The sequence below is a fragment of the Periophthalmus magnuspinnatus genome, chromosome 15 (genome assembly GCF_009829125.3).
Source record: "Periophthalmus magnuspinnatus isolate fPerMag1 chromosome 15, fPerMag1.2.pri, whole genome shotgun sequence".
NCBI lineage: Eukaryota > Metazoa > Chordata > Actinopteri > Gobiiformes > Gobiidae > Periophthalmus > Periophthalmus magnuspinnatus.
The window spans coordinates 10,720,678-10,961,967 of record NC_047140.1 but is presented as its reverse complement, the minus strand read 5'-3'; the positions used below and the strand labels follow the sequence as shown (position 1 = coordinate 10,961,967).

Sequence of the window (241,290 nt, the reverse complement as noted above, 5' to 3'; positions counted from 1 at the left end):
TTCAACTTGTAAGTAGAGGTCAGGACTGTGGTCACTTCGGCTCCATCCATATGTAAAGAGTTTGAAGCTGGGAGGTCTGAGGTTTGTTTTGTTTTTTGTTTTTTGTCCATTTTGAAGTCATTTTGCATTTTACCCACAAAAGGCCCACTGTAAAAGCAGCAGGGCGGCCCTCCCCAGTTTCACTTCTCTGTCTAAAAGAGCTGTTCTAAGCCTCTTCATCCCTCTTTCTTGAAACACTAAGATGTTAATACTAACGAGGATGGTTTGATGTAAACACATCAAACTGTTGGTGCCTGGGCTTCCTAATTCTCCTCCTGTAAGAATCAGGGAGCCCAGTTTAAAGACGTGCAGGAGGTTGTGTTCACTCACATGTTCTGGCCCTGCAGTGTGTTACATAAATGTGATAGTTTTGGCATTGTTAAATATATATCCATATGTGTGTGAAGTACCATCCTCGTCTTGAAATGTGCCCTGAAGCCCAAGTTCATAAGAGTCTATCTAAAACAAGTTTTAACCTTTAATCTATGTACAGAATATAAATGTTCTAGAGCTCAGGATCGAGCATCAACAATGATTATTAGTAAAATGTTGTTCTGACCATGAGTATCATAGCAACCATAGAGCCAATCAAGAGCGAGGCTCTGGAAGGTAACACCCCTTCCCACACCTCTGGTTTAGCAAGAAGCGGGTGCAGGTTTGTAAATCAAACCTGTTGCTCATAGGTAACGAAATTAAAAACCCCAGGATCATATAGAGCGAGTTCAAGCAAATGCATTTTAAGACCAAAATGACGAGCCTGACAGCAGCAGTTACAAAGAGAGGAGCCACAGTTTTCTAATGTAAAGTGAATTGGAGCCGGAAGTGCGCCCATGATCACTTCCTGTTTGGAGCGCAGCGGCTAACAGGTTAGCTATATCCATTTATATATGCAGTCTATTGTCACTCCTTTAAACGTGTCTATATCTGTAGTGTCAGAACATGGGATGAACATTAAACTCTCCTTTGGTTTAAGCACGAGGCTTTTCTGTGACCTGATCCTGATCTCTACTGAAACCTTTGAGTTATTGTCACGTTTAAAAGTGTAAAAATCTTAAAGAGGTTTATTTGAACAGCACATGTGTTCTATTGATACTTTGCAGTGACATCTGGCTGGGGGTGTTTTATATGTTTGTCTATGGAGGAATGTTCAGTAGTTACCATGGTGATGCACATATTAGCAAATACTGACCCAACAGTGTTTAGACCCAAACTATATTTAAACACATGCTCAGGAACCTGTGATCAATCCGAGCGTTCATGGTCCTGTTTAGGAGTTTGATTTTACACAAAAAAGATGAGAGCGACTCACTGAAAAACTGTTGGCTAATGTTAGCATGTGACTGTGATGTTATTTGAGAGGGACTTGTTTAACAGCACAAATCAGCTCACCGGTTGTGGTTAAGATAAGTCAGTTCTTTATGGTCAGGCTGTGTTAAAACTAAACTCAGATGAAAGTCTAACAGAGCTCCAGACAGAGCAGTGCCTCCGGTTAGCATCACACCCCCAGAGAATGTTGATGACATCAGCTGCAGAGTGCTGATAGAGATGAGTTCTATAGAAAATGTCGACCCTGATTTTGAAAAATATCCTTGATTTTGTATAAGTATATTTTTGTTTCTTTTTGTTTTTGTGAGCTACAAAATGGAGCCAGTCCAGTTTTATGATGTTAACCTCTGTCAGAACCATGTGACCTGCAGCGTACACACCTTTAGTGTCGACTTTACAGAAAGATTAAGCTAAAAACAGGTTCTGCACCAGTTTAGAGCAAAGAGCCAGTTTAATTTGCAGAACTGGGTGACCTTAAAGAGGGGCATTCTGATAAATCCACTTTGTATCTTTCTCCCATGTCCTAAGACTGTTCCTCATCAAAAACAAGAAGTTTTAAATGTCATCCATGCATGTTTGAGTAAATCTAGAGATCTCTCCTGAGCCCTAAGTGAACCCTCCTTACAGTTAGCAGTATGATCCTCCACAAGGCTCCACCCACAAGCCTACGTCACTCATGCTCCCACTCCACAATTCTCCATAAATATACAAAAACATGATACATTATATATGGTTATATAAGTTAATACCCCATAGAAGTAAAATACAACTCTTCAATATCATATAGAGGTAAAATATCTCCTCTTTAATACCCCATAGAAATAAAATACCCCCTCTTTTACCCAATAGAAGAAAAATACTCTCTCTTTAATACTGTATAGAACTAAAATCCCCTCTCTTTGATACTTCATAGAGGTGTAATATCTCCTCTAATACCCCATAGACATAAAATGCCCTCTCTGTAATACCCCATAGGGGTGTGTGTAATACCCCCTCCTTAACCTGAGTCAGATCCACACATCTGCAGTATTTCAGTATATGTTTCTGAATCGATCAGACTGAAATCATTCTTGTATATTATAACATGTTTGAAGCTCCTATTGCTGCTACTCTTCCTTTCCAATGTGATGAAATGTTCCGCAGTGGGGCTTTAACCCTGTTCCATCCCAATGGACAAATGTGAGCTCCAGTCGTGTCCAGTCCTCAGAATCATACCTGGAGTTGTGTTTTGTTTCATTCATACATTTAGTCTGTCTCTTTCTGTGCAGCTCAAAACCCTTTGTTACACCTGGTGATGTCATCAGGTGGTTATGCAGAATTGCTCCTCTATTTTTAAAGTCCATTCAGCTTCATACAATCATGTCACAGCTCAAACTGCCTTCATTAACATGCAGCTATTGTTCTTAACTTGACTTAAACTTGCCCCACTGCAGGTAATTGTCACAACCTAGTTACTTTTTTCTCATTTTTCACTATTTTTAATTTAAAATTCTGATCTGACATAATCCTGATGTAAAGGGAGTCTGGAGCAGAGTGTAGGAGCTTTAAACAGTGGAACAGCAGGTGGCGCTGTTCTGGGCTGTGATGGTGGACTCTGAGGGACACGTTTAGCTCTTTCTTTTCCTTTAAATCCTTTTGTTTTCCTGTTTTTAGAATCATTCCCGCTCATTACACTGATTTCCATCAGATTCTGTTTGATTTTCTGTTTGAGTTTGATGTTGGCGTCTCCAGCGACGACGATGTGCTTCAATTTGCACCTGTCAAACTGCAGCGAGGCTCCGCCCACAGATCAGAGCTGTGTTTTATGTTTGAGCAACTATCCAAACTCAGTCCTGAATGAAATCAAAGCTCAAACCTTCCACAGAGGACACAGAGGACACTGAGGCCTCAGAGGACTGAGAGGACACAGAGGACACCAAGGACTCAGAGGACGCAGAGGATTCAGAGGATTCAGAGGACACTGGGGACTCAGAGGACTCAGAGGACACAGAAGACACAGTGGACACTGAGGACTCAGGGGACACACCACCTCTGGACATCAAACCTTTAACACGTCAGGACTGAATAATTTTACATTTCTGATTATTACATTTCAAATTATGATTCAAAGTCCAAGAGCCTCATTTATCAAGCATTAGCTCACATGCTAAACAGAACCACACTAAAACTGTGTTAGCTCACGTGCTAAACAGAACCACACTAAAACTGTGTTAGCTCACGTGCTAAACAGAACCACACTAAAACTGTGTTAGCTCACGTGCTAAACAGAACCACACTAAAACTGTGTTAGCTCACGTGCTAAACAGAACCACACTAAAACTGTGTTAGCTCACGTGCTAAACAGAACCACACTAAAACTGTGTTAGCTCACGTGCTAAACAGAACCACACTAAAACTGTGTTAGCTCACGTGCACATCCCAAATGTAAACCACAGATGAAATGAGCTTTTTCACTTTATTCTCACGGTTTAGCATCTGGAACAAGAACTGAGGCTCCACAAGGTTCCACGAACCAAACAAACCAATCAAAACAATTTCATGTTCGTTTCAAATTGCAGTCCTGCATGTGTCCTCTGGGGGCGCCTCTGCTGCAGTTTCTGTTTTGCACAAAACTTTTGTGACGCTGGTGATTTTATGATTTTATTATGCCTGTTTGAATTGATTTAGATTTTGTGAATTTGCTGTATTTTTATTTAAATTTTTGAATTGTTGAATCTGCAGCTACAAAAACTAGGGCATGACTTCGTATTTCCATAAAGTCTAACTTTAAAGCATCACTCAGGAACTTTTCTGTTCTGTAGTCCTGGATTAGACCTGGTTTAGTCCTGGTTTAGACCTGGTTTAGACCTGGTTTAGTCCTGGTTTAGTCCTGGTTTAATCCTGGTTTAGTCCTGGTTTAGTCCTGGTGCCTGATCCCTGATAGAGGACAAAGCTGTGTTTGGTCAGAGGAAAGTTCCAGAGTGGTGCTTTAAGTGTGAAACATGGATCTGTTTTAGATGAAGGGCATTTAAGTGAGACTTGACTCAGAGGGAGCAGCGTTTCCACTCCGAGTCATTTTGGATGAGACAAATCCAAACTGCCTTCTCTCGGCTGCATCTACACATTTGAAGGTTGTGGAAAAGTATGATTATTATTAGGCTCAAAGTGAAACTGATTTTTGTGTTTTTCTCTTTTAATGAATCATTTACAGTTTAAAGGTACAGTATGTAAAGTTCTACAGGCACCACTCACCCTGGTCCTGACTTAAAATCCAGTTCAGACTGTTCTGTTCAGATTTTTAACCATGTTCTAGTTGTTTCTTCTCATTGAGCCTCTGAAGTTGTATTTGGAGTGATTCATGTTTGACTATTTTTAATACAACATTTTGTCGATCAACCCCTATTTTCACCTCCACTGGAACACGCACACTGTGACATACGCACTTCATTCTCCAGGTTTATTTTCTTAATTGGTGATAATATATATTTTTGGTACAAATGGAAAAAATGGGCTGCTCGCTAGTGTGATGTGCAGCTATCTATAGGGGGCGCCGACAGCATGCGGCACTTTGTTGTGATGATGTTTACACTGACATCAGCTCCATCGGGCACCACAGTCTTCTAATGTGGAAGTCAGCGGTCTTGTTTCTTTTATTATGTTGTTTTACATGAATATTGTGATTTAAAATGTGCAAATTATAACATAATGATCCACGGATGTCAGAGATTATAACTACAGAGAGGGACAACAGGGCTACTTTAACCTGCAGATAGACACATACAAGCGTGTCTCATTCTCAGTATATGGACAGGCCTCATGTGAAAGAACCTCCAAATTCACTCAATCAGCTGCAGAGGCTGCACTAGCACTGAGTCATGATTGGCTGCAGGTGCTGGAGTTTAGGTAGTGAACATTTTAGGTTTAAAACAACTCGATTTCAGCATTGGAACTGGCAACCCAAATGAGAGAGTCATGTGAGGCTCATTCTGCTTTCTGATTGGATATTCTTCTTGCTAGTCATCAAAACAACTGTAACTAAAGAAGGGGTTTCATGCTAATGTTTTTTTTTTTAATCTTTCTCTCATGTTCTAACTCTGTTTCCTCATCAGAAACATGAAAAAGTTTTAGATGTCATCCTTGCATGTTTGAGTAATCTACCGATCTCTCCCGGGCCCTATTCATGCGCTTTTTACGGTTAGTAATTCTATTCTGCCCATTGCTCCGCCCACAAGCCTACGTCACTCATGCCCCCACACAACAACTCTCCATAAATATACAAAAACATGATACAAAACTGTACATAGCTGCTTGGACCCTGATGTGATGTGCAGTAGTGTCATTACTGGGATGCGGCTGATTGTGTTGTCATAGGGCTCTGAAGGGGAAGTGACTTAGAGCAGAGAGCAAAGGGAAAAGGAAAGCAAAAATGAAAGTGAAACTTATAAAGCATGTTAATATGTTCTTTTGGTAATATGGTGATCTGAACATAGAAGTCAAATACCTCCTCTTTAAAAATAAATCTGCACAAATGATTGGATTATGAGATAGGTCATATTTTTGAAATGTAAAAAGTACATACTGTGCCTTTAAATGCTTGGTTTAAATGGTTCTTATGGTCATATATCATTATGTCATTTCTTTGGAATATTGTGGTCGTCGTGGCGACTAAACGTGTCTTTTTCCTGTTTGATGTTCGGGCATTATCGTGCATGCTCTCCTCATTTATTCATATCTAATTCATATTTTATTCTTATCTTTGTGTTTTTGAGTTTATAAACGAGGACTGTACATTCGTCTGATCTGAGGAGTTTGTATGAAGTTTTTATAATCACAGAAGGCAGCTGTCGCCAGAACACAAAAACACACTTTTATTTTATTAACATGATTTACACTGAAATCCACCTGATTCTCAATAAACCACCTTTTGAACTGAGTCAACGTTTGTGTTTCCTCTGACCCCTACATACACACACACACACACACACCCCGACACACACACACGCACACCCCCACACACACACCCACACGCACGCACACACACCCCCACCCCGACACACACACACGCACACCCCGACACACACACACGCACACACCCCGACACACACACACATACACACCCACATACAGACACACAGACACACACACCCCGACACACCCCGACACACACAGACACACACACACACACACCCACACACACCCCCACAAACATACACACTCACATACAGACACACACCGACACTCTCTCTCCCCGTCTCTCTTCCTCTGTCTCCCTACCTTCTCCTCTCTCCTCATTCTCTCCACTCCCTCTCTCTTCCTGTTTCCCTCTCTCCTTCTCTCTTCTCAGTTTCTTTCTCCTCCTCACCTCCCCCTCTTTCTCCCTCTCTCTCTATTCTCCTCACTCCCTCCCTCTCTCTCCCTCTCTCTCTTCTCCTCCGGTGGTCTCTCCTTCTCTCTCTCTCTCTCTATCACATCCCTATAGGAGCTCTTGTGTTCAAGTGTTTGTTTTGATCCTCAGTCTCTCCTCTATTTGTCTGTCTCCCTCTCCCACTCTCTCTCCTCCTCCTCCCTCTCTCCTGTTGCTTTACCCCTGCCACTCTCTCTCCTCTTCTGTTTGTCTACCCCCCTCCCCCTCTCTTTCTTTCTCTGTCTCAGTCCTTTCTCTGTCTCTCTTCTAGATTCACACAGATGATTTCTACACCTTTTTCAAGTCTTTTTCTCCCCCTCCTTTTCCTGGAGCTGTATTCTCTCTCTTCTCTTGGTTGTGTTGTGGTTCATCCCTCTTTTCTCGTGGATTTTACATGGTTTTATTTTCATCCCTGATCGATTTCAAGACTTTTGGCCAAAGGTCTAGACCAGGACGAAACCAGGTCTGAACCAGGGCTAAAGGAGGACTAAACCAGGACCAGATCATAACTAAACCAGGTCAGAACCAGGACTAAATTTTAAGACTTTTGGTCAAGCCATTATTTTTGGTTTTGGATGATGAAATGTCCTGGTTTAGACCTGATTCAGACCTAGTTTAGACCTGATTTAGACTTGGTTTAGACCCAGTTCCAGGTGGCTCAGGTCCATGGTGATCCTCGGAGTCCAGACGATGGGAAACGGTTCAATCAAACCTCCAAGAGTTGAAGACCTCAACAACAGCCAAGATCTAAGGTCAGAAATAAACCAGAACCAGAACTGAACCAGGACTGGACCAGGACTAAACCAGGACTAAACCAGGACTAAAACAGGGCAGCACAAATACAAGAGGCTGTTGAAATGAGGAGTGGTGCGAGAAGTACTCAGTGTTGTTGCTTAAATAAAAGTATAGATACAGGAGCAAAAAATACTCAAGTAAAAGTATCACATGAATAAAATGTACTTAGAGTAAAAAGTACTTCATGCAGATTTTGAGATCTACTAAAGCTTCAGGCGTAGTGATTTTGACAAAGATTTGTGCTGAAATGGAGCACACCGACCATCAGCAGATACCAGGGGGCACTCACCTCGCCTCATACCTGGGACTGACTTCTCCAGAGACACTTCACGGGGGCAGTGGTCAGTCTGAACCAGGACTGAACCAGGACTAAACTAAAGGAGAAGTAAACCAATACTAAATTTGGTCTAAACCAGGTCTAATTTAGGTCTCTTGCACAGTCCTCTCAGGATGCGTGTTGTGGAGTTGGAGGCGGAGCTACGTCAGAGGGACCAGGACTTCAGGGCTCGTTTGGACAGACTCCAAAAAGAACTGGACTCAAAAACCTCTCAGATCCACAAACTGCAGGACGCTCTGGGGCAGCACCAGGTGAGACCAGGACTAAACCAGAACTAAACAAAGACTAAACCAGGACTGAACCAGGACTGAACCAGGACTGAACCAGGACTGAACCAGGACACCACCAGGGCAAGTAGATGACACCCGAACAGGACTAAATTAGGACTAGAACCAGACCAGAATTAGGACCAGAGTAAAGACTAAACCTGGTCTAAAGCCGGACTCCTCTCCTCAGGACTCATTCCCAAAGCGTGCTCAGACCAGTGCCATAAACCGTGCTCAGACGAGCTTCCAGCAGGTGGCGCTGGAGGTTCACCGCAGACTCAGAGCCAAAGATGGAGTCTCCGCTGAACCCACCTCCGAGTCCTTCTGTGAACCCAAGACTGGACCTGAGACCAGACCTGAGACCGGACCAGAGACCAGTCCAGTACCCAGGACCCAGGGACCCTCCAGACCCACACACAAAGACCCACAGTGAGTTACTCTGAGTCTGGGACCTCCAGCAGGTGCTCCAGTCTAACCTCACAGTATCTGATGTCAGTTCTACACATTTATCCTTATACTTGAATCTGATTGGTCAAAGTGTCACAACAGCAGAAGTCCAGAAATCAAACTTTCCCTCTACTAAAACACTAAGTTCTTCTTCTGCTCATTTTTCACAAAACTTGACTTCTGTGTTTCTGTGAAAATCAGCTGAAGTTCATCTGCACCGCCATGTTTGATTTGGTTTGTTTAGGCGCTTCACCTTTGGCTCCGCCCCAACCCTCAATGCTGCGCTGTGATTGGTCCACCCCCTGCTGAACCTTACACTGAGAATATCTTAACATGGATTCTCATGAGTTTGTGACTCACAAATATCAGAGAATCTGGAAATTAATAAAATTAATAAAATGAAAACCATGAGAAAACAGAAAAAAAAACATCTTCAATGTCTCATTCATTTATTTGTAGAATAGCACCAAAATGTACCATCATAATATCCTCCTCCCCCTTTTTAATTAATGACCTAAAGACTTTTACTTTTTGAGAAACTCATGAAAACAGGTCTGTAATATGAGGATTAACTGTGTTTATGGCTGAGAACCTCCATGTTCTAGACAATAATCAGACTTATATTATATGTGACATTTTGAAAAAGTTAATGGGAAAAATTAATTGAACAGTTCCCTCTGGGCCCTGTAGGAGGCGTCACAGTTGAGATTCTTCATCTGTTGTGAAATAATTTAAATAAAAACATGAATTATTAAAACAAACTCAGACTTGAATCTTAAAGAGGTTTTTTCAAATTCTAATGAGCTCCTCCAGAACGTCAGAGATTAGCATCAACACAAAGACCCTCCACCTTTCATCTGACGCTCTGAGACCTGACAGGAGTGGAGAGGAGCAGACGGGAGCAGACGGGAGCAGACAGTAGCAGGCAGGAGGAGACAAGAGCAGGCAGGAGCAGGCAGGAGTAGACAGGAGCAGACAGGAGCAAACAGGAGCAGACAGGAACTGACAAGAGCAGAGACGAGCTGACAGGTGCAGAGAGGAGCTGAGAGGAGCAGAAAAAAGCAGGTAAGAGCAGACAGGAGCAGGCAGGAGCAGACACGAGGAGAGATTAGCAGACAGGGTACAGGTAGGAACAAGCAGCAGCAGACAGGAACTGACAGGAGGAGAGAGGTGCTGACAGGAGCAGAGAGGAGCAAATAGGAGCAGGCAGAAGCAGGCATGAACAGACAGGAGGTGTCTGTCTGGTGGGTTTCAGGTGCTCCTGTTTAAACGTTCTCTGTTCTCTGCAGGACCTGTGTTATGATCACAGAGGCTCTGCTGCAGAACGACTTCCTGAAGGAGCTGGACCTGAATGTTCTTCAGGAGATCAGTGAGAACATGTACCAGAGCGAGTACAATGCAGAGGACACTGTCATACAAGAGGGGGCGCCAGGGGGGTACCTCTATGTACTCACAGGTACTACACTGTACTATAGTACTAGTATTGTAGTATATTTATTGTAATATTGTGCTATTTTCCCAGAGGGAGTACTCGCAGTGGAACAGAGCGGGAAGTTTCTGGGGCAAATGTTTCCAGGGACGGCATTTGGAGAACTGGCCATTTTGTACAACTGCAAGAGGACTGCGACAGTCAGAGGTATGGTTGGTCTAGCCTCTGGTTGGTCTCTGGTCTGGTCTCTGGATTCTGGCCTGGTCTCGGGTCTCTGGTCGCTGGTCTGGTCTCAGGTCTCTGGCCTGGTTTCTGGTCTGGTTTCTGATCTGATCTCTGGTCTGGTTTCTGGTCTGGTCTCTGATCTCTGGTCTCTGGTCAGGTCTTAGATCTAGTTTCTGGTCTCTTTCAGCCATGTCTCAGTCTCTGGTCTGGGCTTTGGATCGACAGAGTTTTCAGTCCATTGTGAGGAGAACAACTCAACAGCGCCACCTGGAACACTGCAGCTTCCTGCGCAGGTAAAGACCACACCCCTGGCTGCACCTGTCTGCATTTGTCTGCACGTGCATCATGCTCCTGTCTCTCTCTCAGTGTGTCTCTTCTGAAGGACCTGCCTGAGGACATGTTATCTCGGATCGCCGACTGTCTCCAAGTGGTGAGGGACGCTCTGATTGGCTGAGTTCATGTGCCCTGCTCTCTGATTGGCTGTTGTCTCATGTCCTGCTCTCTGATTAGCCGCTGTCTTGTGTGCCCTGCTGTCTGATAGGCTGTTGTGCCATGTGTGCTGCTCTCTGATTGGTTGTTGTGTCCTGCAGGATTACTACGACAGGGGGGAGTACATCATCCGTGAGGGGGAGGAGGGGGACACCTTCTTCATCATCGCCAAAGGACAGGTGAGGTCTGACAGGTGAGATGAGGTGTGACAGGTGAGGTGTGGCAGAGTGGTTAGTCCTCACAGCAGCAAGGGCCTGGCTAGGTCTAAGTGCAGTTTGCATATTCTCCCTGTGTCAGTAAAGGTTTTCTTTGGTTTCAATCCCACCTTTTCTGTTTGAGAGAAGAACTCAGCCTAAATATGCAGGGTTTGTGTGTTAAACAGGACCAACCACAGGTCTTGTATTCACACCATAGCCTGTACATATAAATGGAGTTAGCTAACCTGCCTGCTTCAGCTCCACTGACTCTGGCTCCAAATGACTTTACACTGAAAAACTGTGGCCTCTCTGTAACTGTTGCTGTCAGACTCATTATTTTGGTCTTAAAATTTTTGTATTAACCCGCTCTACATGATCCTGGTGTTTTTATTTCACGATTTTGTTACTAAATCAAGATATGAACATTAGTAAGAGAGAAATCATCTGCCTTCTTTCCCCGAGGTCGGTCTTGCTAGTGTAAGTAACAGGTTTGACTAACCTCCTAAACCAGTGGTGTGGGAAGGAAGGGCCGTTACCGTCCAGAGCTTCGCTCCTGAACGGCTCTTCAGTTGCTATACTTCCAAATATGGAACTGTGCTCCAGATTAGCTGCCATAACTGCTAGCCTCGATGAGCTTCATTTGGAGCTGAACGCTGTGGTGACGTCACACTCAGACTTCTTCTTTACACAGTCTGTGGTTCAGACAGTCCTCATGTTCACACAGATGTTCTTCAGGTGCTGGTGACTCAGAGCTCTGAGGGCTTCACTGAACCTCAGGAGATCAAGACCCTCACCACAGGAGAATACTTCGGAGAGAAGGCTCTCATCAGGTACTGTCATCCTCTGCACCACTCTCATCCTCTGTACCATATTCCCCTCCTCTGCACCATACTCTCAGTCTTCCTCTGCTCTTTGTCTGTTGCAGTGAGGATGTTCGCTCTGCAAATGTCATCTGTGCTGAGAACGACACACAATGCCTCGTCCTGGACCGAGAGTGAGTCCCAGACCAGGACTAAACCAAAACTAAACCAGAACCAGACCAGGACTAAACCAGGACTAGACCAGGACTAAACCAAGACTAAACCAGAACCAGACCAGGACTAAACTAGAACTAGACCAGGACTAAACCAGGACCAGACTAGAACTAACCCAAGACTAAACCAGGACCAGACCAGGACTGAACCAAGACTAAATCAGGACTAAAGCATAACTAAAGCAGAACTAAACCATGTTTAAACCCAGTCTAAACCCGGTCTAAACCCAGTCTAAATCCTAATAGTCTAATCCTGGTCTTTTTCCAGGAGCTTCACACAGATGGTCGGGACATTGGAGGAGCTTCAGGAACATCTGAGGAGCTACGTGGAGGAACTGTCCCTGAATGATCTGAGGAGAAACAGGAGGTCTGAACATGGCTCAAATACATGCAAATAAATTCACACGGTTTATTTGCATCTCATTTGCATAAACATGAGGCTTTTTACTGATTTAGAGCCCTCTCCTGCCATATTCTCTCAGTTCACATAGTTCTCTATGTCTCCTTTCTTCAGTATTTAGTATAGTTTGATCAGATTTACACTTTATATCACCTTTGAACAGCACCTTTAAATGTGCTTTGGAAATTTGATTTGATAATGTGAGATAAATGAAAAGCTGAACTAAACTCTCCACTTCCTTCTCCTCCTCTTCCTCCCCCTCCTCCTCCTTTAGACCCCAGAGTCCAGACCCAGATCCAGGCGAGTCCTCAGACCTGCTCAGACTCAGAGACAAACTGGACCAGCTCAGACCGGACCATCCTCTGGACCAACTAGAACTAATCGCGACTTTGGGCATGGGAGGCTTCGGACGAGTGGAGCTGGTGAGGAGACAGGAGCAGGCAGGAGCAGGGAGGAGCAGGGAAGAGCTGACAGGAGCAGGGAAGAGCATAGAGGATCAGACAGAAGCAGACGGGGGCAGCGAGGAGCAGGGAGGAGCACAGTGGGGTAGGCAAGATCAGAGTCAGATGAACAGAGGATGCAGTGCAGAGTAGTAGAGGAGCAAAGGCTTCTCAGAGGTCTGGAGGATCACTGGTGTGTGCACAGGTGAAGCTGAAGGACGAGAAGAGGGTCAGAGTAGCAAAGGAGAGGCTCAGAAGAGCAGAGAAGATGGTCAGAGGAGCTGAGGAGAGGGTCAGAGGAGGAGGAGGAGGTGCAGAGGATGACCTGTCTGTGTGCAGGTGAAGCTGAGGGATGAGGAGAGGACGTTCGCTCTGAAGTGCATCAGGAAACATCACGTGGTAGAACACAAACAGCAGGAGCACGTGTTCTCCGAGAGGAACCTCCTACAACAGACAAGCTCTGCCTTCATCGTCAGGTCAGAGCATGGGAGGGCATCCGATGCACAAGGAGGGCATTTTGGGCACAGGGAGGGCATCTAACACATAAGGAGGCCATCTGACATATAAGGAGGGCATCTGAGGCACAGGGAGGGCGACTGTCAGACGGGAGGGCATCTAACACATTGTCAGTTGAGTCTGGTTCTGGTCAAACAGAGTCTCCAAGGTTCTGCAGAAGGAATGTTTACACATCAGGAAAGAGAGAGAGAAGGGAGAGGAAAAAGGGAGGACGAGGAGGAGAAAGCAAAAGAGAGAGAGTGAGAGAGGGACGGGAGAGCTTCCCTCCCATAGGACAGAGAGAGACAGGGAAAAGAGGGAAAGAGAGGGAGAGAGAGATGGAGGTAAAGAGAGGAAGAGAGGGAGCAGAGAGAGTGAAGGAAAGAGAGGGGTATATGGGAGCGAAAGAGAGATGGAGAGAGGGAGTAGTGACAAACAAAGAGAGGAGAGAGAAACAAAGTGAAAAAGAAAGAGGGAGAGAGAAGGAGGGTGAAAGAGCACATAGGAGGATCTCAGTGTTTCTTTACACAAAGACTTGTACAAAGCCTCATCACAGCACACAGTATATGTACTTTTACTTCTACTTTTACCTGCACTTGCATTGTGTCTCCATGGTAACTGCTGAACATTCCTCCATACACACACATGCAGAACACCCCAGCATGACGTCACTGTAAAGTATGAATAATTGTTCTGGTGTTCCCTCAGGTTCTTCCGGACGTTCCGGGATCAGAAGTTTGTGTACCTGCTGCTGGAGGCGTGTCTGGGAGGAGAGCTGTGGACTGTTCTTAGAGACATGTGAGTACAGGGAATACAACCCACAGCCCCCTGCTCAAGGGCACACCGGTTAAGTCCAGTTCTTGTGTCTTTAGGAGTTACTTTGATGAGTCCACGGCACGGTTCTGTTGTGGCTGTGTTCTGGAGGCTCTAGAGTTCCTCCACAAGAAGAACATCATCTACAGAGACCTGAAACCAGAGAACCTACTGCTGGACCAGAACGGTTACCTAAAACTGGTGAGATGGTCCTGAAGTCCTTCTGAGGTCCTCCTTCTGAGGTCCTCCTTCCTGAGGTACTCCTGACCAGGACCAGGCCGGCACCAAATGAAGCTCATCGAGGCTAGCAGTTATAACGGCTTATCTAGAGTAGGGTGCAATATTTGGAACTCCAACCATGGGTATTATAGCAACCCAAGAGCCAGTCCAGAGCGAGGCCATTGAAGGTAATGCCCTTTCCCACCCGCACCACTGGTTTAGCAGAGAGTGGGCCCTTGGCAATGCTGTCAAGCAAACCTGTTGCTGACACTAGCAGGAGTGACCTCAGGGAAAGAAGGCCCCTGAGTTGTCTGTGATTAATGTTCATATCTTGATTTACCGACACATTTCTCTGTCCCTGTTTTTTGTCATAAATGAATACTTCATTAGTCCTGATTAGTCCCGGTCTCTCTCTGGTCCACAGAGGGACTTTGGTTTTGTCTCTGGGATGATAACAGTTTTGATCCTTGTTTAGTCCTGGTTTAATCCTGGTTTAGTCCTGGTTAAGGTCTCGTTCTGACCCCGGTCTTTATCCGGTCTACAGACAGACTTTGGTTTTGCGAAGCGTCTCGTCTCTGGGAGGAAGACATGGACATTCTGTGGGACTCCCGAGTATGTGGCTCCTGAGGTCATCATGAACCGAGGACATGACTCTGCAGTCGACCTGTGGGCAATGGGCATCCTGCTGTACGAGCTGCTGACCGGGAGGTGGGTCCAAACCGAGTCCAGACCAGGTACAGACCGGGTGCATTGTCCAGTGTTTTAGTGGGGGTGTTCAACACCCATGTGGGCAATGACAGTGAGATCTGGAGAAGGGTGTTCGGAAAGAATGGCCTCCCTGATCTGAACCCGAGTGGTGTTTTGTTATTGGACTTCTGTGCACGTAGCACCAGTACACCCTAAGCCAGAGGCCCAGTGGTGAGTTGGATCCGCTGGCGGAGGATCAGACCTGGCAAACCCAACCATGTTGTGAGGATCTGTTGGGAATGTCAGGCACAGCCCCCTATCAGTGGGGTTTTCAACTCACAAATTTGGGAGAGCACCTCTCAGATCCTGGGGGAATCTGGGGACATGGACTCCAAGTGGGCTATGTTATCCACCTCTATTGTCCATAAGGTAAAGTCTATCCTATCAGGCCTTGTTATCTTCACCAACACTTTACAGTGCGGGTGGAGAGCTGCTGATCTTGACTGGGGATGTTGTCGGACGGTGGAAGGAATACTTTCAGCATCACCTCAATCCCACTGTCACATCTTCCGAGGAAGAAGCAGAGACTGAGGACTCAGAGGTGGACTCATCCATCACCCTGGCTGAAGTCACTGAGGTGGATGGCAAGCTCCTCAGTGGCAAGGCTCCAGGGGTGGATGAGATCTGTCCTGAGTATCTTAAGTCTATGGATACTGTGGAGCTGTCTTGGCTGTCATGTCTCTGTAACATTGCGTGGCAGTCGGGAACAGTACCTCTGGACAAGTAGTCCGAGGTGGTGGTCCCTCTATTTAAGAAGGGGGACTGGAGGGTGTGCTCCAATTACAGGGAAATCACACTGTTAAGGAGAATCTGGACCAGCTCTATAATCTTGATCGAGTGCTTTAGGGCTCATAGGTGTTTGCCATAGTCCACATGTTCTTTGTGGATCTGGAGAAAGCATTTGACCGTATCCCTTGCGGCATTCTCTGGTGGGGTGCTTTAGGGGTGTGTGGCCCTTTGCTAAGGGCTGCCCATTCCCCTGGGGATGCCCTTTCTCACTGGTTCTGTTCATTGTTTTTATGGACAGAATTTCTAGGCACAGTCAAGGGTCGGAGGGGGTCCATTTTCGGGATCATCTCTGCTGTTTGCAGATGGTGGTTTCATCGAGTTTGCAGCTAAGTGTGAAGCAGCTGAGATAAGAATCAGCTCCTCCAAATCAGAGATCATGGTTCTCAAGCAGAAAAAGGTGGCTTGCCCTCTCCGAGTGGGTGGAGAGTCCTTGCCTCAAATGGAGGAGTTCAAGTATCTTGGGGTCTTGTTCACAAGTAAGGGAAGAATGGAGTGTTAGATTGGCAGATAGATCGGTGCAGTGACATGGTCACTGTACTGGACTGTTGTGGTGAAGAAGGAGCTGAGTCGAAAGGCAAAGCTCTGCATTTATCGGTCAATCTACGTTCCTACCCTCACCTGTGGTCATGAGCTTTGGTCCTTTTGACCGAAAGGACAAGATGGTCAATACAAGCATTTAATTGAGTTTCCTCTGCAGGGTGGCTGGGCACTTCCTTAGAGATAGGGTGAGGAGCTCAGTCACATGCAAGGTGCTCAGAGTAGAGCTGCTGCTCCTCCATGTCGAGAGAAGCCAGCTGAGGTGGCTCAGGCATCTGTTCAGGATACCCCCTGGTGTACATGTCCCACTGGGAAGAGGCACCCAGGGGACGACCCAGGCCGCGCTGGAGGGACTATGTTTCTTGGCTGTCCTGGGAATGTCTTGGGATCCCATTGGAGGAGCTGGAGAACATGTCTAGGGTAAGGGAAGTCTGAGAGTCCCTGCTTAGACTGCTGCCCCTGTGACCCGGTCCCAGATAAGAGGAAGAAAATGGATGGACTGTTTTCAGTCTCTGCTCTGGTATCAGTTGGTATCAGTTGATATTAGTCGGTATTCGGAATTACCAGATACTTAAAGTTGTAGTGTTGGAATCGGTATCAGAACTGAAAAAGCTGCATCTTTCATCTTTATCAGGCTCTACAGTGTCCTAGTCCTAGTTTAAGTCTGCTTTAGTCCTGGTTTAGAGCCAGTTTGGTCCTGGTTTAGACCTGGTTTAGCCCTGGTTTAGTCCTGGTTTGGTTTTGGTTTGGTTTTGGTTTAGTTCTGGTTTAGTCCTGATTCAGTCCTGTTTCTCTCAGCCCTCCCTTCAGTGGTCCAGATCCCATGAAGATCTACACTTCGATTCTTCGTGGCGTTGAGAAAGTGGACTTCCCCAAAAAGATCCGTAAACGAGCTGAAGACCTGATCAGACGCCTCTGCAGGTCAGTCCTGGTCTAGACCTAAGACGAGACTGAGACCGGACTGAAATATGCAAATATTCACTCATTTTCAATTTGATGCCTGCAACATGTTCCAATAAAGCTGGGACAGGGGCAACAAAAGAATGGGAAAGTTGAAGAATGCCTAAAATCCACCTGTTTGGAACATTCCACAGGTGAACAGGTTAACTGGAAACAGGTGAGTGTCATGATTTGGTATAAAAGGAGCATCCCCGAAGGGCTCAGTCATTTGCAAGCAAGGATGGGGCGAGGTTCACCACATTGTGAACAACTGCGTGAGCATGGCATGGGGAACTTGCACATCTGTGAAGGCACCATTAATGCTGAAAGGTACATACAGGTTTTGGAGCAGCATATGCTGCCATCCAAGCAACGTCTTTTTCAGGGACGTCCCTGCTTATTTCAGCAAGACAATGCCAAGCCACATTCTGCACGTGTTATGACAGCGTGGCTTTATAGTAAAAGACTGACCTGTCTCCCATTGAATATGTGTGGCTCATTATGAAGCACAAAATACAACAATGGAGACCCTGGACTGCTGAGCAACTGAAGTTGTACATTCAGAAAGAATGGAAAAGGATTCCTCCTGCAAAGCTTCAACAATTAGTGTCCTCATTTCCCAAACACTTACTGATTGTTGTTAAAAGGAAAGATGATGTAACAGTGGTAAACATGCCCCTGTCCCTGTTTTATTGGAATGTATTGCAGACATCAAAGTGAGAATGAGTGAATATTTGCATAAAAACAATAAAGTTTATCAGTTTGAAGATTAAATACCATGTCTTTGCAGTTTATTCAGTTCAATATAGGTTGAAAAGGATTTGCAAATCATTGTATTCTGTATTTTTTTTTAAGTTTTACACAGTGTCTCAACCTCATTGGAATTGAGATTGTGTGTTTATATATATATATATATATATATATATATATATATATATATATATATATATATATATATATATATATATATATATATATATATATATATATATATATATATATATATATATATATTTATATATATATATATATATGTGGGGGTGGGGGTGGGGGTGTGTGTGTGTGTGTACACATTTACCTATGAATGTAGACAAGATTTTAACACTAGCATATCTAACTAAACCATAGGCTATGCATTCATTCTGCTGCTAAAGCGACCACAGGGTTCAATCTAACACACCTAGGGTTCGCTTGTAGCGTGGGTCCGCTAGCTCCCACCCGAGGCACTGACACCGCCAACCCCAGCACCTATCAGTGCTATGCTGCTGCGAGTTGGATCATTCCTTGGTCAACATTGGAGCTGAAAATGCACTCAGGTCTCAGAAACCACTGATTGTTCCGTTGAAATAAAGTGAGTGAAGACACAAAACAAAACATACAAATCAACGTATCAATGCTAAATTGTAATGAAACCACCTGCTGGTGGTTAGCCTACCTGGGAACATGCAGCGTTCTTGGCTCACAGATAGGCTCACTGTGCTATCTGTGAAGATAGAAGTGAGCGCTTACCTTACCTCAATAGCTACAAAAGCGGAACCTCGCCTGTATTTGAGCTGAACAGGCGCTTTGTTGTTGACTTCTGTTTCCCTGTACACGAAAAACAGCATAGAGCAACATATGAGATATTTATATCTATGAGGTCAGAAAGTGTGGCTTATGCCAGTGACGAGAAGACCTCAATGGCCATGAGTCCGCTAAAAACAGAGGCAAACGCGGCTCATGCCCGCACTGATTGGGCAGCTTTCAATATCAAGTTTTACAAGGTTATGATGACGTTTTATAATATCACAACTCAATTACACAAATAATTGCCGCCAAAATAATGTAATTTACTACAAAATAATTAGTTTTACATACCTTGAGATGAAAACCTTGCTGTGTTTTCTCAGAGTAAGAGAAATTCGCGCTCTAATCCTAACTCCCACAGGGCGTCAGGGGGCGCTCTTGAACACCCCTTCAATTAACTCCAAAATCAATGCTGAATAACAGAACGTGCTGCAAAACGTCCTGAATAAACTCCTAAATAACTACACCTTTATACTTTTTTGGTTAACTCCTATGTTTTCTGCCCCTCAAATGTGATGTGTATAATTATACATAATTATAATTATACAACGGGTTTTTTGATTGTCTGAAAATAGTGATTTATATTTGTTATAATTTCTTTATGTTTCAGGCTGAATCCTATGGAGAGACTTGGGAACAACAAGAATGGGATCAACGACATCAAGAAACACAAGTGAGTCTAAAACCAGGATTAAACGCAGACTAAACCAGGACTAAACCAGGAATAAGACGAGGACTTGATTAGGATTACACCAGGTGTAAAGCAGGTCCAGTCCAGCTGAGTGTGTAGATAGTGTGAGTGTTGTGCTGTCCCTCCTTCAGGTCTTTGTTTTGTGTTTTGTTATTTTGTTGTTTTCACACCTCTGTGTGCTTCTGTAGAGCTGCTGTCTGACTCCAGGTGTGTGTTTGTTTGTAGTGTTCAGTTTCACACAAGGTAAATGTTTGAAGCTGTTTCAGATGATGTTTATGTTCATGTTCCAGATGGTTCCAAGGTTTTAACTGGGACGGCCTGAGACGCAGACAGCTCGTCTCTCCTCTCTGGAGACAGGTCTCTCTCCTTTATTATACTGTTATTAGAAGAATGATTCTTGTTGTACTTCCCTCTAATAACACTAACGTTCAGATAATTTGCCAGTGTTATAAATACTGGGATTATATTTGAGAGTAAAACCTCATCCAGATGAGTTTTTATTTTTATGTATGATCATTTAAACACAAAAGCTCCAGATGTATGAACTATGTTGAAAGCATTGTCAACTTTGATCTGAGAATGTCACTGTGGGAATGTCACTGTGAGACTGTGAGGACGTCACTGTGAGACTGTGAGGAGCTGTGCTATTGGCACTTTGTGAATGTGTCAATTAAAAAAAAAAAAAAAAAAAAATCAGATTGTTCCAATTTTCATCATTTTATTACATATTGTTTGTCATACATATACATACATACTTATGCATGTACATGCATATACATATATACAAACACATATTCGTACACATACACACACATACACACACATATACATACATACATACATACATACATACATACATACATACATACATACATACATACATACATACATACATACATACATACATACATACATACATACATACATACATACATACATACATACATACATACATACATACATATATGCAATATATGCACATACATATAGATACTTATACAGACATACACACATGTTGTAATGTGTTTGTGTCTCAGGTGAGTGGCCCTACAGACCACAGTCACTTTGACGTGTTTCCTCCAGACACAGACATGCCTCCAGATGAGCTTTCAGGATGGGACCAGGACTTCTGAGTGTTTAAAGGTACAAAGATATACATATATATTATATATAATATAACCTGACAATACTGTATAAATATATGACATGCACATACACCTATACATATGCATACATGTACATACACACATAAATGCATATGCATACATGTACATACACACATATATGCATATGCATACATGTATATACACATACTTATACAAACATGTTGTAATGTGTTTGTGTCTCAGGTGAGTGGCCCTACTGACCACAGTCACTTTGACGTGTTTCCTCCAGACACAGACATGCCTCCAGTCGAGCTGTTGGGATGGGACCAGGACTTCTGAGAGTTTAACAAAGATATAAAGATATAAATATATATTATATATAATATAACCTGACAATACTGTATAAATATATGACTGTACTGATACTCTGCAGTGACATCACGTTGGGGAGGATTCTACATGTTTCTCTATGGCGGAATGTTCAGCAGTTACCATGGGTACCATTCTCTTCTCTTTGGTCTCCCACAAAAAACACTCCATAAACTTCAGCTGGTTCAGAATTCAGCAGCTCGCATCATCACACGCACCCCTTCCATCAACCACATCACACCCATCCTACAGCAACTTCACTGGCTCCCCATCTCACACCACATCCAATATAAAATCCTGCTTCACACATTCAAAGCCATCCATAACCTTGCACCTCCATACCTCTCAGACCTCCTCCATATTGCCACACCCACTCGCTCTCTCCGCTCCTCTTCCTCTCTCCATCTCTCTGTTCCCTCTCCCCGGCGTGGGGAGCAGGGCCTTCAGCCGCTCTGCTCCCCAGCTCTGGGACTCTCTCCCCCCTGACCTCCGCAATACTGACACACTCTCACACTTCAAATCCAAACTCAAAACCCACTTGTTCAGACTGGCATATTCTTTATAATCCACACCTGCCCTTTCCTTTTTCAATGTTTTTATCTGAATGCTTTTAACTGTATGTTCTTAAATGTTGATTTTAACTGTCTGTATATGTATATATTGTATGTAAGGTGACCTTGAGTGCCCAGAAAGGCGCCCTATAAATAAAATGTATTATTATTATTATTATTATTATGGTGGCACAATGAACACATTAACAAACACTAACAACAACAAAAAGTTTTAAGATTGCCTGAAAAGAAAAAAAAAACACAAACTGGATTTTAAGAGCACATTTTAGTTTCAAACTTTTGTTTGGGCATGAAAAAAAACAAATAAAATCTCCAATAAAAGCCAAAGTTAAATCTGTCAACTGGACAAAACATTGTAGGAGTGAAGATGTTTCTCAGCTCATCCAAGCTGTTTCTTCAGTTCTGGTCAGATTTCTGCTGGACACTTGTCTTATATCTATCTGAAGAGAGGGGCTAACTACACCGAAACTGTAAACAGGTATAGTTTTCAAATAGCAGGTATTGGTCAGTGTGTGTGGGCTTCCTGTAAACTTCTACCTGGAGTCCCTGGTCCTCTCCTATAGTTACTGCACAATCTAAAAAGGCCAGTTTGTTCTCCTTGGCCTCTTCCTGAGTGAACTTGATGTTATGGTCCACAGCATTAATATGTGCAGCAAAGGGCTCCAGATCTTGAATTTTGATTTTAGTCCAGTTGTTGTCCACGTATCGATACCAATGTGTGGATGGAGCACCTGGAAATGAGGCCAATGCCTCCTGTTCAAATTGTTCCATGTAGTTAGTCATAATAGGAGAGGGCGGTGAGCTCATGGCACAGCCGTGGATTTACCTAGAGAAGTTTCCTCTAAACTGTAAATATGTGGTATTTAAAGAAATTTCCAGCAGTTTGTAGATTTGTTCCGGTGTTAGTTTCGTTCTCTTTTAGCGCAGTGTCCTGCAGTAGCCTCCTCTTTGCTGCCTCCACCGCTACTGATGTGGGGATACAAATGAAAAGAGAGGTCACATCAAATGAACACTTTCACTAAGTGTCCAACAGAGGGCGCCCTGTACCACATTAATATGACACCTTTTTGGGTTTTTTTTACTTTTGAACTTATATCATTTTATTTGTTTATTTCAGAAATACATTTGATACAAAACAATAATTTAATATAAAAACAAAATATTAAATAGAAAAATACCTGGAACAGAACATTTCAAATCCAGAATCAAGTTTTTATATTTTATCTGAGAATTTACTGTTTCTTTTCTGCATTTCTTTGGAAACATCCAGAAATTCAAAATATCACATTTATTCACAAAAATCACGTATGGCTGTGGTTACAGGCTCATTCAGACCTGATTTGTAGACATTTAAAACAAACTAAACGACATGTAAACGGCTGTGTCTGATGTGAGCGTCATAGGGACCAGAAGCACACACAAAACACAGAAATTTTAAGTTTACTTTTCATTTGAATAAACTTTTAGCTCAAAAAAAAAGATAATAATCAGATTGTGATCACAGCCTCTGTTTAAGTTACAAAGACCTGAATAAAACAAATCAAATATTAAAAAGTACAAATAACGTAACGTATAAAATGGAACAGAAGGCTCCAGTCATAGAAATGACACACACGACACAGACATTACACACACAACACACACAACACACGACACACACATCACATTGACAGTACACACACAACAAGCACGACACACATGACACACACCCGACACAGACATGACACACACATGACACAGACAGTACATAGACATTACATGGACAGGACATACACATGAAACACACATGACACACGACACAGACATGACACACACACGACACACATGACACATATGATACACACGACACACATGACACGCATGACACATTATATTAGGATTATTTATGTTTTATATATTTTTAAAAAGTGCTTTGGTTTTCTCTGCGTCGTCTTCTTCACAGGTTCCTCTGTGGACCAGAGTTGAATAAGGTTTTAACCAGGACTAAACCAGAGGTTAAAGGTCCTATTTAGTCCTTTAGTCCATGTTATAATGGTGTTATCTCCACAAAAACATACCTGAAGTTGTGTTTTGTTTCATTCACACATGTTTGAGTAACACTTTATTATTAGTCTGTCTACATCTCCAAAGCTCAAAATGCTCTGTTCCACCTTGTGATGTCATGATGTGGTAATTTTCAAGTTATCATCTCCTTTTACCTTTTGTTCAGAGGCTGGCTGAAGGGCTCCAGGGCTGAAATGTTCCAAATGATTCTGTGAAGATGTGTGGAGATTTAAAACACAGTGGAGCACTTCCTGTATTACCACTTGATGACATCACAAGGTGGAACAGAGTGTTTTCTTGTTGAGAGAAGAACTCAGCCTAAATATGCAGGGTTTGTGTGTTAAACATGTGTGAATGGAACAAAATACAACTCCAGGTCTGTTTGTGATGAGGAAACAACATTAGAACAGATTAGAGTACAGTCATATGGACTTTTGAAACAGGATTCAAACCCATCTCAGGTCTAGTCCTGGTCTCTGTCCAGAATCTTTGGTCTGAGCTTTAAGTTCTTGTGGATGTTGTCAAACTCTACACAAACATTCTGATGGCTCGGCTCTCTCCTCAGGACCGCTGGACCCCAGAGTCCGAACTCTGGCTCAGGAGAATCATGGACCTCCGCTTCTGGACCTGGTCTGGTCCCCAGTTTGTTCTGCAAACACAGGCAGGGTCAGAGGGTCTGAGGTCTATTGTGGTCCATCTGGGGTCTATCTGGGGCAAACATGGGCAAACTACGGCCCAGGGACAACACACGGCCCTTTGAGCTTATTAATCCGGCCCATCGAACGTGACCAAATTATATTAACCTCCTCAGACCTGGCGTCCTCATATGTGGACAATTTTAGGTTGTCTAGGCCACAATGCAAATTTTTAGAAGAAGAATAACAGCATACAAGAACAGCAACAATGCAAATATATTATATATATTCATTTTTAACAGTTTAGAATGTTTAGAATATTATTTTTATATATATATATATATGTTTTTTTTCTTCCTCCTTCTGTCAGCAGCTCTTTACATGAGACACATTGTTCCAAGAGGCACAATTGTTGTTTCTCATTTTGTTTTTAGATTCAGGACAAATGTTGCTGTGTTCAGGGTCTTAATAAATAGTTTTTGTAAATCATTATTCAAAAGTTTTATCAAAATGATTAAAATGTCCACATATGAGGACATTTGATTTACATATTTCTTTCTCAGAAACTACATAATGTAAAAAGATAATTCTTTGTATTTAGATTCATCAGGTCCCAATCAGCCCAAATAACAAAGAGACATTAATAAAGCCTGTCATGCAACAGCTCAGGTCTCAGGAGTTTAAAATAGGTAAGGGTGAACCTTGTTTAAAGTTTTTCTGCTGTGTTTATTTAACTGAAATTATTTAATTCATTAATTATTAATTTAATGAATGCATTTGGAAAACAATTCGTACAATGAGCCTTGTATATTCATGCTTTGCTAAATGTTACAAGGCAAATATATATATATATATATATATATATATATATATATATATATATATATATATATATATATATATATATATACATATATACATACATACATACATACATACATACACACACACACACACACACACACACACACACACACACACACACACACATTTTAGAACCCATTCTGGCTCATGTGTCAAAAAGTTCGCCCACCCCCAATCTAGGGTCTATCTGGGCTTGAAATCGTGACTACCTGGGGTCTATCTGGGGTCTATCTAGGATGTAAATTGGGTCTACGTGGGTCTGACCTGTGGAGCTGAGGACACGAGGTCTTGAAGGACTCAGGTCTGAGTCTGGACCGGGACCTGAACTGGGTTCTCGTCACTAAGTCCCGGACTCTGCCCCAGGACGAGCTGCACCTGTCGCTCCTGTCGCACCTGTCGCTCCTGTCGCTCCTGTCGCTCCTGTCGCTCTTGTCGCTCAGCTGAAACAAGAATTTAAAATCATATTCTATTCAACAGACAAGAAGCCGTGACATTCCCAAAGATTCACGATTCAGTTCCTGCTCTGAACACTGCTGAGGTGGTGTCCTTGGGCAAAACTCTTCACCCACTTCAGTGTAAATGTGTGTGATGTTTTGTGCTCACCTGTGAATACTGTGTGTAAATAATAAATAAATAAATAGATAAACACATACATAAACAAACATGTCTGGAGTGGTATTGTTTATGTCATGAGTCCTGCAGCTGTTCAGTGTGATCCTCCCGAACACCTGAAGGACTCACACTCACACTCTGGTCATGAATGAAACCAGACGATCATGACCAGTTTGCCCTAAATATGTCCTGCAGTGTGTCACCTGTCTGTGCAGGACCTCACCTGTCTGTGCAGGGCCTCACCTGTCTGTGCAGGGCCTCACCTGTCTGTCACCTGTCTGTGCAGGGCCTCACCTGTCTGTGCAGGGCCTCACCTGTCTGTGCAGGGCCTCACCTGTCTGTCACCTGTTTGTGCAGAGTCTCACCTGTCTGTGCAGAGGTATGCTGCTGGGACAGTTCTCAGTGAAGCTGCGTCGGCTCCTCCTCCTGCAGGGGGCGCTCTCAAACTCTAAACACAAACGCACTTTTATGATGCTGTTGTTTTGTTTCTTTTTCAATTTGTTTCTTTTTCAATTTCTGTTTCGCTAAAGTTTCAGACGAAAGTCTCTGAAGCATCTGGAGGAGGAGCTGAAATGTCTTTGAAGCATCTGGAGGAGCTGGAGCCTCATTGTCTCAATCAAATTGTATAGTTTGAACTTTCATCTTCGTCATCTCTGAATTTTGTCTGATACAGATGGACATAAATATTTGTGGACATTTTTTTTTTATAGCTTCACTTCTCCCTCCCTCTCTCTCCCTCTTTCTCCCACTTTCTCTGCCCCCTTTTCTCTCTCCCTCTTCCTTTTCTCTCTGCTCTCTCTCTCTCTATCTTTTGCTTTAACATGTTTTCCAGCTACTGTTTTCTTTCGTTTATCAGGAAGCTCCCTCATTCCTCTCTCCTCCACCCCTTCCCTCTCTCTCCACTCTGTCCCACTCTACCACCCCCTCACCCTTTCCCTCTCTCTCTCTCTCCCTCTCTTTCCAACCTGTTTTCCAGAACCTGTTTCCTGTCGTTTATCAGAAAGCGCCCTCGCTCCGCTCCCTTCCTCTCCCTCTTTCCGCTCACAGCTGGGGTTTATCTTTCCCTCTGCATTCCTCTCTTCTCCTGCTCCTCCTCTCCCTCGTTCCTCTCTCCCTCACCTCCGTCTCACCTCCCTCCTCTCCTCTTCCTAACTCACAGCTGGCGTTTATCTTTCCCTTTGCGCACCTCTCTTTTCACACTCTTCACTCTTCCTCTCCCGCACTCCCTCCCCCTCTCCCGCTTCTCTTTTTCACTCAGGTTTGTCTTTCCCTCTGCGTTCCTCTCTCCTCCCTCTCCTCGTCCTCCTCTCCCTCATTCCCTCCCTCTCTCCCTCTTTTCCCTCTTCTCTCTGGTTTATCTTTCCTTCTGCATTCTTCTCTCCTCGCTCTCCTCTTCCTCCTCACTCCCTCCCTCTCTCCCTCTTTTTTCTCTTCTCTTGGATTTATCTTTCCCTCTATGTTTCGGAGCGGCTCCAAAAACATTTTCTTCCCAAACAGCGGACCTGGGGCGTGGCTTCACGTGTTTTTCTCATTACAAAAGCGACAAAAAATAAAATTACACATCACAGGTGAAAGTGTCTCTGCATTTGACCCATCCCTCATTTGACCCATCCTTCATTTGACCCATCCCTCATTTGACCCATCCTTCAGTGTCTCTGGATACTTCTCCAGATCTCATTAGGGCTAACCATTCTGCCAACATAATTCACTCAGAATCAGCCACACAAATCACCAGTGTGTGAATGTGTGTGTATGTGTATGTGTGTGTAGGGGTGTCTCTGTATGTGTGTGTGTGTGCGTGTGAATATGTGTGAATGTGTCGGTGTGTGTGTGTATGTGTATGTGTGTGTGTGTTTCTGTGTGCGTGGGGTGTGTAGGGGTGTGTGTGGGTGTGTATGTGTGTGGGGGTGTATGTGGGTGTGTGTGGGGGTGTGTGTCTGTGTGTGTATGTGTATATGTCTGTGAGGGGGTGTATGTGTGTGTGTGTGTTAATATGTGTGAATGTGTCTGTGGGTGTGTGTATGTGCATGTGTGTGTGTGTGTGTCTGTGTGCGCGCATGGGGGTGTGTGTGAATGTGTCTGTTGGGGTGTGTGTGTGTATGTGTGTCTCTGTATGTGTGTGTGTGAATATGTGGGGGTGTGTCGGCGTGTGTTGGGGTGTGTGTGTGTGTGTGTGTGTTTCTGTGGGGGTGTGTGGGTGTGTGTGTGGGTGTGTATGTGTGTGTGGGGGTGTGTGTGTAGGGGTGTGTCTGTGTGTGTATGTGTATATGTCTGTGAGTGTGTGTCTCTGTATGTGTGTGTGTGTGTGTGTGTGTGAATATGTGTGTGTGTGTCGGGGTGTGTGGGGGTGTGTGTGTCTGTGTGTCTGTGTGTGTGTGTGTGTATGTGTGTGAATGTGTCTGTTTGTGTGTCTGTGTGGGGGTGTGTCTGTGTGTGTATGTGTGTGAATGTGTCTGTTTGTTTGTGTGTCGGGGTGTGTGTGTGTGTATGTGTGTGAATGTGTCTGTTTGTTTGTGTGTCGGGGTGTGTGTGTGTGTGTGTATGTGTGTGTGAATGTGCCTGTTTGTTTGTGTGTATGTGTGTGTGTGTGTGTGTGTATGTGTGTGAATGTGCCTGTTTGTTGGGGTGTCTGTGTGTGTGTGTCAGTGTGTGTATGTGCGTGAATGTGCCTGTTTGTTTGTGTGTCTGTGTGTGTGTGTCTGTGTGTGTACTCACCTCTGGCCCTGTAGAGCCGATTCGAAGACTCTGGGATGTTCCTCAGGTCCTGGTTCAGATCCTGGTTCAGATCCTGGTTCAGATCCTGGTTCAGATCCTGGTTCAGATCCCGGTTCAGATCCCGGTTCAGATCCTGGTTCAGGTCCAGAGACCCAGTTCGGCTGTGGGTCTGGACTCTGGAGAAGAGCTGGTCTGCGGCTCCACAGGTGCAGTGCTGCATCAGGTGAACCTAAAGAAGAGCTGTGTGATTTCTATAGAACATTTAGAACAAACAGCTTCACACAGGAACAGAAAGAACTGGAATTATTCACTAACATCCTGAATGTTTGACATCACACTGGGGGTGTGTCTATGGAAGTCTATGGTGGATTGTTCAGCAGTTTCCATGGTAACATTGTTTAATGAGAAAAAAAAAAAAGAGCCTGTGATCAATCCAAGCGTTCATGGTTCTGTTTAGGAGTTTGATTTTCAACAAAAAGCTCAGAGTGATTAATTGAAAGACTATAGGCTAATGGTAGCTAGCTTGTGACTGTAAGGTGATTTGAGAGGTACTTGTTTAACAGCACAAATCAGCTCACCTGTTGTAGTTCAGATAAGTCAGTTCAGACAGAGCAGTACCTCTAGTTAGCATCACACCCCCAGAGAATGGTGATGCAAAATATCAAATTGAGGCTTCGAAGAAACAGTGACAGGAGCAGATCAATGTGCCTCACCAGCCGCTCCTGGTCCAGACTCCAGTCCAGATTCCGGTCTAGATTCCGGTCCAGGTTCTGGGCCCTCAGCTGCCTCTGCAGATGGAGCACCAAGTCCTGAAGTAAACTGATCCGCTCCACCAGTCTGCAAACCCGGTCCAAGTACCTGAGACCGGAGACCCGACCCTAGACCAGAACCAGAGAAAGACTGGATTTAGATCAGGTTTAGACTTGAGGCCCGAGAGAGACTGACCCTAGACCAGGACCAGACAAAGACCAGGGTTAGACCAGGTTTAGACCTGAGACTTACAGTAGCACATTGTTAAAATCATTTGCAGAGCTTTACTATTCTCAGTCTCATATTTGTGACCAGTGGGACAGGCCCAAACACATGATACTACTGAAATACCTGGCAACCTCAGTCTCTCCTAGTGTTTCCCTGTGAATGATGTGACCTTTGACCCTGGCTCATAAAATACACAGACACATTTTTCCAAACATGAGCCCGTGCTGCTCCAGTCAGGTGTTGTTCCTCAACGTTCCTCTTTATCTGAAACACACAATCCTCCTGTTTTTGGAGGAATGAGCATTACATAAGAAGTCCACGTCCTCCTCAAGAACGTCACGTCATCACTCAGGAATCTGCAGAGCAACGTCAGGTCAAACCCACAACCTCCAACACTCAGGGATCTAACCCACAACCTCCTTATGAGAGATGGTAGTGTGGACAATATATAAATGTAATCTTGCTTACTTTCTTATAATGGTGTAAAACATTGTATTTTCCATGCAGCAGTGGCCATATATCACCCCACTCTGGGTATTATAGAACAATGATGCAATCACATTGTTCGACTTCCTGATGTGATCACATTGTTGGATTGTGCTTTAAATTTCTTATCTATAGAATGTTAACTCCCACTGCTCGAGTAATATAAAACATTGGTTCAAACTCACCTTCTTCAAACTCTGGGATTGTGAGACTCTGTGAGACTGACTTAGTTAGACACTGTGAGACCCTGGTACAATCTCACCGTGTACTGCCTTTAACCCGACAGTATTGCTGCAACCGACAATAAAGATCTACAGAACCTGTGCCTCTGCACCTGCTCTTCATGCAACAGAGCAGAAACCTAGAAAACTAGCAGTACTAGCATTAGTAGCTTTAGCAGTAGTAGTAACAGCAGCAGCAGTAGTAGTAGTAGTAGTAGTAGTAGTAGTAGTAGTAGTAGTAGTAGTAGTAGTAGTAGTAGTAGTAGTAGTAGTAGTAGTAGGAGGAGGAGGAGGAGGAGGAGGAGGAGGAGGAGTCTAACCCACAACCTCTTCACTGAGAGGAGAGGGGATAACCACTCTGCCACACTGTGTAAAATGGACATTTTAAGACATTTCCTGGAGACTGAGAAGCAAAATGCAGGACGGACGTGATGTCACACTGTTGACCAGGACTTCCTGAGTCCAGAAACCTCCCACAGGAATCAGAACTAAAATACCAAAGAGTCATCGTGCAAACCACTTTGCCACCTGCCTGAGTGAGGGCTCAGGTTCCCTTGATACTGTGCAGTGACATCACTCTGGGGGTGTGCTGCATGTATGTTTATTACAGAATATTCAGCAGTTACTATGTACAATACCCATATAGGCAAACACCTGGTAAGTGTTGGAATAGTCTGAAAACTCTTGAAAAAATCCAAACAGTATTTAAACGGCATATTTTCAGGAGCATTCATGTGTGATGCGTGTGTGAGCATTCATAGTCCTGTTTAGGAGTTTGATTTTACACAAAAAGGTGAGAGTGACTCACTGAAAAACTGCTGGCTAATGTTAGCATGTGACTGTGATGTTATTTGAGAGGAACATGTTTAACAGCACAAATCAGCTCACCAGAGATAAGTTAGTTCTTTGTGGTAAGATTGTGTTAAAACAAAACTCAGAAAAGTCTAACTTGAATAACAGAGCTTCAGACAGAGCAGTGCCTACAGTTAGCATCACACCCTTGGAGAGTGTTGATGACATCAGCTGCACAGTATCAATATAACTCTATGGGAGATTTACTGCTTTTAAATAAATCTCCAAACTTCTAATGCACAAATGTTGAACCTTCCTATCATTAGTTTGGGGTTGGCTACACAAACTTGTCATCCTGGCTCAGTCCTGGTTTAGTCCTGGTTTAGTTCTGGTTTAGTCCTAGTTTAGTCCTGATTTAGTTCTGGTAACACAAACTCGTCATATTCATCTTTTGCTAATCCAATCTTAAAGTCCTTTGACGACACTCACGTCTTTGGGCTTGAAAAATGGCCCCGTTTTATGAAGATGTGGAAAAATCATGTGACTTTTGTTTAATTAGACTGACAGAGAAGATGCTGCACTTTGGGACCGTTTTTGGTTCATGTGGATATACCCAGGAATTCCAAAGCTATTAGCCATAAAGCTATGTCTAAACCAGGTCTAAACCAGGATTAAACCAGGACTAAACCAGGACTAAACCAGGACTAAACCAGGACTAAACTAAGATTAAACCCGGACTAACAAATCTGCAACAGTTACACAGAAAATTATACCACCTGGTCCACATCTGTCTCAGTTTGATGACATCATTTTCCAGAGTCATAAATCCTGCTGAATCAGAGGCACACCTGTTTTATTCAGGAGTGATACAGGACGAACCTACCTGATCTGCGTCACTTATCTCTGACACAAGAGTGATAAACCTGCCTGATCTGCATCATCTATCTTTCACAGTTAAATCAACTTCAACTTCAGCCTCTTAAAGAAGAAGTGACAGGTCTGTGAGAGCCAGAAATCTTACTTGTTTGTAGGCTACCAAATACTTATTTTACAGAGGAATTTACCAATGAATTCATTAAAAATCCTACAATGTGATTTCCTGGATTCTTTCCCCCCCATTCTGTCCCTCATAGTTGAAGTGAACCTATGATGAAAATTACAGGCCTCTCTCATCTTTTTAAGTGGGAGAACTTGCGCAATTGGTGGCTGACTAAATACTTTTTTTGCTCCACTGTTATAAAAGAAACAAATCCACTGACTTCCGCATTAGAAGACTTTGCTGCCCAATGGGAGCTGACGTCGGTGTAAACGTCATCACAACAAAGCGCCGCATGCTGTCAGCGCCCCCTATGGATAGCGGCATATCACACTAGCAAGCAGCCCGTTTTGTGCCGAATCCTATGAGCATCACTGATTAAGAAAATAAAACTAAAGAAAAAAGTGCATTTGTCTCAGTGGACATGTACCAGTGAAGGTGAAAACGGGGGTAGATCAGCAAAATGGAGTCTTGAAAACAAAAGCTTAAAAATGACTTAAACATGAATCACTCCAAATAAAACTTCAGAGGCTCAATGTGAAGAAACAACTAGAACATGGTTAAAGATCTGACCAGAACAGTTTGAAGAATTGGTCTGATTTAAAGTGATGCAAACCTACCTGATCCGTGTTACCTATCTCTAACACTTTTGAGAGACAAACCTACCTGATCTGTGTCACCTCAGACTTTCTGAAACATTGATCGATCAAACAAAGGAGTGTTTCTCTATTCTACATGACTGGTCCATTTTAGAGTAAACGTGGGAGCTTTGAGACAAACTGGTCAACAACATGAGGAATGTAGGAAAGAGGAGGGAGAAAGAGAGAGAGGAGACAGGGAGAAAAGAGAGAGGAGAAAGAGGGAGAGTGGAAGAGATACAGGAGAGAGGGGAGAGGGAGAGAGTAGAAAGAGGGAGAGAGAAGGTAGGAGAGATACAGGAGAGGGGGAGAACACAGGGGTGAGACAGAGAGAGAGAGAGAGAGGGGAGAGATAGAAGAGGGGAGAGAGAGATAGAGGAGAGAGGGAGGAAAAGGCAAGAGAGGGAGAGAGAGGAGAAAGAGGGAGAGGGAAGGCAGGAGAGATACAGGAGAGGGGGAGAACAGAGAGGTGAGAGAGAGAGAAGAGAGATAGAAGAGAGTAGAGGGGTAGAGAAGAGAGGGAGGAGATGGCAAGAGAGAGGAGAGAGAGAGAGAGAAAGACGGGGAGAGAGAGGACAAAGAGACAGGAGAAACAGAGAGAGGACAGCAAAGGGTGTAAACCAGGTGAGTCACTTTGAGGTGACTGAACCTTCCAGGTGTTCAGACAGACACAGATGAGAGCCTTAAAGGGTGAATCACCAGCTTAGAGAGATCAAAATGCCTGTTTAGCACCTGCCATTCAGCACCTGTCATTTTTCTGTTGTTTAGCACCTGTCATTTACCTCACATTTAGCACCTGTCATTATGTGGTGTTATTATCACCTGTCACTTCCCAAGTCATTTAATGCCTCTCATTAGCTCCTGTCATTTAGCTCCTGTAATTAAGCACTTGTCATTAGCACCTGTCATTAGCACCTGTCATTTAGCACCTGTCTTTTTGCACCTGTCTTTTAGCACCTGGCAACATCTCAACAAACAAACCCAAAGTTTCAAGTTTCACTGTTAGGAGCTAAAAGATCGAATGGAATGTCACACTTCCTCTGGGACTCTGACCTGGAGTTGGCACTGTTCCATGTGCTCCTCCAGACAGTCACTGCTCCCGATCCCGGTCCCAGGCTCAGTCCCTGTCTCCAGCTCAGTTCTGGTCTGGATCTTGGTCTGGTCTGGGCATGTTTCCAGAGAAGTCTAATGCAAACAAATAACCCAAATTCAAAACATCTGAATGATCACTGTGTTTCAGACGACATCACCACATTGTATCAGCCAATCATATTTCACACAGATCATCAGACATCATCACATCACTACCACTCACTGATAGAAATGATCAGATTCAACATTTGCAAATTTACCTTTTGGCTATTTCATGGAAAAGTACAATATAATCTACTGATCTATTGAACTTTCCCTGGGGGTGTGATGCTAACTGTAGGCACTGCTCTGTCAGACTTCAATCTGATCTTTATTTCAACACAGTCCGACCATAAAGAACTGGCTTATCTGTACCACAACAGGTGAGCTGATTTGTGCCTTTTAACAAGTCCCTCTCAAATAACATTACAGTCACAAGCTAGCTAGCATTAGCCAACATTTTTTTCAGTGAGTAACTTTTGTGTAAAATCAAACTCCTAAACAGGACCATGAACGGCGTCTCAAAATGTGCTCTTTAAATCACTTTTGGATTTTTTCAAACAAGTATTCAAATAATCATAACATTTTTTTTTTTTTTGGCAGTGTTACTGTGTGCACTATGTCTCCATGGTAACTGCTGAACATTCTGCCATAGACATACATGTAGAATCTCCTAGTATGATGTCACTGCAAAGTATCAATAGACATTCAGAATAAAAAGACAATATTATTTTGACTGTGCACGTACTGTCTCACACAAATGCTCATCCAGGTCTCCTTTTGTCTCCTTCTCTTCCTCTTCCTCCTGGATCTCTTCTAGCTCTTCTCCCTCCTCCCTCTCTTCTACCTCTTCTCCCTCCTCTCCCTCCTCCCTCTCTTCTTCCTCTTCTTCCTCCTCTTCCTCCATCTCTTGGAGCCGTGGTTGTTCTGATGGATCAGAAGTCCCGGAGTCGCAGGAGGACTCGCGACTGTGGACAGAGCTTTTGTACGAGCCGAGTGGAGAGGAGGGGGAGTCAAGTCCAGAATCATCCCACCGCTCCATGGGCAGAGGGGGAGTGGGCCGAGAGGGCAGAGTGGGTCGAGTGAGCAGAGTGGGCAGAATGGGCAGCGCAGGAGTGGGCAGAGTGGGCTGAGTGGGCAAAGGAGGAGTGGGTTGAGCAGGCAGAGTGGGCTGAGTGGGCAGAGTGGGAGTCGGCCGAGTGGGCATAGAGGGCCGAGTGGGCAGAGGGGGAGTGGGCACAGCAGGCAGAGGGGGCCAAGTGACCAGAGGGGGAGTGAGCCAAAGGGGAGTGGGCTGAGTGGGCAGATGGGGTCCACAGTCCATGGGGAGACTCAGGGTTGGACTGTCCTTATTTGAATCTGAGGATTTGGTCCAGTTTTGGTCCAGATTGTCCAGGTTAAACACAGAGGGCTCAGAGGGCTCAGAGGGTTCAGAGGGCTCAGAGGGCTCAGAGGTGAAGGGGTCAGCAGGGAGGGAGACATCAGAGGGGTCAGAGGTAAAAGAGTCAGCAGGGGACAGCAGGTTCCTCCGAGAGTGACTAAAGAGTTTCATTTTGGTCAGAACCACCTCACTGCCCATAACTGCATCATATTTACCTAAAACAGAACATAAAGATCAGACTAGACCTGGTTTAGTCCTGAGGAGACAGAGGGAGAGACAGAGAGAGAGACAGAGAGAGACACAGAGGGAGAGAGAGACAGAGAGAGAGAGACAGAGAGAGAGACAGAGAGAGAGACAGAGGGAAAGACACTGGGAGAGAGGGAGAGTACATTGTGAGTGTAGGAGGAGAAGATTCCAGAGCTGTGGAAGTTTGAGGAACAAAGACGTTTTGTTCAGTTAAAACATGAGAGAAAATGTAATGTCAGAACTACAATATTTTAGTAATGTAGAGATTATCTGAGTGAGCACTGAAGTACTTCTGAAAATACTACTACTACTACTACTGCTGCTACTGCTACTACGACTGCTACTACTACTACTACTATTACTATTACTACTACTACTACTACTACTACTACTACTACTGCTGCTGCTAATACTACTGCTACTAGTAGTACTAATACAACTGGTTTAGTCCTGGTCCAGTTCTGGACAGTACAGATGAGCTCATGTTTTCTCACAGATGCATCCTGTTATTACTGAGTCAGAACTTAACATGTTTTCAACGAGAACTGAGTCACAACAGAAAACAACACACAGTGAGGGCATCTGACACATATGGATATATAAAAATATAGTACCTCGTCTCCAGGGCGTGAGCACTGACAGAGATTTACTCCAACCGATCACCAACCCGCTCTTCCCCCTCCTCACACTCATCTCTGGTCCTGGTTTAGACCTGGTTTAGTTCTGGTTTAGACCTGGTTCAGTCCTGGTCTAGTCCTGGTTTAGTCCTGCGTTCAGTCCTGGTCTAGTCCTGGTTCAGTCCTGATCTAGTCCTGGTTTAGTCCATGGTTCAGTGAGTTCTGTGAGTGACAGAGTGAGAAGGGTGAATTCCTGTGAGGAGGGAGGAGACCAGGAGGAGGGAGCGCTGACAGGATCAGGATTAGTACGCTCCCTTCTGGAGAACAGTATTCAACAACAGATTCACTTCATTTTCATGACCATAAAGCCAGAGCATGTAACTTTTTAACCAAATAATAAACTTAAATAAAATGTGCTTTTTAAAATTTTATTGGATATTTTTTATTCCACTGAAATATTTATAAAAACCTGCATCCTGCCCACAGACTGAAAAGAGGAGGACTGAAGGTGACGTCCCCCACAGGCTTCAGCTCCAGATGAAGTTCACCATCTGGAGCTAAACCAGAAGTAGACCAGGAGTATCATACAAACCAAGGAGCTAGTCTTGAGCAAGACTGTTGAAGGTAATGCCCCATCCCGCCCACACCGGGGCTTAGCAACGCTGTCTATCAAACCTTTTGTTTACACTAACGGGAGTGACCTTTGGCACAGAAGGTGCCTGATTGGTCTGTTGTTCATATTTTGCTGATATTTTGATTTGGGATAAAATAGTGAAATAAAAACCCCAGGATCATATAGAGCTCGTTAATACAAACATTTTAAAACCAAAATGGCGAGCCTGACAGCAATAGTTACACAGAGAGGGGCCACCGTTTTTACAGAGAAAGTGAATTGGAAGCAGAGGGTTAGCTGTCCTACCTACCCCCCTCTTACTTGTTTCCATGAAAATGTTGTTCCTTTGACTATAATATGCCACAGTATAGCCTTAAACCTACATAATCTCCATGGAGAATCAAAGCAGAGATCAGATGAGATCAGAGGTGAGATCAGAGGTGAGACCAGACCTGAGATCAGCTGAGATTAGACCTGAAATCAGAGCTGAAATCAGACCTGAGATCAAAGCTGAGGTCAAAGCTGAGATTAAAGCTGAGATCAGATCAGAGCTGAGATCACCAAAGATCAGAGGTAAGATTAGAAGTAAGATCAGAGGTGAGCCAAGATCAATTTAGATCAGACCTGAGATCAGATGAGATCAGAGCTGAAATTAGAGCTGAGATCAGAGATCAGATCAGAGCTGAGATCAGAGCCAAGATCAGGTGATATCAGAGATCAGAGGTGATATCAGAACTGAGATCATAGCTGAAATTATTGCTGAGTTCAGAACTGAGATCGGAGCTGAAATCAGAGGTGAGATCAGAGGAGAGATCAGAGCTAAAAGAGTAATGCTACTTCAAAGTAATATTACTTACTTACTCAAGTAGTGGTCCAAGAAATGACTCAAGTAAGTAAAAAAGTATTTGGCAAGATTAACTTAAAGAGTAACTGTTGGGACGTAACATCTTATTTATAATTTTAGAGAATGTGACAAAACATGAAATAAGTCACAAAATGTGATATTTTCAAAGAGACACAAAAATGAGTCAAACTAAATTTATCTGAAGGAGCCAGAAACACAAATGTTCAAATCATTGCATATTGTTACATGAAGCTCAAGTCACTATAGACTCACTCACCACAGGAACCACAACTTTTACTCAAGTAAGACTGTTACTCTGTACAGTATATTACTCGAGTAAGAGTACTGTTACTCTGTACAGTACATTACTCGAGTAAGAGTACTGTTACTCTGTATTAAATATGTTTCAAGCTGGAGTAAAACTATGCTGTTAAACAAGTACTCTGAAAAGTCACTTAAGTAACTGTAACTAAGTGCTACCCACCTCTAGTTAACAACTGTAGGAAAGCCAAACAGTCAAATGCGCCCCCTTGTGTTAAATTTCGTTTTTGCCTTTACTTTCGGTTTACACTGGTGGGATTTTTAGATCCGTTCATTAAAAAAAAAAAATTGAACTGAGAGTCAAAGAGTCGTTGAAAAGGCTCTTTTATTATTTTATCTGAGAGAAGCCAAAGAGAGAAGATAACCGTAAATATGACGTCAAATCTTTTTATGGGCTCGTCTGTCCTCGTGTTTCCTGCTCTGCCTCTGTTCAGATTCTTATGTTGGTTCTGCGTTAAGTAGCGTAAAAATGCAGAAAATTGGTTCTTTCAAAAATGAGATCATATTCCATCAGTTCAAAAGAGTGGACTCGTTCAGGACGTCCCCTCACTAGTCCACACACGGCCCCGTGAGAGTCGGTCTTGAGAACACGGTGCCTCGTGGAGCGCAGGTGGAAAGTTAAGGAACCTCTAAGCTCTCAGGCAAGTACTTTACTGAAGTACATTTTACAGTGTCAGAGGAGTGAATACTTTTTACTTTTACTTCACTTCATTAGAGAGCAGGTGTCTGTACTTTCTACTCCACTATATTTTTGAACAGGACTGAAAAGTTAAAGTATTTTTTATTATTGACTGAGACCTGCTGAAAAGGCTGAGGTTTATTTTTAACACGTTCATAATTTGAGCAAATAAAAACAGAAACACCTACTGATTCAATTGTTTCTGTTGAAGAAAATTCAGCTCAAATCTTTATCAAAATCACTACATTTGAAGCTTTATTAGATCTGTGTGAAGTACTTTTACATTTTACTCTAGTACATTTTTAAACTGGTACTTTAATACTTTTACCTTTTACTTTTACTTAGATTTTTTCATGTGATAATTTTACTTTTACTTGAGTATTTTTTGCTCCAGTATCTGTACTTTTACTGAAGTAACAGAACTGAGTTCTTCTTCACCACTGTCTGTAACTAAATACATTTTCTTTCCATCACTGTACGATGTTCACGTGATGTATCCATGTTCATCTATTATCTATTAGTTAGATGAAAAGCATATTTAGGCTGAGTTCTTCTCTCAAACAGAAACACTCTGGTCCACCTCGTGATGTCATGTGGTAATACAGGAAGTGCTTCACTGTGTTTTTAAACACTACACTTTCACTAGACTCAGGGTTACTCAAACATGTGTGAATGAAACAAAACACATCTCTAGGTCTGTTTTTGATGAGGTTTTATGCCACACTGTGGAACATTCCAAGAAAACCAGATAGTTACATAGAACCTTTAACCTTAAAGAAGGGGCATTCTACTAACTGTTTTGTTCAGATCATTAACCATGTTCAGGTCGTTTCATCATTGAGGTTCTGAAGTTGTATTTGGAGTGATTCATGTTTGAGTAATATTTAATCTCTTATTTTCATGACGCCATTTTTCTGATCTACCTTTGTTTTCACCTCCACTGGTACACGCCGCTGTGATGTACGTACTTCTTTCTCCAGTTTTATTTTCTTAATCGGTGATACTCATAGGATTCAGCAGCATCGCGTAGTCATTTTGGTACAAATTTTTTAAAAAGTAATAAGGGCTGCTCGCTAGTGTGGTGTGCAGCTATCCATAGGGGGCGCTGACAGCATGTGGTGCTTTGTTGTGACGACGTTTACAATTACGTCAGCTCCCATTGGGCACCGTAGTTTTCTAACATGAAAGTCAGCAGACTTGTTTCTTTTATTAAGTCATTTTAGATGAATATTGTGATATTGTGAAACGTGTAAATTTGAACATATTGATCCACAGGTGTCGGAGATTAGAACTACAGAGTCACACAAGCACAATAGGGCTGGTTTAATGTGACCTTAACTGTAACGTTTTTAATGCTCATAGGGAAATGGAAAATGTGGGACTAGGACCTGGACTCCATGTAGGATCTAAAGATGAACCAGGACCAAACATCAGGAGTAACCCAGGCCCTGCTCCAGGCTGTGTGTCCCTGAGCAGTGACTGGTCTAAAGAATGGTTTGAGGAGTTTCGAGGACGCGCTGCGGATCTGAGGTCAGTCTTTTCCTCTGTCCATCCTCCTAAGAAAAGGAATGAAGTCCTCACAGATTACACAAATGGCATGAAGAACATGGCAAATCCAGACTGATTTCTGTGTGGAGCTCAACAGTCCCATCCACCCACTGGTTCTGGAAGTCATTTCACAGAATCTTGTGTTTTAAATGTGCTTTTTGGACTTAAAACAGCTGTGTTATGGATATTAGTTAGCACGTAGCTGGTTAGCCTCCGTGATGTCTTTGAACTCTTAATATTTTAAAAGTCTATGGGAAATATGAATGCAAAATGTACTTGTGGAACCGGAGCCTCACTGTTGAGCTCCATTTTTTATACAGATTGTTATGAGTCTGGTCCCCAAATCTCTGTTACTTTTCAGACCCAGTCAAACCTGATCATCCAATCAGATTTGTTTATTTCAGTGATGCATGTGAAGAAGAAGCTCATTGGTCGCTCATCATTTTGAACAAAATAACACTTTTCTCCCACAAATGAACAGTTTAGTTCTTCTCTCACTAATTCTACAGAAATCCTCCATGTTTTTCAGTCCTGTGATAGATCTTTTCTTTGTTTTTTCCTAAGCAGCCATATTTGTTTTGATACGGACAGCCCAAGCATGTCCTTGATTGGCTAATCCATCCGTCAAGAACGCTCACCTGATTCAATTGGTTCTATTGAAAAAAAAAAAATCTGCCCAAATATTAATCAAAATCACTATATTTGAAGCCTTATAAAACCTCAAAATATGGACACAATACTTTTACTTTTTACTCTTTAGGTATATTTTTAAACAGGTACTTTAATACTTTTACTTAGTAGTAGATATTTTCATGTGATACTTCAACCTTTACTTGGCTTTTTTTTGCTCTGGTATCTGTACTTTTACTGAAGTAACAACACTGATTACTTCTTCCACTAGTGCATCTTCGTAAAGTATTGTAGGACTGTATTCAGGATCCCAGGCATGGACTTTGACCGTGCATGAATGAAAGAGAGCACTAGAGGGCAGCAGACACTCAGCTCCAGGGCAGGAACTGCACTGCTCCTGTGGCTCAGACACTTTACTGCAGCTCTGCTTGTGCCTACACCAAAGAACATGAGTGGAAGAGAGAGAGAGAAGGAACTCTCCTCTTTCTCGAGGAGAAAGAGGAGAGGATTTTTTTTCTTTATCTTTCCCCCATGTTCTAATGTTGTCCCCTCTTCAAAAACATGTCTGAAGAGGTTTTAGTACGAGCCTGTACAAGTCTCCACCCACAAGACTATGCCACCCAAGCTCCCAGATCACAATTCTCCATAAATATACAAAAAACATGATACAAAACTACACAGCATCTTGACAAACCTGATGTGATGTGCAGTAGTTTGATTAGTGAGATGCAGCTGAATGTGTTATGATAGTGCTCTGAAGGGGGAGTGACTTGGCACTTAACTTGTTTATTGATCGACAGAGACGAGGATCCATGCGTTCCCAGTGGTCACATGACTGAGCTGGACGTCATCTTCGAGGTGTGAGCTTTATTTGTTTTTATTATGTATTTTTTCAGTTAATAGACACTGTAAACTACATTCATGCTGACATCAACAGAAACAGAAAAGCATTTATGTAATACACAAAGGTGACAATTTTACAATACAAAGTGAACTGAACTGAACAGAGTTGATGGAGCTGGAAGCGCGCCCATGTTCACTTCCTGTTTGGAACGCTGCATCCATTTATATATACAGACTATGGTCCATTTATATATACAGACTATGGTCTGACCCTACACCTCAGTTTAACCCTCCACTCATGACACTGAGACACAGTAAATACATCATTTATGTATTGCACAACTTTGGTCCCAAAACCGGCCCCTGGGGGACACCACAAGCAATATCAAGAGTCCCGGATGCTCCATTTCAACACACTGCACTCTCTCAGCGACCTCCTTATAATGTAATGTCATTGTTTTATTTTAATTAAATCTTACCAGTGACTGTTCTACTGAGGCTCTCTGACTGTTCTAGCATCTGGAGGAGCAGGTCCTGAGGTTTGTCCAACAGCAGCTCCATAGGCTCCACAAGCTCCTGGCCTCAGATTACCCAGAATGCTCCGATAGTGAGGAGGAGGGGAGCAGAGAGGTTCTGAACATCACACTGGACTTCCTGAAGAGGATGGACCAAGAGCATCTGGCCCAGCGCCTAATGAGCAGTAAGAGCTTAGTTAATGCTGGAGGTCTGGAAGTCATTTGGCTTGAAGTAAAGTCAGGACATGAGTTAAGGTTAAGGTTAGGGTTTGGGAAATGTGTTGGGTTTAGTTAACATGTTAGCAGAAGTAACTTTTTTAAAATGTAGTAATTGTAGTTGTTTAAAGTTGTTGACAGGTGTTAAAGGGTGACAGGTGTTATAATGTTCATGATTGCTCCCATGGTTACGGAGAGGTTGGCTGCTCTTGTGGCTACCTGGCTGACACACTGAGCAGTTTTTGAAACTTAGTTTTTTTTAGCTCAGTTTTATCTTCGGATTTTAACAATTGTCGTAGCGATTGACAAGGGGACCAAAGATACAGAACTCGGGGAACAGTTTAACAATGTTTATTTACAGATAGAGATGTGCAAATGAAGGTAGATGGATCAAACAGTTGAGAGTAGGGTTGTTTGCAGTAGTCCTTGGGTGGATCGTGGTCAGAGACGAAGTAATCCGTGACGGTCGAAGTGAACTGGGTCAGATGGGGGGGGAGAGCGGAGAACAGCAGGGGAAAAGATTCAGTGGAAGAGCAGGGGACCAGCAGGGAGACAAGCAGGGGGCACAATAAACCATGAAATCACAACAAACAACGTGGCTCCTTATGTGGATCAGTGGGTCTTTTAAATCAGCCCTATTGTGCTTGTGTCTCTCTGTAGTTAATAATCTCTGACACGTGTAGGTCATTATGTCATAATTTGCACATTTTAAACTACAATATTAATTTAAAATGACTTAATAAAAGAAACAAGTCCGCTGACTTCTGCATTAGAAAATCACGGTTCCCAATGGGAGCGCATGCTGTCGGCACCCCCGATGGATAGCTGCACATCACACGAGCGAGCAGCCCATTTTTTTGTTTTGTACCAAAATGACTACGTGTCGCTGACGAATCCTACTGATCACTGATTAAGAAAATAAAACTGGGGAAGAAAAAGAAAGAAAGTTTGCAGAATAGGTCTGATTTAAAGCTGTCTGTTAGTCGATCTACTGACAATGATTTTCTGTTTTGTTTAGGAAGAGCTGTAGGAGTTGGAGATTGTAAAGATAAACTGAAGTCTCATCTGCGGCAGAGGTTCAGTCGTGTATCTGAGGGTGTGGCTAAAGCAGCAGACTCCGCTTCCCTGACCCAGTTCTACACAGAGCTTTACATCACAGAGAGCGGTACCTCAGAGGTCAACCAGGACCATGAGGTCAGACACATTGAGAACGCGTCCAGGAGACCGGCCACTCCAGAGACCGCCATCACATGTGAAGACATCTTTAAACCCCACCAACATTCACCAGAGGCAATCAGATTTGTGCTGACGAAGGGTGTGGCCGGCGTGGGGAAAACGGTCCTGACGCAGAAGTTGAGTTTGGACTGGGCTGAAGGCAGGGCCCACCAGGACCTCCAGCTGCTGTTCCCGTTTACTTTCAGAGAACTCAACATGCTCAGAGACACACAGTTCAGCCTGGTGGGACTGCTGCACCACTTCTTCAGTCCATCCAAAGATCTCAGCAGCTTCCAGCAGCTCCAGGTGCTCTTCATCTTTGACGGTCTGGACGAGTGCAGACTTCCTCTGGACTTCAGTGGAACCCCTGTCCTTACCGACCCCACAGAGGCCGCCTCAGTGCATGTGCTGCTGGTAAACCTCATCAGGGGGAGGTTGCTACCCTCCGCTCAGCTCTGGATAACCACGCGCCCCGCTGCGGCCAATCAGATCCCTGCTGAGTGCATCTCCATGGTGACAGAGGTGCGAGGGTTCACCGATTTGCAGAAGGAGCAGTACTTCAGGAAAAGGTTCAGAGTCCAGGCCGCAGTCGTTATCTCCCACATCAAGAGCATCCGCAGCCTCCACATCATGAGTCACATTCCGGTCTTCTGTTGGATCCTCTCCACAGTTCTACAGAGGCTTTTGGAACAAACAGATGAACCAGAGCTGCCCCGAACTCTTACACAGATGTACGTCTACTTCCTGGTGGTGCAGGCCAAAGTCCAGAACATCAAGTATCACCAGGGATCAGTGGCAGACCTTCACTGGACTCCAGAGACCAGAGAGATGGTGGAGTCTCTGGGAAAAGTGGCCTTTGAGCAGCTGCAGAAAGGAAATCTGATCTTCTACGAGTGTGACCTGAGCGAGTGTGGGTTGGACGCAGCAGCAGCTTCAGTGTACTCTGGAGTGTTCACACAGGTCTTTAGAGAGGAGCCAGGCCTGTACCAGGACAAAGTCTACTGCTTCATACATCTGAGTGTGCAGGAGTTTCTGGCTGCTCTTCACGTCCATCAGACCTTCATCAACACTGGGGTCAATCTGCTGGAGGTCAAACCACCCTCTATTTTTACAAGAGCATTTAGACGAAAGTCTGATATCCTCCAGCGGTCTGCCGTGGACCAGGCCTTACAGAGTCCAAACGGACACCTGGACCTGTTCCTGCGCTTCCTCCTGGGGTTGTCTCTGCCGACCAATCAGAGGCTGCTGCAGGGTCTGCTGACTCAGACAGGAAGCGACCAGACCAATCAGGAGACAGTAAAGTACATCAAACAGAAGCTGAATGAAAAGAATCTGTCTGCAGAGAGAAGCCTGAACCTGTTCCACTGTCTGAACGAGCTGAATGACCACAGCCTGGTGCAGGAGATACAGAAGAACATGAGAGAAGGACAGCTCTCGACTTATGGAAACATGTCTCCAGCTCAGTGGTCAGCCTTGTCCTTCCTCTTACTGTCCTCAGACTCAGACCTGGAAGAGTTTGACCTGAAGAAATACCAGCGCTCAGAAACAGCTCTCCTAGGTCTGCTGCCTGTGGTTAGAGCCTCCACCAAAGTCCTGTGAGTCGAAACTCTTATGTCATGGTTCGAGTCACTCTGTCCTCAAAGTGTATTTAAAAGAGAGAGTATTTTACTTCTATGGGGTATTAAAGAGGGGGTATTTTACTTCTATGGGGTATTAAAGAGGGGGTATTTTACTTCTATGGGGTATTAAAGAGGGGGTATTTTATTTCTATGGGGTATTAAAGAGTATTTTACTTCTATGGGGTATTAAAGAGGGGGTATTTTATTTCTATGGGGTATTAAAGAGGGGATAATTTATTTCTATGGGGTATTAAAGAGGGGGTATTTTACTTCTATGGGGTATTAAAGAGGGGGTATTTTATTTCTATGGGGTATTAAAGAGGGGGTATTTTACTTCTATGCGGTGCTAACTGCTAACATATGTAGATCATGTTATCTTTTGTTGTTTTGAAAATGCTATATCTACCCAGAAGCACATATTAACATGTTTTACAAGTTTCACTTGTAAAACATGTTACTCTCTGCTTTAAGTCACTCCTCCTTCAGAGCACTATCACAACACAATCATTGTTCATCCCACTACTGCACATCAGGTTTGTGCAGTCGTGGGATGAACACTGCTGGGTACAGTTTTGTATAATGTTATTGTATATTTATGGAGAATTGTTGTGTGGGAGGTGGATGTCATAGGCATGTGGGCGGAGCCTTGGACAGAATTTTATAGCTAACCATAAGGAGAGTGTGAATTGGGCCCAGGAGAGCTCTCTAAATTACTCAAACATGCATGGGTGACATCTAAAACCTCTTCAGGCATGTTTTGATGATGAAGAAAGTTAAAAATGTCATAATACCTCCTCTTTAAACTCTCTCTCCTCAGTCTGATTGGCTGTGGCCTGTCCCCTCACATTTGTGGTCCTCTGGCCTCAGTCCTCAGCTCCTCCAGTCTCACACACCTTGATCTCAGTCACAACGAACTCCAAGACTCAGGAGTGGAGCTGCTGTGTTCTGGACTGAAGAGCGCCCCCTGCAGAGTGGAGACACTCAGGTGAGAGCTGAGGAAATAAGGATGAGGGTACTTTGACAAAACAGACAAGTGGGTTTGGTATTCTGTCTCCCCGATTTCAGATGGGGTGCTGGCTGCTTACATGTAAAAAAAAGGGGAAAAAATACCATTAAGGACAGAGAAAACAAACGTGGCCATTCACATATAAATAAAGGAGACATGTTCACAAGCAGAGCTGCTTCAAAGTCTATTCTCTGAGCCACAGGAAGTGCAGAGACCTGAGCACAGGACTTATGTGCTTGTACTTCCTGGTTCTAATCAGGACCCAAGCAGCAGCTTTCTAGATGTACTGCAGTTGTCTTAAGCTGTTAAGCTTAGCTTGTTTGAAGAGGCCAGTGAGTAGGCCGTTACAGTAGTCTAACCTACTGGAGACAAATGCATACGTCTCTCCAAGTCAGGTTTTGACAGCATACCTTAAAGACACCTAAAACAGGTGACACCAGGTTAGGATAGTGGTCTGGACGTATGCTTGTATCAAAATGTTCAGCCAAAAAATAATTAAGGAGGGGCCCAAAACATGTGGGCGTGGTTGTCCACATCTGTTAGGGGTTGATTCTGGAACATTTGCATTTGTAATGTACTCTATACAATACTACGCTCTGGATCAGAACAGAACAGGCACAAACAGATGACCCGTGCATTCACTCGAAGACTCGAAGTTTCCTCCTTCCATTTTGGCCCAAGGAATTTACCTTGAGGTTGTCATACAAAATAAAACTGACCCATCATTATGAGTTTGTAGCTTGTAAACAAAGGCAGGTCAAATTCAAGCTAAAACTCCTCCCTTCAGGGCTGGATTTACTTAGTTCAGGTTATGATAAATTCCCAGTGCTTCAAGACAGTTCCATTAAATGTAACATGACTTCTGGAGCCGAAATGTTTTGACACAAACAGTGACCAGATGACTCAGTACCTCTCTCCTCAAACAGAATTTATGTTAACTAACTAGCTAACCTGCTAGCCGCCGCGTTCCAAATAGGAAGTGATCATGGGTGCACTTTTGGCTCCTTCAACTCTGGCTCCAATTCGCTTTACATTAGAAAACTCACCTTCCCGTTGTAACTGCTGCTGTCAGGCTCGTCATTTTGGTCTTAAAATGTTCGTATTAACCCACCCCACATGATCCTGTTTTTTTTTTTTTTTTCTGTTGTGTCCGTAAATAAAGAAATGAACACTAATAAGCTAATCAGCTGCCCTCTCTCTCCTCAGTCTGATTGGCTGTGGCCTGTCCCCTCACATCTGTGGTCCTCTGGCCTCAGTCCTCAGCTCCTCCAGTCTCACACACCTTGATCTCAGTCATAACGAAATCCAGGACTCAGGAGTGGAGCTGCTGTGTTCTGGTCTGAAGAGCACCCCCTGTAGACTGGAGACACTCAGGTGAGACGGTCCCATGATGCACTCTGCCCTCTTGTGTTCACATGAGTGTAATACTGTGGTTTTAGGCTTTCTGCATGTCTGGTCTCAGAGAGGGGCGGGGCTGCTCTGGCCTCAGCTCTGAGCTCTGCCTCCTCGCACCTGAGAGAGTTAGATCTGAGCTTTAATCACCCGGGACCCTCAGCCGAGCTCCTGACTGCTCTACAGGACCAGCACCCCCTGCTGTTTGTCAGGTGAAACCACCACTTGCTGTTTGTCAGGTGCATAGTGTATATTTAAATAAACAGAGCTAACCTGCTAGCTCCCATATTCCAAACAGGAAGTGAGCATGGGCACGATTTGGCTCCATCTTTCTATCTAATCTTTCTAATCTATCTATCTTTCAAGTGTTGCCCCTCTCTCTGTAACTGCTGCTGTCAGGTTCATCATTCTTAAAATGTTCACATTAACTTGCTCTCCATGATCATGGTGTTTTTATTTTGCTATTTTGTCCCTAAATCAAGATATGAACATTAATAACAGACCAATCAGGCACCTTCTTTCTCCGAGGTCACTCCCACTAGTGTTAGCAACAGCTTTGATTGACAGTGTTGCTAAGCTCCGACCCCCTGCTAAACCAGCGGTGCAGGCAGGAAGGAGCGTTACCTTCAACAGCCTCGTTCCTGATTAGCTCTTTGGTTGCTATGATACTCGTGCTCGGAATTCCAAATATAGAACTGTGCTCCAGATGGGCCCTTGTAACTGCTCTAGCCTCAGTGAGTTTCATTTGAAGCTGAACGCTGTTGGTGACGTCACACTCCCTCGGTCCACTTCAGTACACAGGCTATGGTCAGGTGAGACTGCACAGTCCCCTGAAGTCTATCAGGTGTGGATCCCACTTCAGTGGGTCTCTGGTCCAGATCCTGGTCCCTGGTCTGGTCTAAACTGGACTTGTGTGTTTCAGGCTGGATCCTGGTGGAGAGCGCTGGATGTTGCCCGGTCCAAGGAAATGTAAGTCTTGTTTTAATTAATTGGCACATTAAAGGTTCTATATTATACAAAACTGACCTTACAAGCTTTAATCCATGTTATAATGCTGTTACCCCCTCAAAAACAGACTTGGAGTTGTGTTTTGTTTCATTTCATCATTGAGAAATCTTTTATTATCAGTTCATTTACATCTCCAAAGCTCAAAATGCTCTGTTCCACCTTGTGATGTCATGAAGCGGTCATTTTCAAGTTAACAGCTCCTTTTATCTTTTGTTCAGTAGTGACTGAAACCAGGGCTGAAATCATCCAAATGATTATAGGAAAGGTGTGTGGAGTTTGAAATCACAGTGGAGCACTTTCTGTCTTACATGACATCACAAGGTGGAACAGTGTTTTCTGTTTGAGAGAAGAGCTCAGCCTAAATATGCAGGGTTTGTGTGTTTAACGTGTGAATGAAACAAAAGACAACTACAGGTCTGTGTGTGATGAGGAAACACAAATCAGAGGATAGCGTAATTTGGGCGCTTAAATATTTGTATGTTGTAACGGCTAGTGCGGACCAAGGAGTGCAGACTCGGGGCAAGTTGACAGTGTTTATTTACAGTTTGTGCTAAAACAGTGTTCAATAGTTCGTTCAACACACACGGGGAGCAGGGAGCGGGAGGCAGAGCAGACGGGCGTAGTGCAGAGCAGGAACGGGAAAACCAGGACCGGAACAGGGACAGGATCAGGATGAGACTAGGGCAAGCCAAGCAGGGATGTCCAGAGTGGGCATGGAGACAGCCAGGGCCGGAGCACGACGGGACCAGGGACAGGGCCAGGGCCAGGGCCAGGGAAGACCCAGCAGGAGTGATCCAGAGAGCGGGAGACAGGGCAGGAGACGGGAAGCAAGCCAGAGACAAAGACGGGACAGGAGGCAAGGCAGAAGGGTGGACTATACCAAAGCTGGAGCGCAGAGGCAGGAGCGGGAAAGAGCGAGAGCAGGAATCTGGAAGGTGGCAAAATTCCAATGAATAACAGGCAGACAGGTAACAAAATGCAAAAACTAAGCTGGAGCATTCACATTGACACGCGGACAGTCTGGCCCCAAGTGTCTTCTGCCGAGCCCTCAAATACTCGGCAGCAGGTGGAGGTAATTGCGCTGATGCACTCCAGGTGTGCGCGGGAGGAGTCAGGAACTCCGCCCAGCTCCAAGCAGACAGGTAGGGGAGGGGGAGAGAGCACAGGAGGACAGATAATGCAGGCCCCATGATATTGTATTATTATAGTTTCATTCGTGTCTCTGTTTCAGACTCCTGTGAGTTCTCTCTGGACCCAACCACAGCTCACAAATGTCTGCTTCTGTCTGAGGACTGTCAGACTGTGTCTCGTGTGACGGATGAGCAGCAGTATCCAGATCATAAAGAGAGGTTCACATACTTCCCTCAGGTCCTGAGCTCCTCTAGCCTGCAGGGGCGCTGTTACTGGGAGCTGGAGTGGAGCGGGGAGAAGCTTGACATAGCTGTGAGTTACAGAGGGATTGGGAGAGGAGTAGAAAAGGAGAATGAGTTTGGAAAGAATGATCAGTCCTGGAATCTTTGGATTGATAAAGGAAAGTACTGGGAATGTCACAACCACAAGCGCACCTCAGAGATAATGTATGCGTCCTCAAACAGAGTGGGTGTGTTCTTGAACTCTGAGGCTGGAACTCTGACCTTCTATCAGGTCCTCTCTGGTGGACAGCTGTCCCCCATCTACAGCTTCAGCTGCTCCTTCACTGAGCCTCTGTTTCCAGGATATGGACTGTATATTCCTGGTTCCTCACTGTCTCTGGTGAAGTTGACCTGAGAGCCTTGTCTGGATCAGTCATTCTCACACTCTATGAAATGTATAAGGGACTACAATGATAGACTGACTCAAGATATCACCTGTGTGTTTGACTCCAAGATCCAATATTGTCTCGTCGTCTAAAAACTGGCCGCACTAGAACTGAAATGGGACAAAAAGCTTTTGGTTATTTTGTTTCCCAAAAATAGAATACATTTGAAGAACATGCAAAACTAGATAGACTGTTGCCACTATGCACTTTAATAATCTGGTGATTGACATTTATAGTCTCACCTGTTTTTAATGTTTTAAATGGACCTATATAGTAAGATGAAAATGAAGTGAAACCAAAGCTGTGTCCCCAGGGTTCTTACAAAAAGGGTTAAACTAGATTGTGTAAATTTTAATGAAGGAATGGCATGTTCCTTGCTTTTATAAAGTATTTTATAATCATCACTGTGTATTGTTTTACTTCTCAGGTACAACAATGTCCACATAGGGTTCTTCTGATACCGACATTGGCATCATCAAAAGCTTCGATACTACACACTGTTCAAATATCATGTTGGAGAGTACTCAGATCAAATCACAGGGCCGATACCACTCTATTTTCAGAATAAGGGCCCATTGATGTGAACACCGCCTCTGTTACATCTGTGGCTAATGCTAACACTAACACCCAGAGCAGGTTAAATGATCTGGAGGCTCTGCAGACACTAATAATGACAGAAAAGAGATTTGTGTTTCCTCTTTGACACCTTCATTTAAACTTTGGAATGGACGCTGAACTTAGTGATGAAAGCACAAATGCGACGACAGCATTAATACCACAACAGCACTAACATCACCATATCGCTAACAGCACAGCAGCACTAAGAGCACGACAGCGCTAACACTATGACAGCACTAATACTCCGACAGCGCTAACACCACGACAACAATGCTAACACCATGACTTTGAAATGTTAGTATGGTAACATCACTGGTCGTTCTGCACATGTCCAGGCTTTCTGTCGGCTGCTGTCCTCGTGAAGCAGTGACCAAATGTGTGTCTGTTTTACTTGAGAGATAATATTGTGTCATATCCTTCGGTGCTGTGTAAACTGTCGGCTGCCGTCTCGCTCAGGTCTCTTGAGTCTTTCTGTTTTGATTCTGAATCTCTTTCTTCAGTGCCTTTTGAAAGGAAAGCTCTTACAGGAGGAATCGTCCTTGGGCTCAGGTCTCTTCTATGGACTCACATTAGGAACTTGAGTCACAGCCATCGCATTATGTATTTATATTATTAATGTTATTAACATTATTATTATTATTATGTGTCCCATGCTGGATGGATAGTGCCACATCACACTAGTGACTATCAAAATGACTATACAAAGGAGCCAAATCCTACGAGTATCACCGATTAAGAAAATAAAACTGGAGAAGGAAGTGCGTATGTCACAGTGGGCATGCACCAGTTGAGGTGAAAACACGTAAATCTGCAAAATGGAGTCTTAAAGAGTCTTGAAGAGATTAAAGATTACTCAAACATGAATCAGTCAAAATACACCTTCAGAGGCTCAATGTGAAGAAACAACTAGAACATGGTTAAAGATCTTAAAATATTATTTGACATAAACATGTTCAAATCAGATATACATTTTGCAGTTGTGCAGCTGATTTAAATAGTTTGTTGCCATTTCAAAGTTCTTGTTTAACTTTTCAAACTGACTTGGGCCCTGGAGGACTCAGAGGGAACAGTGTCACAGCATGCAGGTATAAAGAGGGCGTACATCACTGCGGCCTACAACCATCGCCCGGTCTGTGAGGCAGGGCCTCTGGCATAAAAACAACTTCCATTTGTGTTTAATGTCTCCTCTGCAGATTTGAGTCTCTGAAGTATACTTGTGTAATGTTATCTGAGCATCATTTTGTTCAAGCCTCAACAGTCATGCTTTTTATGTTTCTGGGTTTGGACTTGTTTTGAGCAGATGTTTATGAAGAGCTCGTTGTGTTTTTTGTAATTTTAATAATAGAATTCAGTTCAAATTTCACATTTTAAATTTGTCCAGAAGAACTGACAAAAAGACTGAAATCTGAACTGACAAAGTAACACAAGAATCACATGTTTGTTGAGATTTAAACTACAGGGTAGACATTTATATGTTTGTATGCAGAGTAAGAGCCCATGGAGACACAGGGAGGGCATCTGACACACAGGGACAGTTCAGAAGATGTCAGCCATTTTTAAGCAGAATAAGATGAGATTTTGTTTGTGCGGGATATTACGCAGAGATTTTCTGACTGATTCAAATAGTGATTCAGATTGGAGTGTGATGAATGTCGCCGCCCTAGTGGACAGCGATGGAATCTGATTTAGTGCAGACATTTTTCAAACTGAGCTCCATAGATGTTTGTATTGTCCCAAACTGGACCTTTGTATTTTACATGTAACATTTTAATGTCTGTATCTGATTTTTTCTGACTTAAAAACATGAAAAACAAAAAGAGTTTATTTTAAACAGTTTGCTGTGGTCCAAAGGTATTCCTCACGTACCTTATGCATTCTGAATATCCTAATGATTTACCATGATGAGTTTATTAGCACAACTCTCAGAGACCAGAGCAGAGTTTTGATGGGACTTGTTTTGACCTGAAGAGCTGCTTCTGCATATATCTCACATTTAGCTCAGATACATGGAACAAATCAGGAACAGGGACTTTAATGTCATTATACAATTTCACTTCTAAATACGTATTTAGAAACAAGACCGAAACTAACTGTTCATTCAAATGTTGTATTTATAAAACATTTGAAATCAGTTTGCTCCTCTGACCTCCTCCTCTGCTCCATCTGATCCTCTCCTCTGCATTCTCTGCTCACCTGAACTCCTCCTCTGCTCCATCTGCTCTTCTGACCTCCTCCTCTTCCCTTCAGCAGATTCTGTATTGAAGCCACTACTCAAACTGAACAGTGCAATGACTTAATTTTATTTGTTGGAAAATGCTGATTTGAGCGTTTGAAACGATCGGTTTGTGGTTTTAAGAGCCGTGTCTTTATGAATGGGTTAAAGTGATCTGGTGTAATTGGAGCAAACTGATATCTAGGAGGAGGATGCAGAACTCCAGTGTGGTGACTCACTTCATTCTGGGAGCCTACACTGACCCGGGGCCTTTAAAATGGCTGTACTTCCTGCTCCTATTCTCCATGTACGTTCTGATCCTTGTGTCTAACCTGCTCCTCATCATGGTCATCTGCCTGAACTGAACCCTGCACGAGCCCATGTACCTGCTGCTCTGTGGTCTCTTTCTGAATGAGATTTGGGGAAGCGCCGCTGTTTTCCCGATGCTTTTGGTCCACATAACTCGTGAGGTCCACACCATCACATTTACCTGTTGTTTCTTACAGATTTTCTTCGGTCACTCGTACAGTGCTATAGAGTTTATAATCCTCGCGGTCATCGCATACGACCTGTACCTGGCCACAAGTTTCCCCCTACAGTACAGAGCCAACATGACCTCCACCAAAGTCCTTTTTCTCATGGCGTTCCCCTGGTTCTACTCTTTCGCCTTGATTTTAACTTTGGTTCTATTGACACATTCTTTAAAACTGTGTGGAGCTCTCATTCCCAAAGTCATCTGCAATAATTACTCCGTGGTTAAATTGGCGTGCTCGGACACTTCGGTCAACAACATCTACGGGCTCCTCATAACGATCCTCACCGTGTTTGGACCTTTGATTTTCATGTTCGTGACATACGTTCGCATTCTGAAGGTGTGTTTTTGAGGCTCCGCTCAGACACGGCAGAAAGCGTTCAGCACCCGTGTGCCTCACCTGGCCTCCATATTGAACACGTGTCAAACTCAAGGCCCGCGGGCCAAATGTGGCCCTCCACATCATTTTATGTGGCCCTCGACAGGGTAAATTAAAAGGTATGATAGTCTTAAAATCTAAATTTATCAGGAGATACGCAGTTACACAGCCATATTTTTACATCTAGGCAAATGCATATGCAATATTTGTAACTTGAATAAGTAATAAATACAGAAACATTAATTAACAAGTTTAAAAATTTGTTAGATTTATTTTACATTTGGCCCCTCGAGAGCAGCCATTTCGGTGAAAATGTGTTTGACACCCCTGCCCTAGACCAACAAGCCACAATGCTTGAAAGGTCACCTGAAGTCTGAACAACATTTGACCGATGGATATCAAGTGTGAATTCTCATTAATTGGCAATTGAATGGACTGTTTGTGGGGGTTGAATAGTTTGGAATTGGAATTGAAAATCCGCACACACTGGAAAGTTGGATTCTAGATGTGACACTAGATGATGGAACTGGCAACCTGGAGCAGTTGATAAGAGATAAGCAGACCTTGCTGCTTAGCTACCGGGCTCATCCGGGATTTGAACCCGGGACCTCTCGCACCCAAAGCGAGAATCATACCCCTAGACCAACGAGCCACGATACAGTACCCTTCAGCTGTAGCATGACCAACCATTGACTGACTTTCCTATGGGTGTGCACGCAAATGCTTTTTGGTGTACTTTGACAAGATTGTATTCACCAAACCTTTCAGCTGGATACAACTGCTTATAGCTCAGCATTTGATAAATGGGCAAATGCTATGAGATGTTTAGTTTTAAACATAAATACCAGTCTCCTAAGAGACTGTCAAAAATTGCCATAGCCGACTATTTTTCAAGTCGTCCAGGCGGGGTATTGGGTAAAGTTTTCAACTAGCAATAATCGCGCCTCGGATAGACCTCATAGGCTACGATACTGCCACTGCGCAAAGCTAAAATTTGTTTGGAGCTAAAATGGGCTGGCCTTGGTTTTCCTCACTTCCTGGTCATGGTAGGCTAATTGTGGGCGGAGCAAACCTTTGACTAAACACTGGCTGAGAGAAGAGGGCGACTTTGAAAAATGATTGCCAATAACACTTTGAAAGTTGTTGGTAACATGCATAATATTGAATTTCTATTTGCAGTAGGACGTTATGTGGTGGGGCCAAACAGACTCTGACAGATGTTCCATTTGTCAAGCATTAAAGCCCTCACCTGCAGCATGACCAACAACTGACTGAGCGATATCAGGTGGGAATAATGATTTGTTGGGAAATAAATGCACTGTTCTTTGGTGTCATGCTAAATCATATGAGATTTACCTTCAAGCTAATCTTGTACGTTTGGTTTGTGTTGTTTGAACTGTGTTCAAGGCATGAAATGTTTCCCATGTAGGGCCTGGGTAGCTCAGTCGGCAGAGCATCAGACTTTTAATCTGAGGGTCCAGGGTTCAAGTCCCTGTTCAGGCAGTTGGTCATCACATCTTCCATACTAGTGGGGTGAAAAAAAGGAAGTTTTTCCCTGTTTGGGAATACTTTGACTTGATCTCTCCCAACAAGGTTTGTCTTATATAATAATTATAAAATTACACAATGTCTGCTCAGGGCTCACAAAGTACTGGAGAAGGCAAAGACATACATGTCCACATTTATTTACACTGGCCACCACATACCTTTGCACACCAGCTTCGTCTGTGCCTTGTGAGCAAATTTTTTCAAAAGCAGGAGAAATCCTTACCAAAAAGCGGAACCCCCTTAGTCCTGCTTCTTTAGAGAAGCTAGTTTTTTGAATAAAATCCAATGAAAAATATTGGGGTTTAATTCTCTTTATTTAATTAGAAACACTACTATAAGTAACACAAGTGCAACTGCAGATGAGACTTGAACCCATTGGAGCACAGACAAAAGGTTTTCACATCTTTACACAAAGGTCTAATAAAATAATGGCAATGTAATGTTAAACGGTCAAGGTCCACGGTGTATTTAGATTAGGAAGGTAATTTTAGCTTTCAAAATGGTTTTCTATAATAAAGCTGTCCCACATCTGAGGAGCCCACTTTAGCAGAGGATGGTTTCGATCCATCGACCTACTGACATAGAATTAGGAGGCCAGTGCCTTATGCATTAAATGCATGTGGGCAAAAGGGGGAGCAACGAGAAAGGGAGCGCTTACCAGGTAAGCACACCTGCAGCACAGGCCTCAACAGCCGTCTTACCACATATAAGAAACATCTCCAGTCCCACATCTGAAGAGCCCAATTTAGCTGAGGATTGTTTTGACCCAAAAACCTCTGGGTTGCATACCTGCACACTTCCGCGGTGCTTCCGTTGAAAGTCATTTCAGATGGGAGTCGAAGCCACAGGAGCGCAGACACCAGGCTTTGACATATTTACACAAAGGTCTATTTAAATCATGGGCATGTAAAACAGCTAAGGTGCACGCTGAGTTTAGACTTTAGACTCTTTTTAGCCTTTTTTATGCAATATTACTATTTGTGTATAGCTGGTCCATTATACATGACCAAGAACTGACTGACTTTCCAAGCACATGAATGCTTTTTGGTGTACTTTCATGATTGTATACACCAAACCTTTGAGTTGGATACAACTGCTTATAGCTCAGCATTTGATAAATGGTCAAATGCTATGTGATGTTTAGTTTTACACTTAAATACCAGTCTCCTCAGAGACTGTCAAAAATTGCCATAGCCGACTATTTTTCAAGTCGTCCAGGCGGGGTATTGGGTAAAGTTTTCAACTAGCAATAATCGCGCCTCGGATAGACCTCATAGGCTACGATACTGCCACTGCGCAAAGCTAAAATTTGTTTGGAGCTAAAATGGGCTGGCCTTGGTTTTCCTCACTTCCTGGTCATGGTAGGCTAATTGTGGGCGGAGCAAACCTTTGACTAAACACTGGCTGAGAGAAGAGGGCGACTTTGAAAAATGATTGCCTATAACACTTTGAAAGTTGTTGGCAACATTCTTAATATTGAATTTCAATTTGCAGTAACTCTCAGAGACTCTCAGAGACCAGAGCAGAGTTTTGATGGGACTTGTTTTGACCTGAAGAGCTGCTTCTGCATATATCTCACATTTAGCTCAGATACATGGAACAAATCAGGAACAGGGACTTTAATGTCATTATACAATTTCACTTCTAAATACGTATTTAGAAACAAGACCGAAACTAACTGTTCATTCAAATGTTGTATTTATAAAACATTTGAAATCAGTTTGCTCCTCTGACCTCCTCCTCTGCTCCATCTGATCCTCTCCTCTGCATTCTCTGCTCACCTGAACTCCTCCTCTGCTCCATCTGCTCTTCTGACCTCCTCCTCTTCCCTTCAGCAGATTCTGTATTGAAGCCACTACTCAAACTGAACAGTGCAATGACTTAATTTTATTTGTTGGAAAATGCTGATTTGAGCGTTTGAAACGATCGGTTTGTGGTTTTAAGAGCCGTGTCTTTATGAATGGGTTAAAGTGATCTGGTGTAATTGGAGCAAACTGATATCTAGGAGGAGGATGCAGAACTCCAGTGTGGTGACTCACTTCATTCTGGGAGCCTACACTGACCCGGGGCCTTTAAAATGGCTGTACTTCCTGCTCCTATTCTCCATGTACGTTCTGATCCTTGTGTCTAACCTGCTCCTCATCATGGTCATCTGCCTGAACTGAACCCTGCACGAGCCCATGTACCTGCTGCTCTGTGGTCTCTTTCTGAATGAGATTTGGGGAAGCGCCGCTGTTTTCCCGATGCTTTTGGTCCACATAACTCGTGAGGTCCACACCATCACATTTACCTGTTGTTTCTTACAGATTTTCTTCGGTCACTCGTACAGTGCTATAGAGTTTATAATCCTCGCGGTCATCGCATACGACCTGTACCTGGCCACAAGTTTCCCCCTACAGTACAGAGCCAACATGACCTCCACCAAAGTCCTTTTTCTCATGGCGTTCCCCTGGTTCTACTCTTTCGCCTTGATTTTAACTTTGGTTCTATTGACACATTCTTTAAAACTGTGTGGAGCTCTCATTCCCAAAGTCATCTGCAATAATTACTCCGTGGTTAAATTGGCGTGCTCGGACACTTCGGTCAACAACATCTACGGGCTCCTCATAACGATCCTCACCGTGTTTGGACCTTTGATTTTCATGTTCGTGACATACGTTCGCATTCTGAAGGTGTGTTTTTGAGGCTCCGCTCAGACACGGCAGAAAGCGTTCAGCACCCGTGTGCCTCACCTGGCCTCCATATTGAACACGTGTCAAACTCAAGGCCCGCGGGCCAAATGTGGCCCTCCACATCATTTTATGTGGCCCTCGACAGGGTAAATTAAAAGGTATGATAGTCTTAAAATCTAAATTTATCAGGAGATACGCAGTTACACAGCCATATTTTTACATCTAGGCAAATGCATATGCAATATTTGTAACTTGAATAAGTAATAAATACAGAAACATTAATTAACAAGTTTAAAAATTTGTTAGATTTATTTTACATTTGGCCCCTCGAGAGCAGCCATTTCGGTGAAAATGTGTTTGACACCCCTGCCCTAGACCAACAAGCCACAATGCTTGAAAGGTCACCTGAAGTCTGAACAACATTTGACCGATGGATATCAAGTGTGAATTCTCATTAATTGGCAATTGAATGGACTGTTTGTGGGGGTTGAATAGTTTGGAATTGGAATTGAAAATCCGCACACACTGGAAAGTTGGATTCTAGATGTGACACTAGATGATGGAACTGGCAACCTGGAGCAGTTGATAAGAGATAAGCAGACCTTGCTGCTTAGCTACCGGGCTCATCCGGGATTTGAACCCGGGACCTCTCGCACCCAAAGCGAGAATCATACCCCTAGACCAACGAGCCACGATACAGTACCCTTCAGCTGTAGCATGACCAACCATTGACTGACTTTCCTATGGGTGTGCACGCAAATGCTTTTTGGTGTACTTTGACAAGATTGTATTCACCAAACCTTTCAGCTGGATACAACTGCTTATAGCTCAGCATTTGATAAATGGGCAAATGCTATGAGATGTTTAGTTTTAAACATAAATACCAGTCTCCTAAGAGACTGTCAAAAATTGCCATAGCCGACTATTTTTCAAGTCGTCCAGGCGGGGTATTGGGTAAAGTTTTCAACTAGCAATAATCGCGCCTCGGATAGACCTCATAGGCTACGATACTGCCACTGCGCAAAGCTAAAATTTGTTTGGAGCTAAAATGGGCTGGCCTTGGTTTTCCTCACTTCCTGGTCATGGTAGGCTAATTGTGGGCGGAGCAAACCTTTGACTAAACACTGGCTGAGAGAAGAGGGCGACTTTGAAAAATGATTGCCAATAACACTTTGAAAGTTGTTGGTAACATGCATAATATTGAATTTCTATTTGCAGTAGGACGTTATGTGGTGGGGCCAAACAGACTCTGACAGATGTTCCATTTGTCAAGCATTAAAGCCCTCACCTGCAGCATGACCAACAACTGACTGAGCGATATCAGGTGGGAATAATGATTTGTTGGGAAATAAATGCACTGTTCTTTGGTGTCATGCTAAATCATATGAGATTTACCTTCAAGCTAATCTTGTACGTTTGGTTTGTGTTGTTTGAACTGTGTTCAAGGCATGAAATGTTTCCCATGTAGGGCCTGGGTAGCTCAGTCGGCAGAGCATCAGACTTTTAATCTGAGGGTCCAGGGTTCAAGTCCCTGTTCAGGCAGTTGGTCATCACATCTTCCATACTAGTGGGGTGAAAAAAAGGAAGTTTTTCCCTGTTTGGGAATACTTTGACTTGATCTCTCCCAACAAGGTTTGTCTTATATAATAATTATAAAATTACACAATGTCTGCTCAGGGCTCACAAAGTACTGGAGAAGGCAAAGACATACATGTCCACATTTATTTACACTGGCCACCACATACCTTTGCACACCAGCTTCGTCTGTGCCTTGTGAGCAAATTTTTTCAAAAGCAGGAGAAATCCTTACCAAAAAGCGGAACCCCCTTAGTCCTGCTTCTTTAGAGAAGCTAGTTTTTTGAATAAAATCCAATGAAAAATATTGGGGTTTAATTCTCTTTATTTAATTAGAAACACTACTATAAGTAACACAAGTGCAACTGCAGATGAGACTTGAACCCATTGGAGCACAGACAAAAGGTTTTCACATCTTTACACAAAGGTCTAATAAAATAATGGCAATGTAATGTTAAACGGTCAAGGTCCACGGTGTATTTAGATTAGGAAGGTAATTTTAGCTTTCAAAATGGTTTTCTATAATAAAGCTGTCCCACATCTGAGGAGCCCACTTTAGCAGAGGATGGTTTCGATCCATCGACCTACTGACATAGAATTAGGAGGCCAGTGCCTTATGCATTAAATGCATGTGGGCAAAAGGGGGAGCAACGAGAAAGGGAGCGCTTACCAGGTAAGCACACCTGCAGCACAGGCCTCAACAGCCGTCTTACCACATATAAGAAACATCTCCAGTCCCACATCTGAAGAGCCCAATTTAGCTGAGGATTGTTTTGACCCAAAAACCTCTGGGTTGCATACCTGCACACTTCCGCGGTGCTTCCGTTGAAAGTCATTTCAGATGGGAGTCGAAGCCACAGGAGCGCAGACACCAGGCTTTGACATATTTACACAAAGGTCTATTTAAATCATGGGCATGTAAAACAGCTAAGGTGCACGCTGAGTTTAGACTTTAGACTCTTTTTAGCCTTTTTTATGCAATATTACTATTTGTGTATAGCTGGTCCATTATACATGACCAAGAACTGACTGACTTTCCAAGCACATGAATGCTTTTTGGTGTACTTTCATGATTGTATACACCAAACCTTTGAGTTGGATACAACTGCTTATAGCTCAGCATTTGATAAATGGTCAAATGCTATGTGATGTTTAGTTTTACACTTAAATACCAGTCTCCTCAGAGACTGTCAAAAATTGCCATAGCCGACTATTTTTCAAGTCGTCCAGGCGGGGTATTGGGTAAAGTTTTCAACTAGCAATAATCGCGCCTCGGATAGACCTCATAGGCTACGATACTGCCACTGCGCAAAGCTAAAATTTGTTTGGAGCTAAAATGGGCTGGCCTTGGTTTTCCTCACTTCCTGGTCATGGTAGGCTAATTGTGGGCGGAGCAAACCTTTGACTAAACACTGGCTGAGAGAAGAGGGCGACTTTGAAAAATGATTGCCTATAACACTTTGAAAGTTGTTGGCAACATGCTTAATATTGAATTTCAATTTGCAGTAACTCTCAGAGACTCTCAGAGACCAGAGCAGAGTTTTGATGGGACTTGTTTTGACCTGAAGAGCTGCTTCTGCATATATCTCACATTTAGCTCAGATACATGGAACAAATCAGGAACAGGGACTTTAATGTCATTATACAATTTCACTTCTAAATACGTATTTAGAAACAAGACCGAAACTAACTGTTCATTCAAATGTTGTATTTATAAAACATTTGAAATCAGTTTGCTCCTCTGACCTCCTCCTCTGCTCCATCTGATCCTCTCCTCTGCATTCTCTGCTCACCTGAACTCCTCCTCTGCTCCATCTGCTCTTCTGACCTCCTCCTCTTCCCTTCAGCAGATTCTGTATTGAAGCCACTACTCAAACTGAACAGTGCAATGACTTAATTTTATTTGTTGGAAAATGCTGATTTGAGCGTTTGAAACGATCGGTTTGTGGTTTTAAGAGCCGTGTCTTTATGAATGGGTTAAAGTGATCTGGTGTAATTGGAGCAAACTGATATCTAGGAGGAGGATGCAGAACTCCAGTGTGGTGACTCACTTCATTCTGGGAGCCTACACTGACCCGGGGCCTTTAAAATGGCTGTACTTCCTGCTCCTATTCTCCATGTACGTTCTGATCCTTGTGTCTAACCTGCTCCTCATCATGGTCATCTGCCTGAACTGAACCCTGCACGAGCCCATGTACCTGCTGCTCTGTGGTCTCTTTCTGAATGAGATTTGGGGAAGCGCCGCTGTTTTCCCGATGCTTTTGGTCCACATAACTTGTGAGGTCCACACCATCACATTTACCTGTTGTTTCTTACAGATTTTCTTCGGTCACTCGTACAGTGCTATAGAGTTTATAATCCTCGCGGTCATCGCATACGACCTGTACCTGGCCACAAGTTTCCCCCTACAGTACAGAGCCAACATGACCTCCACCAAAGTCCTTTTTCTCATGGCGTTCCCCTGGTTCTACTCTTTCGCCTTGATTTTAACTTTGGTTCTATTGACACATTCTTTAAAACTGTGTGGAGCTCTCATTCCCAAAGTCATCTGCAATAATTACTCCGTGGTTAAATTGGCGTGCTCGGACACTTCGGTCAACAACATCTACGGGCTCCTCATAACGATCCTCACCGTGTTTGGACCTTTGATTTTCATGTTCGTGACATACGTTCGCATTCTGAAGGTGTGTTTTTGAGGCTCCGCTCAGACACGGCAGAAAGCGTTCAGCACCCGTGTGCCTCACCTGGCCTCCATATTGAACACGTGTCAAACTCAAGGCCCGCGGGCCAAATGTGGCCCTCCACATCATTTTATGTGGCCCTCGACAGGGTAAATTAAAAGGTATGATAGTCTTAAAATCTAAATTTATCAGGAGATACGCAGTTACACAGCCATATTTTTACATCTAGGCAAATGCATATGCAATATTTGTAACTTGAATAAGTAATAAATACAGAAACATTAATTAACAAGTTTAAAAATTTGTTAGATTTATTTTACATTTGGCCCCTCGAGAGCAGCCATTTCGGTGAAAATGTGTTTGACACCCCTGCCCTAGACCAACAAGCCACAATGCTTGAAAGGTCACCTGAAGTCTGAACAACATTTGACCGATGGATATCAAGTGTGAATTCTCATTAATTGGCAATTGAATGGACTGTTTGTGGGGGTTGAATAGTTTGGAATTGGAATTGAAAATCCGCACACACTGGAAAGTTGGATTCTAGATGTGACACTAGATGATGGAACTGGCAACCTGGAGCAGTTGATAAGAGATAAGCAGACCTTGCTGCTTAGCTACCGGGCTCGTCCGGGATTTGAACCCGGGACCTCTCGCACCCAAAGCGAGAATCATACCCCTAGACCAACGAGCCACGATACAGTACCCTTCAGCTGTAGCATGACCAACCATTGACTGACTTTCCTATGGGTGTGCACGCAAATGCTTTTTGGTGTACTTTGACAAGATTGTATTCACCAAACCTTTCAGCTGGATACAACTGCTTATAGCTCAGCATTTGATAAATGGTCAAATGCTATGAGTTGTTTAGTTTTATACATAAATTCCAGTCTCCTCAGAGACTGTCAAAAATTGCCATAGCCGACTATTTTTCAAGTCGTCCAGGCGGGGTATTGGGTAAAGTTTTCAACTAGCAATAATCGCGCCTCGGATAGACCTCATAGGCTACGATACTGCCACTGCGCAAAGCTAAAATTTGTTTGGAGCTAAAATGGGCTGGCCTTGGTTTTCCTCACTTCCTGGTCATGGTAGGCTAATTGTGGGCGGAGCAAACCTTTGACTAAACACTGGCTGAGAGAAGAGGGCGACTTTGAAAAATGATTGCCAATAACACTTTGAAAGTTGTTGGTAACATGCATAATATTGAATTTCTATTTGCAGTAGGACGTTATGTGGTGGGGCCAAACAGACTCTGACAGATGTTCCATTTGTCAAGCATTAAAGCCCTCACCTGCAGCATGACCAACAACTGACTGAGCGATATCAGGTGGGAATAATGATTTGTTGGGAAATAAATGCACTGTTCTTTGGTGTCATGCTAAATCATATGAGATTTACCTTCAAGCTAATCTTGTACGTTTGGTTTGTGTTGTTTGAACTGTGTTCAAGGCATGAAATGTTTCCCATGTAGGGCCTGGGTAGCTCAGTCGGCAGAGCATCAGACTTTTAATCTGAGGGTCCAGGGTTCAAGTCCCTGTTCAGGCAGTTGGTCATCACATCTTCCATACTAGTGGGGTGAAAAAAAGGAAGTTTTTCCCTGTTTGGGAATACTTTGACTTGATCTCTCCCAACAAGGTTTGTCTTATATAATAATTATAAAATTACACAATGTCTGCTCAGGGCTCACAAAGTACTGGAGAAGGCAAAGACATACATGTCCACATTTATTTACACTGGCCACCACATACCTTTGCACACCAGCTTCGTCTGTGCCTTGTGAGCAAATTTTTTCAAAAGCAGGAGAAATCCTTACCAAAAAGCGGAACCCCCTTAGTCCTGCTTCTTTAGAGAAGCTAGTTTTTTGAATAAAATCCAATGAAAAATATTGGGGTTTAATTCTCTTTATTTAATTAGAAACACTACTATAAGTAACACAAGTGCAACTGCAGATGAGACTTGAACCCATTGGAGCACAGACAAAAGGTTTTCACATCTTTACACAAAGGTCTAATAAAATAATGGCAATGTAATGTTAAACGGTCAAGGTCCACGGTGTATTTAGATTAGGAAGGTAATTTTAGCTTTCAAAATGGTTTTCTATAATAAAGCTGTCCCACATCTGAGGAGCCCACTTTAGCAGAGGATGGTTTCGATCCATCGACCTACTGACATAGAATTAGGAGGCCAGTGCCTTATGCATTAAATGCATGTGGGCAAAAGGGGGAGCAACGAGAAAGGGAGCGCTTACCAGGTAAGCACACCTGCAGCACAGGCCTCAACAGCCGTCTTACCACATATAAGAAACATCTCCAGTCCCACATCTGAAGAGCCCAATTTAGCTGAGGATTGTTTTGACCCAAAAACCTCTGGGTTGCATACCTGCACACTTCCGCGGTGCTTCCGTTGAAAGTCATTTCAGATGGGAGTCGAAGCCACAGGAGCGCAGACACCAGGCTTTGACATATTTACACAAAGGTCTATTTAAATCATGGGCATGTAAAACAGCTAAGGTGCACGCTGAGTTTAGACTTTAGACTCTTTTTAGCCTTTTTTATGCAATATTACTATTTGTGTATAGCTGGTCCATTATACATGACCAAGAACTGACTGACTTTCCAAGCACATGAATGCTTTTTGGTGTACTTTCATGATTGTATACACCAAACCTTTGAGTTGGATACAACTGCTTATAGCTCAGCATTTGATAAATGGTCAAATGCTATGTGATGTTTAGTTTTACACTTAAATACCAGTCTCCTCAGAGACTGTCAAAAATTGCCATAGCCGACTATTTTTCAAGTCGTCCAGGCGGGGTATTGGGTAAAGTTTTCAACTAGCAATAATCGCGCCTCGGATAGACCTCATAGGCTACGATACTGCCACTGCGCAAAGCTAACATTTGTTTGGAGCTAAAATGGGCTGGCCTTGGTTTTCCTCACTTCCTGGTCATGGTAGGTTAATTGTGGGCGGAGCAAACCTTTGACTAAACACTGGCTGAGAGAAGAGGGCGACTTTGAAAAATGATTGCCTATAACACTTTGAAAGTTGTTGGTAACATGCATAATATTGAATTTCAATTTGCAGTAACTCTCAGAGACTCTCAGAGACCAGAGCAGAGTTTTGATGGGACTTGTTTTGACCTGAAGAGCTGCTTCTGCATATATCTCACATTTAGCTCAGATACATGGAACAAATCAGGAACAGGGACTTTAATGTCATTATACAATTTCACTTCTAAATACGTATTTAGAAACAAGACCGAAACTAACTGTTCATTCAAATGTTGTATTTATAAAACATTTGAAATCAGTTTGCTCCTCTGACCTCCTCCTCTGCTCCATCTGATCCTCTCCTCTGCATTCTCTGCTCACCTGAACTCCTCCTCTGCTCCATCTGATCCTCTCCTCTGCATTCTCTGCTCACCTGAACTCCTCCTCTGCTCCATCTGATCCTCTCCTCTGCATTCTCTGCTCACCTGAACTCCTCCTCTGCTCCATATGCTCTTCTGACCTCCTCCTCTTCCCTTCAGCAGATTCTGTATTGAAGCCACTACTCAAACTGAACAGTGCAATGACTTAATTTTATTTGTTGGAAAATGCTGATTTGAGCGTTTGAAACGATCGGTTTGTGGTTTTAAGAGCCGTGTCTTTATGAATGGGTTAAAGTGATCTGGTGTAATTGGAGCAAACTGATATCTAGGAGGAGGATGCAGAACTCCAGTGTGGTGACTCACTTCATTCTGGGAGCCTACACTGACCCGGGGCCTTTAAAATGGCTGTACTTCCTGCTCCTATTCTCCATGTACGTTCTGATCCTTGTGTCTAACCTGCTCCTCATCATGGTCATCTGCCTGAACTGAACCCTGCACGAGCCCATGTACCTGCTGCTCTGTGGTCTCTTTCTGAATGAGATTTGGGGAAGCGCCGCTGTTTTCCCGATGCTTTTGGTCCACATAACTCGTGAGGTCCACACCATCACATTTACCTGTTGTTTCTTACAGATTTTCTTCGGTCACTCGTACAGTGCTATAGAGTTTATAATCCTCGCGGTCATCGCATACGACCTGTACCTGGCCATAAGTTTCCCCCTACAGTACAGAGCCAACATGACCTCCACCAAAGTCCTTTTTCTCATGGCGTTCCCCTGGTTCTACTCTTTCGCCTTGATTTTAACTTTGGTTCTATTGACACATTCTTTAAAACTGTGTGGAGCTCTCATTCCCAAAGTCATCTGCAATAATTACTCCGTGGTTAAATTGGCGTGCTCGGACACTTCGGTCAACAACATCTACGGGCTCCTCATAACGATCCTCACCGTGTTTGGACCTTTGATTTTCATGTTCGTGACATACGTTCGCATTCTGAAGGTGTGTTTTTGAGGCTCCGCTCAGACACGGCAGAAAGCGTTCAGCACCCGTGTGCCTCACCTGGCCTCCATATTGAACACGTGTCAAACTCAAGGCCCGCGGGCCAAATGTGGCCCTCCACATCATTTTATGTGGCCCTCGACAGGGTAAATTAAAAGGTATGATAGTCTTAAAATCTAAATTTATCAGGAGATACGCAGTTACACAGCCATATTTTTACATCTAGGCAAATGCATATGCAATATTTGTAACTTGAATAAGTAATAAATACAGAAACATTAATTAACAAGTTTAAAAATTTGTTAGATTTATTTTACATTTGGCCCCTCGAGAGCAGCCATTTCGGTGAAAATGTGTTTGACACCCCTGCCCTAGACCAACAAGCCACAATGCTTGAAAGGTCACCTGAAGTCTGAACAACATTTGACCGATGGATATCAAGTGTGAATTCTCATTAATTGGCAATTGAATGGACTGTTTGTGGGGGTTGAATAGTTTGGAATTGGAATTGAAAATCCGCACACACTGGAAAGTTGGATTCTAGATGTGACACTAGATGATGGAACTGGCAACCTGGAGCAGTTGATAAGAGATAAGCAGACCTTGCTGCTTAGCTACCGGGCTCGTCCGGGATTTGAACCCGGGACCTCTCGCACCCAAAGCGAGAATCATACCCCTAGACCAACGAGCCACGATACAGTACCCTTCAGCTGTAGCATGACCAACCATTGACTGACTTTCCTATGGGTGTGCACGCAAATGCTTTTTGGTGTACTTTGACAAGATTGTATTCACCAAACCTTTCAGCTGGATACAACTGCTTATAGCTCAGCATTTGATAAATGGGCAAATGCTATGAGATGTTTAGTTTTATACATAAATACCAGTCTCCTCAGAGACTGTCAAAAATTGCCATAGCCGACTATTTTTCAAGTCGTCCAGGCGGGGTATTGGGTAAAGTTTTCAACTAGCAATAATCGCGCCTCGGATAGACCTCATAGGCTACGATACTGCCACTGCGCAAAGCTAAAATTTGTTTGGAGCTAAAATGGGCTGGCCTTGGTTTTCCTCACTTCCTGGTCATGGTAGGCTAATTGTGGGCGGAGCAAACCTTTGACTAAACACTGGCTGAGAGAAGAGGGCGACTTTGAAAAATGATTGCCAATAACACTTTGAAAGTTGTTGGTAACATGCATAATATTGAATTTCTATTTGCAGTAGGACGTTATGTGGTGGGGCCAAACAGACTCTGACAGATGTTCCATTTGTCAAGCATTAAAGCCCTCACCTGCAGCATGACCAACAACTGACTGAGCGATATCAGGTGGGAATAATGATTTGTTGGGAAATAAATGCACTGTTCTTTGGTGTCATGCTAAATCATATGAGATTTACCTTCAAGCTAATCTTGTACGTTTGGTTTGTGTTGTTTGAACTGTGTTCAAGGCATGAAATGTTTCCCATGTAGGGCCTGGGTAGCTCAGTCGGCAGAGCATCAGACTTTTAATCTGAGGGTCCAGGGTTCAAGTCCCTGTTCAGGCAGTTGGTCATCACATCTTCCATACTAGTGGGGTGAAAAAAAGGAAGTTTTTCCCTGTTTGGGAATACTTTGACTTGATCTCTCCCAACAAGGTTTGTCTTATATAATAATTATAAAATTACACAATGTCTGCTCAGGGCTCACAAAGTACTGGAGAAGGCAAAGACATACATGTCCACATTTATTTACACTGGCCACCACATACCTTTGCACACCAGCTTCGTCTGTGCCTTGTGAGCAAATTTTTTCAAAAGCAGGAGAAATCCTTACCAAAAAGCGGAACCCCCTTAGTCCTGCTTCTTTAGAGAAGCTAGTTTTTTGAATAAAATCCAATGAAAAATATTGGGGTTTAATTCTCTTTATTTAATTAGAAACACTACTATAAGTAACACAAGTGCAACTGCAGATGAGACTTGAACCCATTGGAGCACAGACAAAAGGTTTTCACATCTTTACACAAAGGTCTAATAAAATAATGGCAATGTAATGTTAAACGGTCAAGGTCCACGGTGTATTTAGATTAGGAAGGTAATTTTAGCTTTCAAAATGGTTTTCTATAATAAAGCTGTCCCACATCTGAGGAGCCCACTTTAGCAGAGGATGGTTTCGATCCATCGACCTACTGACATAGAATTAGGAGGCCAGTGCCTTATGCATTAAATGCATGTGGGCAAAAGGGGGAGCAACGAGAAAGGGAGCGCTTACCAGGTAAGCACACCTGCAGCACAGGCCTCAACAGCCGTCTTACCACATATAAGAAACATCTCCAGTCCCACATCTGAAGAGCCCAATTTAGCTGAGGATTGTTTTGACCCAAAAACCTCTGGGTTGCATACCTGCACACTTCCGCGGTGCTTCCGTTGAAAGTCATTTCAGATGGGAGTCGAAGCCACAGGAGCGCAGACACCAGGCTTTGACATATTTACACAAAGGTCTATTTAAATCATGGGCATGTAAAACAGCTAAGGTGCACGCTGAGTTTAGACTTTAGACTCTTTTTAGCCTTTTTTATGCAATATTACTATTTGTGTATAGCTGGTCCATTATACATGACCAAGAACTGACTGACTTTCCAAGCACATGAATGCTTTTTGGTGTACTTTCATGATTGTATACACCAAACCTTTGAGTTGGATACAACTGCTTATAGCTCAGCATTTGATAAATGGTCAAATGCTATGTGATGTTTAGTTTTACACTTAAATACCAGTCTCCTCAGAGACTGTCAAAAATTGCCATAGCCGACTATTTTTCAAGTCGTCCAGGCGGGGTATTGGGTAAAGTTTTCAACTAGCAATAATCGCGCCTCGGATAGACCTCATAGGCTACGATACTGCCACTGCGCAAAGCTAAAATTTGTTTGGAGCTAAAATGGGCTGGCCTTGGTTTTCCTCACTTCCTGGTCATGGTAGGCTAATTGTGGGCGGAGCAAACCTTTGACTAAACACTGGCTGAGAGAAGAGGGCGACTTTGAAAAATGATTGCCTATAACACTTTGAAAGTTGTTGGCAACATGCTTAATATTGAATTTCAATTTGCAGTAACTCTCAGAGACTCTCAGAGACCAGAGCAGAGTTTTGATGGGACTTGTTTTGACCTGAAGAGCTGCTTCTGCATATATCTCACATTTAGCTCAGATACATGGAACAAATCAGGAACAGGGACTTTAATGTCATTATACAATTTCACTTCTAAATACGTATTTAGAAACAAGACCGAAACTAACTGTTCATTCAAATGTTGTATTTATAAAACATTTGAAATCAGTTTGCTCCTCTGACCTCCTCCTCTGCTCCATCTGATCCTCTCCTCTGCATTCTCTGCTCACCTGAACTCCTCCTCTGCTCCATCTGCTCTTCTGACCTCCTCCTCTTCCCTTCAGCAGATTCTGTATTGAAGCCACTACTCAAACTGAACAGTGCAATGACTTAATTTTATTTGTTGGAAAATGCTGATTTGAGCGTTTGAAACGATCGGTTTGTGGTTTTAAGAGCCGTGTCTTTATGAATGGGTTAAAGTGATCTGGTGTAATTGGAGCAAACTGATATCTAGGAGGAGGATGCAGAACTCCAGTGTGGTGACTCACTTCATTCTGGGAGCCTACACTGACCCGGGGCCTTTAAAATGGCTGTACTTCCTGCTCCTATTCTCCATGTACGTTCTGATCCTTGTGTCTAACCTGCTCCTCATCATGGTCATCTGCCTGAACTGAACCCTGCACGAGCCCATGTACCTGCTGCTCTGTGGTCTCTTTCTGAATGAGATTTGGGGAAGCGCCGCTGTTTTCCCGATGCTTTTGGTCCACATAACTCGTGAGGTCCACACCATCACATTTACCTGTTGTTTCTTACAGATTTTCTTCGGTCACTCGTACAGTGCTATAGAGTTTATAATCCTCGCGGTCATCGCATACGACCTGTACCTGGCCATAAGTTTCCCCCTACAGTACAGAGCCAACATGACCTCCACCAAAGTCCTTTTTCTCATGGCGTTCCCCTGGTTCTACTCTTTCGCCTTGATTTTAACTTTGGTTCTATTGACACATTCTTTAAAACTGTGTGGAGCTCTCATTCCCAAAGTCATCTGCAATAATTACTCCGTGGTTAAATTGGCGTGCTCGGACACTTCGGTCAACAACATCTACGGGCTCCTCATAACGATCCTCACCGTGTTTGGACCTTTGATTTTCATGTTCGTGACATACGTTCGCATTCTGAAGGTGTGTTTTTGAGGCTCCGCTCAGACACGGCAGAAAGCGTTCAGCACCCGTGTGCCTCACCTGGCCTCCATATTGAACACGTGTCAAACTCAAGGCCCGCGGGCCAAATGTGGCCCTCCACATCATTTTATGTGGCCCTCGACAGGGTAAATTAAAAGGTATGATAGTCTTAAAATCTAAATTTATCAGGAGATACGCAGTTACACAGCCATATTTTTACATCTAGGCAAATGCATATGCAATATTTGTAACTTGAATAAGTAATAAATACAGAAACATTAATTAACAAGTTTAAAAATTTGTTAGATTTATTTTACATTTGGCCCCTCGAGAGCAGCCATTTCGGTGAAAATGTGTTTGACACCCCTGCCCTAGACCAACAAGCCACAATGCTTGAAAGGTCACCTGAAGTCTGAACAACATTTGACCGATGGATATCAAGTGTGAATTCTCATTAATTGGCAATTGAATGGACTGTTTGTGGGGGTTGAATAGTTTGGAATTGGAATTGAAAATCCGCACACACTGGAAAGTTGGATTCTAGATGTGACACTAGATGATGGAACTGGCAACCTGGAGCAGTTGATAAGAGATAAGCAGACCTTGCTGCTTAGCTACCGGGCTCGTCCGGGATTTGAACCCGGGACCTCTCGCACCCAAAGCGAGAATCATACCCCTAGACCAACGAGCCACGATACAGTACCCTTCAGCTGTAGCATGACCAACCATTGACTGACTTTCCTATGGGTGTGCACGCAAATGCTTTTTGGTGTACTTTGACAAGATTGTATTCACCAAACCTTTCAGCTGGATACAACTGCTTATAGCTCAGCATTTGATAAATGGTCAAATGCTATGAGTTGTTTAGTTTTATACATAAATTCCAGTCTCCTCAGAGACTGTCAAAAATTGCCATAGCCGACTATTTTTCAAGTCGTCCAGGCGGGGTATTGGGTAAAGTTTTCAACTAGCAATAATCGCGCCTCGGATAGACCTCATAGGCTACGATACTGCCACTGCGCAAAGCTAAAATTTGTTTGGAGCTAAAATGGGCTGGCCTTGGTTTTCCTCACTTCCTGGTCATGGTAGGCTAATTGTGGGCGGAGCAAACCTTTGACTAAACACTGGCTGAGAGAAGAGGGCGACTTTGAAAAATGATTGCCAATAACACTTTGAAAGTTGTTGGTAACATGCATAATATTGAATTTCTATTTGCAGTAGGACGTTATGTGGTGGGGCCAAACAGACTCTGACAGATGTTCCATTTGTCAAGCATTAAAGCCCTCACCTGCAGCATGACCAACAACTGACTGAGCGATATCAGGTGGGAATAATGATTTGTTGGGAAATAAATGCACTGTTCTTTGGTGTCATGCTAAATCATATGAGATTTACCTTCAAGCTAATCTTGTACGTTTGGTTTGTGTTGTTTGAACTGTGTTCAAGGCATGAAATGTTTCCCATGTAGGGCCTGGGTAGCTCAGTCGGCAGAGCATCAGACTTTTAATCTGAGGGTCCAGGGTTCAAGTCCCTGTTCAGGCAGTTGGTCATCACATCTTCCATACTAGTGGGGTGAAAAAAAGGAAGTTTTTCCCTGTTTGGGAATACTTTGACTTGATCTCTCCCAACAAGGTTTGTCTTATATAATAATTATAAAATTACACAATGTCTGCTCAGGGCTCACAAAGTACTGGAGAAGGCAAAGACATACATGTCCACATTTATTTACACTGGCCACCACATACCTTTGCACACCAGCTTCGTCTGTGCCTTGTGAGCAAATTTTTTCAAAAGCAGGAGAAATCCTTACCAAAAAGCGGAACCCCCTTAGTCCTGCTTCTTTAGAGAAGCTAGTTTTTTGAATAAAATCCAATGAAAAATATTGGGGTTTAATTCTCTTTATTTAATTAGAAACACTACTATAAGTAACACAAGTGCAACTGCAGATGAGACTTGAACCCATTGGAGCACAGACAAAAGGTTTTCACATCTTTACACAAAGGTCTAATAAAATAATGGCAATGTAATGTTAAACGGTCAAGGTCCACGGTGTATTTAGATTAGGAAGGTAATTTTAGCTTTCAAAATGGTTTTCTATAATAAAGCTGTCCCACATCTGAGGAGCCCACTTTAGCAGAGGATGGTTTCGATCCATCGACCTACTGACATAGAATTAGGAGGCCAGTGCCTTATGCATTAAATGCATGTGGGCAAAAGGGGGAGCAACGAGAAAGGGAGCGCTTACCAGGTAAGCACACCTGCAGCACAGGCCTCAACAGCCGTCTTACCACATATAAGAAACATCTCCAGTCCCACATCTGAAGAGCCCAATTTAGCTGAGGATTGTTTTGACCCAAAAACCTCTGGGTTGCATACCTGCACACTTCCGCGGTGCTTCCGTTGAAAGTCATTTCAGATGGGAGTCGAAGCCACAGGAGCGCAGACACCAGGCTTTGACATATTTACACAAAGGTCTATTTAAATCATGGGCATGTAAAACAGCTAAGGTGCACGCTGAGTTTAGACTTTAGACTCTTTTTAGCCTTTTTTATGCAATATTACTATTTGTGTATAGCTGGTCCATTATACATGACCAAGAACTGACTGACTTTCCAAGCACATGAATGCTTTTTGGTGTACTTTCATGATTGTATACACCAAACCTTTGAGTTGGATACAACTGCTTATAGCTCAGCATTTGATAAATGGTCAAATGCTATGTGATGTTTAGTTTTACACTTAAATACCAGTCTCCTCAGAGACTGTCAAAAATTGCCATAGCCGACTATTTTTCAAGTCGTCCAGGCGGGGTATTGGGTAAAGTTTTCAACTAGCAATAATCGCGCCTCGGATAGACCTCATAGGCTACGATACTGCCACTGCGCAAAGCTAAAATTTGTTTGGAGCTAAAATGGGCTGGCCTTGGTTTTCCTCACTTCCTGGTCATGGTAGGCTAATTGTGGGCGGAGCAAACCTTTGACTAAACACTGGCTGAGAGAAGAGGGCGACTTTGAAAAATGATTGCCTATAACACTTTGAAAGTTGTTGGCAACATTCTTAATATTGAATTTCAATTTGCAGTAACTCTCAGAGACTCTCAGAGACCAGAGCAGAGTTTTGATGGGACTTGTTTTGACCTGAAGAGCTGCTTCTGCATATATCTCACATTTAGCTCAGATACATGGAACAAATCAGGAACAGGGACTTTAATGTCATTATACAATTTCACTTCTAAATACGTATTTAGAAACAAGACCGAAACTAACTGTTCATTCAAATGTTGTATTTATAAAACATTTGAAATCAGTTTGCTCCTCTGACCTCCTCCTCTGCTCCATCTGATCCTCTCCTCTGCATTCTCTGCTCACCTGAACTCCTCCTCTGCTCCATCTGATCCTCTCCTCTGCATTCTCTGCTCACCTGAACTCCTCCTCTGCTCCATCTGATCCTCTCCTCTGCATTCTCTGCTCACCTGAACTCCTCCTCTGCTCCATATGCTCTTCTGACCTCCTCCTCTTCCCTTCAGCAGATTCTGTATTGAAGCCACTACTCAAACTGAACAGTGCAATGACTTAATTTTATTTGTTGGAAAATGCTGATTTGAGCGTTTGAAACGATCGGTTTGTGGTTTTAAGAGCCGTGTCTTTATGAATGGGTTAAAGTGATCTGGTGTAATTGGAGCAAACTGATATCTAGGAGGAGGATGCAGAACTCCAGTGTGGTGACTCACTTCATTCTGGGAGCCTACACTGACCCGGGGCCTTTAAAATGGCTGTACTTCCTGCTCCTATTCTCCATGTACGTTCTGATCCTTGTGTCTAACCTGCTCCTCATCATGGTCATCTGCCTGAACTGAACCCTGCACGAGCCCATGTACCTGCTGCTCTGTGGTCTCTTTCTGAATGAGATTTGGGGAAGCGCCGCTGTTTTCCCGATGCTTTTGGTCCACATAACTCGTGAGGTCCACACCATCACATTTACCTGTTGTTTCTTACAGATTTTCTTCGGTCACTCGTACAGTGCTATAGAGTTTATAATCCTCGCGGTCATCGCATACGACCTGTACCTGGCCATAAGTTTCCCCCTACAGTACAGAGCCAACATGACCTCCACCAAAGTCCTTTTTCTCATGGCGTTCCCCTGGTTCTACTCTTTCGCCTTGATTTTAACTTTGGTTCTATTGACACATTCTTTAAAACTGTGTGGAGCTCTCATTCCCAAAGTCATCTGCAATAATTACTCCGTGGTTAAATTGGCGTGCTCGGACACTTCGGTCAACAACATCTACGGGCTCCTCATAACGATCCTCACCGTGTTTGGACCTTTGATTTTCATGTTCGTGACATACGTTCGCATTCTGAAGGTGTGTTTTTGAGGCTCCGCTCAGACACGGCAGAAAGCGTTCAGCACCCGTGTGCCTCACCTGGCCTCCATATTGAACACGTGTCAAACTCAAGGCCCGCGGGCCAAATGTGGCCCTCCACATCATTTTATGTGGCCCTCGACAGGGTAAATTAAAAGGTATGATAGTCTTAAAATCTAAATTTATCAGGAGATACGCAGTTACACAGCCATATTTTTACATCTAGGCAAATGCATATGCAATATTTGTAACTTGAATAAGTAATAAATACAGAAACATTAATTAACAAGTTTAAAAATTTGTTAGATTTATTTTACATTTGGCCCCTCGAGAGCAGCCATTTCGGTGAAAATGTGTTTGACACCCCTGCCCTAGACCAACAAGCCACAATGCTTGAAAGGTCACCTGAAGTCTGAACAACATTTGACCGATGGATATCAAGTGTGAATTCTCATTAATTGGCAATTGAATGGACTGTTTGTGGGGGTTGAATAGTTTGGAATTGGAATTGAAAATCCGCACACACTGGAAAGTTGGATTCTAGATGTGACACTAGATGATGGAACTGGCAACCTGGAGCAGTTGATAAGAGATAAGCAGACCTTGCTGCTTAGCTACCGGGCTCGTCCGGGATTTGAACCCGGGACCTCTCGCACCCAAAGCGAGAATCATACCCCTAGACCAACGAGCCACGATACAGTACCCTTCAGCTGTAGCATGACCAACCATTGACTGACTTTCCTATGGGTGTGCACGCAAATGCTTTTTGGTGTACTTTGACAAGATTGTATTCACCAAACCTTTCAGCTGGATACAACTGCTTATAGCTCAGCATTTGATAAATGGTCAAATGCTATGAGATTGTTTAGTTTTATACATAAATTACCAGTCTCCTCAGAGACTGTCAAAAATTGCCATAGCCGACTATTTTTCAAGTCGTCCAGGCGGGGTATTGGGTAAAGTTTTCAACTAGCAATAATCGCGCCTCGGATAGACCTCATAGGCTACGATACTGCCACTGCGCAAAGCTAAAATTTGTTTGGAGCTAAAATGGGCTGGCCTTGGTTTTCCTCACTTCCTGGTCATGGTAGGCTAATTGTGGGCGGAGCAAACCTTTGACTAAACACTGGCTGAGAGAAGAGGGCGACTTTGAAAAATGATTGCCAATAACACTTTGAAAGTTGTTGGTAACATGCATAATATTGAATTTCTATTTGCAGTAGGACGTTATGTGGTGGGGCCAAACAGACTCTGACAGATGTTCCATTTGTCAAGCATTAAAGCCCTCACCTGCAGCATGACCAACAACTGACTGAGCGATATCAGGTGGGAATAATGATTTGTTGGGAAATAAATGCACTGTTCTTTGGTGTCATGCTAAATCATATGAGATTTACCTTCAAGCTAATCTTGTACGTTTGGTTTGTGTTGTTTGAACTGTGTTCAAGGCATGAAATGTTTCCCATGTAGGGCCTGGGTAGCTCAGTCGGCAGAGCATCAGACTTTTAATCTGAGGGTCCAGGGTTCAAGTCCCTGTTCAGGCAGTTGGTCATCACATCTTCCATACTAGTGGGGTGAAAAAAAGGAAGTTTTTCCCTGTTTGGGAATACTTTGACTTGATCTCTCCCAACAAGGTTTGTCTTATATAATAATTATAAAATTACACAATGTCTGCTCAGGGCTCACAAAGTACTGGAGAAGGCAAAGACATACATGTCCACATTTATTTACACTGGCCACCACATACCTTTGCACACCAGCTTCGTCTGTGCCTTGTGAGCAAATTTTTTCAAAAGCAGGAGAAATCCTTACCAAAAAGCGGAACCCCCTTAGTCCTGCTTCTTTAGAGAAGCTAGTTTTTTGAATAAAATCCAATGAAAAATATTGGGGTTTAATTCTCTTTATTTAATTAGAAACACTACTATAAGTAACACAAGTGCATTCCTATTTCTAATAATGTGTTTCACTGTGGTATCACTGGTTTTGTAATACATTTGTTCAATTGATGGCGCTGAAGTGGAAACTAGATTGCAGTACATTTTATAGACCTCTTGATGGCGCCATAGAGTAAATGAATCCTTATGAATTGTCGGTGCATGTTCCGGCACAGTTGACTGAAAGTATCGATGCTTCATGGGGCTTCATCTCACCATCACTAGCTTCCGCATTACCAGACACCTAAAAGTCACTGCAGATGAGACTTGAACCCATTGGAGCACAGACAAAAGGTTTTCACATCTTTACACAAAGGTCTAATAAAATAATGGCAATGTAATGTTAAACGGTCAAGGTCCACGGTGTATTTAGATTAGGAAGGTAATTTTAGCTTTCAAAATGGTTTTCTATAATAAAGCTGTCCCACATCTGAGGAGCCCACTTTAGCAGAGGATGGTTTCGATCCATCGACCTACTGACATAGAATTAGGAGGCCAGTGCCTTATGCATTAAATGCATGTGGGCAAAAGGGGGAGCAACGAGAAAGGGAGCGCTTACCAGGTAAGCACACCTGCAGCACAGGCCTCAACAGCCGTCTTACCACATATAAGAAACATCTCCAGTCCCACATCTGAAGAGCCCAATTTAGCTGAGGATTGTTTTGACCCAAAAACCTCTGGGTTGCATACCTGCACACTTCCGCGGTGCTTCCGTTGAAAGTCATTTCAGATGGGAGTCGAAGCCACAGGAGCGCAGACACCAGGCTTTGACATATTTACACAAAGGTCTATTTAAATCATGGGCATGTAAAACAGCTAAGGTGCACGCTGAGTTTAGACTTTAGACTCTTTTTAGCCTTTTTTATGCAATATTACTATTTGTGTATAGCTGGTCCATTATACATGACCAAGAACTGACTGACTTTCCAAGCACATGAATGCTTTTTGGTGTACTTTCATGATTGTATACACCAAACCTTTGAGTTGGATACAACTGCTTATAGCTCAGCATTTGATAAATGGTCAAATGCTATGTGATGTTTAGTTTTACACTTAAATACCAGTCTCCTCAGAGACTGTCAAAAATTGCCATAGCCGACTATTTTTCAAGTCGTCCAGGCGGGGTATTGGGTAAAGTTTTCAACTAGCAATAATCGCGCCTCGGATAGACCTCATAGGCTACGATACTGCCACTGCGCAAAGCTAAAATTTGTTTGGAGCTAAAATGGGCTGGCCTTGGTTTTCCTCACTTCCTGGTCATGGTAGGCTAATTGTGGGCGGAGCAAACCTTTGACTAAACACTGGCTGAGAGAAGAGGGCGACTTTGAAAAATGATTGCCTATAACACTTTGAAAGTTGTTGGCAACATTCTTAATATTGAATTTCAATTTGCAGTAACTCTCAGAGACTCTCAGAGACCAGAGCAGAGTTTTGATGGGACTTGTTTTGACCTGAAGAGCTGCTTCTGCATATATCTCACATTTAGCTCAGATACATGGAACAAATCAGGAACAGGGACTTTAATGTCATTATACAATTTCACTTCTAAATACGTATTTAGAAACAAGACCGAAACTAACTGTTCATTCAAATGTTGTATTTATAAAACATTTGAAATCAGTTTGCTCCTCTGACCTCCTCCTCTGCTCCATCTGATCCTCTCCTCTGCATTCTCTGCTCACCTGAACTCCTCCTCTGCTCCATCTGCTCTTCTGACCTCCTCCTCTTCCCTTCAGCAGATTCTGTATTGAAGCCACTACTCAAACTGAACAGTGCAATGACTTAATTTTATTTGTTGGAAAATGCTGATTTGAGCGTTTGAAACGATCGGTTTGTGGTTTTAAGAGCCGTGTCTTTATGAATGGGTTAAAGTGATCTGGTGTAATTGGAGCAAACTGATATCTAGGAGGAGGATGCAGAACTCCAGTGTGGTGACTCACTTCATTCTGGGAGCCTACACTGACCCGGGGCCTTTAAAATGGCTGTACTTCCTGCTCCTATTCTCCATGTACGTTCTGATCCTTGTGTCTAACCTGCTCCTCATCATGGTCATCTGCCTGAACTGAACCCTGCACGAGCCCATGTACCTGCTGCTCTGTGGTCTCTTTCTGAATGAGATTTGGGGAAGCGCCGCTGTTTTCCCGATGCTTTTGGTCCACATAACTCGTGAGGTCCACACCATCACATTTACCTGTTGTTTCTTACAGATTTTCTTCGGTCACTCGTACAGTGCTATAGAGTTTATAATCCTCGCGGTCATCGCATACGACCTGTACCTGGCCATAAGTTTCCCCCTACAGTACAGAGCCAACATGACCTCCACCAAAGTCCTTTTTCTCATGGCGTTCCCCTGGTTCTACTCTTTCGCCTTGATTTTAACTTTGGTTCTATTGACACATTCTTTAAAACTGTGTGGAGCTCTCATTCCCAAAGTCATCTGCAATAATTACTCCGTGGTTAAATTGGCGTGCTCGGACACTTCGGTCAACAACATCTACGGGCTCCTCATAACGATCCTCACCGTGTTTGGACCTTTGATTTTCATGTTCGTGACATACGTTCGCATTCTGAAGGTGTGTTTTTGAGGCTCCGCTCAGACACGGCAGAAAGCGTTCAGCACCCGTGTGCCTCACCTGGCCTCCATATTGAACACGTGTCAAACTCAAGGCCCGCGGGCCAAATGTGGCCCTCCACATCATTTTATGTGGCCCTCGACAGGGTAAATTAAAAGGTATGATAGTCTTAAAATCTAAATTTATCAGGAGATACGCAGTTACACAGCCATATTTTTACATCTAGGCAAATGCATATGCAATATTTGTAACTTGAATAAGTAATAAATACAGAAACATTAATTAACAAGTTTAAAAATTTGTTAGATTTATTTTACATTTGGCCCCTCGAGAGCAGCCATTTCGGTGAAAATGTGTTTGACACCCCTGCCCTAGACCAACAAGCCACAATGCTTGAAAGGTCACCTGAAGTCTGAACAACATTTGACCGATGGATATCAAGTGTGAATTCTCATTAATTGGCAATTGAATGGACTGTTTGTGGGGGTTGAATAGTTTGGAATTGGAATTGAAAATCCGCACACACTGGAAAGTTGGATTCTAGATGTGACACTAGATGATGGAACTGGCAACCTGGAGCAGTTGATAAGAGATAAGCAGACCTTGCTGCTTAGCTACCGGGCTCGTCCGGGATTTGAACCCGGGACCTCTCGCACCCAAAGCGAGAATCATACCCCTAGACCAACGAGCCACGATACAGTACCCTTCAGCTGTAGCATGACCAACCATTGACTGACTTTCCTATGGGTGTGCACGCAAATGCTTTTTGGTGTACTTTGACAAGATTGTATTCACCAAACCTTTCAGCTGGATACAACTGCTTATAGCTCAGCATTTGATAAATGGGCAAATGCTATGAGATGTTTAGTTTTATACATAAATACCAGTCTCCTCAGAGACTGTCAAAAATTGCCATAGCCGACTATTTTTCAAGTCGTCCAGGCGGGGTATTGGGTAAAGTTTTCAACTAGCAATAATCGCGCCTCGGATAGACCTCATAGGCTACGATACTGCCACTGCGCAAAGCTAAAATTTGTTTGGAGCTAAAATGGGCTGGCCTTGGTTTTCCTCACTTCCTGGTCATGGTAGGCTAATTGTGGGCGGAGCAAACCTTTGACTAAACACTGGCTGAGAGAAGAGGGCGACTTTGAAAAATGATTGCCAATAACACTTTGAAAGTTGTTGGTAACATGCATAATATTGAATTTCTATTTGCAGTAGGACGTTATGTGGTGGGGCCAAACAGACTCTGACAGATGTTCCATTTGTCAAGCATTAAAGCCCTCACCTGCAGCATGACCAACAACTGACTGAGCGATATCAGGTGGGAATAATGATTTGTTGGGAAATAAATGCACTGTTCTTTGGTGTCATGCTAAATCATATGAGATTTACCTTCAAGCTAATCTTGTACGTTTGGTTTGTGTTGTTTGAACTGTGTTCAAGGCATGAAATGTTTCCCATGTAGGGCCTGGGTAGCTCAGTCGGCAGAGCATCAGACTTTTAATCTGAGGGTCCAGGGTTCAAGTCCCTGTTCAGGCAGTTGGTCATCACATCTTCCATACTAGTGGGGTGAAAAAAAGGAAGTTTTTCCCTGTTTGGGAATACTTTGACTTGATCTCTCCCAACAAGGTTTGTCTTATATAATAATTATAAAATTACACAATGTCTGCTCAGGGCTCACAAAGTACTGGAGAAGGCAAAGACATACATGTCCACATTTATTTACACTGGCCACCACATACCTTTGCACACCAGCTTCGTCTGTGCCTTGTGAGCAAATTTTTTCAAAAGCAGGAGAAATCCTTACCAAAAAGCGGAACCCCCTTAGTCCTGCTTCTTTAGAGAAGCTAGTTTTTTGAATAAAATCCAATGAAAAATATTGGGGTTTAATTCTCTTTATTTAATTAGAAACACTACTATAAGTAACACAAGTGCAACTGCAGATGAGACTTGAACCCATTGGAGCACAGACAAAAGGTTTTCACATCTTTACACAAAGGTCTAATAAAATAATGGCAATGTAATGTTAAACGGTCAAGGTCCACGGTGTATTTAGATTAGGAAGGTAATTTTAGCTTTCAAAATGGTTTTCTATAATAAAGCTGTCCCACATCTGAGGAGCCCACTTTAGCAGAGGATGGTTTCGATCCATCGACCTACTGACATAGAATTAGGAGGCCAGTGCCTTATGCATTAAATGCATGTGGGCAAAAGGGGGAGCAACGAGAAAGGGAGCGCTTACCAGGTAAGCACACCTGCAGCACAGGCCTCAACAGCCGTCTTACCACATATAAGAAACATCTCCAGTCCCACATCTGAAGAGCCCAATTTAGCTGAGGATTGTTTTGACCCAAAAACCTCTGGGTTGCATACCTGCACACTTCCGCGGTGCTTCCGTTGAAAGTCATTTCAGATGGGAGTCGAAGCCACAGGAGCGCAGACACCAGGCTTTGACATATTTACACAAAGGTCTATTTAAATCATGGGCATGTAAAACAGCTAAGGTGCACGCTGAGTTTAGACTTTAGACTCTTTTTAGCCTTTTTTATGCAATATTACTATTTGTGTATAGCTGGTCCATTATACATGACCAAGAACTGACTGACTTTCCAAGCACATGAATGCTTTTTGGTGTACTTTCATGATTGTATACACCAAACCTTTGAGTTGGATACAACTGCTTATAGCTCAGCATTTGATAAATGGTCAAATGCTATGTGATGTTTAGTTTTACACTTAAATACCAGTCTCCTCAGAGACTGTCAAAAATTGCCATAGCCGACTATTTTTCAAGTCGTCCAGGCGGGGTATTGGGTAAAGTTTTCAACTAGCAATAATCGCGCCTCGGATAGACCTCATAGGCTACGATACTGCCACTGCGCAAAGCTAAAATTTGTTTGGAGCTAAAATGGGCTGGCCTTGGTTTTCCTCACTTCCTGGTCATGGTAGGCTAATTGTGGGCGGAGCAAACCTTTGACTAAACACTGGCTGAGAGAAGAGGGCGACTTTGAAAAATGATTGCCTATAACACTTTGAAAGTTGTTGGCAACATTCTTAATATTGAATTTCAATTTGCAGTAACTCTCAGAGACTCTCAGAGACCAGAGCAGAGTTTTGATGGGACTTGTTTTGACCTGAAGAGCTGCTTCTGCATATATCTCACATTTAGCTCAGATACATGGAACAAATCAGGAACAGGGACTTTAATGTCATTATACAATTTCACTTCTAAATACGTATTTAGAAACAAGACCGAAACTAACTGTTCATTCAAATGTTGTATTTATAAAACATTTGAAATCAGTTTGCTCCTCTGACCTCCTCCTCTGCTCCATCTGATCCTCTCCTCTGCATTCTCTGCTCACCTGAACTCCTCCTCTGCTCCATCTGCTCTTCTGACCTCCTCCTCTTCCCTTCAGCAGATTCTGTATTGAAGCCACTACTCAAACTGAACAGTGCAATGACTTAATTTTATTTGTTGGAAAATGCTGATTTGAGCGTTTGAAACGATCGGTTTGTGGTTTTAAGAGCCGTGTCTTTATGAATGGGTTAAAGTGATCTGGTGTAATTGGAGCAAACTGATATCTAGGAGGAGGATGCAGAACTCCAGTGTGGTGACTCACTTCATTCTGGGAGCCTACACTGACCCGGGGCCTTTAAAATGGCTGTACTTCCTGCTCCTATTCTCCATGTACGTTCTGATCCTTGTGTCTAACCTGCTCCTCATCATGGTCATCTGCCTGAACTGAACCCTGCACGAGCCCATGTACCTGCTGCTCTGTGGTCTCTTTCTGAATGAGATTTGGGGAAGCGCCGCTGTTTTCCCGATGCTTTTGGTCCACATAACTCGTGAGGTCCACACCATCACATTTACCTGTTGTTTCTTACAGATTTTCTTCGGTCACTCGTACAGTGCTATAGAGTTTATAATCCTCGCGGTCATCGCATACGACCTGTACCTGGCCATAAGTTTCCCCCTACAGTACAGAGCCAACATGACCTCCACCAAAGTCCTTTTTCTCATGGCGTTCCCCTGGTTCTACTCTTTCGCCTTGATTTTAACTTTGGTTCTATTGACACATTCTTTAAAACTGTGTGGAGCTCTCATTCCCAAAGTCATCTGCAATAATTACTCCGTGGTTAAATTGGCGTGCTCGGACACTTCGGTCAACAACATCTACGGGCTCCTCATAACGATCCTCACCGTGTTTGGACCTTTGATTTTCATGTTCGTGACATACGTTCGCATTCTGAAGGTGTGTTTTTGAGGCTCCGCTCAGACACGGCAGAAAGCGTTCAGCACCCGTGTGCCTCACCTGGCCTCCATATTGAACACGTGTCAAACTCAAGGCCCGCGGGCCAAATGTGGCCCTCCACATCATTTTATGTGGCCCTCGACAGGGTAAATTAAAAGGTATGATAGTCTTAAAATCTAAATTTATCAGGAGATACGCAGTTACACAGCCATATTTTTACATCTAGGCAAATGCATATGCAATATTTGTAACTTGAATAAGTAATAAATACAGAAACATTAATTAACAAGTTTAAAAATTTGTTAGATTTATTTTACATTTGGCCCCTCGAGAGCAGCCATTTCGGTGAAAATGTGTTTGACACCCCTGCCCTAGACCAACAAGCCACAATGCTTGAAAGGTCACCTGAAGTCTGAACAACATTTGACCGATGGATATCAAGTGTGAATTCTCATTAATTGGCAATTGAATGGACTGTTTGTGGGGGTTGAATAGTTTGGAATTGGAATTGAAAATCCGCACACACTGGAAAGTTGGATTCTAGATGTGACACTAGATGATGGAACTGGCAACCTGGAGCAGTTGATAAGAGATAAGCAGACCTTGCTGCTTAGCTACCGGGCTCGTCCGGGATTTGAACCCGGGACCTCTCGCACCCAAAGCGAGAATCATACCCCTAGACCAACGAGCCACGATACAGTACCCTTCAGCTGTAGCATGACCAACCATTGACTGACTTTCCTATGGGTGTGCACGCAAATGCTTTTTGGTGTACTTTGACAAGATTGTATTCACCAAACCTTTCAGCTGGATACAACTGCTTATAGCTCAGCATTTGATAAATGGGCAAATGCTATGAGATGTTTAGTTTTATACATAAATACCAGTCTCCTCAGAGACTGTCAAAAATTGCCATAGCCGACTATTTTTCAAGTCGTCCAGGCGGGGTATTGGGTAAAGTTTTCAACTAGCAATAATCGCGCCTCGGATAGACCTCATAGGCTACGATACTGCCACTGCGCAAAGCTAAAATTTGTTTGGAGCTAAAATGGGCTGGCCTTGGTTTTCCTCACTTCCTGGTCATGGTAGGCTAATTGTGGGCGGAGCAAACCTTTGACTAAACACTGGCTGAGAGAAGAGGGCGACTTTGAAAAATGATTGCCAATAACACTTTGAAAGTTGTTGGTAACATGCATAATATTGAATTTCTATTTGCAGTAGGACGTTATGTGGTGGGGCCAAACAGACTCTGACAGATGTTCCATTTGTCAAGCATTAAAGCCCTCACCTGCAGCATGACCAACAACTGACTGAGCGATATCAGGTGGGAATAATGATTTGTTGGGAAATAAATGCACTGTTCTTTGGTGTCATGCTAAATCATATGAGATTTACCTTCAAGCTAATCTTGTACGTTTGGTTTGTGTTGTTTGAACTGTGTTCAAGGCATGAAATGTTTCCCATGTAGGGCCTGGGTAGCTCAGTCGGCAGAGCATCAGACTTTTAATCTGAGGGTCCAGGGTTCAAGTCCCTGTTCAGGCAGTTGGTCATCACATCTTCCATACTAGTGGGGTGAAAAAAAGGAAGTTTTTCCCTGTTTGGGAATACTTTGACTTGATCTCTCCCAACAAGGTTTGTCTTATATAATAATTATAAAATTACACAATGTCTGCTCAGGGCTCACAAAGTACTGGAGAAGGCAAAGACATACATGTCCACATTTATTTACACTGGCCACCACATACCTTTGCACACCAGCTTCGTCTGTGCCTTGTGAGCAAATTTTTTCAAAAGCAGGAGAAATCCTTACCAAAAAGCGGAACCCCCTTAGTCCTGCTTCTTTAGAGAAGCTAGTTTTTTGAATAAAATCCAATGAAAAATATTGGGGTTTAATTCTCTTTATTTAATTAGAAACACTACTATAAGTAACACAAGTGCAACTGCAGATGAGACTTGAACCCATTGGAGCACAGACAAAAGGTTTTCACATCTTTACACAAAGGTCTAATAAAATAATGGCAATGTAATGTTAAACGGTCAAGGTCCACGGTGTATTTAGATTAGGAAGGTAATTTTAGCTTTCAAAATGGTTTTCTATAATAAAGCTGTCCCACATCTGAGGAGCCCACTTTAGCAGAGGATGGTTTCGATCCATCGACCTACTGACATAGAATTAGGAGGCCAGTGCCTTATGCATTAAATGCATGTGGGCAAAAGGGGGAGCAACGAGAAAGGGAGCGCTTACCAGGTAAGCACACCTGCAGCACAGGCCTCAACAGCCGTCTTACCACATATAAGAAACATCTCCAGTCCCACATCTGAAGAGCCCAATTTAGCTGAGGATTGTTTTGACCCAAAAACCTCTGGGTTGCATACCTGCACACTTCCGCGGTGCTTCCGTTGAAAGTCATTTCAGATGGGAGTCGAAGCCACAGGAGCGCAGACACCAGGCTTTGACATATTTACACAAAGGTCTATTTAAATCATGGGCATGTAAAACAGCTAAGGTGCACGCTGAGTTTAGACTTTAGACTCTTTTTAGCCTTTTTTATGCAATATTACTATTTGTGTATAGCTGGTCCATTATACATGACCAAGAACTGACTGACTTTCCAAGCACATGAATGCTTTTTGGTGTACTTTCATGATTGTATACACCAAACCTTTGAGTTGGATACAACTGCTTATAGCTCAGCATTTGATAAATGGTCAAATGCTATGTGATGTTTAGTTTTACACTTAAATACCAGTCTCCTCAGAGACTGTCAAAAATTGCCATAGCCGACTATTTTTCAAGTCGTCCAGGCGGGGTATTGGGTAAAGTTTTCAACTAGCAATAATCGCGCCTCGGATAGACCTCATAGGCTACGATACTGCCACTGCGCAAAGCTAAAATTTGTTTGGAGCTAAAATGGGCTGGCCTTGGTTTTCCTCACTTCCTGGTCATGGTAGGCTAATTGTGGGCGGAGCAAACCTTTGACTAAACACTGGCTGAGAGAAGAGGGCGACTTTGAAAAATGATTGCCTATAACACTTTGAAAGTTGTTGGCAACATTCTTAATATTGAATTTCAATTTGCAGTAACTCTCAGAGACTCTCAGAGACCAGAGCAGAGTTTTGATGGGACTTGTTTTGACCTGAAGAGCTGCTTCTGCATATATCTCACATTTAGCTCAGATACATGGAACAAATCAGGAACAGGGACTTTAATGTCATTATACAATTTCACTTCTAAATACGTATTTAGAAACAAGACCGAAACTAACTGTTCATTCAAATGTTGTATTTATAAAACATTTGAAATCAGTTTGCTCCTCTGACCTCCTCCTCTGCTCCATCTGATCCTCTCCTCTGCATTCTCTGCTCACCTGAACTCCTCCTCTGCTCCATCTGCTCTTCTGACCTCCTCCTCTTCCCTTCAGCAGATTCTGTATTGAAGCCACTACTCAAACTGAACAGTGCAATGACTTAATTTTATTTGTTGGAAAATGCTGATTTGAGCGTTTGAAACGATCGGTTTGTGGTTTTAAGAGCCGTGTCTTTATGAATGGGTTAAAGTGATCTGGTGTAATTGGAGCAAACTGATATCTAGGAGGAGGATGCAGAACTCCAGTGTGGTGACTCACTTCATTCTGGGAGCCTACACTGACCCGGGGCCTTTAAAATGGCTGTACTTCCTGCTCCTATTCTCCATGTACGTTCTGATCCTTGTGTCTAACCTGCTCCTCATCATGGTCATCTGCCTGAACTGAACCCTGCACGAGCCCATGTACCTGCTGCTCTGTGGTCTCTTTCTGAATGAGATTTGGGGAAGCGCCGCTGTTTTCCCGATGCTTTTGGTCCACATAACTCGTGAGGTCCACACCATCACATTTACCTGTTGTTTCTTACAGATTTTCTTCGGTCACTCGTACAGTGCTATAGAGTTTATAATCCTCGCGGTCATCGCATACGACCTGTACCTGGCCATAAGTTTCCCCCTACAGTACAGAGCCAACATGACCTCCACCAAAGTCCTTTTTCTCATGGCGTTCCCCTGGTTCTACTCTTTCGCCTTGATTTTAACTTTGGTTCTATTGACACATTCTTTAAAACTGTGTGGAGCTCTCATTCCCAAAGTCATCTGCAATAATTACTCCGTGGTTAAATTGGCGTGCTCGGACACTTCGGTCAACAACATCTACGGGCTCCTCATAACGATCCTCACCGTGTTTGGACCTTTGATTTTCATGTTCGTGACATACGTTCGCATTCTGAAGGTGTGTTTTTGAGGCTCCGCTCAGACACGGCAGAAAGCGTTCAGCACCCGTGTGCCTCACCTGGCCTCCATATTGAACACGTGTCAAACTCAAGGCCCGCGGGCCAAATGTGGCCCTCCACATCATTTTATGTGGCCCTCGACAGGGTAAATTAAAAGGTATGATAGTCTTAAAATCTAAATTTATCAGGAGATACGCAGTTACACAGCCATATTTTTACATCTAGGCAAATGCATATGCAATATTTGTAACTTGAATAAGTAATAAATACAGAAACATTAATTAACAAGTTTAAAAATTTGTTAGATTTATTTTACATTTGGCCCCTCGAGAGCAGCCATTTCGGTGAAAATGTGTTTGACACCCCTGCCCTAGACCAACAAGCCACAATGCTTGAAAGGTCACCTGAAGTCTGAACAACATTTGACCGATGGATATCAAGTGTGAATTCTCATTAATTGGCAATTGAATGGACTGTTTGTGGGGGTTGAATAGTTTGGAATTGGAATTGAAAATCCGCACACACTGGAAAGTTGGATTCTAGATGTGACACTAGATGATGGAACTGGCAACCTGGAGCAGTTGATAAGAGATAAGCAGACCTTGCTGCTTAGCTACCGGGCTCGTCCGGGATTTGAACCCGGGACCTCTCGCACCCAAAGTGAGAATCATACCCCTAGACCAACGAGCCACGATACAGTACCCTTCAGCTGTAGCATGACCAACCATTGACTGACTTTCCTATCGAGGTGCACGCAAATGCTTTTTGGTGTACTTTGACAAGATTGTATTCACCAAACCTTTCAGCTGGATACAACTGCTTATAGCTCAGCATTTGATAAATGGGCAAATGCTATGAGATGTTTAGTTTTAAACATAAATACCAGTCTCCTCAGAGACTGTCAAAAATTGCCATAGCCGACTATTTTTCAAGTCGTCCAGGCGGGGTATTGGGTAAAGTTTTCAACTAGCAATAATCGCGCCTCGGATAGACCTCATAGGCTACGATACTGCCACTGCGCAAAGCTAAAATTTGTTTGGAGCTAAAATGGGCTGGCCTTGGTTTTCCTCACTTCCTGGTCATGGTAGGCTAATTGTGGGCGGAGCAAACCTTTGACTAAACACTGGCTGAGAGAAGAGGGCGACTTTGAAAAATGATTGCCTATAACACTTTGAAAGTTGTTGGCAACATGCTTAATATTGAATTTCTATTTGCAGTAGGACGTTATGTGGTGGGGCCAAACAGACTCTGACAGATGTTCCATTTGTCAAGCATTAAAGCCCTCACCTGCAGCATGACTGTCAGCACAACTGACTGAGCGATATCAGGTGGGAATAATGATTTGTTGGGACGTGAATGCACTGTTCCTTGAGTTGGACGGTCTGGGATTGAAACTGAGAATCATAGACCTAGACCACAAGCCACATTTGTTTGCAAAATGCCCATTCTTGGTGGATCGTGGCAGGCTGAGAATAGTTGATGAAAACTGTAAACTCGTGCAGCTTTTAAGAGACAAACAACAATTGCCGTCCGGGATTTGAACCCAGGACCTCTCGCATGTGAAGCAAGAACCTCTAGACCACATTTGTCAAACTCAAGGCCCGCAGGCCAAATGTGGCCCTCCACATCATTTTATGTGGCCCTCGACAGGGTAAATTAAAAGGTATGATAGTCTTAAAATCTAAATTTATCAGGAGATACGCAGTTACACAGCCATATTTTTACATCTTGGCAAATGCATATGCAATATTTGTAACTTGAATAAGTAATAAATACAGAAACATTAATTAACAAGTTTAAAAATTTGTAAGATTTATTTTACATTTGGTCCTTCGAGAGCAGCTATTTCGGTGAAAATGTGTTTGACACCCCTGATATTGAATTTCTCATTCGCCCTGTGTTTTGAGGTGATACAGAGCCGCTTTGATCTACGGAGCGTGCACAATGAGATCGGAGTGCTCGTGTCTCTGTACTTTCTGGTGGTTCAGCCGCTGTTTAACCCTTTAATCTACGGACTGAAGCTGTCTAAAGTGAGAGCTCTGTGTCATCAGCTACTGCGTTCTACTGTCACCAGTGAGTTTAAATAAAGACATGTTTGCACCATTTGTGGTTTTATTTATAGATAAAGTTTGGTTTGACTGTAAATCTGCCCCAATGCATAAAGGGCATTATTCATTACTTACATTGTTATTTAAACAAGTATTCAAGTATTAGAACTTTAAATAAAGACTCTCTATAGACAACAGGTGCCAAGTTCTAGACTTGGCCACTCACTGGTACTACAGTGAAAGAATCCCTTCTGCCCAGGAAGGATTTTTCTCATAGAACTCAATGTAATCACAAACTGCTCGTGTTCAGCTGACAGGGACTAACACGGCACCTACATCTTTCAAAAACTCCAGATTTTGTGTACATTTTTACCTTTTTTCAGATCATAAACTTTTTCTCATCTTAAAAATTTTCAGTTGTCTTAAAATTAACTTTTTAATCATTAGCTTCGGCTTGCTCTGCTCCGCTCCTAGATATGCATTGAATGAGGGGCCATGTTTAGGCCATAGACTGTATATATATCAGACATAGCTAACCTGCTAACCGCTGCTTTCCAAATAGGAAGTGAACATCGGGGCACTTCCAACTTCATTCACTCTGGCTCCAATTCACTTTACGTTAGAAAATCGTTGCTCCTCTCTCTGAAACTGCTGCACTTCTTTATACAGGCTATGGTTTAGGCCCTGGGTTTGGGTCCTCCCTACACTAGGATCAGCAAAAACTAAAGTGTACCTAGTGTTAGTAACCTTTTCTGATATGCTAACATAAGCGCACAGTTATAATGAACAGAAGTGAGTCTGGTAATGATTTATGGACTTAAAACAGCACAGGGAACATCCAGACTTTTATCTGTGATGTAACAATCCTGGGAAATTATCCTCTGAGTATTCAGAGGAACATGTCTTGTGGAACAGGAATGGATGAAGTTAAATACAACTCAGATATTTTAATGAGAGAACAATGCTATAACATGATGTTATACAGACACAGTATTTTCATTCATGTCAGAAATGATAAAAATACACAGCCATATAGATTTTCCAGTGTAGGGGCTGCCACCTGCGCCATAGTCCGCACCACTTGTTTTGCCCGAAATTTTGCATGGTATACAATTAAACTTGTCTATCTAAATCACGTGGCCCGCCACGTCATTTTATGTAGCCCGCAACAAGGTAAATTAAAAAACATGACTGTCATTTTAAAATAAGTCTATGCTGCTTTAATGTGTGCACTGACCATGAGATTTTCCAAACAAACAACCGAAATATTTGCAAATAATGATCCCAAAATGTTCAGGAAGAGAAAAATTGTAGGCATGGAAGGCAGTTTCAAGAAAGGTGAAGGCCAATACAAGTTTCGCTTCAAAGAGAAAAACAGATTTTTGTGTTATGAGGCGGGGTCAGTTGTGAAAGAGTACAATCTACATCGGCATTTTGACACCAAACACAGAGCTAAGTATGCAAAAGTTAGCCTTCAAGAAAAACAACAAATTTTCCAATAATTAAAAGGCTGTAAAAGGCTGAAGCAGTGCTGAAGGTCTGTGCGCAGGTGTGCCCTGACCAGATACACACTTTAAAAAAATTCTGTTCAGTTTTAAAGTCAGTTTATCAGGGGATAATATTTGCAACTTAAATAGTAATAAATACAGAAACAGTTATTTGGTTACATTTAGTGTCAGTGAGACAAGCCGGTGACGTCATCTCACCAACTTAGAGGTCAGATCTGTCTTGAAGTGAACCAAGTGGCTGTAAAAATGCTTACATGTTTTTCAAACCTGCATCTGAATAAATGCAAGGTAGATGTATCATGGAGATAAGCATGTGGTACACCCTCCACAAAAAATTGCATGTTTGAAGGAGTGAAATACACATACATTGAATATAAATGGACATAGCTAACCTGCTAGACACTGTGCTCCAAATAGTAAGTGAGCATGGCTGCTCCTTTGGGTCAACTGACTCCAATTCACTTCACTGTGGCCCCTCTCTCGGTAACTGCTGCTGTCAGACTCAACATTTTGGTCTGAGTATTAACCTGCACTACTTTTTATTTCACTATTGAGTCTGTAACTCAAGATATGAACATTGATAACAAACAAATCAGGCACTTTCTTTCATCGAGATCGCTCCTGCTAGTGTTAGCAGCAGGTTTGATTGACAGTGCTGCTAAACGCCCACACCTCTGCTTTAGCAGGGAGCAGGTGCTTAGCAACACTCATTCAAACCTGAAAGGGACGTTGCCTTCAACAGCCTTGCTCTGGATTGGCTCTTTGGTTGTTATGATACACGCAGTTGGAACTCCAAATATACAAGTTGGCTCCAGATTCGTCTTTAACTTTCAGCCTCAATGAGCTTCATTTGGAAACGAACGTCACACTCACTTAGTCCACTTCTTTAAAATTATGGAAATAAAACATAAGTTTAAAGAGATTTAGGAGGAAATAGGAGTGAAGAAATTGTGAATTTAAAAAAGTAAGTAAGAGAAACTTTTGCGCCATCTGCTGGTTACATGTATATACTGCAGAATGAGGTGTGCTTCATTGAGCTCTATGGCAACATGTACAGTTTAGAATAGTTTAAAAAACTCTAAATATGTGAAAAGTAGTAACAGTACCCAGTTGAAATACAAAATGAGGCTGAGCTGTAATTTTCAGTTGTATGTTTGAAGACTTGAGACTGGACAAAATTTAGGCAAAAATACAACAGCAACTTGTGACCAGTTGTCAGTTATGTAGTCATTTGATCCAAAGTAAAGTGTCTGGCCCACAACAACATGGTAGGCGAGCTGTCTGTCACGCTGCCATCTGATCCGGAGCTGGGGGTTAAACTCTTGATCAATAAACCCACTTCCTGTCTCCAAACCTGACTTCACCCTCAAAAGCACATCTGACTTCTGTGGCTCAAAGTTCTGAGTTCCAAGCAGCAGCACAGAGTCGTCCCTGAGGAGTTTCATCATTGTTTATCTCATCAAACACAGTGTGACCTCAGGGACCAATCAAACGCAGAGGTCCGGTCACATGTCCACAGAGGGCCGAGGTAATGGCGTCCCATTGGACCAATCAGGGCCATAACAGGCCATTAATGAGTCCACTTCATCACGATCAAAACAAGAACATATTTAATGTTTTAATTATGTAAAAGTGAACTTTGTCCTGTCTTTGTGAAGATGGACAGATTGTCTTGTTTACATTGGTTTGGAGTGGTTTAAAAGTGTCTAAAGTGTGGGCTTGTAGTCGACTAAAGAAACTCTAAAATCTAAAGACATGAATCTGACTCAAACTGCACTCACGCGTCTACACCTGCAGGAGGCTCATGCAAAAACTACTATTTATACAGAAACATTTTTGCCTGGGATCTAAAACCCAGTTCTTCATTACTTTACAAAGATGTGGGTCTGGTCACCTGTGAATCTCCACATTTTCTAATGATTGACAGGTGGATTAACCAATCAGCGACACGTGTGGTCTGTCCGTATTGGAAATAAGAAAGCAAAAAAAAAATAAAATCACAGGGGTGAAAATCTGATCTGAAATAAACAGATCAGATTGGATGATCTCATTTGTCCAGGCTTGAGACGCAACGGAGGACGTGAGGACCAGACTGATATTAATCTGTATAAAAAAATACAGAGAGAGATCAGTCTGGATCTGCCAGACAAGAAAAAAGCCTACTAGGAAACAGTGTATTTACAACACTCTTTTTATACAATTATTATATATGTTTTAAGGCTATAAAACCCCTCACCACACACTTTATACACTTTTCTCAGACAGGCATTAACATTTCTCTCTTGTTTAATTAATTAATAGTGACTCGCGCGTATTTCACACTTCCTCTGACCGTGCCTCTTCATCCGCTGAACACATTCTGTACTGTAGAGGAGACACGGCACGGAGGAGACTGATGGACAATGGTCTACAGTCCCTCAGCCAATCAGGATGCAGAACACAATGCACGTTCATACACTGTAAAAGAAAGCATGTAAAATTACACTAAAGGTGTACACTAGAGGTGATCCGTGTTATAGCAAGGGACCACTGTATATATAGACAGCTGTACTAAAGTGGGTCGGTCCATGAAGAGGACCCTGTGGTACCTCCCAAAGCGGTCTGGTGATGGAATTATAATAACATCGGGAAGATGAACCAAAGATGGCGTCTTTTTGTTTCAACGGCCTGAAATGAGAGGCTAATACAGCAATAAGGTTTCAGGTTTGATTCCACGGTCTTTCTGTGTGGAGTTTGTCCATCAACCCAAAAAATGCACAACAGGTGAAATTCCTCCATCTAAAGTCGTCCTGATCAAGCCTAGACCAAGATCTGTAGATGGATCTGACTGCTCCTGACAGGTTTGACCCAGAGATACTGAAGGATGTCTATGGAGACAATAAAGAAGACCATAAATGGCCCATATTACTCTACTGTTGTTTCCTCACCACAAACAGACCTGGAGTTGTGTTTTGTTTCACACATGTTTAACACACAAACTCTGCATATTTAGACTGAGTTCAAACAGAAAACACTCCGCTCCACCTTGTGATGTCAACAAGTGGTAATACAGGAAGTGTTATCCACAGATCTATAATAAGAACTGGAGCTTGGGCCCAGAAAACATTCTCCCATAGAGCGCAAAGTAACAGAGGGTTATTGTACCTGACCTCTGACCTGACCATAGAGCACAATGTATTTTTGTGAATTCAATCTGCCTTGTGCACTCCTCCTTCTCACGTGCATTCCTGTTCTTGTGTACTCCTCCTTCTCACGTGCACTCCTGTTCTTGTGCACTCCTCTGAGCCATAGCATTTAAAACCCTGTGGTCTGTCTCTCGCCAAATCACACCTGACCCAGTCTCTCTCTGAAGAAGTGGGTTAATTTTTCTATCAAACTAAAGAGACGTCACATGTTTGTATTTTGAGCTGATATTGTTCCTTGTTTGACTTTGGATCAAGTATCGTGTATTCTATCTAGAGGTGTGTTTGTGTCTGTGGCTGTGAAAGAGAACAGCGTGTGAAACTGTAACTTCCTTTTCATATATATTTACTTGTTTCAGGTAGACTAAACTTTATCAGATTCATCTTTAACTGAGCAAAAGGAAATGGGTTTGATTATATTTAAAATACTTTTTATGAATTAACATTTGAATCTATATTTTTGAAGCACTTTTCATGGATCTGTTTAAATTGTTTATTGTGAATGCATCAGGCAGAAAACATTATCCGAGCAGTTTGTGTTTGACTGGTTCAGTCTCTCTTAAACCTGGTTCATTTCTGGTCAAGTTCTGGATTTATGGCCATTTTATTTCTGTTTAAAATGGCTCCTCCTCAATTTAAAGTTTAAAGCCCTAATTTTCTCAGATTATTTTTGTGATTTGTGAATTATTGACGGTAGAATCTTTGCTCTGTTCTGATCACAGACTCAGAGATCGACACAAGGAGAGCATAAATGTTTTTATATTTTATTGGATTATTTTGCTCATCTAAACCTGACCTTGTATTTTGATGGATACAGTTTAAACATATAATGGGACTGTAGGTTTGAGAAGTATAGCTTTTGGATGGTTTGATCAGATTAGGACATGCTACCAGTCGCTGATGTTACAAAAGCAGCACGAAGTGAAGCTGGGATAAAAAAGTAACTCATTTAAGTGAAGCCTGGGGTTTTCTCACATGTGACAGTGGCGTCTGTGTCCTGCAGGTGGCAGCACTGTGCATCAGACTAAGGGCCAAAGACTACAATGTTTTATAGTTTGAGATGAAATGGTCTTTGATTATTGTCATATTTAAAGTGTTATGTCAGGTGGGACGACTCATTTTAATAAAACACTTTAGATAATTATATTTAAGATAAAAAAAAAAATACAATTCCTTTTACAAGTTCAGCCATTTTAAAGGTTACACATTTTACTTCCAGGTTGTAAATCACGACATAGCACTGAGGACTTCCATAGCTGTTATCAAGCAACCATGCAGTACACTGGGCTAAAATGACTGTAACGTCAGAGATTCCTCAGTGACAAATAAAAATATTTTTAAAAATTTTAAATTGGAAAAAAAAAAAGTTCAATCTCTCAGTGTGATGTCATCAGTGTGGGACTCTCTACTTACTGTACATTTTTTGGCAAACTGCTTCTTGACTTGTGTAAAACTATAATTTTATCCTCAAGATTAAGTAAAGATAAGAGAACCACCCAAACCTCACACTCTCTTTAAGGGGACAGACGGCTGTTGTACACTCTGACCTTAATCATGCGAGGGCCGTCCCCATTCCGGCGCCATAACTCGACTCCAGTGGCGTCCTTCGTCCTCTCTGCGTACTCTCACCCCGGCTCTCTGCGCTGGCTCTTCTTCTGTGTTCTGCTAATGCTCTATGCTCTCATAGTGTTCTCCAACCTTCTCCTCATCGTCGTCATCGCTCTGAACCGCAGCCTCCATGAGCCCATGTACGTGTTCCTCTGCAGCTTGTTTCTAAACGAACTCTACGGCAGTGCAGTGCTCTTCCCCTTCCTCCTGGTCCACATCCTACGGGACACGCACGTTGTTCCCGCTCCCTTTTGCTTTTTCCAGATTTACGTCATACACGGATACGGGACGGTGGAGTTCTTCACGTTAGCTAGCATGTCGTACGACCGCTACGTGGCCATTTGCCATCCACTTCACTATAAATCTCTCATGAGCCGGAAAAAGATAGCCGCCCTCATTTTGTTTCCGTGGACGTATGCTTTAGTTGTAAAGGTAATTATGGTCGGGATGAGCTCATCTTTGGAACTTTGCGGTAACGTGATTGACAAAGTTTACTGTGATAATTACCCCATAGTGAGACAGGCCTGTTACGACACCTCCATCATAAACATATACGGCATCGTGGGGACGTTTAACACCATCGTTTTCCCATTCGTCACCATTTTGTACACGTATGGCCGCATACTCCGAGTGTGTCGCAGCGCCCCAGGGCAGACGTGGCACCGAGCCGTTCACACCTGTGGGCCTCACCTGGCCTCACTGCTAAATTTCACTGTGGCCTCATTCTTTGAGGTCCTTCAGGGACGGTTTAACATGAGCTACCTCCCAAATGCCCTACGCATCCTCCTGTCGCTCTACTTCCTCCTGTGTCAGCCGCTCTTCAACCCGTTAATCTACGGGTTAGTTTTGACCAAAATACGACTCGTCTGTAAACACTTACTCTTCAGATATGTACAGAAAGGCCAATGATGGACAAGCAGAAACCAAAATGTCCTCCAAAGTTAGTTAAATCAGCCCCATTGTGCCTGTAAGGTATTTTCTAGCAGTGTGCTACGTAAAACTGATATCTTGATTTACTAATGCTAAGGTAAATACCATGTGCCCACTAGTGGATGTGGAATGCATAGCATCTCACAGAGAAGCTATGCTGACCAGCGTTGGAGCTTACAAGGACGTGTGGACAATATACAAAGGCCACATCATCTTATCTCCCTCTTACTAAGGAAAGTGTGACTCCCACTCTGAGAGTGTCATAAAACATTCACCTTGTTCGACTTTGCTTAAAGTTTCTTAATGTGTAGCACCATGCAGACCAGAAGAGGACCCCCCTCACACACACACACTGGGAGACTCTATAAAAGCTGTCAACATGCACATTCCAGGACTCTCCACCTATCCTTTCCGGAGAGTCCGTTGCTTCATTGTTCACTTTACCTGTGTGGAACTCATTAAACCTTCTGACTTTATGTTTCAGTCTCTTGGTCCTCTTTGACGCTTACACCAGAAACGAACATTCTTACATGTCTGTGTGTTCTCTATAGTTATAATCTCTGACACTCGTGAACCATTATGTTATAATTTGCACATTTTAAATCACAATATTCATCTAAAACGGACTTAATAATGCAACTCCCAATGGGAGCTGATGTCACCGTAAATGGCGCATGCTGTTGGCGCCCCCTATGGATAGCTGCACATCACTAGTGAGCAGCCCATTTTTTTCATGTTGTCATGATCCGCACTGTCCACTCCTGGTTTTCCTCCCTGTGTGCTCTTCCCCCTCCCTCACCTGCTTGTACCTGGAGCTGGGCGGAGCTCTCGGCTCCTCCCGCGCACACCTGCTCCCCATCTGGCTAATCACCACACCTGCCGTGGATAAGAGGAGATGGGGGAAGACACTCAGGGCGTGATCGTCTGCATGGCCTCACCCTGTCTGCGTCGTGTCCCTGCATTCCTGTCGTCCCTGCATTCCTGTCTGTTCCTGCGTTCCGTGTTCCTGTTGTGTTCCGGCCCTGGATGTCTCCTGCCTGCTCTGCCCTACGCCCGTCTGGTCTGCCTGTCGTCCTGTGGTCCCTTCATGTCCCTGGTCCCTGTGTTCCTGCTCACCTGCTCACCTGCTCACCTCCGGATCACCCGCTGTTTGTACTTGTCCTATTCTTACAATAAATCCTGTAAATGATGATCTCCCCAACCATGGACCAAGCGGACTCGGGGTTCATTGGACAAGACTACCAGCCCACCCTGCTCACCTGTCTGTCTCCGGTTCACGGGCCTGTTCCCCATTTGCTGTCCTGTACCAACCGGTCCACTCCCAACCTGTCTGCTCCTCACCCGGACCGTTGTAGCTCCGCTGGACACCGTTTCCCGTCCAGGGACCTCCTCGTGTCTTCTGAACCTTGCCTGGACTGTGGTAGCTCCGCTGGACACCGTTTCCCATCCAGGGACCTCCTCGGGTCATCTGAACCTTGCCTGGACCTTTGTAGCTCCTCTGGACACCGTTTCCCGTCCAGGGACCTCCTCGGGTCATCTGCCCCTCAACAGGAAAGTCGCAGCTCCGCTGGACATCATTCTCCGTCCAGGGACCTCTTCATGTCCTCTGCCCCCTCGGTGGGACCCTCGCAGCTCTGCTGGACTCAGCTTTCCGTCCAGGGACCTCGTTGTGTCGTCCGCCCGTTTGCCGGACCGTTGTTGCCCCACTGGACAGTCTACTGGCCCGCACCAGTGACATTTTTGCCCTCCGTCCGGCTCCCCTCCGCCCACCCGTATCAATTTTTGGGGCACCAGGAGGTGGCCCTTGGGGGGGGGTACTGTCATGAACCGCACTGTCCGCTCCTGGTTTTCCTCCCTGTGTGCTCTTCCCCCTCCCTCACCTGCTTGTACCTGGAGCTGGGCGGAGCTCTCGGCTCCTCCCGCGCACACCTGCTCCCCATCTGGCTAATCACCACACCTGCCGTGGATAAGAGGAGATGGGGGAAGACACTCAGGGCGTGATCGTCTGCATGGCCTCACCCTGTCTGCGTCGTGTCACTGCATTCCTGTCGTCCCTGCATTCCTGTCTGTTCCTGCGTTCCTGTTGTGTTCCGGCCCTGGATGTCTCCTGCCTGCTCTGCCCTATGCCCGTCTGGTCTGCCTGTCGTCCTGTGGTCCCTTCATGTCCCCGGTCCCTGTGTTCCTGCTCACCTGCTCACCTGCTCACCTGCTCACCTCCGGATCACCCGCTGTTTGTACTTGTCCTATTCTTACAATAAATCCTGTAAATATTCCCCGAGTCTGCATCCTTTGGTCCGCTACACTCACCCGTTACGACACATGTTTACCAAAATGACTACACGACGCTGCCGAATCCCACGAGTATCACTGATTAAGAAAATAAAACTGGAGAGAGACAAGCGTATGTCACAGTGGCGTGTACCAGGGAGCTGAAAATGGGGGTAAATTGACAAAATGGTGTCTTGAAAATAAGAGATTAAAGATTACTCAAACATGAATCACTCCAAATACAACTTCAGGTAAATAAACGGCGAGGAGAATCAACTATAACATAGTTAAAAGCTCTGATTAGCTGGAGGCTAATCCACTCTGGAAACTAATGTCCACAAGACTTACAATCTTATTTAATCTTATTTGTTTTTTATTATCATTGTGGGATCAGTATCGAGAATTGACGTTTTAGTATCATGACTCCTCTAATTGTAAATATTGAAAACAGTGTTTGTCTGGAGCTGTTTCACAAGAAGTGGAATAATCTCCTGGTAATCCTCCTGGTCCTCCTCCTGATCCCCCTCTCAGTCCTCCTCCTGGGCCTCCTCCTGATCTCCCTCTCAGTCCTCCTCCTGGTCCTCCTCCTGATCCCCCTCTCAGTCCTCCTCCTGGGCCTCCTCCTGATCCCCCTCTCAGTCCTCCTCCTGGGCCTCCTCCTGATCCCCCTCTCAGTCCTCCTCTTGATCCCCCTCTCGGTCCTCCTCCTGGTCCTCCTCCTGATCCCCCTTTCAGTCCTCCTCCTGGTCCTCCTCCTGGTTCCCCTCTCTCTCCTCCTCCTGGTCCTCCGCCTGATCCCTCTCTCAGTCCTCCTCCTGATCCCCCTCTCAGTCCTCCTCCTGATTCCCCTCTCAGTCCTTCTCCTGGTCCTCCTATTGATCCCCCTCTCGGTCCTCCTCCTGATACCCCTCTCGGTCCTCCTCCTGGTCCTCCTCCTGATCCCCCTCTCAGTCCTTCTCCTGGTCCTCCTATTGATCCCCCTCTCGGTCCTCCTCCTGATCCCCCTCTCGGTCCTCCTCCTGGTCCTCCTCCTGATCCCCCTCTCAGTCCTCCTCCTGATCCCCCTCTCAGTCCTCCTCCTGACCCCCCTCTCAGTCCTCCTCCTGGTCCCCCTCTCGCTCCTCCTCCTGGTCCTCCTCCTGGTTCCCCTCTCGCTCCTCCTCCTGGTCCTCCTCCTGGTTCCCCTCTCGCTCCTACTCCTGTGCCTCCTCCTGGTCCCCTTCCTGGTCCTCCCCCTGATCCTCCCCCTGGTTCCTGGTTCCTCCTTCAAGTTGAACCTTTAAAACACACTGTCTGTGTGTCATCTGCACAAATCAACTATCGGTGATGTGGCGTTCATGAACGAGTCGGCTCTTTTGAATGGCTCCTTAACGTGAACAGACTGAATCAGATCTCGTTTTTTAAAAGAACTGAATCTTTTCATTTCAGATTTGAATGGATTTTTACCCTGATTAAGACTGAACGAACACAAGAATCAGAACAGAAGCAGAACAGTTTGGTTTTCATTATTATTGTTATGTTGTTATTTACATTATTATTATAGTGAAACAGATCATTTTAATGTATTTTGTTTGTTTGTTTGTTTGTTGAAGGGTAAATTCACTCCCACTCTCAGTTTGAAACATTTTAACACATCTGAGCCCTGGTCGTTTCTCTGTGATCAGGCTTCTGTCATACACATAAATGGAAGAAGAGCCAGTGTTTTGAACGGCTCTTTGAAATGAACCGATCCAAAATATTTGGATCCCATAAAAGAGCCGAAAGTCCCATCTTTAAAAACTGCACTCTTCAAGATGAGGACTTTGAAAGAAACATTTGAACCAGACCTCACTTTTATTTAAAACTCGACTCCTGGACACTTTAAAAGTCAATGTGCTTTTTTAAAATGCTCTTTTAAAAAAAAAAAAAGTTCATTTTTGTGTTGTTTAATTTTTGGATTCTTCAAACTAATTCAGCTGTGGATTTTTGCGTTTCTCAGATTTCTGAAACTAGTTTCTTTTTTAGTATAAACTCTACTGTAATAGAAGGACTTGTTTTAATGAAGCATGATTTTGAACGTTCCATTTAACATCAAATTCATTTATTTAAAACAGACGACATTTCTGCATTTATAGAGCAGAATAGTGTAAAAGATATACATACAGTCTATGTGTGGAGCTGGCTTTGAAAAATATTTAATTCAAACTGAGATGAGTCAAATGTGACTTCAGCATCTGGGTTTGATTCTGTTAAACTCAATGTTATTACTAATACCATTTTTGTTTAGAACTTGGTTTGGCTTTTGCTTTAGACCTGGTTTAGACCTGCTTTAAACCTGGTTTAGACCTGGTTTAGACCTGGTTTAGACCTGGTTTAGACCTGCTTTAAACCTGGTTTAGACCTGGTTTAGACCTGGTTTAGACCTGGTTTAGACCTGCTTTAAACCTGGTTTAGACCTGGTTTAGTCCTGGTTTAGACCTGGTTTAGTCCTGGTTTAGACCTGGTTTAGACCTGGTTTAGACCTGGTTTAGACCTGGTTTAGACCTGCTTTAAACCTGGTTTAGACCTGGTTTAGACCTGGTTTAGACCTGGTTTAGTCCTGGTTTAGACCTGGTTTAGACCTGGTTTAGACCTGGTTTAGACCTGGTTTAGACCTGGTTTAGTCCTGGTGTAGTCCCGGTTTAGACCTGGTTTAGTCCCGGTTTAGACCTGGTTTTGTCCTAGATTTGTAAGGTATATTTTTTCCTCGGATTGGCACTTGTTTAGTCATCTTTTTAAGTCCATGAAAATGTAAGAATTCTTTTTCTGAAGCTTTTTTGAGGTCAGAGCTGTAGGACAGGGGAGCTGTAGGACAGGGGAGCTGTAGGACAGGGGAGCTGTAACACAGGGGAGCTGTAGGACAGGGGAGCTGTAGGACAGGGGAGCTGTAGGACAGGGGAGCTGTAGGGCAGGGGAGCTGTAGGACAGGGTCTGGGCAGAACTGTAATGAGGGCAAAATGCTGCAGTCCACCCAACGAGGAGATGAACCAAGGACAGGAAAAAACCTGTACAGATGTGTTGGGTTTTAATTTTAGAGTTTGATGTAAAAATCTGACAGTTTGAAAGTCAAAAGAGATTCATAATTTATAAATGTTGAACTCATGTGTTTGATTTAGTAGAGACTGGCCTCACAAACTTCATATGTGGAGGCTTCAACCATACGCCACCCAAGTCTGTTCTGATCTTACGACCTGTTAAAATTATTGTTGTCACAGACCACTCCTCTGACTAGACCTGTCACACAATCACTACATTACCTCAGTCAATATTTATCGTGTTTATTTACAAAAATTAGGAGATTTTAGCCATTTTTATGTGACGTGATGAGACTTGAGATGCAGAGGGGAGAATAACTAACTTCTTTTTCATTGGGTCATTCTGTTACAGTTCAGTCCTTTTAATGAGACTAGATTTAAATGGGTTCACTGTGATTCTCCTGTTTTGTGTCAGCAGCGTGAAGTAGTTTCCATAATATCATTTATTTCTCTGTTGCAATATATCGTGGTTCAAGCTTTATTATTGTGACAGGCCTCTGACCTTAATCATGCGAGGGCCGTCCCCATTCCGGCGCCATAACTCGACTCCAGTGGCGTCCTTCGTCCTCTCTGCGTACTCTCACCCTGGCTCTCTGCACTGGCTCTTCTTCTGTGTTCTGCTAACGCTCTATGCTCTCATAGTGTTCTCCAACCTTCTCCTCATCCTCGTCATCGCTCTGAACCGCAGCCTCCACGAGCCCATGTACGTGTTCCTCTGCAGCTTGTTTCTAAACGAACTCTACGGCAGCGCAGTGCTCTTCCCCTTCCTCCTGGTCCACATCCTACGGGACACGCACGTTGTTCCCGCTCCCTTTTGCTTTTTCCAGATTTACGTCATATACGGATACGCGACGGTGGAGTTCTTCACGTTAGCTAGCATGTCGTACGACCGCTACGTGGCCATTTGCCATCCACTTCACTATAAATCTCTCATGACCCGGAAAAAGATAGCCGCCCTCATTTTGTTTCCGTGGACGTATGCTTTGTTAATGATGGGCGTAATGATCAGTTTGAGCTCATCTTTGGAACTTTGCGGTAACGTGATTGACAAAGTTTACTGTGATAATTACCCCATAGTGAGACAGGCCTGTTACGACACCTCCATCATAAACATATACGGCATCGTGGTGACGTTTAATGTGATCGTTTTCCCATTCGTCACCATTTTGTACACGTACGGCCGCATACTCCGAGTGTGTCGCAGCGCCCCAGGCCAGACGTGGCACCGAGCCGTTCACACCTGTGGGCCTCACCTGGCCTCACTGCTAAATTTCACTGTGGCCTCATTCTTTGAGGTCCTTCAGGGACGGTTTAACATGAGCTACCTCCCAAATGCCCTACGCATCTTCCTGTCGCTCTACTTCCTCCTGTGTCAGCCGCTCTTCAACCCATTAATCTACGGGTTAGTTTTGACCAAAATACGACTCGTTTGTAAACACTTACTCTTCAGATATGTACAGAAAGGCCAATGATGGACAAGCAGAAACCAAAATGTCCTCCAAAGTTAGTTAAATCAGCCCCATTGTGCCTGTAAGGTATTTTCTAGCAGTGTGCTACATAAAACTGATATCTTGATTTACTAATGCTAAGGTAAATACCATGTGCCCACTAGTGGATGTTGTAAGGTATTTTTTAAAAATGTAATACTACCCCCAGATGCCTGTAGCCCTACTCACCAAAGACCCCCACCCTGAGAGGGTCGTAAAGCAATCTACAGCACTGGGGCCAAGAAGATAACACCTAGGACCAGGGCCACTTCTTATCTGTGGCGCTGTTCACCAAGGACTGAGTGCCCCCCATCCTGTGAGGGTCATAAAACAATGAGATTGATTGACTTAAAAACGCACATTCAGGGATTTTGCCAAAAAGGTTTTTAATGTGTAACCACATGTTGCTGAGAGGAAGACCCGCCTCACACACTGGGAGGCCTATAAAAGCTGGAAACACAAACATCTCAGGACTCTCTTCCTATCCTTTCCTGAGAGTCCGGTGCTTCATTGTTAACTTTACCTGTGATGAACTCATTAAACCCTTCTGACTTATATTTCAGTCTCTTAGTCTTCTTTGATGCTTGCATCAGAAACGAACATTTCTTACAACTTTGGTGACCCTGACGTGATGGTGTAAAGTGCTCTGGAGGACCTTTGGGCATATCGAGGTGAAGTTTGATGACTGTGTCGGTGACAACCAGGGGCCCCAAAATAAGGTAAACAGAAAACCGTTTTAATAAAATTTCTGCATAGTTTAGTTTATCCTTTATTAGGGTTGTCACTGTCACATGAATCTGTAATTCTCTGTAATTTAGAATATAATTGGGTGGGCTATCTAGTCCAGTTTGTTCTTTCACATGTAAAGTTGCATGAAGCACATTTACTAACACATAGGGACAGATCAATGACCCGGTATTAGAAATCCTGGTCCAGGACCAGGTGGCGCTAGGCCCGGTTAAGAGACTGCCAGCAGACCAGGTTCTATTGGACAGCCAGGGCTGGGCCCTGAGGGCAACTAGTTAAATTCTTAATCAAATTACCTCTTGGAATAGAATCTGACGAGAGTCTATTGAACGTAGTCACTGCTAAGAAACGAACTTGCCCTTATAACCAAGACGGCTGGGACCGTGTTAGGGGGAAAATCCTGGTCCGGGACCAGGTGGCATTAAGCCCGGTCGACTGACAATAGACTAGGTTCTGTTGTTGGCCAGAGTTGGACTCTGAGGGTGTAGAGCGCCCTATGACCAAGATACGGTTGGACCGTGTGTGGGGTGTGGAGCCCTGGGTCCGGGACCCACTCAGCTGAGCACTATTGAATAAACTGGTCAGCATGAAGAAAAACACAACAAGGCCAAGCGTGCCGTGGCTCGGGCGGTCACAGAGGCAAAAACTCGGGATTGGGAGGAGTTCGGGGAGGCCATGGAGGAGGACTATCGGACAGCCTCAAAGAGATTCTGGCAAACCGTCCGACGCCTCAGGAGGGGGAAGCAGTGCTTCACCAACACCGTTTACAGTGCGGGTGGAGAGCTGCTGACCTCGACTGGGGATGTTGTCGGGCGGTGGAAGGAATACTTTGAGGATCTCCTCAATCCCACTGTCACATCTTCCGAGGAGGAAGCAGAAACTGGGGACCCGGAGGCGGACTCGTCCATCACTCTGGCTGAAGTCACTGAGGTGGTTGGCAAGCTCCTCGGTGGCAAGGCTCCGGGGGTGGACGAGATCCGTCCTGAGTACCTCAAGTCTCTGGATGTTGTGGGGCTGTCTTGGCTGACACGTCTCTGCAACATCGTGTGGCGGTCGGGGATGGTACCTGTGGAATGGCAGACCGGGGTGGTGGTCCCTCTGTATAAGAAGGGGGACCGGAGGGTGTGTTCCAATTACAGGGGAATCCCACTCCTCAGCCTTCCCGGTAAGGTCTATTCCAGGTTACTGGAGAGGAGAATCCGACCGATAGTCGAACCTCAGATTCAGGAGGAGCAGTGTGGTTTTCGTCCTTGTCGTGGAACACTGGACCAGCTCTATACTCTCCATCGGGTCCTCGAGGGCTCATGGGAGTATGCCCAACCAGTCCACATGTGTTTTGTGGATCTGGAGAAGGCATTCGACTGGGCTGTCCGGTCCCTGTATGACCGGAGCAGGAGCTGTGTTCGCATTGCCGGCAGTAAGTCAGACCTGTTCCCGGTGCATGTTGGACTCCGCCAGGGCTGCCCTTTGTCACCGGTTCTGTTAATTATATTTATGGACAGAATTTCTAGGCGCAGCCAGGGGCCGGAGGGGGTCTGGTTTGGGAACCACAGGATTTCATCTCTGCTGTTTGCAGATGATGTTGTCCTGATGGCTTCCTCGAGCCAGGACCTGCAGCAGGCACTGGGGCGGTTTGCAGCCGAGTGTGAAGTGGCTGGGATGAGAATCAGCTCCTCCAAATCCGAGGCCATGGTTCTCGACCGGAAAAAGGTGGTTTGCCCTCTCCGGGTGGGTGGTGAGTCTCTGCCCCAAGTGGAGGAGTTCAAGTATCTCGGGGTCTTGTTCATGAGTGAGGGAAGGATGGAGCGTGAGATTGACAGGCAGATCGGTGCAGCGTCTGCAGTGATGCGGTCGCTGTATCGGTCCGTTGTGGTAAAGAAGGAGCTGAGCCCAAAGGCGAAGCTCTCGATTTACCGGTCAATCTACGTTCCTACCCTCACCTATGGTCATGAGCTCTGGGTAATGACCGAAAGGACAAGGTCGCGGATACAAGCGGCTGAAATGGGTTTCCTCCGCAGAGTGGCCGGGCGCACCCTTAGGGATAGGGTGAGGAGCTCGGTCACACAGGAGGAGTTCGGAGTAGAGCCGCTACTCCTACACGTTGAGAGGAGCCAGCTGAGGTGGCTCGGGCATCTGCTCAGGATGCCTCCTGAACGCCTCCCTAGGGAGGTGTTCTGAGCATGTCCCACCGGGAGGAGGCCCCGGGGAAGACCCAGGACACGCTGGAGGGACTATGTCTCTCGGCTGGCCTGGGAACGCCTTGGGGTCCCACCGGAGGAGCTGGAGGACGTGTCCGGGGTGAGGGAAGTCTGGGAGTCCCTGCTTAGACTGCTGCCCCCGCGACCCGGCCCCGGATAAGCGGAAGAAAATGGATGGATGGATGGATGGATAAAACTGAAAGGGAAACGACCTTAGATAAGAAGGGGGAAGATGCATTTCTCCCTCCTCCTTATACTGACCTTTCACCTTATAGTAAGGCCCATAAATTACTAACTCAAGCTACTAATTCACAAACTTGGGCTGTTACACCCTCAACACTGATAAAAACTAATGAATCTAACACCACAACACTACAATGTCCATTGGTATTAGTTAAAGCAGGATTAGTAGACATAGTAGAAGAACCTACAACAATTGAAGCTATTAAAGTAGTAAACACAATGCTTGATTATAATATGGAAGCAATCAGTGATAACAGTGCAGGAGGAGCAACATCTATGACAGGGCAACTGATTGACCCAGATGATGTTAAAACACTGAAATTTGTTAATGTGAAGGGCATGAATCAATAAGAAAAACAATACAATTTGGAAGTGATGATAAGCACTCTCAAAGTTCTACACTAGAAGAGGTTTCTAGTAAAATAAAAACAAAAATAGATAAACCATTGTATGAGACTTCGTTTACAACTGATGTTAAACCTAAATCTACAAGGCCAAAAGGTTTACATATTAGTGATATACCAAACACAGGTTATGATAGAGTTCCAACTGACCTTTTGACCCCTCCTACATGGGTCAGGCATGAAAGATCACCATACTCTCAGTAGCCTGCACTCCCTGAACAGTGTACTCATCAGAAGTATGCATATAAAAAGAAAGAGCAGTATGTTTTAAACTCATCTGACAGTAATGATTTATTTGAGCATTCACATAAACTTTAGAAGAATTGTTTAATTAGATCATGCTGAAATTTAAGTAAACAATTCAAACCATGTCTTTATAATTATTGAAAGTCCCTCACTTTAACTTTAGGATATTGTAAATATAGATACAGATTTCTTATGCAAACTGTTTACACATTTTTTAGATGAAAATGAACAACTTGTCCATACAAGTTGGAATAGACTTTGAATATATTTTAGTTTTGACTGAAGTGGATTTGAGATGGGTCTTTGGCCTGTTGTGTCTGGGTGGGCGTGGTCTGAGTGCAGTGGCTCTCTAGGTGCATCACTCCAGCTCTGAACTGAAAGGTCACATGACCTGGACTGGCTCTGCTCTGCTATTGTCTAAAGACTGTCTAAACATGGCTGCTGCGTCACTGAGAAACATGAACTGAACTAAAACCAAAGAAAGTCCTGCTGGCTCTGAAACTCATCTGTGGACTGGGCTCCTCCACTACTGGTCACATGACAAATGAATGAACTGAATCAAAAGCTTCAAGTGCTCTGCTGCTCCTCTAAAGGCACCGTAAAAATGTCTCTGCTGCTGCGTTTGGGCTGTGTTTGCCTGGGCACTCATGACTGGAGTCTGTTCTCAGATCCACACAGTCAAATATTTTGTTTTTAACCCAGTTACAAAATTTAGAAGTGTATTCATTTATTTGAAACAGTTTTGCTCCATTCCTGAAAATAATCATTTACCAATATAACATTATTTAGGCTATTTCTTTTCATTGTACATTAGAGCTGTTGCACTGGGGCTTCTACATAATGCATATGCAACATATTTGAAACGACATTCAGAAACAGTATACTTATACACGTGCACCACAAGGTTTTGTGCACTCTCCGGGGTATTTTAATCAGGCTTTGAAAAGAGACCTTACCGACCTTTTGCTTCCAAGTGGTACAGTTCTTATACAATATGTAGATGACATCCTCATAGCCTCCCCTAATGAACAGGACATTCTCACTGCAACCCACTCCACTCTTTCACGATTGGCTGAAAAGGGGTATAAAGTTAGTAAATCAAAATTACAATTTGGAAGGCGAAGGGTTGTATTTCTTGGGAGATCAATTTCAGGCTCATCTTCCTCAGTTTCAAACCAACATCGATCTACCATACTCCACCACCCTAAACCTAAAATAGTAAAAGACATGTTATCATTTTTAGGTTTAACAGGCTTCAGTAAGAACTATTTACCTGAATATGTCAACCACACAGCCCCATTAAGAGCACTGATAACTGAGGCAGGACCAACTAACCTTACTGCTCAATTAAACTGGAATATTGAGGCAGAGGAAGCATTTATTTCCTTAAAACAACAAATGGCACATTCATGTGACTTGGCTGTACCAGATTATACCATACCTTTTCACCTAGATGTGTATGAGAAAAATGGAGTTGGCAATGCAATACTTTATCAGAAAAAGGGGGACGGTGTGGCAGGTCAATGTAAAGTGCTTATGTATCATAGTGTTAAATTAGACAATATAGAAAAAGGACATCCAACATGCCCACAACATGTAGCAGCTATATCTATGGCCATAATTAAAACAGCACACATAGTGAAATGTCATCCTCTAATCATACATACACAACATGGAGTAGCAGCCTACTTACAATCAGTAGCTTTTACACTCTCAGAACGACGCACAGAAAAAATCAAACAAATACTAGATCAGCCACATATTACATTTGAAGGCACAACCATTGATATGGCAAATGATCTAGGGACAGGGACACCGCACAACTGCGCTGACAGCACGGCTAGACATGACTCTAGTACCAACATTGTATGCAGAACCCACAACTAATGCTGTTTTGTGATGGATGTAGCTATAGAGATAACACAGGGAAAATTAGAACATCATATGCAATAGTGAAAGCTACTGGACAAAAGTTTGAAATCATGGAAGCTAAAGAGATACTTATGCCAGGGGCTTCAGCACAATTAGCAGAAGTAATAGCTTTAACCAGAGCATTGCAATTGGCTAAAGATCAAACAGCAAATATATATTCTGATTCTGCTTATGTAACGCATGCGATACACATTGATGCCCCTCATTTAATGCGTAAGGGATTCATAACCAGTACTGGACAACCTATTAAACATCTCAAAGAAATGACTGAATTGATAGAAGCTGTTAAATTCCCATCTGAAGTAGCTGTATTAAAATGCAAGGGCCATGCAGAAAGAACAACACTTATAGCTAGAGGGAATGAAGCAGCAGATGCAGCAGCAAAAAAGGCAGCAGGTTATAAGGGACCTCCAAGTAAAAAGTATATGTGTGTGCAGATGGATGAAGAGAAAGATTCAGTGAAGTTGATAGAGCAGGATATTATTGACTTACAGACTCACGCAGGACCGTATGAACATAGTGTTTGGACTGACAAGGGTGCGAAGAAGGACAAAAAAGGACTTTGGCGCTATCATGGCGGATGTTTAGTTGCACCTAACTCTTTCTCAAGATGGGTCGAAGTTACCCCAGTAAGGAGAGAGACAGCTAATTCAGTCATTAAGTGGCTGACAAGAGAATTTGTTCCTAGGTATGGGTTTCCCCGTACCATCAGATCTGATAATGGCACACACTTTTCTAACAAAAATATGACAGCAGTGTGTGAATATTTTGGAATAAAACATTTTGGAACAGACTTTCACCCACAATCCCAGGGCCTGGTTGAAAGAGAAAATCGCACATTGAAAAGCAATCTAGCTAAAATCATGAACTCCACCAAAATGACGTGGCTGGATGCCTTGCCATTAGCGCTGATGGCAATGCGATCCACACCACATAAACATCTCAATCTCTCTCCACATGAGATCTTAACTGGGAGAAGGATGGACACTCCTCTCCAACCTGATGTGTGTGTACCTAGAAATGACCAAGACCATGAAATCTCTGATTATTACAAAGCATTAACAAATTTAAGTTTAGTTCTTTCCCAACAGATCCTGAACCTGGAGACCTCGTCTGAGTCAACTTTGGAAGACCCAATCAAACCTGGTGATTGGGTACTGGTAAAAAGTATTAAACCTAATTGGACTGAACCCAAATTTGTAGGTCCTTACAAGGTACTTAACAGTCGCTCAAGGGCTATTAGAATCGAAATTTTTTTTTGACAAAGCCCACAAAAGCAAAGTGAGCCACTGGATTCACATTACTCATTGCGTCAGAGCTCAACCTCCTGAACGCACTCTGAAACAAATTAGAACTGATTTGGCCGAACTTGATTCTTCTTAATTATGACTGTGACATTGTATGAGTACTCTCAAAGAGATACTACATTAATTGTAATGTGGATGCTGCATAATTTCTTTTTTTTTTTTTCCTTTACATGTTCCTATGAAATAATCACACAATAACAACACTAACAACTAATCAATAACAGTTTTGGGCTTCACAAAATGTTTATTTCAGCAACAGTAATTTGACTGTTCTCTTGCAGCAGGAGAGAACGAAGCCAAAATTGACACATGTATATATAAATATATAAATGTGTCAAAGGGGGGATATTACAAATTTAATTTTAATTTTCAAAACTGGATTGTGTGGAAAAAAGGTGTTATCATTTAGGGAATGTTCCATTAACTATAAGATTGCTAACCAAGTTGCTGCAGGTTTCAAATCTATTCTTTGTTGGTTGTTGGTTGGTTGGTGTACCATTAATAAAAATGTAGATAGAATTAATTCTATTCATTACAATGTTATGTATCAGGCCAATCTAACTAGAGCTGCTTTACAGACCAGATGCTTACTGCCTCTGGAATTAATGATGTAATAGGTGATTGGTTTTCTAATAGCTTCGGAAAATGGAAAACTTTCTTTCTCTCGCTTTTCACTTCTCTTAGCATAATTCTAACCATACTGATGGTCTGTGGCTGTTGTTTCATCCCTTTTGCTCGTACTATGGTTGAAAGGTGTGTGACTACAGCTTTTTCTAAAGAAGTTACTGCTGCAAAACAAATGGCACTACTTCCTATTTCTTCTAACACCCCTCCTCCTATGTACATCGCAGTTATTTCTGACTCTGAGACTGAGGACATTCAGTGTAAACATGCTGTATAATGTTATTTTGAGAAATTCATGTTTTTGATTTTGGGTTGGTTTAATAATAGCATAATCATGTACAGTACTGTGGGTATATGTGGTGTCTTCGGACGGTTGCCGGGAGCGGGACCACAAAATGTCTTTTCCCATTTAAGTCAGAAGGTGAAAAAATGACAAAACTATAATAAATGGGTTTTTAGATTTTGTACCCATAAATCCATGTACTTTAATTTAGCAAAATTATTTTCATTTATTCTACTCATGAATGTGTATGCTTTTGTTATTATCTTTAGTATTATACTTGCTTAAATTTTTTATTATTATTACTTGTTGTAAATATTACTTTTTATTTTTCATAGTTGGGTTCACACCATGTAGCATGGTGTGAAAAGGGGGAATTGTAAGGTATTTTTTAACAATGTAATGCTACCCCCAGATGCCTGTAGCCCTACTCACCAAAGACCCCCACCCTGAGAGGGTCGTAAAGCAATCTACAGCACTGGGGCCAAGAACACCTAGGACCAGGGCCACTTCTTATCTGTGGCCCTGTTCACCAAGGACTGAGTGCCCCCATCCTGTGAGGGTGTTGTAACGGTGCGGGTTAGGACCAAAGTATGCGGACTCAGAGCGGGTTGACAGTGTTTATTTACAAGTCTTAGTGAATCACAGTCTTAAACAGTTCAGATAACACACACACACACACACGAGGATCCAGGAAGCAGGAGGCAGGCAGGACGGAAGGAGAGCGGGTCGGGAACGGGAAGCCGGGACTGGAGTGAAGACGGAAGCGGGGACGAGACCAGGACAGACAGGGCCAGCGTAGTCCAAGGAGCGGGACCCAGGGTAAGAGGCAGGTGGAACGCCAGAGAGCACGACAGGCAGTGCAGAGTGGGATGACTGTACCGGAGCGTAGAGGCAGGTGCAGGAGCGGGCGAAGGCAGGAGTCTGGAAAGGTGGCAAAAATCCAAAATGAGAACAAGCAGACGGGTAACAGGAATGCAAAAACAGAGCTGGAACATTCACGTTTTACACACGGACGGTCTGGCTCCGAGTGTAGGCTGCCGAGTCTTCTTATGCGCCACCACAGGTGAGGGTGATTGCGCTAATGCGCTCCAGGTGTGAGCAGAAGGAGTCAGAGACTCCGCCCAGCTCCAGACAGACAGGTGAGGGAGGGGGAGAGAGAATACAGGAGGGCAGCACAAACAGACATCATGACAGAGGGTCATAAAACAATGAGATTGATTGACTTAAAAACGCACATTCAGGGATTTTGCCAAAAAGGTTTTTAATGTGTAACCACATGTTGCCGAGAGGAAGACCCGCCTCACACACTGGGAGGCCTATAAAAGCTGGAAACACAAACATCTCAGGACTCTCTTCCTATCCTTTCCTGAGAGTCCGGTGCTTCATTGTTAACTTTACCTGTGATGAATTCATTAAACCCTTCTGACTTATATTTCAGTCTCTTAGTCTTCTTTGACGCTTGCATCAGAAACGAACATTTCTTACAATGTGGAATGCATAGCATCTCACAGAGAAGCTATGCTGACCAGCGTTGGAGCTTACAAGGACGTGTGGACAATATACAAAGGCCACATCATCTTATCTCCCTCTTACTAAGGAAAGTGTGACTCCCACTCTGAGAGTGTCATAAAACATTCACCTTGTTCGACTTTGCTTAAAGTTTCTTAATGTGTAGCACCATGCAGACCAGAAGAGGACCCCCCTCACACACACACACTGGGAGACTCTATAAAAGCTGTCAACATGCACATTCCAGGACTCTCCACCTATCCTTTCCGGAGAGTCCGTTGCTTCATTGTTCACTTTACCTGTGTGGAACTCATTAAACCTTCTGACTTTATGTTTCAGTCTCTTGGTCCTCTTTGACGCTTACACCAGAAACGAACATTCTTACATGTCTGTGTGTTCTCTATAGTTATAATCTCTGACACTCGTGAACCATTATGTTATAATTTGCACATTTTAAATCACAATATTCATCTAAAACGGACTTAATAATGCAATTCCCAATGGGAGCTGATGTCACCGTAAATGGCGCATGCTGTTGGCGCCCCCTATGGATAGCTGCACATCACTAGTGAGCAGCCCATTTTTTTCATGTTGTCATGATCCACACTGTCCACTCCTGGTTTTCCTCCCTGTGTGCTCTTCCCCCTCTCTCACCTGTCTGTACCTGGAGCTGGGTGGAGCTCTCGGCTCCTCCCGCGCACACCTGCTCCCCATCTGGCTAATCACCACACCTGCCGTGGATAAGAGGAGATGGGGGAAGACACTCAGGGTGTGATCGTCTGCATGGCCTCACCCTGTCTGCGTCGTGTCCCTGCATTCCTGTCGTCCCTGCATTCCTGTCTGTTCCTGCGTTCCGTGTTCCCGTGTTCCTGTTGTGTTCCGGCCCTGGATGTCTCCTGCCTGCTCTGCCCTACGCCCGTCTGGTCTGCCTGCCGTCCTGAGGTCCCTTCATGTCCCCGGTCCCTGTGTTCCTGCTCACCTGCTCACCTGCTCACCTCCGGATCACCCGCTGTTTGTACTTGTCCTATTCTTACAATAAATCCTGTAAATATTCCCCGAGTCTGCATCCTTTGGTCCGCTACACTCACCCGTTACGACACATGTTTACCAAAATGACTACACGACGCTGCCGAATCCCACGAGTATCACTGATTAAGAAAATAAAACTGGAGAGAGACGAGCGTATGTCACAGTGGCATGTACCAGGGAGCTGAAAATGGGGGTAAATTGACAAAATGGTGTCTTGAAAATAAGAGATTAAAGATTACTCAAACATGAATCACTCCAAATACAACTTCAGGTAAATAAACGGCGAGGAGAATCAACTATAACATAGTTAAAAGCTCTGATTAGCTGGAGGCTAATCCACTCTGGAAACTAATGTCCACAAGACTTACAATCTTATTTAATCTTATTTGTTTTTTATTATCATTGTGGGATCGGTATCGAGTATTGACGTTTTAGTATCATGACTCCTCTAATTGTAAATATTGAAAACAGTGTTTGTCTGGAGCTGTGTCAGAAGAAGTGGAATTATCTCCTGGTAATCCTCCTGGTCCTCCTCCTGATCCCCCTCTCAGTCCTCCTCCTGATCTCCCTCTCAGTCCTCCTCCTGGGCCTCCTCCTGATCCCCCTCTCAGTCCTCCTCCTGGGCCTCCTCCTGATCCCCCTCTCAGTCCTCCTCCTGGGCCTCCTCCTGATCCCCCTCTCAGTCCTCCTCCTGATCCCCCTCTCGGTCCTCCTCCTGGTCCTCCTCTTGATCCCCCTCTCGGTCCTCCTCCTGGGCCTCCTCCTGATCCCCCTTTCAGTCCTCCTCCTGGTCCTCCTCCTGGTTCCCCTCTCGCTCCTCCTCCTGGTCCTCCGCCTGATCCCCCTCTCAGTCCTTCTCCTGGTCCTCCTATGGATCCCCCTCTCGGTCCTCCTCCTGATCCCCCTCTCGGTCCTCCTCCTGATCCCCCTCTCAGTCCTCCTCCTGATCCCCCTCTCAGTCCTCCTCCTGGTCCCCCTCTCGCTCCTCCTCCTGGTCCTCCTCCTGGTTCCCCTCTCGCTCCTACTCCTGGGCCTCCTCCTGGTCCCCTTCCTGGTCCTCCCCCTGATCCTCCCCCTGGTTCCTGGTTCCTCCTTCAAGTTGAACCTTTAAAACACACTGTCTGTGTGTCATCTGCACAAATCAACTATCGGTGATGTGGCGTTCATGAACGAGTCGGCTCTTTTGAACGGCTCCTTAACGTGAACAGACTGAATCAGATCTCGTTTTTTAAAAGAACTGAATCTTTTCATTTCAGATTTGAATGGATTTTTACCCTGATTAAGACTGAACGAACACAAGAATCAGAACAGAAGCAGAACAGTTTGGTTTTCATTATTATTGTTATGTTGTTATTTACATTATTATTATAGTGAAACAGATCATTTTAATGTATTTTGTTTATGTAGAAGGGTAAATTCACTCCCACTCTCAGTTTGAAACATTTTAACACATCTGAGCCCTGGTCGTTTCTCTGTGATCAGGCTTCTGTCATACACATAAATGGAAGAAGAGCCAGTGTTTTGAACGGCTCTTTGAAATGAACCGATCCAAAATATTTGGATCCCATAAAAGAGCCGAAAGTCCCATCTTTAAAAACTGCACTCTTCAAGATGAGGACTTTGAAAGAAACATTTGAACCAGACCTCACTTTTATTTAAAACTCGACTCCTGGACACTTTAAAAGTCAATGTGCTTTTTTAAAATGCTCTTTTAAAAAAAAAAAAAGTTCATTTTTGTGTTGTTTAATTTTTGGATTCTTCAAACTAATTCAGCTGTGGATTTTTGCGTTTCTCAGATTTCTGAAACTAGTTTCTTTTTTAGTATAAACTCTACTGTAATAGAAGGACTTGTTTTAATGAAGCATGATTTTGAACGTTCCATTTAACATCAAATTCATTTATTTAAAACAGACGACATTTCTGCATTTATAGAGCAGAATAGTGTAAAAGATATACATACAGTCTATGTGTGGAGCTGGCTTTGAAAAATATTTAATTCAAACTGAGATGAGTCAAATGTGACTTCAGCATCTGGGTTTGATTCTGTTAAACTCAATGTTATTACTAATACCATTTTTGTTTAGAACTTGGTTTGGCTTTTGCTTTAGACCTGGTTTAGACCTGCTTTAAACCTGGTTTAGACCTGGTTTAGACCTGGTTTAGACCTGGTTTAGACCTGCTTTAAACCTGGTTTAGACCTGGTTTAGTCCTGGTGTAGTCCCGGTTTAGACCTGGTTTAGTCCCGGTTTAGACCTGGTTTTGTCCTAGATTTGTAAGGTATATTTTTTCCTCGGATTGGCACTTGTTTAGTCATCTTTTTAAGTCCATGAAAATGTAAGAATTCTTTTTCTGAAGCTTTTTTGAGGTCAGAGCTGTAGGACAGGGGAGCTGTAGGACAGGGGAGCTGTAGGACAGGGGAGCTGTAGGACAGGGGAGCTGTAGGACAGGGGAGCTGTAGGACAGGGTCTGGGCAGAACTGTAATGAGGGCAAAATGCTGCAGTCCACCCAACGAGGAGATGAACCAAGGACAGGAAAAAACCTGTACAGATGTGTTGGGTTTTAATTTTAGAGTTTGATGTAAAAATCTGACAGTTTGAAAGTCAAAAGAGATTCATAATTTATAAATGTTGAACTCTTGTGTTTGATTTAGTAGAGACTGGCCTCACAAACTTCATATGTGGAGGCTTCAACCATACGCCACCCAAGTCTGTTCTGATCTTACGACCTGTTAAAATCATTGTTGTCACAGACCACTCCTCTGACTAGACCTGTCACACAATCACTACATTACCTCAGTCAATATTTATCGTGTTTATTTACAAAAATTAGGAGATTTTAGCCATTTTTATGTGACGTGATGAGACTTGAGATGCAGAGGGGAGAATAACTAACTTCTTTTTCATTGGGTCATTCTGTTACAGTTCAGTCCTTTTAATGAGACTAGATTTAAATGGGTTCACTGTGATTCTCCTGTTTTGTGTCAGCAGCGTGAAGTAGTTTCCATAATATCATTTATTTCTCTGTTGCAATATATCGTGGTTCAAGCTTTATTATTGTGACAGGCCTCTGACCTTAATCATGCGAGGGCCGTCCCCATTCCGGCGCCATAACTCGACTCCAGTGGCGTCCTTCGTCCTCTCTGCGTACTCTCACCCTGGCTCTCTGCGCTGGCTCTTCTTCTGTGTTCTGCTAACGCTCTATGCTCTCATAGTGTTCTCCAACCTTCTCCTCATCCTCGTCATCGCTCTGAACCGCAGCCTCCACGAGCCCATGTACGTGTTCCTCTGCAGCTTGTTTCTAAACGAACTCTACGGCAGCGCAGTGCTCTTCCCCTTCCTCCTGGTCCACATCCTACGGGACACGCACGTTGTTCCCGCTCCCTTTTGCTTTTTCCAGATTTACGTCATACACGGATACGGGACGGTGGAGTTCTTCACGTTAGCTAGCATGTCATACGACCGCTACGTGGCCATTTGCCATCCACTTCACTATAAATCTCTCATGAGCCGGAAAAAGATAGCCGCCCTCGTTTTGTTTCCCTGGACGTATGCTTTGTTAATGATGGGCGTAATGATCAGTCTGAGCTCATCTTTGGAACTTTGCGGTTACGTGATTGACAAAGTTTACTGTGATAATTACCCCATAGTGAGACAGGCCTGTTACGACACCTCCATCATAAACATATACGGCATCGTGGGGACGTTTAATGTGATCGTTTTCCCATTCGTCACCATTTTGTACACGTACGGCCGCATACTCCGAGTGTGTCGCAGCGCCCCAGGGCAGACGTGGCACCGAGCCGTTCACACCTGTGGGCCTCACCTGGCCTCACTGCTAAATTTCACTGTGGCCTCATTCTTTGAGGTCCTTCAGGGACGGTTTGACATGAGCTACCTCCCAAATGCCCTACGCATCCTCCTGTCGCTCTACTTCCTCCTGTGTCAGCCGCTCTTCAACCCGTTAATCTACGGGTTAGTTTTGACCAAAATACGACTCGTCTGTAAACACTTACTCTTCAGATATGTACAGAAAGGCCAATGATGGACAAGCAGAAACCAAAATGTCCTCCAAAGTTAGTTAAATCAGCCCCATTGTGCCTGTAAGGTATTTTCTAGCAGTGTGCTACGTAAAACTGATATCTTGATTTACTAATGCTAAGGTAAATACCATGTGCCCACTAGTGGATGTGGAATGCATAGCATCTCACAGAGAAGCTATGCTGACCAGCGTTGGAGCTTACAAGGACGTGTGGACAATATACAAAGGCCACATCATCTTATCTCCCTCTTACTAAGGAAAGTGTGACTCCCACTCTGAGAGTGTCATAAAACATTCACCTTGTTCGACTTTGCTTAAAGTTTCTTAATGTGTAGCACCATGCAGACCAGAAGAGGACCCCCCTCACACACACACACTGGGAGACTCTATAAAAGCTGTCAACATGCACATTCCAGGACTCTCCACCTATCCTTTCCGGAGAGTCCGTTGCTTCATTGTTCACTTTACCTGTGTGGAACTCATTAAACCTTCTGACTTTATGTTTCAGTCTCTTGGTCCTCTTTGACGCTTACACCAGAAACGAACATTCTTACATGTCTGTGTGTTCTCTATAGTTATAATCTCTGACACTCGTGAACCATTATGTTATAATTTGCACATTTTAAATCACAATATTCATCTAAAACGGACTTAATAATGCAACTCCCAATGGGAGCTGATGTCACCGTAAATGGCGCATGCTGTTGGCGCCCCCTATGGATAGCTGCACATCACTAGTGAGCAGCCCATTTTTTTCATGTTGTCATGATCCGCACTGTCCACTCCTGGTTTTCCTCCCTGTGTGCTCTTCCCCCTCCCTCACCTGCTTGTACCTGGAGCTGGGCGGAGCTCTCGGCTCCTCCCGCGCACACCTGCTCCCCATCTGGCTAATCACCACACCTGCCGTGGATAAGAGGAGATGGGGGAAGACACTCAGGGCGTGATCGTCTGCATGGCCTCACCCTGTCTGCATCGTGTCCCTGCATTCCTGTCGTCCCTGCATTCCTGTCTGTTCCTGCGTTCCGTGTTCCCGTGTTCCTGTTGTGTTCCGGCCCTGGATGTCTCCTGCCTGCTCTGCCCTACGCCCGTCTGGTCTGCCTGTCGTCCTGTGGTCCCTTCATGTCCCCGGTCCCTGTGTTCCTGCTCACCTGCTCACCTGCTCACCTCCGGATCACCCGCTGTTTGTACTTGTCCTATTCTTACAATAAATCCTGTAAATATTCCCCGAGTCTGCATCCTTTGGTCCGCTACACTCACCCGTTACGACACATGTTTACCAAAATGACTACACGACGCTGCCGAATCCCACGAGTATCACTGATTAAGAAAATAAAACTGGAGAGAGACGAGCGTATGTCACAGTGGCGTGTACCAGGGAGCTGAAAAAGGGGGTAAATTGACAAAATGGTGTCTTGAAAATAAGAGATTAAAGATTACTCAAACATGAATCACTCCAAATACAACTTCAGGTAAATAAACGGCGAGGAGAATCAACTATAACATAGTTAAAAGCTCTGATTAGCTGGAGGCTAATCCACTCTGGAAACTAATGTCCACAAGACTTACAATCTTATTTAATCTTATTTGTTTTTTATTATCATTGTGGGATCGGTATCGAGTATTGATGTTTTAGTATCATGACTCCTCTAATTGTAAATATTGAAAACAGTGTTTGTCTGGAGCTGTGTCACAAGAAGTGGAATTATCTCCTGGTAATCCTCCTGGTCCTCCTCCTGATCCCCCTCTCAGTCCTCCTCCTGATCTCCCTCTCAGTCCTCCTCCTGGGCCTCCTCCTGATCCCCCTCTCAGTCCTCCTCCTGATCTCCCTCTCAGTCCTCCTCCTGGGCCTCCTCCTGATCCCCCTCTCAGTCCTCCTCCTGGGCCTCCTCCTGATCCCCCTCTCAGTCCTCCTCCTGGGCCTCCTCCTGATCCCCCTCTCAGTCCTCCTCTTGATCCCCCTCTCGGTCCTCCTCCTGGTCCTCCTCCTGATCCCCCTTTCAGTCCTCCTCCTGGTCCTCCTCCTGGTTCCCCTCTCTCTCCTCCTCCTGGTCCTCCGCCTGATCCCTCTCTCAGTCCTCCTCCTGATCCCCCTCTCAGTCCTCCTCCTGATTCCCCTCTCAGTCCTTCTCCTGGTCCTCCTATTGATCCCCCTCTCGGTCCTCCTCCTGATACCCCTCTCGGTCCTCCTCCTGGTCCTCCTCCTGATCCCCCTCTCAGTCCTTCTCCTGGTCCTCCTATTGATCCCCCTCTCGGTCCTCCTCCTGATCCCCCTCTCGGTCCTCCTCCTGGTCCTCCTCCTGATCCCCCTCTCAGTCCTCCTCCTGATCCCCCTCTCAGTCCTCCTCCTGACCCCCCTCTCAGTCCTCCTCCTGGTCCCCTTCTCGCTCCTCCTCCTGGTCCTCCTCCTGGTTCCCCTCTCGCTCCTACTCCTGTGCCTCCTCCTGGTCCCCTTCCTGGTCCTCCCCCTGATCCTCCCCCTGGTTCCTGGTTCCTCCTTCAAGTTGAACCTTTAAAACACACTGTCTGTGTGTCATCTGCACAAATCAACTATCGGTGATGTGGCGTTCATGAACGAGTCGGCTCTTTTGAATGGCTCCTTAACGTGAACAGACTGAATCAGATCTCGTTTTTTAAAAGAACTGAATCTTTTCATTTCAGATTTGAATGGATTTTTACCCTGATTAAGACTGAACGAACACAAGAATCAGAACAGAAGCAGAACAGTTTGGTTTTCATTATTATTGTTATGTTGTTATTTACATTATTATTATAGTGAAACAGATCATTTTAATGTATTTTGTTTGTTTGTTTGTTTGTTGAAGGGTAAATTCACTCCCACTCTCAGTTTGAAACATTTTAACACATCTGAGCCCTGGTCGTTTCTCTGTGATCAGGCTTCTGTCATACACATAAATGGAAGAAGAGCCAGTGTTTTGAACCGCTCTTTGAAATGAACCGATCCAAAATATTTGGATCCCATAAAAGAGCCGAAAGTCCCATCTCTAAAAACTGCACTCTTCAAGATGAGGACTTTGAAAGAAACATTTGAACCAGACCTCACTTTTATTTAAAACTCGACTCCTGGACACTTTAAAAGTCAATGTGCTTTTTTAAAATGCTCTTTTAAAAAAAAAAAAAGTTAATTTTTGTGTTGTTTAATTTTTGGATTCTTCAAACTAATTCAGCTGTGGATTTTTGCGTTTCTCAGATTTCTGAAACTGTAGTTTCTTTTTTAGTATAAACTCTACTGTAATAGAAGGACTTGTTTTAATGAAGCATGATTTTGAACGTTCCATTTAACATCAAATTCATTTATTTAAAACAGACGACATTTCTGCATTTATAGAGCAGAATAGTGTAAAAGATATACATACAGTCTATGTGTGGAGCTGGCTTTGAAAAATATTTAATTCAAACTGAGATGAGTCAAATGTGACTTCAGCATCTGGGTTTGATTCTGTTAAACTCAATGTTATTACTAATACCATTTTTGTTTAGAACCTGGTTTGGCTTTTGCTTTAGACCTGGTTTAGACCTGGTTTAGACCTGGTTTAGACCTGCTTTAAACCTGGTTTAGACCTGGTTTAGACCTGGTTTAGACCTGGTTTAGACCTGCTTTAAACCTGGTTTAGACCTGGTTTAAACCTGCTTTAAACCTGGTTTAGACCTGGTTTAGTCCTGGTGTAGTCCCGGTTTAGACCTGGTTTTGTCCTAGATTTGTAAGGTATATTTTTTCCTCGGATTGGCACTTGTTTAGTCATCTTTTTAAGTCCATGAAAATGTAAGAATTCTTTTTCTGAAGCTTTTTTGAGGTCAGAGCTGTAGGACAGGGGAGCTGTAGGACAGGGGAGCTGTAGGACAGGGGAGCTGTAGGACAGGGGAGCTGTAGGACAGGGGAGCTGTAGGACAGGGGAGCTGTAGGGCAGGGGAGCTGTAGGACAGGGTCTGGGCAGAACTGTAATGAGGGCAAAATGCTGCAGTCCACCCAACGAGGAGATGAACCAAGGACAGGAAAAAACCTGTACAGATGTGTTGGGTTTTAATTTTAGAGTTTGATGTAAAAATCTGACAGTTTGAAAGTCAAAAGAGATTCATAATTTATAAATGTTGAACTCATGTGTTTGATTTAGTAGAGACTGGCCTCACAAACTTCATATGTGGAGGCTTCAACCATACGCCACCCAAGTCTGTTCTGATCTTACGACCTGTTAAAATTATTGTTGTCACAGACCACTCCTCTGACTAGACCTGTCACACAATCACTACATTACCTCAGTCAATATTTATCGTGTTTATTTACAAAAATTAGGAGATTTTAGCCATTTTTATGTGACGTGATGAGACTTGAGATGCAGAGGGGAGAATAACTAACTTCTTTTTCATTGGGTCATTCTGTTACAGTTCAGTCCTTTTAATGAGACTAGATTTAAATGGGTTCACTGTGATTCTCCTGTTTTGTGTCAGCAGCGTGAAGTAGTTTCCATAATATCATTTATTTCTCTGTTGCAATATATCGTGGTTCAAGCTTTATTATTGTGACAGGCCTCTGACCTTAATCATGCGAGGGCCGTCCCCATTCCGGCGCCATAACTCGACTCCAGTGGCGTCCTTCGTCCTCTCTGCGTACTCTCACCCTGGCTCTCTGCGCTGGCTCTTCTTCTGTGTTCTGCTAACGCTCTATGCTCTCATAGTGTTCTCCAACCTTCTCCTTATCCTCGTCATCGCTCTGAACCGCAGCCTCCATGAGCCCATGTACGTGTTCCTCTGCAGCTTGTTTCTAAACGAACTCTACGGCAGTGCAGTGCTCTTCCCCTTCCTCCTGGTCCACATCCTACAGGACACGCACATTGTTCCCGCTCCCTTTTGCTTTTTCCAGATTTACGTCATACACGGATACGCGACGGTGGAGTTCTTCACGTTAGCTAGCATGTCGTACGACCGCTACGTGGCCATTTGCCATCCACTTCACTATAAATCTCTCATGAGCCGGAAAAAGATAGCCGCCCTCGTTTTGTTTCCGTGGATGTATGCTTTGTTAAGAAGTGGTGTATTGATCAGTCTGAGCTCATCTTTGGAACTTTGCGGTAACGTGATTGACAAAGTTTACTGTGATAATTACCCCATAGTGAGACAGGCCTGTTACGACACCTCCATCATAAACATATACGGCATCGTGGGGACGTTTAATGTGATCGTTTTCCCATTCGTCACCATTTTGTACACGTACGGCCGCATACTCCGAGTGTGTCGCAGCGCCCCAGGGCAGACGTGGCACCGAGCCGTTCACACCTGTGGGCCTCACCTGGCCTCACTGCTAAATTTCACTGTGGCCTCATTCTTTGAGGTCCTTCAGGGACGGTTTAACATGAGCTACCTCCCAAATGCCCTACGCATCCTCCTGTCGCTCTACTTCCTCCTGTGTCAGCCGCTCTTCAACCCGTTAATCTACGGGTTAGTTTTGACCAAAATACGACTCGTCTGTAAACACTTACTCTTCAGATATGTACAGAAAGGCCTGCGGTTGAGCTCTAAGTAGCAAAAGTAAAATCGATTAAATGTTTTCAAATCTTGTGTGAAATAAAAATAAAATAAAACAGTTATGTACAGACTGAGTGAACAGCACTTTGTCACAAAGTGAAAAGAAAGAGAAAAGTTTAGAGTCTTGTGAAATCCCTAAGACAAGTTATTAGACTCCATTAACTACAAACCCGCTGCATTCTGTTAGACTTTTGTTTTATTAATGTCATAAGAGAACAGTTTAATCTGTCCATCGAGAGGACATCAGCTGATCTGGGTTTAATCTGTCCATCAAGACGACACCCGCTGATCCTGAAGTGGGAACGGTGACAAGAATAATTTTTATTATTTTACACATGATCGTACATCCAACATCAAAAACAATCGTGAGATTTGTGACTCGAGTTACAGCTTCAGGGATGACCTCACTGCCGTTTCACAGTCTTGACCTGGATCAGCTCTGGGTATGCACCATTTTAAGCAAACAGCAGAGTCCCACAGGGGTCAGTCTTCGGTCTCCTACTATTCTCACTTTATGTCCACGACCTGCCTGTTGTAAAAATGTGAACATGATTATGAGTTGATAAAGTGAACCAGCCCTTTGACCAATGTTCCCTCTAAGTTTTCATGAGTCTGAGCAAACACACAAACTCCCTGAGCGGTCCCATGGACCAGTGTGAGCAACATCAGACGTGCGCACTGTGGTCATGCTGCATCGCATCCATCCAAGTTAAATGGTTTATTAAAAGAATCAAATTACTGCATTTACATTTCTGTTATAAGACTTTTAATTAAGTTCTTTAGCCACTTATACAATGAAAATGACACAAATCTTGCTCATGACCTGTGTAGTATGTTAATGCTATTGGAAGTATAAATATTTAATTTTAACTATGGAAAAACATGAGCTTCCAACCAAACCAAGCCTACTGTAAACTCCAATGTTGAAAACACACTTAACATTTTTATGATAAAGCTCTGACTTGTATTATGAGTATAAGCCATTGTGTGAAGCTTTTGCTTGATTTTTACAACTCAAACTAGTGACAGTCAATGACCAAAACACACTGAGAGGAATCTGTATCTGCACAGCTGCTCTATTACTGTACATTTATATATCATATCAAAACACAATAATGTATATTTGTATATAACATATATATTCAAAACAAGTGGTATAGGTCACAATAAATATATATTTACAAACTACACACTGCAAACAGTGAACAAACACACACACTTCAAAAATGTAAACAAACACACACTGGAAACTAAAAATACACTGCACACGTGACAGTGTGAGTCATTCTGTGACAGGTTGGAGGATCGAGTCCCACTCGGACCAACTTCTGTCATTGTGTCCTTAGGCAAGACACTTCACCCAAGTGGTGTGTGTGACGATTGGTGGTGGTCGGGGGACGCAGATTGGCATTAGCTAATGCTAACACATGATACACATTTGACCCACAATTAAGTCAATAGCAGAATAAACCACACTTACCGATCAGGAACAGCATCCAGTCCATCAAAACATAAGGTCCTCTGCTCCTCAGTCCACCATGAGATCTTCACCGCTCCAGGTCCGAGATGCCTCTATTTTAACTTGTACAAACATCCACAGTGTCCTCGGTCGCGTACTTCCTTTGTTTTGTCCGTTTCGTCATGTTTAAAATGCAAAACTGCTGAAAAACAGTGCGTAAAATTACGCAATTACGCGCGCGTAATTTTACGCGCGGATCTTTGCCCAAGGGCGGGCCGTCAGAACGTTAAGGGGTTAAACACTTAGAATCATTAGCGAGTCTTCACTCCACGTCGGCCAAAACTCTGGTAGCGGCGCATGAGGAGCCTGTCAATAACGTTGCTTCATTGTCCACATTACCTGTGTGGATCATTAAACTCTTCTGACTTTACGTTTCAGTCTCTTGGTCTTTGACGCTTACAATAGAAACGAGCATTCTTACATTATTCTTATTGCAATAATAATTTCTCATGATAATAATGTCTCTTATTGTCTAGCAATAACTCCACATTCCTTTATTCCATGTAACTCCCCTCCTTTTTAATCATCAAACACACGGCCTGTACTTATCTTTATTCAGATTTAAAAGTTTCATGTCACACTGTTGTAGATGAGGTAAACCAGTACGAACATTTGAACGTATATTGCGCAGTGGACTCCATTTTCTTCTCTTTTTTGCGTAGCCGCGGTGCATGATGGGATATAGAAGTGCGTGAAGTGTGCACGGATGCACGCTTCAGTTACGTCCGATCTCCATGGAAACGGTGCAAAGGGAAGGGCAGGTTTTCGGCCGCATTCAGTAGGGTGGGTTGAAATGGGACACCCCTTGTCGCACCAGAAATTACGTAACTGCCCTTGGAATCGCCCTTCCAATGGTGATTCTAAGGCCAGGTGGGCGAATTGAGACACGGCCTTTGACTCTCCGTGGGCATTTGGCCTGTGCACACGGTTTCATCAGCTCACTCATGTCTGTGCTTGCAACAATCTATATCTATCTGTATCTAAGGACTTGGTCCCAGCAGAAAGAATCCTGCAGGAATCCCAGGGCCCAAGGCTGTACACAGGAGAAGAGTTTGACAAAATGTATAATGTATTTAAATAATGTAAAAATACTTTTCTTTTGGATTGCATCATTACCACATCAAAGCAGAGAGGCTGAACACTGAGTGTTATGAAGAGGCCTATGTGTCTTGAGACATACAGCTGTCCCTCACTATATCGTGGTTCATCTTTCGTGACCTCTCTGTTTCAAAGTTTTTTGTGCAATTTTACATGCTTTATTGCTGTTTGTTTTTTTGTTGTTTTTTACAGCATATGAATGTGCATTGTGTTCTGCGTCCTGATTGGCTATGGCCAATGTCCATCAGTCTCCTCCGTGCCGTGTCTCCTGTACAGTACAGAATGTGTTCAGTCAAATTTGTAAATTCCCCAAAACACAAGGATCTTATTGCAGACAAGTTTTTTATTCAGCTGCCATGTTCACAGACAGGTAAAAACAATGAAGACCTCGCCTCTCGCGTGGTATCGTGATACAACATAAAACTAGCATGGGAAGTTACCAATCTCCCTCTCTCTTTAAAGAAAATAAATAAATAAAAGGATCAAGTGTGCTTTAGTAAGGTAACACCCTTCTTTCAGAACAATGACTGTACACAAAAGTATTAGTGGCGCAATGGCAAAACAGTTTTTGGTTAAATAAAAAAAAATATTAAATTAAATTACAGCAACCATAAACCCTCATCTAGAGCTTTGAGAAACATAATGGATGAAGCTCCCTTTTTAGTCAGACAGTCAGCGAGCTGTGACTTAGCCTCTGACCAACAGACCTCTTTTATTTTCTTAGACTGTAAGAGCTCCTTGATGCTGCTTATTTCCTAACTGCCTGTGTAGTGCCCTCCTTATTCATTCTGAGCATTCCACCTCTGTGAAAGCTCTCCTGGAGGCATGTAGTGCCGATATGTGCTGCCCTACTCTGGTGCTCATAGTTGTGGCTTCTAGAGCAGGTAACTTATCAACTAAAACAGAAGGGAGATTAGGGTTGTGACCAAATACTAGCTGGTGTGGGCTGTAACCATGCACATTGATCATACTGTTCTTAGCCATAAGGGCCCAGTCTAAAGCAATTTGCCAACCACACCCATTTTCCCTTTTCACCTTCATGAGGATCTCTGTCAGTGTCATGTTGTGTCTCTTCAACAACCCATTGCTCCAGGGACTGTATCCTCCTGTAGTCTCTGTCTCAATGTTGAAGTTTTCTGCCATGTCTCGTATCTCCTCATTGTTGAACTCTCCACCATTGTCAGTGTAGATCCGTTTTGGTGCTCCATGGACGCTTATCCACGAGTGAATGAAAGAGTTAACAATCTCTAACGGTTTCTTGGTCCACACGATGTTTCCAGCGCTGAAACGTGTGAAGTGGTCGATGATGTGAAGTACCATACGCCAGGTTCCAGCTCATGTAAATCCATTGCCACTGTCTCATTGTACACTGAGGCTAAAGGCAAACCAACAGCAGGCTTGGGCTTGGTTCTGCTGTATCTTTGACATATCTCACAGTCACGAATGATTTCTTGCAGGATGACAGGACAGTCTTGATCACTATTTCCAGAACTGTGGATGAGCTTCTGCAGCCTCTCTGCAGAGGTATGGCCAAACTGTTTGTGAAGTTTCAGAAGAACTTTATGCTTTTCTTTTAGGGACATGCCTGCAGTAACAACCAGGACATCAGCGTCATTACAGCTCACTTCTGCCTTTACATTTCTAATGGCCACACAGTAGTGGCCTGAACTAGTGAGCTCCAGAGACACAGGCTGCTTAACATGGAGAACTGTCATTCTCCATGTCTAAAACAGTTCCTGCTCTCTTCAGAGACATTTTGCTAGAGAGGAATGTCAGCAGGGACTACTTCAGTTTCAATGTGACACTTTTTTGACCTATTTTGGCTGGGAGTTTCACTTTTCTGTTGGAGTACACAACTTGATGATCTCCAAATCTAAATGGTCGGCAGCTGGGAGATTCCGTTTGCAACAGTTTGTTAATTTGTCTTTTGGTAAGATCCTTTACGTAACTGTCTAGCCACTTCTGACCACACACTATGTGTACAAGCTGTGTCAATGATGACAGAGCCCAATGACTCTGTTAGGAAGATTTCTGAGTCAGTCATAGCTGCTTTAGTAAACAGGGAGATGTTACACTCCTCTCCATTTTCACCTTCAGTCAACTTAACTTTGTTCCTCTGATGAGGACAGTCTTTTGCCCAATGGTACGTGCTCTGACAAATGGCGCATCTTGTTCGCCTGCCGTATTTGTTGAGTGGATTGTTGCCTTGCTGTGGCTGCTGCCACTGATGCGCACTCTGTGATGGGTCATTACGTCTGAATTTTTCAGTCGGTTTTTGCTCCGTGAAAAATTCAATTCATTTTATTTTTGTAACGCCCAAAATCACACCAACAGTTGTCTCGAAGGGGAAACCGGAGTACCCGGAGGAAACCCATCCAGACACGGGGAGAAACATGCAAAACTCCACACAGAAAGGCCTGGGCGACCCGGGGATCGAACCAAACCTTCTTGCTGTGAGGCATGAGTGTTGCCACTCAGCCACCGTGCTGCCTACACACAAAAACAAACAGGAAAAATCAGACAAAACAAGAGAAATCGGCCAGGCGAGGAGGAGGGAGGGGGGCGGAGGAGGGCCAGGTGAGGAGGAGGAGGAGAGCCGGGCGAGGAGGAGGAGAGCCAGGTGATGAGGAGAGGGAGGCGGGTGGAGGAGGGGCAGGTGGGGAGGAGGAGAGGGTCCAGCTGTCATCGGGACATCTGAAAGAGTTACACTCCACAGGGGGAGTGGGACAGGGGACAACATGTGAATAGCATTGCTGATGAGAAAATAGGAGGAAGCAGAGGATAGTGCTCAGGTTGCCATACTTGCCAAAAAACGCTGCATCTTGATTTTCTTTGCTGTTGTTCGTTCCACCTGTTGTATTTCCGCCAAAGATTCATTTTAACGCTGCCTTCATAGATACAAACGTCAGCTCAGTGCACGCAGTAAGCGCGAGCTGTCTGTTTTTCTCCTCCAGACACACTGTGTCCAGAAGCTTGAAGGCAAGTACAGCGTCAGGCAGAGTCATGTTGTACTTTTTCATTTGGTTGTATCTCTGCTCAAAGTCAATGATATAGTCCGCCATGGACACCGCACTGTCATTTGCTATCGAGTCAAAGTAAGAGTACGCTTCATAAGCACGGTCTTTTTCTTTTCTCAAAAACACTGTATCCAGTTTTACAAGTAACGTTTCCATACCGTTATCTTTGTTTAAATCTTCTGCGGATATTTCCAGCACCCTTAAAATATATATAATAATTGTAAAAAATAAAGCTGACTACTTTGCGGATTTCGCCTATTGCGGGTTATTTTTAGAATGTGATCCACCACTGTATACTGTTGAAGGCAGTGGGGTCTGGGGGTTGTCGACCCTGGAGATTCTGAAAGAAATTTACTTATTTAATTTATTATAAATTTCATGTAATCTGGTTGTATTTGCCCTTTACACCATCCTTGAACTGCCACCTTATCGTGGTGGAGGGGTTTGAGCACCCAAATGATCTTGAGAGTGTTAGGCGTGTTCTATCAAAATGACAACTGGATTCGGTCAGTTCAAATCTCAAAAGTTTATTCCCCTGACAGTTGCAATCTAATACAGTACCCGGGGTCAGATGATGATTATATAATGCATCTAAAAAGCTTTATTACTTGACATACCCTTCAAGAGCTATGTTGTTGGGGACTTTATGTCCCTGGTAAGGTCACTCATGGCAAACAGGTCCTGGTGGCTCAGAAGCCTTTCATGATGAGGATAAAATAAGGCCAGGTACATCACCCAAATTGAGGTTACCGGGGCTCTACCCTGGAGCCAGCCCTGGGGTGGGGGGGTTGACAGCAAGCGCCTGGTCACCTGGCCTTTCCCTTCAAGGCCTGTCTGGGCAGAGCCCAAAGGAGCAACATGGTTCTCCCATGGACCCACGAGGAGGGGGCATCAATGACTGGATCTCTGGACATAGACACTGGCTCTGAGAATGTCACCTCGCTGCCCAGATCCCAGGGGAGGCTGGGGACATGGATTCCAAGTGGGCCATGTTCTCCGCCTCTACTGTCGATGCAGCTGCTCGTAGCTGTGGTCACAAGCAAGCCCTGAACCCGGTGGTGGACACCGGAAGTAAGGGATGCCGTCAGGCTGAGGAAGGAGTCCTATCGAGCCTTGTTGGCTTGTGGGACTCCAAAGGAAGCTGACAAGGACTGGTGGGCCAAGCGTGCTATGGCTCATGCAGGTGCAGAGGCAAAAACTTGGGGTTGGGAGGAGTTCGGAGAGGTCACAGAGGAGGACTATCGGTGGGCTTCAAAGAGGTTCTGGCAAACCGTCTGACGCCTAGGAGGGAGAAGCAGCGCTTCACCAACACTGTTTACAGTGCGGGTGGAGAGCTGCTGACCTCGACTGGGAATGATGTCGGACAGTGGAAGGAATACTTTGAGGATCTCCTCAATCCCACTCTCACGTCTTCCGAAGAGGAAGCAGAGACTGGGAACCTGGAGACGGACTCGTTTATCACCCTGGCTGAAGTCACCAAGATGGTTGGCGAGCTCCTCAGTGGCAAGGCTCTGGGGGTGGATGAGATCTGTCCCGAGTACTTCAAATCTCTGGACGTTGTTGGCCTGTCTTGGCTGACACGTCTCTGCAACATCGCGTGACTGTCGGTGGACGGTACCTCTGGACTGTCAGACCGGGGTGGTGGTCCCTCTGTTTAAGAGTTCAAAATTGTCAAAAAATAAAGTGATTAAAGTGACAAAAAATAAAGTGACTAAAAACTGGAGAATCTCTTTATGTGTTAACTGCTCCTGAACTCTATTGAGTTCTCATGTGCTGTTAATGAAAGAACACACCACTACACACACATACATATACACACACATATACAAACACACGCATAGGCAGACTAGAAACCCTCGCACGTCACGGACATATTAAAATAATCCACTTGCACAAACATAATAATACATTTGTAGACTTTATCAATAGAAGTTGTCTAGAAAAGACCAAGTTCAGAGGTCATGGTCAGACCTCATGGACTTCAATGCCGCATACGGCCATGCCAGGACCCCCTGAACAAGGCAAGAAACCAGGTCCAGTGCTCTCCCCCTGCATCAGGAGGTGACGAGGCTCCTCCATGATCACTGAGATCGAGGGGAGCTCCAGGCCAGGAGGTTTCTACTCCAGGCCATGATACAGCGGCAGACCTTCATTTCTTCCTTTACTTTCAATAACATTTACTCAGCATTTTTTTAATTTTATATTTAAATGTTTGTTCAGATTCATTACCACTGTGATTTTGGTCTTTCACTGTTTATTTCGGGGTTTTTTTTAATCACTTTTAACATCGAGTTACACTGACTGCCTCAGGTACAGCTCACATAAGCCTCCACCAAAAAGTCACACAGTGCACCTTTAAATCACCAAAGGAAACCACAGACCCTGCAGCTGCTCAGACAAAGCTCACGTGCTGCGCTCTAGCGGCCCACAGCGGTACTGCACGAGACCGCGCAGTTTTATGATTTAAATGTGACACATTTATGACAGACGCGTTAAAATGGCGCTTAGGCCGCACTGGCTTCATCAGTTACATTTACATTTTTCTTTATTCGAAGAAGTTAGGTGATTAGTCCTATGTGAACATAAGAAGTAAACCAGAACTAAAATAGGTATAAACTGGTACAAAACCAGGACTATACCAGGACCACGCAGGACTGAACCGCCCCAAAATCTAAACCAGATCTAAACTCAGTTTTACAGGACATTGTGAATGAATCTACACCCAAAGCCACAGATCGATATAAAACGAGTCCCGTTTGTTTGAGTCGGACCCGGAGTTAAACTTGAGCCCAAAGTCCCGCTCCGTCTGGAGTCCCGGAGCCGCTCGCGGTGTTGGGGGCGTTTCTTCTGGATTTGTTCCTTTGCAGCATCAGTAGCGCTGTCGCTTCTGTGCCGCGCCGTGAGCCTGACCTGACATCAGCGTTTACCGCGCGATCACCGCAAAAACACAGCCAAAAAACCGCAAACAAACAAGCACAACCCGCAGGACCCACGCGCACGAGGCCCGCAGGTAAGACGCCGCGTCTGGGGTCGCCTCCCCCCGGGTAGAGTGTGCCCACGGCCGCGGCAGCTCGTCTCTGCTCCGGGGAGCGGAGCGCACCGACACGGGCCGTTTGAGGCTCAAAGCCGGATTAGATGCGATTATATTTGGCTATGTGCACGTAACACAGACACCAGAGCGCGGTGCGCGCGTGGAGAGCGCACGCGGTTTTGAAAAGACGTCGTTTCGAGGCGAGAATCCGAAGCACGTCACGTTTTCACCCTGGTCTAACAGGAGCAGCGCGCAGCACAGCGCATGCGCCGGAACTCGCTCCAGTTGATAAGATGTACCAACATCAGAAGAATGTATTATACAGTTATAAACCAGACCAAACCAGACCAAACAGGTCTAAACCAGGACTAAACAGGTCTAAACCAGGACTAAACCAGGTCTAAACCAGGTCTAAACCAGGTCTAAACCAGGTCTAAACCAGGACTAAACAGGTCTAAATCAGGACTAAACAAGGTCTAAACCAGGACTAAACCAGGACTAAACCAGGTCTAAACAGGTCTAAATCAGGACTAAACCAAGTCTAAACCAGGTCTAAATCAGGACTAAACAAGGTCTAAACCAGGTCTAAACAAGGTCTAAATCAGGTCTAAACAAGGTCTAAATCAGGACTAAACAAGGTCTAAACCAGGACTAAACAGGTCTAAACCAGGACTAAACCAGGTCTAAACCAGGACTAAACAAGATCTAAACCAGGACTAAACAGGTCTAAACCAGGACTAAACAAGGTCTAAACAGGTCTAAACAGGTCTAAACCAGGACTAAACAAAGTCTAAACCAGGTATAAATCAGGACTAAACAGGTCTAAACCAGGACTAAACAGGTCTAAACCAGGACTAAACCAGGTCTAAACCAGGTCTAAACAGGTCTAAACCAGGACTAAACAAGGTCTAAACCAGGTCTAAACCAGGACTAAACCAAGTCTAAACCAGGACTAAACCAGGTCTAAACCAGGACTAAACCAGGTCTAAACCAGGTCTAAACCAAGTCTAAACCAGGACTAAACCAAGTCTAAACCAGGACTAAACTAAGTCTAAACCAGGACTAAACCAGGTCTAGACCAGGACTAAACCAAGTCTAAACCAGGACTAAACTAGACCAAACCAGGTCTAAATCAGCACTAAATCAGGACTAAACCAGGTCTAAATCAGGACTAAACCAGGTCTAAAGCAGGACTAAACCAGGACTAAACTAGGCCAAACCAGGTCTAAATCAGGACCAAACCAGGACTAAACCAGGTCTAAACTAGACCAAACCAGACCAAACAGGTCTAAACCAGGACTAAACTAAACCAAACCAGGTCTAAATCAGGACTAAACCAGGACTAAACCAGGACTAAACTAGACCAAACCAGGTCTAAGTCATGACTAAACCAGGACTAAACCAGGCCCTAAACCAGGTCTAAACCAGGACCAAATCAGGTCTAAACCAGACTAAATCAGGACCAAATCAGGTCTAAACCAAGTCTAAACCAGGACTAAACAGGTCTAAACCAGGACTGAATCAGGTCTAAACCAGGACTCAATTCAATTCAATTTATTTGTAGTCATTGTCACAGAAGAACAACGAAATTGCGTTTGGAGCATCACATAAAGATGACTAAACCAGGACAAACTTTTGTAATCAAGAGAAAAAGAAAGGCATTGTCATTTGTACACATGAGTCTAAAACAAGTGAACTGCATCTAAGACTTGAACTGGAGTAACTCAGGTCTGAACCGAACTCTAGCGAAACTGGTCCTGGTTTAGGGGACGATAGTCACACCACTCAGAGATTAGGACTCGAACCCACAAGGCGACAGGCTAACCACTGTACTGCTCTGCAGGATGTCGGCTCGTGGGGGGAAGAAGAAGCTGACAAAGACGTCACGATCGGCGCGGGCGGGGGTTCTGTTCCCAGTGGGGCGGATGATGAGGTACCTCCGGAACACCACACACAAATATCGCATTGGTATTGGAGCGCCGGTCTACATGGCTGCGGTCATAGAGTATCTTGCAGGTGAGACCAGGACTAAACCAGGACTGAACCAAGACCGAACCAGGACAAATCCAGGACTAAACTTGGACTTGTTTGTCCTGTTTCAGCTGAGATCCTGGAGTTGGCGGGAAATGCGGCTCGGGACAATAAAAAGGGGCGGATCACTCCTCGTCACATCAAACTCGCTGTTGCCAATGATGAGGAACTCAACCAGGTCTGACCTGAACCCAGTACATTTGTTTAATGCCACACTGTGCAAAATGGTAACTATAGGTGTCCATGAAGCTCAGTCATAGATTTCATCAAAAATATAATCTCTGTTTGATATCTTTGTAAGTTCAGTCGTTCAGGTCTGATTCATAACAAATGAAAAGATTAATCTGTCAACTGGACAAAAACATCTTCACTTGTACAACTTTTTGTCCAGTCGACAGATTAAATTTTTCTTTTGATATGGATGTATGTCTTGTTTGTTTTATTAAGTCATTTTAGGTGAATATTGTGATTTAAAATTTGCAAATTATAACATAATGATCCATGGGTGTCAGAGATTATAACTATAGAGAGACACACAATAGAGCTGATTACAGTATAACATATGTGCTGTGTATTATGTGTAAATTTGATGCTGGTTTGGTTCCTCAGCTCCTTCGGGGAGTGACCATCTCCAACGGTGGAGTCCTGCCTCGGATCCATCCCGAGCTCCTGTCCAAGAAACGTGGCACCAGGGCCCGAACCGAGGTGCAGCCCAGCGACAAGCAGCCAGAGCAGGGCACCAGAGCCAGGAAGGCCCCCAAGACCCCCAGGACTCCCAAGACGCCCAAAACCAGGAGAGCCAAGGGCCGACGCGGACGCAAACCCAAGGTACAGCTCAGGTCTGGAGGAGTCCTGCTCGGTCCTGACCAGGGAGGGGCCAATATGGATACCTGAAATTTGACCTGCAGCTGGTACAATACAGATATTTGTCTTTTTAAAATTATAGAGGCCACAGTTAAAGTAAATATCTAAAATTAACTTTTCACTTTTGTAAAAATAATAATATATTTATCTGAGGTTTAAAATAATGTGTTTCATGTTTGTGTCACATTCAGTCAGAGATCTCTGTGCCGTTTTGAACAGAGTCAAAATGGAAATAGAACAGAGACATGGGGCAGCACAAAAAAAATATCTGTCTCGATACGGATGTAGAAGAATATGTCCTGATATCAGCCAATACGATACTGGAGCTAATATATCTCCCATTCCTCGTCCATACTCGTCGACTGTATAAAGAAGTGGACTAAGTGAGTGTGACGTCACCCACAGCGTTCAGCTCCAAATGAAGCTCATTGAGGCAGAGCAGTTATAGATAGAGTTCCATATTTGGAATTCTGACTGACAGTATCATAGCAACCAAAGAGCCAATCCGGAGTGAGGCTGATGAAGGTAACGCCCCTTCCTGCCAACACCACTGGTTTAGCTCTAAGTTGTCATTTTAGTCTTAAAATGTTCGTATTAACCCACGCTACATAATCCTGGGGTTTTCATTGTGTCCATAAATCAAGATATGAACATTAATAACAGGCAAATCAGGCGTCTTCTTTCCCTGAGGTCGCTCCCGCTAACATTAGCAACAGGTTTGATCATTATTAAGCGCACACAATCCCTTAGTTATTTATATGGTCTCTGGTCCTGACCCAATTCAAATCTAGACCTGTTTTTTGTTTTGCAGAATCAGGCCTCAGAGAAAGCCTCAGACCCAAACTCCACACAAGACGATGAGCTTGGAGAGGGCTTCACCATCCTGTCAGCCAAGACACTGTTCCTGGGACAAAAGGTACTGAACCAGAACTAAACAGCATAGCATAGTTTTAAGCATAGAGCCATGGGAGCATAGACCCGGAGCACAGAGCACAGAGCCGTAGGAGCATAGAGTCTCGTCTGATGGAACTTAGTTTGTTTGCTTGCTTGTTTTTGTTTGTTTGTTTTTCTACACCTCTTGTCTCTCTTACATTATCTTAAATCTTGTCCCGTTGCAGCTGTCACTCACAGAGAGCGACCTCGGGAAACTGGGCTCTGTCAAAGTGGAGGCCATCATCAACCCGACCAATGCCGACCTGGACCTGAAGGATCCTGTGGGTAAGAACTGCTCCGGATGACCCCACTGTGTGTCACATACCAACCCTCCCTGTGTGCCAGATGCCCTCCCTCTCTGTGTGTCAGCTGCCCTACCTGTGAATACTCCTGGACTGGTTTAACATGTGATCTGCGATTGGTCCACTCTTTGGTCATCTGACAGCTTTGCTCCGCCCACAGGAAGCGCACTGGAGAAAGCTGGAGGGCGGGACTTTGTGGACGGGGTCAAAGAGGCACGGAAATCACACTGCCCCCTGGAGGTCGGCGCAGGTAAAGGTCATTTATATCTAAAAACACTGCTCCAGTCTGCTCCTCTGGCTCTCTGCTCCTCCGCTTCTCCTTCGGCTCTCTGCTCCTCCTCCAGCTCTCTGCTGCTCCTCTGGCTCTGTGCTCCTCTGGCTCTGTGCTCCTCTGGCTCTGTGCTCCTCTGGCTCTGTGCTCCTCTGGCTCTGTGCTCCTCCTCCGGCTCTGACGTATTTCGTGTTCTTAGCGTGTGTGAGTGCGGCGAGCGGTTCAATGGCAGCGCGCTTCGTTATCCATGGTCACGTTCCTCAGTGGGGATCAGACCGATGTGAGGAGCATCTCGACAAAACCGTGAGGAGCTGTTTGTCTGCAGCAGAAGAGAAGAAGCTAAAGTCTGTGGCCTTCCCCTCCCTCCTGTCTGCACGGTGAGACCGGGACTAGGACTAGACCAGGACTAGACCAGGACTAAACCAGGACTAGACCAGGACTAGACCAGGACTAGACCAGGACTAGACCAGGACTAGACCAGGACTAGACCAGGACTAGACCAGGACTAAACCAAAGTCTTGTTGCAGAAACGGGTTCCCGAAGCAGACGGCGGCTCAGTTGGTCCTGAGGTCCATCTCCTCACACTTGGTCTCCTCGAGCAGCTCCAGCCTGAGGAACATCTACCTCATCCTGTGTGACCCAGAGAGCATCGGAGTCTGTCTGCAAGAGATGGCCAAAGTGGAAGGGAAGTAGGAGGAGAGAGGGAGGCAGAGGGGGAGGAGGAGGAGGGGGAGGACAGAGGAAGCGGAGAGGGGGAGGTAGGAGGGGGAGAGGGCGGAGGAGAGAGGGAGAACAGTTGAAAAGAGAGCGAGAACAGGAGAGAGAGAGGAGAAGGAGAAGAGAGGGAGGAGGAGGAGAGCAGGAGAGAGGAGGAGCATGTCAGTGTACCTGCAGGAGATGGCCAAGGTGGAGGGCGAGGAGGTGAGGACACATTTTAAAACAGAGGAGAAAAGAAGAGGGCCACCGCACAGGCACTTCTGTAAATGTGTAGAGTTAAAGTAGAGGTACTTAGCACAAGAGCTGGTTTAGTCCTGTTTAGTCCTGGTTTAGACCTGGTTCATTCTTGGTTTAGACCCTGTCTTAGGTCGTTTTCACACGTTTGTGGCTCTGTGAAGAACCCGCCAGTGGTTCTATATTTAGTTATTATTCACATACACCACACATCATTCACCCCAAACACCATGAGCCACATGAGAGTCCATCAGCTGATCAAAGAACTTATCTCCATGACAACGAGCTTCAAGAGACAGAGCCCCATGACACACACATGCATGCACACATACACACACACACACACCCCCACACACACCCACACGCTCACTTCCCCTGTACACGGAGGTCTTTCACCTGTGGCTAAACACACCACAAGGAGTGTATGCGCTGGTGGAGGAGAAAAAGCTTTTTGAACGACACAGGCAGGCCCGGTTCATCTGGACAGACAGAGGCAGGAGGAGACGGTGGCTGATATTAAGTTGATCCAAACGGCCTCATCAGACAAACGTGTCAAACTGCACCTCTGCTCTGCTCATTCACACAAATATACGAGGTCCCAGCACTTTTACCATCACCGCGGACTGCGCAGGTCGGCCTGAAATCGGCCCAAGGTTGATCACATTCACACCACACTCGTCCTGCTCCAGAGCGCGGGTGGAGAGGCTCCGAGACCTCCTGTTTGAAGTGCTCTCAGACCAGCCGTTTACTGCGGTCCAGAGTGAGACTGTTAAGATCACACCTGCCCAAATACCACTCTCAGAGAGAATGGTCTTTTACATCGACATAATGACAGTGTGAAAACGACCTGAGTTTACTTATTTTTATTTGACAATCCCTTTTTAATACATTTTACAAAATTATCATTTTAAAAATCCCATTATAAGAAAACTGTTCCGGAAAGTTAAAGTTGTTTAAGTTAAATCTGTATTACACCAGAACAGAATAGTAAATAAACAAACAATCATGTTTTATACAGTTTAGATTTAAGTTAATCAAATTCTGTTCAAGTTTATGGAGAAATGTTCTATTGTTTTTGCTTTGTCCCATTTTAAGTTAGTAAATTTTAAAGGTCCATATAACTATTTTCTGATCTCTGTTCTTGTTACGACCCAGCTCGTGTGGGGACAGGGAAGTAACAAAAGAAAGATGGAAAATGGTAAATTAAGAAGTAATTTAATTAACAGAGATGTTAAGGGTAAACTAAACAAAAGTGGTCTAAAAAAAATACCGTATTTTCCGCACTATAAGGCGCATCGGAATATAAGGCGCACCTTCAATGAATGGCCTATTTTAAAACAAATTTCATATATAGGCGCATAGAATATAAACTACTGTAGTAGCTGGAGTTGTGTTACGCATCCACGAGATGGAGCTGCGCTGAAGGGAATGTCAACAAAACAAACTCACAAAACAAGTTAATGCATTCACAATATAGTAACTCTCGAAATAGTGCAACGTAATAACAATAACTCAACGCTGTTCAAACGTTAATGTCCATATTCACAATATCTCCCAGCCTTGTTTAGTTGTAAACACGTGAAAGAAACACGTAAAGCCTCACTTTTTCAGTTCATTCCTCATTCACGAATCCGTCGAGTTCTTCCTCTTCAGTGTCTGAGTTGAACAGTTGGCCGAGCTCATTCAAAGTGCACGATTCCGTCTCGTCAAAATCGCCATTATCCGTGTCGCTGCTGTTGTCTTAACAGTTCAGTGACATTTCCTGCCTTCGTGAAACTCGGACCACAGTTGAGACTGATATATCAGCCCAGGCATCCGCAATCCATTGGCAGATTGTGGCGTATGTCGCCCGGCGCTGTCTCCCCGTCTCCCCGTTATCCCTATAGCGTCGGATCCTGTCGTCGCAGATAGAGCGCGGTTGCGGACTTTCCAGCAGCGTAACTCCGCGCCCAGTCGCGCTCTCATGTAAATTCAAACGGCGTCTCAAAGCGGAGACACAGGGCTATCTAAATATTTTACCATCATTACGGTAAATCTGCCTCTGTTGTCCTGAAGGTGTTGAATGAGAGCGCGGGGCTGCGAGGATTTTCCCAGTCATTTATTCGACGCGTAAAAGAAAAAATACGGATGGATGTGTAAAATAGAAGTAGTTGTGTGGAAAAAATGCAGCAAATGCTGATACTTCATTTAACATGATTTTTATGGCTAAAAAATAATAAAAGTCTAGGTCTAGGTGAGCTATACTGGCCCACAGTGTGCTCAGTCCTTAAAGGGTTATTACCGCTATTACTTCAGCGACGCCTCCTGACTACGGGTGTCATAATTGACCAATATTGATCCATATATAAGGCGCATCGGATTATAAGGCGCACTGTGGGTTTTTGAGAAAATTAAAGGCTTTTAGGTGTATGGAAGCCCGTTTCCGCCATGAAAAAAATAAATAAAAGCCCCACAGAAAGTCGAAATTACGAGTTTTAAACTCGTAATTATGAGTTTAAAACTCGTAATTATGAGTTTAAAACTCGTAATTATGAGTTTAAAACTCGTAATTATGAGTTTAAAACTCGTAATTACGAGTTTAAAACTCGTAATTTCGACTTTTAAAACTACTAATTATGAGTTTAAAACTCGTAATTAGGACTTTTAAAAGTATGAATTATGAGTTTATAACTCGTAATTTTGGGAATGTAACATTTACAAAAAGTGAACCTCATCAATTTTGATTAAATGAATTTGGTATTTTAATAATTTCCTCAATAAACCAGCGGGGTTGTGACCAGCTGGCACTCTGCTCAGACCAGGAAAACGAGCGCTCACAGACACAGAGCACAGCTCATGAGTGGTCAGAACAGCACTCAGGGCCCACTGATTTGTTCAAGACGCCAGAAACTTTACTGGAGCTTAATTTATTCATTTTTTAAAAGTATGTAGGTGATAAACATAACAGTCCTCCTCCTGTCTCCTCTGCTCTGTACACTCAGTTGCAGTGTGCTACAAGCTCAATTAAGACTTTAAAAGTTCTAATTACGAGTTTTAAACTCATAATTAGTAGTTTTAAAACTCATAATTACGAGTTTTAAACTCATAATTAGTAGTTTTAAAAGTCGAAATTACGAGTTTTAAACTCGTAATTACGAGTTTTAAACTCATAATTACGAGTTTTAAACTCATAATTACGAGTTTTAAACTCATAATTACGAGTTTTAAACTCATAATTACGAGTTTAAAACTCGTAATTTCGACTTTCTGTGGGGCTTTTATTTTTTTTTTCATGGCGGAAACGGGCTTCCATATAGGTGCGCCTTATAGTGCGGAAAATACGGTATTGAAACATACGATACCTTGCAAGGTTTAAATGAAAGCAAGAGGTAAAGTAAAAAACAAATTTCACAATGACATAACAAAATCTTGACAAATAAACACAGAGTCAGTACTGATGGCCACGTGTCTCAAGACACAGAGTCACTACCACTGTAGTTACACACAAAAGACACACTACACATACGAAATGGCATACTGGCCACACACAGGCCTGAAGCCTGTCAGTACTGACTCTGTGTTTGTTCATCAAGATTTTATGTTATTGTGAAATTTGTGTTTTCGTTAACTTTACCTTTTGTTCAAATCTTGCAAGGTATCGTATGTTTCAATATTTTTTTAGACCACTTTTGTTTAGTTTACCCTTAACATTCCTGTTAATTAAATTACTCAATTTACCATTTTCCATCTTGGTTCCTTTTGTGACTTCCCTGTCCCCACACAAGCTGGCTCATAACATTTCTAATGCCGTTTCCTCATCACAAACAGCCCTGGAGTTGTGTTTTGTTTAATTCACATGTTTAACACATAAACCTGTACATTTAGGCTGAGTTCTTCCTTCAAACAGAAAACACTCTGTTCCACCTTGTAATAATACAGGTGTTTTTAAACTCCACACACCTTCACTAGAATGATTTCAGCCCTGGAATTGCCAAACTCTACTGAACTAAATGTAAAAGGAGCTGTCAACTTGAAAACTACCACTTCCACATCACAAGGTGGAACAGTTTGAAGCTTTGGAGATGTAGATGGACTAATAATAAAGTGTTACTCAAACATGTGTGGATGAAACAAAACGCAACTCCTGGTCTGTTTTTGGCGAGATAACAGCATTATAGCATGGCTTAAAGCTCACAAGAGTCAGTTTGTGTCATACAGGATCTTTAAGGAAAATACTTTCACTTCTGTTTAGTTTTTTGTGAAAATGAAAAACACTTCTGTAATAAATATTTTACTCAAAAATGTCAGATTTGTGGAGTTTTTTGTTTTTTTTAAAATTGTTGTTTGACTCTGGATTGAGTTCGACAACTTCCTTTATAAACTGTTAATTTTTTGCATCTTGTGTCGTTTATACATTCCACGTTATAATGAAGATGAGTCCTGTGTGTTCTGCTTTCAATAAAAAAACAAAACATTTTGCATCAAATGTCTCCTACTCTGTACCCCACAAGTCCACAAGAATCCTCTGTTCCATCTGACCTTCTCTGCATCCTCTCCTCCTCTGACCCTCTCCATCTGCCTCCTCTGCTCCTCTAACCCCTCTTCTGAATCCTCTGCCCCTCTCCTGTGCTCCTCCTCTGTACATAAACACAAGCACAAGTAAATCCAGACTTGAGATTTCCATCATATTTATTACATAGTAAAAAGTCCATAGGTTCCATTTCTTTATTTACAGACATGAGATTTGCACATAAACGCCTCAGACGAGTCCGTGGTGTGGAACTCTGAATAAATATTTAAGGATCCATTTCAATCCTTTTTAAAGTCACTGTTAAAATAAAGTTTTTATGTCTCAAAGTTCGGTCTTAGGAGCCTTCGCCTCATGCAAAACACCACCAAAAATACAGAGGGTGAAGGACGCAATGATCTGATTGAGCTAATGCTTAAACCTGCGTCTGAACTGCCTGAAACTGTCATCAAAATCCACACGTTTGAGGTTGAGACCTGCCCATAGACTGTATAAAGAAGTGGACTAAGTGTGACTTCACCGACAGCATTCGACTCCAAACGAAGCTCATCGAGGCTAACACTTACAGGGGCTAATCTGGAGCGCAGTTCTATATTTGGAATTCCGACTGAGTATCTTAGTAACCAAAGAGCCAATCAGAACGAAGCTGTGGAAGATAATGCCCCCTCCCGCTGGTTTGGCAGGGGATGGGCACTTAGGAACACTATCAATCAAACCTGTTGCTAACCCCAGCAGGAGCGACCTCGAGGAGGAGAAAGATTGGTCTGTTACTGAAGTTTATATCTTAATTTCAGGCCAAAATAGTGAAATAAAAACCCCAGGATCATGTAGAGCGGGTTAATACGAACACTTTAAGGTCAGAATGACGAGCCTGACAGCAGCAGTTACAGAGAGAGGGATCACAGTTTTCCAATGTAAAGTGAATTGGAGCCAGAGTCGATGGAACTGAATTGTGCACTTCCTGTATAAAAGGTGGCAACTAGCAGGTTACCTATGTCCATTTATATGTACAGTCTATGGACCCACGACCCTGGCCTCCACTAGAGAAGATTCAAACTGCTGCTCTCAATGTTCTTGGTCCATTTAAAACAGAAGACACTGAGGCAAACATATTCACCATTATCATTTCAGTTTTGAGGATTCTCGACATGTTTAGACACGACAGAATTAAAAACTAACCCAAGTGATGTTTACTGATGAGCTGTGTAAAAATGGGACTTAAATGATAAAAATGAATCATAGCGTTAAATTAGTCCCGATAATTCTGTGGATTTGCCCAAATATTACATTTTAAGAGGGAAAAAAAGCTTTGAGATTTGGCAACGAATGTAAATAAAAATAAACGTTTAATTAAAACTTTTAGATATTTTATTAAGGCTTTAACTGTAGCGGTAAAGTCAGTTTCTATTCTCATAAAATGTAGTAATGTTTGTAGTTTCAGTCTAACATTCTGTGGCAGACATTTTTGTAGTTTTTGGACGCATCTTAAAACCTTTATGTTGATGTAGATGTATTTCACAGGATTCCAGCATTTCTTCATAATTTACTTTGAATATCTTCAGTTTGATCAGTTCTTGTCTTCATAAGAGTAGCCATTTTTGTAGATTTCATGGCTCCCACATATTTGTAGTCTTTACATGGGATTTATCACAGTCTACCATTTACTTGAGTGGTTCTTGGCATTCTCTGGTCCAGTCCGCACATGTGACCTCCGGTGTCGGCCATGTTTGTAGTTTCCTGCAGTTTTTTGGTAGTGTTTCGCATTATTTGACCTCGTCGGGAGCAGTCCCAGTCCGATTCACTGGGGGCAGCAGTGGGACCGGAGATGTGGCTTCGATGAGGGCGGGGTTTAAGATGATTGGCAGCGACATGGGCGGGACTCCGACCTGAAGAGGAGATGCTAGTGGCTGCAGGATGAGAGGGGAGGGGCCTAAAGGGGAAGAGGAGGGGTTTAGGGAGGAGGTAGGGGGGCTAAAAGAAGAAGGGGAAGGAGTCTGAGCCGAGGGGGGCGCAGACGGGGCTTCGGAAACTGGAGGGGGAAAAAAAAATGGAATTAAAATCAGACCAGGACCAGACCAGGACTAAATGAAAATTAGACCAGGACTAGACCAGGACTAAATCACTACTAAACTAAACCTGGACTAAACCAGAACTAAACCACTACTAAACTAAACCTGGACTATAGCAAGACCACAAAACCAGGACTAAACCACGACTAAACCTCTTGTACACTTACTGTTGACAGTAGTGCCCTCTTGTGGTGATGCAGGTCTGCTGGGGCTCTGAGACTGTGGGGGGGTGAGAGCAGGAGGAGGGGAGGGGGAGGGGGGATGAGCAGGAGGAGGTGTCTGGGGAGTGGGAGGTCTGAGCGTGGCTGCAGGCTCCACAGGAGGGCCAGACGCAGGCTCTGAGGATGAATACATTTAGAGAGGTTTAAAAAAAAAAAAAAAAAAAAAATCATAAAGATTTAAAGCCTCTGTCCCGGATTTTTAGCGCCTTAAAACATGAAAAACAGAACTAGTTCATTTTAAACAGTTTGGCCCAAAGTTACTCCTCACTTACCTTGTGAATTCAGAGCATCCTAATTATACACCATGATGAGTTTTTAAGCACTTTTCACAACTGTCACAGACCAGAGCAACACAAATCCTGATTCTTTAACAATAAAACTCTACAATTAAATGCAGACAGTACACAGTGGACTGATTTTGACCTCAAAAGCTGCTTATACAATATATCTGTACTTTAAACACATTTACACATTTCAAAAGCAAACAAAGAATCACACTCGGCTGCCCTGGCACTCCCTAAGTGTGGCTGTAATGCGCCACTTGTCTTTTTATTGCGGCTTTGGGCTGTACTAGTCACTAAACAAAGTATACACACACTGGAAGCACTGATGGACAAAATGATATAAGTTTTTCCCGGCATCGCCATGGCAACACCGTGCAAAATACAACTTTGGCTCCGCAGACTTTTTTGACGGGAACGAACTGAAGAGTCACTGTGCTAAATTTCACGTTCTTCAATGAAGCTAATAAGCTGTTATATTAATTTGAAATGTAGGGAATTTTCCCTTTAGGGTAACATGGGCTCTTTCATGTATCGCCATGGCAACACCATGGAAAATACAACATGGATCTCATTTACTTCTTTGATTGGGATGAACAATGGAATATTGTGTGAATTTTCGTAACATTTCGGCAAACTAAATTTTTGGCCCTCTATGCAAATTTATTTGTTATTCTGTAGGGGGCGCTATTGCGTTTTTTTCACAATGAGTAGTTTTACAAGTTTTAGTTTTATAATTCATTCGAATTTGAGCCCAATTTGACTTTTTATGGGCAAACCGGAGCAAATTTAGAAATTGGAAAAATTCTGGTGGAAAATTGGAAAGATTCCGATTGAAGTCTGTGGCTTCGCCGCACGCAAACCGTGATAGGTATCAACATAAATTGGATAACGTTGTTGATGATAACATGCAAGAACAAATATGCATATCCCATACCATGGGTTGCTTGGGCAGCGGGCGAGAGGACAGTTAACAATGATGAGCGCATGGGCTTCACTCATCATTGCAAAAGCAATAGGCCCTACGGCCTGTAGGAGCTCAGGCTTAATCATGAGCCGAAGTCTGTGAAATACCCTAAATATTCTGACCTGGGATGACAGTCTGCTTGAACAGCTCCTCCTTCAGGTGGGGTAGGAAGCATACAATGCGTTCCCAGGTGATGCTCCAGAGATCTGAGTATCCAGATCCTGAGTCGGAGCTGTGGAAGATCCCAGCTGTGTCCATCACCAGCAACATGTTCTTCAGAGACTCTGGGATGGCTTCCAGCTGAAACAGGAGCAGAAGAACAAGCAGAACAATCAGGGATAGCAAAACAATCGGGACAGGCAGATCAAGCAGAACAAGCAGAGACATGGGTTAGGGCGGGGGCAGATACAGAGGGGACAGTTCTAGGACTAAACCAGGACTGTAGCAGGACTACTAAACCCAGCTGGAGCCTTCTCCAAACCTGTCATACAGAGGGGACTTTGCTGTTGTGAGGTGTGAGGGCTAATCACTCTGCTACATGTGGCAGACAACCACTCTAACATTATACGGCGACACTCACCAGGAGGTCACTGGAGCCGGCGTGCATGTACTTATCCATGAAGTCCAGGATGGTGAGCCAGAGAGCGGCAAAGGTTGGCAGGGACAGCAGAGGCGACAGGTGCTGTAGGAACACCTGTGGATAACACAGAAGATGATTTATCAATAATTCAATTCAATGGATTTTTCTAAAGCCCAAAATCACAGGAGCAGACACCTCTTAGAGATAAACATGATCTAAAAGTGATCTAAACATGACCTACACATGATCTCAACGTGATCTACACCTGACCTAAACATGATCTACACATGATCTATACATGATCTACATGTGTTCTACATGTGATCTAAATGTTATCTAGGCGTGAACTACAAGAGATCCACACATTATCTAAACATGGCCTACACATGATCTTGAAATGATCTAAACATGACCTAAATGTGATTTAAATGTGATCTAAACATTATCTACACATGATCTCAACATGAGCTAAACAATAGCTACACAGGATCTAAACAGGATATAAATGAGACCTAAACATGACCTAAACATGACACAGACATGATCTAAACATGATTTACACATAATATTAAATCAACCAATAGAAAGTTACAAATTCCAACAGTGAAATGGACAGAACAGAAGCAGAAACATTAATTTGATCAAAGTCACATCTGATTAATTTGACAGGTCCCATTTTAAACCCACGAACATTCACATCTGAGACTGAACCTAAACTTTGAACTCATCTAAAGAGTCCCACGTTTTTCCCAGAATGGTAGATGGTGGCAGTGACTTTGAGAGCAGTGTACAGGGTGAGATGGTGGTTTGTGGGCTACTCTGTATGGTGGTGGTTTATGGGGTACTGAGGAGGATTACCTTAGAGAGCAAAGTGCAGGCTCTCATCCTTGTCTCCTCCATGCCTCCCACATCTGCAGGGCTGATGTTCTCCAAAAGTTTGGTGAGGAGTGGGAACAAAACCTGCTCAAACCAAACAGACACACAGGTGATCAGAAAACGAGCCTGGGATCAGTGTGAGTCTGAAGTGTCAGAGTATTTAAACTGTTATTTAAGTATCTCTGTTTCTTATGAGGAAACTACAATATGATAGGGTACAAAGAGAGAAAAGGCCAGTTACAGGTTAATTATGGTCGAAATAGAACCATTTAAATTAACTAACCCAGGACTAAACCAGGACAAAACCAGGCCTACCGTGAATCTAAACCAGGACAAAACCAGGACTAATCCATGACTATCCTGGATCTATACCAGGACTAAACCAGGTTTTCAGTCTTGCCTTGTTGAAGCAGGACTCCCACTCTGCTGCGTCCAGTGTCTGCAGATCGTGGACCAGCAGCGCCCTCTGCAGATAAGTGAGAGCCTGCGTGCGAACCTGTCGACGGGCGTCAGTGCAGAGCCAAGCAATACCTAACAGGGGCATAGGAGGAGGGGAAGGAGCAGGAGGAGGAGGAAGAGAGGAGAAAAACAGAAGTCTCTTTTTAAAAAAATAATTGAGGTGTTTTGAGGTTGTAGCACCGTTTGTCTTTCTGCCTCTTTTGTTCAGTAGTTTGCTTTAATTTCTAATTCTTTCATTTTTCTTCATGTTTACACTCAGACTCTGGACCAGGGGATTTTATCTCAGTATAAAAACATTTGTAAAGTAAAATATATAAAGTACTTATTTATACTGGTTCCACAATTTTACTTATTTTGTTGAATTTGGTTAAAAAAAACAAAAAAAAAACAGCTATTCTCGCCCTGTTGTTCTGTCTTATCAAATCTAAGAATTTATTCTACTTCAGTTTTTTTAAGGCTACAATATAACAACTTTCTGGAGGCGGCACATCACCTGCATGATTCCATGGACACAGAAAGTTAAATCAGACTTTCTCCATGGAGATAGAAGAGTTTAATGACATATGGTGGAATATTCTAGCAAAGGAGCAACATTTCCATGGAAACAAGCAAAAAAAGGCCAAATAAGAATCAGGTTTGTGGAGAGGCAAGTCCGCTCACAGTAAGTGCATATTTTTATACCGTTCAGTGCAACAAACAAAACTGGAAAAGTACATACTGTAGCTTTAATTAATGTGACTAAAAACACTGCCTTTTATGTGTGCAGAGACTGAGTTGGGAGTTTGAACAGACAGATCTGTACAGAGAGTGGTGCAGGGCCCAGACCTTGCAGCAGGGGGCACCAGCAGCTGCTCCACAGAGTTTGGGAGTCTGCCTCGATCTTCTTGCCTTCGGCCTCTAGGTGTCGCTGTTCCTCGGCCCAGGAGCTGTAGATGTTGGCGGCACGAGTGTGGAGCGTGTGCATAAGGTCCAACAGCTGAACCAGAACAGATACAGTTTTACCAATATTATCTCATAGAGTCCACACCACAAGAGGTCAAGAAAATCACTATGTCGACTTTCCGCTCAAGATATGAGAGAGGGAACAGTATTTTGGGCTCAACAGTTATCATATTTTTTCTTTGCAGTAGTGAGGAGATTTAAGCCATTTTAGTTGTAATATAAGATTTAAGCTGTAGAGGGCAGAATAACTAACTCCTATGGTTTTCTATGCTGTTTATCTGTTGCAGCTCAGGACTTTGATGATACTGTCTATTTACAATGGTTCACTGGGATTCTCCTGCTGTTATTTTACAGATTTTTATAGTTTCAGTATTATTGTTTAATGTCTCCATAGCGAAAAATCGTGCTTCAAAATGTGTTATGGTGACAGACCTACACCACAGTGTTTAGAGCCGTTTTACAGAACAGCTCTGTTAACACACTGCTCTGACAAACAGCAGGAGGAGCACTTAGACCTGTCACCTGTTTGTGGGGCACTCCGTCTGTGTGACTTAGGCCTGTCACCATGTCAGGTTTTAAAGCGTGATATGTTGGTCAAGATGATATAGACGATTATACTGAAACTACTTTATACCACTGACATAACTCTGAAGCGGGATTGTACTCAAAACTACTCTAAAAACATGAGCTGCAGTAAATAGTAGAATGAAGCACTTATTGGTTGGTTTATATCTATAATGAGTCATAAAAGTTATTCATTTGACCCTCTACAGCTAAAATATTAGAAAAATACCAAAAAGTGCCCTACTACAAAGACAAAGACAAAGACAAAGTAAATCCTGACCCCAAAATGTACTGGTTCCATCTGTCCTGTATCAAAGTTCATACATTGATTGATTATCAGGACAGGCCTTGGAGCCCCCCAAAGACCACCCTACCTCAGGACCTCCACAAGGACCCTGATATGAACAACAGCGACAGCCAAATGAAAGTGAACCCATAACAGGCCCTCACAGAGCAGAGAGTGAGTCTTAAATCACAACAAATCAACACAAACTGGACAAAGTTAAAGGTCCTATATTATACAAACTGACTCTTGTGAGCTTTAGTCATGTTATAATGCTGTTACCTCCTCAGAAACATACCTGGATTCATTCACACATGTTTGAGTAACCCTTTATTATTGGTCTGTCTACGTCTCCAAAGCTCAAAATGCTCTGTTCCACCTTGTGATGTCAAGTTAACAGATTCTTTTACCTTTAGTTAAGTAAAAATTGGCAATTCCACAGCTGAAATGATCCAAACGATTCTAGTGAAGGTCTATGGAGTTTAAAAACACAGTGGAGTGCTTCCTGTATTACCACTTAATAACATTACAAGGTGGAACAGAGTGTTTTCTGTTTCATAGAAGAACTCAGCCTAAATATGCAGGGTTTGTGTGTTAAACATGTGTAAATGGAACAAAACACAACTCCAGGTGTGTTTGTGATGAGGAAACAACATCAGAAAATATAGTCAGATGGGACACTTAAAATCTCACAAGAGTCAATTTTGTGTTATATAGGATGTTTAAGATACTGCCTGTACAGAACCGGTGTGGACACCAGTGGGCACATGGAGGACATTTTGGGGACACATTGGACACAGACACACACCCACAGACACACACACAGACACACACACAGACACATAGGCATAGAAACGGGGCGGTACTTACGTCCTGACTAACCTGTAAAGACACCGTGTGGTAACTGGCTGGCACACCCTCATCCTCCTCCTCGTCGCTATGGGAGCGAGAAGGTCTCTGGTTGGACGCCCTGCCCCCGCCTCGTCGTGCTCCACTTCCTGTTTCCTTCTCGCGGCTGCCATTTTTCTTCCTCAGGCGAGACTTGGATGAGTCATACTTATGGCTCTTCTTCTTGTCGTGGTTTCTGTAGCCTACATCAAACAAGGTCATTGTAAGCGTTTGGTTTAAATGTGGTCCCGGTCGAGTCCCGGTCGAGTCCCAATGCCAATTCTCTTTTGTCCCCCTACTCCTTCAAATTACGGGCTAAGGGGTCGGGCTGAAAACACAGCACTGGGACTGCCCGTTTCGTCTCCATTTATTTTTTTATTTATAATACAAGTCCTGGTCAAAGTCCCTGGTCAAGTCTCGGTCCAGTCCCTCACCTCCGTTGAGACTGGCCTCCACAAACACTCGTATGGCTCTCACACACAGTTCAAAGTTGTGAGGAGTCACATGAGCCGCATCCCTCACGATGAACGACAGCGTCTCCACACACTTTAGCAGAGACTTGGTGTCGTGTTGTCCCAGGTCCTGTCCCACCGTCAGGCTGTACTGGTTCACCAACGCGTGTCTCACCTCCGGCTTAGGGGTCAGACTCGGGTTTAGAACAGGACTTAGACCGGGGCCGGGTTTTGGGTCTGGTTTGGGGTCCGGTTTTGGGTTCACAGAGGGCTTCAGCTCGAGGTCATCTTTACCAACCTGCAAAAAGACGAGAGAGAGTCATGGTTATGGCCAACACTACAGACAAAAAAGAAGTGGACTAAGTGAGTGTGACATCACCGACAGCGTTAGGCTCCAAATGAAGCTCATCGAGGCTAGAGCAGTTATAGGGGCCAATGTAGAGCAGAGTTCCATATTAGGAATTTCAACCGCGAGTATCATAGCAACCAAAGAGTCAATCCAAAGTGCAGACGTTACCTTCATCAGCCTCAGAGCGAGCACTTAGCAATGCTGTAAATCAAACCTGTTGCTAACGCTAGTGGAAGTCACCTCAGGGAAAGAAAGCGCCTGATTTCTCTGTTATTAATGTTCATATCTTGATTTACTGGCACAATAGTGAAATGAAAAAAAAAACACCTGGATCATGTAGAGCGGGTTAATACAATAATTTAAAGTCCAAAATGAGACAGTTTTCTAATTTAAAGTGAATTGGAGCCAGAGTTGATGGAGCTGGAAGCATGCCCATGCTCACTTCCTGTTTGGAATGCAGCGGCTAGCACGTTAGTTATGTCCATTTATATATACAAACAGAGCACACATGCCAACACACGCAGAGCACACGTGTCATCTGATGTGAGTCACACAAAATGACTCGCTTCTTCCTCTGCCGTCTCTATGCCCACACAGGCCTACATGCACACAACTCTGTAGCACAAACATCAGGGGCAAATTTAAGAAGAGAAGGCCCAATGGCACCACTCAGCTGGCAGTAGGTATAATATAAAGCGGGACCTTAAGGGCGCAATAGCGCCCCCTTTCCTTACGGTATGCGGCACTGGAGAGGGCCGATCTATCATCTATTATTTGTAGTTGCATCTCAGTGTGCATTTCTGTTTCTGTCCCAGTCTCAGCCCTGTTGGTTTAATTTTGGTCCAGTCCTGGTTCAGTCCAGGTCTTACCACGAGCCAGCCGCTGCTCACATCGGTGTCTGTGATGGAGCGTGGGAGGCGGGGCTTGTTGTTTTCGTTGTAGATCTCAGGGTCAGATGTGTAACCACGATCCACCAGCTCAGAGTGAGAGTGAGACGAGAGCTCGCTGTCTGACTGAGCGCCTGTAAAGACATAGGAAGACATAAGACTGAACTCCTGAAGGGACAAAGAAGAATGATGTTCTAGCTGCATATCAGATGCCCTCCCCTTTGTGTCAGATGCCCTCCCTCCATGTGTGTCAGATGTCCCTTTCTGCATATCAGATGCCCTCCATGTGCCTCAGATGCCCTCCATGTGCCTCAGATGCCCTCCATGTGCCTCAGATGCCCTCCATGTGCCTCAGATGCCCTCCATGTGCCTCAGATGCCCTCCATGTGCCTCAGATGCCCTCCATGTGCCTCAGATGCCCTCCATGTGCCTCAGATGCCCTCTCTGCTCCTCTGACACCCTCACATGTGTGCCCGATGTCCTCCCCGCTCCTCAGACGCCTTCCTTGCTCCTCGGATTCCCTCTCCTGCATATAAAATGCTCTCCATGTATGTCAGACACTGTATGTCTGTGTGAGATGCCCTCCCGTACCTGTGTCGTGGTCGCTGGAAGCCGCCTGGAGCCTGAAGCTAGCCGGAGCCCTGACCCCAGCCCCGATGCACTCGATGAGGGTGAAGAGTGTGTGCCAGTGCTCAGTGCTGTGGATATTTGCGGCATTGGTTTTGAGGAGTTCGTGGAGGCCATAGGACACTTCTCTGCTCACTCTGCTCAAAACGTGAGGCTTCATCATGAGGAGCAGACGCAGGGACAGTAGCACCTGACCGGAGGAAGAAAACACACCCATGTCTGTCGGGTTTATGTTTATGTTTATGATTTAGGTCCAAGTCCCTGGTCCCAGTCCTCAGTCCTAGTCCAGTCCTGTTTGTACCTGTGAGCTGATGTCCTCTCTCCGCAGTAGTCTGATAGCCAGTCGGAGCAATCCCACCACGGCCCGCTCCACCAGGAAGCAGCTGTCGTTGGCCTGGACACAGAGCTGGTACAGATGGTCCCTCACAGTCTGCCACACACAGGCCACACGATCCCTGAAGGAACAGAGAACATACAGGTCTGAACCAGGTCTGAACCAGGTCTGAACCAGGTCTGAACCAGGTCTGAACCAGGTCTGAACCAGGTCTGAACCAGGTCTGAACCAGGTCTGAACCAGGTCTGAACCAGGTCTGAACCAGGTCTAAGTTTAGTCCGGTCTAACAGTTCGGTCTCACCTGTTTTCAAGAACAATTCGCAGCAGCATCTCCAAACAGAAGGCTGCGTCCTCTTCGTCATATGTCTCCTCATCTGGAGTCACTGAGATCAGAGCCTGGAAATAGTAAACAGAACAGATTTAAAACCAGCTCATGAAAAATACTTAATAAACTGTCTGAATAATAATGCTGCATGTGATGAAGTGCAGATGTGGCTCTCATGGACACATGAGGTCTGACAGGTGAGGTCTCAAAGGTGAGGTCTGACAGACGAGGTGGGTGAAGCAGCCAAAGTGAAAGTGGACCGTCTCTACTGTGCAATCTCAGTCTGAATAATAATATAAATATAAAGTATAAATATGAAACCTTCATGAGCTCCTGCAGAGACTCCAGCTGCAGAAACTTGCTCTCGGTGATCAGCTTCTCCGGGTCACACAGCTGAAACCACAAAGGTCATATTAACAAAACAAATATGACTTCAGAAAAACAGATGAGTGTCGAGTGGCTCTTAGATTACACCATTTACACTGACGCAGAGGAGTAACCTGGTACAGAGAATGCCAAGCCTGCTGAACCAAACCCTATGAGCCACCATGTTTTTTTGACAGAGACAGACCTGCCTCCCTCTGACTAACCCTCAGTCAATCACTTCCAATAGAACTCATAATGAAGCCTATACATATATCTCCCTGTGTCTGTGTGGGTTTCCTCTAGTTTTCCCCATCAACCGAAAACATGCACAATACATCAGATTGTCCAGCTAAGTTAGTCCTGACCAAGACTAGACCAAGATCCAGAGATGGTCCTCAGTTTCAAAGACAATTCCTCACAGGAACAAGAATGTGTACCTTAACCTTAACCTTGTCTGTCACCTTGACGCAGAGGATAATTCACCTTGATGCAGAGGATGGCCTGCTGTTTGGCCTCTTGGTTTTCAGTTGAAGGTCCTCTGAGTCCTGAGGGTTCGGCTCCGCTCAGAGTGAGCCAGTTCACGAAGCTCAGCACAGCCGACTCTCCTCTGACAGACACATAGGAGATTAAATCAGACCTATTCTGTCTGCCATATAGTTCTAATCTCTGACACCCGTGGATCATTATGTTATAATTAGCACATTTTAAATCACAATATTCATTTAAAACGACTTAAGAAAAGAAGCAAGTCTGCTGACTTGAAAACTGCAGTGCCCAATGGGAGCTGACGTCGCCGTAAACGTCATTACAACAAAGCACCCTGTTCAACTGTACCCATTTGTATTAGACTGAAGGGGATTGTAGGGAGCAGTGTTGTACCTGTTTGATGGAGTCTCTTCTCTCTGGAGTGAGATTTTTCCGTTCGGTTCCACAAAATCCTCGACCTGAAAAAGATTGCAGTGCTGAGAGTGAGCAGCAGAGGGAGCCACAGTACAAAACAGGATTCCCCATCACTGCTGTATTTTGTTACATGTTTAAAAAAATACTATAAAAATACTATTACTATATTATTATTACAATTACTGTGTTTTACATACTTTCAAAACATGGTCAGAGATATATGCTAATAATAATATTTTAGAGACTTTCTCCCTCTAATATGTTTCTGACAGATATTTACTTCTGAATAGCTGCATGTACTGCATTAGGATTTGTAGTACTAGTGTTGGTAGGAGAATTTTTACATCTTTGGGAAGCAGTTTGAATCTGAACAGCTGTAGAAGCACTGTTACAGGTACAGGCCACTATTGTAATAGTAATATTTGCAGATTTGTAATATTAATACCTCTAACATGGCCTTTGGTAGTAGTTCTATTCTAAATGGCTATATGTATGTGTATGTAGTAGTAGCAGTATTTGTAGTACTTGTACCTGTAGCATAGCTTTAGGCAGTAGTTCTGCTTTGAACAGCTGCATGTATGTCAGTAGTAGTAGTAGTAGTAGTAGTAGTAGTAGTAGTAGTAGTAGTAGTAGTAGTAGTAGTAGTAGTAGTAGTAGTAGTAGTAGTAGTAGTAGTAGTAGTAGTAGTAGTAGTAGTAGTAGTAGTAGTAGTAGTAATTGTACATCTAACATGGCGTTAGGCAGTAGTTCTGCTCTGAATAGCTGTATGTATGTATGTATGTATGTGTCTGTAGTGGGATAGTAGTACTTGTACCTCTAGCATAGCCTTTGGCAGTAGTTCTGCTCTGAATAGCTGCAGCATCGACTCCATGATGTTCTTCCAACCCTCTCTTAGGATGTTGCCGTGGCGATGGGACAGGTCAAAAACTGTTTTGGCCGCGGTTTGTGCTTTGGCGTTACTGCCGAATACTGTGGGCAGGTTTTCCACCGACTGAAGGACAGAGACGAGACACAATGAGATTACAGATCAAGTACTGTGGATGTGAACTGTTACTACAGAGGCCCGAAACTCTGCTCAGAACTCTGGAGATGAGCCAAAGGTCAAAAATCAAATACCCGATACACCTCACATCAAAACTGATCACGAGTTTGGAGTTTTGATCATTAATAAGAAACTACTTTGAGTTTAAAGAAAAAAACATGAGATAAGATATTATTAAGATATTAGCCAGTACAAATCTGATCTGGTTATCATTTACCAAATGTGCCTCTACAAACTTAAAGGGCCTGTACTGCAGACTAAACACACTATACTGTAGACTGAAAACACTGTATTGCATACTGCTGACTGAACACACTGTACTGCAGCCTGAAAACACTGCAGGGAATCCAAGAAGAATTTTACTCCAAAACTAAAATCACAAACACCAGTGCCCTGTAGGGGGTGGTATAGGACAATACAAAGACACTTCTGTGTAAGTGCTGCAGGGAGCCCTAGTCCCTGCAGCACTCTCCTGAGTGTTTGCAAGTTTTCTCTCTGTATAAAGTGTGTGGTGAGGGGTTTTACAGCCTTAAAACATATATAATAATTGTAAAAAAATAAAGCTACTTAGTGGATTTTGTCTATTGTTGGTTATTTTTAGAACGTAACCCCACGATAAATGACAGACCCTTGTATTCATAGTACTGGTAGTACCTCACTGCTGAGCGTGGTGAACTTGCAGAGGGAGATGATGAGATTATCAAAGACATCACTGAAGCCATAGTGAGCCGCGATCGTTGCACATTTTCTGCAAACAAAAAAAAACAAGATTCAGACCAGACTCAGACATAGAGAGTGCGATGTCCAGCGCAGAGTATCCACCGCACACAGACCACCGCACACAGTCCAGAGTAGGGATGGGACAATATTCAAATTTAGACTCACGATTATTGTGAGCAAAATAATTGCGATTAACGATATTATCATGGTAATTATTAAACCAAGGCAGTATAATGTCCTCATATGTGGACACCAGGACCGTGTAGAGAAAATTTTTTTATTGTGGCCTAGACAACCCATAATGTGGACACCAGGTCCTAGAAGGTTTAGGTATTCAGATTAATTCATGGCTGTAAAACCATGCACTGCTGCTAGCAAGCTGTACTATCAACTGTACAAAATGCTGTTCACCTTGAGCTAACGTAGTGATAGCAAAGTCGACACAAACACCAATTCATACAAATCCAAACTAACAAAAAAAAAAAAGTGAAATAAACTACTGAATGTAACTTGCGATGAATATTTTTGGCTCAAGTTGGACGATGCAGGATGGTTTTCTCGCAAATGTGCTTATAAGTTGGTGGTGTTTGCCCTTGGAGCCGTATATATTTTTTCAGCAGGCTCTGCAGATTTTTCCTTGTTGGTCTTGTTTTTCAAATCCATAATAATTCCACACATCAGATTTCACCTTCCTAAGTGGAGGATATGAATGAGTGCCATCACTGGGATCCAGATCCACTGCCTACCTGGCCATGACTGTGACTGAACCATCCCCAATTCAGAATCGGCACAAAAACTAACAAGTTTCATTGCTGTGATAGAGGGCCCCCTTGTGGACAAACACCAGAACTAACATCTGAACATTGTATTGAAACCGGAAACATGAGGCAGTCTGGTGCCGTAAAGGCGATTATAATCGTGTGCACGATTATTAAAAAAATGCCACGAACGATTAATTGCAGACCTTTTTTTTATTGCGATTAATGACAGAGCACACTGTCCAGAGCACAGTGATGGTTTTGTCCAATCGTCCAATGACTCCAATAATCATAAATATACCAGGGTCTAAACCAGGTTCTAAACCAGTACTAAATCAAGACCAGACCTGAAGCCGGTGAGAGCCTTCTGCAGGATGCTCTCATCCAGGCTCTTGTCGTAGACGTAGGACAGCGCGGCGATGGAGGGGCCCCAGGTCATGGAGAAAAGGTCGTTGTCATAGGAACCAGGAGGAACACGCAGGAACATGCCCTCGGGTGATGCCCCCCGGTGGAGTAACACACTCCACACATAATTCTCCTTCACCAAACCAGTCTGTTCATCTGGCATCACAATCTCCTCTGTCCTACAGGAACAAGAGAGAAACAAGGTGTGAACCCGGACTGAACCCAGTCTAAACCCAATCTAAACCTGGACAAACCTCAGTCTAAACCCAGCCTAATCCTAGTCTAAACCCAGCCTAAAGCCGGCCTAAACTCACTTGATGGCGTTGTAGATGTCTTCTAACATGTCCTGATCAAAGTCCTTGTTCCCGTTCACTCCCTTCAGGTTCTTCTTAAATTGCTGCAAAACAAAAACATGATCAACATTCGAACTTTTTATAATTTTCTTTAAAATTATTTATACTGGTTTTAAAACTCACCAAAAACACGAAAAATATGATAATATAAGATACGATTTTTAGAAATCAGTTTTAAATAGGAACTGGAAAAGTTTGGTTCTGACTGGGATGAAGTTTAAATAGTCGTAACTCATGAATAAACATAATTCCGAAAGTCTATAGCTCCTGTCAGATGCCCTCCCTGTCTGTCAGAGGCACTTCCTGTGCTCCATGGGGTCTCATTCTGTGTAAAAGCTGCTAACCCTGTAGTTTGGATTCTACAAACATGTTTTAAAATACATGGGATTCTTGGATTAGTTCAGATTTCAGTCTCTCTCTTAACATTCCTGGAGGGGTTTCAGAAAACAAATTTTTACTTAAAATTTTAAAACATAAATCTCAAATTCAACTGTGACTGTTGTCTCGACAGAATACAGTTTCATTTTTGTTATTCAGGTTAATTAGCAGCTGGAGACCTGAGTTTGAGAAATCCAGTCCGTCCCAAACCAGTGTCACTGAATCCTGTGTTTTGGATGTTTTGGTGAAGTTTGGTGAAATTTAAGAGAGAGGTCAGTGAGAGCAGATTAAATGAGATTAAATGAGATTACAGCAGTTTAAACACAGGGCAGCAGTGAGCAAATAGTCAGTGGTGAATGATGAGACCAGGACGGAGAACACTGAGATCAGGGACTGAGACCAGGGACTGAGACCTTTAAATAGAGTTTGAGCAACAGCCACAGTAAAAATACTGTCATGTTTTTACTGAGTCAGAGTGTTTGGTCTGAGGATTATTAGGATCTACAGGTCAGTTTATGGAGAAGAGGAGACAGACAAACCATGACACACTCATACAACTGTGTACGGCACTCATGCACACTCACACAACTGTGCACGACACTTGTAGTGTGGATCCCGTCTGAAGTCAGATCTTGTTCTGAGTGGTCTCCAGCTGCTAATTAACCTGAATAACAACAATGAAACTGCATTCTGTCGAGAAAACAGTCACAGTTACATTTGAGATTTATGTTTTAAAATTTTAAGTAAAAATTTGGACTAGGCCCAGGTTGGTCGTCCTGTCCACTGTGCCCGAGGGGGGGGGGGGGGGTTTCGGCTGGCTTCAAGGTGGAGCAAAGATCCAGTCTGAAGCGCGAATCCAGTCTGGCTCATTATGTCTCACACGTATCACATGTAGGCCTTCAGCTGTTATAGTGATGTTTATAAATGAGTTAATAACAGTTGGATATTTTTGCGTTAAGGTCCAGTCTGTTATGTAGTATCACTATGTTGTTATAGTGATGTTTACAAATGATTTAAAAACAGTTAGGCAATATCACACATATTCTGCATTTTACAATGAGCTAAAAATAATACGCATTTATGTGAGTCGTTATGATCTCGTCTCCAGATCAACTCAGTACTTCACGTATCCCATGAGCCCATGGTGTAATTCATGAATCTTAAGTTCTGTTTCCTTCCCCTCTGTCAGACGAGGCCAGTATGACTCAAATGGGTCTTTTTAAAAGTCTGATCTTTGGTCCATGTTTAAACTCGTTCTGATCCTGGGGTTTTATTTCTGTTTTGTTTCTATCAGATCTTTAGTTTGGTTTTAATACAAATTTAGCCTCGTTAAGACCTGACTTTAGCTCCTAATCCACTTCTGTGCCCTCTCTTCTCCTCCCCCTCTCTCTCCCTCTACTACTTCATCTGTACTTTCTTCTTTCCTCCTCTTTCCTTTCACCTACCCATTCTCCTCTCTTCTCTCACACACACTCCTCCATTTCTCTTCTTTCTCCTCCTTCCCTCCTCCCTCATCTCCTCTCTCCCTCTCTTCATATTTCTCATGCTCTCCTCTTGTCCTCGTGTAAATCCTCTCTTTGGTCTTAAGCTACAGTTGTTGCTCTGTTTTGTGTCTGCTCGGTGTGTGGAATCTTTGGCCTCCAGCCTCCGTAGCAGCTGTTCTGAACCCCCCTCACCCTCTCCTCCTCTCCTCCTCCTCCTCTCCCCTCTGTTCTCCCCCTCCTCCTCAGCTGCAATCTCCTCTCCTCCCCTTCCTCTCGCTCTCTCATCTGTTTTGCTTTCTGGGACTGTTCATTTTGCGTCTCCCCCCTCCCTCTATGTCCTCTCTCCCTCCCTCTCCTCCCCACTCACTCTATGTGCTTTCTCTCAAAATGGTCAAAATGGTCTTTGACGCCGCTCCGCACTATTTTAAGGATGCACCGGGTCTTTGTTGTGGTTGGAGATAGTGTTACGCGGCGCTAAGCTAACACAAACAAAGGAACAGTGCGCTAAGCTAACGTAAACACCGGATTTACACGGTTGTGACTGGAGCCAGAGGCGACGAGGGGTGGGTCATCAAAATGTGAATTTTTAAAATGGATTTGTTTTAAAACTATATTGGCTTATTTTAGAGAGATTTAGACTAATATGTGGTGTGTTTTGAGTTTAATAAATGAATAAATAGTTATGTTAAAACCATTTGACAGATTGTAAACAGCTCTAGGAGTATTCACACCTGAGACAAACTGAAACCTGAACTTTAAACTAACCCAAAATTCTCATGCAATTCAAAACATGTTTGTAGAGGCCTAAACTACAGGGTACAGCCATCTGACACACAGGGACATTTCAGAACATTTGTTTGTTTGGCTGATCAAAGAGGGGATATTTTACTTCTATGGGGTATTAAAGAGGGGTATTTGACTTCTATAGAGTGTTGTCGTGTGGGAGGATGGGTGATGCAGACTTGTACAGGCTCGTACTTTTAACACTAAGGAAGGTCTGAAAAGTGATATGAGAAATATAACGTCTAGATTTGGACTATAATGAGTTAAACCGAGTGGAGCCTCAGTAACCACCCACAAATACAGTGTTTAGTCTGAGGCAGCTGTCAATCAAACCAGATGCCCTCCCAAAGGAAAACTCTACCACAGAATGAAGTATGTGTGTGCTCCCTGTGTGGTTCTGTCTCCTCCTCTCTGTCAGGAGGTTGTGGGGTAGACTCTTGTTCTCTGGTGGAGGCTGTGGGTTGATTCCCTCTTACCTCCACAGTCATGGGGATGTTCTGCTTGCGTACGTTGTGATTGTGTTGGTCAGTGTTTAACATGATGACGGCGTATGCCAGAGCGAAGCCGGCATCGTTTGTCATGAAAGGAGAACCGTTCACTTTCTGAAAAGAACAAAACACAGACCAAAGTCAGACCGATAAAAACACAGGGACTAAAGCAGATCTAAACCGTGTCTAAACCATGTCTAAACTAGAACTAAACCAGGACTAAACCAGGACTAAAACAAGGTCTAAACTAGAACTAAAGCCAGATCTAAACTAGGATCAACCAAGACTAAATTATGACTGAAGCAGGACTAATCTAGGATGAAAACCTGATCTAAACCAGGATTAAAACCGGGTCTTGGTCTTGTCTTTACCAAGGCAAGACAAAACCAAGACTGAATCAAGTTAAAAACCCTATCTAAAACAGAACTAAACTACCAGGTAAACCAGGTCTAAACCCTGACTAAACCATATCAAAGTAAGACTTAGGACATAGAACTTAGCTTTGAATAGAACCAGGTCTAGGATAAACCTAAATCTAAAACACTAAATTTGGACTATGAATAAATAAGACTATTTCCTTCATTCTTGTGTAATGTGACTCGCGAGTCTCTGGTTAGTTTGTAGTGACAAGAGGTCAGTGAACAGTCTCCAGACAGAATGAGGTCTTCTGAGTAAAGGACATTTATTTATCAACCACACCCTGATGCATGAGTTTATACTGTGTTCAGTCTGGACTCACAATGAGGACATGGCCTAGGTCAAGGACCAGTTTAACGCAACCTGGGACTGAAGAGTGGGCACAGGGAGGCCCACATGTGTCTTATAAATCAGCCTATGCCAGTTTACAACAGTGGGCAGGTCTTACACTGTGTACACTACAGCCTGCTATAGAGCCTGAGGAGATGTAACAGACTCAAGTCAGTGCAGCTGTGGGTTGTGTATAAAATGTCACTGTAGACCAACAGGGGGAGTCTGTATGTGGTTTAATGGCAGAGAAATAGCACTGAGAGGATTTAAAATTATTTACAATTGAAATAACTGAGTGTTAGGTGTAAACAAACATTCTGCTCGTACTTCTACAAAACAACATCAGTTTGTTTTATTTCTGTTGAGCCAAACCTATCCAAGTCTGATCTAGTCTGGTCTCTTTTGATAACTAGGTCCAGGCCAGGTCAGGACTAGGATGGGAGACTGCTGGGAGACTGCTGGGAATACCAGCTCCCACAGTGGGGCAACTGCTGTTGTGTCCTTAGGCAAGACACTTCACCCTCACTGCCTGCCTGCCGGAATGTGGTGTGTGAGTGTTGGTGATAGGAGGGGCGGATGGCACAAATCAGCAGACAAACTCCCGTCTGTCCCAGGGCAGCTGTGGCTACAATAGTATCTCACCACCTCAGAGTGTGGAGTGAATGAAGAATGCACCAAACTGTAAAGAGCTGTTGAGAGTCTGGAAAAGTGCTGTGTAAGCCTAATGCATTATTATTATAAATACTGAAAAGAACAGGGCCTAGTACAGACCCTTGTGGAACCCCTCAAGCAACAAGTAGTATTTGCAGTAGCATTTGCAGTAATAGTATCAACAGAATTTGCAGTAGTATTTGTAATAGTAGTACTCATATGCCAGTTCTCAGTTAAAGTCTCTGGATGACAGTATTGTAGTAGTAGTAGTAGTAGTAGTAGTAGTAGTAGTAGTAGTAGTAGTAGTAGTAGTAGTAGTAGTAGTAGTAGTAGTAGTAGTAGTAGTAGTAGTATTTGCAGTAGTAGTACTCACATGCCAGTTGTCAGTAAATGTCTCTAATAGTCTCTGGATGACTGGAGCCTCTCCTGGGAGTCTGAAGGCTTCGAGGTACAGCCTTAGAGCCTCATCGATACGAAGACCCTGGAACTGGAACGTGCTGAGAAGAGACAAAATCATCAGAGAACATCAGAGATAAAAGAGAAGGAGGAGAGAGAGAGGAGAGAAAGAGGAAAGAAAAAGAGAGAGGGAGGAGAGAGGAGGAGAACGTGCTGAGGATAAGAACATAAGAGAACATCAGAGAGAGAGAGGGGGGAAAGAAGGGAGTGGGCAAAGGACCAGAAGATACAAGGACATCAGTGAAAGAGGGGACAAGGGGAGGAGAGGAAGAGAATGAAAGAGAGGCAGAAAGGGGGAGAGAGGGGAGGAGAGAAACAGGGAGAGAGAGAAGAGGCAGAGAAGGGGAGAGGGGAGAAGAAAGGGAGAGGAGAGAAAGGAGAGAGAAAGAGAGGCAGAGAGGGGGAGTGAATGGGGAGAAAGAGAGACGTATAGAGAGGGGGAGAGAGGGTAAAGGACCACAAGAGACACCACACCAGTAAGAGAGGAAGGAGAGGAAAGAGGGGAGTGATTAAAGAAGCAGGCTCCCGGTAAAATAGTCCCTCCAGTGTGTCTGGTCTTCCCCGAGGCCTCCTCCCAGTGGGACATGCCCGGGACACCTCCCAAAGGAGGCGTTCAGGGGACATCTGAAACAGATGCCTGAGCCACCTCAGCTGGCTCATCTCGACGTGGAGGAGCAGCGGCTATAATCCGAGCTCCTCCTGTGTGGCCGAGCTCCTCACCCTCTAAGGGAATCCAGCCACCCTGTGGAGGAAACCCATTTTGGCCACTTGTATCTGTAATTTTGTCCTTTCTGTCATTACCCAAATCTCATGACCATAGGTGAAGGTAGGAAAGTAGATTGGCCGGCAAATCGCTTTTCCTTTCGACTCCACTCCTTTACCACAACAGCTCAATCCGCACCCATCCGCATGTCAATCTCTCGCTCCATCCTTCACTCACTCATGAACAAAACCCCGAGATACTCCTTTACTTAAGGCAAGGACTCAACACCCACTCGAAGAGGGCAAGCCACCTTTTTCCGGTCCAGAACCATGGTCTCAGATTTGGAGGAGCTGATTCTCATCCCAGTCACTTCACACTCGGCTGCAAACTGCCCCAGTGCCTGCTTTAGCCGATGAAGCCATTAGGACAACATCATCTGCAAACAGCAGAGATGAAATGCTGCTACGTCGGCCGGACTGGCGTGACCCGGTCCCACCCTGGTACCAGGCCTGGGGTGGGTGCTCGACAGAGAGCATTTGGTGGCCGGGCCTTTCCCCATGGGGCCCGGTCGGGCACAGCCCGAAGGAGCGATGTGGGGCCGTTCTCCCGTGGACCCACCACCAGCGGGGATTTCTGGCCAGATCTCCGGACATGGAGACTGGCTCTGGGGACATGGAATGTCACCTCGCTGGGGGGGAAGGAGCCTGAGCTTGTGTGCGAGATTGTGCATTACCGGCGAGATAAAGTCGGCCTTACCTTCACGCACACCTTGGACTCTGGAACCCAATTCCTTGAACAGTGGAGTTTCCCATGGGGAGAGGCGGCGAGCTGGTGTGGGCGTGCTTATTGCCACACTGCTCAGCCGCCATGTGTTGGAGTTCACTCTGATGAACCCTGCACCTTCGGGTTGGGGACTGGTCTCTCACTGTTGTGGCGGCCTATGAGTCAAATAGCAATGCAGAGTACCCGGCCTCCTTGGAGTCCTAGACAGTGCACCAACCGGGAACTCCATTGTTCGACTGGGGGACTTCAACAACCACGTGGGAAATGACAATGACAGTTGGAGGGGTGTGATCATGAAGAACGGCCTCCCTGATCATAACCTGAGCAATGTTCTGTTATTGGACTTCAGTGCTAGCCACAGTTTGTCCATAATGAAAGACCATGTTCGAGCACAAGGGTGTCCATCAGTGCATGTGGCAACAGGGCACCCTAGGTCGGACGTCATTGATCGACTCTGTTGTCATGTCATCTGACCTGTCTTGGACATTCAGGTGAAGAGAGGGGCAGAACTGTCAACCGATAACTACCTGGTGGTGAGCTGGATCCGCTGGCAGAGGAGGAAGCCAGTCAGACCTGGCAGGCCCAAGCGTATTGTGAGGGTCTGTTGGGAACCTCTGGCAGAGCCCTCTGTCAGGAGGGCTTTCAACTCACACCTCCAGGAGAGCTCCTCCCAGATCCTGGAGTTGGCCATGTTCTCCTCCTCTATTGACAATGCATTCGCTTGTAACTGTGGTCATAAGGTCTGCGGTGCTTGTCGTGGCAGCAACCCCTGACTCCGGTGGTGGACAAGGGAAGTAAGGGATGCTGTCAAGCTGAAGAAGGAGTCCTATCGAGCCTTGCTGGCTTCTGGGACTCCAGAGGCTTGTGCGGCCTAAAAGAGATTCTGATAAACCATCAGACGCCTCAGGAGGGGGAAGCAGTGTATACTTTGAAGATCTCCTCAATCACACCGTCACGTCTTCCGAGGAGGAAGCAGAGACTGGAGACACGGAGGCAGACTCATCCATCACCCTGGCTGAAGTTACTGAGGTGACTGGAAAGCTCCTCTGTGGCAAGGCTCTGGGGTTGGATGAGTTCCGTCCCGGGTACCTTAAGTCTCTGGATGTTGTGGGTCTGTCTTGGCTGACACGTCTCTGCAACATCGCGTGGCATCAGGGACAATGCCTCTGGACTGGCAGATCGGGGAGGTGGTCCCTCTGTTTCAGAAGGGAGACCGGAGGGTGTGTTCAAATTACAGGGGAAACACACTTCTCAGCCTTCCTGGTAAATTCTATTCCAGGGTACTGGAGAGAAGACTCTGACAGATAGTCGAACCTTGGATTAAGAAGGAGCAGTGTGGTTTTCATCCCGGTTATGGAACACTGGACCAGCTCTATACTCTCGATCAGGTTCTTGAGGGTTCATGAGAGTTTGCCCGACCAGTCCACATGTGTTTTGTGGATCTGGAGAAGGCATTTGACCGTGTCCCTCGTGGTGTTCTTTGGAGGGTGCTCCGCCAGTGTGGGGCTAATTTATATTGGTGCAAATGCAAAGTGTGATGTCAGTGGATTCTGGTCAGGAGAAGTTTATTTTATTTATTTATCTGAATGGAAAAGCATGCATTAATGAACAGTAAATAGACCAGATCTGGGTCATCCCTAAGCTGGAGCCTTCTCTAGATATGAACCAGGATTTGCTTCAGAACACTGCCTGTTAGAGATATTTAAAATGAGGACTTTAAAAGTGCAACTGACTTGACGAAGCTGTCGAGCAGCTCTTGGTTCTTGCGTTCACTGATGAACTCTCCGATCATCTTCTTGTCCAGTCTGTGGTTCTCTCGGAGCCACTGAGCCACCTGCGCCGGCTCCATGGGCTCGGTCAGCAGCCCCTTTTCCTGGAGGAACTGGATCCCCTTCTTTGGTTTCTGATTAAACTGCTCTGTGCCTGTGATCAGCAGCTGTGAAGAGAGGAGAGGTGAGGTCAGGAATCAAACCCACAACCTCCAAAACAGAGGGCAGAGGTCTAACCCACAACCTCCTGGTGAGAGGAAGACAGGCTAACCTCTCTACCACAGTCTCTCACCTTCTTCTTGGTCCTGATCTCCAGTAGCTCCTGAGAGTCTGGTAAACATGAGGAAAACCGATGAGGCTTTTGAACTTTTTCACCTAAAAACAAAGAAAATATAAAGTAAAGTTTGTACATTTCAAGCGCCTGTATGATACAAACTGACTCTTGTGAGCTCCAGTTATAATGCTGTTACCTCTTCAAAAACATACCTGCTTGTGTCATCGAGCCATTTTCTCCAGGGAGACAAACAGGTGGCAGACACTCCACCAGTAAAGTTACACAGTCCACCTTTAACTTGAACTAAACCAGATCTACACCAGGACTAAACCTGGACCAAAAACCAGACAAAGTCCTGACCTGGATCTGGATCTTGCTGGTCCGATCTCCCCAGCCTCATCTTGTCAGCCATCAGGGGGCCGCTGGTGGGAGGGTAACCCAGGGACGAGTCACTCTGAGCAGAATTCACCAAGCCTTCATTGGGTGTAATTCTCTGGAGGTCTGGAGGAAGAGAAGATAAGATTATAAAGTATCTGATTATCCCCGCTCTGAACACTCTGCAGGAGGGGCACTTGGAAAAAACATCACAAAACAGAACTCATCACTATTCCGAAGTATGTCCAGAATGAAATTTAACTTAAGTTTTTAATAAATGTTTATGGCAAAGGCATTTGTTCATGATAGAGCTGTGGTAAAACACAGCTCTCCGATCCACTGTGGAGTAAAACAGGGCTGTGGATAAGTTTGTAGTGAATTCAAATTACTGGCAAACGTTTATCAGCCATTAGTTGCTCTGGATTCTAAACAGAAGAAAAATACGTATCGGTATTGCTGATTAGAAAAAAAATTACAAATCAATCTTTTGTGTATTTCGTATTACGTTTGTGCAGGTTGTCATTTAACAAACACATGCTCTTCTTATAATGTGTTTGGTTCTTTAAAAACTGTGAAAATGGCAGAATATAATGTGGATTATACAGATATTGCCTGTGTGATAAAATCATAATAATATTGTGTTGTGAGCCATGTGTTCACTACTCTAGTTCACGAGTCCATTATCTGGACAGCTCATGTTCTTCAGTGTTCTGGATAAAAGGTTTTCTGATTACCGTTGGTCTCTGTGTTGTCTCGGCTGGCGTTGCGGCCCTCCTGCACCTGCTCCTGTCTCTGCTCCTGCCCCTGCCCCTGTTCGGTCCTGCCGCTGCTGGAGGTCTTGTTCTGGCAGTGGGCTTCGGTGCTGTCGATCACAGTGAGCAGAGCCTCCAGAGAGAGCAGGTGTGTGGTATAGAGCTGCCCAGACACAGGGAAGGCGTTCTGGGGACAGGAGAGACTCTTATTAGCATTATTGTTGTTATTATTTTGAAGTCTGGAAACAGGAGAGACTGGCATTAGCATTAGTATTATTATGAAGTTTGCTAACAGTCTCTCCTGCCCCAGTCTTAATAAGCAACAGCAGGGGTTAGCCTGGCCAGACCAGACTACAGTACTTCTACTCTATAAACAGGATAGTCTGGAACTTTAACCCTTCTTTTAGAGTACCAGTAGTAGTAGTAGCATTAGTAGTACCTTTGACAGGAGTTTGGTGAGGTCTTCAAACGGCACCAGATTGTCTCATGTTTCCGGTTTCAATACAATGTTCAAATGTTAATGTGCCCACATGTTAGTTGTGCCCACAAGGGCATTAAAGCAATGAAACTTTTTAGAGTCTGCCTATTCTGAATTGGGGATTGTTTTTCATTATCGTCAGTCACGTCAGTCACGTCAGTCACGTCAGTCACCGTCATGGCCAGGCAGGCAGTGGATCTGGATTCCAGTGACGGCGCACATTCACATCCTCCACTCAAGAATGTGAAGTCTGATGTGTGGAATTATTATGGATTTGAAAAACAAGACCAACAAAGTGATGAGCCACCAATCTGCAGAGCCTGCTAAGAAAAAGTCACGGTTCCGAGGGCAAACACGAGCAATTTGCATGCACATTTGCGAGACCACCATCCTGCATTGTTTGTCAAACTTGAGCCGAAAATGTCCATCGTAAGTAATATACCATGTGAATTAAACTATTGAATGTAGTTTGTGTTAGTTTGGATTTGTATGAATAATGGTACGTGTTTGTTGATTTTGCTATCGCTAGGTTAGTGCTAGCTGAATAGCATGTTGCACAACTGATTGTACAGCTTGCTAGCAGTGACGGATGGTTTTACAACAACCATGAATTAATCTGAATACCTATAATTTATTGTCTTTCTGTGTAAATATCTCATGTTATAACATGAAAACCTGCAGCTTATATATGTACAAAATGTATTTTCTTTTAAAATTTTGCTTGTGCAGCCTATATTCAGGTGCGTTCAATAGTCCAAAATTTACAGTACCGTATTTTCCGCACTATAAGGCGCACCTAAAAGCCTTTAATTTTCTCAAAAACCCACAGTGCGCCTTATAATCCGATGCGCCTTATATATGGATCAATATTGGTCAATTATGACACCCGTAGTCAGGAGGCGTCGCTGAAGTAATAGCGGTAATAACCCTTTAAGGACTGAGCACACTGTGGGCCAGTATAGCTCACCTAGACCTAGACTTTTATTATTTTTTAGCCATAAAAATCATGTTAAATGAAGTATCAGCATTTGCTGCATTTTTTCCACACAACTACTTCTATTTTACACATCCATCCGTATTTTTTCTTTTACGCGTCGAATAAATGACTGGGAAAATCCCCGCAGCACCGCGCTCTCATTCGTCACCTTCGAGGGACAACAGAGGCAGATTACCGTAAGGATGGTAAAATATTTAGATAGCCCCGTGTCTCCGCTTTGAGACGCCGTTTGAATTTACATGAGAGCACGACTGGGCGCGGAGTTACGCTGCTGGAAAGTCCGCAACCGCGAGTCTAACGGCGACGATAGGATCCGACGCTATAGGGATAATGGGGAGACAGCGCCGGGCGACATACGCCACAATCTGCCAATGGATTGCGGATGCCTGGGCTGATATATCAGTCTCAACTGTGGTCCGAGTTTCACGAAGGCAGGAAATGTCACTGAACTGTTAAGACAACAGCAGCGGCACGGATAATGGCGATTTTGACGAGACGGAATCGTGCACTTTGAATGAGCTCGGCCAACTGTTCAACTCAGACACTGAAGAGGAAGAACTCGACGGATTCGTGAATGAGGAATGAACTGAAAAAGTGAGGCTTTACGCGTTTCTTTCACGTGTTTATAACTAAACAAGGCTGGGAGATATTGTGAATATGGACATTAACGTTTGAACAGCGTTGAGTTATTGTTATTACGTTGCACTATTTCGAGAGTTACTATATTGTGAATGCATTAACTTGTTTTGTGAGTTTGACTGACTTATCTGTTTTGTTGACATTCCCTTCAGCGCAGCTCCATCTCGTGGATGCGCAACACAACCCCAGATACTACAGTAGTTTATATTCTATGCGCCTTATAATGCAGTGCGCCCTATATATGAAATTTGTTTTAAAATAGGCCATTCATTGAAGGTGCGCCTTATATTCCGATGCGCCTTATAGTGCGGAAAATACGGTAATTGATGTTTTAATGACTTTTTAAAAAACTGTAAACCTTGGTTTAATAATTATCGTGATAATATCGTTAATCACAATTATTTTGGACAAAATAAGCATGAGTCTAAATTTTTATATTGTCCCATTCCTAAGTAGTAGTAGTACCTTTGACAGTAGTTTGGTGAGGTCTTCAAACAAATTACTGCAGTAGTAGTCACAGTCGTAGTTGAGGTACAGCTCTGTGACTAAACTGGGGACCCTCCACAACTGCACCACAGCCTCCAGAGCCAGCTCCTTCATTTCATACGGCATCCGAATGTTCTCACATGTGATGATGTCCATCAGCTTCTTCAGGTACATCTGACAGAGGAAGAAGAGGAAGAGGAGGAAAAGGGTGTTAAAAGCTCCAGTATAGAACATCTGACACAGAGGAAGAGGAGGAAGAGGGGGAAGAGAGGGTTAAAACTCCAGTACGGGACGTCTGACACATGGACATCTTGCTGCTTCTGGCATAAATACACTCCCAATGGAAAGAATCTGTAGCAGTTCCACCAGCACCACCAGTGCGACACAGGGCATCTGACCTCCTCTTCCTGCTTTGAGTCACATAGAACATGTGTGTCCACCAGAGCTGCACCATGTGCAGTCTGGGTCAGGTGGACAACAGCTAGCATGCTACAGCGCTCTGGCATTACTTCCTGATTCTCTGACAATAAAGAGCTTTATAATTAGGGTCCAAATGAGACCACTGCGTTCTCACAGTAACTAAGAGCTGTTTTTACAATTATCTGTATCTGGGGAAAAACACATTTTTATCAAAAACAAGAAAAACTGGGCCAACCACAGAGGACTTTTAACTAATTTGAACACTTGGGTCATGGCATATATGTTGTGCAACTAATAACGTTTATGTAAGTAAACATTAAAGTGACTCCTGATTTCAGCAGACACCGAGGAGCACAGTTAAATTAGGCATAAACACTAGCTTGTAGCAGTGCAGATGGACACTGCAGAGTGGAGAGTCTGGTGAACGGGCACTGGCTTTATAAACACAACTCTGATGCCTCTGATGATGATCTTATCAAAGTTTTACCTCGAGCTGAAACTTGAGGTGGACTCTCATGGACTCAAACAGCAGGAAGCAGACGCGAATCGAGGAGGCATACAGGTTCATCCTCTCCACACTCAGCAGCTAAAACACAAGAAGAGATCAGACTGGTCCGAGTCCCCGGTCCGAGTCCCCGGTCCCAGTCCCAGTCCCCGGTCCGAGTCCCCGGACCGAGTCCCCGGTCCGAGTCCCCGGTCCGAGTCCCCGGTCCGAGTCCCCGGTCCGGGTCCCCGGTCCGAGTCCCCGGTCCGGGTCCCCGGTCCGAGTCCCCGGTCCGGGTCCCAGTCCCCGGTCCGAGTCCCCGGTCCGGGTCCCAGTCCCCGGTCCGAGTCCCCGGTCCGGGTCCCAGTCCCCGGTCCCAGTCCTCGGTCCCGGTCCCAGTCCTCGGTCCCGGTCCCCGGTCCCGGTCCCAGTCCCCGGTCCCGGTCCCAGTCCCCGGTCCCAGTCCCCGGTCCCGGTCCCAGTCCCCGGTCCCAGTCCCCGGTCCCGGTCCCAGTCCCCGGTCCCAGTCCCCGGTCCCAGTCCCCGGTCCCAGTCCCCGGTCCCCGGTCCCAGTCCCCGGTCCCCGGTCCCCGGTCCCAGTCCCCGGTCCCAGGTCCCCGGTCCCAGTCCCCGGTCCCAGGTCCCCGGTCCCCGGTCCCAGTCCCCGGTCCCAGGTCCCCGGTCCCCGGTCCCAGTCCCCGGTCCCAGGTCCCAGTCCCCGGTCCCAGTCCCCGGTTCTCGTCTCTCGTTTAGATCTGGTTCAGTGCTTGTGTGTTTAGAGCTGGTTTTATCCTGTTTTTTGTCGTGGTCTAGTTCATGTTTGAGTTTATAGTTTAGTCAATGGTTTCGTCAATGGTTTAGTCCCTGGATTAGTCCCTGGATTAGTCCCTGGATTAGTCCCTGGTTTTGTCCCTGGTTTTGTCCCTGGTTTTGTCCCTGGTTTTGTCCCTGGTTTTGTCCCTGGTTTTGTCCCTGGTTTAGTCCCTGGTTTAGTCCCTGGTTTAGTCCCTGGTCTAATACCTGGAATAGATGCCTGCAGAGCTCGTCCTTCACCAGCAGTAGCAGACTCTGGTAATGTGCCACGTTAGCAGTTTCCAGGGCGACGGCGAGCAGTTGCAGCCCCATGTGCATCATGGCGTCCGTGTTGTGGCGGTCGTGAGGATTCGTCAGAGAAATCAGGAACCGGAACAGCTCACGGAGACAGGGAAGACCGTACGGGATCAGGGACGCACCTACAACACAGGGACAGAGTGAGATGCCCTCCTGTCAGATAATCAACCATCATCCTGTAAGCCTGCCTGTCAAATGCCCTCCCATCCTCCAGTATACCTGTCTGTCAGATGCCCTCCCATCCTCCTAAAACTGCCTGTGTCAGAAGCCCTACTGAATGCAACTCCTCTTGGGCTGTCATAGTCCCTGTCGTAGTCGCTGTCTCTCGCTGTCTCTCCCTGTTGTGCCCCAGTAGATTTGGTTCAGTTCAGTTTGGTCCGTTTCTTACCGTCTCTGTGTGTAGACTGGGTGAACCTAACGCCCCGTGGGTTGACATAGTCCATGTCGTGCACTGAGGAAGTGTCAGACACAGAGTTGTTGTCGTCTAAAACTTCAGGGATGGACTCCACAGATGCGGACTGTGCCGAGCTCACCCTGTCGGACTGAGGAGACACAGAAAGGTCACAGAGGTCATTGCAGGGTCACCGAAAGGTCAGAGAATAAGCAGGACTACAGTCATATCGTCCCTCTTAACGTTGTACACTGCCCTTGTGTCATAAATAACAAAGCCTAAACCCTACAGTATTTTGAGTTTTTATTGGCTTTTTCTTAATAAGACTTGTTTTATAATGAGACTGTGGAGATAATACAGGTAATCATCAAACTTTGTCTATGTGTTAGTCATATTGACCCCAGGAGATTTTGAACAAGATATATGTAATTTCCTGTAATCTGCTCTCTCCTCTCACTCACCTGTCCCTCTCTTCCCACTCTCACCTATCCCTCACCCGTCCTTCCCCTAGCATCCCTCTCCCCTGTCCCCCTCACTCACATGTCCCCTCTCTCCTCTCCCCTGTCCCTCCCCTCTCCCCACCCTCCTCTCCCCTATCCCTCCCCTCTCCCCACCCTCCTCTCACCTGTCCCTCCCCTGCCCCCAGGTCACTCCCACTGGGGTGACTGGGACTCAGGGCGGTGCTGTTCTGGTCCAGCTCTGATAGATCTTCTCTGGACGGAGTCTTGGAGCACGAGTCCACTCCACTGTCTGAGGGACTGGAGATAGAACCAACGCTCTCCGAGGAGGGCAGCGGGGGACCCGAGCCTGAGTCCAGAAACGGCACCCCAGCTGTGGGCAGACAGAGAGGGGTGAGGGGGGTCTCTGTCCATACCCACACACGTACAGGTGAAGTGTCCCCAACGCACACATCTACAGGTGAAGTGTCTCCATCACACACACGTACAGGTGAAGCGTCTTGGTCTCACACACACACTCTCTCTCACACGCACACGTGTCCAGGTGAAGTGTCCCCGTCTTACACACATGTACAGGAGAAGTGTTCCTGTCACACACACACACATACAGGTGAAGGATCTCTGTCACACACACACATGTACAGGGGAAGTGTCCCTGTCACACACACACGTACAGGTGAAGTGTCCCTGTCACATACACACGTACAGGTGAAGCGTCCCTGTCACACACAGGTGAAGCGTCTCTGAATGTGACTGGCTGTTACCTGAGAGGTTGTTGTTGCTTAAAACTGATTGGTCCATAGTTCCGCTCGGACTTCGTACCATATGATGAGCTGGTCGTGGGGAGCGTTTCTGTTTTTTCCATTTGGACGATTCACTCATCCCTCCAGCTCTCATCTTCAGCTGAGGACACAGGACAAGAGCAGAGAGTTGTGACTTTAAGTGTGTATGACACTTTCCTTATTGTGATGTCATAATTTACAACCAAGAAGTAAAATTTTAAATCTAAAAAACAGCCAAACTGTGGAAGGTGTTGTTAATCTTTTTGTAAAATCTTAATCTAATGATCTTAAGCGTGGTTTAGTAAAATGAGTAATCCAACCTGTCAGAATGATGAAGCATTAGGACTGTTGCCATAGCGATAAAAAATTTGAAATAACATCTTTTGAATGATCAACAGTCCTCAAAATGGCGACATACAACAGGAAACCAAAAAACGTGCAAGGTCGCATTCACGTAATAGAATTGATGATGTCATAATGTCAGATGGTATATTGATACTTTGCAGTGACATCACGCAAGGGGTGTTCTACATAATTGTCTATAGTGGAAGCAGTTAAAATGATGACACAATGCACACATTAACAAACACATTCAAAAAAGTTTTATGATTGTCTGAAAATGTCCATGGTCCTGTTTAGGAGTTTGATTTTCAACACAAAGGTGAGAGTGACTGAAAAACTGTTGGCTAATGCTAGCTAGCTTGTGACTGTAATGTTATTTGTTTGGAGCACAAATCAGCTCACCTGCTGTAGTTCAGATAAGTCAGTTCTTTATGGTCAGAATGTATTAAACAAAACTCAGATTAAAGTCTAACTTGAATAATAAAGATTCAGATAGAGCAGTGCCTACAGTTAGCATCACACCCTCAGGGCATGTTGATGACATCATCCACAAAGTATCAATTATTCTGTCGCCTGTGTGTTTCATGTCTAATGTGAGTCTTACCTGGACACGTTTGTTTTTCCACATTATATTGTAAGCCTCAGGAGAAAAGGCAGGTTTAGTGAGTTTAGTGACAGACAGGAGTGTGCACATAAAGAAACAGAGGAATGCACATGCACAGACGGGAGCACACACGTGCACAGACAGGAACATCAGAGACACAGGATCAAGAGAAGCAGGTTAAAACACACTATAGGGTTAAAACTCAGACTGTATATCTAAATGGACATAACTAATCTGTAAGCCGATGGTTTCCAAATAGGAAGTGAGCATGGGCGTGCTTCAGCTCCATCAAGTCTGGCTCCAATTCAGTTGGAAAACTATCTCCCAAATTTCCATAACTCCTGCTGTCAGACTTGTCATTTTGGTCTTAAACATCTTAAACTCTACATGATCCTGGTGTTTTTACTTCACTATTGTGTCCGTAAATCAAGATATGAACATCAATAACAGACAAATCAAGCCTCTTCTTTCCCCAAGGTCGTTCCCGCTAGAGGTAGCAACAAATTTGATTGACAGCGTTGCCAAGCTCCCACTCTCTTCTAAGATAGTGGTGCAGGCGGGAAGGGGTGTTACCTTCAACGGCCACACTCCAGATTGGCTCTTTGGTTGCTATAATACTCGCAGTCAGAATTCCAAATATGGAACTCTGCTCCAAATTGGCCCCTATAACTGCTAGCCTCGATGAGCTTCATTTGAGCTTCATGTGATTGGAGTCGAACGCTATGGGTGACGTCACACTCATTTAGTCCACTTCTTTATACAGCTTGTGGTTTAAAATGAGAGAATTCAACACTGTAAAAAATGGCCTACTCGATGCAGATTTTTGGAGCCGATAGTGATATTTGACCTGCTGCTGGGGCTGAGAATTGATATGATGGCCTACAGATGTGTCTTCTGTTAATGTAACAATAACAAAGTTAACAAAAAAAGTTACATGTCTGTGTACCAGCCAATACCAATTCTAGTAACGCTATATTTATATATTTATATATAGAATTTTAACTGGTAGAGATTCATTTTTTACAGTGTGGGGCAGGAGAAGGGGGTAAGAGGCTTCATGCAGAGACGAGAGGTTTAATTTGGGGAGAAAAGGCTTAAACATGCAGACGTTTACATGAGGAGAGAGAGAGCAGACGACACAAACACTCAGGACACATTTGATTCTAAAATGTAAAATGGAGCTAACCTTTTTAATGTTGGCACCGACACAACTTTTGGCCTCTTCTTTGAACTGTGGTAACCTGAAAACAGAGTGTTTAAGTCAATGAACATTATATAAAACAAATACAAAGACTTTAATGTACTTAGTTTTATTTTAATATTTTGGCAGATTTATTTTAAAGCGAACCCATTTCAGATCTTTAACCATGTTCTAGTTATTTCTTCTCATTGAGGTTCTGAAGTTGTATTTGGAGTGATTCTTGTTTGAGTAATCTTTAATCTTATACTTTTTCTATTTTCAAGATGCCATTTTACCAATCTACCCCAGTTTTTACCTCCAGCAGTACCTTTCTCCAGTTTTATTTTCTTAATCAGTGATACTCATAGGATTCGGCAGCGTTGCAGTTATTTTCGGATAAATAAAAAAATGGGCAGCTATCCATAGGGTAACGCATGCAGCGCTTTTTGTGATGATGTTTACGGTGACGTCAGCTCCCATTGGGCAAAGTATGTATATCTGTCTTTCAAAATAGTAACTTGCCCATAGAGTTACACAAGCCCCTGCCCTCCATCTGAAACTATGACATCAAATCCTAAAAATAAACAGTCAAAACAAAACCCAGGCCCCCAAAGTCCACAGAGCTCTGAAAATACACACAAGAACGTTATGTCTAAAATTTGAAAAAGTAAAAGGTACAAGTCTCTGCACCTGATTTTTAACGTCTTAAAAACATGAAAAACAGAACTAGTTTGCAGTGGTCCAAAGTTATTCTTCATTGACTTTTGCATTCAGAGCATCCTAATTATTCACCATGATGAGTTTATAAACACACTCACAACTCTCAGAGACCGGAGCAGAGTTTTGCTGTCATGGTAATGCTAATGACAACTAGCATACTAACAGAGCACTTGACCTGATTCTCGAACAATGAAACACTTAATAATATGCTCTGTGCACAACAGTGATCGGCAGCCTCACTGTTAGCGTCACTACTTCCTGTCCAGTTTTATCTCTATGAGGTTTTTGAGTCCGAGTCATGCTAAAATGAATAAATATTTAAAAATCAGGCAGAAACTTACAGAATACAATCCTTGAAAAACATTTGCAAATCATTTTCAATCCGGATGGTCGTTTTCCTCTTTGGCCCGCAGGACACAACGTCCATGATTTCCAAAAATAATTTGAAATGTGGACTTGCCAGACCACAGCACACTTTTCCACTTTGCGTCAGTCCATCTCAGGTGAGCTCAGGCCCAGAAAAGCCAGCAGCGTTACTGGATGTTGTTGATATTTGGCTTTCGCTTTGCATGGTACAGTTTTAACTTGCACTTAGAGATGTCGCGACGAACTGTGTTAACTGACAATGGTTTCCTGAAGTGTTCCTGAGCCCATGTGTTAATATCCTTTGCACATTCATGTCTGTTTTTAATACAGTACCGCCTGAGGGATCGAAGGTCAGGGGCATTCAATGTTGGTTTTTGACCTTGTCGCTTATGTGCAGAGATTTATCCAGATTCTTTGAATCTTTTGATGATATTATGGATCGTAGATGATGAAATTCCTAAATTCCTTGTAATTGTACACTTATAAAAGTTGGTCTTAAGACTGTTGGACTATTTACTCACGCAGTTGTTCACAAAGTGGTGAACCTCGCCCCATCCTTGCTTGTGAATGACTGAGCCCTTCGGGGATGCTCCTTTTATACCAAATCATGACACTCACCTGTTTCCAATTAACCTGTTCACCTGTGGAATGTTCCAAACAGGTGGATTTTAGGCATTCTTCAACTTTCCCATTCTTTTGTTGCCCCTGTCCCAGCTTTATTGGAACATGTTGCAGGCATCAAACTGAAAATGAGTGAATATTTACATAAAAACAATAAAGTTTATCAGTTTGGACATTAAATATCATGTCTTTGTAGTTTATTCAGTTCCATATAGGTTGAAAAAGTTTTGCAAATCATTGCATTCTGTATTTTTTTTGTTTTACACAGCGTCCCAACTTCACTGGAATTGGGGTTGTATAAAAATAATTGGGTAGTCTTTATTTTAATACATTTGAATTCTTGTTCACTTATTTCACACATAAACAAAAGTGTGCACATTAGTGTTCTCACGATAAAAAAATGTCCACATTAAATGGTAGTACTTTCTTTTATATTCCCATGTGGCCTTATATGTGTGTAATCCCTCAGTGGTCCAGGTGTTCCATAGTGATCCATGGGTGTATATTAGTCTATGTGTCTTATACTTGTTCTGATACAGCTCAAGATCATTCTAAAGATATTCAGGAAAGACAACTCTAGTGCATGTGTGAAGGAGTGTGCATGTGAACAGGAGCGTGCACGTGAACAGGAGCGTGTACGTGAACAGGAGCGTGTACGTGAGGCGGTGACATCTCACTCAGCCTAAATCCCTAAAGTCCACAGCAGCTTTAGTCTTTGTTTGGTTCCCACACAGTTAGCGTCTTTAGCTGTTAGACGTTTGACTTTTCATCTGTTCTGGATTAAAAAACACAGGAATGTTGTGAAAAACGTCTCGAAAATTAACTGGAGTCTTTGGAGAAGAGAGAGTGTCAAGGGGCAGTGGTCTGGGTCAGATTTAGACCAGGACCAAAGAAAACTGCAGCAGATATTAGCAGATTAGCCTCTTTAAACATGTTAGCTTTAGCACTTAATGTTGGAAAGAAATTAACTGCTTTGAGAGAAAGCGCTAGGTCTCAAACTGTGGGGTGCGCACAGATGATGGTTTGGGGGTTTTCTGTCAAGTTTAATCATTTATGAGTTTCTCCTGGTTTGGTTCTGGGTTTGTTTAGTCTTTAGTCCTGATCCTGAGGAGGAAACCTATTAGACTAGTCCTGGTTCAGTTCTGGTTTAGTGGGTTCAGGGTGGGTTTTTACCGGGACTAAAACAAGACTTGGGACTGAACAGGGACTGACACAGGACTTAATGAAAATTAAACCAGGACTTAACCAGGACTAAATTAGGACTATATCAGGAATAAATCAGGACTAAATCAGAACTAAAGCAGGACCGAACCAGTCTTAAACCAGGCCTCCCTCTCCTTCTGGGGCATTTAGATTCTGGTCTCGTCTTGGGGGTGTAGATGAGCTGAATATTTTTGTTTTTTCTCTGATTAAAAATGTGCTGATGTGCAGTGTGGTGTTTGTGGAGTCTGCGTTCAGGGTCATTCCTATTTAAATGTGTGTCTGCGTGTGAATAATGATGTGTTTAATGTCACAGGGAGGGTGGTTATTAGCGACGCTTGTCTGTGCTCCTGTCACTTCTTGCTCCTGCCTGTGGTCCTGCCTGTGCTCCTGCCTGTGGTCCTGCCTGTGGTCCTGCCTGACGTTTACAACATGTAGTTGACCTGGTTTATAAAAGTATCCATTTTGCATCATCTAAAACAACTTAATACAAGAAACAAGTCCACTGACTTCAGCATTAACTGCACATGACACTAGTGAGCAGCCAGTTTTTTTAATTTGTACCAAAATGACTATGCGATGCTGCTAAATCCTACAAGTATCACCATTTATGCAAATAAAACTGGAGAAAGAAGTGCGTACGTCATAGTGGGCATGCAGGCATGGTGGAGGTGAAAACGGGGGTAGAGTCAGAAAATGGGGTCTAGATGTACTAGCCTGAAGCATTCAGACCTGAGCTAGGATCCTGGTCAGAAGTACTGGTCATGTTTTAGGTTGATGGAGAAAAGAGGCAAGACAGAATACCTGCAAAACCTACATATTCCAAGATTTTAACCTACTGTAACTAGTGATAACTAAGGACTAGACCCAGACTAGACCCTGTACCTCATGTTCTTTTTTTTACCTGGAGAAGAGCAGTTGCACCATGTCCACCAGGGTGTGCTCTGCAGACTTCCTCAGTAGCTCTGAAACAGGAAAAGGACCCAGGTTTGAGTTAATGATGTGACAACAGAGTGTACAGCGCACACTAACCCAGCATATAAATTATAGACTGTATAAAGAAGAGGACTGAGGGAGTGTGACATCACCCACTGCTCCAAATGAAGCTCATCGAGGCTAGCAGTTACAGGGGAAATTATAGCGAATGGCCATATTTGCAAATCCATGCCTGAAACCAAAGAGCCTATCTGTAGCCAGGCTGTTGAAGATACAAGCCCCTCCTTATCTGCATTTCTAGTTTAGCAAGGGGCGGGTGCCTAGCATCAAAGATGTCACTCAAACCTGGCTAGCAGGAGCAATCTCTGGGAAAGAAGGCACCTGGTTGGTCTGTTATTAATGTCTATATCTTGCTTTAGGGACAAAATAGTGAAATAAAAACACCAGGATCATGTATAGCGGGTTAATGTGAACATTTTAAGGTCAGAATGACAAGCCTGACAGCAGTAGTTACAAAGAGAGAGGCCACGCTTTTTTTTAAATTCAGCCTGAGCTTGAAGGAGCCAGTTAGCACCCATGCTCGTTTCCTGTTTTGAAGATGGTGGCCAGTGGGTTAGATATGTCCAGTTATGTATACAGTCTATGGTATAAACTGCTACCACAACTACCACTATTTACACTGTATATGGAGAGATACTTCTCCCACATATCTGGAGTGACTCACCGCTAAGCCTCATCTCAAAGCAGATCCTGAAACACGACTGCATAATCTCACACACAGACTCGTTTGTGAGGTGAGCCCCGACTGGAGTGAGCAGGAGAGTCCTCAGCACCTGCACAGAAAGGTAAAACGTCAGGGATCATATAGTCAGAGGGTTATATACAGAGACAGGGATCCAAACGAGAGTTACATAACTATGGTTCTATGAATTCCACATGACCAACAGGTACACTGTCAGTCAGAATCAGTTTCAGTGAGAAAATTCTACAGGGGCTATTAATAATCATGCACTAAAATAACATGCACTGTCATCTGGGCCTCATAGAACCAGAGTTATATTCATAACTCTCTGTTTACCTCTAGAGTCTAATACAGGTGAGTATTACCTGTACACAGGTGACTGTCACCTGTAAAGTCTGTACATAGGTGAGTGTTACCTGTAGTATCTTCATGAGCACGACCTCATCACTGGCCGGATCTGTTCCCACAAACCGAGCATGTGTCACTGCGTCGGCCATGTTCTCAATGGCCTCAGCCGCTGCTTCATGACTGGCATCTGAAAAACAGTTAAAAGTCCAGGTTTAGCCTGGGTCCAGTCCCTGAGCCTGATGGAACCAGTTCACACCCATGCTCACTTCCTGTTTTGAATGTGGCAGCCAGTGGTTAGATATGTCCATTTATATATACCTGAACCAGGGACTGAACCAGAACTGGTTCAGTCCCTGGTTCAGTCCCTGGTTCAGTCCCTGGTTCAGTCCCTGGTTCAGTCCCTGGTTCAGTCCCTGGTTCAGTCCCTGGTTCAGTCCCTGGTTCAGTCCCTGGTTCAGTCCCTTTATTTCCTATAGGAGCAGATGTGTCTTTTGTGGATGCGTTTAGGGCCTGGTTTTGCACAGGAGAAATCAGATCTGTGTTTGTGAAACCGGAGCATTCAGTGTTTTCTCTTCCCACAGTCATTAAACTAATCACCTGCAGGACCCAAGCCCGAACCAGGTCTGAACCAGGTCTGAACCAGGTCTGGATCTGGACTAACATCTAGACTAAAGGTCTCACAAAGGGACAAAGAGCAGAGTGCATTACCCTGATTAACTATAACAGCAGCATTAGGAAATGGACTAGAGAGAAGGGGGACTGAACCAGAACTAAACAAGGACTAAACCAGGACTACAGTAGCTAGGACAAGACTTTGTTTTTCCATATAGTTTTGCTTCAGTAGAGGGCACCATTTGACAGCTGTGATTTTAAAAAGTCAGTCTCACAAAAGCTTGTTTTTGTACAATGGCTGCTGCATAAACCAGGACTGAACCAGGGACTGAACCTGTACTAAACTCAGGATAAACCAGGACTAAACCAGGACTAAACCAGGACTAAACCAGGACTAAACCAGGACTAAACCAGGACTAAACCAGGACTAAACCAGGACTAGATCAGATCTTTTTGCCTGGTCTAAACCCGGTCTATAAACAGGTCTTAAAGTTTAGCTTCAGTTTACTTCAGACATGGTTGTCTTAAGCAGAGTTAAATGTCCCACTGTGGGACTAATAAAGGCATATCTTATCTTATATTGGGCCAAAACTACCAACCTAAACTTAGCCTAAACCCCGGTCTAAACCCCGGTCTAACCCACGCCCACACCCAAACCCACGCCCAAACCCACGTCCAAACCCACGCCCAAACCCACGCCCAAACCCACGCCCAAACCCACGCCCAAACCCACGTCCAAACCCACGTCCAATGTAGGTCTACTCAAGTCTAAACTCAGTTTTGTTACCTATGAGTCCGTATGAGAGAAACTTGTTGACGGAGGTGAGGGCGAGGCCTGTGATTGGTCCAGTCGTGTCTTCGGAGCGAACCACTTCCAAAAAAGGGCGAAGGAAAACATTTGGCTCCACCTCTGACAAATCTGAAACAAAACAAAATATTTCACATTTTAGATACAAACTAAACATGAAACAAAAGTCATTTTAACATTTTAAAGAAAGATATTCACTGCAGATTAAAACAGTCAGAACGTGAACAAGATAAAGGCAGAATAAAGAGGTCTAATCAAGGACTAAACAGGATTTGAAAAAGTGGTGAACCAAAGGTAAGGGACTGACCAAGGGCTAGATCTAGAATGAACTAGTCTTGATGTTGGACTTTCTTGGACTTGGTTTAGTTCTAAACTGTACCTAGAATAAATCAGCACTAAACCAAGAATAAACCAGAACAAAATCAAGTCTAAACCAGAATTAAACCAGGTCTAAACCAGGTCTAAACCAGATCTAACAAATACAAAAAAGACCTCACACGACAACAAAGATAAACCAAGACCAGGACTAAAACAGGTTTAAAAAGAGGGATTTAAACCAGAACTAAACCAGGATTATGCCAGGATTGAATCAAGACAAAATAATATTTAAAAAAAAAGACCACACAGAACAGCAAAAGTAAACAAGGATTACACCAGGACTGAACCAAATGATGCATACAATAATCCAAAACGGTGACATGCGTTTGCAAGCTTCCACCTCAGGCCCACAGTAGGGCCAGTGAACAGGAGCCATTTTTCCCACAGTCTGAATGTGATGATAAACATTTAAAATCATCTAAAAATATCCCTCCAGTGAGAGTCTCAATACCCTCCCTGAGGTGGGTTTAATAAAGTCCAGATCTGAGTAAATCTGAGGGAGGCCAAGCCAAATGTGGAGCAGGTAAAACAACATGAGAGTCACGCACTGGAGCTACAGCCATCCATAGGGGCCCTCCAAATTGGAGCAATCCAAACGGGAGCCATCTAAAAGGGAGCAAGGGGTAAGGGAGCAAGGGGTACGGGAACGAGGGGAACAGGAGTCATCCAAACAGGACCCATCCAAATGGGAGCAAAGGGGAACAAACGGGAACGAGAGGGAGGTGACACTTTTTTGAATGTAAAGTGAATTGGAGCCAGACTCAATGGAGCCAAAAATGCACCCATGCTCACTTCCTGTTTAGAATGCGGTGGCTACCAGGTTAGCTATGTCCATTTATATATACAGTCTATGGACGTCACCCACAGCATTCGGCTCCAAATGAAGCTCATCGAGGCTAGCAGTTATAGCGGCTAATCTGGAGCTCAGTTCCATATTAGGAATTCCGACAGCGAGTATTATAGCAACCAAAGAGCCAATCTGGAGTGTGGCCGTTGAAGGTCACGCCCCTTCCCGCCCGCAACACTGGTTTAAAAGGGAGCGGTGCTTAGCAACGCTGTCAATCAAACCTGTTGCAGGGAAACAAGGCTCTTGATCAGACCAGATCAAGTCTCGGCTCTGTCAGACCTTCTCGTTGAGGAGCGATAATGACATTCAAAGAAATCAGAGCCAAGAAACTGGCTTACAGTTTCTTGGAAAACTACACCAAATCTGAACCAGACCAGAGGGGGAGGAGTGGCTCCTGTGTCTTTGTGCATCAGATGCCCTACCATTAAGGCTGCAAGAATAATCTCAATCAAACCGAAATCGTAATTTGAATGGATGCAATTGGTCAATCACAAAGACTGCAGGTTTTAAAACGTCCCACATTACTCTATGTCCTGATCCATGTTATAATACCTGGAGGTGTGTTTCATTAATTCATAAGAAAATAAAACTGGAGAAGGAAGTGCATACACATCACAGTGGGCATGTACTGGTGAAGGTGAAAACGGGGTAGATCGACAAAATGGCGTCTTGAAAATGAAAGATTAAAGATTACTCAAACATGACTTACTCCAAATACAACTTCAGAGACTCAATGAGAAGAAATGACAAGAACATGGTTAATGATCTGAAAAGCCCAGGTTGTAGGTCTGATTTAATGTTGACATGGTTTAGTTCTGCTGTCTGAGTCCTGGCTCCCCAGTTTTGGTCGTTTGGTTCAGACCCCGGTTCGGACCCCGGTTCGGACCCCGGTTCGGACCCCGGTTCGGACCCCGGTTGCGGCCCTGGTCTTGGCCCTGGTTCAGGCTGGCTTCACGGTGCATTCAGAAGCAGGCTAAACGTGGGAAAAAGGAGGTGCAAAATGAACAGCTGCAGGAAGAGACTCTGGTAATGACTGTGGCGTCTCAGGATTCTTTCACTGGAGAAAACAAAATCAGCTCAGAACAGGAAACAGGAAACACTCTGGAGCTGTTTACTACGCTTACAAATACAAAACACAAAATATGGAGTAAATAAGAAATACAACTATTATTTATAGGAGTGCTATAGTGTGGACTGTTGCCATAGCAATAACTGAACCCGGACTTGACTTGGAAAGTTCTTTTAGTCTGGTCGAAACCTGGTCTATAACAGGACTTAACCAAGAACTAAACATGTCTTAACCAGGTCCCTATCGGCCAAAAAAGACCATCCATTCACAAACCTAAACATGGTCTAACCCAGGTCTAAACCCATGTCTAAAACCCAGGTCCAAACCCAGGCCCTAACCCAGGTCCAAAGACCAGAGACCAGAGATGATGGGTCCTCTTTCTCCTTTCCTCCTCTACTGGTCTCTTCTCTCTCTCCCCTCCTCCCCATCTCTCCTCCCATCGCTCTCTCTCTCTCCCTTTTCTCACTCTCTCATCTCTTTCCCTTTCTCTTCTCCTCCTCTCTACTCTCTCTTCAGGCGCTCCCCCGCCTCCTCCCTTTCTCCTATCTTCTCCCTCTCTCCCCTCTCCTTAATCCGGTCTCGTCCCTGGACAGAGCCTTGGTGAATGGGAATGCTAAAGATATTCCGGCGCGCGGAGGAAAACTTTTAATTTCTCGTGGGTTTAGTTTGCGTCGTGCGCTGGTCTGTAACCGACGGCAACAGAGCCATACTTTAATTGTGCCAGTTTGAGTCACAGAAGGCGCCATGGAAACAAACCAATCAACCGCATCCACAACAATAACCCAGAGAGGAGAAGGTACCACAACCTGAATACAACATCTGAATCCATTAGACCTGGTCCAGACCTGGTCAAGGTCGGGGTTTAGACCTGGTCCAGACATGGGTTTAGACCTGGTCCAGACATGGGTTTAGACCTGGTCCAGACATGGGTTTAGACCTGGTCCAGACATGGGTTTAGACCTGGGTTTAGGCCTAGTCTACTTTCCCCTAGTGTTACTGTCTTTCTCAAAAAAAAAAATAATAATAATAACAATTGAATTAGACCTGGGTTAGGCCTGGGTTTAGACCTTGGTTTAGACCTGGTTTAAGACCTGGGCCAGACCAGGTCTAGTTTCTACTTGTGTTCCTGTCCTTCTCAAAATAAAAAAATAAACAAATACAATTTTAATTAGACCTGGGCTTAGACCTGGTTCAGACTTCTATTAGAACGATTGAGACAGCAGAACATGGGGAGGAGCAGTGGAGTGTGGGTTTCTGTGACCCTGAGGTGATGGGATCGATCCAGGGCCAAGCTCAGCTCTGGGACTGAGCTAACGAGGCTAACGAGGCTAACACGATCACACGAGCAGAGGGTGAACTGGGTGGACCCTGGCAGCGTGCTGTTCACATAAGATTACTTTTGGGCATGAACTGTGAGGAGCAGACACAGAGACAAATCCCCCGCTCCTCTAGGCCCACGCTCCTCTAGGCCCACGCTCCTCTAGGCCCACGCTCCTCTAGGCCCACGCTCCTCTAGGCCCACGCTCCTCTAGGCCCACACTACTCTAGGCCCACACTACTCTAGGCCCACGCTCTCTGCTCCTCTGGTCCCTGCCCCTCACTGCTCCTCCCTGCTCCTCTCTTGTCCCCGTAGCCCCTCTCGTTAGTGGATGGGAGGCGACGCGGCGTCCTCGTGTTGTCCTACGCTAAACTCACAGCTCTGACAGCTCCATAATGGCTTCCAGGAAGTCAGGCCAAAATAAAAACAGAGCAACTTTTCCAGCCCAGTGAATCTGAAAGGTGCTTTTCCCACGTCAACGCAAAAATGTCCACTTCAGCATTCCAGCATCGTGAGGTTAGGAACGCGCCGGGACAGAGACAGGACAGAGAGAAATAGAGGAGAGGAGAGGGGGAGGAGGAGAGGGAGAGAGATGAGAGGAAGAGAGGAGCGACAGTTAGGAACACACCAGGACAGAGATAGGACAGAGAGAAAGAGGAGAGGAGAGAGGAAGAAGGAAAGAGGAGAGGAGAGAGAGTTAGGAATGCGCCAACAGACAGACAGAGAGAAAGAGAGGAGAGGGGGATGAGCAGAGGGAGAGAGAGGGAGAGGAGAGAAACTATAGGAAGAGGGAGAAGGGGGGGGGGACAAGACGGAGAGAGAGGGAGATGAGAGGGAGAGAGGAGCGAGAGTTGGGAAAGTGCCGGGACAGAGACAGGACAGAGAGAAAGAGGAGAGGAGAGGAGAGGGGGAGAAGGAGAGGGAGAGAGACAAGAGGGAAAGGGGGAAAGGGAGAGATGAGACAGAGAGAGAGAGGAGCGAGAGTTAGGAACGTGCCAAGACTGAGACAGGACACAGAAAAAGAGAGGAGAGGAGGAGAGGGGGAGGAGGAGAGGAGGAGAGGGAGAGAGGAGAAAGAGTTAGGAATGTCCTGGGACAGAGACAGGACAGAGAGAAAGAGAGGAAATTAGAGGAGAGGGAAGGGGAAGGAGGACAGGGAAAGACGGGAGGGAGAGAGGAACGAGTAAAGAACGCGCTGGGACAAAGACAGGACAAAGAAAAAGAGGAGGAGATGGGGAGGAGGAGAGGGGGAGAGAGGCTTGAGGAAGGGGGACAGAAGGGGAGACTTAAGATCATGCCGGGACAGAGACAGGACAGAGAGAAAGAGAGAATAGGAGAGGGGGAAGAGGAGAGGGAGAGATGGACAGAGACAGAGGAGAGGATGAGATGAGAGGGTGAGGGACAGAGGGAGAGAGTTAGGAACTCGCAGGGACAGATAGAGTGGGGGGGGGGACATCGAGGGAGAGCTAGGAATGCGCCGGGACAGAGGGAGGAGACGGGGGGGGGGAGAGGGAGAGAGACAAGAGGGAAGAAGGGAAAAAGGAGACAAAGGAGAGGGGGGACATGGAGGGAGAGGGACAAAGGGGGAGGAGTTAGGAACGCGCTGGGATAGAGAGAGAGGGGAAGGAGAGGGAGACTAGAGGGAGAGAAACGATAGACAGAGGGCGAGAGTTAGGAACGTCCCGAGAGGGTGACAGACTAAAGGGTGAGAGACAAGAGAGAGGGAGGGGGGGGGGGGCGCTAGGAATGCATCGGGACAGAGAGGAGAGGGGGAGGACAGAGAAGTAGAGTTAAGAACATGCCAGGAGAGAGAGAGAGAGAGAGAGAGAGAGAGAGAGAGAGAGAGAGAGAGAGAGAGAGAGAGAGAGAGAGAGAGAGAGAGAGAGAGAGAGAGAGAGAGAGAGAGAGAGAGAGAGAGAGAGAGAGAGAGAGAGAGAGAGAGAGAGAGAGAGGGAGAGAGGGAGAGGGAGAGAGTGGGGGAGAGATGTCAAACTGAGGCAGGAAAATTATGTCAAAAGCCTTTCGTGTCACTGTGGATTTTCTTACTGTTCTTGATACTGTTTTCAGCGTTTCCAAAAGTCTGAGGTCGTCCCTCTGCCCCTGGGCCATTATACAGAGTTAATAATATTTACATATATATAATAGGAACAAGAGGACATTTCATATGTAATAGACTGATGGAGACTTGTCCATCTTTATATGTCTCCTTTGCACAGCCCCTTTATCACACACAGAACTGACCCACCAGTTTTAACTTAAGTTCTCTCCTCTCTTCCTCCCCTCCTCTTTCCTCCTCCTCTCTCTGCTCTCTTCTTCCTCTCTCCCTTCTCCCTCGTCCTCCCTCTCTCCTCTCTCCCTCCTCTGTGATGCTGAGAGGTTTATTAGCAGATCCAGAGCAGGGCAGGTCTGTCAGAATCTTTCCCCTCTCTTCTCCTCCTCTCCTCTCTCTCCCCTCTCCCCTCTCCCCCCTCTCTCTTCCCTCTCTCTTCCCTCTCACCTCCTCCCTCTCTTCTCTGTCCTCTCCTCCTCCTTGTTGATGCTCAGAGGTTTATTAGCAGATCCAGAGCAGGGCAGGTCTGTGGGCTGCAGTAGGATTATGGTTCAGAGCCACTAGCTTCAGTTTGGTCCCAGCTCTGAGCTAACGACCCCCAAAGCTCCAGAGCGCGTCTCTACATCACTGCTCCAAAACAACATGGCTGACACAGGTCGACATGGGCTGACACAGGCTGATGTGGACCCAGCCAAACAAGATCCAAACATTTGCACAGATCAGCCTCCATGAAAAGAACCAGGAATAAGCCCAAATCAGCCTCTATAAAAAGAACCAGGAATAAACCCAAATCAGCCTCTTTAAAAACAATCGGGAATAAACTCAAATCAGCCTCTTTAAAAACAATCGGGAATAAACCCAAATCAGCCTCTATAAAAACAATCGGGAATAAACCCAAATCAGCCTCTATAAAAACAATCGGGAATAAACCCAAATCAGCCTCTATAAAAACAATCGGGAATAAACCCAAATCAGCCTCTATAAAAACAATCGGGAATAAACCCAAATCAGCCTCTATAAAAACAATCGGGAATAAACCCAAATCAGCCTCTATAAAAACAATCAGGAATAAACTCAAATCAGCCTCTATAAAAACAATCAGGAATAAACCCAAATCAGCCTCTATAAAAACAATCAGGAATAAACCCAAATCAGCCTCTATTAAAAACAATCAGGAATAAACTCAAATCAGCCTCTATTAAAAACAATCAGGAATAAACTCAAATCAGCCTCTATAAAAACAATCAGGAATAAACTCAAATCAGCCTCTTTAAAAACAATCAGGAATAAACCCTTTGTGATGAAGACTACTCCTAAACTCCACACAGAGATGCTCTAACACATCTGGGACTGAAACCCAGAACTTCTTTCTGCGAAGCCAAAGAAAAAACGACAGTGACACAATGCAGCCCAACTAAACCTGTGCCGAACCTGTGCCGAACCTGTGCCGAACCTGTGCCGAACCTGTGCCGAACCTGTGCCGAACCTGTGCCGAACCTGTGCCGAACCGGTGCCGAACCGGTGCCGAACCTGTGCCGAACCTGTGCCGAACCGGTGCCGAACCTGTGCCGAACCTGTGCCGAACCGGTGCCGAACCGGGGACAAACCGGGGACAAACCGGGGACAAACCGGGGACAAACCGGGGACAAACCGGGGACAAACCGGGGACAAACCGGGGACAAACCGGGGACAAACCGGGGACAAACCGGGGACAAACCGGGGACAAACCGGGGACAAACCTTAGATTTTGAACTCAACTACCTGCCTCAGAGGGGGTATTTTACTTCCTTGGGGTAGTTTACTTCTATAGAATATTACTGTATTTTCCGGACTATAAATTGCACTTTTTTTTGATAGTTTGGCCGGGGGTGTGACTTACACTCAGATGCGACTTATATGTGAAATTATTAAAATATATAAGTTCACATCTTTGTTGTTGTTACATTGACAACCACGCCAGGGCACTCTAGGCTTGTGTACCAGTATGGCAGCCATGCGGCCGAAGATGAAGAATTTGGACTGAGATCGAAAGTAAACTTGTTAGATTGTTTTTTATGCTTTAGTTATCTGATTAACAATTAATATCTTTCGTTAGCATATACCGACATGTATTCAGCTACATGACGCATAGACAACTAACTTAATAAATATAAATGTGTTACGTTAGCGTGCTGTACTGCTATTCAGCCTGTTGTTCACCATTTTTTATTATTATTATAACTTGCCTTTAAAGACAAAATGTCTGTTCTTGGTCTCAGTTTTTGTTAAATAAATTTCCCCAAAACATGCAACTTATAGTCCAGTGCGACGTATATATGTTTTTTTCTTCATTATTCAGCATTTTTTCATTGGTCCATCTTATACTCCGGAGCAACATAGTCCAGAAAATACGGTAACTGTAAGACATAACATATTTAGATCACCATATTACAGTTTATTGTTTTGAAAATGCTATATTACCCAAAACCAACGTTTTATAAGTTTCACTTTTATTTTTGAGGCTCTAAGTTTATCCTCCCTTTGCTTCCTGTGCTAAGTCACTCCCCCTTCAGAGCACTATCACAACACAATCGGATTGCATCCCACTAATGAAACTACTGCACATCAGCTTTGTCAAGTTGCTGTGTACAGTTTTGTATCACGTTTTTGTATATTTTTGGTGAATTGTCATGTAGGAGCATGGGTGACGTAGGCTTGTGGGTGGAGTCTTGTACAAGCTCGTACTGCTAAAGAGGGTTCAAATAGGGCCCAGGAGAGACCACGAAATTACTCAAACATGCATGGATGACATATAAAACCTCTTCAGATTTGTTTTTTGAAAGCTCAGAAAGCTTTTTTTGCAGGAATACCTCCCTCCGCACCCAAAGAGAGCGAGATAAACATGCAGGTGGAAGGCCCAACAATAATAATTAGTTTTAGAATAAATATTTAAATTTTAAATATTGTACCTTTCTGACCATAAGCCCCAGGTTTCTCGTTTCATTTCATTAGCTCCAGTCCAAAGTTGACCTTTGGACTTCACACATTTGTCACGTCTCAAATCCAGTCACTATTTTAGTTTCACAAACACTTTTACTGCCGGTCCATACCTGGCAACCGTCGTAATATCTGGCAACGTGCATGCCCCTGCTGAGCTATGTGTTCTATGCTAACGACACAGTTCAAGTTTGTAAAAGCAATAAAGCATCGGCACATCATGAAACGGTCTCTGCACATGCTCAGTCTGCACAGATGGAGACAAAGATGCGAGACAGAGAGGAGTTGAGAGACCAGAGACCAGAAAAGGGACCAGAGACATGAGACTGGACCAGGTACAAGGGATAAGAGACCAGAGACCAGACCCAAGACCAGAGATAATATTCTCACTAATGGTGGAGCACTTCCATCATCTCTCAATACATTTTAATGACCTTTCTAAATGTGGAATAAAAATATAAGATAAGTTTATGTGCCATGGCCACTTCTCTGTCCGTCTGCCTCAGGGCGACTGCAGCAGGAACATGTCCCCTGACTGAAGAGGACTGAAGAGCCCACTTAAACCTGTCACCTGTAATCAGCCATGTTTGTTTACCCTTGTCTCCCAGGTCATGCAGAGGTTACGCAGAGGTTACGCAGAGGTCAGATGGGGTCACACCGGGGTCACACGGTCACCTCTGGCTCCTGTCATCAGCTCCAGTCCAGCTTTAACTGTTGATACTTTGACTTTGGTGTGCTACATGTAAGTTTATCTGGCTTTTATTTGAACACAGTTTAACATTCCCCCATAAAGGTCTAACAGAGCTTCAGACAGAGCAGTGAAAAAAGGTAGCATCACATGCCCAGGAAATTTGATGACATCAGCTGTAGAGTATCAATAATAAACCTGGTAATGTTCTGGTCCATACTGCAGGAGACTCTGCAGCTGTATTGTCAACAAAGACCAAAGTGGCACAACTCTCTGCTTTTAACATCATCCGTATAAATACACACGCTGCCTTCATGGGGAAAATCAGCCTCATCACAGAGAACATCCTAAAAACCTAAAACTATCAACAATTTGACTTATTAAGTGGGTCTGCCACTTCTCTGGCTCCTAGCCCCTGGTCCTCCTGGTCCCCCTGGTCCCCCGGTGCCTCCTCTGTGGCTCGTGCGTGTCCAGGGCTGATGGACTGTGGAGCAGATGCCATAAGCCGTGCTGTCACCGACCTGTTAGCACCACGTTAACCAGGACAGATTTATGACACCTCTAGCTATAGGAGAAAAGGAGTGAACAGGGGGGAGAAAGAGGAGGGGAAGAGAAGAGAGGGGAGAGAACAGTCCGACACCTCCAGCTATAGGCTACAGGAAGAGGGAGAGAGAAGAGGATAATAGGAGAGTGGGGGGAGCATTGTCTTCTACTAAAATTATGAAAGGAAGACACTATATGTTGGCCCCGGTACAGCCCCGGTACAATCTAGTCTTCATTTAGTCCATGAATCACTACTCAGATTAGCTGGGCTTTAAGAGCATAAATGTAAGTACCATATAATCACAGTAACACGGTAAGGAACGGGAATCAAACCAGCAACCATGAGGTTACTGGGCAAACACAGTCGCCCCAGACAGGAAACATGAGTGTGGGTCAATCTGAGCACGTTCCGTGAGGCTCTGACAGCAGATGTGGACCGACACCTGTGTGATCCTGGACAGGAGGGGGGTGGGGTGAGCAGGAGGGTGAGGAAAAGGGTAAGGAAAGGGGGATGAGGGGGGGGGGGGCATAAATCTCAGCTAAAGAGCAGAGACGACAGGAGCAGAGCCAGAAAGACAACACCGAACAGACACATGCAAAGACACATGACATATGAGGGTTACACTGAGGAAACATGGGACTGAACCAGGACTGGACCAGGACTAAACCAGGTCTTAAACTGGACAGTTGGCAGTCATTAAGGTACTTGACTAGATGACCTTGGGTTTCGTACATGTTTTAATTAAATTTGTACAGAGTGACTGAGTGACAACAGGGCTGATGGCTGATCTGGTGCAGACTGGCAGCCACACCTCTCTCTGCCAGCTCCGGGGCAGCTGTGGCTATTGACACTTTGCAGCTGAAAGCATCACACCCCCGGTGAATGCAACTGTACGCACAGCTCTGTCTGAAGCTCTGTTAGACTTTAATCTAAGCTTTATTTTAACACAATCTGACCATAAAGAACTGACTTATCTGAACTAAAACAGGTGAGCTGATTTGTGCTGTTAAACAAGTTCCTCTCAAATAACATCATAGTCACAGGCTAGCATTAGGCAGCAGTCACTCTCACCTTTTTGTGTAAAATCAAACTCCTCAACAGGCCCATGAACTTTTACTTAAATACTGTTTGGAGTTTTCATCTTAGAACTTTTTTCTGTCAGTGTTTGTTAATGTGTTTATTGTGTCACCATGGTAACTGCTGAACATCCCTCCATACAAATACATGCAGAACACCCCCAGAGTGATGAAGTATGACTAGAGGCTGTGCTTTAAATCCCGAGTATTATAATCACACTGACCTCTGGGACTCCAGTGTTTCTTTCTACTTTGTGATATCATTCCACATTTGGATTCATGGACCCAGGACCTGCTCTAGACCTGGTTCAGTCCACGTCTCTGGATCTCCATAATCCGGTTGTGATCCTGTTTTAGCGCCTGGTTTTATGAGGAGCTCCGAGTGTTCTCCGGAGACACAGTTAACTTTACGACGCCGTGTGTGAGTTTAAAGGATTAACCCAAGCACAAGTTAATCCAGGTTTAATCTAGCCCGGCTTTAGGCTAAGTGACAGCTCCCACTGATTTACACAGACTCAAGTGTGGCTGAAATAGCAGGCTCTCAGCAAGAACAAGACTTATGTTACAACTACACCAGATGCCCTCCCATCCTCCTGTAACCCTGTGTCAGATGCCCTCCCATCTGTATCCCTGTGTGTCAAATGCCCTCCCATCCTCCTGTATCCCTGTAGTGATAGACTGAGAGGGGGGCAGGTGAAATAGTTCTAGTTAATCTGCAGATGCTGTGGGTGTGTTAGGTGCCCTCCCCGATGTTGTGGTGTGGTTGGAGAAATACAGCAGGAGAACAGACCTGGTCAATGATAAACATGAGCAGGGCCTGCAATTATTTTAGAACTCTTACAACAACAACAAAAATCTGAACATAAAATTGGCTCCTCTGGCCCTGCTCCTCTGGCCCTGCTCCTCTGGCCCTGCTCCTCTGGCCCTGCTCCTCTGGCCCTGCTCCTCTGGCCCTGCTCCTCTGGCCCTGCTCCTCTGGCCCTGCTCCTCTGGCCCTGCTCCTCTGGCCCTGCTCCTCTGGCCCTGCTCCTCTGGCCCTGCTCCTCTGGCCCTGTTTGTCGCCTGTCAGGCTGAGGGAGGCAGAGTACACAGATTTAGAGAAGTGTGTGAGGACATGAATTATGAGCTGGTCCTCAGAGGAATCCAGCAGCTGTGTTCTGCCAACGAAACGCGCTCTGATTTATGAGGGAGATCAGGTGACACATGGGGGGGGGGGTGTTCAGGGGAGGGGGGGGAGGGTGAGGAAGGGGGAAGGGGGGCACAGATATGTGGGGTAAAAGGGGTATGACAGGGGCACGAGGCTGCTGTGGGTCCAAACATAAGAACAAAGACAAAACCAAAACGACAACTGCACTGTAAAAATATACGGCTCTTTTCATCAAGCACTGGATGAAACTGGGAATTAACCAGGGACTTGACTGGGGACTAAACTGGAGACTAGTCCAGGACTAGACCTGAACCAGGGGACTGAACCAGGGGACCAAAACTAATGGGGGGGTGGAGGGGCGTGAGGAAGGGCAGGGGGGCGAGGAGGGGCAGGGGGGCAGATATGTGGGATAAAAGGGGTATGACAGGGGCATGAGGCTGCAGTGGGTCCAAACACAGGAGAGAACACAAAAAAGTGACAACTGCACTGTAAAAAATATTCAGCTCCTTTCATCACTGCTTTAAAGTCCTGTCTTCTGAAGTACTCAGTTTTTTTATAGCCTTTAGATTTTGATGACTTGTAATGTATCTTGTCCAGAAAGGGTTCCATGTGTGTTCTAAATGGACCTGGCTCTGGGAGATGGGTCATCAAAATCAGGTTAAAAATAGTAGCTGCTAACATCATAGTTGATTATCTGTGTAAGAAAATAAGAGCTGAAGTAATGGTCCAGTCCAGGACTCGAGCAGGACTCAAACCACAAACTAAACCAGGAACTAAACCAGGAACTAAACCAGGAACTAAACCAGGAACTAAACCAGGCCTACACTTCTGGCCCATGGTTCAAAAGCAGGCTCATGTGTGACAGGTGGTAGTTTTTACAGTGCTCTGCAGCTGTCTGCCCCTGAGTTTGAACTGAAGCGTCTGAAGGAGTCTGACGACAGACGACGAGGAAAAGAGGAGAATTAGTGAAAATGTCTCAGACACCAGATTATAGAGAAGGACAACAGACCAACAACATGCTAAAAACATGCTAACATCATGCTAACAACACACTTAAAACACACTTCAAATACAGTAAACCAGACACTTCAGAAGGGTCAGGACTTTGTGGCCCTCACTAAAACCCAAGCAAAAGATGATCTGAACCATATCCTGCATATATAAATGGACATAGCTAACCTGCTATCCGCTGCGTTCCAAGTAGGAAGTGAGCATGGGCGCACTTCCAGCTCCATTGACTCTGGCTCCAATTCACTTTCTATGTGCGTTTTAAAAATTTATATTAACCTGCTTTACATGATCCTGGACCCTTGTCCCCAAATCCAGATATGAATATTAATAACAGACAATCAGGCACTTTCTTTCCCTGAGGTCACTTCCGCTAAAGGTAGCCTGCTCTGCTTCTGGGCTGATTTTTGTGTTCATTCAGGGTTAATCAGTGTTAAAATGCATACAAATTATAAAGATAAAGATTTGGTTCTTTTAAAAAATGAGATCCGATTCAAACTGTTCACATTAAGGACCTGTTCCAAAGAGCCCCATTTCCACTGTAGCTCACACAAACAAAGTGTTTTGAAACCTTATATTTTGTCCCTTTTGTCAGTCCATCCCACGAGCTTTGAGCCTTTACCCCTGAACTCCCGGCTGCTTGTGTTTACATGTGTGAGCCGCTGCGTTCCAGGTGCAGACGCCGCCGCTCCCGCGTCTCTCCGCTGAATACATCATCCAATCAAAACATCGATCGCAGTTTCTTGTTTCTTTGTCAAACGCAGCTCTGTCTTCTTCAGGGTCGACCACACAAAGGTAACGAACGCAGCCCATAATCCTCCTCCCCGCTCCCCAAACCCTCTCCTCTCAATTAGACCCTGCAAACCGGCACCTGCCAATCAAAGGCCACTGCGGGAGGCGTCTGGGGAGAGGGAAAGCGCATGAATAAAAATAAAGGGATTTGACGAAGCCGCGGTGCAGAAATCCAGTACAGGATGCAAAGAGAGAGAGACGAGAGTGAGGGGAGTGGAGGATAAGGAGGAGAGATAGAATAATTCAACAGTGATGGAGGAAAGGAGCTAAGAGCAGATCAGAGCTGTCAAAACAAACAGAGGAGAGGACTCAATTCAAACATCAGAGAGAGGAGAGGAGGAGAGAGGAGAAGAGGAGAGAGAAGAGGAGAGGGGAAGAGGAGAGAGAAAAAGACAAGAGGAGAGAAGAGAGGAGGAGAGGAGGAAAGGAGGAGAGGGGAGTGGGGAGGGGAGAGAGCAGTGAGAGGAGTAGATGAGTTTCTGTCGGTGTTATGAGTTGATAAAAACATTTCAGATGGTGTAACATTGGGATGTGTAATTGATAAAAATGCAATGTAGAAAAAAGAAGGGCTATTTCACTTCTACAGTTTGAACCAGTGACCCTTTGGTAAGTGGGCGAGGGCTTAGGGCTCCACAGCATTTAGAATGTGCGATGTTGAATATTTGAGTGATTGTGAGACACGCGTGTAAAAGCACAGGTGTAAATGAGGTTTAAACCAGAGAAGCAACCAGAACCGAAGAGAGGAAATGACAAGAACAGCTTCCGTTCCCATAGTCATCCATCTCCCACTGACACACTCCAGCAGACAAGTCGAGAAAGAGTGAGGAGCTGAGGGGGAGGAGAAGAGGAGAGAAGGAGAGGAGGAGTGGGACACCAGCAAACAAGTACAGACAGAGAGAGAGGAGGGAGAGGGGTAAGATGTGTCCAGAGAGAGAGAGAGTGAAAGACAGAAGGAGCAAAGGAGAGAGAGCAGGAGATGTGTCCAGAGAGAGGGAGGGAAGGAGCCAAGAAGAGGGGAAGCAGGAGAAAAAAGAGGGGGGGGGGGAGGGGGAGAAGGAACCAAGAAGAGAGAGAGAGGAGGGAGAGACATGTCCGGAGAGCGGGAGGAGAGGGAGAGAGGAAGAGGTTGTGAGAAAGGGGGAGGGAGAGAATGAGAGAGATAGAAACGAGGAGAGGGAACAGAAAGAATGGGGCCTACACCTGCCACTGTCCATCAAACTTAGAGAAAAAAATCTGAAAACACTGGACAGTGGAGAGGAGAGAGAGAGAAGAGAGAAAGAGAGAAAAAGAGAGAGAAAGGGGAGGAGAGACAGTGAGAAAGAGTAGAGAGAACGAGAGAGAAAGACAGAGGGAGAGAAGGGAGAGAAGAGAGAGAAGAGGGAAGGCGAGGGAAGAGAGGGAGAAAGAGAGAAGAGGGAAGGGGAGAAAAGAGCTAGAATGAGAGCAGGAAATGGAGATACAGGGGAAAGAGGATAGGAGAGAAAGAATGAGAGAGAGAAGAGAGGGAGAAAGTGAAAGAGAAGGGAAGGGAAGGGAGAGAAGCAGAAAGAAGGAGAGGAGTGAAGTGTCACACAGTCCAGACATAGACCTTTTAAATGTCTCAACATTTAAAAGCTCCAGCACATTTACAGGTTTGGGCAGAGCTGCTTTAGACCTGATTAAACTGGTTTAGTGTCGATTCTTCAGGTTTTTAGAGCCACAGAAAATTCAAAGATCCATGTTGTTGTAGCTGAATAAATGATGAACTTTTGGACACGGGAAAAGTCAAACTCAAACAGTGAAGCCTGAGATTCTTCAGAGCTGAGGTCACTGCATCTGCTCTGCCCCAGTGCCCTGGTCTCTACTCTCGTCTACTGACCTTCACTTAAATCAGACCTATTCTGTCTATACCTATAATGGCTGTAACCCATGGATTATTGAGTTATAATTTACACATTTAAAATTACAATATTCATCTAAAACAATGAATGAAACAGGTCCTCTGACTTCTGCGGCGACCAAGTGGAGCTGAAGTCGGTGTAAACGCCATCACAACAAAGCGCCGCATGTGGCGCCCCATGTGGATAGCTGCACATCACACTAGAGAGCAGCCCAATTTTTTTTTCATTTGTACCAAAATGACTACGTGATGCTGCCGAATCCTATGAGCATTACCAATTAAGAAAATAAAACTGAAGACAGTGCATGTGTCACAGTTGCCATGTACCGGTGGAGGTGAAGATAGAGGTAGATCAACAGAATGGTGTCTTGAAAATAAGACATTAAAGATTTCTCAAACATGAATCACTGCAAATACAACTTAGGGTGAGTGGAGTGTCTCAGGAGCAGCCTTTAGCTCCATCTCTGCAGACTTCAGTTCCTATCTCCACCCAAACATAAACAGACTGGTGTCCAAGTCTAATGGGTAAAACCCTGTCCTCCCTCAGCCCACTGCTAAACCTCCACAGCTCCAGCCACACACTCCACCAGCTACATCACCCTGGTCCTTCCTAAACGTCCCCAGCTCCAGCCGCTATATCACCCTGGTCCTTCCTAAAGCCCACACAGCTTTGGGCTGGTCCTGATTTCAGTTCTCCGCAGTAAGTGACAGAAAACACCAACAGCAGACTTTAAAACTTAGCTTGTTTTTTTTTTTCAACCCAGAGGATTTTACAAGGTCAGTGCTCATGCTTCTTTCATATCTTTAATGTGCAAATGTGTCACTGTCTCATGTTCTGATCCACTGCTTCACATTATGTTTTATGCCTCTGCCTCAAATGAGACTGTGTTCTCAACGGACTTACCTCATCAAATATTAAATACATAAAACAAATAAAAATGGTGGGGTTAACAATTATTATTAGCCCCTCCCACCAACAACAATCACACACCACAATCATACTAGAAAAGGTAAGAGAAGTGTCTGGCCAAATTGTACAATGACAAACTTGGTCCAAGCAAGAATCCATCCTCTGACCTTTGGGTGGGAGAGGGGCACTGCTCCAACCACTGAGCAACTGTTGATCTCAGTTTAACAAATAAAATACAAGACAACATCTCAGCAGCATCGGATGGCCTTCCCCACGCAAACAGACAGTGAGATCTGAACCAGGTACTGGCTGGTCACAGGGAAAAAGCACAGGGCAACCTCAAATACAAACATAAATAAAAAAAACTATCCAAGTTTGTTTGTTTTTGTTTTTTCAAATTACAAAGTTCCTCTATTTTCTAGCATCCATAAAGCCAAGACAGAAACCAGGTCTAAACCAGGATCCGGGTCTGGACTAAACCAGGGCTAGAGCCGGACTTTACTGTGGGCTAAACTCTGAATAAAATATGTTTACAGAACGCTTGGATCCTGCAGTGGGTTTGTTTGGTTTTGAACAGATCAAGTTGAAGAGAGAGAAAGAGGGAGAGACACAGAAAGAGGGAGAGAAAGAGAGAAAGGAGGGTTAGAGGAGGATTGTAGAGAACCACAAGCGCCTGTCCATCTCCACAGAGTCCCAGAGGACCAGAGGAGAGAGGGGGAGGAGGAGAGAGCACTGCCCAGGAACGAACACCACAGCTGGGGAAGGGGGATTAGGAGGTGCCACTGTTCAGGATTTTAGACAGTATTTTAATGTAGAGTAACAAAATGTGTTTTATACAACGGATTTATGAAGAATTCACTTTTAAATCATGTTGACTTGAGTAATAAAATGTAAAAGTATCACAGTGAGCATCCCTGGACTGAGGATCGGGCTGGGGCGGAGGTGGGAGGAAAGAGGGTAAAACTGTCCAAGGATAAAAGGAGATGGAGGTCTGAGGCTTCCATGGCACAGGAGGTCAGAGATGTTACCCAGAGATGAGGCTCGATGCTGGTGTAAAGAGAGGGAGGCGGGGGGGGGGGGGGGGGGGGGGGGTCTCTGGTTCTCACTGACTGAGGGAGAGAGTCCAACAGTGGCTACCTCATTGCAAAGGTATGACCCACAACAACAGCACAAACAGAACCACAGCCAGAACCAGAACCAGAAATAGAACAGAAACAGAACCAGAAAAACTGGACCAGGACAAAGAACAGAAACAGGACTAGGACCAGAAATAGAACCAGAACCAAAACAGAGACAGAACCAGAAACAGAGAAATAGAATGAGAACCAGAAACAAGACCAGAATCAGTATCAAAACAGAAACAGATCCAGAAACAGAACCAAACCAGAAAGAGGAACATAACCAGAACCAGGGCTGAAGACCCGGACTGCTGGGACCACTGCACCAATTTAACCTTTGGCAAAACGGGTTGTTCTCGGTTTACACTATATAAACTAACCAATGTCAACACTCAGAAAAAACAACGCAGCACTGAGAGAGTCTGTGCTAAAGATCCAACATGTCAGAACCTCATGATCTGAGTTTCTGGAGCTGTGACCCGATAAATACAAACAGAACCAGAGTGACACAGACATGAGCAGGTACTCGACAAAGAAGAACTTATGAAAAGAACTCCCCAGGCCACAGCTCCTGAACTCAAGGAGAATGTCAGGCTTAAAAGTCAAGCTTAAAATCAGGCTCAGTGCCCGATGGGAGCTGACACGTCACTCGCTGTGGATAGCTGCACATCACACTAGCAGCCCATTTTTTTTTCCTCCATTTGTACCAAAATAACTATGCGAATTCTACACGTATCACCGATTAAGAAAATAAAACTAGAAAAGGAAGTGTATATGAAGTACATCACAGTGGGCATGTACCTGTGGAGGTGAAAATGTGGGTAGATCGACAAAATGGCATCTTGAAAATAAATAAAAAATCACTCCAAATACAACTTCAGAGGCTCAATGAGAAGAAACAACTAGAACATGTTGAAAAGATCTGAACAGAATTGTTTGTAGAATAGAACAGAATATCTGAATGTCTGTTCTAGAGCAGAGGTCCTCAAAGTTTTTACACAGGTACCACTTCATCCTGGACTATATCAGGCCTAAATTAGGACTAACCAAGGCCTAAAATGAGACTAAACCGGGGATAATGTTCTAATGATGATTAACCCAAAAAGATTAAAAAATGCATAGATTTGTCTCTACATAAAACAAATACTCAAACTGCAGAGAGCGCCGTGTACTACGGACAGGTGATACAGTTGAAACCAGAAGTTTACATACATTATATAAAAAGACACAAAGGTTTGTTTTTTTCCCCTCACTGTCTGACATGAAATCAGACTAAACTTTTCCTGTTTTAAGTAAATTAGGATTACCAAAATTATTTCTATTTGCTAAATGCCAGAATAATGAGACAAGGCAAAAGACCTTGTGAAGATGCTGGCTGAAACAAGTAAGAATGCGTCATTATCCACAGTGAAACAAGTGCTGTGCCGACATGGGCTGAAAGGCCACTCTGCCAAGAAGAAGTCATTACTCCAAAATAACATAAAAAGGTAGGTTACCGTTTGCAAATGCACACAGGGACAAAGACCTGCATTTTTGAAGACATGTCCTGTGGTCTGACCAAACTGAACCAACCATTGGACTGTTTCGCCATAATGAGCATTGTTACATTTGGAGGAAAAAGGGGGAAGCTTGCAAGACTGAAAACACCATCCCAAGTGTGAAATACAGAGGTGGCAGCATCATGTTGTGGGGTTGTTTTGCTGCAGGAGGGACTGGTGCACTTCACAAAATACATGGCATCATGAGGAAAGAACCCATTCATCCATCTTCTTCTGCTTATGTGGGGTCGGGTTACGGGTGCAGCACTCTAAGCAGGGACTCCCAGACTTCCCTCACCCCGGACATGTCCTCCAGCTTCTCTGGGGAGACCCCAAGGCATTCTCAGGCCAGCCGAGAGACCTTCTGCAGCAACATCTCAAGACATCAGCCAGGAAGTTAAAGCTTGGGCGCAAATGGGTCTTCTAAATCGACAATGACCCAAAGCATACTGCAGAACTGGTTACAAAGTGGCTTAAGGATAACAAAGTCAATGTTTAGGAGCAGCCATCACGAAGCCCTGATCTCAGTCCTATTAAAAATGTATGGGCAGGGAAAAGGCCGATGTGAGCAAGACAACCTCCATAAGCCAACATTACTGCCAGGTATTGTGAGAAGCTTGTGGAAGGATATCCAAAATGTTTGACCCAAGTCATACAGTTTAGGCGATGGTACCAAATACTAATGAAATGTATGTAAACATCTGACTTCATCTGAAGTCATGAAAATGATTATGCTCTCATTATTGCTGCATTTACCAAATAGAAAAAAATGTGGTAGTCCTAATTGACCTAAAACAGTGACGTGTCAGATGTGGCTTTTTATATATTATGTGTAAAGTTTTGGTTCCATCTGTAAATGGGGGCAAGGGGGTGGGGGTGGGGGGAAGGGGTTAAGTGTCTTGCCCAAGGAGATAATGACAGCATTAATCTGTTGAATCGCACTGCCAACCTGTGGGTCAGTGGATCTGACCACTCAACCAATGATGTTTATGTCGAGAGCGGGACCTTCAGCTCAGTGGACAAACGCTCTATCAACTGAGGTACTGTAGCATGTCATATTCAAAAGTCTGGTATCTTTCAGACAAACAACAAAATATATCACTGCTTTTACCGGCGATAAATAAGAGTTTGAGGCTTTGATTGTTGATTCTGCAAAAGTCAGTTTTTTACATGTGAGCGACCATGTTAAAAATCAGAAGCAGGCCAAATACCGGGTATCATATCGGCTTAAAAATCCATATCGGCCCTGCTCCCCATAGTGTCCCAGTGGTAGTTGTACACTATATAAGTCAAATTCTATAGTCTATGTTTGCAACGTACCTTTAATGTTGTTGAGGACATCTCTGAGCTGAGCGAAGCTGTTCAGGAGGGGGTCCTGCTCCTCATCCTGACACAGACAGAGAGAGACATGAGAGTTTGATGTAAAAGTGAAACAGATCCTTTGCAGCTGTTATCATCAACATTCTCTGGTGGCGTGATGCTAACTGTAGGCACTACTCTGTCTGAGACTTTGTAAGACTTTAATCTGAGCTTTATTTTAACACAATTTGACTTATCTGAACTACAACAGGTGAGCTGATTTGTGCTGTTAAACAAGTCCCTCTCAAATATTACAGTCACATGCTAGCTAGCATTAGCCAACAGTTTGTCAGTTACTCACTCTCACCTTTTTGTTGAAAATCAAACTCTTTAACAGGACCATAAATGCTGGGCTTGATGACAGGCTCCGCAAAATGTGATCTTTAAATCACTTTTGGATTTTTTCTTCGGTTTTGAGACAATCTTAAAACTTTTTTTCTTTGTTGGCATTTGTTAATGTGTGCATTGTGTCACCATGGTAACTGTTTAACATTCCTCCAAACACATACATGTAGAACACCCCCATAGTGATGTGAATCTAAACTATCAATAAAGCCTCAGATGTGTGATAGTTGTGTTGTAGTTCATGTTCTTACCAGCGGTGTGTGTGTGTTCCAGCGGGAATTCCTCTTAATGGCTCCGACCACCAGCCCCACCTCCCCCTGAACGATGTACACACTCCTCTCCATCTGAAACACAGAAACTGGTTTAAAACTGGGACTGAACCAGTACTAAATCAGGACTGGATCAGAACTAAACCAGGACTGGACCAGAACTAAATCAGGACTGGATCAGAACTAAACCAGGACTGGACCAGAACTAAATCAGGACTGAAACTAGGGACTGAAACGAGGTTTGAAACTGGTCTGAAACTGGTCTGAACCAGGTCTAATACGCCACACATTATACAGTGAATAAATTCCATATAAATCCGTCAATCTCAAACTTCACACAGCGAGACATAAAAGATAAACAGAGAGAGATTATTCTGTAGATTAAACATGAAGCTGTGCCTGTCATGACTTCACAATGAGGCTCAAACAGGTGTAAAGTATGAGATTAACCTGGATTTAAGCCTAAAGTGAGTCTGCAGCCCTGAGTTTGACTAACAGCTCAGAAACAACGAGACTCAAGAGATCGCACAGGCGAGGACAGATGCCATGTTTGAAAAGAAGAGGTTTGAACAGGAAAGAGGAGATTAAATAAACTGCATAATATGGACTATAAGAGCCCCTACTCCTCTGATCTTCTGCTCGATCAGAGCCTCTACATCCTCTGCTTCATCTGCATCCTCTGACCCTCTCCTCTGAATCTTCTGCTCCATCTGACCGTCTCCTCTGATCTTCTGCATCCTCAGCCCCTTTCATCTGCATCTGGTTCTCTGACAGTCTCCTCTGCTCCCTTTGCACCCTATGGTTCCTCCGACCCCCTCCTCTGCTCCATATGCGTCCTGTCCTCTGCATCCTGTCCGCTCCTCTCCTATCCTATCTTGTCCTGTCCTATCTTGTCCTGTCCTATCCTCTCCTGTCCCCTCTCTCCTGTCCCCTCTCTCCTGTCCCCTCTCTCCTGTCCCCTCTCTCCTGTCCCCTCTCTCCTGTCCCCTCTCCTGTCCCCTCTCTCCTGTCCCCTCTCTCCTGTCCCCTCTCTCCTCTCCATCCTCTCTCCTCTCTACATTCTGTATTGAAGGCACTACTCAAACTGAGTAGTGCCATGAGAACTTCCTTTTATTCAATGGAAAAATAAGCATGTATTGATTGTAGCATTTATAATGTCGTTTTCTTTAGGACTGGGTAATGGAATCCGGTTTAATTGAGCTGGTCTAGAGCATAAAACACAGGCCAAAAGACAGCAGTACAGTTGGCTCTAACCCAGTTCTGTGTTGGGCCACCTGCGGATCTGAGGTCGGTGCTCATCACCTTAAACAGGACATTGAACAGCCTTCACAACAGTGTCAGTGAGAGACAACACAGTGACATGCATTTTAAAACATTTATAACACGTTCTACCTACAGACCATCACGTTTACTTCTAGCTTTACACAACAGCAACGTCTAATTATGGCTGCTAAAGGAAATGCTAACGAGATTGCATGTTTTTACTTTCAAACGTCAGATTAATCAAACCCTACTATGAAAATCGTTTAAATATAAAAGGTCAAATGTTGTAATAATGCATGACATTGCGAGAAGCTGCTAAAGCTCAAATCTGTTCAATATCTGCACGAGATGAGACATGCTAATGAAATCTGACGAGTTTTCACGTTGAAACCGCTCAAACTTAATTTTATTTTTAAAACAATGACATAATCTGCACTAAAATGATCATTATGAGTGTTGTCTTGTGTTAAATGTGATGTAGAGGTTAAAATATGAATAATATCACCTTTTCGTGGCTGGTGGTTCGAAGATGGACTCCAGCTGATGCTAACGTTGCCTAGCCCGCGGTGCTAACGGGAGCTAACCGGGGCAGAGTGAATGAACCCGGGGCTAAGTCGCTGTTTGTTGGTGAAATCACGGAAAGTAACGGGATCAGGGAGGCGCTAGGGCATTCCACGGGGGTACAACTCGGTGTACGCGGACTCCGGGGCTTTTACCGTCCACAATAGGGCTTCATTCTGCGGGAAAACGGGCTGCAAATGCGGCTAGCTGCTGTCACTGTGCTGCAGGTACTAGGGGCGCCAGGTCCAACGACAGAAACCAGCGAAAATAAGAGATCAAATACTTTTATAAATATTAGACCCAACAGGGTGGGTGAAAAAGATTGGGAAACGAAGCACAACTACAAAACTACAACTATACTATATATATATATATATATATATATATATATATATATATATATATATATATATATATATATATATATATATATATATATATATATATATATATATATATATATATATATATATATATATATATATATATATCCTATTATTATATATTGTGTCAAAGTTAAAGTAGTCTGTTGTTGATAGACCTTTGTAGGTTATATAATGTCTACAAATAGAAATAGAATCACATATCAGCCTCTCTCTGTGTCTGTCTCTTTCCATTTAAAGTAAGTAATTAATTATTTTAAAAAACTATTACATTGGGTGTTATGAAAGGGTGAGTTTGATTTGTGATAGCTTAAGCTTTTTGTGAAATCAATAACACGTAATATGCCTACAGTCTGAAAATACGCAATGTGCATCCTCTGATTTGGAGCAAATTAGAGTTGCTTTTCAACTGAGAATTGTAATTTTAAGCCTACTGTCTCAGTGATTGCAAGGTTTATTGAAATTTAACTAAAACTACCGAAAGCCTCTAAATCCTCTCCTTCATGATAAATAACTATTTCTCAAAAACAAGTAAAAAAAAACTTAAAAATTTATTCTTCCAAACATGTCTAAGCCTCTTTTCTAAAACCCACCCCAGAGCGGCGGTAAATGCGCAGACCTGGCAACCCCAGCCCTGGTAAACACACTGACGTGGAAAAGGCCTGCGCTCTCAACCCAACGCAGTGACGCACGCTGACGTAGAGTGACGGACAGGCAAGGAATGAGGGTTTTTAGGGTTTAAATCTAAAACTATCCACTCCACACTTCAACAGCGTTATTATAAACCCGTGTTACGCATCTAGAGTTATATAAAGAGCTGTACAAAGACATGTCATGATGAAATGTATATTTTATTTGGCAAAAGTAGGAGGGACAGATATGGAAGCGTCGCGGGGAGGTTGGTTGATTTTTTCAATGGTGATGACGCAATCACGTAGGCGTCAATTCTGGAACATCAAAGCCATAAACAAACGATCACAAACAGAGGAGCAAAGGGCAAGGCCGCACACTATCACTGTAAATATCAATATAAATATGAGTCAAAATAAAACTAACACACATACGACAGAAAATAATAAATAAATAAATAAATAAATAAATAAATAAATAAATAAATAAATAAATAAATAAATAAATAAATATAATAATAATAATAATAATAATAATGATGATGATGATGATGATGATGATGATGATGATGGCAACAATAACAATAACAGTAATATAATAAGAAAATAAATATAATAAAAATCCAAAAGACAAGAGTGTGAGGGAGTATACACATTTACATGTGTATTTACATATGTATGTTTACGGTTTAGGGTCACATTTACTATGTTTCAAACTGTTGTTACTTTTTGGGCAGGCTCACAATTTTAGTTCCCTTGTATCCATTTATTACAGAAAAAAAATCTTGGTCAAATACAGGTTTAACCCAGAGACACTGAAGGATGCGGCTGAGAAAAGGATACATTTCCACCTGACACACAGGGATACAGGAAGACGGGAGGGCAACTGACTTACACATAGAGACACAGGAGAATCAGAGGGTATCTGATTTACACACAGAGACACAGGAGGGTAGTAGAGCATTTGACACACAGGGATACAGGGGGCTGGGAGGGCATCTGACAAACAGCAATACAGGATGATGGGAGGGCTTATGATTGACACACAAGACTACAGGATGATGTCATGGACAATAAGTGTAGATATAGAAATACTTGAGCTGTGAAAAGTGTTGTACTAAAATAAATGTAATACATGGAGTGATTATCAGCAGTGTTTACTTGTGTGGCTAAGTGGTAGGGCTGCCCCGCTGCAATGTGGTCTGTGGTCTGAAACTGTGTCGATGTGAACAGAGACTTATCTGTGTGAAACTGTTTGAGCAGCTGGATTCAGTAATGACATCACATTGTCAAACACTCACAGAGCAAGAGTCTAACCCACAACCTTCCAGTGAGAAGGCAGGAGCCTAACCCACAACCTTCAAAAGAGAGTCATCAGGAGTCTAACATGCATCCTCCAAAAGAGAAAGAGCAGGAGTCTAACCTACAACCTCCTGGTTAGAGGGAAGAGACAGGCTAACCACTCTGCCACAGTCACACAGGACATGCACATTCCACTCAGAGACATCAGGAGTCCATACATAGGTTTTGGGTAAAACTTCTGGGTGAAGTGCCTTGCCCAAGGACACAAACACAGTGTGTAGTGGTTGGAGGTGGGCTTGTGGTTTGTTGCTTTACATTTTTGTGTTTATCACCTGTAACACACCTGCTCAAACACAGCTGAGGAATGCCACACACAACAGGTGAGTTTCAGTGTTCAGGTACTGTCCCCTCACCTAGACCTGCTGCAGACCTGAGTGTATGGGTCCTTAGGAGGACCCACACATGCTGCGTTCCAAACAGGAAATGATCATGGACATGCTTTGGCTCCATCGACTTTGGCTCCAATTCACTTTCTATGTAAAAACTGTGGCCCCTCTCACTGTAACTGCTGCTGTCAGGTTCATCATTTTGGTCTTAAAATGTTGGTTTTAACCCACTCTACATTATTCTAGCATTAGCACCAGGTTTGATTCACAGTGTTGCTATGCCTCTGCCCCCTGCTAAAACCAGCTGTGTGGGCGGGACAGGGTACTACTTTCAACAGTTTTGCTCCTGAATGGCTGTTTGGTTGCTATGATGCTGTGGTCAGAATTTCAAATATGGAACTGGGCTCCCAATGAGCCACTCTAGCTGCTAGCCTCGATGAGCTTCATTTGGAGCCGAACACTCTGGGTGTCGTTCATAGTCTGTATAAAGAAGAGCACTAAGTGAGTGTGACGTCACCCACAGCGTTCGGCTCCATTCAAATGAAGCTCACTGAGGCTAGCCGTTATAGCACATGTGTCCCGTGCTCAGGTCTCTGCACTGGCTCCTGTGGCTCAGAGAATAGACTTTAAAGCAGCTCTGTCTGTGAACAAGTCTCTCCATGGACCAGCACCAAAGAACATCTCAGACATGTTAGTGCCATATGAACCATCTCACACTCTGAGGACTTCAGGGACCAGAGTCAGGACTAAACATGGGGAATCAGCGTTTCAGTTTTATGCAGCTAAAACCTGGAACAGTCTTCCTGAAGATGTGAGACAGGCCTCTACTTTGACAATGTTTAAATCCAGGCTGAAACAGTTCTGTTTAGCTGTGCATATGACTGAAAGGTTTTTATTCTGCACTTTTCTCTTTTAATGTTCATTTTATGATTTGATTATTTATGGTTTGATTTGTTGTATTGTGATTTAAATGTCTTTGCTATTTTGTAAAGCACTTTGAATTACTTTGTGCACCAATTGTGTTATACAAATAAACTTGCATTGTTTTACTTCCTGTATTTTTAGACTTTTTCTTAAGAAACTGCCACTTGACTGATGTAAAACTCTGATAAATATTCTGCACAGGGACTATCACCAAACCCAGTCAGAATGTTGTTTCCTCATCAAAAACATAACTGGAGTTGTGTTTTATTTCATTCACACATGTTAAACACACAAACCCTGCATATTTAGACTGTATTCTTTTCTCAAAAAGAAAACACTCTGTTCCACCTTGTGATGTCATGTGGTAATACAGGAAGTGCTCCACTGTGTTTTTAAACTCCACACACCTTCACTAGAATCATTTGGATCATTTCAGACATAGAACTGCTCATCTCTACTGAACTAACTAACTTGACACAATGTGGAAGAGAGTATTTTGAACTTTGAAAATGTAGACAGACTAATAATAAAGACACGTGTGAATGAAACAAAGCACAACTCCAGTTATGTTTTTGATGAGGTAACAGCATTATAACATGGAGCTTCCACTGTCTAATTATCTAACCTGTCATTTATCTGGAGTAATATTCTGTTATAATCATTTTCTTTCATTATAATTTAAAGTGGAAACGATGACAGTACAGTGTGTAACGGCTCTAGGTCTTTCACGTGAGCTGTAAATGCTCAGATCAGATGTGGCTCACATTGGCCCGTGTTGGTTTCATTGTTGCCGAAGTGGCCGCTCCCTGAAGCTTTGTCCAAACGAAACATTTAAACACAAAGAGGCTCATCGCAAGTGCTGCCTCAGGGTGAACGAACCGAGCGCTCCTCCACCAGTCGCACCTGCAAACACCAGAGCCACAAAACATGAACCAAGCGCTCCTCCAGCAGTCACACGTGCAAACGCCCCAGCTACAGAACATGAACAAACCAAGCGCTCCTCCAGCAGTCGCACCTGCAAACGCCCAGCCACAAAACATGAACCAAGCGCTCCTCCAGCAGTCGCACCTGTTAACGCCCAGCCACAAAACATGAACCAAGCGCTCCTCCAGCAGTCGCACCTGTAAACGCCCAGCCACAAAACATGAACCAAGCGCTCCTCCAGCAGTCAGACCTGCAAACACCAGAGCCACAAAACATGAACCAAGCGCTCCTCCAGCATGAAGAGATTGCTGTATATATGCACTGTACCTTCGTCAGAATCAAAGCACAAAGAGGACTGAACCAGGACCAGGACTAAACCAGGACCAGTACTGAACCAAGACTGAAAGATGGCAGGGTGGCCACTCCTTTCTGTCTGGAGTTTGCATGTTCTCCCTGTGTCTCCTCCAAGTCTGGATCCTGGAGAAGCTTCTGACAGGTTTAATCCAGAGACTGTGAAGGATGGGTGAAATGCATAGGGCATTTCTCATATACAAATGTACCTTAACCTAAGACCAGCACTGAACCAGGGACAGGCCATCCTATATACCTGTGTGTCAGATGCCCTCCCATCATAAGAATCCATGTGTTAATAACTCAAGTGTCTCTCGTTGGTGTGGACATTACCATCAGAGAGAACAGAGAGAGCCGGGAGCGCGCATGAGTCCAACACAAACCCTCCTCCTGCTCGTCCCCGGCGCGCGTGCCCTTGCTCTCTCGTGCACGCGGCGTGGGATCAAACCTCTGTCAGCTCCGCTCCACTGCTTCAGCTCTGCGCTCCCACGGACACGGCCAAGAGACGCAGCGGAGAACCCCGAAAACACACGGAACAAAACTGCTCCTTTGGTCCTCCGGTTTTCTCTGACTTTTATTTAATCTGACAGAAAAGACGAAGGACAAGAGGAGAGAGGGACGGAAACGAGGAGAGGAAGCGAGGAGAGGAGCGCGTGTCCATGTCCCGCGCTGAACCGGATTATTTCTGATCGGGACCAGCAATATGTGAGTACAGCCGCGTTCCACGTGCCCACACTTTTACGCACAAGTTTTATGTTTCTTTCCCTCCTAAAAATACTGGGACTGTTTTTACACTGATTTATATGACAGTCGACATTTAAACATCTGTGATTTATTTCATTTAATTTTAGTTTGTTTTTTAGAGTAACTAAAATAAGTTGGTGAAATATAGATGTTCTTTTGATCGGACGTAAACCGGCCGTGAATGAACATGACCTGCTTCGAACTCTTGTTTCACGTTTGAACCTCACAATTATAAAACGCGCTCCAAAAATATTCCAGTGAGACGCTTTAGTTTAGTCATATGTGTACATATCATCTAGTTCACAGATGTGATAAAGACGCTTTTATTTAGCGTTTGATTGTGTGCGTAAAACTGTTTAAAATTGAATTATAAAAATGTGAAATCCAACAGCTCGAGTGCAACTCTCTGGGTTCGTCCTGTAAAACCAACATCATCATAATAAAATGTAGCAGCTGCAGAGCGCACACACACATCAAAATGGCCTCACATCCAGCCCCGAGGCACAGTGTTCCCCGAGTTATTCCCATTGTGAAGTCCCAATAAAAGCGCGCTCCTGTTCGGCTCTCCCAGTTTTATTTGTACTATCCTCTTTGAATCCCGTGCGTAAAATTTCAAACTTTATTTAAAAAGTTTAAACTATTTTTGGATAATAATAACTGACCTCATTAAGTATAAAAATCTGAACTCTTAAAACACTGAAATTACGCATGTGGGTGTTGTTCCGTTTGATGCGTAAACCTTTTCCAAACTGAAAGGCCGTTCGTGTCTAGGTCTGTTCTCTCTCAGAGCCTCGAGGCACAGAGTGAAAAGATCCTCTGCGTTATTCATCTATTGTGTTATAATAATAGTCTCCACACTCCGCGCGCTCATTCGGTTCAATACATTTGCCGTTTAATTCGTATATTTATTTTAGACAATTTATTAAAGTCGGCGGACATCTTTAAAAACAGCTTTTAATTCGCGAGTCAATGCGCGTTTGGTTTATGTTCGCTGTTTAATCTACATTTAAAACAGCTTTGTTTCGGTCCACGTTGTTTTAAAGGTTTAAATCTGTGCGTAAACATTTGGAGAGATGTGGATGCAGCTCTGGCGCTGGCTCCGCTCCCCTCTCCCCCGGGCTCTCCGCTTCCAGCCTCCCGCGTACTCTAGTGCGTTTTTTGATTCGGTTTCTTTCGATTTAACCAGAGCGTAAATGTGCGTAAAACTCTGGCACATTTGTTCAGCCGAGACAAGGGCCTTAAAAATACGTAAGTTTGTCAAGTTTAAAAATGTGCAATAATATGTGGAATATACGCAGTTGTGTTGCGGGATAAGGCGCGTGCCCTCTCTCTCTTCAGTGCTGTTGTTACGTCGTGAGAGTCAAATTCTGCTCAACCCCTGCACCCTATAAATAATTCCTGTTAAAAGTTGATTCCAAGCACTGATGCCGGTTTTACGGAATCACAGACCAGGACATTTGGGAAGGAAAATAAACAGGAAACCAGAGAGTTTTTCAGTTAAACAGTTTATATGATATAACCGTTACACTGGGGTCTCATTCTGGATTATTTCGGATTTTAGGGTTAATTAAATCAGTTGGTTTAGCACAAATAATAAACAGGCCCACACACCCGAGCATGCGCAGACTGTAAAACGTCCTGTATGTTTTTGACGGCCACTTTTGCAGAAAACTGTGTAATTCTGGGTTATTTTAGACGCGTGATTTGAGCCGTTGAGAAACAAATAAACGCGTATAACGAGTTTGATTCACGCGCGCGGGGTTGACGGACATGCGCTGGTTTTAAGAGCTGGTTTGAAGAGTTTTTGGGTTCGTCACAGGGACAATTCAAATGCACAAAAAGGGCTTTTTATAAGAGTAAAAATAATCTCTAAATGATCAACTTTGTCTAGATGAAAAGAGCTGTGTCCCAGACCTTCGTCTCACTGGAGTTTTTACGCGAGAAGAACGCGTTTGTCCAAAGAATCTAACTCTGCTCCAACATACATTTTTTCTGGGTAAATCTGAGAACGCTCGCGCTCTTGGACCAAACAGAAACGAGCCATGACGCTGGCCTGGACCTGTTTAAAATCTGACTCGAAATGAGTTAAATCAAATAAATATAAATATAACTGATATAAAGTTACATTTCTTTTGTTCAAATCTTTTGAGTTCTTTAAATGTCCTGAACACGAGTTTATGAGCAGCACATCCCGCCTCTCTGTCTCTAAAAACGCCTTCACCTGTTTCCCTGATGTGAAAATGATCATCTTTACATTAATAATAATAATAATAATAATAATAATAATAATAATAATAATACAATTCAACGCGAACAAACACAGGATTTTTTCCATACATCTGAATGAAAATTTAACGAGGGTGTCTTTAAGTCCTTCAGTTTTTAAATCAGAGTTTTATTATGAATTTAACCCAAAGTTTAGGCCCATTACGCACACGTCTCCTTCCGTATCCACACATCAGTCTATGCGTAAAAGCGCAGCGCCAGTGAGTCTTTTTTGATTTTCTCCGGGGCTTTTTGGAACCGGACTCTCCCCAGAGCTGGGTCCCGGGGGAGGGTCCCGTTACCGGGCCTAATCCAAGCGTAATCCCGGCTCGTGTTTCCGCTCCGTGTCCGGGTGACACGGCGTTACGTTACGTCTCCACTGATGTCTGTGCGTCAGAGAGAAGTGGCTTTGCGTCTTAATCCTTTAAAGCACGAGCAGCGGCGCGAGGGTTAGCGCAAAGTCCGCTGTTATCGCGCGGATTAGCGGCGCGGTGTGCGGTAACTGTGCAAATACATTCAATTTATTCAGCGATCATTTATTTATCATTTATAAATCTTTTTAAAATCCTTTTTTTTATCCGGTTTGTGTCAGATTGGGTCTGAAGGCGGCTCTGACTCTTTGTTCTTTTACATATTACTCCTAGGCCTTTTTTATATAACATTTTATTTATTTAACTGATACAGGTATTTTCAATATGGATTTTTCAGTGTCTCCATTTAAACACGGGCTCGTGCCGCTCCCTCCTCGAGCAAAATTCTTCTTTTCACGCGCCTCTTACACATCCATCACCACAGTACTCCATAGTACTCCACAGTACTCCACAGTACTATACTATACCGTACTACATAGTACTGCGCAGTACAACACAGTACTACGCCGTGCTCTAGTTCTACATAGTGTAGTGTTCAGTGACACAAGGGTGACAGAGAGAATTAGGCCCAGAGTATTACACACGGAACACATTTTACATTTTTAACAATTTGAACAAATATATTTTCTAAGTCCTTCACAGCCTGTTCATCTGCAGATAAAACCACGTCACCTTGTTTTACTGTTTCACATTTTAAGGCCTAAAGCTGAAGTTAGGTTTTTGCACTTTTGTGAAAATCTTATAAAATACATTGTACATCAGTATACTATAATATTAAAATATTTACATTATGGCCAAACACATTTTTAACAGTTTCTTTTATTTTTTTTTACGAAGGTCACTTTATTTCCACCTCAGATGGTAAAGCTGCTGTTACAGAACAGAATTGTTTATAATTAAAGGCCTAAACACAATAAAACACGCGCTCTGTCTGCGCCAAACCCTCCGCCCGGGGCTCGAAACATAAAACTCATTGCGGGATTTGTGCATATTCTGCGGGTTAATACAGAGTGTGCTTTATTAACGCGGGATTTACGCGGGAGTGAGTGCGCATGTTTTAACCGAGCTCATTTCGTCTGAATATTCAGGCGAAATGAGCTTAACTCCTCCTCTCCCGCCTCCTCTCCCTCTCCTCTTCCTCTCACCTTCCTCTCATCACTTTCTCATCTCCCTCTCACCTTCGTGCCACATGTATATATTAAAAAAGCATCTGCACACATCATATTATATCATGAGTTGAACTATTGTCTTCATTTATAAAGCGTTTGATTTCAGTTCATGTCTGTGCTGATAGGTTCATTTAAATAATTGTAAAATATTCCATCAGGTTTATTACTGGAGCATGTTATTTACTGAAACGTTTCACACCGCCGTCTCGCGCGTCAGCCTTCTCCATTTTACACAGACTAATCACTTAATTTCTGTGAGTCCTCGCGTGGGCAGTGCGCGTGAGGTTGCGTGCATCAGACGCTTTGGAGGCGCGCGGAGACGGAACTCCTCCGGATTCTTTTTCATTTAAGATGATTGATTTTGAATTGTTTTTATCAAAAGAATCAGAGGCTCGGCCGTTCTGTTTTTGGACAGGTCTGTGACTCTGTGCGCAAAGGACAAGGCACGCATCAGGCAGGAAATCAGTTAGATCGTAAACATTTGAACCGTAAATCCCCTCTCCTCCTCTCCTCCTCTCCTCCTCTCCTCCTCTCCTCCTCCTCTCCTCCTCTCCTCCTCTCTCTTCCTCCGCCTCTGCTTCTCTTTTTCTCCTCTCTCTTCCTTCTCCTCTCCTCCTCTCTCTTCTCCTCTTTCCTCTCTCTCCTCTTGCCCCCCCTCCCCTCTCCTCCTCCCCTCTCCTTGTGCCTCCATTCGTTCACTCGTTCATTCGTTCTTTCGTTCATTCGTTAGCAGAAGTTGTTGAGTGTCATTTTATTGCCGGGCGCCTTATGGAAATGCGTTGTTTTGACTGGGGCCGGTGCCGCGCTCTGATTGGTCCAGAGCTCATCACCTTCGGGCCCCGAGGCCAAACGAGTCTCGCGGTAAACAAATACATTTGCATCTGGAGTCTTCAGCACGCGACCAGACACTCCCTCTGCTCCTTTGCACCCTCTGACCCTCATCTGCATCCTTCTCACACTCTGCTCCTCTGTATGCTCTGAACCTCCTCTGCTCCTCCACTGCAACCTCCGATCCTCCTCTGACCCTCTCCTTTGCATCCTCTGCCCCTCTCCGCTCATCTGACCCTCTGCTCCTTTGACCTTCTGCCCCTCTGACCCTCTCCTTTGCTCCTCTGACCCTCCCCTCTGCTCCTCTGACCCTCTCCTCTGCTCCTCTGACCCTCCCCTCTGCTCCTCTGACCCTCTCCTTTGCTCCTCTGACCCTCCCCTCTGCTCCTCTGCCCCTCTCCTGTGCTCCTCTGACCCTCCCCTCTGCTCCTCTGACCCTCTCCTTTGCTCCTCTGACCCTCCCCTCTGCTCCTCTGACCCTCCCCTCTGCTCCTCTGACCCTCCCCTCTGCTCCTCTGACCCTCTCCTCTGCTCCTCTGACCCTCCCCTTTGCTCCTCTGACCCTCTCTTCCACTTCTATATTCAATCTCCCTCATCTTAAAATGCCTGAAGCTAAGACCAGTTTTGGCTGAATTTAACTTGTCTTGATTGGTCCTGGTTTAGTCCTGGTTTAGTCCTGGTTTAGTCCTGGTTTAGTCCTGGTTTAGTCCTGGTTTAGTCCTGGTTTAGTCCCGGGCCTTGAGTCTGCAGGAATGTGTCTGAGTCTAAACCAGGACTTGAGCGGTCTAGACAGGCCCTGAGGTCTTTGTGCATATGAATATTATAATGTGAGGGCTGTGATCTTGCATAATGTAAATGAGGCACTGCAGTGTCTGACGAGCAAACGAGATATGGAAATGTCCTCAGCTCATAAGACTAAACAAATACAGCACTGAACCAGGTCTAAACCGGGTCTAAACTGGGTCTAAACTAGGACTAACCTGGGTCTAAACCAGGACTTAACCAGGACTAAACTGGCACTAAACCAGATCTAAACCAGGTCTAAAACAGGTCTAAATCCATGTCCAAACTGGTTCTAAACCGAGTCTGATGGAGCTGTGGGGGGAAGGAGGCGTGAGGAAAGGGAAGAGAGGGAGGAGAAAGGGAGAGGAGAGAGGGGGAGGAGAGAGGGTAAGGAGAGAGAGAGGGGGGAAAGAGAGAGAGGAGAGAGTGGGAGCAGGGAGAAGGTGATGAGAGAGGAGAGGGGGTGAGAGAGAGGTTTAGTAAAGGGGAGAGAGGTGAGAGGGGGAGGAGAGATATAGAGGGGGAAGAGGGTGAGGAGAAAGATGAGGAGAAGGGGGGGAGTAGAGGGGATCCCCCATGTGCCACTGTCATCTGATCGTGAGGCTGGAGCGTTCTCTTCGTTCAGACTCGAGAGGCGTTTAGAGCCAGACCTCAGGACCTCATTCACACTCTGACACCATCTACTGACAAACTGTGTACAAGTGTACCACGTAGTACTACAGCCACTACAGAGAGTACTACACAGACAGAGTACTACAGCCAGAGAACTACAGACAGAGTACTACAGAGTGAGATCTACAGGCAGACTACTACAAACAGAGTACTACAGAGAGTACTACAGGCAGACTACTACACACAGAGTACTACACAGAGTACTACAGGCAGACTACTACACACAGAGTACTACACAGAGTACTACAGGCAGACTACTACACACAGAGTACTACAGGCAGACTACTACACACAGAGTACTGCACAGAGTACTACAGGCCGGCTACTACACACAGAGTATTACAGAGAGTACTACAGGCAGACTACTACACACAGAGTACTACAGAGAGTACTACAGGCAGACTACTACACACAGAGTACTACAGCCAGAGTACTACAGGCAAACTACTACACACAGAGTACTACAGCCAGAGTACTACAGATAGGGTACCACGGACAGAGTACAGAATGGAGTTAGACCTGGTTCAGTCCTAGTTTAATCCTGATCCAGTCCTGGTTTTGTCCTTATTCAGTCCTGGTTCAGTCCTGGTGTCTGGTTTAGTCCGTCTTCAGTCCTGGTTTAGCCCTGGTTCAGTCCTGATTTAGTCCTGGTTCAACCCTGGTGTAGTCCTGGTTTAGTCTTGCTTCAGTTCTGGTTTAGTCTGATATAATCGTTGTCATAGTAACCGCTCTGTCCACCTGCTGTTGATGTGCTGATGTCAAGGATTTGCTTTGGGGTGGAGGACCAGGTGGTGGTGATGGTGTAGAACTGGACCTGGTTTGTGCAGAGGAGCGTCCCGTGGAACAGATGACACATATCTGCTCTTTGTGGTGAAGAGCACAGAGTTCAGAGCGAGCTGAGGTCACGGCTAAATCTGGACCAACGGAAACTCTGATGGAGGCCTGAGAATAAACCTGACAGTACACAAGCTCACAACCATACTGCAAAACAGACTAACAAGAGCGCATGCTAACAAGAGGGCAGCCTAACAAGAGGGCAGGCTAACAAGAACACATGCTAACAAGAGCACATGCTAGCAAGACGGCAGGCTAACAAGAACACATGCTAACAAGAGTGCATGCTAACAAGAGTGCATCCTAGCAAAAGGGCAGGTTAACAAGAACACATGCTAACAAGGCTAAGAAGAGCACAGACTAACAAGAACACAGATAAACAAGAACACATGTACACACAAGTGTACAGGCTACACAGACTAACAAAAACTCATGCTACCCAGGCTAGAACCCAGGCTAACAAAAGTGCAGGCTAACAAGAACACAGACTAACACAAACACAGGCTAACAAGAGCACAGGCTAACAACAGCGCAGACTACACAGGCTACCAGGAACACATGCTAACAAGTGCGCAAGCTGACAAGAGCACAGGCTAAGAAGAACTCAGGCTAACAAGAACACAGGCACCACAGGCTAACAAGAACATAGACTAACAAGAACACAGACTAGCAAGAGAGCAGGCTAACAAGAACATAGACTAACAAGAACACAGACTAGCAAGAGAGCAGGCTAACAAGAACATAGACTAACAAGAATGCAGGCTAATAAGAACATGAACAACACAGACTAACAAAAACATGAACCACATGGACTAACAAGAACACAGATTAACAAGAACATGAACCAGACAGACTAAGAAGAACATGAGAACCACACAAACTAAGAAATCTACATTTGAACAAAACTTACTTTGCCCCCATCTGTTCTTAAGTGGACCTTCTTTAAACTGCTCTGTTCAGATTTTTAACCATGTTCTAGTTGTTTCTTCTCATTAAGCCTCTGAAGTTGTATTTGGAGTGATTCATGTTGTATGTTTAATCGACTATTTTCGACAATGTCAATTGTCAATCTACCCCCGTTTTCACCTCCAGAGGTACACGCCCATTGTGATGTTTTATTTTCATAGAAGTACAGATCAGTTATAACAGCTCTGCTCAGGGGCCATGATGTGTGAAACAGTAGAATGGGGGTCCCTCTGTCAGGAGTTATATTTATCCAACATCAAAACATCTGAAGAGGTCCCTGTGAGACTGACCCGGTTTAGTCCTGTTTTAGTCCTGTTTTAGTCCTGGTTTGGTTCTGGTTTGGTCCTGGTTTAGTCCTGTTTTAGCCCTGGTTTAGTCCTGGTTTAGTCCTGATTTAGTCCTGTTTTAGTCCTGATTTAGTCCTGGTTTAGTCTTGTTTAATCCTGTTTTAACCCTGGTTCAGTCCTGGTTTGGTCTTTTTTTAGTCCTGGTTTAGTCCCGGTTTGTCTGAAAATACACCACGTGTCCATGAGTTTATTGAAAAACCTCTGTCCTGTGCGTGGGCTCGCATCTCCACAAACCTGGAAATGTTGTTCCCTTTGCTCTAATATTCCACAGTATGGCATAAGCCTATCAACATGGAGAATATTCTGTTTGTGGCTTTAACTTTCTGTTTCCATCATACAGGAGATGTGCCACCTCCAGAAAGTCACAGTGTGTGGCTTTAAATATGAAACACAAAATATACAGAGACGTGGCATTATAGTTTTGATCTGATTGGTCGCTCACACACGTTTCAGGCGGCTGCTGCATCCTCCTCACAAGGCTTTTTCTAGATCATATTTTTGCCTTTTTTAGATGAGTTGGTCGAAACAAGCCGAGCTCGTCAAAGTCACCTCCTCTCTCTCCTGCTTTTTCTCTCCCTCTTTCTCTCTCCATTTTTCTCTCCCTCTCCCCATTTCTCACCGAGATCCACAACATGGTTTAAAGTTCAGATCTGGATTAAAATAGGTTAAGGTTAGGGTTCAGTTAGGGTAGTTAGGGTTAGGTTTGAGATTAGGTTTAAGTCATGGTAAGGGTTTTGGTTAAGTTTAGGTTAAGGTTAGGTTTAAGTTCAGGTCAGGATCCGTCTGCGGGAAATGAATGGCAGTCAATGGATTGTCCCCAAAGAGCGTGCAAACCCGACGTGTGTGTGCCTCCTGGTGTATTATTCATGTGCGTGTGTGTTTCTGTAGATTCCTCGTTCATTATTCAAGCGTCTGCAGCTCGTCTCAACAAACCTGAGCAGAGTCACAATGACAAACATCAGATGCCCTCCCTGTGTGCAAGATGCCCTCCCATCCTCCTCTATCCCAGTGCGTCAGATGCCCTCCCATCCTCCTCTATCCCAGTGCGTCAGATGCCCTCCCATCCTCCTCTATCCCAGTGCGTCAGATGCCCTCCCATCCTCCTCTATCCCATTGCGTCAGATGCCCTCCCATCCTCTTATATTGCTGTGTGCATTGATAACAGTATAATGTTTTCAACTATAAATGTGGTCAAATGCAGGTTTAACTCAGAGACACTGGAGGATGGGTCAAATGAATCAGGATGAATCTCCCTCTGGGGAAAATAAAGTGTACTTTACCTGAAACTTTACTTTGTGTGTGTGTCCTGCAGAGGGCGTGATGGAGTTCAGTCTCCTGGACTCTGAGGCTCGAAGCCCAACTCTGTCTCTGTCTGACTCTGGGACCCCCCAGAACGAGCCCAAGGAGCACAGCGGTGAGACATATACACATTAACATTGGAGTTAGTTATGTAACTATGGTTCTATGAATCCCTCCTGACCATCAGAATGCATTCAATGTGTGTGTCTCTATAGTTATAATCTCTGACACTCGTGGATCATTATGTCATAATTTACACATTTTAAATCACAATATTCATCTAAAACAACTTAATAAAAGAAACAAGTCTGCTGACTTCCAAGTTAGAAAACTGTGGTGCCCAAATGGAGCTGATGTCGCGGTAAACGTCATCACAGTAAAGCACCGCATGCTGTCAGCGCCCCCTATGGATAACTGCACATCACACTAGAGCAGCACATTTTTTTCATTTGTACCAAAATTACTATGTGACACTGCTGAATCCAACAAATATCACCGATTAAGAAAATAAAACTAGAGAAGGAAGTGTGTACGTCATGTACCGGTGGAGGTGAAAACGGGGGTAGATTGGCAAAATGGCCTCTTGAAAATAACAAACATGAATCACTCCAAATACAACTTCTGAGAAGAAATGACTAGAACATGGTGAAAGATAGGAAAAGTCCATTGAAGAATAGGGCTGATTTAAGCTCCGCCCTCTGATGGTCAGGAGGGATAAAACTAGAACTACTACTATATACTACTATAATGAACTTAAAGAGCACAGTGAGTAATATTCATGCGATACTGCTGCTACTAATACTACTGCTAAAGTTACTATTACACAGCAGTACACACTGTTACTGCTAATACTACCACGACATTTTTGAAGTACCAACATTACTCTGGTGTCTGGTTCTGATCCGAGTCTGGATAACCTGATCTCTGGTCAAACTCCAGTATGTGACATGTCCCTGTCAAAGCCTCATCTGGTCCGGTCTCTTCTGCTAAACAGGTCCAGGCCGCGTCAGGATTTGGGCCTGAGACTGATGAAAATATCAGGGGTAACAGTGAGGAAAAAGTGGCTCTAGTGCAGACTGTGGTTGTGTCCTTAGGCAAGACATTTCACTCACATTGGCTAGTACGAAAGTGGTGTGTGTGTGTGTGTGTGATGAAATGGGAGCTGTGACTGTCTCTGGTCTAACCCTGGTCTCTGGTTCTGTTTCAGACACAGATAAGTCCGGTCTCGGGGCTCTCGAGGACTCAGCGGAGGACGGGTCTCTGAAGAAGAAGCAGAGGAGACAGAGGACCCACTTCACGTCACAACAACTTCAAGAGCTCGAGTCGACTTTTCAGCGGAACCGCTACCCCGACATGTCCACCAGGGAGGAGATCGCAGTGTGGACCAACCTGACCGAGGCCAGAGTCCGGGTAAGAACCAGTACTGTACCAGGACTGAACCAGAACTGAACCTGGGCCAGGACTGAATCAGGACTAGGACTGAACCAGGGCTGGTTCTTAACAGACTCTCGAATAATTTGGCTTAAACCATTACAAAATGAAACTGAATTGTGTCAGCATAGACACAGAAGCTGACTCCACTGAAACACACACTAGTTGTTTATTACTGAAGTCCATGTAACTACCCTGAGGTGTGAACTGTGTAAAAGTCTTTTGTGATTTAAGTTTTTCATAATAATTATTATAAATTATTATAATAATACACCAGCTATTTGCAGTGTAAAGCTTTAAATCAGACTTGTTCTTCAACCTGTTCTGTTCAGATCTTATGTTCTAGTCATTTCTTCTCATTGAGCCTCTGAAGTTGTACTTGGCATGATTCATGCTTGAGAAATCTTTAATCTCTTATCCATTTTGTCAATCCACCCCCTGTTTTCATCTCCACCAATACACACCCAGTGTGACATACGCACTTCCTTCTCCAGTTTTATTTTTTTAATCAGTGATAGTCCAAAACAAATGAAAACAAAGTGCTGCTCACTCGTGTGCAGCTATCTATGGCAGGCGCAGTATGCGGCTCTTTGTTGTGATGACGTTTACGCCGGCGTCCCATTGGGCACCACAGTTTTCAGTAGTCAGCGGACTTGTTTCTTTTATTAAGTTGTTTTAGATGAATATTGTGATTTAAAATGTGCAAATTATAACATAATGCTCCATGGGTGTCAGAGATGATAAATATAGAGACCTGGACAAACTGGAGACAGTGAAGTAATAAAGTTTGAAAATATGAAATTCTAACATTTCTCTTTGCACAAAGATGAGACGCTCTTCATTAAGCTGCTCCTGTCTCTGGTCTTTTACTAAATAACTTCTCATTTTTAATAAAGTGAATTTTTAACCTCATATTTAACTTGGCCTATTACACACTAATCCTTTGGTAAAATATTCATTATCTCTGCTCAAATATCAGCTGTGATCATGTTCATATGGAGCTCTTACTTTGAAAGGATCACACTGTCCCAACCACACTTATCTTATTTTAACAGGATTTAGCTTGTGTTGACTCACTTTGGCTGTTATGAAAACGGTTCATTTGGGAATGAGATTTCTTTCTTTTAATCATTTTAATTGGAAAAGATATATGTGCTTTTTGATTGACAGCTCCAACTCAGACTCATCTGAGCACGCTCATTTTGGAGAGTTACAAACGTGCTATATTAAAGTATTAATTCTCCAGTTCACTTTCTCTGTAAAAACTGTGGTCCCTCTCTCTGTAACTGCTGCTGTCAGGCTCATCATTTTGGTCTTAAAAAATTCGTATTAACCCACTCTACAAGATCCTGGGGTTTTTATTTCACTGTTTTGTCCCTAATTCAGGATATGAACATCAATAACAGACCAATCAGGGGCCTTCTTTCCCCACTAATGTTAGCAACAGGTTTGATTGACAGCTATTATGCCTCATTGTAAATTGGAATGGGGCGTGTACATTCAACCTTGCTGCTGATTGCCTCTTTGGTTGTGCACCCAGCTTTCCAAATATGAGTCTTGATTGCAAATTCCCACTATAACTGCTAGCCTCAATTGGCTTTGTCATTCCCTAATTTGAGTCAGAGCTGAGTTTGCATCAAAATTTGCTCTCCACATGCCCAGATGTTTCTGCATAAACACGTGTCAGTTACTATGGCAAAACACACAGGGACAAACTCCATGTAATAGTCTGTGTGTTTGTATGATTCTTTAAATGTGTTTATCTGAAGATGAATGTGAGCCCAGAGTTGGTGTTAACAGCACATTTAACTGATGAAAGGCTCCAGCAAACAGAACAGACAAACATGGAGGCTCTGATCTGAGGACTAGACCAGGACTAGACCAGGGACTAAACCAGGACTAAACCAGGACTAAACCAGGGACTAGACCAGAACTAAACCAGAACTAGAACAGGACCAAACTAAGCCTACATCATAGCTAAGTGTGAACGCACCCATAGAGCAAACAGATGAGAGCAGACAAACATGGAGGCTCTGATCTGAGGTTAATATTTCATGTGTTTGCGATTACAGAGTCTTTATCAAAATAAACCTTATCAACCTTTATTTACAAAATCTATATCATTTAAATGAAGGAGAATTCAGCTTGAACTGACAGAACATATAACTATTTACGGAGTCAAATCATGAAAATAAAGACAAGCTAACGTCTAGCATAACGGATGCAGATCTGGTAGATAACACAAATCACTCTCCCTCAGTCTTCCTATGTGGTTTTAACTCTCTCTTTTCTTCAGGTTTGGTTCAAAAACCGCCGAGCTAAGTGGAGGAAACGAGAGCGCCACCAGCAGGCGGAGCTGTGCAAGAGCGGCTTTGGCTCTCAGTTTAACGGACTGGTCCAATACGACGACATGTACGCGGCCGGGTATTCCTACAACAACTGGGCCACCAAGTCCCTGAGTGCCCCCCTCACGTCCAAAAGCTTCCCCTTCTTCAACAGCATGGCTCCTCTGACCACGCCTCTAACCACGCCCCTTTCCACTGCCCTGACCACGCCCCTAACCACGCCCCTGCAGTCTCCGCCCATGTTCCCCAGCTCTGCCCCCCTCCCCTCAGTCAACCCCGGTATGGTGCCCCCTTCTGTGCAGAACCTGAACAGCCTGCCCCCGCCCGCCGCACTAAACTCGGCGGCGTGCCCGTATGCTAGCTCCGCCGCGCCGTATATGTACCGCGAGTCCTGCAGCTCCAGCCTAGCGTCGCTGCGGCTCAAAGCTAAGCAGCACAACTTCACCACGTATCCACAGGTTCAAACCCCCAATGCCAACCTCAGCCCCTGTCAGTACGCTGTGGATAGGCCGGTATGAGCGCCCTATAACCACATATCCACAGGTTCAAACCCTCTGTGGACAGGCCAGTACGAATGCCCTATTACCATGTATCCACAGGTTCAAACCTCCAACAGTAGTACACCATGGACAGGCCAGTATGAATGCCCTATGACCACATATCCACAGGTTCAATCCCCAACGCCAACCCTAGTACACTGTGGAGAGGCCAGTTTGAGAGCCCTCTAACCACATATCCACAGGTTTAATCCCCAACACCGACCCTAGTACTCTGTGGAGAGGCCAGTATGAGCACCCTTTAACCACGTATCCACTGGTTCAAACCCCCAATCCCAGTGCGCTATAGCGAGGCCAGTAAGACACAGCTATCACACTTTGGAGTGATTCTTTTCACAACATAAACTTTACATGTCTAAATCCCCAAAGTGCTTAAAGTTAGCTTTGTAAGATTAATCCTAGCCCTGGCCTGAGCCTGCTCTAGCCACATTGCTCTCATTGGTCAGAACTGATCACATGCATGTTTCTGTCATCACACGGTGGGAGGAGCTAGCCCATAATGAGGGAGTAATGTAGAAGAAAAAGAAAGAAAAACCAACATGACACCACCTTTGGTTCTTCTTCAGATATTATTATTCTCGGTTCAAACGCCCAATGAGCGCCCTCTCACCACATATCCACCAGTTACAAACCCCCAGGACCCCTAAAACCCAATGAAGGAAATTTTACTAAAAATCACCAAAATGGCCAGTGAAGCTCAGCCCCGTGTAAAAGTCTCCAAACCCGACAACCACACGCGCCCTGTGGCAGACTGATGAAGACATGGCTGCCAATCTGTGCCAATGGTCTGATCCCCACCACCATACAGCAGTGCCAAATGTGAGGCTCAAGGACACAAAGGCAAAGGTGAAGGGACTGAACCACTATCTTCCAACTGGCACTATCTCCCGATGTACTGCAGCCAAAATCATGTCGGAAGAAACAATTATAAATGTGTGAAGTTGGACTCAAATTTTGGACAAAATCAGAATTTCAAATATTTTTGACAGTTTTAAGTTATTGGGTTTTCTTCAGCTGTGCCATTTGATCTAAAGTGACTTAAAGTGAGTTCAGTTCATAGATGTTGTCTGGACACTCAATGTTGTCTGGACACTCAATGTTGTCTGGACACCGGTGACGTTTGGAGACATCTGGATTTATTTTGGTTTTGGTTTTGTTGAACTGAACTGAACAGAAGGACCAGGAAACTCTGACGATTCCCAAAAAGAACTTTATTGATATACTGATTTTATTCTGGATTCATTTTCTATGTGAGATGGAACCAACCAGCCAAAAGATTATGACCTCCACTGGAAGTACACCAGGTTTAGTCCTGGTTTAATCCTGGTTTAGTCCTGGGTTAAACCTGGAACAAACCTGGTTTAGTCCTGATTTAGTTCTAGTGAAGTTCTGGTTGAGGCTCATTTTATTTTTGAATACTGTAAACTAGTATTTAACAAGAACTATATCAGGGTTAAACCAGGACTGAACCAGGACTGAACCAGGACTGAACCAGGACTGAGACCGAACCAGCTCTGGCATGGGTCATAATGTATTGGCTGGTGTCACTTTTCTGTTTGTCTGTTTTGTGTGACCCCCTCCTCCCCCAACTCTCTCTCTACTCCCCCTCTCCTCTGGACGTCTCTGGACTGAACCACAAACCCAGCCGTTACAGGGAGTGTAAATATGAGACTCTTATTTTGAATGTGAGATCTAGTGCTTTAAAGAGGAGGAATTGGATTTTTTTTTTTTTTTTTTTTTGTGAAACTCTCCTGTGGGTCCCAGTGCTTTAAAGAGGAGGAAGTAGAGGCTTTTATTGTGAAACTCTCCCTGTGGGTCCCAGTGCCACTTCTGACGCTGTAGTTTTGCTTTTGTCTGAAAAGATTAAAAACATTTTTATCAAATTCTCCTGAAGTTCGGCTCAAATGTAATTCTAAAACATGTATATTTAAATCAAAATGTGATTCTACAGTGTCTAAATCAGAACAAGACCAGGACTGGACTGGGACTGAACCAGAACTGGACCAGGACTGAATCAAGACTGGACCAGGATTGGACCAGGACTAAACCAGGGTCTAAAACAGGACTAAACATGGGTCCAAAGCAGGGTCTAAAGCCAGGTCTAAACCCAGACTAAGTCAGGACTGAACCAGGATTGGACCAGGAATAAACCAGGACTGGATCAGGACTGGACCAGGACTAAACCGGGGTCTAAACCAAGACTGGAGCAGGACTGAGCCAGGGTCTAAACCAAGAGTGGACCAAGACTGGACCAAGACTAGATCAGAATTGGACCAGGATTGGACCAGGTCTAAACCAGGATCTAAACCAGGACTAAACGTGGATCTAAAGCAGGGTCTAAACAAGGACTAAACCAGGACTGAACCTGAACTAGGACTAGGACTATAAATGTGCCTCAGGCCTAAACTGTATGAATGTGAATGAAAAGCAGATTGTGGCTCAAACAAAGAGTCCCAACAAAAGAAAAACTGGTTTGGATTCTGGTTTGGTCCGGGTCCAATCCGAGCCCATGTGATCTTGTCCTAAATCCAGGAAATGAAGACTTCAGGTCTGAACCAGGACTAAACTAGGATTTAGACCGGAATTTTGACCCCCCTCAGACCCCAGGGACCACACTCAAAACTGGGTCTAAAACAACTAAAACTAGGACTAAACCAGGACTAAACCAGGACTAAACCAGGACTAAACCAGGGTCTAAACCAGGACTAAACCAGGGTCTAAACCAGGACTGAACCAGGTCTAAACAATGACTAAACCAGGAATGAACCATGATTAAAACCAGAGATTAAAACCAGAGATTGAACCAGTTCTGAACCTGAACTGAATCAGGACTAAACCAGGACTAAAAGCTAAAATACAATGACCCTGTCTCACATTAAGATACATAGTACTTTGAGCTGCTTTGAAAAAAAATCTAACTGGTGGAGCTGTGTTGACCTCTAGCGGACAGTACAGGGCACTGCAGAACAGTCACTTATCTGCACTACACATAAACGAGTATACACCCATGGACCACTATGGAACCTACCTGGGATTACACAGAGATAAGGCCACAAGAGAATATAAAAGAAAGTACTGCCATTTCATGTGGAAAACTACAGTATAAACCATGTCTGGTTTAGACAATATACTGTATATACAGTATATTGCCCTTTGGGTTTATTAATCCGGCCCACCGAACATGATCAAATGATATTAAAATAGGTAAGGGTAAGCCTTGTTCAAAGTTTTTCTACTGTTATTATTTAATTGGAACTGAATTAATTATGAATTTATTTAATGCATGTTGTTGTTGTAACAAAGTGTTTTTATCACTTTCAGAATCGAGTCTATTCCTTCTCTAAATCAAGGTTTAAATTTTACTATCGTGTCAGCACTATTCTGATGCAACAGTGGCTCAGCAGTCACCCTGTCACTGGAGGGTTCACGGTTCGACCCAGTCTACTATTCATTTGGCTTGCTTAGGTAAAAAAAATAAATAAATAAAATAAAATGCTTAAATAAATTTACAAAATATTTTGAAAAACTAAAATAGTGTTTTGATTTAGGAAATCCCTGTGTTTTTGAGTCTTTGAGCAATAACATGTATGTGTGTCAGATGCCCTCCCATCCTACTATATCCCAGATGCCCTACCATCCTCCTGTATCCCCGTGTGTCAGGTGCAGCTTTTAGTCCTGGACTCTCCTCTTGAATATTTCTCATTTAAACCCTTCATAACGAGCGCTCCACATTCAGAGAGAACTCTGTGTCTGATGGCGCAGATAGGATCAGACGGGTCACAGCTGGCGCGTCTCCTATAGAGTGTCTCGTATCATGAAGTCGTGTTATTTCCGTGTAAACATTAACCCAGGTCCTTGGACAGCGGCGCAGATGGCACCGTCTCACAGCGTCGTATTTAAACGGCTCCGGTCTTTGAGCGGCACGTCTCCTTACGGTAAGAACCCGACACACGCCACGCGCTACACGCCGCGCACTACACGTCACGCGCTATACGCCACGCGCTACAGGTCCCATATTGCGCTGTTTTCTGATCACTGTTCTAATGTCCTTTTCTCATCACAAACAGACCTGAAGTTGTGTTTTGCTTCATTCACACATGTTTAACACACAAACCCTGTATATTTAGGCTGAGTTCTTCCTTCACACAGAAAACACTCTGTTCCACCTTGTGATGTCATGTGGTAATACAGGCAGTGCTCCACTGTGTTTTTAAACTTCATGCACCTCTGAAATCATTTGGATGATTTCAGCCCTGGAATTGCCAATCTCTATTGAACTAAGGGTAAAAGGAGCTGTTAACTTGAAAACTACAACTTCATGACATCACAAAGTGGAGCAGTGCATTTTGTGCTTTGGGTATGTAGAGAGACTAATAATAAAGGGGTACTCCAACATGTGTGAATGAAACAAAACACAACTCCAGGTATGTTTTTGAGGGGGTAACAGCATTATAACATGGCTTGAAGCTCACATAAGTCAGTTTGTGTGATGCAGGTGATAACTGTGTTTTTGACAGATGTGGAGTGTAGGTTTGTTCCTGTGCGTGCTCTTTGGCGCCTCCTATGGTGAGTCACAATCCTCATATTTATTTTTGTGTTCAGGAAAATCTTTTTTGAATTTAAAAATGCAAAATTCTTTTCTCCAGGAGGGGAGGTGTGCATTGGCGACCTTGGCTGCTTCTCGGACCTCCCTCCCTGGGGAGGAACACAGCAGAGACCGGCCTCTGTGCTCCCCTGGGGCCCCGAGGCGATTGGGACCAGGTTCCTCCTCTTCACACAGAAGAACAAGTACTACCAGGTACAGAGGGAGGACAGGGGGAGACAAGGAGAAAATGATGGGGAGAGGAGGAGGAGGAAGCAGAGCAGAGGAGGAGAGGAATGGAAGAGAGAATTAAAAGATCAGAAACAAAAGGGTCAGAAAAGGAAAGGTGCAGAAAGAGTCACAGAAGGAGAGGGTCAGAGGAGGTCAGATGATGCAGAGGAGTCACGGTGGTTTGTGTTTCAGGAGATCAAACCCGACAGCTCCATCTCAGCCTCAAACTACAACGGCAAAAGGATGACGCGTCTCATCATTCCGGGATATCTGCAGAAAGGAGACGAGGACTGGGCCCAGGAGACCTGCAGGGTGAGGTGTCTGGAGAGAGTGAGGGCCCCAGGGGTCGAATCCACAACCTCCTCCTCAGTCAGGAGGTTGTGGGTTCAGGTCCTCCACTCAGTAGGTTTTGGGTTCGACTCACAGACTATATAAAAGTTAACTGAGTGAGTGTAACGTCAGCCACAACGTTCGGCTCGAAATGAAGCTCATCGAGGCTAGCAGCTATAGAGGCTAATTTGGAGATCAGTTCCATATTTGAAATTCTGACCTCGAGTATCATAGCAATGAAAGAGCCAATCAGGAGAGAGGCTGTTGAAGGTAATGCTGGTTTAGCAGAGAGCGGGCATGTAGCAATGCTGTCAAACAAACCTGTTGATAACGCTAGCAGGAGTGACTTCAGGGAAAGTAGGCGCCTGATTTGTCTGTTATGAATGCTCATATGTTGATTTACAGACACAATAGTGAAATAAAAACCCTAGGGTCATGTAGAACGGGTTAATACGAACATTTTAAGAGCAAAGTGACGAGCCTGACAGCAGCAGTTATGCCAGTTAATACGCAGCAATAATGTGTCTTACCACAACTATGCAGATGAGATAGTTCAGATCTATGTCTCACTGGCAGCAGGTGAATATGGACCAGTGGATTCACTCTGCCACTGCATCCAACAGATCAATGTGTGGATGCAAAACAACTTTGTCCAACTAAACTCAGACAAGACTGAAGTCATCATCTCTGGCCCACAGAAACATAGAGAAAGTGTCAGCAGTCACCTCCAGTCTCTATCTCTAAAACCTTCAAATCAGGCTAGAAATCCAGAGGTAATAATGGACTCAGACTTGAACTTTAACAGCCACATCAAATCAATAACATCTGCAGCTTTTTACCACCTAAAAACATTGCAAAAATCAAAGGTATACTGTCAAAGCCAGACTTAGAGAGACTTATCCATGCATTTGTCTCCAGTAGGTTAGACTACTGTAACGTCCTGCTCACTGGCCTCTCCAAACGAGCCTTAACACAGCTGCAGTACATCCAGAACACTGCTGCTCGGGTCCTGACTAGAACCAGGAAGTACGAGAACATAAGTCTTGTGCTCAGGTCTCTGCACTGGCTCCTGTGGCTCAGAGAATAGACTTTAAAGCAGCTCTGCTTGTGTATAAGTCTCTCCATGGCCTAGGTCCAAAGTACATCTCCGACATGTTAGTGCCATATGAACCATCTCACACTCTGAGGACTTCAGGGACCGGCCTCCTGCTGGTGCCCAGAGTCAGGACTAAACATGGAGAATCAGTGTTTCAGTTTTATGCAGCTAAAACCTGGAACAGTCTTCCTGAAGATGTGAGACAGACCTCTACTTAAATCCAGGCTCAAAACGGTTCTGTTTAGCTGTGCATATGACTGAAAGGTTTTTTATTCTGCACTCTTCTCTTTTAATGTTAATTTTATGATGATTATTTGTGATTATTTATGTTTTGATTTGTGTGTTTTTAATGTCTTTCTTATTCTGTAAAGCACTTTGAATTACCTAGTGTACGAATTGTGCTATACAAATAAACTTGCCTTGCCTTGCCAGTTACAGAGAGAGAGAGAGCACAGTTTTTCAATAGAAAGTGCATTGGAGCCAGAGTCAATAGAGCCGGGAGTGTGTCCATGCTCACCTCCTGTTTTGTCCATTTATATATACAGTCTGTGGTTGGACTCCAGATCTCTCTCTGGAGTGCCTGTATTGAGCCCCGGTGAGGTGGTTGCAGGTTCAATTCCTCTCTCTTGTGCAGACCATGCTGACCTGGGAGAACGTGAACTGTGTCGTGGTGGAGTGGAAGAAGGGAGTGCAGACGTCCTACGCTCAGGCCGCCAACAACGTGCGAGTGCTGGGGGCGCAGGTCGCTCACATGATCTCCTTCCTCATGGTGAGACCAGACTTTGAGTTTTCATATTTGACTCATAAAAAACTGTATGTACTGAACACACCAAACAGATGTGACCTTCTCAGGTCTCATGTTCTACAGGTGATGGAAGGGCTTATCTTTAAAGAAAATACTGCCATTTAGTCTATTCCCTAGTATCAAATTCGAATTTGAGATTTTAGTATCGTGACAAACACTATAAGAAAATAACTTAAAGCTGCACTCTGTAACTTTTCTGATGTGCTGTGAGCTCCTGCCCGCTTGTCTCCATGGAGATGCTCCATATTATGGATTTAAACTTAAATAAATCATAAATCTATCTTGCATTTATACAAATACAGGTATTTCTCAAAAATACCTTGTAAATACATTCTTTCTGTGAATGGGTTCACCTCTCCACAGATCTGACCTGTAACATGGCCTTGTGGCCTCACCTGCTTGTCTCCATGGAGAAAGAGATGTGTAATAGTGTGGAACATGGCCGGCAAAGTAAAAACATCTCCATGGGGATCACAAACCCTGAAAAATGACAATGCGTCTTTGTTTCCATGGAGATGTTGTTCTTGTGATTGTAATAGTCCGCAGTAGAGCATTAAAGAGGGAGAATGATGCTCATCAAAAATATACCTGAAGAGGCTTTAGATGTCATCCATGCATGTTTCAGTACTCTAGCGATGTCTCCTGGGCCCTAATAGAACCCTCCTTACGGTTAGCTGTGCGAGCCTGTACAAGGCTCCGCCCACAAGCCTACATCACCCATGCTCCCACACGACAATTCTCCATAAATATAAAAACATGATAAAAAACTGTACACAGCAACTTGACAAACCTGATGTGATGTGCAGTAGTTTCATTAGTGGGATGAACGCTGATTGTGTTGTGATAGTGCTCTGAAGGGGGAGTGACTTAGCACGGAGAGCAAAGGGAGGGTAGACTCAGAGTGTCAAAAACAAATGTTGTTGTCATATAGCATTTTCAAAATAAAGGTAACATGGTGATCTAACTATGTTGTGTGCTACAGTTAATACCCCATAGTAAAATACCCCCTCTTTAAGCTGGTCTCCATGGTTACGCCCTGGTCTTAGTGTACATGTTGTTGTGTTCTTCAGACCACATTTTGGCAGAAGTCCGATCGCTTTCATCTGATTGGTCACAGTTTGGGGGCGCACGCGGCCGGGGACGTGGGGCACAGGCTCAAAGGGATCGTGCGGATCACAGGTGAGAGGCGCTATTTTGTCTCCCGTCCCAGGTTCTCATTAATGTCACAAGACTTGAAGGAGAAAGAACACAATAATGCATCATTTTCCTGTAGAAAACACGTTTTGGCCTTGTGTGGTGTGACCTGGTTCTGTCCCAAACACTTTCTGAAACTGTTGTGAAAAAAATCATGTGACTTTTGTTTATTTAAACTGAAGAGAAGGCGCTGAACTCCAGTTTGTGTTTCATGTGGCTAAGCCCAATAAATACAGATATTAACCATAAACTAGGTCTAAACCAGGTTTAAACCAGGACTAAACCAGGACTAAACCAGGACTAAAACAGGTTTAAACCAGGACTAAACCAGGTTTAAACCAGGACTAAACCAGGACTAAACCAGGTTTAAACCAGGACTAAACCAGATTTAAACCAGGACTAAACCAGGACTAAAACAGGTTTAAACCAGGACTAAACCAGGTTTAAACCAGGACTAAACCAGGACTAAACCAGGTTTAAACCAGGACTAAACCAGGACTAAACCAGGTTTAAACCAGGACTAAACCAGGACTAAACCAGGTTTAAACCAGGACTAAACCAGATTTAAACCAGGACTAAACCAGGACTAAACCAGGTTTAAACCAGGACTAAACCAGGACTAAACCAGGACTAAACCAGATTTAAACCAGGACTAAACCAGGTTTAAACCAGGACTAAACCAGGTTTTAACCAGGACTAAACCAGGTTTAAACCAGGACTAAACCAGGACTAAACCAGGTTTAAACCAGGACTAAACCAGAACTAAACCAGATCTAAACCAGGTCTAAACCAGGACTAAACCAGGTTTAAACCAGGACTAAACCAGGTTTAAACCAGGACTAAACCAGAACTAAACCAGATCTAAACCAGGTTTAAACCAGGACTAAACCAGGACTAAACCAGGTTTAAACCAGGACTAAACCAGGACTAAACCAGGTTTAAACCAGGACTAAACCAGATTTAAACCAGGACTAAACCAGGACTAAACCAGGTTTAAACCAGGACTAAACCAGAACTAAACCAGATCTAAACCAGGTCTAAACCAGGACTAAACCAGGTTTAAACCAGGACTAAACCAGGTTTAAACCAGGACTAAACCAGAACTAAACCAGATCTAAACCAGGTTTAAACCAGGACTAAACCAGGACTAAACCAGGTTTAAACCAGGACTAAACCAGAACTAAACCAGGTCTAAACCAGGTCTAAACCAGGACTAAACCAGGACTAAACCATGACTAAACCAGGTTTAAACCAGGACTAAACCAGGTTTAAACCAGGACTCAACCAGGTCTGTTTCGTGTGGATAGGACCAGTAATTACACAGATATTAACGATAAACCAGGTCCACACGTCTGTATCTGGCAGTTACACAAAGAACTCCACCTGAGGATTGTCCCCTGTCTCTAGATTCTACAGTGGGCTGACGATGTTTACATCAGTGTTTAGACAGTGTTCATGCTGCGTTCATGTGCTTTTCTGGGAATGAGATGAGATGGTCCCACAGGGGAGTCCCACAAGGGTCCATTTTGGGGCCCCTGTTGTTCAGCCTTTATATCAATGACCTCCCAGACGTGTGCAAAGATGTAGACATCATCATGTATGCAGATGATGCTGTCATCTACGTACATGGAAGGGATGCGCAGAAAGTGGCCACCACATTATCCTCAGCTATGGACAAAATCGATAATTGGCTCCAATCTTCATGTCTGACATTAAATATTAATAAAACAGTTGGTATGTATTTTTTCAAAACTAATAGAATTAAAGACAGGCCTAACATCTTTGTTAATGGAATAAAACTAAACATTGTAACAGAGACAAAGTATCTGGGGGTTCATTTGGACCAGACTTTGTCTTTCAAAAAGCATATAAAAAAGTACGCAGTTCAATCCGCTACAACATCTCTTCCCTTAGACACATGAGGAACAGCCTGACAGTAGAGGCCGCTTTTACATATTTTAATGCCATGATTATTCCACACCTGACCTATTGTGTCTCCTGCTGGTCTCAGGCCAATGAGAGCGCTTGAAAATCTCTCAGATCCACCTATAATCAGGCAGTAAAGGCACTCGATAAAAAAACCCTCCATTATCACCACTGTAACATCTTAAGTAAATATAAAATGTTCAGTTTCAGTAATTTAATTTTGTATTCAAATCTAAGAAAATTATTCAAAATTATTCATAATGAAGCTTCACCTACATTAAAAATTTTTTACTATTCTTTGTTCTGAACAAACTACCCGATCCACTCGTTCCTCCGTAAACCGAAATTGCATAGTTCCAAAAAGATCCTCGGCCTTTGCTCAATTGGCTTTTTCTTATCAAACCATTAGGCAGTGGAATCAGCTTCCAGACAGTCTGAAATTGTCTGTGGATTTTAATAGTTTTACTAGAAATTTGAAAAAGTTCATTTTAAATAATCAAACGTGTCCACATCAGTCTAGTTAGTTGGTGCTGCTCTGTGCTCACTGTATAAACCTGCACTTAATGATTTTTACATTAGTTTGGACTGGGGGGGACATATGTATGGCAAATAGGTAGTCGTATATTGTAACTGTCAATTGATATGTGTTTTTTAATGTGTGTTCACCTGCTCAGGGACTGCAGATGGACAGTAGCAGTAGCTAAATCTGGTGCAAATCATCTTTTCTTTGTAAGATTAATGAAGTTGTACATGGTCCCTGTCAAATAAAGAATAAAGAAAGAAAGAAAATGAGATGTCAATGTTTCGACTTCTTTGCATCAAGTGCTTTTATCTCAGGAAGTGGGATTTTGAAGTGACCATCACTAAAATCACTGAGACAGTAATTAACAGTTTAATTTAACGTTTAACTGAGATAATCTATGAGTGGTGTAAATGTTATTTGTTCACTTTAACTAGCTGTAGTCTAGGGTCTTGTGCAGATCTGTAGCTCTTCTGATGTGGATTCATCAAACTCACAGTTAACCTTGAAACTAAAAACCTGAGTTCCGGAGCTCTAGAGGAGCACATGAGCGCAGCATAACTCAGCACTAGTGGCTGTATTCTCTCTGTTCTGACCGTCCTCCCCTTCAGGTCTGGACCCCACGGAACCGTACTTCCAGGGCACAGACGTCGAGATCCGACTGGACGTCACCGACGCCACTTTTGTGGATGTTATTCACACCGACGGTGCCCCCTTCAGCTCCAAACTGGGTACTGCAGGCCTGTCTGTGAGACTGACCTCCTGACCTTTTACTGACCCCTCCTGACCTCCCCCGACCTTCTCTAGTCTCCCCTTCCTGACTCCTCCTGATCTTATAATATTAATGCCTTGCACTTGCACTTATTCTTCATTCACTCCACACTCTGTGGTGGTAAGATACAATTGTAGTTAGTTCTGCCCCGGGGCAGACTGCCAATCTGCTCTATCGGCCCCTCCCACCACCAACACTCACATACCACATTCTCACTAGGCAATGTAGGTGAAGGGCCCAAGGACACAGCGCTAGAACATGCTCCAAGTGGGAGTCGGTTCTCCAACTTTCGGGTTGGGGGACCACTACCCCGTGTCCCTGCTCTGACCTCTATCTGACTCCTCCCTGACTCCTCTCTGACCCATCTCTGACTCCTCTCTGACCTCCCTCTGGCCCCTCTCTGACCTTTCTCTGACTTCCCTCTTTGTCCCCTCCTGACCCCTCTCTCTGACCCCTTTCTCTGACCTCCCTCCCCTTCTCTGTCCCCTCCTGACTCCTCTCTGACTCCTCTCTGACTCCTCTCTGATCCCTCTCTCTGACCGCTCTTAACCCCTCTCTGACCCTCAGGTCTGGGTGCGTCAGAGCCCATGGGACACGTCGACTTTTATCCAAACGGAGGAGAGAAGATGCCGGGCTGCAACGCCAACAAAGGACAACCCACCGACCTGGACGCCATGTGGCAAGGTACATGACCAGGTCTAAACCAGGACCAAACCAGGTCTAAAACAGGTGTGTTGTGTTCCAGGCTCAGTGAAGTTCGACTTCTGTAATCACGTTCGTGCATATGAGTTTTACACTGAGAGCATTGTCAAACCTCAGGGCTTCATTGGGTTTCCCTGCAACGACAAGAAAGCCTTCGACGACGTGAGTGACAAAATGTAATCCCTATGAGGTTTTTGCAGAGTTGCCATAACATCACTAAAGCAGGCAGTGGATAGGGAGCTGTGAGTGAATGTCACAGACATGTTAATCCATCCATTTTCTTGTGCTTATCTGGGGCCAGGTTGCGGGGGCAGCAGTGTAACATGTTAAACACTTTACAAATGTGAGAAAAATGTCATGGACTAATGCTAATGCTAATTTTGCCAACTAATGAATATTTAAATAAAATACTGAAATAATCTACACCTAAAAATTATCTGCATGTTTTTGTTATGTTACATTGAATGTTTTAACAGAGGTTAGCATTAGCATTAGCAATGACACATAAAAATGTACCTTTGTAAACACAGAAGTGTCCTCGGGTGACGTTTTCCTCACATTTACAAAGTGTTTCACATTGTCATTATTGTCAGTGACATTCACCCCCAGCTCCATGACCGCTGCCTGATCTGTCAGGACTGAGTGATTTTGAGACTCTGATTTTGAAACCCTCATAAACATTACATTACAGAGGGAATGTCTGAACGAATGTCCGTCTGATGGAATGAGACACTGCTGCTGCTGTGAACGGTCAAGTCGGGCATCACAACATCTCTCTGTGTCTCTGTCTAACTGTCTGTCTCTGTCCCTGTCACTCTGTGTCTCAGGGTAAGTGCTTCCCCTGTACAGAGGACACATGTCCACAGATGGGACATCACTCGAACAAATTTCCCGCCAATGGAGGGAAGTACTTCCTGACCACTGGAGACTCCACCCCCTTTGGACGTGAGTGAGCACCCTTTCAAAATAAAACACCAACCCCAAACTGGCCCTTCAAAATGAAACGCACCTACTACGGTAGAGATTAACATCTACTACAACTACAGATATGAGTGAACCACCCCTTCAGCAGACTGCGCCTTCAAAATACAATACCACAGATCAGAGGGTACTTCCTGATCAGAAACTCCATCCCCATTAAACGTAACTGTTTCAAAAATAATATGCCTCCTTCAAAATGAAACTAACAAAAACATAAAACCTCTGCTGTCTATGGATGCTCCCTCCAAAATCCCTCCAAAATAAAACACAGACAAATCACAATTTAAATAGTTGTACATGTAAATACCCAATGTCTGCAGTTCTTTAAGTAGTCTGCTGTACTCTGTGAGGCCTATATATGTCCCTGTGTGTCAGATGCCCTCCCTGTGTCTCTCCTGTAGTTTAGACCTCCACAAACACCTGGGATTCTTGGATTAGTTTAAAGTTTCTCCTTCATACATTTATTTTGTTGTGTTTCCAGGTTACACGTACCACCTCCGCCTGACCCTGGATGGCCCCGTGTGGCCCAACCCCGGCTTCATGTATGTGAATCTGGTTGGAGACAGAGACAGCACCCAAGAATACCAGCTGCACGTGTAAGTAATCTAACCCACAACCTTCAACAGCCAGGGAGATCAGTAGTCCAACCCACAACCTCCAACCTCTAACCCTGAGAGGGGAAGACAGGATAACCCCTCTGTCCCTGTCTCCTAGTGGATCTCTGGTTTCTGGTTGGAGTTACGAGATGATGTTTCATGCTGAGGTGGATGTGGGCGACGTGACGGAGGTGAACTTCAGGTGGAACAATCACATTCCAAACATCCTGAACGAGAAGTACGGAGCCTCCACCGTGGAACTGGTCCGTGGCAAAGACAAGAAGAAGTGAGTCCGACGGGATCAGAAACCAGACCAGACCAGAGACCAGATACTAGAGACCACAGAGCACAGACCAGATACTAGAGACGGGACCAGAGACCAGAGACCGGAGACCACAGACCAGAGACCAGAGACCAGAGACCAGAGACCAGATACTAGAGACGGGACCCGAGACCAGAGACTAGACCAGAGACCATATACCAGAGACCACAGACCAGAGACTACAGACCACAGACCAGATACTAGAGACAGTTACTGTTACAAAACTGTACTGTTGTACTCCTGGTATTGGGGAGCCTGGCTTTTCTCTATAGGTGATAACACCTCTATGGAGAAAAGTAGCTGACAAATCCTCCACCAGAAAAGTTACACCGTGCACCTTTAAGACCATAAAAATCAGGGGCAGAGACTTGATGTTAGTTAGTATTTTATGAGAACGTGCCTGAGTCTATGTGACATGTGTCCACCAGGTGGCAGTACAGGGCAGTCTTGGATCTTCATGTTTCTATATTTTCCTGGTGCATATTTCCTCACCTGTGTGTTTGTGTTTCCCAGGATGCATTTCTGTGGCACTGAGAACGTCGAGGAGAATAAGGTCCAGTCTGTGCTGCCCTGTCCTCTGTAGACTCCTCTGGCCACTCAATGTCCCCACATTTGCCCCTCGCTGGTCCCACGCTGGCCCCTCACTATTCTCTGTAGACCCAAGATCTGGAGAAGGTCCCACTGCTCCTGACAGGTTTAACTCAGTGGAGGGTCAAATGCAGTGGAGATGTTTCCCTATGGAAATAAAAAAGTGTTCTATACCTGAGCCTCTTGTGTCCACCTCCTCTGCCCCTCTGTGTCCCTCTGCTGGCTCTTGTGGGTTTAAAATAGAGTCACCATTTCAACAAACAAATTAATCTTTCCACTTTCGGTTCTTGTCCCTTAAACTTTTAAAGGTGCTGTGTGTGTCCTGCCTCTTATTTTAAAAAATAGTAAATGGTAATTTTTATATACCACTTTTTCACGTTCAATCCTCAAAGCACTTTACATCAAGGAACCACTCACCCATTCACACACACATTCATACACCAGTGTACGCAGACACTGGGGGCAAAGTGGGTCAAGTGTCTCACCCACAGACACAACAACAGCATTTATCTGTGGGGACTGGAATTGTTCCGCCAACCTGTGGCTCAGTGGATCCAGCCTCTCAACCAATGATGTTTATGTCGAGAGCGGGATTCGAACCACCAACCTTTGCATCAGTGGACAAACACTCAGTTATTATCAGTAAAAGTTATATTTGATCTGAACATGTTTACCTCGTATCTGGGGTCACACAAAGGTCCAGTTTGTTAAAGGTGACGTCATATTTGAATCAAATGGGGTCAGTGAAATCCTGGA

General features: G+C 44.1%; 11 protein-coding genes and 34 non-coding genes across 49 annotated transcripts; 17 read left to right on the top strand and 28 right to left on the bottom strand.

Annotated features, from left to right (window-relative positions):
- Window positions 1-5,396: 5,396 nt before the first annotated feature.
- LOC117382540 (cGMP-dependent protein kinase 2) lies at window positions 5,397-20,735 on the top strand. 4 transcript variants are annotated; one of them, XM_033979749.1, is made up of 17 exons: window positions 9,893-10,049; window positions 10,116-10,229; window positions 10,435-10,540; window positions 10,614-10,677; window positions 10,838-10,915; window positions 11,669-11,763; window positions 11,859-11,927; window positions 12,235-12,344; window positions 12,655-12,788; window positions 13,146-13,282; window positions 14,010-14,099; window positions 14,174-14,315; window positions 14,878-15,041; window positions 17,205-17,327; window positions 19,522-19,584; window positions 19,893-19,959; window positions 20,640-20,735. In XM_033979749.1, the coding sequence occupies exons 1-17, from the start codon at window positions 9,893-9,895 to the stop codon at window positions 20,733-20,735; spliced, it is 1,809 nt and encodes a 602-aa protein (XP_033835640.1). The 4 variants fall into 4 exon arrangements, with proteins under 4 accessions (XP_055083106.1, XP_033835640.1, XP_033835639.1 ...); XM_033979748.1 differs by having other exon boundaries at window positions 12,235-12,356; window positions 12,661-12,788; XM_033979747.1 differs by having other exon boundaries at window positions 12,235-12,356.
- Window positions 20,736-23,581: 2,846 nt separating this feature from the next.
- On the bottom strand, window positions 23,582-36,255 carry si:ch211-250c4.3 (uncharacterized protein LOC100535981 homolog). The gene is made up of 8 exons (XM_055227130.1): window positions 36,042-36,255; window positions 34,549-35,396; window positions 33,723-33,854; window positions 29,232-29,396; window positions 28,519-28,747; window positions 26,169-26,251; window positions 25,456-25,631; window positions 23,582-24,341 (listed from the first exon to the last, which is right to left on the bottom strand). Exons 1-8 carry the CDS (start codon window positions 36,118-36,120, stop codon window positions 24,254-24,256), a joined length of 1,800 nt encoding a protein of 599 aa, XP_055083105.1. The 5' UTR covers window positions 36,121-36,255; the 3' UTR covers window positions 23,582-24,253.
- Window positions 36,256-42,130: 5,875 nt separating this feature from the next.
- Window positions 42,131-50,596, top strand: LOC117382829 (NACHT, LRR and PYD domains-containing protein 3-like). Its single transcript, XM_055227474.1, has 7 exons — window positions 42,131-42,222; window positions 43,272-45,063; window positions 45,905-46,072; window positions 47,300-47,467; window positions 47,533-47,697; window positions 48,408-48,454; window positions 49,725-50,596. The coding sequence occupies exons 1-7, from the start codon at window positions 42,186-42,188 to the stop codon at window positions 50,258-50,260; spliced, it is 2,913 nt and encodes a 970-aa protein (XP_055083449.1). The 5' UTR covers window positions 42,131-42,185; the 3' UTR covers window positions 50,261-50,596.
- Window positions 50,597-54,612: 4,016 nt separating this feature from the next.
- trnap-ugg (transfer RNA proline (anticodon UGG)) lies at window positions 54,613-54,684 on the bottom strand. Its single transcript has one exon. It is a non-coding gene; the product is annotated as a tRNA-Pro (tRNA).
- Window positions 54,685-54,880: 196 nt separating this feature from the next.
- LOC117383054 (U4 spliceosomal RNA) lies at window positions 54,881-55,021 on the bottom strand. Its single transcript, XR_004542372.1, has one exon. It is a non-coding gene; the product is annotated as a U4 spliceosomal RNA (small nuclear RNA).
- Window positions 55,022-55,462: 441 nt separating this feature from the next.
- Window positions 55,463-55,535, top strand: trnak-uuu (transfer RNA lysine (anticodon UUU)). Its single transcript has one exon. It is a non-coding gene; the product is annotated as a tRNA-Lys (tRNA).
- A 1,208-nt stretch (window positions 55,536-56,743) lies between these two features.
- On the bottom strand, window positions 56,744-56,884 carry LOC117383070 (U4 spliceosomal RNA). The gene has a single exon (XR_004542387.1). It is a non-coding gene; the product is annotated as a U4 spliceosomal RNA (small nuclear RNA).
- Window positions 56,885-58,871: 1,987 nt separating this feature from the next.
- Window positions 58,872-58,943, bottom strand: trnap-ugg (transfer RNA proline (anticodon UGG)). Its single transcript has one exon. It is a non-coding gene; the product is annotated as a tRNA-Pro (tRNA).
- Window positions 58,944-59,139: 196 nt separating this feature from the next.
- Window positions 59,140-59,280, bottom strand: LOC117383053 (U4 spliceosomal RNA). The gene has a single exon (XR_004542371.1). It is a non-coding gene; the product is annotated as a U4 spliceosomal RNA (small nuclear RNA).
- A 441-nt stretch (window positions 59,281-59,721) lies between these two features.
- Window positions 59,722-59,794, top strand: trnak-uuu (transfer RNA lysine (anticodon UUU)). The gene has a single exon. It is a non-coding gene; the product is annotated as a tRNA-Lys (tRNA).
- Window positions 59,795-61,002: 1,208 nt separating this feature from the next.
- Window positions 61,003-61,143, bottom strand: LOC117383069 (U4 spliceosomal RNA). The gene has a single exon (XR_004542386.1). It is a non-coding gene; the product is annotated as a U4 spliceosomal RNA (small nuclear RNA).
- A 1,987-nt stretch (window positions 61,144-63,130) lies between these two features.
- Window positions 63,131-63,202, bottom strand: trnap-ugg (transfer RNA proline (anticodon UGG)). The gene has a single exon. It is a non-coding gene; the product is annotated as a tRNA-Pro (tRNA).
- A 196-nt stretch (window positions 63,203-63,398) lies between these two features.
- On the bottom strand, window positions 63,399-63,539 carry LOC117383068 (U4 spliceosomal RNA). Its single transcript, XR_004542385.1, has one exon. It is a non-coding gene; the product is annotated as a U4 spliceosomal RNA (small nuclear RNA).
- Window positions 63,540-63,980: 441 nt separating this feature from the next.
- Window positions 63,981-64,053, top strand: trnak-uuu (transfer RNA lysine (anticodon UUU)). The gene has a single exon. It is a non-coding gene; the product is annotated as a tRNA-Lys (tRNA).
- Window positions 64,054-65,261: 1,208 nt separating this feature from the next.
- Window positions 65,262-65,402, bottom strand: LOC117383067 (U4 spliceosomal RNA). The gene has a single exon (XR_004542384.1). It is a non-coding gene; the product is annotated as a U4 spliceosomal RNA (small nuclear RNA).
- A 2,091-nt stretch (window positions 65,403-67,493) lies between these two features.
- On the bottom strand, window positions 67,494-67,565 carry trnap-ugg (transfer RNA proline (anticodon UGG)). Its single transcript has one exon. It is a non-coding gene; the product is annotated as a tRNA-Pro (tRNA).
- A 196-nt stretch (window positions 67,566-67,761) lies between these two features.
- LOC117383066 (U4 spliceosomal RNA) lies at window positions 67,762-67,902 on the bottom strand. The gene has a single exon (XR_004542383.1). It is a non-coding gene; the product is annotated as a U4 spliceosomal RNA (small nuclear RNA).
- Window positions 67,903-68,343: 441 nt separating this feature from the next.
- trnak-uuu (transfer RNA lysine (anticodon UUU)) lies at window positions 68,344-68,416 on the top strand. The gene has a single exon. It is a non-coding gene; the product is annotated as a tRNA-Lys (tRNA).
- A 1,208-nt stretch (window positions 68,417-69,624) lies between these two features.
- Window positions 69,625-69,765, bottom strand: LOC117383065 (U4 spliceosomal RNA). The gene has a single exon (XR_004542382.1). It is a non-coding gene; the product is annotated as a U4 spliceosomal RNA (small nuclear RNA).
- Window positions 69,766-71,752: 1,987 nt separating this feature from the next.
- Window positions 71,753-71,824, bottom strand: trnap-ugg (transfer RNA proline (anticodon UGG)). The gene has a single exon. It is a non-coding gene; the product is annotated as a tRNA-Pro (tRNA).
- A 196-nt stretch (window positions 71,825-72,020) lies between these two features.
- Window positions 72,021-72,161, bottom strand: LOC117383064 (U4 spliceosomal RNA). Its single transcript, XR_004542381.1, has one exon. It is a non-coding gene; the product is annotated as a U4 spliceosomal RNA (small nuclear RNA).
- A 441-nt stretch (window positions 72,162-72,602) lies between these two features.
- On the top strand, window positions 72,603-72,675 carry trnak-uuu (transfer RNA lysine (anticodon UUU)). The gene has a single exon. It is a non-coding gene; the product is annotated as a tRNA-Lys (tRNA).
- Window positions 72,676-73,883: 1,208 nt separating this feature from the next.
- On the bottom strand, window positions 73,884-74,024 carry LOC117383063 (U4 spliceosomal RNA). Its single transcript, XR_004542380.1, has one exon. It is a non-coding gene; the product is annotated as a U4 spliceosomal RNA (small nuclear RNA).
- Window positions 74,025-76,115: 2,091 nt separating this feature from the next.
- On the bottom strand, window positions 76,116-76,187 carry trnap-ugg (transfer RNA proline (anticodon UGG)). Its single transcript has one exon. It is a non-coding gene; the product is annotated as a tRNA-Pro (tRNA).
- Window positions 76,188-76,385: 198 nt separating this feature from the next.
- Window positions 76,386-76,526, bottom strand: LOC117383062 (U4 spliceosomal RNA). The gene has a single exon (XR_004542379.1). It is a non-coding gene; the product is annotated as a U4 spliceosomal RNA (small nuclear RNA).
- Window positions 76,527-76,967: 441 nt separating this feature from the next.
- trnak-uuu (transfer RNA lysine (anticodon UUU)) lies at window positions 76,968-77,040 on the top strand. The gene has a single exon. It is a non-coding gene; the product is annotated as a tRNA-Lys (tRNA).
- A 1,454-nt stretch (window positions 77,041-78,494) lies between these two features.
- LOC117383061 (U4 spliceosomal RNA) lies at window positions 78,495-78,635 on the bottom strand. The gene has a single exon (XR_004542378.1). It is a non-coding gene; the product is annotated as a U4 spliceosomal RNA (small nuclear RNA).
- A 1,987-nt stretch (window positions 78,636-80,622) lies between these two features.
- Window positions 80,623-80,694, bottom strand: trnap-ugg (transfer RNA proline (anticodon UGG)). Its single transcript has one exon. It is a non-coding gene; the product is annotated as a tRNA-Pro (tRNA).
- Window positions 80,695-80,890: 196 nt separating this feature from the next.
- On the bottom strand, window positions 80,891-81,031 carry LOC117383059 (U4 spliceosomal RNA). Its single transcript, XR_004542377.1, has one exon. It is a non-coding gene; the product is annotated as a U4 spliceosomal RNA (small nuclear RNA).
- A 441-nt stretch (window positions 81,032-81,472) lies between these two features.
- trnak-uuu (transfer RNA lysine (anticodon UUU)) lies at window positions 81,473-81,545 on the top strand. Its single transcript has one exon. It is a non-coding gene; the product is annotated as a tRNA-Lys (tRNA).
- Window positions 81,546-82,753: 1,208 nt separating this feature from the next.
- On the bottom strand, window positions 82,754-82,894 carry LOC117383058 (U4 spliceosomal RNA). Its single transcript, XR_004542376.1, has one exon. It is a non-coding gene; the product is annotated as a U4 spliceosomal RNA (small nuclear RNA).
- A 1,987-nt stretch (window positions 82,895-84,881) lies between these two features.
- Window positions 84,882-84,953, bottom strand: trnap-ugg (transfer RNA proline (anticodon UGG)). Its single transcript has one exon. It is a non-coding gene; the product is annotated as a tRNA-Pro (tRNA).
- Window positions 84,954-85,149: 196 nt separating this feature from the next.
- Window positions 85,150-85,290, bottom strand: LOC117383057 (U4 spliceosomal RNA). Its single transcript, XR_004542375.1, has one exon. It is a non-coding gene; the product is annotated as a U4 spliceosomal RNA (small nuclear RNA).
- Window positions 85,291-85,731: 441 nt separating this feature from the next.
- Window positions 85,732-85,804, top strand: trnak-uuu (transfer RNA lysine (anticodon UUU)). The gene has a single exon. It is a non-coding gene; the product is annotated as a tRNA-Lys (tRNA).
- A 1,208-nt stretch (window positions 85,805-87,012) lies between these two features.
- Window positions 87,013-87,153, bottom strand: LOC117383056 (U4 spliceosomal RNA). The gene has a single exon (XR_004542374.1). It is a non-coding gene; the product is annotated as a U4 spliceosomal RNA (small nuclear RNA).
- A 1,987-nt stretch (window positions 87,154-89,140) lies between these two features.
- On the bottom strand, window positions 89,141-89,212 carry trnap-ugg (transfer RNA proline (anticodon UGG)). Its single transcript has one exon. It is a non-coding gene; the product is annotated as a tRNA-Pro (tRNA).
- A 196-nt stretch (window positions 89,213-89,408) lies between these two features.
- LOC117383055 (U4 spliceosomal RNA) lies at window positions 89,409-89,549 on the bottom strand. The gene has a single exon (XR_004542373.1). It is a non-coding gene; the product is annotated as a U4 spliceosomal RNA (small nuclear RNA).
- A 7,265-nt stretch (window positions 89,550-96,814) lies between these two features.
- On the top strand, window positions 96,815-97,777 carry LOC117382926 (olfactory receptor 10A3-like). The gene has a single exon (XM_033980168.1). It carries the CDS (start codon window positions 96,815-96,817, stop codon window positions 97,775-97,777), a length of 963 nt encoding a protein of 320 aa, XP_033836059.1.
- A 5,851-nt stretch (window positions 97,778-103,628) lies between these two features.
- On the top strand, window positions 103,629-104,591 carry LOC117382925 (olfactory receptor 10A6-like). Its single transcript, XM_033980167.1, has one exon. The coding sequence runs from the start codon at window positions 103,629-103,631 to the stop codon at window positions 104,589-104,591; it is 963 nt and encodes a 320-aa protein (XP_033836058.1).
- Window positions 104,592-118,207: 13,616 nt separating this feature from the next.
- LOC117382924 (olfactory receptor 10A3-like) lies at window positions 118,208-119,170 on the top strand. Its single transcript, XM_033980166.1, has one exon. It carries the CDS (start codon window positions 118,208-118,210, stop codon window positions 119,168-119,170), a length of 963 nt encoding a protein of 320 aa, XP_033836057.1.
- A 4,555-nt stretch (window positions 119,171-123,725) lies between these two features.
- Window positions 123,726-124,703, top strand: LOC117382923 (olfactory receptor 10A3-like). Its single transcript, XM_033980165.1, has one exon. The coding sequence runs from the start codon at window positions 123,726-123,728 to the stop codon at window positions 124,701-124,703; it is 978 nt and encodes a 325-aa protein (XP_033836056.1).
- An 8,482-nt stretch (window positions 124,704-133,185) lies between these two features.
- LOC117382377 (core histone macro-H2A.2) lies at window positions 133,186-138,498 on the top strand. The gene is made up of 9 exons (XM_033979544.2): window positions 133,186-133,349; window positions 135,214-135,386; window positions 135,473-135,579; window positions 136,011-136,229; window positions 137,077-137,181; window positions 137,384-137,483; window positions 137,661-137,750; window positions 137,971-138,148; window positions 138,299-138,498. Exons 2-9 carry the CDS (start codon window positions 135,215-135,217, stop codon window positions 138,462-138,464), a joined length of 1,137 nt encoding a protein of 378 aa, XP_033835435.1. The 5' UTR covers window positions 133,186-133,349; window position 135,214; the 3' UTR covers window positions 138,465-138,498.
- Window positions 138,499-144,714: 6,216 nt separating this feature from the next.
- Window positions 144,715-206,620, bottom strand: gbf1 (golgi brefeldin A resistant guanine nucleotide exchange factor 1). Its single transcript, XM_055227126.1, has 40 exons — window positions 206,324-206,620; window positions 204,538-204,630; window positions 203,903-203,969; window positions 183,224-183,355; window positions 181,893-182,011; window positions 181,459-181,567; window positions 180,703-180,763; window positions 176,898-176,952; window positions 174,748-174,886; window positions 174,151-174,356; window positions 173,523-173,676; window positions 173,045-173,256; window positions 172,028-172,126; window positions 171,100-171,294; window positions 168,503-168,707; window positions 167,754-167,894; window positions 167,412-167,494; window positions 167,084-167,286; window positions 163,782-163,905; window positions 161,999-162,124; window positions 158,839-158,921; window positions 158,467-158,703; window positions 157,296-157,389; window positions 156,414-156,590; window positions 155,579-155,643; window positions 155,183-155,306; window positions 154,655-154,726; window positions 154,310-154,404; window positions 153,976-154,129; window positions 153,639-153,864; window positions 153,030-153,181; window positions 151,794-152,109; window positions 151,354-151,562; window positions 149,508-149,658; window positions 148,624-148,754; window positions 148,206-148,307; window positions 147,348-147,461; window positions 146,890-147,067; window positions 145,466-145,636; window positions 144,715-145,258 (listed from the first exon to the last, which is right to left on the bottom strand). The coding sequence occupies exons 2-40, from the start codon at window positions 204,628-204,630 to the stop codon at window positions 144,993-144,995; spliced, it is 5,640 nt and encodes a 1,879-aa protein (XP_055083101.1). The 5' UTR covers window positions 206,324-206,620; the 3' UTR covers window positions 144,715-144,992.
- Window positions 206,621-211,752: 5,132 nt separating this feature from the next.
- LOC117382922 (pituitary homeobox 3-like) lies at window positions 211,753-226,813 on the top strand. Of its 2 annotated transcripts, none has more exons than XM_055227137.1 (4): window positions 211,753-211,983; window positions 221,570-221,671; window positions 222,764-222,966; window positions 225,284-226,813. In XM_055227137.1, exons 2-4 carry the CDS (start codon window positions 221,578-221,580, stop codon window positions 225,848-225,850), a joined length of 864 nt encoding a protein of 287 aa, XP_055083112.1. In that variant the 5' UTR covers window positions 211,753-211,983; window positions 221,570-221,577; the 3' UTR covers window positions 225,851-226,813. The 2 variants fall into 2 exon arrangements, with proteins under 2 accessions (XP_055083112.1, XP_055083113.1); XM_055227138.1 differs by lacking the exon at window positions 211,753-211,983 and adding an exon at window positions 218,918-219,070.
- A 3,593-nt stretch (window positions 226,814-230,406) lies between these two features.
- Window positions 230,407-240,586, top strand: LOC117382921 (inactive pancreatic lipase-related protein 1-like). The gene is made up of 12 exons (XM_033980162.2): window positions 230,407-230,455; window positions 230,536-230,687; window positions 230,895-231,014; window positions 232,763-232,897; window positions 234,004-234,112; window positions 237,185-237,304; window positions 237,913-238,029; window positions 238,091-238,209; window positions 238,875-238,992; window positions 239,510-239,624; window positions 239,743-239,910; window positions 240,460-240,586. Exons 1-12 carry the CDS (start codon window positions 230,407-230,409, stop codon window positions 240,527-240,529), a joined length of 1,392 nt encoding a protein of 463 aa, XP_033836053.1. The 3' UTR covers window positions 240,530-240,586.
- The last annotated feature ends 704 nt before the right edge of the window (window positions 240,587-241,290 follow it).

What these genes read in the sequence shown, in the direction of transcription:
- LOC117382540 (XM_033979747.1), top strand. Translation starts at nt 9,893, where the DNA reads ATGATCACAGAGGCTCTGCTGCAGAACGACTTCCTGAAGGAGCTGGAC. An exon ending in TGAACATGGCTCAAATACAT is followed by an intron (nt 12,357 to 12,654) that starts GCAAATAAATTC and finishes CCCAGAGTCCAG; the next exon opens with ACCCAGATCCAGGCGAGTCC. An exon ending in GCTTCGGACGAGTGGAGCTG is followed by an intron (nt 12,789 to 13,145) that starts GTGAGGAGACAG and finishes GTCTGTGTGCAG; the next exon opens with GTGAAGCTGAGGGATGAGGA.
- si:ch211-250c4.3 (XM_055227130.1), bottom strand. Translation starts at nt 36,120, where the DNA reads ATGAGTGTGAGGAGGGGGAAGAGCGGGTTGGTGATCGGTTGGAGTAAA. An exon ending in ATGAGCATTTGTGTGAGACA is followed by an intron (nt 33,855 to 34,548) that starts GTACGTGCACAG and finishes TGTTTGCATTAG; the next exon opens with ACTTCTCTGGAAACATGCCC. An exon ending in TCGGCTCTACAGGGCCAGAG is followed by an intron (nt 26,252 to 28,518) that starts GTGAGTACACAC and finishes GTTTGTGTTTAG; the next exon opens with AGTTTGAGAGCGCCCCCTGC.
- LOC117382829 (XM_055227474.1), top strand. Translation starts at nt 42,186, where the DNA reads ATGGACCAAGAGCATCTGGCCCAGCGCCTAATGAGCA. An exon ending in AGAGCCTCCACCAAAGTCCT is followed by an intron (nt 45,064 to 45,904) that starts GTGAGTCGAAAC and finishes CTCTCTCCTCAG; the next exon opens with TCTGATTGGCTGTGGCCTGT. An exon ending in GTTGCCCGGTCCAAGGAAAT is followed by an intron (nt 48,455 to 49,724) that starts GTAAGTCTTGTT and finishes TCTCTGTTTCAG; the next exon opens with ACTCCTGTGAGTTCTCTCTG.
- LOC117382926 (XM_033980168.1), top strand. Translation starts at nt 96,815, where the DNA reads ATGCGAGGGCCGTCCCCATTCCGGCGCCATAACTCGACTCCAGTGGCG.
- LOC117382925 (XM_033980167.1), top strand. Translation starts at nt 103,629, where the DNA reads ATGCGAGGGCCGTCCCCATTCCGGCGCCATAACTCGACTCCAGTGGCG.
- LOC117382924 (XM_033980166.1), top strand. Translation starts at nt 118,208, where the DNA reads ATGCGAGGGCCGTCCCCATTCCGGCGCCATAACTCGACTCCAGTGGCG.
- LOC117382923 (XM_033980165.1), top strand. Translation starts at nt 123,726, where the DNA reads ATGCGAGGGCCGTCCCCATTCCGGCGCCATAACTCGACTCCAGTGGCG.
- LOC117382377 (XM_033979544.2), top strand. Translation starts at nt 135,215, where the DNA reads ATGTCGGCTCGTGGGGGGAAGAAGAAGCTGACAAAGACGTCACGATCG. An exon ending in CACTGTTCCTGGGACAAAAG is followed by an intron (nt 137,182 to 137,383) that starts GTACTGAACCAG and finishes GTCCCGTTGCAG; the next exon opens with CTGTCACTCACAGAGAGCGA. An exon ending in CCCTCCCTCCTGTCTGCACG is followed by an intron (nt 138,149 to 138,298) that starts GTGAGACCGGGA and finishes GTCTTGTTGCAG; the next exon opens with AAACGGGTTCCCGAAGCAGA.
- gbf1 (XM_055227126.1), bottom strand. Translation starts at nt 204,630, where the DNA reads ATGGAGAGGAGTGTGTACATCGTTCAGGGGGAGGTGGGGCTGGTGGTC. An exon ending in ACCACACGGTGTCTTTACAG is followed by an intron (nt 149,659 to 151,353) that starts GTTAGTCAGGAC and finishes GTTCTGGTTCAG; the next exon opens with CTGTTGGACCTTATGCACAC. An exon ending in CTGGTGCCCCCTGCTGCAAG is followed by an intron (nt 148,755 to 149,507) that starts GTCTGGGCCCTG and finishes TGCCCCTGTTAG; the next exon opens with GTATTGCTTGGCTCTGCACT.
- LOC117382922 (XM_055227137.1), top strand. Translation starts at nt 221,578, where the DNA reads ATGGAGTTCAGTCTCCTGGACTCTGAGGCTCGAAGCCCAACTCTGTCT. An exon ending in CGAGCCCAAGGAGCACAGCG is followed by an intron (nt 221,672 to 222,763) that starts GTGAGACATATA and finishes GTTCTGTTTCAG; the next exon opens with ACACAGATAAGTCCGGTCTC. An exon ending in TGACCGAGGCCAGAGTCCGG is followed by an intron (nt 222,967 to 225,283) that starts GTAAGAACCAGT and finishes TCTTTTCTTCAG; the next exon opens with GTTTGGTTCAAAAACCGCCG.
- LOC117382921 (XM_033980162.2), top strand. Translation starts at nt 230,407, where the DNA reads ATGTGGAGTGTAGGTTTGTTCCTGTGCGTGCTCTTTGGCGCCTCCTAT. An exon ending in CCTGGACGCCATGTGGCAAG is followed by an intron (nt 238,030 to 238,090) that starts GTACATGACCAG and finishes GTTGTGTTCCAG; the next exon opens with GCTCAGTGAAGTTCGACTTC. An exon ending in CGTGGCAAAGACAAGAAGAA is followed by an intron (nt 239,911 to 240,459) that starts GTGAGTCCGACG and finishes TGTGTTTCCCAG; the next exon opens with GATGCATTTCTGTGGCACTG.